General features: G+C 37.4%; 6 protein-coding genes and 1 long non-coding RNA gene across 40 annotated transcripts; 1 reads left to right on the top strand and 6 right to left on the bottom strand.

The window, feature by feature from the left end:
- Positions 1 to 245: 245 nt before the first annotated feature.
- Positions 246 to 12,837, bottom strand: CLDN12 (claudin 12). 2 transcript variants are annotated; one of them, XM_063667605.1, is made up of 4 exons: positions 12,632 to 12,837; positions 10,574 to 10,663; positions 4,155 to 4,197; positions 246 to 3,559 (listed from the first exon to the last, which is right to left on the bottom strand). In XM_063667605.1, the coding sequence occupies exon 4, from the start codon at positions 3,524 to 3,526 to the stop codon at positions 2,792 to 2,794; it is 735 nt and encodes a 244-aa protein (XP_063523675.1). In that variant the 5' UTR covers positions 3,527 to 3,559; positions 4,155 to 4,197; positions 10,574 to 10,663; positions 12,632 to 12,837; the 3' UTR covers positions 246 to 2,791. The 2 variants fall into 2 exon arrangements, with proteins under 2 accessions (XP_063523675.1, XP_054351976.1); XM_054496001.2 differs by lacking the exon at positions 4,155 to 4,197 and having other exon boundaries at positions 12,632 to 12,823.
- Positions 12,838 to 14,660: 1,823 nt separating this feature from the next.
- Positions 14,661 to 67,584, bottom strand: GTPBP10 (GTP binding protein 10). Of its 5 annotated transcripts, none has more exons than XR_010126953.1 (12): positions 67,437 to 67,527; positions 61,197 to 61,390; positions 59,682 to 59,773; positions 59,001 to 59,145; positions 43,638 to 43,711; positions 41,496 to 41,548; positions 38,236 to 38,343; positions 37,640 to 37,717; positions 32,775 to 32,898; positions 30,715 to 30,966; positions 22,687 to 22,928; positions 14,661 to 15,198 (listed from the first exon to the last, which is right to left on the bottom strand). XR_010126953.1 is itself a non-coding variant. In XM_054495995.2 (11 exons), the coding sequence occupies exons 1-11, from the start codon at positions 67,467 to 67,469 to the stop codon at positions 22,828 to 22,830; spliced, it is 1,254 nt and encodes a 417-aa protein (XP_054351970.1). In that variant the 5' UTR covers positions 67,470 to 67,527; the 3' UTR covers positions 14,661 to 22,827. The 5 variants fall into 5 exon arrangements, 3 of the variants coding, with proteins under 3 accessions (XP_054351970.1, XP_054351971.1, XP_054351972.1); XR_010126954.1 differs by having other exon boundaries at positions 14,661 to 22,200; XM_054495995.2 differs by having other exon boundaries at positions 14,661 to 22,928.
- Positions 67,585 to 69,973: 2,389 nt separating this feature from the next.
- Positions 69,974 to 77,595, bottom strand: LOC129040989 (uncharacterized). The gene is made up of 5 exons (XR_008503754.1): positions 77,489 to 77,595; positions 75,759 to 75,899; positions 73,550 to 73,698; positions 72,461 to 72,546; positions 69,974 to 71,819 (listed from the first exon to the last, which is right to left on the bottom strand). It is a non-coding gene; the product is annotated as an uncharacterized LOC129040989 (long non-coding RNA).
- A 13,991-nt stretch (positions 77,596 to 91,586) lies between these two features.
- On the top strand, positions 91,587 to 93,779 carry FAM237B (family with sequence similarity 237 member B). The gene is made up of 3 exons (XM_054496014.1): positions 91,587 to 91,638; positions 91,851 to 91,902; positions 92,854 to 93,779. The coding sequence occupies exon 3, from the start codon at positions 92,857 to 92,859 to the stop codon at positions 93,274 to 93,276; it is 420 nt and encodes a 139-aa protein (XP_054351989.1). The 5' UTR covers positions 91,587 to 91,638; positions 91,851 to 91,902; positions 92,854 to 92,856; the 3' UTR covers positions 93,277 to 93,779.
- Positions 93,780 to 101,051: 7,272 nt separating this feature from the next.
- CFAP69 (cilia and flagella associated protein 69) lies at positions 101,052 to 173,023 on the bottom strand. 25 transcript variants are annotated; one of them, XM_063667607.1, is made up of 24 exons: positions 172,359 to 172,876; positions 162,430 to 162,489; positions 159,752 to 159,817; positions 155,832 to 155,941; positions 146,559 to 146,635; positions 143,576 to 143,674; positions 140,274 to 140,423; positions 139,991 to 140,168; positions 137,842 to 137,965; positions 134,831 to 134,879; positions 134,618 to 134,739; positions 132,121 to 132,337; positions 128,958 to 129,122; positions 125,611 to 125,729; positions 124,261 to 124,380; positions 123,657 to 123,775; positions 114,290 to 114,371; positions 112,056 to 112,248; positions 107,987 to 108,124; positions 107,278 to 107,354; positions 104,993 to 105,190; positions 104,241 to 104,327; positions 102,738 to 102,842; positions 101,052 to 102,042 (listed from the first exon to the last, which is right to left on the bottom strand). In XM_063667607.1, exons 1-24 carry the CDS (start codon positions 172,476 to 172,478, stop codon positions 101,872 to 101,874), a joined length of 2,946 nt encoding a protein of 981 aa, XP_063523677.1. In that variant the 5' UTR covers positions 172,479 to 172,876; the 3' UTR covers positions 101,052 to 101,871. The 25 variants fall into 25 exon arrangements, 23 of the variants coding, with proteins under 23 accessions (XP_063523677.1, XP_063523679.1, XP_063523678.1 ...); XM_063667609.1 differs by having other exon boundaries at positions 155,832 to 155,933; positions 172,359 to 172,737; XM_063667608.1 differs by lacking the exon at positions 102,738 to 102,842 and having other exon boundaries at positions 172,359 to 172,750.
- A 7,871-nt stretch (positions 173,024 to 180,894) lies between these two features.
- Positions 180,895 to 206,800, bottom strand: STEAP2 (STEAP2 metalloreductase). 4 transcript variants are annotated; one of them, XM_063667630.1, is made up of 7 exons: positions 206,441 to 206,733; positions 201,911 to 202,023; positions 192,945 to 193,469; positions 191,019 to 191,546; positions 188,480 to 188,644; positions 186,034 to 186,181; positions 180,895 to 185,205 (listed from the first exon to the last, which is right to left on the bottom strand). In XM_063667630.1, exons 3-7 carry the CDS (start codon positions 193,434 to 193,436, stop codon positions 185,099 to 185,101), a joined length of 1,440 nt encoding a protein of 479 aa, XP_063523700.1. In that variant the 5' UTR covers positions 193,437 to 193,469; positions 201,911 to 202,023; positions 206,441 to 206,733; the 3' UTR covers positions 180,895 to 185,098. The 4 variants fall into 4 exon arrangements, with proteins under 4 accessions (XP_063523700.1, XP_054351959.1, XP_063523699.1 ...); XM_054495984.2 differs by lacking the exon at positions 201,911 to 202,023 and having other exon boundaries at positions 206,441 to 206,782; XM_063667629.1 differs by having other exon boundaries at positions 180,895 to 186,181; positions 206,441 to 206,745.
- Positions 206,801 to 262,020: 55,220 nt separating this feature from the next.
- Positions 262,021 to 272,665, bottom strand: STEAP1 (STEAP family member 1). 2 transcript variants are annotated; one of them, XM_054493720.2, is made up of 5 exons: positions 272,273 to 272,665; positions 266,950 to 267,064; positions 265,505 to 266,017; positions 264,734 to 264,898; positions 262,021 to 262,371 (listed from the first exon to the last, which is right to left on the bottom strand). In XM_054493720.2, the coding sequence occupies exons 2-5, from the start codon at positions 267,031 to 267,033 to the stop codon at positions 262,114 to 262,116; spliced, it is 1,020 nt and encodes a 339-aa protein (XP_054349695.1). In that variant the 5' UTR covers positions 267,034 to 267,064; positions 272,273 to 272,665; the 3' UTR covers positions 262,021 to 262,113. The 2 variants fall into 2 exon arrangements, with proteins under 2 accessions (XP_054349695.1, XP_063523701.1); XM_063667631.1 differs by having other exon boundaries at positions 262,021 to 264,898; positions 272,273 to 272,503.
- Between the last annotated feature and the right edge of the window lie 15,693 nt (positions 272,666 to 288,358).

A 288,358-nucleotide genomic window follows, 5' to 3' on the forward strand; every position in this document is an offset into this window, starting at 1 on the left:
TTTTAGTAGAGACAGGGTTTCACCACGTTGGCCAGGATGATCTCAAGTGCCTGACCTCAAGTGATCCGTCTGCCTTGGCCTCCCAAAGTACTGGGATTACAGGCGTGAGCCACTGCACCCAGCCTTCCAGTTCATACGTTTTAGAGCTTTAAATGGAACTGTCTTTTTCAATTTACATATATCTGAGAAACATTTCTCAAAATATTTCACCTTAAAACACTGAGGAAAAAAACAGAAGCAGAAACTTGTAAAAATACATCTTTTAATAAACATTAAGAAGTACAGTGCATTTTTATTGAGGTTTTACATTGTAGTTTACAGCAAATATACTATCCATTGTAGTGTATATGTACAAGTAAAGTAAACTTAGGTTTGTTTTCTCTCCCATGGCTGGATAAACCAAATCTGATACATCCACGTTTAAGGTTGTTTTCCAAGTTGGTTTCCATAAAAGGCCTTTAACAATAATAGGCTTTTAACAACAAAAAGGTATCCCTCCCATCACAATGAGAGCTTGATGAGGGCTCAAAAGTGACTTCAAAAACTGTAAATAATTATTTTCCTTTGATGGCTTTAAAAATAGCTACTGATAGCAAATCAGAAACACTAAAGAAAAAAGACAATAAGGAAACAGCTGTTTGTCTAGTGAATCCATAATAAATACCAATTTGAGGCTATAGATTACAAAGCCAAAAGATTCTTATAGGAAAGTTAATGTTTATATTTACAATCCCATGGACTAAAAAACTGTCTAATATGTTAAAGACTGAGTCTACCTTTATTTAACATTGTTTATACACAAAGACCCAAGGGATGGTAGAATTCTTGATCCTTCTGGACAAAAGCATAGTGAGAGGGGACTGAAATTAACAAAAAGGGAAAATTAATATTAATCTCAAAATTCTACCCATCGTTGTCTTAAAATGATCAAGACTCAGCTACATCCGAGAAAAACGAAAAGGATCAGAAGTGAAAGAAATCAGAAGCCAGTAATTAAAAAAATCATAACCTTGTGTGCTTTCTACTGACGGCATTTAAAAATTTATACAACTAGATTTATTTGCTCTATATATAAACTAGTGTTGGAATTAGGGGAAAAAGTACCAAATACATCTACACAAATACTAGAATCATATTCAGAATTGCAAAAAGGCATAATAATCTGTTTACCATATAACTAGCTGTTTGTAAAATCTGCAATGGTTAATAAAAAATCCTTATGAATATAGTACTAATATGTAGCAAATTACACCAATTAAATAAGCAGCTCAAATTCATAAGGCTAACAACCCAATATCCCTGAATTTCTAAGTGTTCATCTCAGTTTTAACATGGTTTCATCTAATTGTTACCTCATCAGAAGAGACATTTTTAATAACTCCTCCATCCTTAATACATCATCATACTTTCAGAAGTGGAGAGGGAACAATTTCCCTACCACTTTTGCCCATTCTCATAAATCAGTGTTATTACAAAATCTAGGCTAGCACAGGTGCCTTAAGGATACAATGGACTGAAGTAAACAGAATTTCAAGGTCCAGGATATTGTTGGTGTTGTACAATTTGTCTGTCTGACAGAAACTTGTGTCTCTGGTTGAAATATTCCTGGATCAATGATTAAGAAGTTAAGGCCAACTGACAATGAAGTCAGATTATTCCCCAACTGTCAGGTAACATTTTGATCTTCTCTATTAAAATGTCTTACTGGATGGGACCAGATCTCATACTTTTCATGTATCCTCTATAGCACCTACTAAAGTGTTAGTTAGGCAGAAATATATGCTCAAGGAAATAATCAGTGACGGGGGCGAGAAATGCATCAAGGGTGAATGAATCAAGGTTATGGTAAAGCCATACCTTACTTCCCCCATAACTCAAAAGGCAGTCACCAGAGTAAATCTCTAGTGTAGTCACTGAAGAACAGACTTCTTGTCCCCTACTAAATTATGTCTGAAAGAGAACAAACCATTATGGCCCTTTTATTTATTTCTCTTAGCCACTAAGAGATTGCATATGGGCACGAGTACTGCTTGATGGATGATATCTCCAAAAAAGAGTTTTCTGCCTCAGAGGAAACACTAACCTGTCATAAAGCACATTCTAACCCCAATAATACAATTTATGGAATCATCAATGTTAAAAATTATTACATGTTATTCATAAGTAGGTGATATTTAGAATGGTAGTCTTATTCTAACATCATTTAAAATACATTTTACTTTTAAACACTGGCATGAGGTAGAAGAAAGTCACAAAAGAAAGTAATCTTCAACATACTGACACCTATTCATACAATTAGCCCCAAGAGAAGAGTTACAGCCTTAAGCTAGATTATTGACTACTATTAAAATATTACCCTTACCTGAAATAAATTTCTTATATTTGAAACTGCCTTTTCTTTGCAGTTGAAGGTATTATAGAAAAAGAAAAATACACACTGAAATATTCATGAAGATGGTATACAACAGCTTCTGCTAACCATCATTCTTTAACATGTTGCTCTAAATTACCTCAATTGTGATGCAGGCCTCTTCCACTTAAATAATTAATTAGATATCAATATGAAGGCTAAAACTCCTTCCAGTATAAGAAGCAAAATTAAAAAAATTCACATTTAATATAATGTACTTCTCATAAAAACTAGCAGCACTTCATTCTACTAGGACATACAAATTTGGCTTCATTGGTTGGTCAAAAACAAAGGAAAATGTATGTAGGTCCAAAAGAGCTCTTTGCACAAGGGGAATGTGAGGCTACAAGAAGTTTTCTTTAACAATTAACTATTTCCCCATTAAGTGGTGTGTGAAACTACTGGAATGTCAATTTCAATGGCAGAGAGGCGAGAGCGTGCTGAATAGGGCTGTGAGTAAGTATGCATACTGGGTGGATGGGAGTACAATGGTTGCCAGAAAGGAGAAGGCAAAGATTTGCATGTACAATACCAAATAAACAGTATAAGGGAAGTCATAAACAGGCCCCCAGCACTAGCAATAGTGACATACACTGCATAGTCAAATGAAAAGACTGGCTCAAACTTCTTGTTCAGATGGATGTTATAAAAGATGACCCAGATAGATGGGGAGAGGCTCACAGTACCTGCCAGGAAAAACAGCAGCCCAGCCACCAGGTGGCAACCTGCACTATTGACCAGACACTTGGCCAGTTTGATGTTGGGCACTGAGGACCTGAAGGCAGTGTTGCACATTCCAATCAGGCAGAGCAGCAGGGCACCCATGGCGATCAGCATGCTGAGGGGTAGGGCAAACTGGAGGACACGCAGGTCCAGCTGATCAACTGATGAGTACCAAGTAGTGTCGTACATCAGGCAGTCACTGCTCCCGTCATACCGGGCACATTTCACCCACAGGCCTGTGTAAACAGTCAGGTTCTTCTCGTTTCTGTTGAATGTGATCAATCGTAATTTTCTCCAGTTGGGAAGCAGAGTCCCTGCAAAGAGGCCTGCTACTGAGGCGATTCCACACAGGAAGGAAAGGACTGTGGCTGCGTGGACATCCCGACAGCCCATGGCAGGCAAGCTTGTGGAGTGCTGTCAGTCAGACTAGGGGGTGACACACAAGAGGACAAATCGTGAGGGGACAATAGCAGAACACAGCAGGAAGGGTGGTGCCAACTGGCAACATATTTAATGATGAAATGTCAATGCAAAGAGGGAAAGTCTCTCCCTTGTTTCCTCTCTGTACAGTACAAATGTATATATATGCAGGTGTGTGTGACCTCAGAGCACAGGTGCACACACACTTGGTTATTACTGACTGGGTCATAGAGCAACTAAAATCTTTAGCCATCAGTGTTTTTATTCACAATTAAAAAAACAACCAAGATAATGTTGAAGTCTCTTACAATCACACCTTCAATCTTCTTGTTTGTCAAAAATCGTTTTTTCAACACATATACATCAAGCACTCTGTATGTGTCAGGCACTCACACAGCAAGGGCCCACTCATCAATCATCAGTTAGCTACAAACACCACAAATTCAGCCTCAAATGCTCATGCAGCAGGGTTGAAGGTGGCTCATAAAAAGCAAAGGTGTAGGGAAAGAAGCAGTACAGGACAGGGGAATGGTTGAGAGTCAACTCTTAGCAAGGCTGCTTGAATTCTAATCCCCATCTCCTCACTTACTAGCTCACTGACCTTGGGCCAGATTCAGAACTTCCCTGTGCCTCGTTTTCTTCATCTGTGAAATGGAAAAAATAACAGTGCCAACCTTGCAGGGTTGTTCTATGGGTTCAATGAGATAATATAATGTCGAGTGCTTAAAACATGTCTAGAACACAATAAATGCTATGCCAAGTGTTAACTACTTCTTAGCATTCAGTGATCCAGCTCAGTGCTTGGCACATCAGAGGAGTTCAAAGAACATTCATTGAATGAATGTTAAATAAGAAAAAACAAACTGATCTCATTCCTATGTACTAGGCACACTAGGAAATTATAAAAAGTAAATGAGCTCATCTCCAATGAGTCAGTCAAATGAAAAGATGAGAACAATGGTCCCTGAAATTATTCTGCTTAATTACTTCCTTGTTGATTCAAGATGACCCAATTACTTCCTTGTTGATTCAAGATGTAGATTTTCAGGGAAATCTACAGCACTTGTTGGTTATTACTACTACTGTTCATATAAGATGAATGCAAACATTTTTCAAGTAATGACAACCTACTTCTATTAATGCTTATTATAAGAAAAACAGTCGCCAGGACTTTCATTCCAAATTAAAAGGCCATGTTCTTTTTCTGTATATGGCAAACTATAAAAAGCTTGCATCTTATTCAGCTTTAATTTCCTCAAGGGTCTGATATTCACTCTCAAAGCAGGACTCAAATGTATTTTCTCTGCCTTCTATAATGCCTACTATGAGGCAATAGAGCAGACTACTTCAGTAAGATTTACTTTTTTTGTTCAGAGCATGATGAAGGGGCAAGGTTGAGAATAATTTTTATTTCTGAATACAGTTCCATCATCCTTTGCAGAATCAAATATCTGCTGGGATGGTGAAGTTGTGTTTCCAAGCTTTCAGGATCAGAAAGACAATTATGACCAAAATGCTAGGAAGCTGGCTTAGAATGTGATTCTCGCATGAATTCCAGTGGGAGGGCACAATGTTCTTTAGAAAACAATGTTATTTGTATATTTAATCTAGTCATATAATATAGGAATAATTTTTTCTTTTTTCTTTTTTTGAAACCAGTCTTACTCTGTTGCCCAGGCTAGAGTGCAGTGACACAATCATGGCTCACTGCAGCCTTGGCCTTCCAGGCTCAAGCGATCCTCCCACCTCAGCCTCCTGAGTAGCTGGGACCATAGGCACACATCACTATGTTCAGCTAATTTTTGTATTTTTTGTAGAGACGGGGTTTTGTCATGTTGCCTAGGCTGGTCTCGAACTCCTGGGCTCAAGCAATCCACCAGTGTCAGCCTCCCAAAGTACTGAGATTACAGGTGTGAACCAGCCCTCCTCCTTCCACCCCCCCAATTCTTATTCCCTTTCTTTTTTTCTTTCTTTTAGAGACCTGGTTTCACTATGTTGGCCAGGCTGGTCTCAAACTCCTGGCCTCAAGCAATCTTCCTGCCTTGGCCTCCAAAAGTGCTGAAATTACAAGCTGGGATTATAGTCATGAGCAACTGCGCCCAGCCAGAATAATTTTACTAATCGAAAAAATGCCTATGTGTACATACATATATTCAAATATACACATATAGCATATATAAATGCACAATATAAAAACCAGAGTTTAAGCACAAGTAACCATTTTTAAAGCCCTCAAGTTAAACATTAGTTTAGTTCTAAGTTTTTCCATTAGTATTAGTTTACTATTTATTATGTTACCTTCTGTCAGTATTATCAGAAGTAGCAATTGCTTAAGAAAATTTTATGAAAGGGAGAGACGAATTACAGTATTTTTTTCAAGCAAACTGGGAAAAAGTTGTCTTGCTTAATTGCGGCAACCAAACACCTCAGTACAGCAATAGAAACTGGTACAGATTTGAGAATGTTGCACTGGAAAAAGCTACTAGAGATGCAAAGCTCTAGGATATAGCTCTCTGGTGGTCTTTGCTTATTCACCTGTCTATCTCCCCCATACAACTTGTGTGCCTAGCACACAAGTGATTCTAGGATTATTTGAATAAACGAGTATTGGGCTCTGTACAAAGACCCCAGTAACTCACAAAGGTGGGCCACTGGTAATGAAGAACTGTACAAGGAAGGAAGTAGCTATTACTAAGAAGCAATCATTCATTCAGCAAGTACTTACATCGTGCTGAGTGTCTAGCATATGCAAAACACTCTGTTAGGCCCTGGAAAGACACCAAGACCACTGAGACCTGGACCTTGCTCCCAGTGTGTTTACAGAGACTTGTGGAAAGAAACGGCTGTTTTATGTGAACTCAAAGTGCTGGTGGTGAATCAACTGTATAATTACTACATAGCAAGTGATTACTGTTAGGTGTTAAGCAAAGTGAATAAGGTACCTGTTCATAAAAATTTATCAGCCAGGAGTTAAAGACTGAGAAATGAAGGAGAATAAGGATTTGATTAAAGTTGTGAAGACATAGGAAAAAGGTTCTCTCTGTTTCTTTCAAGCTTCAGAAGTCTTCAGATAACCCACTCAAAGTCCTAATGCAATCACAATTCCTTCTTGCTTTCAGAAGTAGTATACTGGCTGGGCGAATTGGCTCATGCCTGTAATCCCAGCACTTTGGGAGGCCAAGGAGGGTAGATCACTTGAGGTCAGGAGTTTCAGACCAGCCTGGTCAACATGGTGAAACCCCATCTGTACTAAAAATACAAAAACTAGCCAGGCATGGTGGCACGTGCCTGTAATCCCAGCTACTCAAGAGGCTGAGGCAGGAGAATCGCTTGAACCCAGGAGGTGGAGGCTGCAGTGAGCCAGATCACACCACTGCACTCCATACTGGGCGACAGAGCACGAGACTCTGTCTCAAAACAAACAGGAACAAAAAACAAAAGTAGTATAGAAATAATTGGAATTTCAATGTACTTGAGATTTCTCTAATCAAACTGCCCTGTAACACTGATTCCTGAAATGTAAATGGAGTGAGAAACAAGATCAGGATGTATAACTCTATTATTAATAAATTCCAGGCCAGGTGCTGTGGCTCATGCCTGTAATCCCAGCAGTTGGGGAGGCTGCAGTGGGAGAACAGCTTGAGCCCAGGAGTTTGAGACCAGCTTGGGCAACATAGCGAGACCCCATCTCTACAAAAAAACTTAATTATTAAGAAAAATAAATAAATTCCTATAATTCTTAGCCTATAGACTATCAAATGACATTAATGAAGAGAGGTGGGACAATATATATTTCAGTATTAAGTGCTTTTAACTATATTCTGCATCAAATCAATACAAATATTATATTGGTTCTCTGAAATTGCCTTTGATGAAGCATTCTTAGCTCAGATCTCAGGGATGGACAAAGGCCTACCTATACAGAGTCAACAAGGATACCACAGCACTTTTTCAGAAGGGAAGTACTATTAACCTTAATTCTTAAGCTAAATTTTGGCTTGATACTGGAATTAACGTCTAGCTTCTTTTGGCTACTTCACTTTGTATGCCCTCTTCTTAATTTCAAATGCCTATGATTTGATAAGTCATATATCCCACCAGAGAGATAAAGTAATTTCTTGTAAGACAGGGTCTTACTCTATCACCCAAGCTGGAGTGCAGGGCTTGATCACAGCTCACTAGATTTCAGTAAGCTGAGATCCTGGGCTCAAGTAATCCTCCTGCCTCAGCCTCCTGAGTAGCTGGGATTACAGGTGCATGCCACCATGCTGGGCTAATTTTTAAGTTTTCTGTAGAGATGGGGTCTTGCTATGTTGCCCAGGCTGGTCTTGAACTCTTGGGCTCAAGCAATCCCCCCACCTCCGCCTTTCAAAGGGCTGGGATTACAAAAGTAAGCCACCGTGCCTGAAGTAAAATTTTATAGGATAGTTTGGGGAAAGAATATGTTTGATGTTTTAAAACAAAGATAATGCTGACTTCCCGACTAGGATTTGTTCATACTTGCAAGGGTAAAAAGACCTCTACTCTTGTGCTGTGTCAGTTAGTTTTAATCCACAATAATTTTTTTCAAATGTAAACCTCATCCGCCATTCCATTTCTTACCATTCAATAAGTTCCCATTTCCCATAGAATAAAGTCTCTAAAGTTTCAACTCCTCCCCATAGCTTACACCACCTGATTCCTACCAAATTCTCAACCTTCTTATGTGCCACTCTCCCACACTACACACTACAGTCTATGCAGCCACACCACGTTTTTTAACTTCCCAAATTTTCCACTTTCTAATTTGGTTAAGGGCCTTCCCTCATGGTCTTTCTCCTAGAGCTTTCTTAATTCCAACCTATTCTTTGCTTGGCTAATATTTACTCATTCTTCTAGTGTCCAGGGAGGCTCGTCCTAAACCTCCCCCCACCCCTGGTTATATGCTGTGGTAGCACTTTTGCACTTTTTCTTCTGTAGCAGTGATCATTCTTACAACTCCTTGTTCAGTGTTGTTTTCTTTCCCATCAGACTGTGAATTCCAGGACAGAGATCCCTTTGTTTTGTTCACTGTGTCTTATACTGGCACATAAAAGGCACTCAATTATTTGCTGAATGAATGAACAAACAAATGGAGGTTCTGTATAACTCTGGTCAGAATACAGACAGAAATTTAGTCTCAGTTCCATTCACTTCCTTTGGGAGAATTCACACCACCCTGCGTTCTGATACACCCAGACTGCTTCTAGACTGTGCCCCTGTTTTCTCCTTTTTGGTCAAAAGACTTCCATTTTACAAAACAACATTCATTTTCTTCCCCCAGAAACCTGTGATAGCAAAGACAAGGCCATCCTTAGGTACCTACATGCAGACTATGCTTCTAGAAATACATATCTAGGTTAAGCAACACTGTCTAACTTCAACAATGGTTTGAAAGTCAATTATTCCTGGCACAGTGTGGTGGCTCATGCCTGTAATCCCAGCACTTTAGGAGGCCGAGGCGGGTGGATCACGAGGTCAGGAGTTCGAGACCAACCTGGCCAATATGGTGAAACCCCGAGACTCCATTTCAAAAACAAAAAGTCCATTGTTCCGGTATTGATTTTTCTGTTTTCAACTTAACAGGCATGTCATGAATTAGACATACTTCTCTTAAGAGTGGTTAATATATCAAATTAATATTTATTAAAGCTAAACAATATATACGTTTTTTAATGGAGGAAAAAAAACATCTTTTTGCCATGTGAAAATCCCTAATTAGGGACTGTGGAAAACGTGCAAGGCTAAGAACACTTTAACAAATCTGACAAGCAGTCATGAGTACTAGCTGGATGAGAGCTTTGAGCTAGGTCTTATATACACATAAGTGGTTTGTTGTTTCCATCTAGGAGGCTGCTTGGTATTGTTGTCCAGGAGACCAAAGACCTGAATACCATTCATAACCTATCATTTACAAATTGGACAAGTCACTTATGTCCTCTGAACCTCCAATTTTTCATCTGTAAAGTGTCCCACAAAGTAGTAAAATCATGAATAGCAAAGTCCTTTGTAAACCAGAATACGGTCAGAAATGTAAGTCAGTAATGATTATTAGCAGGCTTATTTACTTTTTTCAACTAGAAACATACTTTTTTTCTGGACCCTCAGCAAATGACCACAGATGGTTATAGTCATATAACAAGAAGGACAGAACATTCTCTTTGGAGATACTGACCAAATCAAATATAGACTCTATTTCAAATAACCACTTCACATTTGTCATTTGACTCTCTGTTCCACCGTGACTCAGAAAAGTAGATAAAATTTGGTACACAATTAAATGTTATCAAAGACATAATTACAAATAAAAATATTTTCAAATTATATATTTTCTACGGTTTTGAATAGAATTTAAAGAAGGCTGGAGCAGGAACAGTGGCTAAGAGCTTTAGGAAGTCACAGATCCAATAGACCCTGTACTATTTTTTCCAGGCACAATTCTGAGTTATAGTTGTAAGAGAGTTACAAGAGTACATATGTCTAATAGCAGCTAGCTTCTATTTTTTTGAGACAGGGTCTCGCTTTCTCACCCAGGCTGGAGTGCAGTGGTGCAATCATGGCTCACTGCAGCCTCGACCTCCCAGGCTCAAGCAATCCTCCCACCTCAGCTTCCAGAGTAGCTGGGACTATAGGCATGTATCACCACAACTGGCTAATTTTTAAAAATTTTCTCATACAGACAGGATCTTGCTATGTTGCCCAGGATGGTCTCAAACTCGTGGGCTCAAGGGATTCTTCCACCTCAGTCTCTCAAAGCGCTAGGGTTACAGGGCTGAGCCACCATGCCCAGCCCTAACTTAATTCTTGATGGTAACATTGAGAGTTCCTTCTACCTATAATTTGGGTTTTCTTAGAAACTGTAAGTCATCAGTCATTGCACTCACAAGAGAGGTCTGTCCTATACCTCTATTTTGTTGAACAAGAGAAAAAAAAAAGGGTCATTGTTGGCAGATGTGGTAGCAGGAGGGAGGGAAATAAGATATAATTGAAGGACGTACTTACCCTTTGAGGTACCTGACAGTTCCAAAACAGCTTTATTCAGCTTAGAAGAAACACATGCAGATCTGAATACAGAGTAGCAATAATCTGAGCCTAAAGAAATAGGAAAAATACTCCAAATTAACATAGTACTTCTCTAAAAACCCTGTTTGAATTCCCATGGATTAGAAGAAATGATTAGTAATCACCTAAAATCAATGAAATGTTATACTAAAAAGGGCAGACAGTCAGTTTTTCAAAAAGGCAGTTTAGCAGGGGCGCAGTGGCTTACACCAGTAATCCCGACACTTTGGGAAGCTGAGGCGGGATGATCACTTGAGCTGGAGTTCAAGACCAGCCTGGCCAACATGGCAAAACCCCATCTCTCCTAAAAATACAAAAATTAGCCGGGCATGGTGGCTTATGCCTATAGTCCCAGCCACTTGGGAGGTTAAGGCACAAGAACCGCTTGAACCTGGGAGGCGGAGGTTACGGTGAGCCGAGATTGCACCACTGCACTCCAGCGTTGGTGACAGAGGAAGACTCTGGCTCAAAATAATAATAATAATAATAATAATTAGCCAGGTGTGATGGTGCACACGTGTTGTCCCAGTTTCTTGGTAGGCTGACATGGAAGGATCACTTGAGCCCAGGAGTTTGAGGACACAGTGAGTCATGATCACGCCACTGCACTCCAGCCTGGATGACATAGCAATGATCTGTCTCAAATAACAAAAAAATAAAAAGGCTGTTTATTCCTTAATTCATGCATTATATATGAGAAATATATATAGAAAAATACGTAGAAATAGAAGAAAAAAATTAACTCATCTTGTGACTTGAGAATATAGGAGAAATGAGGATGAAAAACACTTTGCTGTCTTGGGAATATACGATTGATATTTAATGAATGTTTTAGATCATTTTCATGACTACGGTGAAAGGATAAGGAAGGTGGTGAAAGACTGTGCAGTTGTCTTGGAAGTAAAAGAAATTTTCTTTTACATTTTTAAAAAAGGACACTGACAAGACCAGACAAAGTTGATCTGAATTCTGCATCCTGAAATTTGCAACCAGAATGCTTAAAAAAAAATAGTTCCACCAATGGCTCAACCTGCCATTTAAAGATGCTTCTATATATCGACTTTAAACATTAGCCACTTCCTCTTCAAATACCATTTACCTCAAACAGGTAGGATGAGAATGGAAACTCATTATTATGTGCGCCTGACAGTTTCCTGGATTGAGGCGTTCATCACTAGCCCTATTATGATCACTATGTAGAATGCTCTCTGCAACTGGCTGCTCAGAGATTTCAGTCAAGTCCCCCCCAACCCCTCCCCCGCCCCAAATGTGTTTCTTGGGTTGGTATCAATCATAATTGCTCACTCCAAAGTCAGAGGAAATCATTTTACAATTAATAACGCACAATAGAATCCTTGGGCAATCATTTTAAGTGAGGTCACCAAGTCTGACCTTTCCCTAACGCGGCTATGGGCCCCTTACAAGGCCGGGTGCACAGAACTTACAAGAAAGCAAACCAAGCTTCCAGGGCAATCCGCACCCCCCTCCGCCCCGCTCCGCCCCCCTCCGCCTCCCTCCGCCTCCTCTCCTCCTCCCTCTTTTCGAAGAGCCCTGTGCGTGGTAGACCCAGACCTGGCAGAAGGAAAAAAACGCCCTACTAGTTAGAGCCAATGGAGAGAGACCGCAACAGTGACTGTTAACGCTCTCAGAGCTAGCCCATCCCTGCAACACTCAGTGGGTTTGAACCGCAAGCAGGTCATCATTACACAACCAGCATCAGCCGGTTATTCAAAAATAGCAGCTTGGGCTCCCCCACAAACCCGCGCCAGCAAAGCTCCCAGCCCTTGGCGGCTCCGGCAACACACCTCGACATTTCCATACTCCTGTATACAAAATAATTTTTTAAAGCCTTACCAAATACCTACTCAATTTTCACATCCACAGATGTGGTCAGCGTTTCCCAACGCTCCTGATTCCCCTGGATTTAGCTATTTTACATAAAATCCTCAGTTACTTATGCAAAAGACCCAGAAATCGGAACATCTTGACCACACCTACCTGCTTCTCACACGCAGGGCATTTTACTCGCCCACACTGAGGAGCCTCTTGGAGCGTCTCCCTCTCAGCGTCCCAGGAAGTGCGTTCCCAGCGAAGTACACCGGAGGCTTCTGGGAGCGGAGTCAGGTTCTCCCGTGGCCCTGAACGGCAATGCCCTGGATGGCTGGGACTACAATTCCCAGAATCCACTGGGCCGCCAGCCGCAGGCAACATCCTGCGACCACCTCCTGCCCTTCCCTTTCTCTGCCTCCACCTCCCCGAATTTCTCTTGCACCTTATGTTCCGTCTAGAATTGGGTTATCGGTTAAAGAAAAAAAAAAAGGCAAAACGAAACCAAACTAAAAGTAGTTTTGAGTTGGGTACCTAAGTAAATATTCCCCAGGTGACTTGAAGGTGACTTGCCCGTAAGAAGGTTAGCAAAAATTCTTAAATCCGGATTTTTTTTTCCCCTCAAAGTGTTTATCTAGGCACAAAGTAGAAAAGACCAAACAGCCCAGATTTGTATGGGGCTTTGCTGTGTATTGATTGGGTGGCCCTGGGCAAGTTATCTCTATATCTGGAGGTTATCTGGAAAAATGGGGATAAGATCACCCACATCATACTGTTGTCTTGAAAATTGAGGGACCTAATATAGCTAAAGTACAGTATAGCTAGCTATTAGATATTTGAACTAATTTTACTCTCCCACACAATTTCTACTGTCTTGTCCCTTTCTCTGTTGGCTTCTCTCCAATGTGAAGTCCTACATTAGTGAATGAATATCTGAATTAAACTAAAAGATTCCAAAGTCCTAAATAGCAATGATCTGATTTTTTTAAAAATAAAGGATGCTGAAGTGTTGTGATGCCTACTTCGAAACGATCACACACACAAACACACACACACAAATGGATATAAAGTGTGGCAAAGTGTATAATTGTTGGATTCATGAAGAATACGTTTGTGGGTGTTTCTTGTACTATTCTTTAAAATTCTCTGTATCTTAGAAATTTTTCAAAATAAAAAGAAGAAAAAGTATCATAGTTTATACAAAAGGATGGCACCCATCCCAAGTAAGTATAACCTTGGCACGGAGATAACCCCTTTGTGCCTCAAGGTCTCATCTGTAACAGTATATCTACATCAGAAAATTGTGATGAGGATTAAATGAATTACTATAGAGACAGTTACAACAGTGTCTGATGCATAATAAGGACTATATGTTTGCTATTAGCATTTTCCATTTTGTGTTGCTCTAGTAACAATGAGACTATTTGTCAGAGACTTTTTAAAAAGGGAGGGTAGAGAGGCTACTATCAGTCCACTGCTACCTCCTTCTTATGTGTGATACTGCTTTAGAGGATGGATAAGGTTATCTAAGGCCAGAAGCAATCCGATCCCAAAGCCAGACTGGGAAATGTAATAATGAGAAAGAAAGATAGCATTGGGTGGTGAAAAGATTTCTGGGCTCCAGGCCAGCTCTGGCAATAGCAGATGGATAATAGCAATGTGACAAACGATAATCACTTATTTCCTCTGAACTTCAGTTCTCTCATCTATAAAGCTGAATTGAATCAAATAACTATGTACAAAATCATTTTATAACTTATTTCCCAATCACTGATGAATACTGCCTGATTAGAAGACTTTAGCTGGGAGGTACTTGCAATTGATTACAATAATTTTTAAAAATCACAGCATAAAAAGGAAGGAAAGACAACCCTATTCCTAGACTTACTGTTCAAGCTGGGGTCTAAAATGCCTGCCTCTGGCATAGCAAAGATGGAACAGAATACTTAAATACCCTGTTGGCGTTCAGTAGTTAGATAATTGGAATATAATTCTCAAAAATACTTTAGATAAGAATTTAGATCTGCAATTAACAATACTGTCTTTCCTGTTTTTCTCATTAGAGATTCTTTAAGGAGAAAGTCAAATCTTAAATTCACTGCAGTGTACCATTCACCACCAAAATTCTACAGAGATTCCCATTTGGTAACTGTGTTGGCTTTCTATTGCTGCTGTGACAAATTATCACAAATTCAAAGGCTTAAAACACAATAAATTTATTATCTTACAATTCTGGAGGTCAAAAGTCTGACACAGGTCTCACTGTGCTAAAATCAGGATGTCAGCAGGGCTTTTTTTCCCTTTTCAACTAATGTGCGATAGATGTACATAGTGTTTAGAAGTAGATATGATCATATAATACATTCATATAATTTGTAAAGATCAAATCAGTGTACCTGGGATATTCATCACCTTAAATATTTGTCTTTTCTTTATGCTAAAACCATTTGAATTCTCTTCTAGCTATTTTGAGATATACAACACATTACTGTAAACTATAGTCACCATACTGATCTAACATTAGTTCTCAGTTCTTCTATCAAACCATATATTTGTACCCATCAATCAACTTCTTTTCAAACCCCTCTTCCACCCTACCCTTCCCGTTCTCTGATGACCACCGGCCTACTCTCTATTTTCATGAGATTCAATTTTTTTGTCCCACGAGTGACCTGTGTTGTCTTTCTGTGCTTGCCTTATTTCACGTAACATAATGACTTCTAGTTCCATCCATGTTGCTGCAAAAGACAAGATTTCATTCTTTTGTAATAGTTGAATAATGTTCCATTGTGTAAATATAGCACATTTTCTTTATCCATTCATCCACTGATGGGCATTTAGGTTGATTTCATATTTTGACCATTGTGAATAGTGCTACAATACACATAAGTGTATTGATGTTTTGCCAATATATTGATTTCCTTTCTTTTGGATATACACCCAGTAGTGAAACTGCTGGATCATATGGTAGTACTATTTCTAGGTTGTTTGGAAACCTCTATACTATTCTCCACAGTGGCTGTACTAATTTGCATCCCCATCAACAGTGTACAAGCGTTTCCCTTTTGCCTCATCCTTGCCAGCATCTATTATTGCCTTTTAGATAAAAGTCATTTTAACTGGGGAGGGATATTGTAGTTTTGATTTGCATTTCTCTAATGAGTAGTGATATTGAGCATTTTTTCATATACCTGTTGGCCATTTGCATGTCTTCTTTTGAGAAATGTCTACTCAGATCTTTTGCCCATATTTTAATCAGGTTATTTGTGTGTGTGTATGTGTGTTTGCTATTGTTTAAGCTCCTTATATGTTCTCGTTATTAATCCCTTGTCAGATAGGTAGATCACAAATATTTTCTCCCACTCTGTGTGTTGTCTCTTCACTTTGTTGATTGTTTCTTTTGCTGTGCAGAGCTTTTTAGCTTGATATAATCCTATTTATCTTTGCTTCCATTGCTTGTGCTTTTAAGGTCTTACACAAAAAATCCTTGCCCAGACCAATGTCCTGGAGGGTTTCTCTAATGTTTTCTTCTAGTAGTTTCATAGTTTCAGGTTTTAGGTTTGTCTTTAATCCATTTATATTTGATTTTTGTGTATTGTGAGAGATAGAGGTCTAGTTTCATTCTTCAACATATGGATATCCAATTTTCTGGCATCATTTATTGAAGAGACTGTCCTTTCCCCATTGTATGTTCTTGGTGCCTTTGTCAAAGACAAACTGGCTGTAAATGCATGGGTTTATGTCTGGGTTGTTTATTCTGTTCCATTGGCCTCTGTCTGTTTTTTAAGCCAGTACCATGCTGTGTTGATTACTGTGCCTTTATAGTAAATTTTGAAGTCAGGTAGTGTGATATCTCCAGCTGCGGTCTTTTTGCTCAGGATTGCTTTGGCTATTCAGGGTCTTTCGTGGTTTCATATATATTTTAGAATTTGTTAAAATTTCTGTGAAAAATGTCATTAATATTTTGATAGGGATTGCACTGAATCTGTCAATAGCCGAGGTTAGTGTCATGTTCACAATATTAATTTTTCAATCCATGAACATGGAATATCTTCCCATTTTTTGTGTATCCTCTTCAATTTCTTTCATCAGTGTTTTATAGTTTTCCTTGTATGGCTCTTTCACATCTTTGGTTAAATTAATTGCTAAGTGTTTTATATTCTTTGGAGCTATTATAAATAAAATTCCATTCTTGATTTCTTTTTCGATTGTTTGCTTTTGGCATATATACATGCTACTGATTTTTGTATGTTAATTTTGTATCTTGCATCTTTACTAAATTTGTTTATCAGTTCTAATAGTTTTTTGGTGGATTTTTCTAAGTAAAACATCATGTCATCTGTAAACAAGGCTAATTTGACTTCTTCATTTCCAATTTAGATGCTCTTTCTTTCTTTTGCATAATTGCTCTGGCTAGGACTTCCAGTACTATATTGAATAAAAGTGGTGAAAGTGGGAATCCTTGTCATGTTCTAGATCTTAGAGGAAAGGCCTTCAGTATTTCCCTGTTCAGTATGATGTTAGCTATGGGTTTGTCATACACGGCCTTTATTATTTTGAGGTATGTTCCTTCTATACCCAATTTGATGAGGGTTTTTTTTTATCAAAAAGGGATGTGGATTTTATCAAGCGCTTGTTTAGCATCTATTTAAATAATCATGGTTTTTGTTCTTGGTTCTGTTAATGTGATATATCATATTTATTGATTTGCATATGTTGAACCATCCTTGCTTCCCTGTAATGAATCCCACTTGATTATGGTGAGTGATCTTTATAATGTTTTGTTGGAGAAAGAGTCTTGCTCTGTCACCCAGTCTGGAGTGCAGTGGCATGATCTTGGCTCATGGCAACCTCCACCTCCCTGGTTCAAGTGGTTCTCCTGCCTTAGCCTCCTGAGTAGCTGGGATTACAGGCATGCGCAACCATGTGCATCTGATTTTTGTATTTTAGTAGAGATGGGTTTTCGCCATGTTGGCCAAGCTAGTCTTGAACTCCTGACCTCAAGTGGTCTTCCTGCCTCAGCCTCCCAAAGTGCTGGAATTACAGGCGTGAGCCACTGCACCCAGTCTTTAACATATTGTTGAATTTGGTTTGCTAGTATCTCAAAATTTGTTGAGAATTTTTACATGTATGTTCATTAGTGATATTGGCCTATAGTTTTCTTGTTTCATTCTGCCCTTGTCTGGTTTTGGTATCACGGTAATTCTGGCTTCATAAAATGGGTTTGGATGTTTTCTCTCGTCTTCAATCTTTTTGAAGAGTTTGAGTAGAATTGGTGTTAGTTCTTGAAATGTTGAGTAGAATTCAGCAGTGAAGCCATCAGATCCTGGGCTTATTTTTTATTTATTGATGGGAGACTTTTTTTTTTACTCATTATTGGTTTATTGAGGCTATTTCTTCATGGTTCAGTCGTGTGTGTGTGTGTGTGTGTGTAGGGCTTTTTTAATGTAATACATCTGAAAAGAATGCATATATAAAGAGTTGAGACATGAGAAAGCATTGGTTCAACACTAATGAATCTATAAGAATTAGGGTTGGGGAAAGGAAAAGATTACCTAAACATTTTTAGAAATTGGGAACTGCAACAAAAATAAGCTGATAAATCCCTGTTAACACTTATGAAGAGCCTTCATAAGACTCTTTCCATGATTTTATTAAGCTAGAGAGCCTCATCTAGCTGCTCTAGGGTTCCTCATATGTGAAACAGAAATAAGGGGATTCCCTGACTGGTCCCAATGTTGTTAAGTGCTCTCCTCACCCTCACTTCACCCCCAGCTTCTTAATGAAGTAGGCCTTCATTCTCATAACTTGAAAGGATATGGATCATTCCATAGATGTCTGTCTTCTAGCACCACCTGTCATATTTCCTGTACATACCAGGTCTCCAGCTTCATTCTAGGGATAAAATACACTACTGAGTTGCAAATCTATGCTAAGGATGTAAGACAATGACTGACAGGGAAAAATTTATTTTAAAATACATATTCTGGGAGGCCAAGGCAGGCGGATCATGAGGTCAAGAGATCGAGACCATCCTGGCCAACATAGTGAAACCCCATCTCTACTAAAAATACAAAAATTAGCCGGGCATGATGGCATGCACCTGTAGTCCCAGCTACTGGGGAGGCTGAGGCAGGAAAATTGCTTGAACCAGGGAGGCGGAGGTTGCAGTGAGCCAAGATTGTGCCACTGCACTCCAGCCTGGCAACAAAGCGAGACTCCATCTCAAAAAAAAAAAAGAAAAAAAAAATTACATATTCAATCCAGTTAGTGTATTTCATAGGTACAATACTTTTCTTCATTTATTAGTGAAAGAAATTAGGAATTAATTTTCCCCCAAATCAGGAAATGGCAAATAAATGTCTTTGAAAGTCACAGTCACATATATAGTGCATACTAGAAAAGAGGAGGGACAAGACAGGTTCCACGCACTTTCATGAGTATCATCAGATTCTGGATCTATTCAAGGGTAGAGAGAAAAGGCAACTTTCAAAAAGTAGCACATTATTAAATGAAGCATTTACTATACTTCTTCCTAAGAGCACCAGATTGAGAACATGTTTTCTAAATGAGATCTAAAAAGTGGAATGTGGAATCAATTTGTCCTCCTCCCCTTAAGGGCTGTCCATTGGTTAATTAAAATAAACAAGACTAAAAATCAAACCCCACCCATACTCCCCCTCCCAAAAAAGAGGGGGAAAAACTCACTAAAATGTCCCAGATTACTCTCCAGAATAGAACCAGGGAGCAGTTTTAACAATTCAAATTAGTCTGTTTTGTTACAGAGTCAACACAGCATGCCTTGCTTTTAAACAAAAAATTAAATTAAAAAGTAAAATTTTTTTTGGAACAACAAAACAAAAACTAATACTGATCACTTTTCCGACAATACACAATTACTCAAAATTAACTAGTACTGGGAGAGGGAAGGTGGGGATATCTATGGGCCTTGTCTCACACGAGTGCATGTGTGTAAGTCCAGGGCATTTGTCATTATCGCAAAAATGAATTTTGATTTTTAATCTCTACTTTGATAAACACTGCTTTTGGTATGATGCCAATACCAGCTGTGCAGAAAAGGCTTTGGAAAGATGTTCATAGCAGCGCACACTTGCAGCTCTTTTTCAGTTCTGGAGGCTCCAGGGCAGCCAATATTGCTTCATCAGATACATTTTTCGGCCTAATTTGCAGTTTCACTCCAATGTTGCTTTGCTGATTTTCTGTCTGGATGATCTGTTCATTACTGAGAGTGGGGAGTTACAGTCCCCTACTATTATTGTATTGTTGTCCATTTCTCCCTTTAGATCTATTAATGTTTGCTTTATATATTTGGGACCTTCCGTGTTGGGTGTAGATATTTGTAATGTTATATCCTCTTGCTGAATTGATCTCTTTATCATTATATAGTGACCTTCTTTGTCTCTTTTCAGTCTTTTATTTGTAGTCAATTTTATCTGATTTAAGTATAGCTACTCCTGTTCTTTTTTGGTTTCCAGCTACATGGAATATCTTTTTCCACCCCATCACTTTCACTATGTGTGTCCTCATAGGTGAAGTGGCAGCATATACTTTGTTTCATATCCATTCAGCCCCTCTATGCCTTTTCATTGGAAAATTGAATCTATTTACTTTGAGTTATTATTTGGTAAGTACTGCCATTTTTTTGCTTGTTTTCTGGTTGTTTTGTAAGTCCTCTCTTTCTTCCTGTCTTCCTTTATGGTTAAATGATTTTCTCTCATTGTATGTTTTAATTAGTTGTTTTTCATTTTTAATAAATCTATTATAGGTTGTTGTGTGAGATTACCATGAGGCTTACAAAAAAATGTTATTTTAAGGAGATGACAACTTAGATTACAAAAAAAGTGAAAAAAAAAAGTTGTACAGTTTAACTCTGTCCCACATATTTTGACTTTTAGTTGTCTCAATTTACCTATTTTTATATTACCTACCTCTTAACAGGTTGCTGTAGCTATTATTGTTTTTGATATAGTTGACTTCTGGGCTTTATACTAGAGTTATAAATAAATTGCACACCATAATTACAACACTAGCATATTCTGGATTTATCTGTGTACTTAATTTTACCAGTGGATTTTATATCTTCAAATGTGTTGGATTTTTTTTCTGCATGGTTAGTATTTTCTGCAGAACTTCCTTCAGCATTTTTTTTTTTTTTTTTTTTTTTTTTTTTTTTTTTTTTGAGACGGAGTCTCGCTCTGTAGCCCAGACTGGAGTGCAGTGGCGCGATCTCGGCTCACTGCAAGCTCCGCCTCCCGGGTTCACGCCATTCTCCTGCCTCAGCCTCCCACTACAGGCGCCCACCACCACGCCCGGCTAATTTTTTGTATTTTTAGTAAAGACGGGGTTTCACCGTGTTATCCAGGATGGTCTCGATCGCCTGACCTCGTGATCCACCCGCCTCGGCCTCCCAAAGTGCTGGGATTACAGGAGTGAGCCACTGCGCCCGGCAGCATTTCTTGTAAGATGGATTTGGTGGTAGTCTGGGAAAGGACATGTATCTCCTTCATATTTGAAGGATTACTTCTGGTTCCAGTATACTTGGATGGCAGGCTTTTTTTCTTTCAGCACTTTGAAAATGTCATTGCACTCCCTCCTGGCCTATATGGTTTCTGTTGAGAAGTCTGTTGCCAGATGAACTGGAACTCCTTTACGTTATTTGCTTATTTTATTCTGCTGCTTTTAGGATTCTCTTTGTCCTTGACCTTTGAGAGTTTGATTATTAATGCCTTGTGGTAATCTTTTTTGTATTGAATCTGTTTGGTGTTCGTTCCCTAACCTTCTGGTACCTGGATATTTCTCTCTTTCTCTAGTTTTGTTATTATTTATTTGAATAAGTTTTCTATCTCTGCTCTTGCTCAACTCCCTCTTGAACACCAATAATTCTTAGATTTGGTCTTTGGAGGTAATTTTCTATATCTTCTAGGTGATTTTTTCCCCAGATATCTTTACTCCCAAAAGGTGATCTTCATGGCTTTTCACTGTTTTTTTTCTCCTCTGTGTATTTTCAAATAGCCAGAGTTCACTGATTGTTCTGCTTGATCCACTCTGCTTAAGTTTTCAGTTTAGCCAATGTATTTCTCAGTTCCAAGATTTAACATTTAAATCTTTGTTACATTTGATAAGTTTCTGAATTGCTTTTCTGTGTTATCTCGGAGATCCCTGAGTCTCTTCAAAACTACTACTTTTAATTCTTGGTCAGAGAGCTCACGTATCTTCAACTCATTAGGGTCAGTTACTGAGGAAACATTCTTTTGATTCTTCCTTTGAAATACCCACTTGCCCTTTATTCACTACAAATAATTATCATAATTTTATTCAAGGCCTCACCTCCTTAGATCAAGATGGGTGCAAAAATTTCCATAAGTAATGGTGAATTTAAGATACTAGAAAACCCAATAATTTATTATTATTTAACATTTTTGTTTTGTTTTGTTTTTTTGAGACAGAGTCTTGCTCCGTCACCCAGGCTGGAGTTTAGTGGCGCAGTCTTTGCTCACAGCAACCTCCGCCTCCGGGTTCAAGCGATTCTCCTGCCTCAGTCTACTGAGTAGCTGGGATTACAGGTGTGTGCCACCATGCCTGGCTAATTTTTGTATTTTTAGTAGAGATAAGATTTTACCATGTTGGCCAGGCTGGTCTCAAACTCCTGACCTCGAGTGATCTGCCCACCTTGGCCTCCCAAAGTGCTGTGGTTACAGGTGTGAGCCATGGCGCCCAGCCTATTATTTTAAATTTAAAACAGAAAACTTTATTACATACTAAGCAGTGGGCTCTTTTTCACAGATTATTTAATTCCAATAACTCCACATTACCAGCAGAGAAACTGAGATACACAGTAATTAATGTGCCCCAAATCAGGAAGTATTAAGTGGTGGACCTTCTTAAAAGGTTGCTGTCATTGCTCAGAACTCTATTAAACTCAGGGCAATCTCCTTGTTTTAGATTTCTGTCTCTAAGACTTACTCTAAATGCTCATGTCAGGTATTCCTGAACTTGGAATGGCCTTACACTATTCTTTTAACCCAAATCTTATATACATTCACCCTTCTCTGAATATTTGTATCTTCTCTAAGCTTTATAGAATTCATAAACTCCAAAATGTAAACTAACTTGCAGATACTGTTCCCTTTTTGTTAGTCATATCTCACCAGAGCATTTCCAAGTCCATGACTTAAATTCAATACAGATTAATAAAAATTACTCACCATATACTTTTTTAGAAAAAATCTGTGAAATAAAAAAAACCTATTAATTGCAAAATTGGAAAATGTAATTGCAAAGTATATTATCACTATTAGTTGAGAAGTGAAAAGGGGAAAAATAGTGAGTCTGTTCTTGAATTACTATTAAAAAAATCTGAGGCTGGGCTTCTGCAGACTTTCTACGAAGCACAGTGCTGGCATCTGCTTCTGGTGAGGCCTCAGGAAGCTTACAATCATGCTGGAAGCTGACAGGGAGCCATCACGTCACATGGTGAGAGGGGCAGTAAGAGAGAGAAGGGGAAGTCCCAGATTATTTTAAACAACCGGATCTCATGTAAACTGAGCAAGAACTCATTCATCAACAAGGGGATAGTGCTAAGCCATTCATGAAGGATTTGCCCCCATGATCCAATCACCTCCCACCAGGGCCCACCTCCGACACTGGGAATTACATTTCAACATGAGATTTGGAGGGAGCATTCAAACCACATCAAATAGGGCAGTGTTAAGTTTTATGTATCCCTCAAAAACTGTTATGTTGAAGTCCTAATCAACATTACCTCAGAATCCAACCTTATTTGGAGATAATGTCTTTATAGAGATGATCAAGTTAAAACGTCATTAGGGTGGGCCCTAATCTGACTGGTGTCCTTATAAAAAGGGTAAATTTGGTGACAACCACACACACAAAGAGAACACCATGTACAGATGAAGGCAGAGATTGGGATGATGCTTCTACAAGACAAGATATGCCAAAAACTGGCCCCAAATCACCAGAAGCTAGGCTAGAGGCATGAACCGGATTCTCTCTCATGGCCCGCAGATGCAATCAGCCCTGCCAACACCTTGATCTTGGATTTCCAGCCTCAAGAAATGTGAGACAATACATTTCTGTTGTTTAAGCCACCTAGTGTGTTGTACTTTGTTACAGCAGCCCTAGCAAAGTAATAAAGGAAGGAAAGAAAGTTCTGAGTAAATTAAACAGTGAGATGTCACTTTACAAACTTAGAAATTTGTAGTGCGCCATCAAATTTGATAGCACATTTGCTTCTAAGACTCTTGAATAAAGCTACTTAGTGAAGGGGGGAAGGAAGAAGAGAGTGAAGAGGATTTACAAAAGAATTGGCCAATTAATAGGATAAGTAAAGGCTTTTGCCTGTAACTGCATTAAGGTGTTTTAAATTTTTCTCTTTTCATGCCTACTACCCGCTCCTACCATCACCACTAATTTTTTTCGCAGTTTTAAATAGAAACTTTTATGTTGAGTTTTTGATGAGGTATTATAAACTTGGATTTACTGTAGTCCTCCATTCCCCCATCCTCAGTTTGTTACTTACAGTCAACTGTGGTCCAAAAATATTAAATGGAAAAGTTCAGAAATACACACTATTCTAAATAACATGAGGAAATCTCATTCCATCCTGCCAGGAGGTGAATCATCTCTTTGTCCAGCGTATCCACGTTGTATATGCTACCCTCCCATTCACCATGGATAGATATCATCTGCTCCTGACAACATGGTTTGATGATCCAGGATCATCAAAGCAAAATATTCTCCTGAGGTATTGACAGAAGGTCAGCAGTAGCCTAAAACCAGGTACGTTACAATGCCTACGTCATTCACCTCACGTGATCTTATCATGTAGGCATTTTATCATCTCACATAATCAGTAAAGATATTTCGAGAGGGAGACCATATTAACATAGCTTTTATTACAATATATTGTTATAATTGGTCATTTAATATTTTTAATCTCTCTCTGTGCCTAATTTATGAATTTTATCATAGCTGTGTATATATAGAAAAAAACAATATATATAGGGTTTGGTACTACCCAAGGTTTTAAGCATCCCTTCCCCCCATCCTCAGTTTCAGTTACTTATAGCCAACTGTGGTCCAAAAATATTAAATGGAAAAGTTCTGAAATACACACTATTCTAAGTAACATGAGGAAATCATGGGGGAGTTTTCTGATTCATATTTTTATAGGAAAGGAAGGTCATGTGTGCTCATTTTATTGTTCTTTCAATTTCTCTTGACCCCAGAGTGGTACCACTTCCTGGAAAGATTTGTTTTCAAAACAGAGGTTAATTTTTATATAGTCCTCTTATTTCCCCCATTAGAATTCACTTGACTAGGGGCTTTTATTTACTCTGTCATTTAATCATGTTTCAAATCCATCCAAAGTCATAAGCTTTTACTCAATGTCTGCCCTTGATTTAAAATATTCTCAATCTCCCTCAATTTGTAGCACACAAAGCTGAAGGCATATTTTAGCTTATAATCGTCTTTTTTCTTAAGAAAATTATACTACAGTCTTCTTAAAGCCTTTTATATAGAAATAATACCAATAACAGTATTTGGTAACCAACTAAAAAAATGAAAGTACCGATCAGAAAATATTGGCAGTTTCAGAAAAATATACTGGAATATGGGCCATGAACAAAGGAAGGTTTTGTCCTTTGCTTTCAACTTTCAATGCACTCAGAATTTAGATAGGAAAATACTATCTTGCCATATATTGCTCGCAAATTAGTTATAACATAAGCTGCATGTCCTGTTCTTCAAATTCCAAGTATTTCAAAGGCATACGACTTGGATAACAGCTATGCTTCACATAGCTTTGTATCTTACCTGTACATCCTGAAGAATTTAATTTCTATTATAAACACATTAATAATATATACAAAGGTGATCACTTTCTCTGAATCTTCCAGGTACCCAACAACTATTAAGAATATTTTTAAAAAATTCTAACAAATTGCCTAAAATTGTGCTTGATGATGGTCAGAAATGGTAGTTGAAATTGTCCCTGGCTTTTTCATGCTTACAAAAGCCAACTGAGGCAATAACCACAACTGATACTTCTGAGCTATCCAGAGAGACATACAACAACTTTCCAACATCCATATTTTTTTCTTCTTCCCTCTCTCCCTTTCTCATTTCTACTACCTATTTCATTTTGCTTTTTCTTCAGCTGGCTACTGACACCCACTCAAAACTAAAGCTATTTCCCTAATACATTTCCCTCTACTTGCCAAGCTCCAATTAGAAAAAAGAAAACTGGCTGGGCATAAATGGCTCATGCCTATAATCCTAGCACTTTCAGAGACTGAGGCGGGAGGATTCCATGAGGCTGGGAGTTCAAGACCACTCTGGGCAACATAGTAAGACCCTGTCTCTACAAAATAATTTTTAAAAATTAGCCAGGTATGGTGGCACACACTTGTAGTCCTAGCTACTTAGGAGGATGAGGCAGGAGGATAACTTGAGCCCTGAAGATTGAGGCTGCAGAGAGCTATAATCATGCCACTGCACTCCACAGACAGACCCTGTCTCTAAAAAGAATAAATAAAACTAAACAAATAAAACAGATATGAACTATCTCTTTAAGAAAAAAAGATGTTTATTTTTCACTGCTTAACTTTGCAATTAAAATTATGCATGTTATCTGCCAACACTTTTTGTCCACTGTTTATCTCATTAATTCTTGAGTTATAAACTTGATAAGGCATAGACTTTTTTTTTTTTTAATAAATATCTTTTAAAAAATTTTCCCATCCTGGCCAACATGGTGAAACCCCGTCTCTACTAAAAATAAAAAAATTAGCTGGACGTGGTGGTGCATGCCTGTAATCCCAGCTACTCGGGAGGCTGAGGCAGGAGAATTGCTTGAACCAGGGAGTCAGAGGCTGCAGTGAGCCAAGATAACGTCACTGCACTCCAGCCTGGCAACAGAGCGAGACTCCGTCTGAAAAAAAAAAAAAATTCAAATTTTTTAGGCTCCCAAAAGAATTTTAAAAACAACTCATGTATTCACCACCCAACTTTAAAAAAATGACATCGCTAGCAGGCAATACAGTGCAGTGTTTAAATAAGTTAAAATATGTGATTTACTCAGCCCAGTACCCAGCATATGGTAACATTATCACTTTAGATATGATTACTAGCACAGACCATGTACTCGAACAAGATTTCTGGATTTGTTTCACTTTCTATTCTGTAAGGAGAGACAGATTTAAACCAGATTTGAGATACTATTAAGGATTTAAAGATATGCATTAAATTCAATTCGCTATTTGGTCTTTAAACAAAATGTTGCCATATTTTTGCAATAAGATATCTTTTGTGTAGGTTTACACAAGTTATATTATTGCTAATTTTTATTTTTAAGCTACAGCTTTAAAGTGCACCTGTGCTGTTGCTTTGAAAAATTATTTTTAATATATCTTAATGACAGTGCAAATTTCTAGATGGGATTTGTAAAACTGGGTTTTCAATCTGAACTTTGCAAACACTGTGAAATTGCTTGGAAAATATTTTATGTGTTTATGCACATTTTTCGGCAAGACAAGTCTGTAGCTTTCATTAACTACGAAAGGAATCTCTAACCTCCATCCTTGCAAAGCAAATAAGCACTGAGATAAAAGAAAACACATAACTTTACAAGAAATCTAATTGGATAAAACCTGAAATGAAATATCCTTGACCTAATTTTTCTCATTATAAAAGATGACTTTTTTCCTGATTATGTAACTAATACATGTTTAACATTTTAAAATAAGTTCACCTTGCTATGATAAATAATAATATGAATATATATGACAAAAAGCACAACATAATAGGTGTTCCGGAATTTTTCAGTGCACAGGTCCAACTTCATAGTACAATATACTTAATACTGTATAAACTTACATTTCATGATGGTAAATAAATCTGATATTATAGAAAGCTCTGCAAGAACTACTGGGACTTTGTAAAAATTTGCTATACATTGAATTTAATACTCTGGTTATTCAGTAATATAATAAGTGTTTCAAAAAAGCATATATTTTAAAAATTGCATTTTGAAAGGTAAAAATGAAAAGTCTTACTTAAGGACAAAATAAAATGCATCTGAGATAATGTTAAAGGACTTACTTTAAAATAAGTCTTTGTTTCAAAATTATTTTTTACAAGATAAAAAAGGAATCTGATTTTCTCCATCAGAATAAAAATCAAAGGTCAAAAAAAGGTACATAGAGTACACTTTCAGTAACCAGAAAATACTAATGAATTGAACATCTTAGTGAGTCACGTAATAAAATGTTTCGGTTAGTCATGGAGTGGCACCCTAGGCACTACTGACAGAGCAAATAATCCTGAACACACATCTACTACCCTTTGCCACAGTGCAAAATGAGATTATGGTATCAGTACTTCTGACATTCACCTGATGAAACTGTCCTTACATTGCTACTTGTTTACATTTAGAAAATAATGGAGCTTAAAAAAAAATAGCACTGAAGTTACAAATGTAAAACATACCCAATACAAAACCTGGTCACTGTGATCACTATAAATTCCAAACGCTTTTCCTCACTCTTATTCTTTTCTTGTAAAGAGGCTATTCCAATCCCCTGCAGTTTCTGTCATCAAAGGCAAGATATACAAGGGCCGTAGGTCCTGTCTGTTCTCTTCAACATGGTACATACAGCACCTTGGACAGTGCCTGATACAGGACATTGCTCAATAAATAACGTGAGCAATGAAGAGAAAAGAAATACAAGAAAAGCCAGTTTGGGGACTGGAATGAGAGGTAGGAGTGAGGAACAGAAAATAAAACAAATATAATTGAAATAATACTGGGAAAACATCACTCATGTTGTCAAATCAGCAAAAAATTTAAGCTGAGAACAATGCATTATTTTTCTTTAATACTTTACAAAAGGATGAATAGCCATCTCTCAGGCTGTATGCAACATTAAATTCCAAATTAATTTCTAGTAATTTAAAAATAGCATTGAAGAATAATTTTTTGAAGTACAATTTTTGTTTTTTTTTTCTTTTGAGAGGAAGTCTCCCTCTTGTCCTCCAGGCTGGAGTGCAATGGCGCAATCTCAGCTCACTGCAACCTCCGCCTCCCAGGTTCAAGCGATTCTCCTGCCTCAGCCTCCCGAGTAGCTGGGATTACAGACATGTGCCACCATGCCCAGCTGATTTTTGTATTTTAGTAGAGATGCGTTTTCGCCATGTTGGCCAGGCTGGTCTTGAACTCCTGACCTCAAGTGGTCTTCCTGCCTCAGCCTCCCAAAGTGCTGAGATTACAGGCGTGAGCCACCACGCCTGGCCTGAAGTACAATTTTTTAAAGCTCATTAACTTGCTACTATTTTGTAAAAAAACATTAAGTTGGAAAAAATGTCTATAATGAATTCATTTGGGTAAAAATTTATACATAAAAAGTTTCCGCAAGAACGTAAACTATTAATCATTTTCCCTGGGAAGAACTGAGGGGCCTAATGCAGAAACGGAGCTTTTATTAGTTACTTATATGCTTTTGTACTATTTGAATTTTTTGTTTTTACAATCAATATGTACACTTTATAATAAAACTCATTTAAAGGGAAAATGTCCAATTTGTATTTGTGAAACACTCAGGTAGAAATTTAGAAATTGCAATCTCTTATAATATATTGATTGTTGATAATATTAAAGTTTGCATTTTCTGTTTTATAGAGAGCCAGGGTCTTGCTATGTTGCTCAGGCATGAACTCCTGGGCTCAAGCAATCCTCCCGCCTTGGCCTCCCAAAGTGCTAGGATTACAGGCGTGTGCCGCTATGTCCGGCCTGCACCACCATGCCTGGCCTGCACTTGCTATTTCTTCTCTCTTTACTAAAATAAGAAAGTGGGAAATTAAATAGATTAGAACAAAAGAAAGTGAAATAGACTAGGACAAAAGAAAAATGATACATATAGATCAGTCTCCTCCAATTCAGGAAAAAATACTATTATATTCAAGAAACGAAAATTTTCCAAAAGCTCAAATCACAAACATCTATCTTCTAGTTTCTGTTATATCTTTATTATCATTGAACATGTGTTCAAATTTAGGGTTTTAAGGTCTCCACAAAAGATAACTGTTATATATTTAGTGCAACCAGGTACAAGACAGGCTCAAAAACAAACAAAACTGAATTGCTCATTCTAATTATAATCCAGAGAATCCTTCCACATAAATTTAAAAAATGATCTCAATAGGGACATCCTAAGTAAAGGAGTATCAGAGAATGTTATTACAGGTGGGCTGGCCATAAACTTGTAAAATGTAATTTTTTTAGCTCTTTTTTTTTTTGAGATGGAGTCTAGCTCTGTCACCCAGGCTGGAGTGCAGTGGCGCAACCTCAGGTTCACTGTATCCTCCACCTCCTGCGTTCAAGCGATTCTCCTGCCTCAGCCTCTAGAGTAGCTGGGACTACAACAGGCATGCGCCACTATGCCTGGCTAATTTTTTATATTTTTAGTAGAGACGGGGTTTCGCCATGTTGGCCAGGCTGGTCTTGAACTCCTGACCTCAAGTGATCTGCCCTCCTCGGCCTCCGAAAATGCTGGGATTACAGGCATGAGCCACCATGCCTGGCCACTGGTTATTTTTTACTGTTGACATACTTAATTACAAAATAATAACTTTAAAAGGTACGGTTCTTCAATGACACATATATCAGAAGGTAATGATACTAAAAAAAAGATCTGTGAAAAAACTTTCAAAATAAAATTAAATATAATTTTAAAAAATGATGTAGAAAAACTGGATTTATCATGTGTAACATGTTTTGAAATATCTATACATTGTGGAATGGCTCAGTATAGCTAATTAACGTGCATTACCTTATGTGCTTTTTTGGAAAAACCACTTAAAATTTACTCAGTGACTTTCAAAATACATTGTTGTTAATTACAGTCACCAAGCTGTACAATAGATCTCTTGAACTCAGTTGCCTTGTCTAACTGAAATTTTGTATATTTTGACCAACATCTCCTCATCCTCCACTGCCCCACCAGCCCTTGATAACCACCATTCTATTCTCTCCTTCTATGAGTTCAACTTTTTAAGATTCCACATGTAAGTGAGATTATGCAGCATTTGTCTTTCTAAGCCTGGCTTATTTTACTTAACATGTCCTCCAGGTTGTCACAGACGAAAGGATTTCCTTGTTTTTAAGCATTAAATACTATTCCATCAATACCATTTTTAATATATTTAAATTATACCCATTTTGGAAGTAGTAACAGCATGCTTTGATGGTGGCTCACTAGAAGATACTGTATCAGAAATCCACAAATTAAGCAATTGTTTCTTATGATGTGCATCATTTTCCTGGTTGGCCTGTTCCTCCAGTGACTTTCTTATACAATTCTTTAATTCTTCAATTCCTTCTCCAGTAACTGCAGATATGGGGATGATATGTTGGAACGCTACAGTCCTCTCTGGAATCATGTTTTTTCCAAATAAATGCAGAAAATCTAAAAGAAAGAACACAAACTAAGCTGATTTCCATTGTTTTTGAAAGTTAGTTAAAACCGTGTTAATGGTTTGATTTGTGAAGCAGGGAACCAAAACTAGCATTTTTCATGCCTTTTTTCACCTTTTCTAATAAGTTCTCAGAGCCTTTGGATTTTACTATTGATTATGGTAAGGTTCTTGGCACATAACATACTTGTTAGATAAATATATTTTAAACCAAACTAAGTATGAGTAGAAGATGTATCACAAAAATGACTTACTTAAGGAAGTAATAAATTTTGTGTGGGGGGGTTAAATAAGGCAAGGCAGCATTGATTCTCTGAAAGACACTTTCTGTAAAAATAATATCATTTATAATTTGAGACATTCTACTTGGCCTCAGTACACTGGAGACCTTTAACTTCCCCAAAGTATAGGTTTATCATCAATGATGCTAGGATCCATACAAAAACTGAAGAGGGATTATAGAGAATTCAAGGGAAGATAATTTCAGATGAGTCCAATCTATCACCCCACAAGGGCTAACAACTGTTATATTACTTTTACCTCTTCCCTGTCACCATGGCATACTGATTGGCTGGGGAGATGACATACTGATTGGATGGATTAACTGATATGAACTAGAAAGGCTGGACTGAAACAGATTGGTGGAGAAGACAACACGGAACTTGCTTTCTGAGATTCAAAGGCCCCGAAGAAAGTCCAGAGAGGATAACTCAGGATTATCACTAAAGGGCCTGTATTTTATTTCACGATAGGTCAGAACAGCTACGGACTCCTGAGTCACCCCCACTTTCGGTATTTCCTCTGAAAATTCCCTTCTCTGCAAGATCAACTAGCAAACAGAACTAATGACCATATAAAGCAAATATCATTAGGAATGAAGGCTATTTAGTATCAGAGAATATTTATATCCTATGAGTAATTTATTAACTCAAGGACAGCTCCAACATGTAGATTACACAAGGGAAAGACTTTTTAGAGGAAAGGACCTTCTGGTGCTGTTTGACAGTCTTAGTACACTATAATCTATTTTCCAACAATTGTTACCAAGAATAAAAACGGAGACATATTATTGAAAAACATGTTAGCCACATACGATACACCCTACTTTTCCTCATTTGTGCATGAGGTTCTCTACTAGACACTGAATGAAACCACCATTGCCATAGGATAGAAGGTGCTCTGCAAATGTCAATATTCAAAACTGTGGAGAATCCCTTTAAGTTACTTTACATATAGTCCAGGAAGTAAATTCCAGACAAATAAATCATTTTGGAGTCACAGCTTCTATTTTTGTGTCACACACACACAGGAAAAATGAAGTTCTTTTCAGAAGACTCATCCTCTTCAGAAACCTATAGAGTTAGTTTTGCCAAGAAACATACTTCTTTAGAACGTCTTAGTTCTGTTTTTAATTTTATGATGTACAGTACTAGAGGGATGAAGAGCTTGTGAAGTATGTTAATGAAAGTGAAAGACTTCACAGGTAGATGCTGACTTTTTCCTCCTTTTATCCAAATCCCACATATGCTTTATGGGCCCAATTTAAGTTTTATTCTTCATGAAGCCTGACCTTTTTAGTTCAAATTAATCTTTCTTTTGTCTCCTTTAATTTACTGTCCATATCAAACATTCTAGAATTTGATAATTATTATGTTACAATGTTATTTACATGTTTTGTATATTCTTTCTTCAAACTTGACTTTTAAGAGCAGAAACTGTCAGTTTTCCACTGATTATAACAGCATTCTCTGTACATTGTAATTATTCTTTAAATTAGAATTAAATGAATAAATAGGTTTACCTTTAGGATTCTGGAGCTGGCTCATCAATTCATGGAACTTATGTTGGGCATCCGGCAAGTCCATTTTATTAACTGCCAAGAGTGCAGGTTTTGTCTGAAGTTCCTCTTTGTACAATTCCAACTCCTTTAAATCAAAAGAGAAAACCCAATAATTTTAGTACTGGTTTCTGTATAAACTACTTATTTGGTAATTAATGACCCGGGTGATCTAAAACCCATTCACATCACTGAAATGCAATAAATCCCAACAACAGAAAACAAAAGGAAGAATTTCAGAAAATGACTCTTGTTAGGTCATGTGTTAGTATGTTTTAGTTTAAATGATATCCTAGAGACGGTTGTAATTTTGCGTCTAGAGTCAAATATGGGTATCTGGACTTCACACAGATAAAATTCAGAAGTCAGTAATGATCACTGAATGTTATACCTGTAGTATTCTTGGAAAAAGTAAATGTACTTAGGAATAAATCTTTGTTACCTTGGATTAAACAACTGTCTCTTAGATATAACATGAAAAGCACAAGTAAAAGAATAGATAAAAGGCCAAAGACTGCTTAAGGCCACCAGGAGTTTGAGGCTACAATGAGCTAGGATCATGCCTGCACTCTAGCCTACATGACACAGCAAAGCCCTGTTTGTAATAAAAATAAATAAATATGTAAGACTGGGCATGGTGGCTCATGCCTGTAATCTCAGCACTTTAGGAGGCTGAGGTAGGAGCATTGCTTGAGCCCAGGAGTTCAAGACAAGCCTTGACAACATAGCGAGACCCCATCGCTACACAAAATTTTAGTTTAATTTTAAAAAAAGGAAAGAAAAGAATGAAACAAATGGAATTTCCTGAAAATTAAAAATTTTGGGTTGTTTTCTTGCTATTGAGAGTTGTTTTGCTTCCTTATGTTTTGGATATCAATCACTTATCAGATGTATGATTTACAAATATTTTTCTCCCATTCCCTTGGTTGCCTCTTCACTCTGCTGACTCTTCCTTTTGCTGTGCAGAAGCTTTTTAGTTTGATGCAATCTTACTTGTCTGTTTTTTCTCTTTGTTGCCTGTGAGTTGGGGTCACATAAAAAAAAATCATTGCTCAGACAAATGTCATGGAACTTCTCTGTTTTCTTCTAGTGGTTTTATGGTTTCAGGCTTTAAGTCTTTAATCAACTTTGAACTGATTTTTTATATGGTGTGAAATAAGGATCTAATTTCATTTCTCTGCATGTGGATATTCAGTTTTCTCAATATCATTTATTGACAAAGAAAACTGTCCTTTCCTTACTGTGTGTTCTAGGTACCTTTGTTGAAAACTAACTGTAAATGCATGGATTTAATTCTGAGCTCTGGATTCTGTTCCATTGGTTTATGTGTCTATTGTTATGCCAGTACCATGCTGTTTTGATTATGATAGCTTTGTAGTAGGTTTTGAAATTAGGTAGTGTGAAGCTTCCAGCTTTGCTCCTTTTGCTCAAGATAAGATTGCTTTGGCTATTCAGGGTCTTTTGTTGTTCCATACAAATTTTAAGATTTGTTTTCTATTTCTGTGAAAAATGTCAGAATTTTGATATGGATTGTGCTGAATCTGTAGATCACTTTGGGTAATATAAACCTGATTTAAAAATGGATAAAGAACCTGAATTGACATTTCTCAATGACAAACAAATGACCAATATATGTATGAAAAAATGTTCAACATCACTGATCATTAGGGAAATGAAAAGGAAAACCACAATGAGATAGCTCCTCACACTTGGAAGGATGGCTATTATCAAAAAGACAAAAGATAACAAGCGTTGTCAAGGATATGGAGAAAGAGGAACCCATGAACACCATTGAGTGGGAATGTAAATTAGTACAGCCATTGTAAAAAGCAGTATAAAGATTTCTCAAAAAATTAAAAATAGAACTACCATATGATCCAGCAATCCCACTTCTGGGTATATATCCAAAGGAAATAAAATCAGTATGTCAAAGAGATCTCTGCATTCCCATTTTTACTGAAACATTATTCACAATAGCCGAGACATGGAATCAACCTCAGTGTCCATCAATGGATGAATAATGAAAATATGGTATACACACACACACAACTGAATACCATTCAGCCTTAAAAAAAGAAAATCTTGTCGTTTAAAAACAACATGGGTGAACCTGGAGAACACTATGCTAAGTGAAATAAGCCAAGCACAGAAAAAAAAATACTGCATAATCCCACTTATATGTGGAATCTTAAAAGGTTGAATTCATAGTAGCAGAGAAAATGGTGGTTGCCAGAGTGCTGGGGGAGGAAGATGGAGGGGTGTTGGTCAAATGGAACAAAGATTCAGTTAAATAGGATGAATAAGCCCTGAAGATCTATTTTACAGTATGATGACTATAGTTAATGTATTATATATTTGAAAATTGCTAAAACAGATTTTAAATGTTCTCAACACAAAAAAAATAGTATGTAAGATGACGGATCATGTTAATTAGCTTGATTTAATCATTTCACAAGGTACACATATATCCAAATATCACTTGTACACTTTAAGTACACACAATTTTTATGTCAATTACACTTTAATAAAACTGGAAAATTAAATAAATAAATAGTAGTTTTGTGCCACAAAGAATACAGAAAAAATACACTGAAAAAGTGAAAAGACAAGTCACAGAAGGGGAGAAAATATTTTCAAATTATGTACCTTAGAAGGGACTTAATTTCCAGCTGGGCATGGTGGCTCACGTCTGTAATCTCAGCACTCTGGGAAGCCAGGTGGGCAGATCACCTGAGGTCAGGAGTTCAAGACCAGCCTGGCCAACATGGTGAAACCCTGTTTCTACTAAAAATACAAAAATTAGATGGACATGGTGGCACATGCCTGTAATCCCAGCTACTCGGGAGGCTGAGGCTGGAGAATCACTTGAACTCGGGAGGCGGGGGTTGCATTAAGCCGAGATTGTGCCACCGCACTCCAGCCCAGGCGACAAAGCGAGACTCCGTCTCAAAAAAAAAAAAAAAAAAAAAAAAGAGAAGGGACTTGTTTCCAAAAATATAAAACATGCTTACAACTCAACAATTAAAAGACAAATAATACAAATAGTAATGCACAGAATCTGAACAGACTTTTCTCTAAAGATACAGAAATGCCTAATAAGCACATAAAAAGAATCTTAGCATCATTAATCTTAAGAGAAATGCAAATAAGAACTATAACAAAATACCACTGCACTCCCACTAGAATGACTAAAATAAAAACGACAGAAAATAACAAGTGTTGACATTCATGTGGAAAAATTGGAACATACATTGATGGTGGGACTGTAAAATGGCACAATGGTGCTACCAATTCAGAATAGTTTGGCAGTTCCTCAAAATGTTAAAGCATTACTATCTGATCCAGCAATTCCACTCCTAAGTATACATCCAAGAGAAATGAAAACATGTCTATACAAAAACCTGCACACAAATGTTCACAGCAGTATTATTCATTATAGACAAAAAGTGGCAAATGAAATAGGATCTATAAAATCCTGGAGGTAAAGCAACACCATGTTGTCTTAGAGAGAAATCACATGGCTGAAATATAGCATCTAGAGGAGAGGGTTACAGAGGAGGACTGCTAGGTAGGGGCCCAAATTTGCAGATTTCATAAATCATGCTCAGGTTAGACTTTAACCTAACAGCTATGGGGGTCCATCGAAGTGTTTTAGGCAGGGAACATCAGCATCAGCTTCGTGCTTTTACAAAGATCACTCTAGCTGCCATATAAAATATGGACTGGAGAGAAGCAAGGCAGGACACAGGGAGACTGGAAAGGACCAGATTCAATATTCCAGTAAGAAGGGCTGATGATTATAACAGCGTAGATGAAGACAAGAGGATGGATTTCAGAGAGATTTAGGATAAAAAACTGACAGGGCTTGTGTAGGTGGTGAGAAGAATCAGTATATCATAGCTTACACATTCACTAAGTTATGGGGATGGCTGAAAAGTTTTTTAAAAGTTTACTTTTATCCATATTAAGTTTAAGTGACTAATGGGACATCCAATCAAAGAAGATTTCCAATGGGCATCTGGTCTAAAGAACAACAAAGGCCAGGGGTGGTGGCCCACACCTGTAATCCCAACACTTTGGGAGGCCGAGGCAGGTGGATTACCTGTGGTCAGGCGTTCGAGACCAGCCTGGCCAACATGGTGAAACCCCGTCTCTACTAAAAATACAAAAATTAGCCGGGTGTGGTGGCACACACTTGTAATCCCAGCTACTTGGGAGGCTGAGGCAGGAGAATCACTCAAGCCTGGGAGACAGAGAGAGCCGAGATCATGCCACTGCAGTACAGCCTGGCAGACAGAGCAAGACTCTGTCTCAAAAAAAAAAAAACAAAGAACAATGAAAAGATCTAGGTATCAGCTACAGATCTGGCAGTCATCAATATTATTAATTGTAACTTAAGCAACGGGAGTGGGTAAGATAGAAAATAAGGTTAGGACAGAACTCTGAATAATGTTACTTAAAGGATGAGAAAAAAAGAGCCTAAAAAGTAGACTGAGAAATAGTGTAAGAGTAGAAATAGAACCAGAAGATTACAGGTCACAAAACTAAGAATGAGAAACAAGAAGAATTAGACAACGTGCCAAAGTTGAAGCAAGATAAAAATCTGGGAAGTATGTAATGGGGATTTGGAAGCCCAGGAGTGTTTTATCCATTGCAGTAGTTTGAGGAGCAAATGAATGTAGAGGAAATGGAGACAAGTTTAAGTAATTCTTTAACTGACACCAAAGCTTTAAAGGCAGAGTATGTATAGACTGTAATTATGTTATTTCATATAGTCTTACATTCCTATGTATTAGACCAAATATAGAACACAGTAAGAGAAAACCTACTTTTGTAAGCAGTATTATGGTTTCAAAAGCTGTTCTGTATTGAGTGTGAGAAGAAAGCTGAAATCCAGAAATATCAACCTAAAAAAAAGAGAAGAGACAGCCTTTAACATAAGAAGAACAGCTATACATTTCTATGTTTTAAAATGTTTTACCCTCTCAAGCTAAAAACAATTGCTCTATACTCTACTTGTTATTTAGTAATTCAAAATAAGTAACAGAAATCAAGGTGTTAAGATAACTTTAATTATTCTGATAAAATTACAGTCATGAATACAATAAAAAACTAGGATAAGACAATTTGTATGAAGACAATCTCATATATAACTCTAGCATCATCAATGAAGAATGAAAGAGATACTATGATACTATACAATATGGTAGTATGTTGGAAATCTTAAGGAAATACATGTTGGCAAGTATGGCCAAACTTACATATGATATAGTAAACAATGTCACTTCCATCCCCATATTATAAAAGACTTAGTTAGTGGAGTAACATATGCTACCACTTTCTTATTTATAAACAAATTCTAGAAAAACTAAATTCACTGCTTTTCAATTTATTTTAATATCACATTAGTATACATATGACTTACAACAAAAAGTAGTTGTTTAGTTCTTTCTATATGCTTGAGGAATTTGTGGCCCATTCCTTTGTTCATATGTGCTCCTTCTATTAAACCCGGAAGATCAGCTACTGATATCTAATACAAAGTTAAATGGTTAATAAAAAAGGAAAATGTATGAAAACCCCAAGTTCAACTACATCCCAAAATTTTTAAGATATTTCAAATATAAACAGTTCCTAACTTATGATTACCACTACATCTTTGAAAAGCCAAGTATAAAAGTAAAATTAATGTACAGTATTAAGAATTAAAATCTTTTGTTATCAGATATTAGAGTCCCATATTTACTATTAATCTAATAATCTAGGAATTTTAAAGATTAGTTTATCATTTGTTTATTTATTTATTATTGTTATTTTAGAGACAGATCTTGCTCTGTCACCCAGGCTGGAGTGCAGTGGTGTGACCATAGCTCACTGTAGCCTCAAACTCCGGGGCTCAAGCTATGTTCCCACCTCAGTCTCCCAAGTAGCTAAGACTCCAGGTGTGTACCGCCATGCCCAGTTAACTAAAAAAATTTTTGTAGAGACAGGGTCTCGCTATCTTGCACAGGCTGCTCTCAAACTCCTATCCCCAAGTGATCCTCTCATCTTAGCCTCCCAAAGTGCTGGGATTACACGGGTGAGCCACCACACTAACCCCTAGTTTAAAATTTATTTATAATTTCCTAAATGGTATTGTCCAATATGAACTTTTCACAGAATTTCAACCTTTATACTCCGAATTCATAAAAATCTACAAGGATATTAATTCAGCAGACATTTACCAGGTACAGCTCTGTATTTTAAATTCAATTTGTATTATTTATTTGGCACCATTGTTCCTTTTCTGTTCATATTATACTAGCAGGATTATCAACCATTCTTACAAAGTATTAGGTTGGTGTAAAAGTAACTGTGGTTTTGGCATTACTTTTAATAGACTTTACTACGTTAATAGAGGTGTGATTCTCCTCACCTGTTCTTTGCAGTGCCAAGTTTATTATTGCTTCACATTTTTGTAGGTCATTATTGTTTAAACTTAAGCAAATCTCATGGCATTACATGAGGAGCAGAGTTCTATCATCTAGAAGTTCATTCACCTGAGCATGCTTCCTTGTCACCCTGTCATCATCTCATTTTGTGCCAGTATTCAAGTAAGATCAGTCAGGTGAAACAGCACTCGACAAACCCGAGTTGTAGTTGTGGCTCTCCTACTTTCTCCTACTTTTGGCCGTTACTTTTAATGGCCAAAACCACAGTTACTTTTGTACCAACCTAATAAAAGAATACAGTTTCCTAGACTCCTTTTACAGGGAATAATCATTATTAATCATCATTTTACACTTGTGCTTTTTCTTTTTTTGAGAGAGTCTCGCTCTGTCGCCCAGGTTGGAGTGGAGTGGGGCAATCTCGGCTTACTGCAGGCTCCACCTCCCAGGTTCACGCCATTCTCCCGCCTCAGTCTCTGGAGTAGCTGGGACTACAGGCGCCCACCACCACACCCATCTAATTTTTTTTTTTTTTTTTTTTTTTGTATTTTTAGTAGAGACAGGGTTTCACTGTGTTAGCCAGGATGGTCTTGATCTCCTGACCTCGTGATCTGCCCGCCTTGGCCTCCCAAAGTGCTGGGATTACAGGTGTAAGCCACTACACTCGGCCATTTGTGCTTTTCAAACCTCACTGTGCATCATAATCACGTAGGGAACTCTTAGAAGCTACAAATGCCCAGGCCCTACCCCCAAGAGATTGTTTCAAATCTCTGGGGCCTAAGCATCACTCATCATTGCTGTTCTTAGACCACCCAGATAATTCTGAAGTGCAATAAAGAATGAGAGGCAGTACTCGACATCCCCTGCCCAGTGTAGATAAATAATTCAGGGTCTTAAAGGAAGCTGACAAAGCAGCATGCACAACAGAAGTCTCATGTCCTGAAATTTCCTCTACTGATTTCCCTTAAAAATTAGGTATAAACGATGTTCTCTTTTCCTCTAAATATTGTTCTAAATATTCATATTACCCTATATTTAGTACAATTTTACTTACAGTTAACATTCTATATTATAACTGAAGTTTTATCTTTTACTGTTATATCACTATTATAACCGAATAATTTTTTAATGTTCCTTTAAATTATGTCATAAAACTGTATGAACCTATACTGATGCATCGTTAGCACCCAAAGTCTATACTTTACACTGTTGCATTCTTGGTGCTGTACATTCTATGGATTTTAACAAATGTACACCGTGTCTACCATTACAGCAACACAATGTTGCTCTAATATTATATAGTATCATACTTTACTATATGTATCATACTTTATAGTGTACCCTAAAAGTTTTCTGTACTCTGCCTATTCATCTCTCCTTCCTCCCTAACCCCGGAAATCATCGATTTTTTTTTACTGTCTCCACGGCTTTGCCTTATCCAGAATGTCATATAATTGGAATCACACAGTATCATACAGTCTTTTCAGATTGGCTTCTCTCACTTAGTAATATGCATTTAAGATTCCCCTAGGTCTTTTTGAGGCTTGATAGCCCAGTTCTTTTTAGAGCTGAATAATAATCCACTGTCTAAATACATATGACAGTTTATTTACCCATTCACCTACTGAAAGATATCTTGGCCAAGGTTTGGTAATTACAAATAAAGCTGCTATAAGCATCCATGTGCAGACTTCTATGTGTGCATAGCTTTTCAATGTACATGGATAAATGCTAAGGAGCACAACTACTAGATTGTACATTAGATTTTAAATATTGTTACTTTCCTTTTTTTAGTTTTTTTTCTAATTATACAGAAGATCCACTGTTGTTACTTATGAAGGAAAAAATGAATTTTAATAGCTGGTTGAGACCAACACTCCATTAAAACTTTTTTTTTTTTCAAAAAAAGAAAGTTGGAATAAAACCATTACCATGAACTTTAGAGAGCATTTTTTAAAAATGAAGATAAATAATCCAATATAGTAGTAAAAGAAAGACTTGCAATAAGAAGAAACCAAGGCTAAGAAGAAGACATAATGTTGTAGGGATAAACTGGACCTAATCTTTGGAAGAAGAAATTAAATATATTATGATAGTGCTCAGAATTAATTTGACCAGTTTCACTTAGCATAAACAAAATCTTGTTACTTTTTCTCCCCTAACACCACAGAAACAGGCAAATACTATAATATCCAAGTAAGTACCAAAACCAAGTACTTTGACTTCTAATACAGTGTTTTACTTTAAAAATACCTACCTGTTTGAAATCACTGTACATTATCTTTCCAAGTTCAGGATTTAATGTTGTAACTAAAAGGAAACACAGCAATAAATTAAGGCTAGAATTTATTTTAGGGCTGGTACTCTCAAAATTGTCTTGGTATTATGCATAAACAATATTTCAATTCAGATTTTGTTCTAATTTGCTAAAATGGAAACTATTATTATCTTTGCCATTTAACATGTACTTGGAGGGCCAAGTGTTGTGGCTCATGTCTGTAATCCCAATGCTTTGGGAAGCCAAGGCAGGAGGATCATTTGAAGCTAGGAGTTCAAGATGAGCCTGGGCAGCATAGTGAGACCCTGTTTCTACAAAAAAATGTGAAACTAGGCAGACATGGCAGTGCACCTGTAGTCCTAGCTACTCTAGAGGCTGAGGTGGGGACTGCTTGAGCCCAGGAGTTCAAAGTTGCAGTGAGGTATGATCATGCCACTGTACTCCTGCCTGGGTGACAGAACAGCTAGACCCTGTCTCTAAAATAAATGAATAAATAGTATTTGGAAAAAGACAAACACAGATTTTTATAATCTGTATAGGCCTAATGTAATTACTGAACCTCAATGTTCTTCTATTGCACTTTAAGGTGTGTGATAGATGTTCAGGAGGGTCAGATATTAAGTTTCTATCACTGGATCTGTGGGTGAAATTTGTCTAGTTCCTTCTCATTCAGTTATCCTCTAGTTCCTTCTCATTGTTATCCTTAAGCCTCATCAATCCTACACTAGCCTCTTTCCTATGACTTTTTGTTTTTCCTTCTCAAGTCCTATATATATTATAACAAATATTGGCCTTGTGATTTATAGCAATTAGTCCAAACTTCACTCTACTTCATCACAGTCTAATTTTAGAATGGCTTGATTTTATTTTCCAAGTTAATGGCATTCTGTGTCCTTTTAATGATCTTATCATACTCACTACTTTTAACCAAACCTTCTTTTATATCTCATCTAGCTATCACAAGAGCCTACTAACTGGTTTTCTCAGACCCTTCATGTCCCACGCCAATCCATTTTCTATATTACAGGTGGAGATCTCTGTGAGGAGCAAACCTAAGCATTTTATCCCTTGCTTAAATGCTTCCAATTGCTCTTAAGGTATAAAAATCAAATACAGCCTAAATGGTCTATGTGACATGCTCTCTTACATCTCCAGGCTCATCTCGATTCTTACCCTTACTTCATGTTCTCTGGACACACAAATCTACTCCCTGCCACCACTAAGCCTTTGTGTACATGCTATTTCCTCTGATTAAAGACCCTTCACCCTCCACTCTATTTTACTAATTAACTCATAATTATTCCTCATATCTCAGTCCAAAAATCACATCCTTAAGGAAGCCTAAAGCAGTCATCTACACTCTTTCATAGTACCCTTTCATATTCCCTTATATTTATTAGTGATATATATGCCTTACTCCACTAGTCTACAAACTCAATACAAGTCAAAACAGGAGCTGTTTCTGTTTATCAGTCTTTGTAATCCCAGAACCCAATGTGGTTCCAAAAATAAGTATCTGCTAAATGAATGAAAGTATTCAACTCAGCCTTCCTGGTACTTATCACAGTGCCTGATAAAGGGTAAGTGGTTCATAAAATCCTAACTAAACCAAATAAATGATTCTGCAACAGAAAAATAAATGCAATAAAGTAAGTGTCTAACCTGTTTAAGAAACTTTGCTGAGGGGTATAGAGGTTTCAAAGATTAATGGAAAATATGGCTGGGGAGGGTGGCTCACACCTGTAATCCCAGCAATTTAGAAGGCCAAGGTGGGAGATCACTTGAGCCCAGAAGTTCAAGACCAGCCTGGGCAACATGGCGAAACCCCTGTCCCCACAAAAAAAAAAAAAAAAAAAAAAAAAGTTAGCCAAGCATGGTGGCACACATCTGTAGTCCCACCTACATACATGGGAGACTGACGCAGGGGGATGGCTTGAGCCTGGACTACAGTGAGCCATGATCATGCAACTGCACTTTGGCCTGTGCAACAGTAGTCTATCTGCCAAAAGTTTTTTCAATTAAGGATACCCTCAGAGTTATCATTTTATCCATTCTCAGAGAAATATTAGTCTTTAAAAGTTTATCTCCATTCATTAAAATGTACAATCAAATTATACTTACATGCGTAATCTGCAATTGCAGGTTTTGCATGAGAAACACAACTTAGCAAAGAGGATTTTCCAGCATTTGGGAATCTGAAACAAGAATATAAAATTATACACAAATGTCAATATTATTATCTCTGAATTCCTAACAATTCAAGTAGACTTCTTGAATATATTTGGGATTAAAAGTAGAATATAAATGTATTATAAATAATCTTGAAAAACTTGAGAATATATACTTACATAAAAGGTAAAGATAAATTCATGCTGGACACTGAAGATGTTTCAATATTTAAAGTGTATAATAATTATTCTAATTATGATTTAAAAATAAAAACCCATTGGAAGTCATAGAAAAACAGAAAGAAAAAAAAGAAAAACACCTGTAACTATTAACTCCAGCTATAACTGACAAAACATTACATTGTTTTGTAAACTGCTTTAAAAAAAATTTTATAGACAGTTTCAAACATATACAAAAGTAGACAGGTGTAATGAATTCCATTTAGCTATCACCTAGCTTCAACAAATACTAATACATTGGCAATATACTTCTTAAAATTTGGTTTGAATAGAAATCCAAGTACGGTCTGTACGTTACAAATACCCGGTGTGTCTCAAATCTGTTTTCAAGCTCCCCCTCCCATCTTGTTTCCCATCTGCAATTTTATTTTTAAAGAAACTGGGTCATTTGTCCTACAGAGTTTCTTTTCCAAAGTCTTCATTTTTCTACTAGCACCTACATGGACACTTAACATGCTCCTTTTCCCTCTATTTTCTGTAAAAAATTGGCAGTTTTTATTGAGTCTTAATGTTCAAGTTTTAATATTTTTTTGAAGGAAGTAGGGGAAAACTACTTTACAGTTACTTGGCCTACTCTTTAAACTGAATCATATAAGGTGAACCCTTTTCAATGGTGAAGTGTAATTTACTTAACTAATGTCCTATTGATAGACATTCAGGTTGTCTACAATTTTTCACTCTAAACAACATTGTAAAAAATGTGTATACAGGTAGACAGGCACTGTTAATAGTCATCTCTGGGTGGTGGAATTCACAGACAACTTTTTCTTTATGCAAACAAATGTGTATTGTTTGTTTTTTTTTTTAAATAACTTTAAACAATGCAATGACTATCTTTAAACCTTTGCAACATTTTTCATCTTTTCATAGCTTAATAGCTCATATCTTTTCATTTATTCATTTATTTATTTATTTTTTGAGACGGAGTCTCACTCTGTTGCCCAGGCTGGAGTGCAGTGGCGTGATCTTGGCTCACTGCAAGCTCCGCATTCCGGTTCACTCCATTCTCCTGCCTCAGCCTCCCAAGTAGATGGGACTAAAGACGTCCGCCACAATGCCTGGCTAATTTTTTTTTTTGTATTTTTAGTAGAGACGGGGTTTCACCGTATTAGCCAGGATGGTCTCAATCTCCTGACATCGTGATCTGCCCACCTTGGGCCTCCCAGAGTGCTGGGATTACAGGCATGAGCCACCATGCCCGGCCTATTTCTTTTAATGTTTTTATTTCAATAGCTTTAGGTGTACAAGTGATTTTTTTGTTGTTGTTGTTTACATGGATACATTGTATACTGGTGAAGTCTGGGATTTTAGTGTACCCATCACTCAAGTAGTGTACATTGTACCCAATAGGTAGTTTTTCATCCCTCCCCATCCTCCTATCCTCCCTCCCTCTGAGTCTCCAATGTCCATTATACCACTCTGCATGCCTCTGTGTACTCACAGCTTAGCTCCCACTTATAAGTGACAATATGTGGCACTTGGATTTCCGTTCCTGAGTTACTTCACTTAGGAAGATGTCCTCATACTTTTCTATGGCTGAGTAGTATTCTATGGCATGTGTATATATAGATACATACACACACACACACACATTCAATTTTCTTCATTCATTGGTTGATGGGCACTAAGGTTGATTCCATGTCTTTGCAATTCTGAATGATACTGTGATAAACATGTGTGCAGGTATCTTTTTAATATAATGACTTCTTTTCCTTTGGGTAGATATCCTGTAATGGGACTGCTGGATGAAATGATATATCTACTTTCAGTTCTTTGAGAAATCTCCATACTGTTTTTCATATAGGTTGTAAAATTTGCATTCTCACTCAATAGTGAATTTTAGTGTACCCATCACCCAAGCAGTGTACATTGTACCAAATAGGTAGTTTTGCATCCCTCACTGCCCTCCTATCCTTCTTCCCTCTGAGACTCCAGTGTCCATTATACCACTCTGTATGTCTTTATAAGAGTTAAGTTCCAAGATGGCCCAATAGGAACAGCTCCGGTCTACAGCTCCCAGCAAGATCAACGCAGAAGATGGGTGATTTCTGCATTTCCAACTGAGATACATGGTTCATCTCAATGGGGCAGGTTGGGCAGTGGGTGCAGTGCATGGAAGGCAAACCGAAGCAGGGTGGGGCATCGCCTCACCCGGGAAGCACAGGCGTCGGGGGATTTCCCTTTCCTCTAACAGTGGATCTCTTGGCAGAAACCCTACAACCCAGAAGAGAGTGGGGGGCAACATTCAACATTCTTAAAGAAAAGAATTTTCAACCCAGAATTTCATATCCAGTCAAATTAAGATTCATAAGTGAAGGAGAAATAAAATCCTTTATAGACAAGCAAATGCTGAGAGATTTTGTCACCACCAGGCCTGCCTTACAAGAGCTTCTAAAGGAAGCACTAAACATGGAAAGGAACAATTAGTACCAGACACTGCAAAAACATACCAAATCGTAAACACCATTGATGCCATGAAGAAACTGCCATCAATTAACGGGCAAAATAACCAACTAACGTCATAACAGCAGGATCAAATTTACACATAACAATATTAACCTTAAATGTAAATGGGCTAAATGCCCCAATTAAAAGACACAGACTGCCAAACTGGATAAAGAGTCAAGACCCGTTGGTGTGCTGTACTCAGGAGACCCATCTCATGTGCAAAGACACACACAGGCTTAAAATAAAGGGATAGAGGAAGATCTACCAAGCAAATGGAAAACAAAAAAAGGCAGGGGTTGCAATACTAGTCTCTGATAAAACAGACTTTAAACCAACAAAGATCAAAAGAGAAAAAGAAGGCCATTACATAATGGTAAAGGGATCAATTCAACAAGAAGAGCTAACTATCCTAAATAGGTATGCACCCAATATAAGAGCAACCAGATTCATAAAGCAAGTCCTTAGAGAGCTACAAAGCGACTTAGACTCCCACACAAAAATAATGGGAGACTTTAACACCCCACTGTCAATATTAGATCAACGAGACAGAAGGTTAACAAGGATATCAAGGACTTGAATTCAGCTCTGGACCAACCAGACCTAACAGACATCAACAGAACTCTCCACCCAAAATCAACAGAATATATATTCTTCTCAGCATATCGTACTTATTCTAAAATTGACCACATAATGAGAAGTAAAACACTCCTCAGCAAATGCAAAAGAACAGAAAACATAAGAAACTGTCTCTCAGACCACAGTGCAATCAAATTAGAATTCAAGGTTAAGAAACTCACTCAAAATCACACAACTACATGGAAACTCAACAACCTGCTCCTGAATGACTACTGGGTACATAACGAAATGAAGGCAGAAATAAAGATGTTCTTTGAAACCAATGAGAACACAGACATAATGTATCAGAATCTCTGGGACACATTTAAAACAGTGTGGAGAGGGAAATTTGTAGCACTAAATGCCCACAAGAGAAAGCAGGAAGGATCTAAAATGGACACCCTAACATCACAATTAAAAGAACTAGAGAACCAGGAGCAAACACATTCAAAAGCAAGCAGAAGGCAAGAAATAACTAAGATCAGAGCAGAAATCACAGAGATAGACACAAAATACCCTTCAAAAAAAATCAATGAATCCAGGAGCTGCTTTTTTTTTTAAAGAATCAACAATATAAATAGACCGCTAGCAAAACCAATAAAGAAATGAGAGAAGAATCAAATAGATGCAATAAAAAAATGATAAAGGGGATATCACTACTGATCCCACAGAAATACAAACTACCATCAGACAATACTATAAACAATCCTATGCAAATAAACTAGAAAATCTAGAAGAAATGGATACATTCTTGGACACATACACCCTCCCAAGACTAAAACAGGAAGAAGTTGAATCTCTGAATAGACCAGTAACAGGTCCTGAAATTGAGGCAATAGTTAATTGCTTACCAACCAAAAAAAGTCCAGGACCAGGTGGATTCACAGCTCAATTCTACCAGAGGTACAAAGAGGAGCTGGTACCATTCCTTCTGAAACAATTCCATTCAATAGAAAAAGAGGGAATCCTCCCTAACTCATTCCATGACGCTAGCATCATCCTGATACCAAAGCCTGGCAGAGATGCAACAACAACAACAACAAAAAGAGAATTCTAGGCCAATATCCCTGATGAACATCAATGCGAAAATCCTCAATAAAATACTGGCAAACCGAACCCAGCAGCACATCAAAAAGCTTATCCACCACGATCAAGTTGGCATCATCCCTTGGATGCAAGCCTGGTTCAACATACACAAATCAATAAACCTGATCCATCACTTAAACAGAAGCAACGACAAAAACCACGATTATCTCAATAGATGCAGAAAAGGCCTTCGAGAAAATTCAACAGCGCTTCATGCTAAAAACTCTCAAAAAACTAGGTATCAACAGAATGTATCTCAAAATACTAAGGGCTATTTATGACAAACCCACAGCCAGTCTCATACGGAATAAGAAAAACTGGAAGCATTCCCTTTGAAAACTGGCACAAGACAGGGATGCCCTCTCTTACCACTCCTATTGAACACAGTATTGGAAGTTTTGGCCAGGGCCATCAGGCAAGAGAGAGAAATAAAGGGTATTCAATTAGGAAAAGAGAAAGTCAAATTGTCCTGTTTGCAGATGACATGATTGTATATTTCGAAAACCCCAAAGTCTCAGTCCAAAATCTCCTTAAGCTGATAAGCAACTTCAGCCAAGTCTCAGGACACAAAATCAATGAACAAAAATCGGGGTGGGGTTCCAAGATGGCCGAATAGAAACCGCTCCAGTCTACAGCTCCCAGTGTGAGCGACCCAGAAGATGGGTGATTTCTGCATTTCCAACTGAGGTACCGGGTTCATCTCACTGGGGCTTGTCAGACAGTGGGTGCAGGCAGCCCACTGAGCGTGAGCCGAAGCAGGGCGAGGCATTGCCTCACTTGGGAAATGCAAGGGGTCAGGGAATTCCCTTTCCTAGCCAAGGGAAGCTGTGACAAACGGCACTCGGAAAACCGGATCACTCCCACCCTAATACTGCACTTTTCCAATGGTCTTAGCAAATGGCACAACAGGAGATTATATGCCGCACGTGGCTCGGAGGGTCCCATGCTCACGGAGCCTCACTCATTGCTAGCAGAGCAGTCTGAGATCGAACTGCAAGGCGGCAGTGAGGCTGGGGGAGGAGTGCCCGCCATTGCTGAGGCTTGAGTAGGTAAACAAAGCCACCTGGAAGCTCGAACTGGGTGGAGCCCACCACAGCTCAAGGACTGCTTGCCTCTGCAGACTCCACCTCTGGGGGCAGGGCATAGCCTAACAAAAGGCAACAGAAATCTCTGCAGACTTAAATGTCCCTGTCTGACAGCTATGAAGACAGTAGCAGTTCTCCCAGCATGGAGTTTGAGAACTGAGAATGGACAGACTACCTCCTCAAGTGGGTCCCTGATCCCTGAGTAGCCTAACTGGGAGGCAACCCCCAGTAGCGGCAGGCTGACACCTTACATGGCCAGGTACCCCTGAGACAAAGCTTCCAGAGCAACGATCAGGCAGCAACATTTGCTGTTCAGCAACATTCACTGTTCTGCAGCCTCCACTGCTGATACCCAGGCAAACAGGGTCTGGAGTGGACCTCCAGCAAACTCCAACAGACCTGCAGCTGAGGGTCCTGACTGTTAGAAGGAAAACTAACAAACAGAAAGGACATCCACACCAAAACCCCATCTGTATGTCACCATCATCAAAGATCAAAGGTAGATAAAACCACAAAGATGGGGAAAAAACAGAGCAGAAAAGCTGAAAATTCTAAAAATCAGAGCACCTCTCCCCCTCCAAAGGAATGCAGCTCCTCCCCAGCGACGGAACAAAGCTGGACAGAGAATGACTTTGATGAGTTGAGAGAAGGCGGCTTCAGATGATCAAACTTCTCCAAGCTAAAGGAGGAAGTTCGAACCCCTGCAAAGAAGCTAAAAACCTTGAAAAAAGATTAGATGAATGGCTAACTAGAATAACCAATGTAGAGAAGTTCTTAAATGACCTGATGGAGCTGAAAACCATAGCATGAGAACTATGTGACGAATGCACAAGCTTCAGTAGGTGATTTGATCAACTGGAAGAAAGGGTATCAGTGACTGAAGATTAAATGAATGAAATGAAGCAAGAAGAGAACTTTAGAGAAAAAAGAGTAAAATGAAACGAACGAAGCCTCCAAGAAATATGGAACTATGTGAAAAGACCAAATCTATGTCTGATTGGTGTACCTGAAAGCGATGGGAAGAATGGAACCAAGTCAGAAAACACTCTGCAGGATTTATCCAGGAGAACTTCCCCAACCTAGCAAGGTAGGCCAACATTCAAATTCAGGAAATACAGAGAATGCCACAAAGATACTCTTCAAAAAGAGCAACTCAAAGACACATAATTGTCAGATTCACCAAAGTTGAAATGAAGGAAAAAATGTTAAGGGCAGCCAGAGAGAAAGGTCGGGTTACCCACAAAGGGAAGCCCATCAGACTAACAGCTGATCTCTGGCAGAAACTCTACAAACCAGAAGAGAGTGGGGGCCAATATTCAACATTCTTAAAGAAAAGAATTTTCAACCCAGAATTTCATATCCAGCCAAACTAAGATTCATAAGTGAAGAAGAAATAAAATCCTTTATAAACAAGCAAATGCTGAGAGATTTTGTCACCACCAGGCCTGCCCTACAAGAGCTCCTGAAGTAAGCACTAAACATGGAAACGAACGACCGGTACCAGCCACTGTAAAAACATGCCAAATTGTAAAGAACATCAATGCTAGGAACAAACTGCATCAACTAATGAGCAAAATAACCAGCTAACATCATAATGACAGGATCAAATTCACATATAACAATATTAACCTTAAATGTAAATGGGCTAAATGCTCCAACTAAAAGACACAGACTGGCAAATTGGATAAAGAGTCAAGACCCAAGAGTGTGCTGTATTCAGGAAACCCATCTCATGTGCAGAGACACACATAGGCTCAAAATAAAGGGATAGACGAAGATCTACCAAGCAAATGTAAAACAAAAAAAGGCAGGGGTTGCAACCCTAGTCTGTGATAAAACAGACTTTAAACCAACAAAGATCAGAAGACACAAAGAAGGCCATTTCATAATGGTAAAGGGATCAATTCAACAAGAAGAGCTAACTATCCTAAATACATATGCACGCAATACAGGAGCAACCAGATTCATAAATCAAGTCCTTACAGACCTACAAAGAGACTTAGACTCTGACACAATAATAATGGGAGACTTTAACACCCCACTGTCAACATTAGACAGATCAACGAGACAGAAAGTTAACTAGGATATCCAGGAATTGAACGAAGCTCTGCACCAAGCGGACCTAACAGACATCTACAGAACTCTCCACCCCAAATCAACAGAATATACATTCTTCTCAGCACCACATTGCACTTAATCCGAAATTGACCACATAGTTGGAAGTAAAGCGCTCCTTAGCAAATGTAGAAGAACAGAAATTACAACAAACTGTCTCTCAGACCACAGTGCAATCAAATTAGAACTCAGGATTAAGAAACTCACTCAAAATCACTCAACTACATGGAAACTGAACAACCTGCTCCTGAATGACTACTGGGTAAATAATGAAATGAAGGCAGAAATAAAGATGTTCTTTGAAACCAATGAGAACAACATACCAGTATCTCTGCGACACATTTCAAGCAGTGTGTAGAGGGAAATGTATAGCACTAAATGCCCACAAGAGAAAGCAGGAAAGAGCTAAAACTGCCACTCTAACATCACAATTAAAAGAACTAGAGAAACAAGAACAAACACATCCAAAAGCTAGCAGAAGAGAAGAAATAACTAAGATCAGAGCAGAACTGAAGGAAATAGAGACACAAAAAACCCTTCAAAAAAAATCAATGAATCCAGGAGCTGGTTTTTTGAAAGATCAACAAAATTGATAGACCGCTAGCAAGACTAATAAAGAGGAAAAGAGAGAAGAATCAAATAGACGCAATAAAAAGTTATAAAGGGGATGTCACCACCGATCCCACAGAAATACAAACTACCATCACACAATACTATAAACGCCTCTATGCAAATAAGCTAGAAAATCTAGAAGAAATGGATAAATTCCTTGACACATACACCCTCCCAAGACTAAATCAGGAAGAAGTTGCATTCCTGAATAGACCAATAACAGGCTCTGAAATTGAGGCAATAATTAATAGCTTACCAACCAACCAAAGTCCAGGACCAGACGGATTCACAGCCAAATTCTACCAGAGGTACGAGGAACAACTGGTACCATTCCTTCTGAAACTATTCCAATCAACAGAAAAAGAGGGAATCCTTCCTAACTCATTTTATGAGGCCAGCATCATCCTGATACCAAAGCCTGTGAGATACAACAAAAAAGAGAATTTTAGACCAATATCTCTGATGAACACTGATGCAAAAATCCCCAATAAAATACTGGCAAACCGAATCCTGCAGCACATCGAAAAGCTTATCCACCATGACCAAGTGGGCTTCACCCCTGGGATGCAAAGGCTGGTTCAACATCCGCAAAGCAATAAATGTAATTCAGCAATAAACAGAACCAACGACAAAACCACATGATTATCTCAATAGATGCAGAAAAGGCCTTTGACAAAATTTAACAGCTCTTCAGGCTAAAAACTCAATAAATTCAGTATTGATGGAACGTATCTCAAAATAATGAGAGCTATTTATGACAAACCCACAGCCAATATCACACTGAATGGGCAAAAACTGGAAGCATTCCCTTTGAAAACTGGCACAACACAGGGATGCCCTCTCTCACCACTCCTATTCAACATAGTGCTGGAAGTTCTGGCCAGGGCAATCAGGAAGGAGAAAGAAATAAAGGGTATGCAATTAGGAAAAGAGGAAGTCAAATTGTCCCTGTTTGCAGATGACATGATTGTATATTTAGAAAACACCATCATCTCAGCCCAAAATCTCCTTAAGCTGATAAGCAACTTTGGCAAAGTCTCAGGATACAAAATCAATGTGCAAAAATCACAAGCATTCCTATACACCAATAACAGATAAACAGAGAGCCAAATCATGAGTGAACGCCCATTCACAATTGCTTCAAAGAGAATAAAATATCTAGGAATCCAACTTACAAGGGATGTGAAGGACCTCTTCAAGGAGAACTACAAACCACTGCTCAAGGAAATAAAAGAGGACACAAACAAATGGAAGAACATTCCATGCTCATGGATAGGAAGAATCAGTATCGTGAAAATGGCCATACTGCCCAAGGTAATTTATAGATTCAATGCCAGCCCCATCAAGCTACCAATGACTTTCTTCACAGAATTGGAAAAAACTACTTTAAAGTTCGTATGGAAACAAAAAAGAGCCCCCATTGCCAAGTCAATCCTAAGCCAAAGAACAAAGCTGGAGGCATCATGCTACCTGATTTCAAACTATACTCCAAGGCTATAGTAACCAAAACAGCATGGTACTGGTACCAAAACAGAGATATAGACCAATAGAACAGAACAGAGCCCTCAGAAATAATGACACACATCTTCAACCATCTGATCTTTGACAAACCTGACAAAAACAAGAAATAGGGAAAGGATTCTCTATATAATAAATGGTGCTGGGAAAACTGGCTAGCCATATGTAGAAAGCTGAAACTGGATCCCTTCCTTACACCTTATATAAAAATTAATCCAAGATGGATTAAAGACTTAAATGTTGGCCGTAAAACCATAAAAACCCTAGAAGAAAACCTAGGCAACACCATTCAGGACACAGGCATGGGCAAGGACTTCATGTCTAAAACACCAAAAGCAATGGCAACAAAAGCCAAAATTGACAAATGGGATCTAATTAAACTAAAGAGCTTATGCACAGCAAAACAAACTACCATCAGAGTGAACAGGCAACCTACAGAATGGGAGAAAATTTTTGCAATCTCCCCATCTGATAAAGGGCTAATATCCAGAATCTACAAAGTACTCAAGCAAATTTACAAGAAAAAAACAAACAACCCCATCAAAAAGTGGGCGAAGGATATGAAGAGACACTTCTCAAAAGAAGACATTTATGCGTCCAACAAACATACGAAAAATGCTCATCATCACTGGCCATCAAATGCAAATCAAAACCACAAGGAGATACCATCTCACACCAGTTAGAATGGCGATCATTAAAAAGTCAGGAAACAACAGGTGCTGGAGAGGATGTGGAGAAATAGGAACACTTTTACACTGTTGGTGGGACTGTAAACTAGTTCAACCATTGTGGAAGACAGTGTGGCGATTCCTCAAGGATCTAGAACTAGAAATACCATTTGACCCAGCCATCCCATTACTGGGTACATACCCAAACGATTATAAATCATGCTGCTATAAAGACACATGCACACGTATGTTTATTGCGGCACTATTCACAATAGCGAAGACTTGTAACCAACCCAAATGTCCAACAATGACAGACTGAATTAAGAAAATGTGGCACATATACACCATGGAATGGTATACAGCCATAAAAAAAGATGAGTTCATGTCCTTTGCAGGGACATGGATGAAGCTGGAAACCATCATTCTCAGCAAACTACCATAAGGAAAGAAAACCAAACCTTGCATGTTCTCACTCTTAAGTGGGAGCTGAACAAGGAACACATGGACACAGGGTGGGGAACATCACACCAGGGCCTGTCAGGGAGTGGGGGTCTGGGGGAGGGGTGTAAATGACGAGTTGATGGGTGCAGCAAACCAACATGGCACATGTATACCCATGTAAGAAAGCTACATGTCATGCATTCCCTAGAACTTAAATAAAAAAAAATTTTTTTAAGTAAAAAAAAAAAAATATGAGTTCTCTTTTCACCACATCTATGTCAGCACATATTGTTTTTTGACTTTTCCATAATGACCATTCTGGCTAAGTTGGTAAATCATTGTGGTTTTAATATGCATTTCCCTGAGTATTAGTAATGTTGAACATTTTCTTATATGCTTATTGGCCATTTGTATGCATATGTTCTTTTGAGAAATGTCCATGTTAGTTGTCCACTTTTTAACGGAATTGTTTTTTCCTTGCTGATTTGAGTTCCTTGCAGACTCTGTATATTAGTCCTCTGTCAGATGTGTAGTTTGCAAATACTTTCTCCCATTCTGCAGGCTGTTTACTCTGTTGATTCTTTCTTTTGCTATGCAGAAGACTTTTACTTTAATTAGGTCCCACTTATGTATTTTTGTTGCATTCGGTTTGAAATCTTAGTCATAGATTCTTTGTCTAGGCCAATGTCCAGAAGGGTTTTTCCTAAGTGTTCTAGAATTTTTATAATTTCAGGTCTTAGATTAAAATCTTTAATCTATCTTGAGTTAATTTTTGCATATAATGAGAGATATGAATCCAGTTTCATTATTCTACATTTGGATATCCAATTTTCCCAGCACTGTTTTTTGAATAGGGTATCCTTTCCCCAGTTTATGTTTTTGTGTGCTTTGTTGACGATCAGTTGGTCTTAAGTATTTGGTTTTATTTCTGGGTTCTCTATTCTGTTCCATTGGTCTAAGTACCTACTCCTCTACCAATACCATGCTGTTTTGGTTACTATAAACTTGTAATATAATTTGAAGTCCGGTAATATGATTCCCCTAGATTTGTTCATTTTGCTTAGGATTGCTTTGGGTGTATTTCCATTTGTTTGTGTCATCTATGATTTCTTTCAGCACTGTTCTGTAGTTCTCCTTGTAGAGATCTTTCTTGACCTTGGTTACGTATATTCTTTGGTATTTTATTTTTTGTAGCTATTGTAAAAGGGATTGAGTTCTTGATTTAATTCTCAGCTTGGTTGTTGTTGGTGTATAGCAGTGCTATTGATTTGTGTATACTGATTTTGTAACCTGAGAGTTTACTGAATTCATTTATCAAATCTAGGAGTCTTTTGAAGGAGTCTCTAGGGTTTTCAAGGTATAAGATCATATGATGGGCAAACAGATAGTTTGACTTCCTTCTTTCCAATTTGAATATTCCTCTTTCCTGATTGTTCTGGCTAAGACTTCTCTTTGTACACATCTTTGATTTCCTTCTCGGAATAAATGTCTACATGAAGAAATACTGGATAAAATATATGTGCATTTTAAAGGCTTTTGATTATACTGCTGAATTTCCCTCAAGAAAGGCCCACCATGTATGAAAGACAGTATTAGGAATGGGGGTTACTTAAAACATGCATTGCTAAATCTCATTCATATATTTTCATTAAATTTATCCAACAAATATTTATTGAGCACTGACTTTGTATCAGGCAACATACTGAGCAATGAGACAAAATGATTCCCACCTTCACAGAGTTCTTATTCAAATTTGAAGACGGTATTTCAAAAACTCTGCCAAACTTTCATTTGGAATAATGGCGGAATATTCTGCAAATATTAATTTGGAATTCTATAAAAATGTATTAGCTGGAGGTATTTCAACAATTTCCCTCATTAAAAAAATCTTTCTGTAATGAATTTAAAATAAAATTATGTGAGGTTCTTAATGACTTGTTTCTCCTGGAACGTGTATTTTTTTCGTACCCTGTTTCATCCAGGTTCTTATAGCTTTTGAAAAGCAAATTGCAGCCATTTTTATCCATAATTATCACTAGCTGGACTTGCTTGTTTCCAACATCCTCATATTTTCATAATGATTGAGCACATAATGCAAGCAACTATTTCCAAGAAGATCAAAGTATGAATAGAAAGATGATGCTAATGATTGAAGAACAGATATTTGAAATTTTTCTTGGGAAGTACCCAGTGAAAATTTTAGAGGCTAAAATCCAACCTATGCAAAGATCAGATTTGACAACAGCAGCACAAATCTGTTAGTCGTATAATAACTTTCTTCTGTGATTCAGTCCATTTCCAAAACCAGCTAAAAGGATATCTACTTACGCTAGTATTCATAGTAGTAACTCTTCAAGAATAGTTGCCTAATTTAAGAACACTAGAAAATACGTTAAACATTCCACTTAAAAATCTTTTTCCCCATTCTCGTTTGATATGCTTAAGAATCTTGATGCTTTAATTACGGATAAATTTCAAACCTACTTCTGAAAAGCCTAGTATTTCATTATATGCAGTTTTCCAATAAGTTGGCAATATAATGATGATGACGATAGCAGCTACAATTCATTGAACGTACAAAAATGCAAAGCATGTATTCTGCTGTAAATACATTATCTTACTCACCAACATTTTAAGGGAAGACTTATCTCCATACACTATTAAAGATGAGAAAACAAATGACGTGGTGAAAAGAAAAAAACTATAGTGAAGGAAGAATGAGAGAAAAGAAAAGAAAAAAAAAAGAAAATTCTCAGTAAACTATCGCAAGAACAAAAAACCAAACGCCGCATATTCTCACTCATAGGTGGGAATTGAACAATGAGAACACGTGGACACAGGAAGGGGAACATCACACTCTGGGGACTGTTGTGGGGTGGGGGGAGGGGGGAGGGGGGAGGGATAGCACTGGGAGATATACCTAATGCTAGATGACGAGTTAGTGGGTGCAGTGCACCAGCATGGCACATGTATACATATGTCATGCATACATATGTAACTAACCTGCACATTGAGCACATGTACCCTAAAACCTAAAGTACAATAATAAAGAAAGAAAGAAAGAAAGAAAGAAAAAAAAGAAGAAAAAACAAAGGCTTAGAGAGGCTGTGTAATTTACCCAAGACCAGCTGGCCAGCCTCCAGAGGATTTGAGATCCTAACCTAAATAGTCTAACCTGAGTCCTCCATGCCACTCCACTTTTATGACTAAGCCGTGCTAGGCTCCTCTTAGACTGTAAAGTTGTCTCTTCAGAACTTGAAACACATGTTTATGCTAAATGCAATTGTGATTGGTTGGACTGCCAGTCTTGCCCACAACACCCTATTAAGCCCATAATGTTCCTAAAAATATAGAGGATTATAGAACTTACATCTAATAACTCTCGTAACTGTGCTTTATTGAAAAAAATAAATGTGAATGGCAAGCCAGGATCACATCTTTTCTTGTTATAATTTTAGCAGGAATGGGGCCTCTGTGAACCCTAAACCAATGGTAGTAAGCTCTAGTGGCTGGTCAGGCAGGGCAAAAGGTGAGGGATTCAGACTTAAGAGTCTGGTAAAGAAGCAGTGAAATGACTGAAGAGGAAGATGAAAAGAACTTAGGAAGAAGCTATGGGGAAGCAAAAAATAGAACTAGGAATTTGGAGTAGGACAGTAATAAGGCAGCTTTCTTTATCTTGTCCCTAAGCTTTCCATCTAAATAACTGTGTAATACTGTGATAGGGCCGGAGGGAGAGGATAGGAGGGACGGGGGATGGGGGAGAGAGAGCAAATGCAAATTGAAGTTTTCTCTTCCTTTATGTATTCTGTATCTTACTATCTATCCCCTTCCAGTGAGCAGCTGCACTGCAAACCCCACAGCTAACCAGCATTACTAATGAAAGAATGGAGGCTAGTGGAAGAGGACACTCTTGTGAGGTCTACAGTGCTGAGACTACATAGATCCTAAGCAGAGGCAAGAAGGATATACAAACAGTCATAGCAGGATTCAATTTGGCGGCAACAGTGCATAAGTCTGAGGATTGAGATTATCTGTACTGATCTTTAGCCATTGGATTAACGATACTTTAATGTCTCTATTAAGACCCAAAAGAGTTATGTCAACCATTTTTCCCTTTTTATTTCCTTCTATATATTTTTAATAATAATATGGTTTGTTTGGATTTATTATTCTTTAATATCTGGTAACATTATTTAACCTTCTTATAATATTGCATTTGATTGATTTTTCTTTCTTTATGCATTCTCTAACATTCCCACTGATCTATTCAATTGCTCTGGTCTTAATTTTATAAATAAGCAATAACTATGAAACTCTATGTTGGCAATTTGAAAATAATATTTAGCAGCATATGTTCCAAGTACATACACAACACACAAATTCCATAAATTAGAAATAATTATGGCCCCAAATTACCATTTACATTTATTTTCTATTCAAGAACTATCTCTCTGAAAGTATAATAATAAAAATATGAATGATACTTACCCTACTAGGCCTACATCAGCTATAAGTTTTAGATCAAGGTGAATTATTCGTTTCTGGCCTTTCAATGGTAAGAAATTTGTAAGAAATTTACCACCAAGACCTCCTTGAGCTACCAAAATTCTGTCATTCTCTTTATTGAGTTCTCCTTAAAAAGAGGGAGAGAAATACTTACAGCAAAGATTAATAAGTGAAATCACTAATGCAATATATTTCTTTCAGAAATACAGGCAAAGAAATTCAAAATTACAAATCTATAGATTAGTAAGTGGAATCATTAATGTAATATTTTACTTTCAAAAATACATGCCAGGAAATTCTCAATTACAAATCTATAATTAATAAGTAGAATCATTAATGTAATACTGTTCTTTCATAACAACAGTCCAGGAAATTCCAATTTACAAATCTATTAAAAGTTTGACCCCAGAAAAACATTTCAGTAAACAATTGAAAAGAGCCTAGTTATATATTTTAAGACCAAGTAAGAACTCTAACATCTTTAAAACAATCTTAAATCTAGCAGTCAATTTAACTTTTATAAGTTTTAAAAATGCTCTCTTATAGGGTAGTAGCTAAAATTGTTAGTTAAAAAATCTTCTGAAACTCAAGAGAAGCTATTCCATTGTTTCATTTTAGAAAATGTGCACATTTTTACAACTTTCGGAGTTATAGTACACTCACCTATAATTTTACCATTTTCGTCAGTTACTGAAATACCCACAGGCACAGGGATTTCACAGTCTTTTCCTTTGGAGCCTTTCAGTGCACTAACTCTACCAAAAAAAAGGATACATATATATATATGTGTGTGTGTATATACATATACACACACACACACAAAATGGTTTACAAAGAAGAGTAGCAATCAATTCTCTGGTTAACGCAGATGTTAAATGGTCAAACACAGGGTTTAAAAAAACTAAAATTATCCCTAATTATTTCTTTGCATTTTAGACTATTATATCCCACTAAAATGGCATTAGGTAATGATTTAAGTTACTAAGCTAACCACCAAAGGTCATTTTAACCCGAAACTAAAATATTGCAACCATGAAATGAAGAGATCATTGCTACAATATAAATAGGGTAGAAAAAGCCAGGCATGGTGGCTCACGCCTGTAATCTCAGCACTTTGGGAGGCGGAGGCAGGAGGAACTCTTGAGTCCAGGAGTTCAAGACAAGCCTGAACACCATAGCACGACCCCATTTCTACAAAGAAAGAAAAATTTAAAAATTAGCTGGGAATGGTGGCACACACCTGTAGTCTCAGCTACTTGGGAGGCAGAGGTGGGAGGATCACTTGAGCCTGAAAGGTAGAGGCTGCAGTGAGCTATGATAGTGTCCACTACACTCAACCTAGGCAACAGAATGAGATTTTGTCTCAACTATAAAAAAAATAGAAAATCCACCAAATAGCAAAGCTTCTAAAAAAGTAACCTCAAATGAGAGTACTTACATTATAGAAGGCAAATCTGGCTACTCTTAAACTGCTCATAAAAGAAAAAATTAGTACGAACATTTTAGTAATTCTACTTCTGGGAATTTAACAAAATAATAATTGAACAAACATGTAAAATAGTATCTACACAGAATGCTGCACTGTGGTTATAATCGGAAAAAAAAAATCAACAATAACCTAAACAGACAAATGACAAAATAGTTATTTATTATACAGGTATTCTGAATAATTTCAACATGTGAAAAAAAGTAAAAATAGCAGACTGTAAAATACTGTACTCTCATTTTTGTATTCTAAAATTTTAGGCACATAACTGCATTTCTGTAAACACACAGAAAAGTCTTAGAAAAGTCAAGAAAAGGTTAATAATGGTTATCTTGCCTTCTAATGGTGGTGGGGTAGAGTACCATGGTTAAGACTGAGAAAGTTTTCTAAAAGGTTGTCAAAGATAATTTTAGAAGAAAACAGTGGGAATTCAGATAATTATCGGTTTCTACAGGGGAAGTGCAAAAAGAATACAGATAGACATTGGGAAAACAAACGGACAAACAGTTTTAAAACTCTGAAATATTCTTTAGTATCAGTCTTTTATGAGTTGAGACATTTTAGGCTTTTGCTCAGTTATAAGTACAGGAAATAATTTACTTCAAATTAACAATTAAGTTTTTATTTTATAACGTAAACATTTCCAGAAGGGTTTGATTTTCTAAAATTTAAGTCATTCAGTAATTACTTACTTGCTGTTTGCTCCTACTCCAGCCACAAACCGTTTCTGAGGATACTTGTCTTTAAGTTGTTTTAAAGTCATTCTGTTCTGGGCTACAACCCAGACGTCACCACCTTTTCCACCTTCTCCACCTAAACGAGGATAACCCATTCCACCGCATCCTCCCCTGGTGAAGAGTCTTAGGTTATCGATGAAATTTCCATACTTAAAAAAAAAGAGAAAGAATATTTGTATACCAAAAGTGTATCACCTTGGAACCCTTTTCTAGTTCTTTCTTCCACTAAAACTTCTTTTAAAAAAATCATTAATAGCTTTTTACATGCCAATTCTATAACATTTTCTTAGCTCACCTCCACATCTCCGATCTGACCCCCTTTCTCATTTGATTCTCTCTTTTAAGTCCCTTTTAGTTTTTTCAGTTATCAATTATTGTCCCACCTACCCTGAGGGTTTCTGACTTGGCCCTGTTTTCATTCTAGACTTTCTCCCCTGGGTAATTTCTGCTTGTACCAATAACCATCACCTAGGTGAGATATTTTCTATGTCCAATCTGTCAGACATTTCCACCAGGATGAAAGCTTTTAATAGTACAAAGCAAATGTGAGCAGAATGTGTATTTAATTTATATTTGAAATCCCCCAATATGAAACTTGTTCCTACGTATCAGTTGAATAATAGCCACCTCAAAAATAAATGTTAACATAACAAAACCAAACTCTTCCCCAGGTAAAATCTGTTCCTCCAATGTTCTCTAAAGTAACGGAACCATGGTTTACATATTCATTGAGACTACACAAATGGAAGTCTTTCAGACTACACCTGTTTCTTGTCCCAAAGCCCTACTAACTCTCTTCTCTCCAGTACCACTGCCCTAGTACCTGCACCACGTGAGCTCCTTTCAGTGTTTAGGCATTTTTTCCTTATTGCATTCTCCAACTTGTTGCCTGAACTATTTTTCTGAAATTGATCTGATCTCTAATCATGTTTCTCCTTTACTCAAAAACCATGCATTAAAAATATGCTTATGAGCCGGGCGCGGTGGCTCACGCCTGTAATCCCAGCACTTTGGGAGGCCGAGGCGGGCGGATCACGAGTTCAGGAGATCGAGACCATCCTGGCTAACACGGAGAAACCCCGTCTCTACTAAAAATACAAAAAAACTAGCCAGGCGTGGTGGCGGGCACCTGTAGTCCCAGCTACTCGGGAGGCTGAGGCAGGAGAATGGCATGAACCTGGGAAGCAGAGCTTGCAGTGAGCCGAGATCAAGCCACTGCACTCTAGCCTGGGTGACAGAGCGAGATTCCGTCTCAAAAAAAAAAAAAAAAATGCTTATGAAATAAAGTAAAAAATTCTTAGTACTACCGTTGACCCTTGAACAACACTGGTTTGAACTGTGTGTGTCCACTTATATACAGATATTTTTCAATAAATATATTAGAAAATTTTTTTGAGCTTTGCAACAGTTTGAAAAAACTTACAAGGCACATAGATTGGAAATATTGAAAAAAAATTAAGAAAAGTTGTGCTATGAGTGCACAAAATATATAGATATTAACCTATTTTGTCATTTACTTCCATAAAATATACACATATCTATCTTAATTTTTTAAAAACTACAGATGGGGTCTTGCTATGTTGCCCAGGCTGGTCTCAAACTCCTGGCCACAAACAATCCTCTTGCCTTGGCCTCCCAAAGTGTTGGAATTACAGGCATGAGCTACTGCACCTGGCCACACATCTATTATAAAAACTTAAAATTTATCAAAACTTACACACACACTTACAGATCTTACATGGCAGCATTTGCAGTCAAGAGAAATGTAAGCAAATGTAAAAATGAAGTATTAAATCATAACTGCATAAAATTAACTGTAGTACATCCTGGAATACTGTAATAATCTCGTAGTTACCTCCTGTAGCTATCCCGTGAGCTCAAGTGCCCCAAGTTGCCACTTAAAAGGCCATGTGATGCTAATCATCTCCCCATGAGCAGTTCATCTTGCCAGTACATTTTGTAAGTCAGTAAAAAGTAATCTCTCACAGTTCTCTTGCATTTTTCATCATGTTTAGCGCTATACTGTAAACCTGAACACCACCATGGAACCCATACAAAGTGCCACTACTGATGCTGGCGGTGCTCCCAAGAAGTAAAGTCATGACATTACAATAAAAAGATGAATTGCTTGACAAGTACCACAGACTAAAATCTATAGCTGCAATGGCCTGCTATTTCAAGATAAATGAATCCAGAATAAGAATCAATGTAAAAAAAGAAAAAAATTCATGAAGCCACTGCAGCAGCTATGCCAAAAGGTGTGAAAACCTTGCACTTTTTCTGAATTAACTTTTTATCTTGTATTAAAAATGCAACTTTTTATGTAGATGCAGGATTGCTATTTTAAAAACATAGACTACTACAATTCAAGAAAAAGTAAAGTTACTATATGACAACTTAAAAGCAAAAGGAATGTGAAGGATCTAAAGCTAAAGAATTAATTGCCAGCAAAGGATAATTTGGTAATTTTAGAAAGAGGTTTGACTGTGGAAGACAGTGTGGGGATTCCTCAAGAATCTAGAACTAGAAATACCATTTGACCCAGCCATCCCATTACTGGATATATACCCAAAGGATTATAAACCATGCCACTATAAACACACAAGCACACGTATGTTTATTGTGGCACTATTCACAACAGCAAAGACGGAACCAACCAAAATGTCCATCAATGATAGACTGGATTAAGAAAATGTGGCACATATACACCATGGAATACCATGCAGCCATAAAAAAGGATGAGTTCATATCCTTTGCAGGGACATGGATGCAGCTGGAAACCATCATTCTGACCAAACTATCACAAGGACAGAAAACCAAACACCGCATGTTCTCACTCATAGGTGGGAACTGAACAATGAGAACACTTGGGACATGGGGGGAACATCACACACCGGGACCTGTCATGGGGTTGGGGGCTGGGGGACAGATAGCATTAGGAGAAATACCCAATGTAAATGACAAGTTAATGGGTGCAGCAAACCAACATGGCACATGTATACCTATGTAACAAACCTGCACGTTGTGTACATGTACCCTAGAACTTAAAGTATAATTTAAAAAAAAAGAAGAAGAAATAGCTTTGGCTTTGGCTTTAGAAATATCAAGATAACAGGCGAAGCAGGTTCTGCCAACTAAGAGGCAGCAGATGAGTTCCCAGATGCCATTAAGAAAATCACTGAGAAGAAAGAATATCTCCCCAATCAGGTTGCTAATACTGATCAAAGTACCCTATTCTGGAAAACATGCTACAAAAGACATTAGTAAGGAAGAGAAGTGAGCACCAGGATTTAAGCCTGGAAGGGATAGGCTAACCCTACTGTATTGTGCAAATGCAGTTGTGTTTGTAATCAGGACTGTCCTTATCTATAAAGCTGCTAACCCCTCAATCTTGAAAGGGAAAGATAAACATCAGCTGCCAGTCTTTGTTGGATAAGAAGGCCTAGAGAACAAAAATCTTTTCTCTGGATTGGTTCCATGGATGCTTTCTCCCTGAAGTCAGGAAGTACCTTCCCAATACAAGACTGACTTATAAAGTTCCTCTGCTATTGGACAGGGCCCCACCTCCCCGCTACCCAGAACCCCAGGAGTTCAACACCAAAGGCACTGAAGTGGTGTCCTTGCCCCCAAACACAATGTCTCTAAATCAGCCTCTAGATCACGGGGTCGCAAGGACCTTTAAGGCTTATTAAACATGATTTTCTATGAAAAGGATTGTCAACTATGGAAAAGAACACCAACAGAGAAAACTTCAGGAAAATCTCAAGTATTGCATCATTGAAGATGCCATTGTTATTGAAAAAGCCATGAAAGCCATAAGCCCAAAACAGTAAATTCGTGCTGGAGAAAACTTTGTCCAGGTGTTGTGTTGTGTTATAACTTCACAGGATTTACAAAAGAGCCAATCAAGGAAATCATGAAAGAGACTGTGAATATGCCAAAAACGGCAGGAAAGTGGGTAAAGGACTTCAAGATATGGATCTTGAAGAAACTCAAGAGCTAACAGACACCAAACCAGAGGAATTAACAGAAGACAGCTTGATGAGTGCTTCAGATCCAGTGCCAGATAACAAGGAAGAAAACACAGAATAAACTACCAGAAAAACTAACATTAGATAATCTAGCAGAAGAGCTCCTATTATTCAGGACTGCTTTCGACTTCTTTTACGACATGGATCCTTCTGTGAACAGGCACTGAAACCAAAGCAAATGGTGGGAGAGGTATTGGTACCCTATAGAAATATTTTTTGGGGGGAAAGAGAAAAGCAAAAGCATGACAGAAATTATCATGTACTTCCATAAAGTTACACATAGTGTGTCTGCCTCTCTTGCCTCCCCTTCCACCTCCTCCACCCCCACCCCTTCTGCCTCTGCCACCCAAGAGAGCAAGACCAACTCCTCCTTTTCCTCCTCAGTCTATTCAACATGAAGACTATAAGGATGAAGACCTTTACAATTCACTTATGAACAGTAAATAGATTTTCCCTTCCTTCTGACTTCCTTAGTAACAGTTTTTCTCTAGCTTAATTTATTTTAAGAATACAGTATACACTATATATATATTTTACATGTGTCAACTGACTGCTTATGTTATCAGTGAGGCTTCCAGCCAACAGATTATTAGTAGTTGTTTTGGGGGGAAGTTGAAAGTTATAGGAAGATTTTCAACTGTGGCGGGGGCACCTCTAACCCCCATGTTCTTCAAGGGTCAACTGTATATCCAAAGCTACTAAAATACCCTTCTGGTATCTTTTTGTTTGTTTGTTTTTGAAACAGGGTCTGGTTCTGTTGCCTGGGCTCAAGTGCTGTGGCACTATCATAGCTCACTGCAGCCTCAAACTCCTGGGCTCAAGCAATTCTCCCACTTCAGCCTCCCGAATGGCTGGGACTACAGGCACCACACCACCCTGACTGTTTTAAAGATGGGGTCTTGCTATGTTGCCCAGACTGGTCTTGAACTCCCAGCCTTAAGGGATCCTCCCACCTCAGCCTCCCAAGTAGCAAGAACAATAGGCTCACCTACCATGCCTAGTTCCTTCCTGTATCCTTTTCATTTGCCCCTTCCTCTTTTCCTCTTTGCTCTGTACTACATGAAATACCGCCATTTCTACATGCCATTCTGCTCTTGCTTTTCCTCTACTTAGAACGTCATTCATTTTTCCTATCATAAATCCACCTAAATGTCATATTTTCTAACGTCTTTCTAAATTCCTCTAATCAATTCTCTGACTTTGCTGGCTCTCCCAGCAATTTGATTGTATCTCTATTATTACACCTTTATAAATCTTACGCTACATTTAGTGTTTACCTGTTTCCTTCACTAAATCAAGAACTTCTTGTAGGTAAAGGACTTACGTATCAACCTCTTAGGCTATTAAAATCAAAATAACTTATGGAGTAATTTCTTAAATTCATAATCCACATCTCTAGTCATTTAGGATAGCTATTATAAAAAACAAATGCGATTTTTTTTTTCAAAAAAGTTGAAATATTGACTATTCTGATATACTCGAGGAGAGTTTCTACAGTTTCCATTAAATACGTAACACTTTTTTCCTGCTCTAGATTAATCAGATTCAGGGGCTTAGGAGCCTCATTTAAAAGGAGTATTTTACTCTGGTCGTTAGAAATAAAGTAATGGCCAAACATGACGCAGGCAACGTTTCAAAAAACATTACTAATAGGATAAGATTTAAAAAATAAAAATTCAAAGCAGTTGTAAATTTTTACGGAAACGATTCTTAAGACCGACACCACACAAAAATCGACCTAAAATGTTCTGCAAGAAGGCACATCAATTACACGCTTTCGTGTCTTCATAAAAATCCATTAGAAAAACCTTAAACAGTGCACTCAAGGAGAAATATATAAAAACAGGCTGAGGACATTACTTAAAGGAAGAAAAAACCACCGCAACATTTGGGCCACAGCAGGCAGGTATCCCAGTTCCTCATGCCACGTGCACACGATGTCTCTAAAGAACTTCAAACCCTGCCCCTGCCCCCAAACAACCGTCCAAACCACGCCAGGTACACACACCATTGTCACTGCTTACTGACAAAGCGCGACTACAGGAGGGGCGGAGAAGTCTATGGGAAAACCAAGCAAGCAAGGGGCCGCCAAGAAGAAAGTAGTGGAGAGACAGGGGAGCAAGCGAGAACCAGAGCCGTCAGCGCTGAGGGGACCCGCACGGACCTTTCTGAACAACACGCGACTGCGATGCACCATGGCTGCAACAGGCCAGAAAACCTTGCGGAAGCGGCACAAACCGCAATACAGCGCGGACTTTTTACGTCATCCCTGGCCGCCGACGCGATTTCTCCTCCGCCCACACCTGCGGACTGGCGCATGCGTTGTGTGTTGCTCTCGGGCGCCACCAGCCCCATGCCCTATGCGTTGCACCCCACGGGTGGGGAGAGAAGGCGTTTTATCTATTAAAACACAGAGATAATGTCGAGAAGCCGTGGGACAAAGGACAGTAGGGCGCAGGTTGCGTGTCTCAGGAATTAACATTTTGAATGGAATGGAACTGAAGACTCAGCAACCTTGGAACAGCTTTTATGCTAATTGAGGAAACTAAGAATCTTCACGCTCAGCGTGAAAAAACCTCCAACGGACCGTAAAACCAAACGCGTAAAAGACACAAAAACTCAACGGGGAAAAAAGAACCCCCAAAAGCCGTTAATTCAGTGGCGCGCTGAGTAGTCTCCAGCCAAAGCTTCCAGGAGACCATGAATTTAAAACTTGCGGCCGCACAAAATTTTATTGAAAATAATGTCAGGATCAGAGATCAGATGTAAGAGGACTCTCCTGTGCAGTAAGAGAAAGAAGCTTGTTTTCAACTGGCAGAAAGTAGCTTCTTGGAGTCGGGAAGACGGGTTTTTATCCGTCAATTGAAGCGTGCCTTTGTGAGAATTAAGACACGATGTGAAAAATCCCTCTCTGTCTTGATTACTTTTCAGGACCAGAAGACAGTAGCTCTTCCCAGCACCTCATGCAGCGAAAAAATGTATGCAGCTGAAGTAAACGGCCCTGCACAGCGCTCCCAGCCGTATAACTCTTAACAACCCAAACTAATAAATCCTAGAATCCTTTCATACTTAGATGCGATATGGCTCTGTGTCCCCACCCAAATCTCATCTTCATTTGTAATCCCCACTGTGGAGGTAGGGAAGTGATTGGATCATGCGGGGCTGTTTCTCCCTGGCCGCTCTCCTGATAGTGAGGGAGTTCCCACAAGAGCTGATGGTTTTGTAAGTGTTTGGAAGTTCCTCCTTCGTTCTTCTCTCTCCTGCTGCCATGTGAAGAAGGTGCTTGTTTCCGCTTCCCCTTTTGCCATGATTATAAGTTTTCTAAGGCCTCCCCAGCCATGTAGAACTGTGAGTCAAGCCTCTGTCCTTTATAAATTACCCAGTCTGCGCAGTTCTTTATAGCACTGTGAAAACTGACTAATACCTCAATGTGACAGTGTCTTCCACCTCTCACTTAGGACAGTGATTATTTGGAAAGACATGATGTGAAAACCCCCTGTCTTGATTACTTTGCTGCTACTGGACCTTCTGCTTACAACCACCAAGCAGAAAAGCTGTAGTTGTCATTTAACCTGCAGTAGTTGTATTTTCCCTCTGTGGATTACTTTAATGTTGAATATTAACACCAGCAACAGATGTTGATTACCATCAGTGTTCCTACCTCTCATTAATATGAACATTAGGTTGTTGCTGTGTAGATGTTTTTAATTTAATGTTAATAACATTTGCTACCATTAAGATTACTATCTTACTAGGTTTTCCTATTGTGTCAGAATAGTATTGAGCCCAATGTACTTATTTTCCAATGCCTATTTCTTGTTAGTGAACACAATCTGAAATACTTTTCTTTCACATAACATATACATGGGGAAATGATCACAGCAACTAAAAAAAAGAAAGATGGGAGATTGATATAGAAATATCTCAAAATGATGAGGATCATTGTGTACTGTAAACAAAGAAGAAAGCATAATATTTACCTCTGACAAAATGTGGTCAGAGCCTGAAGTATTTATTGTAACTCTCGTTACCAGATAGTAAAATAAACATTGTGTAACTGAAAACTGTCCCCTTCAAAATGTGCAGCTAAAATGAACATGAGGCAAAATGTTTAGGACACTATTCAGACCTAAGGCAGAAGTCATTGTTGGAAAATACTACTACTTCTGCCATGAAGAGGAAGGAATGCCTCCCTAGGGTTGCTCAGTTTGATGTATGGGCAAACCATTAAAGTCAGTGGCACTAAAGAGTCTTGAATAAAGTCCCAAATAAGCCATCGACATGACTCACAATTTGGTTTTAAAAATATTTTAACACAGGCCAGGCGCAGTGGCTCACGCCTGTAATCCCAGCACTTTGGGAGGCCGAGGCGGGCGGATCACGAGGTCAGGAGATGGAGACCATCCTGGCTAACACGGTGAAACCTCGTCTCTACTAAAAATACAAAAAATTAGCCGGGCGTGGTAGCGGGCACCTGTAGTCCCAGCTACTCAGGAGGCTGAGGCAGGAGAATGGCGTGAACCTGGGAGGCGGAGGTTGCAGTGAGCGGAGATAGTGCCACTACACTCCAGCCTGGGCGACAGAGAGAGACTCTGTCTCAAAAAAAAAAAAATATATATATATATATGTATCTATAGATAGATACATATATACACAAAATAATGAGGGTTACGAAAAAAATTTAATATAGAGTTGTTCTAATTACAATTTTAAATAATTTTATTTTGAAGTACTTTTTAATTTACAGAAGTTACAAAAATAGCCAGAATAGATCCCATGTAATCTTTATCCAGTTTGCCCGAATGTTAACATCTTTTATAACCATTGTTCAAAACTAAAAAAATTAATATTGCTAGAATATTATTAACTAAACTACAGACTATTTGCTTTCACAGGTTTTTCAGCTACGACTTTACTCCAGGGTCTAATGCTAACACCACGTTGCATTTAATCTAACATTTAATGTAGATACACTTAAGCATAAAATAGACAAATATGTAATTAACAAATCTAATATTTTGTGATGTTATATTGCTTAATTTTGTCAGCAGACTAAAATGAAAAGTGTCTAACTTCATTCTGGGCTTTGCAGATTATTTCAATTGATCTTGTGTCATCATCTCAACTGCTTTTAATTAGAGTTCTACCTTTTGTCTATCATACTTTTGGTTCTGCTTGTTCAAGAGTCCCTAACAAGTTCCATCTGGCTCAGGCCTTGTACTCAGTAGATACTCTAGGAATATTAATTTATTCAAACGAAAGACAAGAACTACATTGCTAACTCCTATAGCATACGAATCACCTGAAGTGGTGCACTGAGTTATTCTTACTCATTAGCCTTATAATCCTTCAGATGTAACAAATCAAATATTCTTTTAGTTTCATGCCATCAAAATATTACAAGTCTGAGAACCATTATATCTCCCAAATGATGAAGTTAAATGGATCAAACAAATGAGGTTTACATACCAGGTAAGACCTCTTTAAGTAAAAATGAAGTATTGTCAAAGAGAGGGCCTCAGGCCATGTAATTATTGTCTTCAAACAAGGCCTATGTGAGGGGAAAAAAGTGGATTTATCTTATTGCCTTTCTTCCTAGGAACTTACACTTCAACTATTCATTCATTTATTCATGCATTAATATAATAATTTCTGTGTTCTGAATTTGTCCCACATACTCAGCTATGTGCTGGAACACTGTCATGGGTACTGAAATAACTAAGCAAGAATAAGCAGAGTAGCTGTGTCAGTGACAGAAAGAAGCAAATTTTAATCTTTCTGATACCTGTATTCATAATGAGTGGAGGAAATTTATTCCTATGGAACATGATTTTGCTTCGCTGTTAAGGCACTTTGCTTTTAATTTGAAGGATATAACGTAAAGGTTACTTTTTAAGAAACATTTCTAGAAATCTTGAGAATTATTAGAATCATTTTTTTAAGACCCCCATTTAAGACCACCTGTACTAGAGGAATAAAACTATTTTAAGGGTCTTCTACTATCCTATTAGTCATTGGTTAGTCTCATTTTTTATACTTTATTTCAATCATTGATAGATGTAAGAATGGCAGTGGAATTATCAGAAGAGACTTTCATGATAATGCTTCCTGTTTGTTCAAACAAGAGGACTTATGAGCAGAAAAGTTGGTAATGTATTCAGGATTCTCACTTACCGAACTCATTTTCTTTGCTTCTTGTTACTGAGATTTCATAAAGCAATAACCACTGACAGTAAATTAGAATTCTTAGATAATATGAATAAGAAATAAAAAGAAGAGGCCAGGCATAGTGACTCACAGCTGTAATCCCAACACTTTGGGAGGCCAAGGCAGGTTGGTCTCTTGAGTCCAGGAGTTTGAGACCAGCCTGGCGACATGGCACAACCCTGTCTCTACAAAAAACACAACAAATTAGCTGGGCATGATGGCACACACTTGTAGTCTAAGCTGCCTGTGAGGCTGTGGTGGGAAAATCACCTGAGCCCAGAAGGTTGAGGCTGCAGTAAGCCATGATGATGCCAATGCACTCCAGTCTGAGTGAGACTGTCTTTAAATAAATAAATAAATAAAATAATGAAATCAGTGCTTATATTAGTGTGTTCATGTGTTAAGTATTTATTACTACCACATCATAAATTAATAAGAATATTCCCCTTCAAAGGAGATATTGTAAGAATATGTTAGTCATTGTCCTATGCATGTATTATAGACTATCACTCTATACATGGTAAGCTGCAGCATTGGGCAGAATAGTAACTGAGCACAATTGTTCCCATTGTATATTCTACCTACAACACATAACAGAGAGTATACTCTGAGAAGGTATAGAACATGTACTTATTGGAAGACATGGTTGTATAAGTAAAAATGAAGTTTAATGAGAACTCATTTTATGTGAGTTACATAGAACATAAAAATATAGATTTTTAAAACATTTTTAAAGCATCGTAAGCACTTAAAAGAGTCATAATTTTTAAAAATTAGGTCTGTAATAATTATATTTGGCCTTTAACTTTATTTTTTTCATTCAATCTAGTTCTTGCAATAGCACCGAATTCCTCATTTGGTTACTGTGGAGCTTCCAGAAATTCTGGTATTCATTTCTTATATCTATTTCCGTATTTCCCATTTATTCATCAACCCACTAGTACTTTGTTTCTGTTCTTATTTCAGTAAAATTATACTTACTGGGCCGTTTCCTCAGGCCATATCTTATTTGACTGGGAAATGTCTACTAGTGAGGCAATTGGAGTTATGAGGGTATGCCCTAAATGCTAACAAAGGAGAAAAAAATGAACATATCAAAAGATAGTATAATCCCTGTAACTTTTGATTTCATGTAAATTTTAAATCTAATTCTTGGTAAGAAAAAAAATATACCAAAACCTCAGTATGTAACAAATGTTGGGGAAAAAAAGCCACCAAGCATATATTCCTATACATATGCTTATACCTAAGCATCACCTGCTGATCACCACCGAGGTCTAAGAAAAATGTTAATAAGGTTTCTGATGAACAAAGGAGAGGCTAAGTCCTTATTTAGAGAGAGTAAAGAACAAGTTGTTTTCTCTAGGGAGCCTGATAGGATGGAGTTGGTAGAAGGTTTATGTGAGGGTGATTTTTACATTACTTTTACATTGAAGAAGCCCTAAGCATAAATCCTAATAAAACTTTTTTTTTTTTTTTTGTTCTCTCATTATGTCTTAAATCTTTTCAGTGGTGGAAGCTTTTACCCATCATTAAATTTGAGTTCCAAGATTTTCTGCTCACATGTAGATAATGAGCAGTCCTAAAGACCTTTTAAGGCCCAAAACACTTCCTAGATTCAGAAATTAGAGTGTTGGTTTCTGTATAATATTTGAAATTCTCAATTTAAAGTTATGTCTTTTCTTTTCTTCAGCTAGTGCTGATTTTAGATGCCAGCTTACCATAGCTTCAGGGCACTTTAGATTTGGAGCATTGGAGGGAAGAAGAGAAAGGTAATATGGAAATGCTTACTTTAACTTGTCTTTGGTGGGCCAGATTTGAGTTCCTGGAACTGGCAGATATTTAGGGTAACTCTCTCATAGTGCTTTTGTGGGCACTTGAGTCCCATCATTGAAGTCTCTCACCTCTGGTTCCCTAGTGGACGGGTCTCTATTTGAGTGGTGGCTTTAGAATCTCTCCGCCCTTACTACCTCCAGCAATCCGGCATACACCGAGATTTCATCCCTGTGAATGGGGGCCCCCTTGATTTCTTTCAGTAGCACTATTGGACTGAATCCAAGGTGAACTCACCCTTATATGCAATCCACCTCCAAGTGGTGGGAAACACTCATGTAGATTTTACTTGGGCAAATTTAGGAGTGCGGGCCAATCACAAAGGAAACTCTCCTCCTTTACCACCAAAGTGGTTGGTGGGCCAATTTCTCCATCTCTTGATTTCCCTGGACATGAATCAGAATGCAGTTATTATGCCTTACCACTTCAGGAATAACATAACAAGCAGTATCAGTAGACTTGGTGGAGGCCCCAGCCCATCCAAATGAGCATGAAGAAAGAGATCAGGCACCCTCTATTCCATTCTCATTGGGAGTGGAAAACCTAAGAGGTCTAAGAATTTTGTGATTATTTCCTTTAAAAATTTGAGTTTGGGTCTGGCACCTTACTTCGTATAAAGCATCTGCTTCATCTCGATCTGTTAGCTAGAACTTGTAATTCAGTATCCTGAGATATTTCCTTTTAGGGGAAATATGAAATTACAGGCTGAAATTGAATGTGACACATTATTTTCTATTCTTTCTTGCTTCTCAGCATGATCTGAAACTCTTGTCATTTCTCTTTTTAGCTAATAGTATAGGTGAGCTGGAGAAGATGTTAGTATGAATTCTTTTTCTCTTTAAAACCTTTCTATTATAATAACTGATATTTATTCCTACCTCTTCTATACTTTTTTCTTCCAAAATGTAAAGGAAATAATAATCCTTCAAGTAAATGTCTGAGGACTGATCTTGGACTATGAGAACTGCTCTCATGTGCCATTAATTTCAAATTTGAACTTCTCTTTACATACTGTGTAAATCCTCTCCCTGACAAGACTGATTACATCTTTATTAAGTTCATCTCTCATTTGAAAATGTTTTTCATTTTAGAAAAAAATATTACTGTTGTCAATCTTGCCATGTAAGATTTGACAGAAAATTCTTTCATAGATGAAATGTAGTTTTATCTTTTAACAAAGAAAAAATGTGTCTTATTAGCTGATGAACACTCTTTTTTGTTATTTTTTAAAATCTTATGTTCTTTATTTACTTGTCACTGACTTGAAGCTCAACTCTTTTGTTAAAAGAAAGTGACATTAAGACAATGTATGGAAATTAACTTACAGTTCACACAGGAGAAAAACCAATAATTACATCAATTTTATATTCCTTCCTTCGAAGATATTAAAGTGTTGCAACAAGAAAGCAAACAAAGATTACATAGAGAATATTACTATGAGGCTAAATATAAAAGGCTATAGCAGAATTAGGACATAAAATTGAGTAATCTTGCCCATTTTATTTACAAAGTCACATAGGAATTACCATTGAGTCAAAGCTATCCAGCCCAGCATTTTATTAAAAAGAGTAGCCCCCCCCAAAAAATGAAAATTGCCATGCTAGTGCTAGTCATAATGTCTGAGAATTTCAGGTGGAGTTGTTAAGTGGTCAGAACCAGAAAATTGAGTTTATTGAATTATTTTGTAATTCAGTAGGTCTTAAATACCTGAATTTACATTCTGTAGGTCTTAAATACCTGAAACCTCACTTCGTATCTTTTTAAATAGGTCTATGGTGGCGTCAGGGTTAATCACTCTCTTTTTTATCATGGTATGTTTGCTAAAGATCAGGACTGTGGACCAGGCGCGGTGGCTTAGGGCTGTAATCCCAGCACTTTCGGAGGCCGAGGCGGGTGGATCATGAGGTCAGGAGATCGAGACCATTCGGGCTAACACGGTGAAACCCCGTCTGTGCTAAAAATACAAAAAACTAGCCGGGCGTGGTGGCAGGCGTCTGTAGTCCCAGCTACTGGGGAGGCTAAGGCAGGAGAACGGCGTGAACCCGGGAGGCGGAGCTTGCAGTGAGCCGAGATCGCGTCACTGGACTCCAGCCGAGGAGACAGAGAAACTCCGTCTCAAAAAAAAAAAAGATCAGGACTGTGGCAATTTTGTACTGTTCCAATTCAGCTGCAGCTGTGCTCCGCAGAATTTCCTTCCTGTATTAGTCCATTCTCACATTGCTATAAGGAACTACCTGAGGCTGGGTAAGTTATGAACAAAAGAGATTTAATTGACTCATAGTTCCATAGGCTGTGTAGAAAGCATGGCTGCGGAGATCTCAGGAAACTTAATCATGGTGGAAGGTAAAGGGAAGCAGGCAAATCTTCACATGGTGGAGCAGGAGAGAGAGCCAGCAAAGGAGGAAATGCTACACACCTTAAACAACCATATCTCATAAGAACTCACTCACTATTCCAAGAACCGTAAGGGGCCGGGCGCGCGCGGTGGCTCACGCCTGTAATCCCAGCACTTTGGGAGGCCGAGGCGGGCAGATCACGAGGTCAGGAGATCGAGACCATCCCGGCTAACACGGTGAAACCCCCGTCTCTACTGAAAGTCAAAAAAAAAAAAAAAAAAAAATTAGCCGGGCGTGGTGGCGGGCGCCTGTAGTCCCAACTATTCCAGAGGCTGAGGCAGGAAAATGGCGTGAACCCGGAAAGTGGAGCTTGCAGTGAGCAGAGATCGCGTCACTGCACTCCAGCCTGGGCGACAGAGCGAGACTCCATCTCAAAAACAAAACAAAACAAGAACAGTAAGGAAGAAGTCTGCTCCCATGATCCAGTCATCTCCCATGAAGCCCCTCCTTCAACATTGAGGATTATAATTCAACATGAGATTTACTTGGGGACACAGAGCCAAACCATATTATTCCACCCCTAGCCCCTTTCAAATCTCATTCTGCCCCCGGCCCCTCCCACATCTTACGTCCTTCTGACATTTTGTAACACAATCTTGCTTTCCCAACAGTCCCCCAAAGTCTAACTCATTCTCTCATTAACTTAAAAGTCAAAGTCTAAAGTCTCATCTGAGACAAGGCAAGTCTCTTCCACCTATGAGCCTGTAAAATACAAAAGAAGTTAGTTACTTCCAAGATACAATGGGGGTTCACGACAAGCCTGAGCAACAAAGCAAGACCCTGTTTCTACAAAAAATTAAAAATAATGAGTCAGGTGTAGTGGTGCATGCCTGTAGTCCCAGCTACTTGAGAGTCTATGGCAGGAGGATTGCTTGAGCCCAGGAGTTTGAGGCTACAGTGAGCTCTGGTTATGCCACTGCAGTCCCACCTGGTAACAGGATAAACCTTGTCTTAAAAACAATAAAAAGAAGCTCAGCAAACCCCAAGAAGTTGGATAAATATGAAGAAAACCACACTGTTGTAAAGAATTTGACCTCTGTCCCTGGTTCCTGGGAGATGACCTCTAAATCCTTGGAATTTTTTGGAGTGATAGAATTGTCTTTTATCCTTGATGGGCCCTTGGGATCACACTCGAGTTTATGCAAATGAGATGACTCAGGCTGGGGGCTGACCATATCAGAATGACAAACTATGTTATTACATGTGATATAAGCTGTACCTCTTGGTAGGATGGTAGGTGGTGGATGGTGGGTGGTGGGGCTGGGGAGGGCTGGGGATTCAGTTCAATCATGTGACCAATGATTCTGAAACTGACACAACAGACCCCTAGACGGTTTTTTTTGGATAAATATAGAAATTGACCCTTCTGGTCTTAAAGCTTGAAACTTACCTATCTTTTATCTGAGTTCCTCAGGAAAGGACCCCCAGGCCTCTCAAAAAGCATCGAAGATGCCAGGGACAGTAGCTCCCACATGTAACCCCAGCACTTTAGGAGGCCAAGGTAGGGCAGATTGCTTGAGCCCAGGAGTTTGAGACCAGCCTGGCCAATGTGGTGAAACCTCATCTCTACAAAAACTACAAAAATTAGCTGGGCATGGTGTCATGCACCTATAGTCCTAGCTACTCGGGAGGCTGAAGTGGGAGGATTGCTTGAGTCCAGGAGGGTGAAGCTGCAGTGAGTGGTGATTGTGCCACTGCACTCTAGCCTGGGCAACAGAGTGAGATCTTGTCTCAAAAATAAATAAATAAATAAATAAAGTATGAAAGAACTGAAACTCACCAGACAATGAGAGTTCAAGCCCCTCATTCATCACGATTGGTTTCTTACCCCACCTGAGTTCCTGCTTTTCCACACATAATTATGTTCCTTTCCTGCTAAATAAACCCCTAATTTTAGTTGGTGGGGGAGATGGATTTGAGACTGATCTCCTATCTCCTTGGCAGCAGCACCCCATTAAAGTCTTCTTCCTTGGCAATAATGATTGTCTCAGTGACTGGCTTTCTGTGCAACGAGCAGCAGGACCTAGACCAAACCCCTGATGTTTCAGTTACAATTCAATCAATCATGCCTGTATAACAAAACTCCAGGCTGGGTGTGGTGGCTCACACCTGTAACCCCAGCACTTTGGGAGGCCGAGGTGGGTGGATCACCTGAGGTCAGGAGTTCAAGACCAGCCTGGCCAACATGGTGAAACCCCATATCTACTAAAAATACAAAAATCAGCTGGGCATGGTGGTGCGTGCCTATAATCCCAGATACCTGGGAGGCTGAGGTAGGAGAATCACTGGAACCCAGGAGGCAGAGGCTGCAGTGAGCCAAGATCATGCCACTGCACTCCAGCCTGGGTAACAGAGTGAGACTGTGTGTCAAAAAAAAAAAAAACTCCAGAAAAAATTGTGGGCACCAAGGCACAGGTGAGCTTCTGTGATTGGCAATTATATATTAATGACTTAGAAAAGTAATGTTCTTAGGACACAGAAGCTTTGTGTTTGGAACCTTCCAGACGGCACTCTGGGTCTCTTCATTTTCTGGTCCTGATCTATATCCTTTATAATAAAACTATAAGTATAATACTTTCCTGAGTACTGTGAGTGATTTCTAGCAGATTACAGAACCTGACGGGGCAATGAGAATGCCTGAATTTGTAGACAGTCGGTCAGAAGAACAAGGACCTAGGAACCCTGGGCTTGCAACTAGTTTCTGAAGGTGTTACTGGTGGAAGGTATCTGAGTTACCAGCGATGAATCTGTACAGGTCTGCAGCAACATCAGTTCTTGCCTCCTCAGAATAAAGAATTTGATGGAGGGGCATAAAGCAGAAAAAAAAAGAGACTGAGGCAAGTTTCAGAGCAGGAGTGGAAGTTTATTACGAAGGCATTAGAACAGGAAAGAAAGGAAAGTACACTTGGAAGAGATCCAATCAGGCAACTTGAAGAACAAGTGCAGTGTTTTACCTTGATCCTAGGACTTTATAGGTTGGCCCCTTTCCCACGATTCTTCCCTTAGAGTGGGCTGCCTGCATGTGCAGTGCACTCCTTACGCTTGGGAAGTGAGCATGTGTGGTGTGTTTAGTTGTACACATGCCGATCTGAGGCTTTTTTTCCTTTTCTGGTGGTGTGCCCTTGGAAGGTCATACTCTGCCATTTTGTCTCTTAATGTGCATGCCCAGGAAGTTCCTTCTCTCTGGCATCTATATTCAGTGAATACTTCAGTGCAGTAGCTGTGGATCATCAGGAAATGGCCTCTCCCTTGCACTGGCTACCAATTTGTCACTTTTAGAGAGTCAATGTGATAATTGCTGAACCGTCACCTGACATTCCTAGTGGCTGGGGGAGAGCCCTCACGTGCCCCACTCATGCCTAACTACCTGAAACAAAATAAGGGAGCTCTTATGGAAGACTGTACTGTTAACTTGTGAAATTTGACCTCACTCTAGGTAATGTCAGAACTGCATTGCACACACCTGGCACATTGTCAGCAAGTTGCAGAAAACTAAAGATATTTTGAAAGCTGTCAGAGAAAACTGACACATTACATATAAGGGAATTGTGATTTGAATGATTGATGTCTTCTCATCAGAAAAATAATGGAGACCAGAAAACAGTGGAACAACACCTTTAAAGAATAAAACAAAACTCAGAACTACATTAAATTCTATATCCAGTGAAAATAATCCTAAAAGAATGATGGTGAAGTAAAACAGATTTCCAGATAAAGAAAACTAAAAGTATATGTAGCCAGTGGACACGTACTATAAGAAATACCAAAGAAGTTCTTCAGGTTGAAGAGAAATACAATCAGATAGAAAATCAGGTCTTCGGGGCAAAAAATAAAGAGCACTGAAAATGATAACATTGCATCATAGCATTTATAATGTGTGTAAATGTAATGCATTTGACAACTATAGCAAAAAGGATGAAAAGGTGAGTAAATGAACTCATACCTTGCAAGATTTCTACATTTTAAATGAATTGATTCAATGTTAACTCTAAGTAGTCTGAAATATTAAGGATATATATTGCAATGCTTAGAACAACCACTAAAAAATTATGCAAAGAACGAAAACGAGGATCCTAGAATACACAATGTTTATATGCCTTTTGTGTTTGTCTTTATGTCCTAGGATAAATTTGTATTTCTTGTTCTTAAACGATAACAAAATATTTTCTACTAATCATCCCTTTTTGAAGAGGTAAGGACTAGTGATCTCTTTCTCATTTCCCTCCTGAACTATTTTTTTCCTGTCTCTGAGACAGTCTGTTGTTCATCTTAGTCTCCTGTGTTCCTGAAAAAAGAATGCCTTCTTTCTCTTCAATTAGTCAGCTGTCAACAAGTGCTTGTTTTCTCTGAAGGGTACTTACTTGTTTCAACTTCATTTCCTGCTTTCTTTCTCCCCAAGGTGATTGAATCACACTTTGATAAATACATTGTTATTAAAGTTTACTAGAGGCAATTGCAATTGTAGATGTTTCAAATTAATGTCTTTCATTATACTGAGTCAAAAAGTTAATGAATTGAAAAATTATTCTTTTTGTAGGTATTCAGCAGCATTACTCAGTCAACATGTCCCGACGGTGTGTGGAGTGACCTTCTAGATTTTGTGGGGAGTGATGATGGCAATATTTCCTGGAGAAGCATGCTCAATAAAGGAGAAATGGGATTAACACAACTGTGACAAAATCGCACTAAGTGATTGGAAAGTAGGAAGTGTGTGGGCAAATGAATAGGCTACTGGCCTGATTAAACCAGGAAATCTCAGGCAGCACTGGAGTTCTGAAAGAATTAAGGGGTGTGGCTGGTGGAAAGCTGACAAAACTCCCTCAGAGGGGGCAATAGCATGGATATGAAATAGAAATCAGCTAAAAATATTTATTGTGTCCATTGTACTATATACCAATCATTAAAAACATGTGAAATAGAGACATTATTTTTATAAGCTTGTAGGAGAACATTATATGCTCTCATGGAAGAAAGACAACATATTACAGTCATTCAAAAATGGATGTCAAGTAATATAGTGAATATAGATACCTGATTGCAGAGGTAAAGCTGAATTGTGTAGAAAGAGCTTTAGAGTTGGGTCAGGTGACAGAGATAAAGGGAGAGATGCTCTATGATATAACTCATAGATGAAGTCTGGGGATAATAGAAATATTCTAGGAACGGGATGATGGTGAATATATTGCTGCTTGTGAAGACGATTCTAATAAAAAATGCATGGCTTGGAAAAAACATACTTGCTTAGTTAGATGCCTTGTTTGGACTATGATGATAAATTAGGTGGATTCGTTAGGTAATACACTTGACTTTATAAATAACCAACTGTAAAATCTAAACATTTACGTAAATTTATCATGACTCTTTTAACATGTGTGCTTCTGAGTTTTCTGCTTCTCTTCCATTTTGCCAAATGAAAAATCTATCTCAAATCCAATTCTCCTACCGCTCTCTAAAGTGTTTGACCCTATAGCAGTCTTCTGGTTCTTCAACTATGTCCTCTCTTTGGTTTTATGACATTATATCACCCTGGAGCTTACATAGGCCGATTATTCTTTCCCTTCTTCCTTCATTGATTCCATTTGCAGTTTATGAGCCCCTAAATTTGGGCATGGGTCCTCATATTCATCTCAACTTTCTTTTATCAATGTATACTGTCATGGTGGCACTAATTCACTAATTTTCTTTTTTCTTTTCTTTTCTTTCTTTCTTTCTTTTTTTTTTTTTTTGAGACAGGGTCACACTCTTGTTTCCCAGGCTGGAGTGCAGTGGCACGATCTCAGCTCACTGCAACCTCTGCCTCCTAGGTTCAAGCAATTCTCATGCCTCAGCCTCCTGAGTAGATGGGATTACGGGTGCACACCATCACACTCGGGTAATTTTTGTATTTTTAGTAGAGACGGGGTTTCACCATGTTGGCCAGGCTGGTCTCGAACTGCGGCACTAATTTTCTGTCAAAACAGAGACCTCTCAAACTAGTTATATTTCTAGATAAATTTTAGATATTCCAGAAGATCCACAATCAACTCTAATACAACGCATCCTAAATCAAATTCATTCTCCCCTAATCATCTTCCTTTCGATATTTCATATTTGTCAATGTCACTCCATAAGCAGGTATGCTGAAAGCATTTGTTCTTTTTTGTTTTAGCTCCATCTCATATCAATGCGATAAATCACCATGTTTTATCTTTCTTTCTTTTTTTTTTTTTTTTGAGACAGAGTCTCGCTCTGTCTCCATGCTGGAGTGCAGTGGCGCAATCTGGGCTCACTGCAACCTCCGCCTCCCGGTTCAAGCGATTCTCCTGCCTCAGCCTCCTGAGTAGCTGGGACTACAGGCGTGCACCACCACGCCCAGCTAATTTTTGTATTTTTAGTAGAGACGGGATTTCACCTTGTTGGCCAGGATGGTCTCGATCTCTTGACCTTGTGATCCACCCGCCTCGGGCTCCCAAAGTGCTGGGATTACAGGTGTGAGCCACCGCACCTGGCTTATGTTTTATCTATCTTTGAAATATGTCATTTCTGTCATTGTTCTAAATGTTTTATTATGCATTATTTGATAATAGAAAAATATGTATTCTAACAGATATTTCCTATACATGTTACATATATTCTAAATAGTCTAACATATATAGTTAGAAACCATAGGCATAAGAAGACTAGTGAAATCACTGTCTGTAGAGGCTCTCTATAAATTCTTTCCAGATCTTGTTTCCTCGTACATTCAAACATAACCACTCTCCTGAATTTGTGCGAATTACTTCCTTACTATTAAAACTGCTTTATCAAATGTATGTATTTGTAAAGAAAGAATATATGGTTTAATTTTGCTTGTCTTTGAACTTTATAAAAATGATATATTCAGCAATTCATTTTTTAAAATCTGTAACTCATATAGCTGTAGTCTATTCCTTTTCACTGCCAAATAACATCTTGCAATGTTGGATATACCACAGTTAATTTATCTATTATGTTAGTGATCATTTTGATTTTTTCTATGTTTTTGCTTTTGTGAACAATGCTACCATGAATATTCCATTTTAGGGTATGTTACTTGTCACCTATTTGCAAGAATTTCTTCAAGATGTATTCCTGGGATTGAAAAACTTATTGCAAGTTACATACTTGTTCAGACTTAGAAGATGGTGCCAGTTTGTGTTCTAGACTGATTGTACCAATTTATGCTCCTCCTAGCACTATGCAAGAGTCCTACTGCCTCATGTGATGGCTAGTTACATGTATCAACTTGACTGGCCATGGGGTACCCAGATATTTGTTTAAATATTATTTCTGGGTGTGTCTGTGAGTGTGTTTCTGGATGATACTAGCATTTGAATTGGCGGGCTAAATGAAGCAGATTGCCCTTCCCATCAGCCAATTCATTGTATAGGCATCATCCAGTTCACTCAAGGCGTGAATAGAACAAAAAGGTGGAGGAAGGGAGAATTTACTGATTCTTCCTGACTGATTGAGCTGAGACATCAGTCTTCTTCTGCTCTCACACTAGAACTTACACCATTGGCTCTCCGGGTTCTCAAGCTTTTAGGCCTAGACTTGAACTTACACTGTCAGCTTTCCTCATTTTAAGGCCTTTGGACTCAGGCTGGAACTCAACCACTGACTTTCCTAAGTCTCTAGCTTGCAGATGGCAGATTGTGGGGCTTCTCAGCCTCCATAATCACATGAACCAATTTTTTATAATACATCTCTTCATATATCTATCTTTATATAAAATATAATATATACATATGTTAGCTAGATCCTATTGGTTCTGTTCCTTTGGAGAACCCTGACTAATATTCCTCATATATTCACCAACACTTGACACTTGATATTTTTTGAGTTGGAGTCTCACGTCACCCAGGCTGGAGTGCAGTGGTGGGATCATAGCTCACTGGAACCTCAAACTCTTGAGCTCAAGTGATCTGCCCACCTCAGCCTCCCAAGTAGCTGGAACTACAGGCACATGGCACCATACTCAGCCCAGTTTAAAAAAATTGTGGAGTAGGGGCCTTTCCAAGGCTGGTCTTGAACTCCTAGCCTCAAGTGATCTTCCTGCCTTCATCTCCCAAAGCACTAGGATTACAGGCATGAGCCACCACATCCAGTCCCCAACACTTGATATTGTCAGACTTCTCAATGTTTAACCTGATGAGTACAGGTGTACATCTCATGGCCCCACTATGTTGCCCAGGTTGTTCTTGAACTCCTGGGCTCATACAATCCTCTTGCCTCAGTGTCCCCAGATGTTGGGATTACAGGCATGAACCACTGAATCTGGCCTTCTTTAGGAGAATTTTAGCTATCTTAGGCCTTTGCTTTACCATATAGCTCCCTAGAGTCACATTTTCATTAACCCTGTTGCACTTTCCTGCCTGCAATTAAATAATGAATATGTGCGTGTATTTATTCATTATTTATGTTTCCTAATCTATGAAATGCCTCTTTATGCCTATTGCCCAGATTTCTGTTATTGTGTTTATCTTTTTCTTGTTGATTCGATGGAAGGGTCTTCTATCTTGGCTCTTAATCCTAATTCATTTGTGATTATAAGTGCTGAAAATATCTTCTCTCAGAATATAATTTTTTTTATCTTTATAGTGTCTTGTGATTAACAGGACATTAATTTTAATGTAGTCAAATGTATTAATTATCCTTTTATGGTCAGCACTATTTGTGTCTGGTGTAAGAAGTCCTTCTCAACCCCAAGATCGGAAAGATATTCTTCTGATGTTCTTTTTAAAGTACAAATGCTTTGCTTTTCATATTTAAATTAATAAGATACCTGGGATTGATTTTTATGATGGTATAATGTAGGAATCTAATTTCGTTTTCCATATGGATAATCAATTTTCCCAGCTTTATTTATTGAAAATCTACTGTTCTAATGAGAACATTTGGACAAGGGTGGGGAACATTACGCACCGGGGCCTGTCGTAGGGTGGGGGGAGGGGAGAGGGATAGCACTGGGAGATATACCTAATGTAAATGACGAGTTAATGGGTGCAGCACACCAACATGGCACATGTATACATATGTAACAAACCTGCACGTTGTGCACATGTACCTTAGAACTTAAAGTATAATTAAAAAAAAAAAAAGAAAATCCCGTGTTGTTTTACATAACATTTCTATAAATGGATAGGTTTATTTTTAGGGTCTGTAATCTGGTCCATTGTTTAATGTCTTTATTCCTGAGCCAATAACCTCCCGTTTAGTAACTAGTGAGTACCCTGCTCCTTACTGTTCTTCTTCAGGAGAATTTTTTTTTTTTTTTTTTTTGAGACAGGGTTTCACTCTGTTGCCCAGGCTGGCATGCAGTGGTATGATCATGGCTCACTGTAGACTCAACCTCCCTGACTCAAGTGATCCTCCCACCTCAGCCTCTCAAGTAGCTGGGACTACAGGCATACACCACCATGCCTGGCTAATTTTTTAATTTTTTGTAGCAACTAAGTCCTACTATGTTGCCCAGGTTGGTCTTGAACTCCTGGGCTCAAGCAATCCTTTTGCTTTGGCCTCCTCAAATGCTGGGATTACAGGCATAAGCCACTGTGCCTGGCCTTCTTTAGGAGAATTTTGGCTATCTTGAGCCTTTGCTTTACCATTTAACTTTTAGCATCACATTTTCATTAACCCTGTCGTAATTTTGATTGAAAATGCATATATTACTTTGGGCAGATGATATCTTTATAGGTCATATATTAGGATTATTTTTATTTAGATTGTCTTTTATGTCTTTCAATAAAAATTTTAAAAATCTCCACTGAGAATTCATTTACCTATGTTAAATTTATTCCTAGTTACCTTATACATCTTATTGCTATTGTAAATGGCATCTCTTTTCTAATTTATATGTTCTGGTCTTTTGCTGGTATATAGTTTATGCAATAGATTTTGTAGATTGATCTTATATTCAACCACTTAACAAAACTTGTTAATTTGTCAGTATAATTTATGTTATTATTATTTCTAAGCAAATGATTCCACATAGCATGCTGTGCTAGGCACTGTTCAGAACACTAAATATTTATCACAACAGCCCTTTTAAGCAGGGTCATTTTTCATCTCCATTTTACTCACAAGGAAATTAACCACAAAGAGATTAAATCATTAGCCCAAAGCCACAAATTACCATCTGAACACAGAAGGCAGGACTTAAACCCAGGCAGTTGATTTCCAAGCTCCATGCTCACCAAGAGCTTTGCTGCCTCTCTGCTAGGCTATCCAGTTGTGATCCTTCCCTTTCCTTCCCTGCCCTGCCCTGCCTTCCCCTCTCCTCCCTTCCCCTCCCCTCCCCTCCCCTTCATTCCCCTCCCCTCCAATCCCCTCTCCTCCTCTCCCTTCCTTCCCTCTCTCTTTCTCTGTCTTTCTTTTCCTTATACCGCTCCCCACTTTTTTTCTAACTCTTTCTTTGCAGGTATTATTTTAAATGTTAGCAGAGATGATGCGCATCTTTTCTCGCTCCTAAATTAAAAGAGAATTGTTTTAATATTTTACCATAAGAAAGATGTTTGCTGTAGGGTTCTAGTGGATAACATTTATGAGGTTAAGAAAATTTCATCTAGTCTTAGTTTGCTAAGAGTTGTTTTTGCTTTTTAATCATGAATGGGTGTTGAATTTTATCAATTTATTTTATTTCATTTTTTTTTTTTTTTGAGACAGAGTCTCGCTCTGTCACCTAGGTTAGAGTGCAATGGTGTGATCTTAGCTCACTGCAACCTCTACCTTCTGGACTCAAGTGATTCTCCCCCTTCAGCCTCTCAAGTAGCTGGGACTATAGGCATGTGCCACTGTGCCTGTCTAATTTTTGTATTTTTTTGTAGAGACAGGTTTTTGCCATGTTGCCCAGGCTGGTCTCGAGCTCCTGAACTCAAGCAATTTGCCCTCCTTGGCCTCCCAAAGTGCTAGGATTACTGGCATGAGCCACGGTGCCCAGCCTCCCATTTAATTTGTGTACATGGTAAATATAGTCATTGATTTTAATATGTTAAACCAATAGTCCCTAACCTTTTTGGCACTGGGGACCAGTTTTGTGGAGGACAAGTTTTCCACAGATGGGGTGGGTGGGGAGGGCAGGGAGGGATGTTCTGGGATGAAACTTTTTCACTTCAGATCATCAGGCATTAGATTCTCATAAGAAGCAGCAACCTATATCCCTTGCATGTGCAGTTCACGCTGAGGTTCATGCTCCTATGAGAACAATGCTGCTGCTGATCTGACAGGAGGCAAAGCTCAGGTGATAATGCTCGCTGGCCCACAGCTCACCTCCTGCTGTACGGCTGGGTACTTAACAGACCACAGACTGGTACCAATCTACGGTCTGAGCACCCGTGTGTTAAACTACCCGTGCATCCCTAGGATAATCCAAGGTTGAAACTGCTGTGTTTTTTGTAAGTCCTACTGAATTTGGTATGTCAATATTTTGTTCAGAATTTTTTTTATCTGTAATCATTAGTAAGATGGCCTGTGTCTTTACTCTTTTTCAGATTGTCCTTGTCTCATTTTGTTAGAATGAGTCTGGGAGATTTCCTTCTTTTCTAATTTTCAGGAAGTACTTGATCCTTGAAAGTTGCCCTACAAAATCATATGGGCTTGATTTTTTTTCCCCCCAGTGGGAAGATTTTAAACTACTTATTCAAGGTCTTTAAACAGCATTTACTATTCTGGCTTTGTAGTTATTCTTACATGAGTGTTACAGATTTTTTCCTTTTTTCTTTTTTTTTTTTTCCATAGTCTGTCTTTGTCGCCCAGGCTAGAGTGCAGTGGTGTGATCTCGGCTCACTGCAGCCTCCATCTCCTGGTTTCCAGCGATTCTTCTGCCTCAGCCTCCTGGGTAGTTGGGATTACAGGCACGCGCCACCATGCCTGGCTAATTTTTGTATTTTTAGTAGAGACGGGGTTTCACCATGTTTGCCAGGCTGGTCTCGAACTTCTGACCTCAGGTGATCCACCTGCCTCAGCCTCCCAAAGTGCTAGGATTATAGGCGTGAGCCACTGCGCCTGGCCAAGTTTTATAGATATTTTTTCCAGGAATTTATTAATTTAATTTAAAATTTCAAATATATGGTATATGTTGGTTCTTAGTATTCGTGTATCTAGTTTTAATCTTTATTTGCTATCTATAGATATATATCATTTTCGACCTTTCATTTTCTTTCTTGATCAGCCTCATCAGAGGTTGCTTTATTTTATTCAAAGAATCAACTCTTTTTGCCTTAGTTCACTAATGTGTGTTTTGTAAAATCTCTTAACTTTTGGAAGCCTTTTTTCTGCTATTTTACCAGCTGTTAAATTTGGTTGCATTTATTACTCATATCAGATTTTCAGCCTGTCTTCTTTTGGCACAAGTGTTTAAAGCTGTTAATTTCCTTTAAAGGACCCTCTTACTGGCTTCTCACAAGTTTTGATATGCAATGTTTTTTAATCACACAGTTTGAAATATTTTATAATTTCCATTGTATTTTATTTTAAAATCTATTGTTTAAAGTTAATTGCATAAATAAGTACGTTTATTGTTTAAATTTCAAAACATGAAAAACTACGTTCTTGTTTTTATATTTCTTAAAACACTTTTTAGACTTTTAAACTTTCTGTGTTGTGGTCAGGCAACAAAGTTTGAGTGATACTAGTTTTTGAAATTTATTGAGACTTGCTTTAAATTTCTTAAGACTTGCTTTATCTTCTAATGGGAGGAATGTGTTCTTTAACTGCAAGTTTCATGGTTCCTTATAAACTTGACGGTTCAAATCATCTACACATTTAGTAATTATTTATCGTCTTAACCTAAAGGCTTGTTGAACTCTCCCACTATGATAGTGAGTTTGTGAAAATTTCCCTCTACTTCTGTCAGTTTTTGCTTTATGTATTCTGTAGCTTCGTTATTAGGTATATCTAAATTTAGAATATTTTTATCTTCTTACTGAATTGAGTCTTTTATCATTATGTAGTGTTCCCCTTTCTCCCTCATCGTGCTTTTTTGTATTAATAAAGCTGTCAGTTTAAAATACAATTAACATTTGCATGGTATATTTGTTTCCATTCTTTTCAAGTTTCTCTGTCCTCATTTTGTGTGTGTGTATCTTTTGTAAAAGCACATAGCAGAATTTAAAATCCAACCACATCTTCCTTCCTTTAATCGACAAGTTCAGACTATTATTATGATTGTTGACTTGAATCTTATAAATTTACTTTCTACTTGTCACTTTTGCTGTGCTTTTTTCTCTCTTCTTGCTTTCTCAATTAATTTTTTATTTGTCAATCTGTTTTTCTCCCTGGTTCAAGAGTTTTGTTCTCTATTTCCGTCATTTAGAAATTGCCCAAGAAATTTTACCATACATATTTAACAACTTTGCAAAGTCTAAATTCAATATCTATATCTCACTTTTTACTGTAGATACTTACCGGTTTTAATAAAGCCTAAACTTACTATCTACATCTCACTTTCCTCTCTTCCTTCTCTTTTTCTCTTCTTTCTTCTTTTCCATATTCTGATTCTTTATGCTTTCCCTCCATCCGCCTTCTCCCTGGAGATTTCACTTTCTTGATTACCCAATGATGATTTAAAAATTATGTTTGTCATCATTTTGCCAGATTCTATTTGAATGTAGCAAGTAGACCCTTCAGAAAAATCAGTCACATAAAGAATATATTCTCTCACTGACTTGGGGGTAGACACCAAGAGTAAAATGTCTAGATCACTTTCAGATTAAACAGATGCCAGTTTTCTTCCTTGGTGATTATACCAGCTGATAGTCTCATCAAAAGCATATGAAGTGTTCGTTGTCTCAAAAAATTGCTGAGATTGTATTTTACCAAATTAATTTTTGTTAAGCTTCATTTGGGGAAGACAATATATCATTTCCTTGAAATGCCTTTGTTATTAAGTCTATCTAAATTTAGAATATTTCAGTATTTTTTCTCATGTTTACTGAATATTAAGGTCTACTCTTCTGTGAATTACCCTTACTTTTCTATTATTGATTTATGTAAGTTCTCTATTCAGAATACCATTCCTGTGTGTGTTATAATAATCATACCCAAATATGTACTCCTATTTAATACATTACTCTAATTCTAATATTAGAATATTCTTTGAAAGTGCATTTTAATGACAACTATTACCTGTCTCCTTATATTTTTCTGTATTTTACAACTTTTCAATAGGTTTTGCAATACTTGTATACAGATGAAAACGTTTTATGAAAAATAAAGTATATCTTTCAAAAAAGACGGACAGGAACTATGTGGTTACTCAACAGAGAAATTGAGCCAATTCATTTTAGAAGGAAGCATCGAAGGGCCAACATTAACCCAAAGATGGAAGCGGTTGCTTCCTTTGGGGGTGGGGACATGTGCCCAAGGTTAAGTCACATTGGACAACAGCTTTGGTGGGTGGACAAATTCCTTGGGAGGGTGGTTTGTTCACGTTTCAGCTGGGATGTTGGATTAGGTCACTCTGCATCTCTGCTAATTGTGAGAGTCCATGATTAATGGCAGACTGAAACACTTGGAAGTCTACAGCAGAAGAATATCTGGTATGAGATGGATTCGTGTGTATCCTACCTAATCCAAGTAAACAAGTCTTCTCCTTTTCTCAGTTCTGTTTTGTGCAGGAGGTGGTCCTGCAGATAGAAGGGGCATAAAAAGGAATTGCCAGGGCAGAACTAATGATTGACCATGTTAGCTCCACCAACATGATGAGAACAGAGTGGAGCTTTGAATAATGGTGGGTGCTGAGAAAAGTGAGCTTTAGCGGGGACAATGACTGGGGAACTGGGCAGTTTGGTTTGGCACTCATCTCACCCCATGATCTCACCATCCCAGCTCAAGAACCTGTGAGAAGGGTGGCCTGCCTGAGGGGAAATGGGGATAAGGCAGCTGGCTTTGATTTCCCTAGCCCCATCTGATGATCGCTGCTGGGCTATAGGCAGAGCAAGTAGACTTAAACTCATGTATAGTCCAAGTGATGTGTTGGGGCTGAGATTGATGGACAACATACATATGTGAAATTCAAGGTACTTGCTTGGGTCTTCATCCATGAAGGGATAAAGGAAACTTTTCCCCCAGTGTTGAAGCAAGGGTATGTTTTTGCGCGTGTGTATGTGTTAGTGTTAATAATAAACGGTGTTTAGCTAGAGATTAGAACCATTCAAGGAGGTTTAGGATTTTAATAGAGTCCACAGCCTTAAGAGAATTTTTCTCTGGGTAGGAGAATACGGTGTGGAGCATGAGTGGGCGGAGGGAGAAGATAACTTGGGTATGTGGACTGACTACTGCCGAGATGGATCTTCTCAGCTAGGAAAAAAGAAGGAACAAAGTAAGAAGGAGAGAGCAAAGAAGACCCTGAGCCTTTGGCATAGCAAGAAAGTCGCAGGCAGGAGAGGCGAGAGCAGCGGCCAAGGCAGGGGCACAGGGCGCAGGGGCCCCCCGAGGTCTGGAGGCTGGTAAGTTGGGCGAGGTCAGGGAGGGGCCTCGAGAGCGCGGCCACCCACGCTCTGCCCCCTCACTCAGCCTTTAGAAAAGGATCGCGGTCCCATCGGCGGGTCTGTCTCGGGAACCCCGCGTGGCCGCAGCAGAACCCGCAGCTCCACTCGCGGTGAGCCAGTGCCAGCCAGAGCCTCCCAGCGCCGGAGCGCACCGCGGCCCAGACGGTTCCGCTGGGCGAGCTCGGGCGCCCAGTGAGCGCTCGGGGTGGGTGTCACAACGCTGCCTCGCCCAGTTCGCCTGCCTCGGGGAGTGGGTCCGCTGGGCAGAGAGCGCCCTGGGCAGGGGTCGTCCGCGCTGAAACCTCTGGTTCCTCCTGGGCAGGAGGCGCCCCGTCCTCCTCCCAACGAGCGTAGCGCACCCAGGACACCGCGCCGAGACGCGCGCCTCGGACGTCGACCAGAGGTCCTCGACTCCCGCGTGGGCTCCCTCTTCTGCGCCCAGGTGACCTGACTCGGGGCAGGGGGCACTGGGGGAGGCGCTAACCTGAAAGTGAGGGGGAAGAAATTGCCTGGTTCTACCCTAGCCCCTCCGATACAACACGTATCATAAACTGCCAGCTTTCAGCTCAGTTTGGGGAATTTGCACAATTTTCGACGATGTGAAATGACTTGAATGTCCTGTTTAGATTTGTTTCGTATGATTTCTCTCTTCAGCCCAACTTTTTTAGGGAGGTGGCAGACGGCGGTGTACAGGGGGGAGAAAAAGGTGAGTCTCGTGTTCTGGATCTGTTCTCTCCCTATCCCTCCCCGTTGGCTGTCAATGTTGTAAAAGGGACATTTCCAACAGCAGCCTTGAATAGCAGGTGTGTGGCAATTCAATGCCCACTTAGTCCTTAACTTCCTCTTATGTGCTTTGGGCCGATTTTACCCAACAATCAGTTGGCAAGGAAGCATGCAAAGAGGGATTAGAAAAATGTCAAGATTTTGCTGAATGTAATGGGCCCTGCACTATGTCATCCTACCTTATATCACCTTTGTTTTCGTGCTACTTCATGTATGTCTATGTTCATCTTCTCCAACCAGCTCCTAAACAAACTGAGGGAAGCCAAGAATACACCGGATATTAGTGCGTAACAAGTATTTTTCAAGACATGAAAATGGAAACAGCAGTAACTTTGAAACTTAAACGGTGCTTGTGAGATCTAGTACCATTTGGGTTAATAATCTCTCAATTAACAACAACAAAATACTTCCTATGGTTTACATGTAGAAAGGACTGCATTTTGATCCACTTAGTTGAAATGTGTTGTGGTAGGTAGGCATCTTGGATAGGCAGTCAGGAGTCTGAAGACTTGCGGAACCGTATCACTAATGATCTAATCAGTAAAGGGAGAAGGTTGGAGCATAAGCTCTTTAAGGTTTCTGCCAGTTTCAAAGGTCTGTGATGAAATGAACCTCTGCATTTTCATAAACGTGCTGGATTTCAAAGCGTGCTGGATTTCAAAACGTGCTGGATCAGAACGTTGGAAATCAAACCGGAACTGTAATATCCTAAAGGAAGATGTGATAATCAGTAACTTAGAAAAAACGAATACCTAGTAAGCAGATTTGGCTTGATCAAAAGCAAATATATGTGTATTTATAGTTTTTTAGATCAAGTGATTGCATAACTTTTTTAAGTTAAATATATCCTCCCTCATTTTTTTTTTATGTATAGAATATGTGTTTTGCTACAAGAAGATGGTTCTATCTACAGCTGGGCTGCATGATGCTGATCAATCTGGTTAATGCTGACTTTGAGTTTCAAAAGGGAGTGCTTGCCAGCATCAGCCCAGGAATCACCGAAGACATTGATCTCCAGTGCTGGAAAGCTTGCTCTTTGACATTGATAGATCTCAAGGAACTCAAGATAGAGCACAATGTGGATGCTTTTTGGAATTTCATGTTGTTCTTGCAAAAATCTCAGCGGCCTGGACATTATAATGTCTTCTTAAACATAGCTCAGGATTTCTGGGACATGTATGTAGACTGCTTGCTTTCAAGATCTCATGGAATGGGCAGAAGACAGGTGATGCCCCCCAAATATAATTTTCCACAGAAAATAACAGGAGGTAATTTAAATGTGTATTTGAGAAAATAGCAGTTTACTTTTCTTTAAAAGCCACTATTTAATTCTTCTGATTTTTTTCAAGTTATCCAACAAGGTAGCAAATTTGCCATATTTAGTTTTTTTTCCTAAAATGATAGGTTTTGATTCTCATTTTTACTCATTTTATATTATTTACAAACCACACAAGCTCTGACTTACAAACAATTCTAAATGATCTTGGAATATAATACACTTTGGTAGATAATTAAAATTGTCCTCGTTTCCCCATGAATAGTTAATAAGAAAGCCATTTAACCCTGTAATTATTCATATTACATTTGTTGAAATTTTAAACATCAGACATGTATTTAGGCTTTTGAAATTAATTTTTTCAATAGGGTTGTATAAAAGCAGGAAATTTAAGAGTCATATTGGAATGAATATTAACAATTTCTTCTTTTAAATTTTACAGGACTAGATTTTACAAAATGAGAGTATTACATTTAAGAGAAAACATGGAAAATACCTCAAGCAAGATGACAGCAACCTGAAAACTTGTATTTATGAGGTCAACTATTTCTTGTCATAGTTACACAAATTATTTCTTTAATACTGATAAACGTTGTGTTTTGTTGTAATTGCTTTATTGCTATTGAATTATTCCAATATTTTCAGATAATTTCTCAATTTTTTACTTAGAAGGTGTCTTTTTAAAGTATCTTTGTTTTAAAGAAAACATCAGTTAAAAGGCAAATGTGATATATTTTTTAGATACAATAGTCAATGGAATAAAATTGTAACCAATTTTATAAGGTATCTTATACATTAATATTGACTTAAACTGTGCCAAAACTAATGGCAGTATTATCCTAAAAAGTAATATTTAATGTAGTATATTTTGTGGTTTCTGAAATGTACATTTCATTACCAAGCCATCTTCTATATTAAAGTATTTTTCTATGCATTAAGGACTAAAACCTTTTTATGTTGTTTTTATTGTCTTTGTTTTGAAAAAGGAACAATAAATAAAAAGACAGTAAGAAACTTCATTTTAGTAAAGTACAAGTTGATGTAATTTTTGTGTTAGCTGAGTTATTTTTTATATTGCCTATTTATATCTCACATCTTATTTCAAAAAGGATGTGAAGTTTTAAAGAAATATACCGAAGAAAAGGAAAACATGAAGTAGTGGAGGAAATTGGAACAATGGGACATGAAGACAGGGAAGTAATACAATGGAGTTATGGTTTAGATTAATACTTTTTGAATGCATGTTGTAAAAGCCTATACCTTTGATAAAGGGTGCCTGTAAATTTGGTCTGTTTCCCACTTCTCATAGTGAAGAGGGACACATGAACAGTTTCAAGAGTCACGTGCTTATGAGAAAAACCAAACCACATGTTCAACAGAGGTCCAGCCTTTTCCAGGACAAAGAATCAATAAAAATCTGACCCATAGGTTTTCACAGTGGCTACCATGGTTTACAACACTGGTTTCAAGTATCCTAACAATGACAGGTTCTCTCCTGTACAGTCTGATTCCAGTACACTCAAACTCAAATATAAAAAGTTTTAAAATCGGCTAAAATAATACTGAACAAGTAACGAACTGTCTGATGGTTTGACTTGATCCAAGAATAAGCTGAATTAAAGGAGGGACATTCTTTGCATTATTGACCACTTTCAAATTCTGATGATGTATAGGCCATTTATTAGGGGTTTCATATATAAACACTCTTAAAATTACATTTTGCATGTAATTTCAGGGGGCTGCATAAACCCCAGGTTAGGAATTTTCAATATTAAAGGACCTCATAGCGTTCAGTAAATATTATTTCATATAACCAATTTTGCATGAGTAGCAGATAATATAAGATGGTAGGGCTAATCATTTCCTAGATTGAAAACTTCTTATCTTGCCAATTAAGGGTGGATCCCTAAGCTCAGAAAATCAACTGGTTGGAGGGTAGGGCTAATATTTTCATAAAAATGACCAGACAGCTATCCACCTAGAATTCATTTCCTGCAGAGGAGCTGAAGTGGTACCTAGAGGCAGTGTTACGGTTTTCCTTAAAAAACGGTTCTCTTTTACAGTCTGTGGGCAAATGATTGAAGCTCGAAAGTTCAATGCTGTAAAGCAAGACCATGTAATTTTAGTCTAAAAAATTGTTCAACCAGTTGTCCTCAATCATTCATAGTTGTCATGACAATTTTATTGCAGCGATGATAAACATTTTAGCTTAAATCAATAAAATTCGTCTTCCAGTTAATGGCAAAATGGTTTTCTAGTTCTTTTAATTGAATTTACATACTACATTGGGTTAAAAATAAGAACATTTGCTAAACTGGGCAATCTGGTTTTAAAACAACTCATCTTAAGCTTTTTGATGGTGATTACATACCGTAAATTCCTCCCCGTTTTTGGCACAAATAGTGTCATCTGCATATTAAAAATCTTATTCTTTCTGTTCATCATTCATTCATTCAACAAGTATTCATTAAGCTTTAGGGTATATTAGTGAACAATCCAGACGTAATCTTTGACTCAGAGTTGACTCTGAAGTGGGACGGTGCAGGGATAGACTGAAAGATCTAACTCAAAAGCAATTTTATGATATCAAAATAGAAGATAAAAAAGAAGGTGGTCAAAATGAAGCCGAATGGGGACAATATGTATTTCTCTTTTGTCCTATCCAAAATCATTTGACAGTCTAGAGATCATTTTAAAAAACAAACCACCAATTCTTGTAGTGGTACCGTGGTAAAGACTCAGTTTCACAGCTTTGGGTTTATGCTGAGCTCATTTGGCTTAGCTCATAACCAATTATTTTTCAGAGAGCTTAAGGCTGGGGAGAAAAAAGGTGGCAAAGGATCTAATATTGACCCCACAAATATTTCTTCATAAGATGATACAAGGGATAATAATTATCTATATCTAAAGTTCCTCTGCTGTTTCTATCGAATCTTTATTTTTTCTTTTTTTGAGACAGAGTTTCGCTCTTGTTGCTCAGGCTGGAGTGCAATGGCGTGATCTTTGCTCACTGCAGCCTCCGCCTCCCGGGTTCAAGTGATTCTCCTACCTCAGACTCCCGAGTAGGTGGGATTATAGGCACCTGCCACCATGCCCAGCTAATTTTTTGTATTTTTAGTAGAAACGGCGTTTCACCAGGTTCACCAGGCTGCTCTCGAACTCCTGACCTCAGGTGATCCACCTGCCTCTGCCTCCCAAAGTGCTGGGATTACAGGCGTAAGCCACCAAGCCTGGCCAGAATCTTTTTTAAACTTTAAATAAACTTTTAATTTTGTTTATTTCTTAAACTTTTATTTTAGGGTCAGGGGTACACATGCATGTTTGTTCTATAGGTAAACTCATTTCATGGGGGTTTGTTGTACAGATTATTTTGTCATCGTGGTACTAAGCCTAGTACTCAATAGTTATTTTTCCTGATCCTCTCCCTCTTCCCACTCTCCACCATCAAGTAGGCCTCAGTGTCTGTTGTTCCCATTTTGTGTCCACCAGTTCTCATCATCTAGCTCCCACTTAGGTGAGAACATGCGGTATTCGGTTTTCTGTTCCTGTGTTGGTTTGCTAGGGATAATGGCCTCCACCTCCATCCATGTTCCTGCAAAAGACATGATCTCATTCTTTTTGTGGCTGCAAAGCATTCCATGGTGTATATGGACCACATTTTTTTTATCCAGTCTGTCACGATGGGCATTTAGGTTGATTCTACTTCTTTGCAATTGTGAATAGTGCTGCAGTGAACATTCAAGTGCATGTGTCTTTACGGTAGAATGATTTATATTCCCCTGAGCATATACTCAGTCATGGGATTTCTGGGTCGAATAGTAGTTCTGTTTTTAGCTCTTTTAGGAATTGCCACACTGCTTTCCACAATGGTTGAACTAATTTACACTCCCAGCAACAGTGTATAAGCATTCTCTTTTCTCTGCAACCTCGCCAGCATCTGTTATTTTTTGACTTTTTAGTAACAGTCATTCTGACCGGTGTGAGATGGTATCTCATTGTGGTTTGATAGCATTTCTCTAATGATCAGTGATACTGAGCTTTTTTTTCATACGCTTGTTGGCTGCGTGTATGACTTCTTTTGGAAAGTGTCTGTTCATGTCCTTTGCCCACTTTTTAATGTTTTTCTTCTTGTAAATTTGATAAACTTTTCATTTTAAAATAGTTTTAAATTTGCAGAGAAGTTGCAAGGATGGTACAGAGTTCCTATATACCTCTCACCATTTTTTTCTCTTTTTCTTTTTTTTTTTGGCGGGGTCTTGCTCTGTCAGTGGTGCAATCATGGCTCACTGCAGCTTCAATCTCCTGGGCTCAATTGATCCTCCTACCTCAGCCTCCCAAATTGCTGGAACTACAGGTGTGGTGTACACCACCACTCCCAGATAATTTTTGTATTTTTTGTAGAGTCAGGATTGCACTCCATTGCCCAAACTGGTCTCTAACTCCTGGACCCAAGTGATCTGCCTGAGTCAGCCTCCCAAGTGCTGGGATTATAGGCCTGAGCCACTGTGCCTGGCCCCATGTTTATTCTTATTGTTAATATCTTACATTATATATGTCACAACTAATACACTGAAACCAATACAACTAAACTTCCTATTTTATTCAGATTTCAGTAGTTTTTCCCTAAGCTCCTTTTTTGTTATTGTTGTTCCAGGATCCCACGTTACACAGAGTTGTCATGTCTTCTGAGGTTCCTGTGGGTTGTGACAATGTCTCAGACCATGTTTTTGATGACCTTGACAATTTTGAGTACTGGTCAGGTATATTGCAAAATGCCCCTCAATTTGGGTTTGCCTGATGTCTTTGTTAGATTGGGATTATAGGTTTTTGGGATGAAGACCACAAAGGTAAAATATCATACTCAACACGTCATATCAAAGGCACATGTCATTGCGGTGACTTGCCATTGGTGGTGTTTAACCTTGGCTAAGGTAGTGTTTGCCAGTTTTCTTCATTGTAAAGTTTCTTTCCACTTTCTTTCTGTATTATATCCTCTGGAAAGAAGTCACTAAGCATAATCCATACTTGAGAATGGGTAGTTATCTTCTACCTTCTTGAGGAGGGAATATCTACATAAATCATTTAGAATTCTTTGGAGGCTCCCCCCACTTTCTCTCTCCCTTCCTTCCTTTTTTCCTTCCTTTCATCATTTATTTATATCAGTATGGATTTATGAACATTTGTTTATACTTTGGTTTATAATCCAACATTACATTATTGATTTATCAAATCATTCCAGCTTTGGCCACTGGCAGCTCAGTAAGATGCTCCAGACTCATATATTTCTGCGCCAGCCTTAGAATTAGCCATTTCTTCAAGAAGCCCTGGCTCATTTTATTAGAGAATGATATTGGAAACCAAAGTTGGGGTATGGGGTCTATCTATAGAATTTTGACCTCATAGTACCAGGACAGTTCCTGGATGTCAGGGTCTGCTATTCTTTTTCAGAGAGCATCCCTGACATTTTCCTTGAAAGGCAACTAAATATAAGCAATTAAGAAAAATGGTTGCTAATGAAACTAATGTAAGTTAAGGTTGTGCTGGCAGAATGTGTGTAAAAATGAGAGGAACTACATTGATCCTGCTCACCTGAAAAACCTTTGTTCCGTTTGGTCACAGTTTAGAGGAATATTAACAAATTGTAGCACTTCAGATGGAGCTGACCAGATTCATAAATTCTAGAAACCACATTATCAGAAGAATGATGAAAGAAACTGGATATTTGACCTCAAAAGACTTAAGGTGGATAACATAGTTGTATATAAAATACTTTATGTTCCATAAGGCAGACTGATGATGCCAGATGGATGAAAGTTATTCACCTAATTATTCACTGATTTTTCACCCAATGTAAGTAAGCACTGTCTGACAATTAGTTTAAGCATGCTAGAATGAGCTCCCCCATGTGGTAAAAGTCTCATTACTGAGATTGTTGAAGCTACTTTTATCTGTGCTCACTGAATTCCACAGTTTTATTCTTTTGACTTTCTTTTCATTCAGTTGGTTAGTAAAAGTTTCAGTTTGAAAGCTTCAAATTTTGTCTCACCTAATGTAAGAAAATATACCATCCTCCTCTCAGCCGGCAGGATCGGGTAGGCATCATGCCCCCTAGGGCTCAGGGGTGGTGTGAGAGTATAGGATGTGATGAGAGACAGAGACTTAGAGTTAGTCACATTGTGAGAAAAAGTCACTCACTCACTGTGTGGTGGCTGGAATTATAATATGCAAACTTGGGTTAATCTGTCTACCAAGTGCAAGTGTCTGTATTAAGGAACATTACTGCTCTCCAGCAACTTACACTTATTTGTCTATTAAATAGCTGCTACATAATAATCTGCCCTGTTTTACCTTTCTTGCTGATGGGCAAAATACATGGAAGAAGAAAGGTTCACAGACATCACAAATTATCTAGATTATAGTCCTAATCAATCTGAGACATTTAGTTGTACTACATACAAAAATGATACTCAAGCAAGTAATACTATTTCCACACTTTGATTATATTCATGTAGTAGTATTTATGCCTCACCATTTTGGAGAAAATCTATCATGTTATGAAGTAAATACATTTAAACTAACATGTTGTCTGTGTTGAGCATTACTTGTATAGTATTTTGTTGGCTGAATCTTCCCTTTGAGCTCAGTACTTTGCTGCATTTGCAGAGCTCAAGGGAAAGACTGCCAGTAGCTGAGGCCACCATCACATTATTTAATAATTTATTTCCTGAGATACTGAGTACAATAATTAATGAGATATGGTCTCTACCTTGTTCTTAGAGAGCTTCTAGTCTACAAAATGGAGCAAAGATGCATTGTTCGTAGCCATGGACACTTCACATCAATTCTGGGTATACTGAAGTGTACCTAAGATGTATCTGGTATTTTTTGTATGGGCATCTCATTGTTGTATGCTCCTACCCATGCTTAGGGTTTCCTGTGAAGGAAAGAAACAAATTATGCCTTCTAATATCTTCTTGAGGGTGGTAGACTAGAGAAAGGGATTCAGGAGAGAACAAAGCTCACTGATAAGCTGATGCATGTTATCTACTCCTATGGGGCACAAGAGGACGGGCATCTGGGCCAGGGTGAGAAGCCGCCAATCAAAGGTGAACTGGCAACTCATTCTAATTAGAACAATGACAATAGCTGCAACCTCTACCCCTCAATGAAGATGTTACTGTCTTCACAGACAGGATAATGGAGAATCCCTAGAGGAATGTGAGTTGGGGGAAGAGGAGGAGGAGGAGGAGGAGGAAAGAAGAAGGAGGAAAATGTGGGTCCATTGAGGTGATAAAGCCTGCCCTTATCTAATAATGAAAGAACCTATCTATGTTTTCCCAACCCTGTATTCAATGGCATCATGTTGGTAGCCTGAGATTGGTAATAGTGGCAGTATTTATACCGTGTGAATTGGTGAGAACATGATGTAAATCAGGGCTTTTCCCTCCTGGAGAACTAGTTGTTATACATTTACCAGTACACTGCTGAGTGTGCCCCATGGGCCCAGAATCTAGACTCAAATTCCAGTTTATTTTCCTAAGAAACAGGTCCTTGTCTCTCTGATTGCTGGACATAAACTCATGTCCTTTGTGGCTTCCAGGCTGGAGGAGGGGTGTGAAGGGAATGAAGGCAGGAGAGGGAGACTTCATAATGGCATCCAGGGACACGGATTTGCTCTATGTCCAGCATGAAGGCATTTATCTCCTATTCTTTGACAAGATACCTCTACCACCAAACGAGGAAAAACACTTCCCCCATTACACCTTTCCCTTCCCCATTAAAGAAGAGAAGTAGCATTAGAGTTTGCTTTGTATATTTATATATTAAGAGTAAAACCAGCTGTATTTTTCTCTTTCCTTTTTACCATTTAGCTCATGACTAACATTTGCTTTTATAGCAGAGAAAACATAATTTTATTTTGACCAACATATTTGTTGCAGTTATTGCTTATCTTGCTGCCCAATATTCATATATACTTGCTTCTGATAATAGTACCCTGATTCCCCACTCTATCCATATGTTTTGGATGGAGTTGCCCTGCTTCTGGCTCCAGGAATAGGCAGTACTCAGCCATGGCCAAAGTCACGGTGAGTGGCTCAGGAGTAGGCATGTGGGCAATCGGGTCCTGAGATGCATAGGCAGTTGCAGAAACCGCAGAGACACAGGCATGAACCTAAGAGAATGTAAGCCAGGAGCTGCTAGGGAAGGAGAAGATCCTACTCATATAGTTTTAGTCCTTAGATTCAGCAATGCCTGTAGTCTAAATTTCTCCTAGATTTGATAGATATAGAGCCTGTAAGAAATTTTTTTTTCCTGACTTAAACTAGTTAGAATAGTTTACATGCAACCAACAGAGTCCTAACTAATGTACTATGTTTTACAATTTCACTTAATAAAATTAGTAGCCTTTCCAAAGAAACTGATGACAACTCTTCTGATATTACATAATGATGTTTTCCATAAAAATAAATTATATGTCCTTTTATTTTTATAGTATTTTACTAAAATATGTATACTAAAATACTTATTCTAAAATATTGGCTTTACATATGTATAAAGATATATTCAGCTAAAAAATTACAAGCTGATTTTATTTCAAAAAGTCTCTACAGTATATTACGTAGGAATACTCTTTTTTGGTGTATCCACAATTTTAACTGCTTTCACCCTCTGCAAGGCTCCTCCTCGAATGGGCAGTTTTTTAAGAGCAATATCCGTATCAGCCAGAGGTCCTCCTACTAATCGGGCAGGAGTGCTTTCCACTGTTACTACCCCACCAGAAGGCACCTAAAAAAGGCAAAAGGTAAATATCTAAAAGTCCATTTACACAATTTTCAACACGAGAAAAACTCATTCATCCTTCAGCTTACTTTTGAAAAGACACAAATGTAATGAGTAACTAGGAGGCAGTTATGGTATAATAGAAAGATAAGGGTATCGGAGCCAGGAAAAGTAGGTTTGAATTCTATTTCTATTGTTTATCAGCTTTGTAACTGGGGGCAAATTAAGTCTAGCAGAGGATACCAGGAACACTTGAGATCTACTTGCCAGGAAAAGGAAGCACTGCGTCTTTTCTGTTAAAGAGATATAAGGACAGTTATAAGCTCACTAGTGTTTATAGCAGTTTCTTAGAAATCCTGGAGGGCTGGGCCTACTCTAAACCAGAACTGGGCAAAAGTGGATATACCTTGGAGATAAATATGCCTTAATGATGTGAAATTTGAAAGCAAAAAGAAAAAATGTGAGATGAAAATCCCATAGACATAATATTTTGGGGGCCTAAGTTTTTTTTTATTAATTTTTTAACTTCTAATTTTTAAATTTTAAATTTTTTTGAACAGTTTTATTGAGATATAATTCAATACCACATAATCCATCCATTTAAAGTGTAAAATTCAATGGTTTTCAGTATATTTGCACAGTTGTTCAAACACTCTAAATTTAATGTCTATTAAGAAAATGTTATGGAGAAAGAATCTTACCGTTGTGTTAAGGCCTTTAATATCTGTTTGGTGAAATATTGCATTTTGTGGGCGTTTATGGTGTCTGGAGGCTTCTATAGCTTTTTCTTGAAGCCTTTTTGCTTTCTGAGGATTTTTAAATTAGAAAGAAAATATTAATTGCTATTAAATCAGTAATGAAGGTACTTACAATGAAAAACACATTTAATTGTGTCTGGCTTATGCTTTGGCTATTTATTAGCGCTGAAATCTGCATTTACTCATTTAGACTAAAAAGACAGTTATATTAGTTAGTTAGATACTTTGCACATTGAAGAAGACTCCAGTCACCTAAAAGTCTTCCAGAGATTTCTGGAAGTAGTGGTCGTATATGACCAAGGAGCCAAGCAGATCCTGAAGAAATCAGGTTCAACTTTTAGCACATAATTTATTAAGCTATTAAATTTATATCAGGTGATGCATGTTGCAAAATATGTTGCATAAATTACCAACTGATTAAGTACACTTAAATGTTTTAAGCATTCAGAATAATATAAATTATATAATTCATTGCAGTTATATTTAAGCTATTTGAAGTTATTTTCAAGGTATTTGCTACACTAAACAAGTGAAATGTGAAGTAATAAACGACCTGCAGGAAAGGAGCTGATTTTCATTAACTAGTGCTAAAAATACAGGCAGTTATGAAGACATTTTATAAGTAGAGTTGGGAAGAACTTTCAGTGAAAAGGGAGATAACTTGGTACCTTGAGTGAGCTTGTTCTTAACTTTGGTTTTGCTATCTTAATATGGTTCCACCGTCTTTGTGGACTAACTTAACATTTAGCAATTTTATATCTACAGGAAGAATTGGAACATTAGGTAAAGTGTATCCAAAGTATCAGAAATGAAGGAGAGATTTTTTTTAAAGTGTATCCAAGATATTAATGGAAAAGGGTGGGGAAAAGTAATGAAATTCTGGAAATCCATGGTGTTTCTCACATTTCAAGTGAACAATTAGCACTATACATTTTTTAGATTAGTTCTAGCTTACAGTTGAAGTAGCTTACCACATTTTTCTACAAAGGGATATTTATCCCCAATTCACATTTAAGTTTTAACATAATTCTTTTTTTGGTAATCACAGAGGGGAAAGCTCTTGGGGGACAGAGTGATACAAGATAGTTGCTCTTTGTGTCCTTTACTTTGCCTCTCACAGAAAAGAAATCAATTAATAAGCAGGTTCAGAATGGAAAGCAGAACACATTTTCCTGCTCATTCCTGGCTATCATCTTCTTCTTTATGTAGGTCAAGAACATCAGCCTTGTTTCTCTCTGATAAACCAAATGAAACTCAAAGCAGCATCTTCTGTAACTGTGAAATGCAGTTTCACTTATCACTCTAAATTGCATATGAGCATCTAATAGTGTTGGTATTGTATGGAAAGGTCACTAGGAAAAAATGAATGAATATTTGTTCCTGAAAAAGTCTGTCTGTAAGAGTTGGCTATTTGTTGTGGATACTATAATACATTAAAAATCCTACCTTTAACGTTTTAGCATTTGATGTTCTAGCCAAGAAATTTTCCCATGATTTATTAGCCAGCTCTCTTTGCTTGTGCGTGGCCTGTATCTGAAATGAGAAAGATAATTAAGTTTCAGTTTCTTTTTTTTTTTTTGAGACAGAATCTCACTCTGTCACCCAGGCTGGAGTGCAGTGGCATGTCTCAAGTATCTCTCTGCCTGTTAAGACTGTAGAAATAAAATTATAATGCAAAAAAAAGCATTGAATATAGTAACTCAATCTCAGACTCCATAGTTTCTTTTAAAACTGCACAGAGACACTGAAAATAACTCTAAGAGAAAACCACAAAAGAACTCAAGGCAGAAACACCCACAAGTAAAAAAAATATATCTTATGGATAACTTCATCTGGGTTTATACACTGAAATTATCATCTTGTGCCTTAATGGTATCTGTGGCTTACTTTCTTATTGATATATAATAGTTGTACATATTTATGGCATACATGTGATATTTTGATATCACATGTGTAATGTGATACACATTGTGTAATGATCAGGGTAATTGTGATATCCATCCCCTTAAACACTTATCATTTCTTTGTGTTAGGAGCATTCCAAGTCTTCTGGGTATTTTGAAATGTACAATAAATTATTGTTACTATGGTTGCCCTACTGTGCTATTGAACAACAGAACTTACTCTATCTAACTGTATTTTTGTGCCCATTAACCAACCTATCTTCATTCTCCCTCCTCACTACCTATGTAGCTTACTTTTGCATATACTTTTTGTTCATTTTGAACATCTTGGCGTGCTTGGCTTTCAATTATCTCACTTTGCAGAGAAGCAACCATCTTTCCAATATTTTCTGATGCTGTTATAATAGCTTCCAAAGCTTTTTTATCTGTAGTGACTGGTCTTAATTTTTCTAATTTTATTTCTTCATAAATTTCATTCCATATTTCTCCAATCTGTTACAACAAAGTTTAACAAAGTTAAATTAACCAAAAATAAATGATGCAATTGTACAATTATACAATTTTTTATATGGTTAGTCATTCCTGTTAACACTTAAACTTTTCCTAAATTACTTCCTGGGAATAAGTGCATTGGGAATGATTGAGGGTACTAGCTACATTTGAGTACTCAGTAGGAATTTATCAAATGTTTTTCAATGGTATGTTATTCATGGATAAGGCTCTCCTATGCCTAGTTCACTGCCATCATCACCATCATCACTGCCCTCTGGTTTATAGTTACCTTGATTTCACAGCTGCAGAAACTGCTGATTTATTCTCATCTTTTTGAACTACCGTTACTTTCCTCCCTAAAGCCCTGTATTGAAGGCTAGGTCAAGATGAACTTTTAGGAGAATGAACATGGGGATTACTAGGACCCTAGAACCCAGCCACCCTGAGAAAGGGGCCCTGCACCTCACCTTCTAGCTAAGGCAAATTATAATGGAATCTCAAGCTTTTAACTCCATGGTTCCATCATGCCAGTGGCTCCATCTCATATTCTAGGCTGTCTAAAAGTTAATGTTCTTGAGTGTATTTAGAATTAGAGAAAAAAGAGCAGAGTTGTGCAGCAGAAGTGTGCTGGACCCATAAAATTAAAGAAAAAAATTATATATTTATGATAAGGAAAAAATTCATCTTTGGGCTGAATGAAGTGGGTGGATCACTTGAGCCTAGGAGTTTGAGGGCAGCCTGAGCAACACAGTGAGACCTTGTCTCTACCCCACCCTGCCCCTCCAAAAAAAAAGCTGGGTATGGGGTACACACTTGCAGTCCCAGCTACTTGGGAAGATGAGGCTGGAGGATCAAATGAGCCTGGGAGGTTGAGGCTGCAGTGAGTTGTGATCATGCAACTGCACTTTAGGCTAGGTGACAGGGTGAGACTCTGCCTCAAAAAAAAAAAAAAAAAAGAAAGAAAATAGAGGTTTACTCATTTACAATATTCAAATATACAGTACTAATATTAGTAGAAGGAGAATGTTAACTTAAAAAGACTTTCTGGAGACTTCAAAAGTACTGATAAAAATATAACTAGAAAGATAAGTAACCTACTATCTTTTAATCAAGATTGGATCATAATATAAAGTAATGATAAAATAATACTTTAATAAGTATTAATAATTTATTTTAATAAGTAATAACTTATTCAATTCCAACTCCAAAGAGAAGAAACTGTATGGCCAGGCTGGTCTCGAACCCCTGACCTTGGGTGATCTACCCACCTCGGCCTCCCAAGGTGCTGGGATTGCAGGCATGAGAATACAAAAACTAAAAAATACAAAAATTAGCTGGGCGTGGCGGTGGGTGCCTGTCATCCCAGCTACTTGGGAGGCTGAGGCAGGAGAATCACTTGAACCTGGGAGGCAGAGGTTGCACTGAGCCAAGATCATGTCATTGTACTCCAGCCTGGGTGACAAGAGCAAAATCTCCATCTCAAAAAATAATTTTTTTTTTTTGGCTAGGCTTCTGAATAGTTTCATATCAGTTTTTTTTGTTTGTTTTTTGTTTTTCATTTTTTTTTTAGATGGAGTCTTGCTCTGTCACCCAGGCTGGAGTGCAGTGGTGCAAAATCGGCTCACTGCAAGCTCCACCTTCCAGGTTCACGTCATTCTCCTGCCTCAGCCTCCCGAGTAGCTGGGACTAGAGGTGCCTGCTACCACATCCAGCTAATTTTTGTATTTTTAGTAGAGATGGGGTTTCACCATGTTAGCCAGGATGGTCTTGATCTCCTGACCTCGTTATTCGCCCACCTTGACCTCCCAAAGTGCTGGGATTACAGGCGTGAGCCACCGTGCCTGGCTTATATCAGTTTTGTACATCTTCTTTCATAAACTAAGTTGGATGAAATCTTATCCCATGAAAAACACCCAATCATGGGATGGGTGTATGGTGTGTTTCTTCAACAGCATCAGATGCAAAATGAAAAATAAAAACTATACAGTATGTAGATGATTGCTTACAGCCATGAATAGATCTTTTATTTTCTAGTTAATTTTTTGCTATCTAGATTTTAATAATCAGGTTATTAAAAAGATACTTACTTTAAAATCAAGATATCTATGTATGATACAAAGGGTGACAAAATCTTCAGCAGATAGGCCAGGTAAATTTTCAAAATCTAAAATAAAGTTTATAAAGACAGAATTACTTTAGCAGAGCAAGTGATTCTAAGAAACTATCTATCTATCTATCTATCTATCTATCTATCTATCTATCTTAAAACAAATGCAAAATTACTTTTGATTTCATCTTGATTTATGAAAAAGTTAATTCTGTGAGTAGCTTGTGAGTAGACTTCCTTCTGTAATACATTTCTGCCAGGTCATCCAATATATAGGAATCATTTCTTTCTGTGTTGTAGTCAGACAATAATATCTTACTTCAGAAGCTGAAGAGTGTTTGATAAACTTTTTCCTTAATATAAAGCAAAGACTTAAAAAAAAAAAAAACTCGAGTGACTCAGAATGTCAGTATTTTAAGCTTAATCATCTAAACTAACTGTCCTTAATCCTATCTGCACATTGGAATTGCCTGGGGAGCTTTAAAAAATACTATTGCCTGGATCCCACACACAGAGATTCTGATTTAATTGGTGAGGGGTGCAGTTTGGGAATTGGGGTAACAATGGAAAATGAATTTCTCTGTATAATGAGACTTTTGCTCATTACATTTGAAAAACTGACTCCAAAGTAAAATCAGTGTGTATACTTAGCAAAACAGACTCTTGCAAATTTGAAGAGAACTTCTTACCTAGTTTGCCCAATATAGCATAAATTTTTGCTCTAATATTCTCAGAAACATCCATAACCGCAATAGATGGGCAGTTAGGAGGCAGTGGGATGATTTTTTGCTCTTCTTGAAAGCTAGTAAATAGAGGTTTTTTTGTATCTAATCATTGGATAGCATGAAAATAGAAAAAGGACAGATAAAAACCATAGTAAACAAATACTTAATTTTGAGATTTTAGTCTAGATAACATAAAATATATAAAAATATTGTAGCAAAAAAATAGTGCCTATTACATGGTTACACTTTTGAAATAATAATTAAGCAGCTATTTCTTCCCCACTCTGTGGCAAAACTTAGAGCCTTCATTTTCATTGTTTATGTAAAATATTAAAATTTCACAAAATTACTTTTCAAAAGTAAAACTTCTATGTAAATAATTTAAAAAATTTTTGAAATCCAGAACTTGAGTAATGTCAGTTTAACAGTGATGTAACCTTGTTTACTTTTGGTTTCTATATATTATGCTATAAATTTAAAAACTATTTTATGATGCTATAGGTCAAAACTCACAAACAATAAAAATGGATTGAAGATACAAGTCATCAGAAGGGGAAGTATTTACATTTAAAAATAAACAATACTTAAGGAAACATATCTAAAAATAATAAGAGCCATCTATGACAAACCCACAGCCAGCATTATACAGAATGGAGAAAAGCAGGAAGCATTCCCGTTGTAAACTGGCACAAGACAGGCATGCGCTCTTTCACCACATAGTATTGGAAATCTTGGCCAGAGCAATCAAGCAAGAGAAAGAAAAAAAAAAAGCATCCAAACAGGAAGACAGGAAGTCAAATTATCCCTGTTTGCAGATGACATGAGTCTGTATCTAGAAAACTCCATAGTCTCGGCCCAACAGACTATGTTTATCCTTTAGCTGATAAACAACTTCAGCAAAGTTGCGGGACACGAAATCAATGTACAAAAGTCACTAGCATTCCTACACACCAACAACAGCCAAGCCAACAGCCAAGTCAGAAATACAATCCTATTCACAATTGTCATAAAAAGAATAAAATACCTAGGAATACAGCTAACCAGGGAGCCGAAAGACCTCCATGATGAGAATTACAAAATACTGCTTAAAGAAATCAGAGATGACACAAACAAATGGAAAAACATCCCATGCTCAAGGATAGGAAGAATCGATATCATTAAAATGGTTATACTGCCCAAAGCAATTTACAGATTCAATACTATTTCTATAAAACTATCAACAACAATCTTCACTTAACTAGAGAAAACTATTTAAAAAATCATATGGAACCAGAAAGAGCCCCAATAGCCAAGGAAATCCTAAACAAAAAGAGCAGCACTAGAGACATCACGTTACCTAAGTTCAAACTAAACTACAAGACCACAGTAACCAAAACAGCATAGTACTGGTACAAAAACAGACACAGTTCAATGGAACAGAATAGAGAGCCTAGAAATAAGGCTACACACCTACAACTACTTGATCTTCAACAAAGCTGACAGAAACAAGCAATGGGGAAATAACTCCCTATTTAATAAACGGTGCTGGGATAACTGGCCAGCTATATGCAGAAAATTGAAACTGGACCTCTTCCTTATACCATATACAAAAATCAACTCAAGTTGTATTAAAGACTTAAATGTAAAACCCAAAACTATAAGAACCCTGGAAGACAACCTAGGCAATACCAATCTGGACTTAGGAATGGGCAAAGATTTCATGACAAAGATGCGAAAAGGAATCACGGCACAAGCAAAAATTGACAAATGGGATCTAATTAAACTTAAAAACTTCTGCACAGTAAAAGAAACTATCAACAGGATGAAAAGCCAACCAACAGAATGGGAGAAAATTTTTGCAAACTATGCATCTGACAGAGGTCTAATATCCAGCATCTATAAGGAACTTAAACAAATTTATAAGAAAAAACACAACCCCATTCAAAAGTGGGCAAAGGACATGAACAGACACTTTTCAAAAGAAGTCATACATGCAGCCAACAAGCATATGAAAAAAGCTCAATATCACTGATTATTAGAAAAATGCAAATTCAAATCACAATGAAATAGCATCTCACATCAGTTAGAATGGCTGTTATTAAAAAGTCAAAAAATAACATACTGGCAAGGTTGTGGAGAAAAGGGGATGCTTATACACTGTTGCTGGGAGTGTAAATTAGTTCAACCATTGTGGAAAGCAGTGTGCCAATTCCTCAAAGAGCTAAAAACAGAACTACTATTCAACCCAGCAATCCTGTGACTGAGTATATGCTCAGAGGAATATAAATCATTCTACCATAAAGACACACGCACATGAATGTTCACTGCAGCACTATTCACAATAGCAAAGATGTGGAATCAACCTAAATGCCCATCATAACAGACTGGATAAAGAAAATGTGGTCCATATACACCATGGAATGTTAGGCAGCCATAAAAATAATGAGATCATGTATTTTGAGGGAACATGGATGGAGGTGGAGGCCATTATCTTTAGCTAACACAGGAACAGAAAACCAAACACTGCATGTCTTCACTTATAAGTGGGATCTAAATGATGACAATTCATGGACACATAGAGGAGAACAACACACTGAGGCCTATTAGAGGGTAGAGAGTAGGAGGAGAAAGAGGGTCAGAAAAAATAACTATTGGGTACTAGGCTTAGCACCTGGGTGACAAAATAATCTGTACAACAAACCCCTGTGACATGAGTTTACCCATATAACAAACTTGCATGTGTGCCCCTGAACCTAAAATAAAATTTTTTAAAAAAAGTGAACCGTTTAGACGAAACCATAAGAATCTTAAAAGGCTTAGAATATGTAGGCGGGGTGCGGTGGCTCACGTCTGTAATCCCAGCACTTTGGCAAGTGGAGGTGGGCAGATCCCCTGAGGTCAAGAGTTCGAGACCAGCCTAGCCAACATGATGAAACCCTGTCTCTAACAAAAAAAATACAAAAATTAGCTGGGTATGGTGGCACATGCCTGTAGACCCAGCTACTTAGGAGGCTGAGGCAGAAGAATCATTTGAACCCGGGAGGCGGAGGCTGCAGTGAGCCAAGTTCGTGCCACTGCACTCCAGCCTGGGCGAAAGAGCGAGACTCTGTCTCCAAAAAAAAAAAAAAGAAAAAGAAAAAGAAAATGTAATATATTGGCCAGGTGTGGTGGCTCATGCCTATAATCCCAACACTTGGGGAGTCTGAGATGAGTGGATTGCTTGAGCCCACGAGCTTGAGACCAGCCTGGGCAACATGGTGAAACCTCATCTCTACAAAAAATACAAAAATTAGCTGGGTGTGGTAGCGCATGCCTGTAGTCCCAGCTACTTGGGAGACTAAGGCAGGAAAATCTCTTGAGCCTGCGTGGCAGAGGTTTCAGTGAGCCAAGATTGCACCATCACACTCCAGTCTGGGTGACCTGAGTGAAACCCCATCTCACACACACACACACAAAAAAAAAAAAGAAAGAAAAAAATGTAATATAGCAGTATGGAATATGTAAATGAACTAAAGATTATGATACTGTAAGTCTCAATTTAGAATCTAGTAATTAAAATTTTTGAACATTTGGACTATTTTTATTTAGGAAACAATATCTTCTTTCATATAAAAAGTAAACTCTATAAACATTAATCAGATCACGTTGCCTAATGGATTTAAAAAAAGGAAAAATGAACAGAAATGTATAAAATGCCAAAATATTATTTTGAAGCAATCTATTTACATCTCAATGAAATATTATCGAATCTATCTGTAAAAGCAGAAAACCCAAAGAAGCATCTTTAGGAACTACTTTAATTTTTTTTAGTTGAAGAATACAATTAAATACAATTTCTTAAAAATATTCTCTAAAAATATGAACCTACTACTAATTTGCTTAGTTTTCTCCCAGTCACTTAGGATAGCAAATTTTTCAAACCCTTGTAAAAAAAAAACAAAAAACAAAACTTTAGACAAAGGGGTGAAAGGCCTGATGCTTTCCTAATACCATTTAAAGATCTTTTAAAAAATATACATTAATTGCTTCTACTAACAATTATAAATATACTCACCAATGATCTTCCTATTTTTATCACGTTTTACTCCTAGTTCTTTTTCCTCCTTTCTCCACAATTTAATTAAAAGACTAGCAGCTGTCTGATCCTTCTTCCCTTGCCAAGCATTGACATGAGCTGCAGTTTTGGGATTATCACAAAATTCAACCATTATTCCAAGTATTAGATTACAGAATTTTTTTTGGTTCAACTTTAGCAAGGAAACAGAAAAGGAAAAAAGTTGCAATAAATATTAAGAATTATTCTCTTAAAAAAAAAAAAAGAGAGAAACACTTGTATTATCATTAAGTTTCTTCTAAACTCAGAGTCAGGAAAATCTCCTGTTAAAATGGACATCCATTGTAATGACTATATTTTCAAACATTAGAAATTTAAAAGGATAAAAAGAAAAAGATTTAATATAATTCTGAAGTCATTATAAACATACATCATGACCAAAATGTGACTGATGTGGTTGAGTTGGAAAATGGAGATTTGCAAAAATAAGTGAAGGTGTTCATTTTAAGTGGCGAAGCTCAATAGTGTTATACAGAGTTCACTGTAATTATAGGATCTTTCCAATTTATATGCTTTATTAAGGCTTGTAAAGATTCATACTAACTGTAATCTCTTTGTTATTAAGAGAGTAACTGATGGTAACTGCAAATGACAATCACATATGAAAATAAAACAAGATGTAATTTGGTTTTGTGGCAATCATCATCCATAAAAGAGTATTTAAGGATTCAAAAAAATTCTCCTATTATAAAGCATATTTCCTTTATTTTGCTACAAGTTGTTTTCAGCACACCAAAATTTAGGTATAGAAAATTCCATCCAGAGCAATGGCCTCCATAATCTAATTCTTCTATGTGAAATACTTTTTGTTGATTAACTTTTACAGTATACTGTTATTTGAATATAGCAAAGGAAATATGTAAGCTTTTGTTTCAATTGCAAACATCATCAGTTTCCTTTTATAAAATGAAAGGATAATAATATTACCTGCAAAGGGTTATTATGAGTTATATGAGACTCCCTGGCACATAGTAAGCTCTCATTAACATTTAACCATTATTAGCAGTTATCATTACATACTTTATATTTCAGCAGAATTGTATTAAGCAAAACACTCAAGGACATGAGTTTTTTTATTTCTCTACTTCAGGAGACAGACAAATGTGAAAGATTGAAATTGATATAAAATTTTCATTAAATAATATTTGTAATTTGCAATTAATTTGGTTGAATCAGCATTAAAAATACTGTAATCATAATATTCATAATAACAGTAAACACAGGAATAATGTTAGGCACTATATTTAATCCATAATATATATGTATGCATGCACACTTAGATGCACACACAGACATACAATCACTCATTTAATCCTTCCAACAATACAATAAGATATATAATGTTGTTATCTCTGTTCTACAGGTAAAGAAATCGAAAAGAGAGAAATGAACTAACTTTCAGGGAGGTTAAGGGGCACAAATAATTTTAGCACTTTTGCTAAATCAAAGTAGGTTTGTTATTCTGTTAATAAAATCAAGAATGGTGGCAATCATAGAATCACGGACAGGGAGCTGGCTAGAACTCTGTGTGAGAATCTCTCTCAAAGTTTTATTGAAACCAAATTGTACATTTCCTCCCATATCATCCTGACTATGGATTCCAGTTAGAATTGAGGCTAGTAAGGGGCTATATTCTTCACAGCTGCTAGATGGCACTATCTCTATTGGAAGGCCTAGCTTGCTCACATCTGCTCATTCTGCAAAACAATGGGCCATGACTCACTAGACTTCTTCACGTTACCTCCAAATAATACATAGTTCTTTAAAAATGCTTATCTTTGCTCCTTGTCTAACGTGGCCCTTATCTTTTAATATCGGGGAAGAAACTAGAAGTTATTAATAAATGACTATGGGTTTTCATATGGTCGAGCTCTTTACAAACTGTTTCTTAGCAGGTTGATGGAGTACACAGAAAAAACAAATTCTTTGTTCCCGTGTATTTGAAAACATTGAAAAAACACCAGTAAAATGATTTTCCAACTAGAGGAATTTTCAGAGCCTTTAAAACGCTGTGTATTATGAATCTCTAGGAGCAATTTTGTTTAAGACCGTACCTTTGAATATGATTTGGGGCACATTTATTCATAGAATTGTGCTCTGTGGCATTCAGTTTGGAAAAGGTCTTTATTAGACATATTTGTCTTTTGTCTTATGATTGTTATAGCCATACTTACTGCTAACAAATCCAAAAGGAGAAAAATGCCTTCCTTTTCAAGAAAATAATCCTCTGAAGGATAACATCCCAAAATACAGCACCTTAAATTAAAAGAAAGTTATTCATTTGACATTTATTGTTAAACTGAATTTGTACAGCTTTATTTTTATCAAAGCATTTTCAAAGAATATGTTTTCTTCATTTTCTTAAATCAAGTAGCTAATGTTTTTACCTAAAAAAAATAGAACTTTGAAGAAACTTTACCAGCGTTGTTTAGTTTCAACGTTTTTAAAAACCAGTATCCATTCTTTTTCATAACTGCCTATTTCTTTCCTACAAATAAAACATTCTCCTTTGCTTTCATGATATTAATTATTCTTAGTGATCATCTCTGGCTGGTCTTGTAACTTTTTTTGCAAGATATATCCATTTATTGTTGCTGTAAACCAAAAATAAAATTCTAAGCCCCCCAACCAACTGAACGAACACTTCTCTCAGCCAAGGCATTCCAAAGTAAACTTGAAAAACTAGTTCAGGCCATGATGGGAAGGAGGGATTGGACATGCCTCATTATACCTTCCTCCCTTTGGAATTCAGGCACAACTAACCAGTGAGTATTAACATTAAAACAGAGATCTTAAGAATGAAAAAACAGACTCTTCACAGCAATGAGATACCAAATTCCAACTTGACTCTGGTATAGCATCACATGACAGTAGACTCTGAAAGAAATCAAAGTATTTTACCCCAAAATATATTCCTTTGACATATTTTTAAATGGTCCTGCAAAGCTGTCTCTTCTAGGGAAAATCTACATTCTATAGCGAATCCCCTCCCCTGTCCAAGTAGTTTCCTGATCCAGGAGAGATTTAACTAAGTCCGGCACCTTTTAAGGTCTGATAAGAGGCATTTACCAACTATTCTACATAATAAGAAACTTGGTCTCAACAATCCCTTATTTTAACCCAGATACTCCTTTCTATTGATCCCCAGCTTTTAGATAATAACTTACCCATTTCAACAGATAGCAATCAGGAAATTTTTGAATCCACCTCTGACCTGTAAACTCCTGCTTTGAGTTGCCTTTCCTTTCCTAATCAAACCAATTCACACCTTATGTGTACTGATTGATGTCTTATATCTCCATAAAACGTATAAAACCAAGCTGTAGCCCAACCACCTCGGGCATATTTTCTCAGGACCTCTTAAAACTGTGCCTCAGGCTGGCACTTTGGGAGGCTGAGGCGGGGGTGGATCACCTGAGGTCAGGAGTTCGAGTCCAGCCTGGTCAACATGGCAAAACGAGGTCTCTACTAAAAATACAAGAATCAGCCAGGCATGGTGGTGGGCGCCTGTAATCCCAGTTATTCAGGAGCCTGAGGCAGGAGAATAGCTTGAACCCAGGAGGAGGAGGTTGCAGTGAGCTGAGATCACGCCACTGCACCCCAGGCTGGGTGACAGAATGAGACTCTGTCTAAAAAACAACAACAACAATAACAACAAAAAACTGTGCCTCAGGCCTTGGTCAATTATATTGGGCTCAGAGTGAAACTCTGTAAAATATTTACAGGCCTTGTCGACATTGCTGTTTCAAGATGTTGGTGCACTTCAAACATTGGATAATTATTGATTATATCTCATCTTTGCAGTTGAGATTATTTTGTCAGAGGTGTTTGAACGAGAGCAACTCCATCTTGAATAGGGGCTGGGTGAAATAAGGCTGAGACCTACTGGGCTGCATTTCCAGAAGGTTAAGGTGCTCCAAGTCAAAGGATGAGACAGGGGGTCAGCACAGATACAGGTTATTAAGGCCTTGTGGATAAAACAGGTTGCAGTAAAGAAGCCGGCTAAAACCCACCAAAACCAAGATGCGGACAAAAGTGACCTCCGGTCATCCTCACTGCTACACTCCCACCAGCACAATGACAGTTTACAAATGCCATGGCAACATGAGGACGTTACCCTATATGGCCTATAAAGGGGAAGCATAAATAATCCACTCCATGTTTGGCATATCATCAAGAAATAACCATACAAATGGGCAACCAGCAGTCCTTAGGGCTGCTCTGATTATGGAGTAGCCATTCTTTTATTCCTTTGCTTTCCTAATAAACTTGCTTTCACTTTACCCTGTGGACTCACCCTGAATTATTTTCTGCACCTGATCCAAGAACCTTCCCGTGGGGTCTGGATCAGGACCCCTTTCCTGTAACATCCTTCTGGCAACCATGGAAGGGACGATAGTGAGAAAATCCCTGACCCAAAGGCTAATATTGGGTAAGCGTTGGGGTCTGGTAACATCTTTCTGGCAAGCCCCGAAGGGACGATACTGAAGAAAGCCCTCAGCCCCAAACCAAAGGAAAGAGACGACAGAACTGGTTGGCCGACCTTGGGTGAGTGGTACTCAGCTGAAGGATGGCATTGGGTTAGAAGTCAACTTAGGGGAGTTAGAGTCTCTCCTTAAGTCAAAGTGGGTTAAAAGCCCCTCTTATTAAAAAGCAAGGAAACTTGACCGACCCTGGGTTCGAAGGCCAATTTAGGAGGGTTAGAATCCCTTCTAAGATTTAGGGGGTTAGAGGCCCCTCTCAGTAAAGTCCCTTTCGGCTAAGAATGGGTTTGGCACTATGGGATGTTAATTGCTATTCTCTTTGGAATAATCTGCTTTGCACTTTTTGCTTATGGTTATGGGTGAGAGGATTAGGCACATACAGGATTGTGGGACAGAGGAAGATTTTTCCTCCCTAAAAGGGGAAACTTGAGATCAAATGGGAATGCTGGAAAAGATCCCTTCTTGACTGAAAAGCAACTGGCTGAACTTTTGATTCAGTGTTGGCACCAATGGGCAGGTCTTTCTCTGGCCTCCCTGAACACCTCACCTTCCCCACACTACCGCAAGCAATGCTCCCTCTTCCTTTTTTCCCTTCCCTTCCCCTCTGTGCAAACCAGTTGAATGAATGGTAAAAATCACTGTCTCCTCTGTAAAGTTTTGATTAATGGGAGAAATGATTTGAAAGCCTAATCTTAACCTGTAGCCAGTCTGGTGTACTTTGTCTTTCTGTATTGTTCTGTCATAAAGAGGGGCACCTTAGGAGAGAACATAGGGTTAGGACACCTGTAAGCCTGCTTTCGAGATGGCCCAGCAAACTGGTCAGTTACAAACTTTGCTGCAGGTCCCCCAAAAAACTAAAACTGGATGAGGCTTCCCTCTTGTCTTGTATGTGCTTGGGAGCTTGACCTTGTAACCTTGTGGCCATGCTTTCTCTTTTCACAATGGTGGCCCAGGTTCAGGGTTCAATTCCTGGCTTAGGGAAGGAGTCCTTCATCTTCTGCATGTCTCCATATTTAAATGTATTATGTGTGTGATGTTTATATATGAAAGAGCTCTAATTAGTTTATTAATAATAAGAGCTTAAATCAAATATTTTTTCAGAAAAGTAAAAAGTAGAATGCTGTTTAGTTCATGTGACTTTAGTAATCTTTGGGAAATCAAGACAGTTTTAATAAAGATTATTGGTAAAACAAAAATATCTTCAAAAATGTAACATTTGGTGTAAATTATGCAGATCAGGTATCAGGTTTTCCAAATACTTTATGGTCATAAATGGCTTCTTTGACTTTTGAAAATTGTTCAATTTATTTAGGAGCATTAGATTGTAGATAGGGATGGGGACATGTGAAATTAGCCATGCCCCCAGCTATGCAAAGAAGGTTGTAAAGAAAACAGATGTTATATAAAAAACAATCTTGTATGGTAGATTCTTGTCCTAAAGTAAAACAACTGGTTGTTTAAAAAGACGGATGTTTAGAAAAAGTCAGAAAGTCTAAGCATGTCATAGTCTATGTAAGTCATGAAAGGATTAGTGAAAGGGAATTTGTGCAAGAAATGTTGTACAATTTGAAGGTTGTTAGGCCCCCTTAATGCTTCATAAAATGCCACTATGACTCTTACTGTAACTTGCCTGCTTTATGGCTAGGTAAGGCCTGGGACACACGGAATAAGATGCTGGAAAGAGTCAGACCTTATCTGTACTTCTGTCTGGGTCCTAGACTCCATGCCTAGTACATAATTAGAATGCTGAACTTACCAAGCTTTTTGCCAAAAGCAAAAGTTGCCAAGAGTTAACAGCGTAACATGTATTTGAGACTACTAAAGAAACAGTTTTATATGTAAGATGTATAAAGAAAGTGAAATGTGTTTTTGGCAAAAGATTATAAGAAGTCATGGGAATGTGGATTTTTTTTTCCTACATTAAAGGGTATTTTACAATTAGATAAGATAAAGCTGAAGGTTTAAACAAGTTGGGGCAGGTTTGTGAAACATTGTAGAAGAAATTCTGTGTGTGGCCATTGGCTAAAATTAAAGGGGTATTATTCAGTTTTTCTGTCAACTGAACATTGGCATAAATGACAACAGGTTTTTCTTGGAGCAAAATCCTGTTTATGATCTGCTCTTTAACAGAAATTGTAAAGGGTTATAAAAGGTTTATGAGAATCTTACCTTATGGTCAGACATTAAAATTGGGTAGATATGTCTATAAGGTTTTATTAAGAATTGAGTTTAAAATTAATAGTACAGTAACGTAAAGGTAAAATTTGGCTTATTTGGTATAAACATCATACAGGAAGCATTGTCAAATGTGAAACAGTATTTAGCTTTCTTTGGGCTATATTTGCATAAATGTGTTATTAGTATGTGTTCCAAAATGATGGGAAATGCCTACAATTCTGATATGACTTAGTATAGGTCACTAATACTTGTAATTGCTACATAAAACCGTTGTATGCCACTGAGATAACTAAGTTGCTTTGTCAATCATGTTTTTGACTATGTGATGTTTTGTCATCCACAAACAATTGTTTTGTTTTGATCCTCTTCAAAAGGTCATTTATAGTCAGCTATAGAACTCTAACAGGTATTCTTAAATGCAGGTTTCTGATAACTTTGGAGATTGTGACCTCTGAATAGAGGAAAAAACCTTTCAGAACTCTCACAGAGAGCTGAAATGTTCATGAATATCAAACAGAAATTAATTTTGTGGACTAAACTAATAGAAGTCTAACATAATCTTTTTAACTTGTTGCTTAAAACGTTGCTGATCCTTTTTTCCCCCCCAGAGTTAAGACAACTCATCTTTGGAGCTATTTACAGCTTTTAACAATTGGGTAAAGTATGCTCGTGTGAACAAAATTTGGAGCATATTTGTTTTTTTTCTACCCAATTTCTCCAGAATTTGAAAATTATTCATGAGTATTCTTAATTTATGGCAATATAGGTATTTGCAACAAGAAGTATAATAAGAATCTGTTTTCTTTTGCAACAGGACACAATTGGAGAAACTGATTATTTTACTAAGGCTTTGACTGGAATGGTGTGTTTTGAGGAATCAGACTTGATGTGTAAAGCCAATAAAAGTCCTTTGGGAAAACTTGATACTTTGTCTACACAGTCTCTGTATAGGGTTCCTGGCCTGTGGTAAGTAAAGAATGTCACTTTCTAACAGGCCCAGGAGCCCCAAGTTATCTTGGGACCTCAAGAGAAGAGAAATTTACCAAACTCTTAGGTATGTGAGGGTAAAAACCCATGGGTGGGCTTGGCTTTTAAAAAAGTCTTATCTGAGATTCCTTATGGAACAGAGTTCCATCAAAGTCAATTCAAATAGCCCATATGGCAAATAATTATTCTTGCTGCACCTTATACAAATAATCAGGCCAAGTATAATAAAGCAAATTCGTCTTACTATAATTTGTCTTTAGGATAAATGGGAAACTGGAGAGAGAAATATGTTTCAAGAACTATGGTACACCTGTTGTTAGATTCCAGTCTCATCAGCTGTTTTCAAGTTTGTTTCTGCAATTTAGACTAATGCTACTCATTCCTGGGAACCAATCAGTGATCTCTGACTGCTGCTCAGAAGAAATAAGAGGGCTGGATAATGTGAAAACCAGAATTGATGTTCTATTCAATTTTATCAATATTAATCAATAATTAATACTCAATTGTTACTTTTTCAGATATCACCTTCTGTCAGAACTCAAGAGTTATGAATGACCCTCGACATACCGATGCTTTCTGACTGAGCTCCCCTATACCCTAAACACAAGAGACCCTAACAGATAGGCAGGAATATCATCACCCTTCTTCAGCCTGAAGATGTTACAGAAGACGGATCTTCATCCCTCTGCAACCCTAAGGATTAATGCTTCTCTTATAAAAGGAATGGGGAAAATGTCAGATGCATTTGAACCAGGGCAACTCCATCTTGAATAGGGGCTGGGTAAAATGAAGCTGAGACCTACTGTGCTGCATTCCCAGATAGTTACGGCATTCTAAGTCACAGGATGAGATAGGAGGTCGCAAAAGATACAGGTCATGAAGACCTTGGGGATAAAACAGGTTGCAGTGAATAAGCCAGTTAAAACTCACCAAAACCAACATGCTGACACAAGTGACCTCTGCTTGTCCTCACTGCTACACTCCCACCAGTGCAACGACAGTTTACAAATGCCATGGCAACATCAGGAAGTTACCTTTTATGTTCTATAAAGGGGAGGCATAAATAATCCACCCCGTGTTTTATAGAGATAACCATACAAATGGGAAACCAGCAGCCCTCAGGGCTGCTCTGTGGAGTAGCCATTCTTTTATTCCTTTACTTTCCTAATTAACTTGCTTTCACTTTATCCTTTGGACTCACCCTGAATTCCTTCCTGTGTGTGATCCAAGAACCCTCTCTTTCAGTCTGGATCAGGACCCCTTTCCTGTAACAATTTACTAAAGTGCCTACTTTGGTTTGTGCAGCTCACATGGTATCAGGGTTTAAAGCTGCTGCTGGGGCTACTTGCACTCTTCTTCCTGATAGGGAATGTGGACTGAACAAGCTATCACTGGTGGTAGCAACAGATACTATTCTCAGTTCCTCCCGGAAATTGCAAGCCTGCTGTGGTCACTTTCCTGTGTCCCCTTTCTAAACATAGCTCACTCTTAAAAAAAAAAAAAAAAAAAAAAAGAAAAGAAAAGACATTGTTTCTACTGCCTGTTTCATTATGGTGCATAGACAGTAGGAGTAGGGTAGAGGCTGGTATATAAAATGCCATCAGCTTTGCTCCTCCCATTCAGGTGGTCCCAGGTTTTACCCCTGGGGTGGCCAGAGATTTGGGCAAACATTATTCTGGGTGTGTCTGTGAAGGTGTTTCTGGATGTAATTAACATTTTAATCAGTAAACTGAATAAAGTAGCCTGCCCTTACTAATGTGGGTGGGCCTTATGCAAGCAACTGAAGATCTAAACAGAATGTAAAGGCTGAGTAAGAGGGAACTCCTCTGCCTGACTGCTGAGCTGGGACTCAGGCTTTCAGACTCAAATGGAAATATTTGCTCTTCTTGGGCTTCAAGCATCCAGCTTTCAGATTGGCACTCAGAACACTGGGTTTTCTGGTCCTTAGGCCTTCAGTCTCAGACTGGAACTACACCATCGGTATTCCTGGGTATTCCACTTGCTGACAGTAGTTCTTGGGACTTTTCAGCCTTTATAATTGTGTGAGCCAATTCCTTATAATAAATATCAATCTCTCTTTCTCTCTGTTTTTTTTTTCCTACTGGTTCTGTCTCTCTAGGGAATCTTGACTAATATAATATCCAAATGCAAAGGGTCAGCAAAAGCTAAGACAATCTTAATGGGGGAGGAAAAAGTAGAAAGACTTACTCTACCAGATGTCTAGACTTATTAAGAAGACCTAATTATTAAAATAGCACATTACAGAAGGATAGACAAAAGACCGGTAGAACAGCACAGAAAGCCTAGAAATAGATCCAAATATATATGGACATTTGATTTGTACAAAGAAGGTACTGCAAAGCAGTGGGTAAAGGATGGTTTATCCAAAAACAGCATTGAATTACATCCATACAAAAAAAGTAAAACTTGTACCTCACCTTACACCATACATACAAATCAATTCCAAGTAGATTGTAGGTCTAAATGTAAAGGGCAAAACAATAAAGCTTCTAGAAGAAACATAGGCAGTGATCTTCATGACTATGGGGTAAGGAAAGACTGTTTAAACAGGGCACTAAAAGTACTGACCATATAAAAAGATTGGTAAATTGGACCACACTGAAATTAAGACTATCAGTTCAACAAAAAGAGAGTGAAGAGAGTGAAAATGTAAGCCTCAGAGTGGCAGAATATATTTGACAACATGTAACAGAAAAAGGCTCATATCCAGGACATATAAAGAACTCTAAAAAACAATAGGTAATTCAGTAGAAAAGTGAGCAAGAGACTTGAGTAGGGATTTCACACAAAAAAGGCTATTTAAATGGCAAATGAACTCACTAGCAATCAGGAATATGAAAATTAAAACTACAAAGAGACACTGGCACAAGTCCACAAGAACGGCTGCAATGAAAGATACAACACAATGTGTTGGTAAGAGTGTGGAAAAAGGAGAAACCTCCACACTACTGGGAAAGGTGTAATTGATGTAAGTACTTTGGAAAATTTTTTGGTATTATCTCCTAAAGCTGAACAGACATAAAAATGCCCAGATCTGGGCATTTTTACATCTAGGTGTATACTGGACAGAAATATCTATGATGTTTAATAAAATATATGCACACAAATATTTTTTCACAAGCCTAGGCTAATTTGTGTTTGAATCTTAGTTTTTAACAAAATGTTTAACAAGTAAAAACAATGTAATTTTTTAAAAAACAGAAGAAACTTATAGAATAAAAATATAAAGAAAAAATATTTTTGTATGGCTATAAATATGTTTGTATTTTAAGCTAAATGTTATTACAAAAGAGCCAAAAACTTAAAGAAAATGAAAACATTTATAAAGTAAAAAAAAAAATTATAGTAATCTAAGGTTAATTTATTGAGAAAAGAAAAATATTTTAAAAGTAAGTTTAGTGTAATCTAAATGTAGAGTGTTGATAAAGTCTACAGTAACGTATAATAAGGTCCTAGGCCTTCACATTCATTCACCATTCACTCACTGACTCACTCACAGCAACTAGTACTGCAAGCTCCATTTATAAGTGCCCTATACAAGCGTACAAATTTTTTTAAATCTTTTATTCTGTAGTCTTACTGTACCTTTTTTAATGTTTAGGTATGTTTAGATACATAATACTTACCATTGTGTTACAATTGCCTACAATCTTCAGTACAGTAACATGACATACAGTTTGTAGCCTTTAGGCTATACCATCTAGCCTAAGTGTATAGTAGGCTATACCATCTACGTTTGTGTAACTACATCCTATAATGTTTGCATAAGACGAAATTGCCTAAGGAAACATTTCTCAGAATGTATCCTCACTGTTGTAAAGTGATGCATGACTGCTGTGAGTCTACCTAATTTGATTATAGCAATACTCACCAAATGCTGTCCAATGTACTAAAAAGAAGTACATTATAGCCTAAGCCACTCTGTAACTTCCTGGGGTCTGTTTTCATCACATGAAGAACTATATCTACTCCTTCAGTTCCGAAAATTTCCTGTTTAAGATATTTGTTTTAAATTATTTCTTGAAATAAATAAATAATTCCTCCCTTTCCTACTTTATCAGTCCCCTAATATTGCTTTTTTACCAGAGAAATACAGCAACATTGTTAGAAAAATACTATTTTTACTGCAATTTAAAAAACTGTACTTACTTGTTCTCAGGAATTTAAGACAAATTATTATAAAACTAAGCATTTTAAGAGGGGGCATCAATCAACATGCCAGCTTAATAATATCTCTTGATATTTTTTGTTTTATTCCCTTTCTCCTAAAAAAGTCATAAAACTTGCACCTTGATTTTCTTCAATATTATAATCAATGCAGTCTAGCATTATGTCAGATCAATTCTTAGATAGTAAGAACTATCATGCAAGATTTTCTAATGACCGCAAGATAGAAATAAAATATAAATGTAGTTAAAACATTTAATAGTTTATGTGAAGTTTTAACCACTTGATATTTTTCTCTTACTAATTACCTTTCTCATTGCCTTGCTGTTCAGTTCTGGTTCCCAGTAAGCAAGATTATGATTATTTTTCCAGAGGAGCCCAGGCACCGGGTGGTAGAATACGATGAGAAGTTGAATCAAAGCTTGGAGCTAAACAGGCATTCACTTAAAATCTATCTATTGAAACCATCATTTTTTTGTTTTTATCTTTCCAATTCCATCCCTTGCTATTTAACATTTAAATTATCAATCTCTGAGACTCAGAGTTCACTATGGAGCTAAAAAAGATAAAAGGGGATTAAGATCTTGTTCTAACTTTTGGCTTTAGGTTTGAACCCAATTCAAACCCCAAACAACATTTAAAATGGTACAGCTCACTCTGGAAAACTGTTTGGCAGTTTCTTATAAAGACACACCTACTTTATGATACATCAAGTCCAATTGTAGATACTTACCCAAGAGAAATGAAAGCATTATACCCACTAGTACAAGACTAGTACAAGAATGTTCACTGAAGCTTTATTCATTATAGCTGTAAATAAAAACAACCCAAGTACCTATCTATCAATAGGGGAACAGATGAACACATTTTGATATATTCACACAATGGAATACTATTTAGCAATAAAAAGAAATGAATTATTGATACATGCAATGACATGGATATATTTCTTTCTTTCTTTTTCTTTTTCTTTTTTTCAGATGGAGTCTCGCTGTGTCACCTAGGCTGGAGTGCAGTGGTGAGATCTGGGCTCACTGTAACCTCCTAGGTTCAAGCAATTCTCGTGCCTCAGCCTCCCAAGTAACTGAGATTACAGGCGCACACCATACGCCTGGCTAATTTTTGTATTTTTAGTAGATATGAGGTTTCACCATGTTGGCCAGGCTGGTCTCGAACTCCTGACCTCAGGCAATCCACCTGCCTCAGCCTCCCAAAGTGCTGAGATTACAGGCCTGAGCCACCATGCCCGGCCAACATGGATATATTTCTAAAATATGATGCTGGGTGACAGAATCCAGACATAAAAGAGTAAATATTGTGTGATTCCATTCATATAAACTTAAAGAATAGGCAAAACCAACCTATAGGAATAGAAAACAGAACAGTAGTTTGTCTGGAAGTGAGTGGGGGCATGGCTTCTAACAGGATGAGGAAATTTTATAGAGATAGAAATATTCTCTGTTTTAATTGGGGGCATTAGTTAAATGGGTGTATACTGTTGTATATTCTGTACCTTTTACTTTATATAATTATGCTCTAATTATTAACAAAAATATTAAATTTTCACAAAATTAAATACAATTATAGAGACTTCCAAAAATAGTTTATAGTGTTAGGTGACTGGGAGACCTGAACAAAACTTTCACAGGCATACATACCTTCCTTTGAATGTGATTCTCACAAAGACCAGATAGGATAAGTAATATATCAGACTGGATTTCCAAAACAATGGCTTCTTCCTTTTCATTAGGCTTGCTTATTATATTTTTAAAGATTCCTGGTATGAAAATGTTTAAAGAATGTATAGTTATTGGACACTACTTTTATTTTGATCAATTACTGTTTGGAAATCTCTTCTAAAAAGTTTATTTGGCTAGAGAAACTTTTATTTTATTTACTTATTTATTTTTATTTGTTATAAAGAGACAAGGTCTCATTATGTTGCCCAGGCTAATCTTGAATTCCTTGGCTCAAGTAATCCTCCTGTCTCGGCCTCGCAAAGTGTTGGGATTACAGGTGTGCACCACCATGCCCAGCCTAGAAAAACTACTTTAGAAGAGGATATTTTCATTGCGTAGTAACCTAGAGGCTGCAAAAAGAAGATGATAAATGAATTCCTGGAGCTTTCAATACAATCAGTAGCCCCACCTACATATATAGAATTTCTCATTGTAATCCATAGCCTCACATATATAGGAATTCTAGTTCAGAATTAATAGCATGTCATTAAAGGATGCCCCAATAACCTGATACTTTGCTCAGCAAACTGTGTTTAAAAATATGCAGAGTTTCATGAGGTAGGAAATGAGTGACTTTGCAAATATATGACCAAATTTCCTGACTGTGGTTTGCCTAATCTCTTCCTCTCCTCATGGTTAACAGGGTCAATTCTAAGCAAAGGTGGCAGATCTCTTTAGGGGTGTTTTCTATTCCTGTTACTGCTTTCTGCATCTTTCCTTGATGTCTAACTGAAGGTGTTTTAAACAACTTTAGATAACAGTATTCCATGTCCTTTAAAATCCCTCTTTTGCTTCTAATTGAAATTGAAAAGGACTGAAGATGGCCACTAACACTGATGAAATGATATTCATGATATCCTTTTGCCTCAAAAAGGATTTTTTTAAGCTTTAAATAAAGAAAAAAAGTCACTTTTTCTCAGTTAAAGGGGTAACTGGCATTAATGAGAAAGTATGGAGCTATGTTCCAAAGTAGAAGGGCCACGGAAATCATAGCCTATCTCCATAACTGGCCCTGAGCGACTATTCTAGGTCCCATTAGGATGAATTACAGTTGGGGGGAATCAGACCCTAAGACAGGCTAGTTGAGCCTGCTGGAGGCTCAGTGCTGGGGTATGCCATGGATAGAGGGGCCTATATCGCTTTATCAGGAACATCTTCTGGGAATCCAGTTTGACTGGCCATAGGTCTGCTTCTTCTTTCTAGATCATCTCATTCTTCTTCCTACCTGGGTGTAGGCAGAAACTTTCCCTGCTGCCTGTAACACATAGTATAATGCTCATATTTATGTACCCTTCAACTCCTTGCCTTTATTCTCTCCTTGTTATAGATCATTCTATTTCTCCCAGATTCTTCTTCCTAAAACATAACATTGTACATATAATCTCACTAATCAAAACCCTTTGAGGCTCTCCATGCCTTAAGAGGATGAAGTTCGAACTACTGTCAATCACCCAAAACTCATTCCATCTTGGCCTCTAACTATACAATTAACCTATCTTGTGTTATTTATCTTCATAAAACTTTGGCTCCTCTTAAACTAGTTCTGAACACATTACCATTCATATTTCAGGACCATGTCTCTCTGTTCATGGTATTCCCTTGCTTGAAGGCCTTCTCTTCTTTTCCACCTCTAAACTACCTTTACCTCACGGAATCCTAAGACATCCTAGCCTTGAAAACCTACCCAAGCCTCTTAGTTTCCGTAACATTTACTCTGTACTACTCATTAAGTGTCTAATTGATGATGTGTAGGCTAACACATGCTATCTTTCTATGATATATGTAGTTTCTATTTTCTCATTAAAGAAAAGGTCCTCCGTGTCCTGCTCTATACATGTTTGTAACCCCAGTGTCTACACAGGAAGTATATAAACATTTATATTTTATTTCAATAGTTTTTGGGGAATAGGTGGTTTTTGGTTACATGGATAAGTTCTTTATTGGTGGTTTCTGAGATTCTGGTGCACCTGTCACCAAGCAGTGTACACTGTACCCAGGAAGTGTATAAACATTTACATTTAAAATCTAGTTACTACTTATTGAGCACGTTACTACTACACAGCCATGTTAGACTCAATAAGACAAGGTCCCTGCCTCTAAGAACTTAACATAAAGATCAGCTTCTTTCCAGTTAAAGGGAAAAGGTTCTAAGGAGAAAAAAACCATTGCTATTTGTTTTCCCTTTTCCCTACCCTATTCCCTAGTGCAGGCAGGATTAAGAATTCTTCCTAGACATATGAAAGATTACATTTCCTGGATTTCCTCTAGTTAGACTGAGTTTTGTGCAACAGAATGTGCACAGGAATGATAAAATGTACTTTCAGGTTTGTTCATCCCAAACAAACTGGGCAAAAAGGTAAATGTTTTCACCTAGCTTCTTTTCAATATACTTTGATTTCCTGCTATTTCCTATATTATTATTATTGGAGAGCACCACTCCACTCCACTAATGATGGAAGAGTAACCACCTTAATTTAACAAGTAGAAGATTTTTTGAGTAGGCATTTATAATTAATTGACATCTAGCAGATTATATAATTGATTAGTGAAGCAATCACTGAATATGAATGACTGAAATAGCTCTTTTCAAAGTCAAGGAAAGGTATGATCTAGAGAACTATTTATTTCTTAAATAAAAAAAGGCAAAGCAGCTTTTGTTTAGGGGTTCTGAATTTTACACTAAGTTTATGTGTACTTATTTTAGGAGACACTCATTAAGTGTTTAATTGATGACGTATAGGGTAACACATGCTATCTTTCTATGATATACATAGTTTCCATTTTCTCATCTAGCATAGTCAACTGTAAGTTAAAAGTCAAGGATATTCTGATATTTCGTATCAGAAAAGAAACTCCTCTGTACATTTCTGTAAATACCAATGTACCAACGTTCTGTTTTGACACATGCATTGGAACATGCCATGTTATCCTGTTTTAAAATAGCTCCAAAAGCCTTGGTCAAAAGTGGTGACCTTTATTACTAAAAGAATAAAACATAACAATAGGCCATTTTAAAAAAAGATAAAGATAATCCTAATGAAATGATATCTGAGTTGAATAAATAAATGCTTAAAGGGTTAGTAAGTATGATATTTCAATAAGAAGACACACTAATTTATAGTAACAATATGAAACAAAAATCAAGAAAATATTCAGGAGTTTCTCAGTCATAAGGACAAAATAAATTTTGGAAAAACATTTCAAACAAAACTACTACTATTAAAAATATTCCTCTTTCATCAGTAAACCACCATGTTATATTTTACCTATCATTTGCTGAATTGTTCCCTTTTCACAAAGATCTTTGTTTACAGTCTCATCTTCAAGGTAGACCATGGCTCTCAGGAGTCTTAAACTGTAACGCATCTGGGCAAACTTGTTGCCTCGGCCACCTGTACCATGAAAACTGTTACCATGACTGAAAAACGGATCTGTGGAGAAAAAGTGATAATTTAAAACAAAAACATTTCAAATAAACAAAGCCAATATATCAGATATCTTATACATCTATCAAAAGTTTAAACAAATGTTAAAATTTTGTCATATTTGCTTTAGTTTTTTTTTAGAGAAATAAAATATTATCCCTTTTCCCTCTTACTATTCTCAGAATAGAAGTATGTGTTTTAGAATTTTACTCAAATGTATCATATTATATGTATCTTTTGCAATTTGCTTCTGTTACTCAACATGTTTATTTTAAAAATTATTCACATTGTCACAAGTAGATCTAGATTATTAATTTTAATTGGTTTCAGCATTCATTTTTATAAATGAAATATAGTTTATCCATTCACTAGTATAAACTGTTACAATAAACATTCTGGTTCATGTCCTCTTATATCCATTGAGAAGTGTTTTTCCATGTGACCAGAATAATATAGGATACATCCACATCGAATTTTACTAAAGGTGCTAAATTGTTTTCCAAGGTGTTTATACAGATACGATGTATAAGATGAGTTAATTTTTCTTTTTTAAGAGACAGGGTCTTGCTCTGTTGCCCAGGCTAGAGTGCAGTAGTATGATCACAGCTCACTGAAGCCTTAGTCTCTTGGGCTCAAGTGATACTCCCATCTCAGCCTCCCAAGAAGCTAGGACTACAGGTGTGTGCCACTATGACCAGCTAATTTTTTTTTTTTAAGAGATGGGGTCTCACCATGTTGCCCAGGCTGATCTTGAACTCCTGGCCTCAAGTGATCCTCCTGCCTTGAAAGTGTTGGGATTACAGGTGTGAGCTACTGCACCTGGCCTTGATTTTCCCCCACGAAACCTGTTAAATGTGAAATGGTAGTTTATTGCTGTTAATTTGCATTTATCTGATTGCCAATGAGATTTAGAGTTTTTACATGTTTTTTGAAAATTTGGGGTTTTCTCTGTGACATGGCAGTCCCTAGTCCTTGTATACTTCTCTACTGAGTTGTTTTCTTGTTGATATATAGGAGTTCTTTATGAACCTGGATTCTAATCTATTATCAGTCACGGGGTAGTAAATGTCATCTCTCAACTTGTAAATTAGTATTTCACTTAGATTTTGTCAAACAGACATTTGTACGTTTTACTGTAGTTAAATGCATCAATCTTTTCTTATACCTTTAACTCATGAGTCTTTTTAAAGAAACCTTTCCTACCCTGATATCTAGCAAAAAGATATTTTCCCATGTTTTCTTCTAAGAGTTTCACTGTATGATTTTTCATATTTACATCTTTAATTTATTACTTTTGCAATTGATTTTTAGAAAAAACAAAGTGAAGAGGTCTAATTTTTATTTTTTCACATGGAGGACCAACTGCCCCAACACCACCCTTCCCTCACTGATTGGCAGTATCATCTCTCATAAAGCCAACCTTCCATATATTCCATGCCATTGGTCTCTCCATGACCCAGTACCACATAATTTTAATTACTATAGCTTTATCATAGGTCTTGATAAATAGCAAGGCAAATCCTCCCTTCTTTATGCTATGCTTTCTTTAAAAGCTTATTTTAGAAGTAGCTTTATGTTTCTAGCTAAAAAAAAAAAAAGTTGAAAATACTGTTCTGAGTATTGCATGTTGGTTAAAATTGTGGGTTCTATTATAGAACCTGGATTAAATTTTTGCTCTGCCACTTGTGGCCAGGAATAATTATTTAGCTTCTTAGACTGAGTTCTACCCATCTGATACACAGGGATAATAAGAGTACCTATACCTCCTAGGTTTGTTGAGAGGACTAAATGACTTAATACTTGGAAGGTGTTTAAGGCTCACCAGATAGTAGGTTTTGAATAACTATTAGCTATCAGTCTTTCTCTTATTAGCCAGCATTTCCCCTTTTGCCTTAAAGTCTTCTACAAACATAAATGATATAAAGGATAGACTGAAGAATTGCTTTATTCAGTGGAAAATAATTTTATAAGACTAAATTTAGTAGCTCAGCATATTAGAAACTAGAGAATAAAAAGCCTGTCAGTTTTTCCTCCTTCATGAATAAATGGGTGATATTCTTGATCTAATGAAAATGCATCATACAAAATTATTGCCAGAGCAAAATTTCTACCAGAAAAGATGCAATATCTTCCTTATAAAACTTTTTAAAAAACGAATGTATTTCTTATTTCCTTTCTAAGAACTAAAACAAAATACAAACAAATTGGGGCTCTACTAATTTGGTAGACCACACTGGAGTCATTATTTCTGGCTAGAGATCTAGATTTTAAGCTCCATAGAGAAAAGGATATTTATTTTAAGCCTAACTGTATTTTCAGTAGTTAAGACAGTATCTTGTACTCAGTAGGCAGTCATAAATATTTGTTGAATGAATGCATTATAATACTGCCAGACTGGGCAATATTGTAATTCATTTCAGGCTCACGCCTGTAATCGCAACACTGTGAGAGGCCGAAGTAGGCAGATGGCTTGAGCCCAGGAGTTTGAGACCAGCCTGAGCAACATGGCAAAACCCTGTCTATATAAAATACAAAAATTAGCTTCGTGTGGTGGCATGCACTTGTAGTCCCAGCTACTGGGAAGGCTGGGGTGGGAGGATCGCTAGAGCCCAGGAGGGTGAGGCTGCAGTGAGCCATGAGCATGCCATTGCACTGTAGCCTGGGTGACAGGGTGAGACCCCGTCTCAACAAACAAACAAAGCAAATAAAATATCGCCAGCATTTATTTTCTTCCCAAATATAATTTTTAGATAGGTCTAATAATACAAAAATTTAAATTACATGTATGATTTCTTTAGGTGTGCATCAACTATGACATTTACTAATGTCTGACTTTAAAATCTGTGTTTTTCTTAAAACAACATATAAATACATTAAGAAGATAGGTCTATATGTTTTTACTTCTCATAGCTTTAATTAACTTCATTGTTATCTCTATGCATATATTGAGCATTCAGTTGAAATATGATTAGAATTTTGACAAGAATCTTGAAGGGCCACTCACCTTCACTCTCACACCATTCTAGAAATGCAAGGACTCGAGCATTTCCCTGGCATGACATGTATTCTTCTATTAATAAAGGAGCCACTGATGACAAAGTGGCAATTGCATGCAGTTGTAATTCTTCATACTGTGCTGCAGACCAGTCAATTATTTTTTGTTTCTCTGGCTTCTTAACATAGGTAAACAAAGCCAAAATAACTTTGCCATCAATTAATAGCTGTGAGAAAGAACAAAGGATACTTTGTTAGAAACATAGCTAAAAATACTTTAAGGCAATTAAATAAAAAATTTACATTTTGATGTTTTATTGAGGATTATTTCAAAATAATTCCTTTATAAAATAACCCCAATCTATGATAGGTACCAAAAAAACCACCAAAAATTAAATAACAGTTATAATCCTCTTTTCTGACGTATGTACTCTCTGACAATAATATAAAATATGTATTAATTTTGTGTTTTTGCTGCTCATATATGTAATGTAGTTCCTGCTTATAATAAAACCATAGGAGTAGAATATTTTGGGGCAAGTGCTGACATTTCTTTCCTCACTCTCTTTTTTAAAAAGGAAATATCTCACAGACTCAGATGTGTACCATAAAAAATAATTTTGTCTGAGGTAATGACTACAGTGAATATTTAACCACATGTAACAGAACTTACATAAACATTCTACCAAATAAATGTCAGTTAGGTCACAAGCCATGTTTCATTACATGCCTAGTATTTTAAAATTTTATTGAACCCATAATTTTAATAAAAATGAGATTAAAATGCATAGCTATTATGACAACAGAATTAATATAGCTGATTCTGATGGATGCATACTTATGATTCACATGAGAATAAAACACCATATGCTATATTTAATTTTCTTTTAACTTGGCATTATTCTATAAAGATTTTAACAAAAACAATTAATTTTTCTAATTCCCTACTACTCCACGTGAAAAGAATGCAAGATTTAGAGTTGAGAAAACAGGAATAACTACTAGTTCTAACATTATTGCTAGAATTAAGTATATAATGTTTCAAAAAAAACCCCTGTGTATTGCAAATGATAGTGTACATATTCATTATTATTACTAGTAATATTACCGGACCACAAATTATGTGACACATAAAAATTGTTGATTTCACTGCTCACAAAGTGTTTTAAGAAGCTCCTCACCATAATCTGTGCTACTTGGCTCTGTTGCCTATAAAATGTTGTTCAATCAATTAGAATTGACTTACAAACTGTATTGTAAATTTTATTATCTTTATAGGTCTAATTTTAATATTTATATAATACTCTATTGGAATAATAAACCATACTTTATGGAATAATTTTCCAAATGATTTTCCATTTGCATTTTGGAAAATACATTTAGGTTCTACACAGTATGTATTTTTTTGTCAGAAATAATAAAGTTATAATTATAAAGACAATTTTTCTTTTCCTGAGCATTTGAAAATATATATATTCCTTAAAGTTGCATTACTAAGAAAATGCTCAGCTAGTTAAATCCTCATAATAATCTCGAGGTAGGTGTTATCCCCATGTTGAAGTTGAGCTACCTGGGATTTAGAGAAATCAAACAACCCATTCAATGCCACATAGCTAGAAAGCGGTAGCACTGAGATTCTGTCTGACTAAAGCCTTTACTGCTAGACTATCCCATCTTTCTATTATTGGTAGTGAAGTTGATAGACTGAATTCCTACTTCTTTTTCATGGTAATCCTTGGAGCTTTGTAGCGTTTTAGACTAAATGGAAATTTCACTTAATGCAGTAACTAACTAAACAGAATTGTTAATAATACATTTACTATCACTTTATTGTTCAAAAAGCCTTCATCGCAACTTCACGATAGACCTGTGAGCAGGGCTGAAGCATTATAATCTTTCCTTTACAGGAGGAGGAAATGAACGACAGATAGATGAGGTAACTTTTCTAAGGCTACATAGCTAGTAGGTGATAAGCCGGAAGTGAAATTCAGTTCCAATGTTCTTCAAATGACATCACGCTGTTATGCAGGAAACAAAGTATTAAGATAAATTCATAGACAGTAAAAGTGATTAAAAACATTAGGTTTGTGTGATGAAACAGCAGGTTCATAAGAGTTTGAGATTGGCATCACAGAGGTTAATAATTTTCTCCATCATTAAATCAGTCCTTGTTACTATGGTCAGAGACAGATTATTAGGTTGGAATGGGCCTATGTGAAGCTTCTTTCATTTTATGCTGTCTAATTCAAGAGATTTAACTGTATTATTAAATCTCTTAGGTTCTACTATTTTTCTTTGGTTTATGTGGTTTAAATTTAAGTACTTCACTGTTTACTAACAGATAAGCAAAGAAAAATTTTAAAAGCTAAAATTCAGGCCAGTAAGATTTTACAACTTTCTGTGGTAAATATATGAACTGATAAGATATTTACAGTCAGGACTTTAAAATAGGTATACTACAAAGTAAGACAATTTTTATTGATTTTCTTGCCTTGATCACTGTTTACCTGTACAGTAGGTAAATCTTTACATAAGATCACAATTACATTGAATAGTAATTTCTTCAACTCAAAATCTTCATAGGAATTAGAAAGCTTAAGTCCTTTTACCAAAAGATTTTGACTTTTAACTGTGAGGGAAAAAAAGTAAAATGAAAGCTTAAATGTTGTACAAGACTCATCAAGATAATTATAAGAAGTTCAAAGTTTTATGTTTTTTACCTTCATTAAAGGTGGCAAACAGTATCAAATCCTTGGTAAAGCCACATTCCTAATATAAATACATAAAATAAGCAGAAAGATGAATGAATAAGATGAAAGTTATGATGCAGATGCTCATATTTACTACTTATGTACATTTATCAAATTCTCCTACTGTCATTCATTTGAATTCATAAAGCATGAATAGTAATAAAGAGTGAGGCAAAAAATAAAAACATGTAGCCAGATAAGCTTATTTAAAATTAAATAAGCCAGATTTATTTAATTTTAAACTTACTTCTGTAGGTTTTAAGAAATATTTTATATTATTCTATGAATAGTCTGTTTAAAATTGTTAAGGATCCAAAGTATATTATGTCTTTATAGTTACTTCTATAATTCATTATCTATACTTCAAATGACACAGTAAGGGAGGAAAATCCAGTTATTCTCAACAGCTTTTCTTCTTAAACACTTCCACTTCTACCCCAACCATTCTTGTTATGTCAAACGTTTGGTCAAGAGATAATAAAGTAGTTCCTACTTAGCATGAAAAGCCCTGAAGAATCACTAGAGTTGCAAACATTTTAGCATATCAGCATTCCTGACAGAGATATCCTAGTTGGACTTTGCACATTAGGGAGAGTTTACAGGGGCAAACCCTGGGCCTACGAGCTTGTAGTTTTATAGCCCCATTACTTTAGGATCTATATGGTGTCTTTAGATGCTGAAGATATTATTTCCTTTGACTCACATTCGTGAAATTCATCTGAATGTTTGCAAGGACACTAATGAGAAATTACTACCTGACCAGGGGCTTCTAGAGAAACAAAGGTCTACCTATAAGTTGCAGCTTTAACTAGGATACTATGTAGGACTGTTTCCCTATTTGCACAGCATGAATTCCATGACTCTTGGGACTACTTGACATCCACGGTTAGTGGGCTGAGGTCTTCACAGCCAGTTCTTTGTAGCACAACTAGAACGTATGTGCCTGACTTGTGAATATTGTTGCCAAGGATCTCTATTAAATAATTTCAATAATTCAATGATTTTTAATTATAAAATATGTGAAGGCTCAGCTTCTGGTACAGATGAGTAGTAGCTCCGAGAGAAATTCTCCTGCTGGTGACAAATAAAACTGTCTTGTGACCAAGAGTAAGCAGACACTGGAAGGATGTCAGAATTTTGTAGAAGGGGATGGCACTACACGAGTTTCCCATTTTAAAAAAGGCTTTTAGGGCCGGGCGCAGTGGCTCACGCCTGTAATCCCAGCACTTTGGGAGGCCAAGGCGGGCAGATCATGAGGTCAGGAGATCGAGACCATCCTGGCTAACACAGTGAAACACTGTCTCTACTAAAAATACAAAAAAATTAGCCAGATGTGGTGGCAGGTGCCTGTAGTCCCAGCTACTCGGGAGACTGAGGCAGGAGAATGGCGCAAATCCGGGAGGCGGAGCTTGCAGTGAGCTGAGATCACGCCACTGCACTCCAGCCTGGGCGACAGAGCGAGATTCTGTCTCAAAAAAAAAAAAAAAAAAAAAAAAAAAAAAAGGCTTTTGGCCCGAGAGCAGGCCGTATTCTATACCTCGTGGGAATGCTAAAACTCAGAGTAACCCTGTGATCTTAGTGGCCTGAAGAACCAGAGGACAGAGGCAACCACAGCCACTGGAAAGTGAAGGGAGAAATCCCATAGAGGAGAGAGCCAGGGAGAGAGAATGCTAAATTCTGTGTACAAACTCTTCCCAAATATCTGGCTGATATCTGAACCACACAAGTGCAGAGAATACTCAAGCATCCCAGGCAAGAACTGAATTGAGATTTGGGCTGCCATACCTCAAAAAGGGATGAGAACAGCAAAGTTAAATATGTAGTTATTAAAAACTCTTCAGAGGAGTATACCAGAATCTACAGTAAAGATGCTCATAATGAATAGAAAGATAAGAACTCTCCGGAGAGACACTATAAAAAGGAATAAAAATAAATTCTAAAACTGAAAAATATATCTGAAGTAAAAATGCACTGGATGAGATTAACAGCAGAATGGAGATGACAGAAATAAAAAAGTCAATGAATTTAAATATATAGACTAATACAAATTATCCAACCTGAAGAATAGAGAGAAAAATGATTGAAAAAAGTGAGCAGAGCCTCAGAAACCTGTGGGACAATATCAAAAAGTCAAACATAAAAGTAATCAGAGTCTCTGAAGAAGTGGGGAGAGAGAATGGGGCTGGAAAAATATTTGAAGAAATAATGGCCAAGAGTTCTCCAAATCTTCTCAAAGACTTAAATTTATATATCCAAGAAGCTCTATGAAACCTAAGCCGAACAAATACAAAGGAGATTTCACCTTAGCACATCATTTCGAAACTGCTAGAAACCAAAGATAGAGTGAAAATCTTGAAAACAGTGAGAGACAAAGATGATATATTATACATAGGGGGATAATGATTTGAAATAATAGATACTTCTCATCAGAGTCCAGGGTGCTCACCATTACACCATGGAACCTCACACTGAATATTTCTCATCAGAAACAACAGACTCCAGAAGACAGTAGAACTTTATTTTTGATGCTAAACAAAAACATTTTTCAGGCTAGAGTTCTATATTCAATGAGCATAGATTTTAAGAATTAAGATGAATTAAATATATTTTCAGATAAAAGAAAACTAAGATAATTTGTTGCCAGCAGCCAGTAGATTTGCACCACAAGAAATTGTAAACAAAGTTCTTCCAGTGAAAGAGAAATGATGCCAGATGGAAACTCAAATCATCAGGAAGGAAAGAAAAGCATCATAAGTGGTAAACATGTGTATAAATCACACAATATGAGGAAGATTCCAAATTTCCAGAGGATTGCAAAGAAGAATTGGCAGAGTGATAAGCACACTGGTGACCATCATGATATTACAGCATAACTTAGCATTACAACAAAATACACAAATATTCCAACATAATATAGGACTTCTTTCACCCACGCCCACCACTTCCACAATTAAAATTAATGCAATTTGATTCATACTTACAATCATTGGTGCTTCAGGATTTTGAGCTATAATTGTAGTGATCACTAATATGTCATTTCTAAGCTGACGGTCATAATGACTGAAACCTCTCATAAACAGATTTTTAAATACTTCCTTCAAAGCCCTAGAAAGTAAAATCATATTTTAAAAACTATATTGTTATGCACTAAATGTTTGCGTCCCTCCAAAATTCATATATTTAAATCCTAACCCCCAATGTGATGGTTTCAGGAGTGAGGCCTTAGGGAGGTAATGAGCCCTCGTGAATGGAATTAGTGCCCTTATAAAAGGGACTCCAGAGAGCTGTCTTGCTCTCTTTCCTCCATGGAAGAATACAAGATATCAGCAGTATGCAACCCAGAAGAGCACCCTCATCAGAACCCAACCACACTGGCACCCTGATCTCAGAATTCTAGCCTCCCATACTATGAAAAATAACTTTCTGTTGTTTATAAACCACCCAGTTTATGGTACTTTATTATAGCAGCTCAAACTAAAACACATACTTTTATGGAAATGCTACCTGAATGTCTATCAACAAAATCTCCCTTTTTATATTATACTATTCATTTGAACATATTTCTAATATTTTTTACACTTCCAAATCTGCCTCTAATCCCCTATGTACCAGATAAGAATCCATTAAACCAGTCTATTACACATGGTGGTCAAAGTGGCAGCTCTATAACACATTCAATCATGTCATTTTCCTTTGTAAAACCACTTAAAGACTTCTTTGTTCTTAGGATTAAGTCCTACCTCCTTAACAAGGCTTATTAGACCTTTCATGTTATGGTCCCTGATACCATGGTTAGCCTCATCTCTCACCATTGTAGCCTGTTCCTTCTGCTCTCATCATACTGAATTTTAGTTTTCTGATTTTGCTAATTATATTTTCACTTGTTTTCCCTGTCTAGGATGCTCTCCACATGCAAAACTTTTCTGTTACCAAGTCCGGTTTGTCATTCAGTTACTAGACTTGAGTTCATTAGGAAGCAGTTATTAATTCTCCAACTCTGAGTTAGGTTCCCTTGTATTAATAGTAGATATTTGTTGCTTTGCCTCCTGGGACCTACTTGCCCTTTTTATAAGAACAGCTTTCTTATTTTTATTTAGGCATTTACTCCTTCCTGACTTTTGCTCCTGTGAGGCTGCCTTCAGCTGCCTTTTCGCCAGTCAGAGCATTTTTTCTTTTGGCACTAATAAATCACTGTGGAACGGGCTTTTGACCAATATTAGACCATTCGGGGCCAAATTGGACTCAATGCAAAGACTTTTCTCTGAGCCTTCAGGATAGCAAGGTTTCTCTTCTGCTTGATTTGAGGTTGAAATGATGTGATCCTAGACTTCTTAGGTCTTACTACATAGGCTTGTGTGTGAAGCCAGCACCATGGAAGACAATGTAGAGAGAGGAGGGACGAAGTCCTAATATCTGCTGATCCCTGAAAAAAGCTGCACATGAAACCAGTTTTATCCTTGACTTTGTAGTTAAATAAGCCATAAATTTTCTATATTGCTTTGGTCAGTTGGGTTTTTAGTCACTTGCAAACAAAAATGTGCTGACTGATCTTCTGAAGAACATGTAGCATCTTACAATAATCTGTTTCATAACATTTAGTATGTTCTCTTTTAGTTGTCTATTTACTTGTCCATCCCTCCTAGCACAATGTAAATTCCACGAAAGCAGAGACAATATCTGTATTGTTTTCAGTGGTATTTCTATGGCTTATTACTGAAGCTGGCATAGAGCAGACAATTATTTGTTGAATAAGTGAAGAAGCAACTTGAAGGCTTACTCAAATTTTGTTGTTAATGCTTACTGCAATATCTGGGAGATAGTAAGCACTCAATAATAGATTCACTGGATAAATAAATGAAATAGTTCTTCTAAAGTCTAATTTTACTTTATGTATATTCCAAGTTATATTTTAGTGTTAAGAAGCCACTTCAAGAGCCTTCCACATAGAAAAGTGTGGCTTATTATTCTGCAGATTCATTTATACCATGGAACAAAAAAGATGTCCTGAAACATAGCCATTACATGAATCTAAAATGTAATTGAACACAGATTCAAACAAAGATGTTAGTTATGTCACTGGCTGTCATTTTAAGATTAAAAGAACATTCCTATCTAACCACATACACTTACAGCAAACATTCCAAGTTACTAAGCTGTTGTATGACTTCTTCTTTGGAAGATTTTTCCAGCAAGTTCCAAAGTATTTCTGATGAACGAAATAAAAGCTGTCCAGAGGGATCTGGGTCATTGAGGTGAGTACAGATTCCACTGGCTGCTTGTGCTTTCATCATTATAGTACAATTAACTTCTGAAAATAAATTTTAAAAATTATTTGTGCTTTACAATATTGACACTTTTAGACAGAAACAAAAGTAGTTGACAATGAAGTGTTTAAACTTAATAATATACAAACCAGAAGTTGAGAGATGCTGCAGAACTTTAAGTACCCAAAGCTTCTCAACAAGTTGATTTTCAAGCAAGGTCATTGACTGGACCATTGTTTTTGCTAATCCTCCAACTTCAGCCATTTGAATCTTGTATGATGAACTCGCTTGCTGGTAACCTAACAACAATTCGTTAATAAATACATACAGTTATCTCACAGAATGATCATTAAGACAAAAGAATGAGTAATTTATTATTAAGCAAAAGCAAGAAAAACTTTTAAAAAGTGTATGGAATTTAAGAATTGTGCAGCATAGGGATGGGCCACATTTTTTCTGTAAAGGGCCAGATAGTATTTTAAGCTTTGCAGGTTATAAGGTTTCTTGTCAACTACTCAACTCTACAGCACATTGTAGCAAGAAAGCAGTAATAAACAGTACAAATATAAGTGGGCATGGCTGTGTTCTAACACAATTTTGTTTTCAGTAGGCCTAGTTTGACTTGGGACCCAGAGTTTGCTGATCCTTGGTGTAGTATTTAAAATGGGACCATGAATTTTGGAAACATCCTAAATTTAAAAAAAAAAAAGCAATATTTCTTGTCAGTAGATATGACTTTCTATAATGGAAAATGATTTGATTACAAATACTGAATGTTTTCACTAGTCAGTTTCACTGTTCAGGTCCAACGCATTACTTCAGTACTTTCAAGGGACAATAATTACGTAGTGTCAGCAATAAAATAAGAGGTGAGAAAATGTAATGCTACTCTGATAATTGTGAAACAATTTAATGGTATTTGAGGGAAGTTTGATTCTTGGTGACACGTCTTATAAAAATTCTGTCTTAGCACCTGTGAGAAATACTAACTCTCCTTTTGATGCAGGTATACAGGTGCCTGCCTAACTACATTCAACTAGAGGGATTAAATAAACACCAAAGGGTCCTCATTTACTGAGATGAGGCTTTATTTTTTCTCAGTGATCTCACTTATCTAACTCCCCGACTTTTTGATTTTTGAGTCCAACTAGATTCCTTAACTTTGCCCTAGTTCTGAGGTATCTGTCAGTTTGTCTTATCTTTGTAACTATGATCTCTGGCTGTGGACAAGGCCCTGTCCAATGCTGTGATGAGCTTTCTATGATATGCTCTAGCTACTCACCTCATGAATTATAAAAAGCATTTAAAAAGTAAGAAAAGGAAGGTAAAAATTGCCTATATTTTCATCATCTAGAGATAACATTAACATTTTCATATATTTCTTGTGATATTTTTAATGTATGCATACAATTTTAACAACATACTAGTATACAGAATTTTATATTCTACTGTACTCACTAAAACTTTTATTGTAAGCTTTTCCCCATCCTATAAAGTGTTTTCAAAAATAATGATTTTTATGTGCATAATAGTCTATCATATGGATGGACCAAAATGTATTTTATACTTACTGTATCTTTTTCTATTGCAGGTACATTTTAATAGAGGGATATAACACTATTAAAGCTCACGGACTTAATTCCTGTCTCCAGGGCTATGTCCCTTTCAACTGCTATACTGAGGACTTTTCAGCTGTGGTCCCGGATATCTGGCCATACCCATCACTTGAAACCAACTGTGGGATAGTGAGAGCACTGACTCCTAATTTTCAGAGCCTGACCAAATCAACCTCACGTCTTTGCCCCATAATACTCCTTTGTCTTAAGTCCTACACCACTTGTCTCCCTTTCTTTGAAGGGCATCTGTATTTTGTCAAGGTTAACTCTAAGCTTGTGCTCTTAATTCCATCTTCTTGTGCTTTCTTTGAGAATTTTGCCTTCCCATTTCTTTCTTACCAGCTTCTAGCTCCTCTGCCTACAAATGTGATTTCTTCCTATCCTAAAAACAACAAAACCCAAATAACCTTTCTCTGACTTTGCACTAGCTGAGCTGTTCTCCATCTTCTTTTTCTTCACCATCTGATCTTAAGATATATCTGCATTCATGAACTGCCACTACTCTCTCACTCTCAAATCCAGTGCCTCTACTCTCACAATCCTCTGATTCTTTAATCCTGCATCTGCCCTGACCACTTTATATCAATAGATCTGTCAAAGATTAACTACAACTTTTCAGGTGTCACATTAACTTGGCCTTTTAACTCTTCAATTACAGAAAACTGCAGTTGCAGTTGACACTGAGACAACTTCCTCCTCCTTTGTCAAATATTTCATTCATTGGCACACAAGACATGGCAGTCTTTAGGTTTTCTTCCTCCTATTTGAGCCTCCCTTCATTGCCAATTTCTTTTAATCATTTTTTTCCAAACCTCAATATGGACACTCTCCATGTCATTCTTGATGCCTTGCTGCTTATATGTTTTATCTCTTGGCAAACTCAACCATTCTGGTGGCTTCAATTTTCAACTCTATTTGGGTGGATTCCAAACCTGTATTTCTGGTCCCTGTTGCTTTTAGTATCCAATATCTTTTATCTACCAAGACACTCCTACCCATCTATCTCATCAATAGTTCAAATTGGACCTTTAATAATCTCATTATTCATTTCTCTAGTTTAGGTGTTGTTCCATTTTTTTGTTTTACTTTTTGACTTACTTCTGTTTTTCCTGACTTTCTTTTTTCTTTTTTTTAAATTGCCTTTTTTTAACTGACTTCTGGTTCCCGTTTTTCCTTAGTCTTAAATAATCTTTCTTTTGAACTACCACAGACTCATTTCCACCTATATTAAGAATCACATAATTTAAGAAATTATTGTTTATATCTTCTCTCCCTTCCTAGATTGATTAGAAATTACAGCAACTATGAAGGTAAGAAGTACATCTTAACATTATATCCTCACAGTGCACGTGCCACTGTCTTGGTCCCAACCAATCCAGTGTGGTTCATTTACCACTATATATTAAGGTCCCTTAGCTATAACACATAGAAGTATTTTCCCAAACAGGATGGAGAATGGCCCTGGCATTGGTAGTTTAACATTTAACTGAGTGGAGGCAGATATTATAAATACTTATAAAGTGTTTAAAAAATAATTTTATCAATGGTATTAAATAATATAATAGTAACATTTATAATTATTAATAAACTAAATTGGGCATCACTTTACAAATTTGTTCATATTTAGCATCAGAATAAAAATATGCAAATCAAAAACTGAAAAATACATATATAACTTTTAAAAGATGACCGAAGAGCTCAAGACTACAAAAAAACTTTTCTTTTTAATGTGTTACATTTATGAGCCCACTGTGTCTGTCAAATTCAAAGAGATATGACAATGTTCTGTTTTCTAAATACACAAGTTATCACTGAAAGACCATTGTAAACTTCACCTGGAATATGCTTCTTTGGTGGTTCTGCATGATAAAAATCAACAATACACTTACAAATTTGTATCCTCAATTCAGAACTTGGTATTTTCATTAAGTCACCTGCCAGAAAGATAAACAGGTGCTATTTAACAACACTGTCATAAGCTTATTTGTAGAATTTAGGCATAAAATATTAATAATATGATGATTATTAAAAATATTCTCAGAGATTCAAACTGGATCATGTTCAATTTATATACATATTTTTATACATATGCTCACACACATACATACATATACATATAAACAGTACCCTGAATCCATCCTTATACATTTGGCCCCTCAATCAATTCAGCCTCTCCTTTCTAGGGAGAAAAGAATGATGATTATTAACACAAATGCTAGAACCAGACTGTCTAAGATTAAATCCTGGCTATGCCATTTACTACCCATGTAAACTTGTGTCTTACTTTTCTCATCTATTAAGCAGGTATAACAATAGTTACCACATTTAAGATTGTTGTGAGGATTAAATTAGCTAATATGAGAAAAGGGCTGAGAAAAGCATCTAGCATATTGTAAGTTCTACATGTGTTAGATATTATTATTATTTTGACAAGATATGGGTTAGCATTTTTCTCCCTAACTAGAGGGTCAGTAATTTTTTGCCTTTACTAATGCATTCTTTGCTTAGAGAAGTTCCAGGTGAACTTTGCTCTTCAATTTGTTGGCAGACTGGAAGAGAGTGAGTTTTTAAGCAGCTGCCCCACATGCAAGGGTAATAGTTTTATGTTCAAGCTGTCTGCGTGGGGTTGGCGAATAGGAAGGTTCGTTTTCAGTCATATCTAAACTACAATTAAATTGGCTTCAGCCTGTATTTCAAACTGGATTGCATCTACTCTGTTGAAGTCCTATAAACATGATCCCCAAGGGTATCTGAAAATGATCTGTGGAACTCTGGAAATGATCCAGGTTCTCTGAATGCCCAAGGAGAGCGGTAGTCAGTAATACCGACATTATAACTAAACTAGAACTGGTTGGACTCTCTGAGGGTAAAAGAATAATTAGGAATTCCTCTTTTGCATTAGCCCTTGCAAGATGCTCATCTCTGGAGGTGGTCAGCAAGTGGGGTGGCAAGTGGACAGAAGGAGGAAGCACAAAGGAAAGCCTGACCCTAGCTTCAGGAGAATCTCTGCAAAAGATATCACTTAAAAGACAGTTTTAAGATTATTCTAACTCTAAATTTTATTTATTTGTTGGACTGTTCTTTTGGAGTTGCAAAATCACTACTTAGGTTTTAAAATATATTAGGCAACAGCAACAACTAAGCTTTTCCAACAAGACTATCCAAATATGCAGGCTTATGGGAAATTCTAGGGTCTTTCGTCTGCTTTTCCACTGTTTTAGTTCCTGTAAATTTAGATAATTTATCATAGCTTCCTGTTTCATAATCCCAGGGCAGAGTACCGACTTCTTCCCCCATTCATTTCCAGAATCTTGCTTCTGAGTCAGAAATATCTATGTATCATTTGGAAGAAAATGTAATATAACTTATTAGTACGTAGTAGAAACTGGAAGTTCTAACTAAAATCATGAAGAGTTTTTGTTCAACATTTCATCTTATATACAATTATTTTAGTTTAAATTAATGTTTCCAGCCATTATAAAAACCAAGAGATGGAAGAGCAGTACTTGCAGTCAGTAATCAGTGAAGGAAGCTCATCTAAAGTTAAGAGTTCATACTGTTGTCATATGAGATAGTAACATGTTCTGCAGGCAGGGTACCAGTCACTAAGCAAAGAACAAGTTGACACTCGGTAAAAAGCGGGCCATGTATTTATAATACAAGTGGCTGTCAACACTCTTGGAAGCAATATTTAAAAATAATGGCAACAGGGGTATTTTAAAAAATGTTACCAACAAAAACTGCACTTTTTATCTATTAATACTACCATGTCCTCTTTTGGGTTGGCTTCTCATTGTAAATTTCCACTGATGATAGGGATTCACAAAATTAAAAATCCCATATTTCTGAACCTGCCTGCTTCCTAAGGTGTTTTTCTTTAAACTGCCCCCTCAGGTTTAACCTAATCTCCACAACACCTAGGTAGTTTTCCGAAGTAACTAAAATTAAAAACTATAAAACCTACTGAGATATAAAAGGGTTAATGTCTATGTTAAAAATAAAAATCCTTTTTTTCTTCATTCCAATTGAATCTCTTAACATCTTTCTATATGGAGTATAATGCTGGGAACATCACTATTCAGTAAATATTTTTAAAAATGCATTGGATCAATTGTGTATCTTTTATTCCTCCTGTACAAATAAAGACCTAAACTAGTAAGTACAGATTTAATGTAGGATTTGTTTTGGGAACATGCTGTCATGTCCCAGGAGCTGACTCAAAGGGCCAGTGTTTCCCTGATCTTATTTCCTAGGAAATTGTTTTCTTTCTCTAGAAAATCAAGTGATAACCCATATATAAATGCCTACCCTTTTATGATATTTTTCATATTTTTGTGTACAAAATATAGGCATCTGCATCTTTATGTGCATTATGCTGAAGTTCTTAATATGCTATCATTTTATGATTTGATTTGAAATTTTAGATCATTTAATGAATAATTCTATTATTGTAGCAATTAAATATTAGAGTTCAAAGCTGAAATGTTTTTGTGATTACTTAAAAAGGGTATGTACACTTTCTGATTTACAAAAATAGTTAACAAACACTTCATCAAACTAAATAATAATTCATCAAACTACATAATCAGCCTGTCCTTGTAATTAGAAGATGGACTTTTGTTGGTATCATGAAACAACCTGAACAGAATACAATACCAGAATTATCACCAAGCACACTGTGATTAATTCACCAACAAGAGAAGATCCCAGACATGGAGAAGGAGTCCTCTTAGTGAAACTTGGGAAAAATAGATATTCTCTTGTCAGTAGGACCTGTCATATGTTACATCCCTATACCTTAAGGAAATCTTAACTTACCCAGAAGTGCAATTGAATTAGCAGTATCTTCAGCATAAGTTATTTCATCCGACACTTTCTTTTTCAAAAATGGCAAGCTTCAATAAGAATGAAGAATTGTAAGAGTAATTTTTAATAAAGTCTTTGATTGAAGCATCATTTCTAAGTGGGCGAGAGTTCATTTCTAAAGAATAAATTAATAATAATATTCTATTCTTTAGCCCTGGGGAATTGACAACTATTAACTACCAGCTGTAATCCACAGTATTATAGTTTAATAGTATTGTAACTATTAAAAATGTTTCTGGGGCCAGGTGCAGTGGCTCACGCCTGTAATCCCAGCACTTTGGGAGGCCAAGGTGGGTGGATCACGAGGTCAAGAGATCGAGATCATCCTGGCCAACATGGTGAAATTCCATTTCTTCTAAAAATACAAAAATTCACTGGGCATGGTGGTGTGCACCTGTAGTCCCAGCTACTCAGGAGGCTGAGGCAGGAGAATTGCTAGAATCCTGGAGGCAGAGGTTGCAGTGAGCTGAGATTGTGCCACTGCACTCCAGCCTGGCGACAGAGTGAGCGAGCCTCCATCAAAAAGAAAAAAAGAAAAAAAATGTTTCTAACGAACTGACCAAAAAGAAAATATTACATTAATTATAAAAATTAAGAAATGGATGTAAAAGGCATAGGTTAAGAAAGCCATTTTGCATCGCTTCATGAATAAAAAAACTTAGGAACTCTCTTTCTCTTTGAGGTCAAAATAGTAATAAACTATAGCTATAATTATATCAAAGTTAGTATAACATTGGATAATCTGATACAAACCATAGATCTAAGCTCACCAGTAACTTAAAAACTGGTTAAGAGCTTTTCCTGAAATTTTAAAAACTCTAGGCAAAATCGATAGTTTATTCATTCTTAGTGATCAGTGCATTTTTGCTTATTAGCTGGGTTAGTAACTATCCACAAAATAACAGAATGGTTTTGCAGACATTTAGGCATTCAAGTTAACAAATATTAATTATATTAGAATCACATTTCACAACTACTATAACCAAAGTTATTTTAAAGTAACTTATTTATAAATAATAAAAGATCCAGCACATAAACCTGGGTCAGTCTAAATTTCAAAGAAAATATAAAAGTTATTTTTTCTTTTTCTTTTTTTCTTTTTATTTATTTATTTATTATTATTATACTTTAGGTATATCTTCTAATGCTATCCCTCCCCCCCCCCACCCCACAACAGTCCCCAGAGTGTGATGTTCCCCTTCCTGTGTCCATGTGTTCTCATTGTTCAATTCCCACCTATGAGTGAGAATATGCGGTGTTTGGTTTTTTGTTCTTGCGATAGTTTACTGAGAATGATGATTTCCAATTTCATCCATGTCCCTACAAAGGACATGAACTCATCATTTTTTATGGCTGCATAGTATTCCATGGTGTATATGTGCCACATTTTCTTAATCCAGTCTATCGTTGTTGGACATTTGGGTTGGTTCCAAGTCTTTGCTATTGTGAATAATGCCACAATAAACATACGTGTGCATGTGTCTTTATAGCAGCATGATTTATAGTCCTTTGGGTATATACCCAGTAATGGGATGGCTGGGTCAAATGGTATTTCTAGTTCTAGATCCCTGAGGAATTGCCACACTGACTTCCACAATGGTTGAACTAGTTTACAGTCCCACCAACAGTGTAAAAGTGTTCCTATTTCTCCACATCCTCTCCAGCACCTGTTGTTTCCTGATTTTTTAATGACTGCCATTCTAACTGGTGTGAGATGGTATCTCATTGTGGTTTTGATTTGCATTTCTCTGATGGCCAGTGATGGTGAGCATTTTTTCATGTGTTTTTTGGCTGCATAAATGTCTTCTTTTGAGAAGTGTCTGTTCATGTCATTTGCCCACTTGTTGATGGGGTTGTTTGTTTTTTTCTTGTAAATTTGTTGGAGTTCATTGTAGATTCTGGATATTAGCCCTTTGTCAGATGAGTAGGTTGCGAAAATTTTCTCCCATTTTGTAGGTTGCCTATTCACTCTGATGGTAGTTTCTTTTGCTGTGCAGAAGCTCTTGAGTTTAATTAGATCCCATTTGTCAATTTTGGCTTTTGTTGCCATTGCTTTTGGTGTTTTAGACATGAAATCCTTCCCCATGCCTATGTCCTGAATGGTAATGCCTAGGTTTTCTTCTAGGGTTTTTATGGTTTTAGGTCTAACGTTTAAGTCTTTAATCCATCTTGAATTAATTTTTGTATAAGGTGTAAGGAAGGGATCCAGTTTCAGCTTTCTACATATGGCTAGCCAGTTTTCCCAGCACCATTTATTAAATAGGGAATCCTTTCCCCATTGCTTGTTTTTGTCAGGTTTGTCAAAGATCAGATAGTTGTAGATATGCGGCGTTATTTCTGAGGGCTCTGTTCTGTTCCATTGATCTATATGTCTGTTTTGGTACCAGTACCATGCTGTTTTGGTTACTGTAGCCTTGTAGTATAGTTTGAATTCAGGTAGCGTGATGCCTCCAGCTTTGTTCTTTTGGCTTAGGATTGACTTGGTGATGCGGGCTCTTTTTTGGTTCCATATGAACTTTAAAGTATTTTTTTCCAATTCTGTGAAGAAAGTCATTGGTAGCTTGATGGGGATGGCATTGAATCTATAAATTACCTTGGGCAGTATGGCCATTTTCACGATATTGATTCTTCCTACCCATGAGCATGGAATGTTCTTCCATTTGTTTGTATCCTCTTTTATTTCCTTGAGCAGTGGTTTGTAGTTCTCCTTGAAGAGGTCCTTCACGTCCCTTGTAAGTTGGATTCCTAGGTATTTTATTCTCTTTGAAGCAATTGTGAATGGGCATTCACTCATGATTTGGCTCTCTGTTTGTCTGTTATTGATGTATAAGAATGCTCGTGATTTTTGTACATTGATTTTGTATCCTGAGACTTTGCTGAAGTTGCTTATCAGCTTAAGGATATTTTGGGCTGAGACAATGGGATTTTCTAGATATACCATCATGTCATCTGCAAACAGGGACAATTTGACTTCCTCTTTTCCTAATTGAATACCCATTATTTCCTTCTCCTGCCTAATTGCCCTGGCCAGAACTTCCAACACTATGTTGAATAGGAGTGGTGAGAGAGGGCATCCCTGTCTTGTGCCAGTTTTCAAAGGGAATGCTTCCAGTTTTTGCCCATTCAGTATGATATTGGCTGTGGGTTTGTCATAGATAGCTCTTATTATTTTGAGATACATCCCATCAATACATAATTTATTGAGAGTTTTTAGCATGAAGGGTTGTTGAATTTTGTCAAAGGCCTTTTCTGCATCTATTGAGATAATCAAGTGGTTTTTGTCTTTGGTTCTGTTTATATGCTGGATTACATTTATTGATTTGCGTATATTGAACCAGCCTTGCATCCCAGGGATGAAGCCCACTTGATCATGGTGGATAAGCTTTTTGATGCGCTGCTGGATTTGATTTGCCAGTATTTTATTGAGGATTTTTGCATCAATGTTCATCAAGGATATTGGTCTAAAATTCTCTTTTTTTGTTGTGTCTCTGCCTGGCTTTGGTATCAGGATGATGCTGGCCTCATAAAATGAGTTAGGGAGGATTCCCTCTTTTTCTATTGATTGGAATAGTTTTAGAAGGAATGGTACCAGTTCCTCCTTATACCTCTGGTAGAATTCAGCTGTGAATCCATCTGTTCCTGGACTCTTTTTGGTTGGTAAGCTATTGATTATTGCCTCAATTTCAGAGCCTGTTATTGGTCTATTCAGAGATTCAACTTCTTCCTGGTTTAGTCTTGGGAGAGTGTATGTGTATGTGTCGAAGAATTTATCCATTTCTTCTAGATTTTCTAGTTTATTTGCATAGAGGTGTTTGTAATATTCTCTGATGGTAGTTTGTATTTCTGTGGGATTGGTGGTGATATCCCCTTTATCATTTTTTATTACATCTACTTGATTCTTCTCTCTTTTCTTCTTTATTAGTCTTGCTAGCGGTCTATCAATTTTGTTGATCCTTTCAAAAAACCATCTCCTGGATTCATTAATTTTTTGAACGGTTTTTTGTGTCTCTATTTCCTTCAGTTCTGCTCTGATCTTAGTTATTTCTTGCCTTTTGCTAGCTTTTGAATGTGTTTGCTCTTGCTTTTCTCGTTCTTTTAATTGTGATGTTAGGGTGTCAATTTTGGATCTTTCCTGCTTTCTCTTGTGGGCATTTAGTGCTATAAATTTCCCTCTACACACTGCTTTGAATGCATCCCAGAGATTCTGGTATGTTGTGTCTTTGTTCTCGTTGGTTTCAAAGAACATCTTTATTTCTGCCTTCATTTCGTTATGTACCCAGTAGTCATTCAGGAGCAGGTTGTTCAGTTTCCATGTAGTTGAGCAGTTTTGAGTGAGATTCTTAATCCTGAGTTCTAGCTTGATTGCACTGTGATCTGAGAGATAGTTTGTTATAATTTCTGTTCTTTTACATTTGCTGAGGAGAGCTTTACTTCCAAGTATGTGGTCAATTTTGGAATAGGTGTGGTGTGGTGCTGAAAAAAATGTATATTCTGTTGATTTGGGGTGGAGAGTTCTGTAGATGTCTATTAGGTCCGCTTGGTGCAGAGCTGAGTTCAATTCCTGGGTATCCTTGTTGACTTTCTGTCTCGTTGATCTAATGTTGACAGTGGGGTGTTAAAGTCTCCCATTATTAATGTGTGGGAGTCTAAGTCTCTGTGTACGTCACTCAGGACTTGCTTTATGAATCTGGGTGCTCCTGTATTGGGTGCATATATATTTAGGATAGTTAGCTCTTCTTGTTGAATTGATCCCTTTACCATTATGTAATGGCCTTCTTTGTCTCTTTTGTTCTTTGTTGGTTTAAAGTCTATTTTATCAGAGACTAGGATTGCAACCCCTGCCTTTTTTGGCTTTCCATTTGCTTGGCAGATCTTCCTCCATCCTTTTATTTTGAGCCTATGTGTGTCTCTGCACGTGAGATGGGTTTCCTGAATACAGCACACTGATGGATCTTGACTCTTTATCCAATTTGCCAGTCTGTGTCCTTTAATTGGAGCATTTAGTCCATTTACATTTAAAGTTAATATTGTTATGTGTGAATTTGATCCTGTCATTATGATGTGAGCTGGTTATTTTGCTCATTAGTTGATGCAGTCTCTTCCTAGTCTCGATGGTCTTTACATTTCGGTATGATTTTGCAGTAGCTGGTACCGGTTGTGCCTTTCCATGTTTAGCGCTTCCTTCAGGAGCTCTTTTAGGGCAGGCCTGGTGGTGACAAAATCTCTCAGCATTTGCTTGTCTGTAAAGGATTTTATTTCTCCTTCACTTATGAAGCTTAGTTTGGCTGGATATAAAATTCTGGGTTGAAAATTCTTTTCTTTAAGAATGTTGAATATTGGCCCCCACTCTCTTCTGGCTTGTAGAGTTTCTGCCGAGAGATCCGCTGTTAGTCTGATGGGCTTCCCTTTGAGGGTAACCCGACCTTTCTCTCTGGCTGCCCTTAACATTTTTTCCTTCCTTTCAACTTTGGTGAATCTGACAATTATGTGTCTTGGAGTTGCTCTTCTCGAGGAGTATCTTTGTGGCGTTCTCTGTATTTCCTGAATCTGAATGTTGGCCTGCCTTGCTAGATTGGGGAAGTTCTCCTGGATAATATCCTGCAGAGTGTTTTCCAACTTGGTTCCATTTTCCCCGTCACTTTCAGGTACATCAATCAGACGTAGATTTGGTCTTTTCACATAGTCCCATATTTCTTGGAGGCTTTGCTCATTTCTTTTTATTCTTTTTTTCTCTAAACTTCCCTTCTTGCTTCATTTCATTTATTTCATCTTCCATCACTGATACCCTTTCTTCCATTTGATGGCATCGGCTTCTGAGGCTTCTGCATTCTTCACGTAGTTCTCGAGCCTTGGTTTTCAGCTCCATCAGCTCCTTTAAGCACTTCTCTGTATTGGTTATTCTAGTTATACATTCTTCTAAATGTTTTTCAAAGTTTTCAACTTCTTTGCCTTTGGTTTGTATATCCTCCCGTAGCTCGGAGTAATTTGATCATCTGAAGACTTCTTCTCTCAGCTCGTCAAAGTCATTCTCCATCCAGCTTTGTTCCATTGCTGGTGAGGAACTGCGTTCCTTTGGAGGAGGAGAGGCGCTCTGCTTTTTAGAGTTTCCAGTTTTTCTGCTCTGTTTTTTCCCCATCTTTGTGGTTTTATCTACTTTTGGTCTTTGATGATGGTGATGTACAGATGGGTTTTTGGTGTGGATGTCCTTTCTGTTTGTTAGTTTTCCTTCTAACAGACAGGACCCTCAGCTGCAGATCTGTTGGAGTACCTGGCCGTGTGAGGTGTCAGTCTGCCCCTGCTGGGGGGTGCCTCCCAGTTAGGCTGCTCGGGGGTCAGGGGTCAGGGACCCACTTGAGGAGGCAGTCTGCCTGTTCTCATATCTCCAGCTGCATGCTCGGAGAACCACTGCTCTCTTCAAAGCTGTCAGACAGGGACATTTAAGTCTGCAGAGGTTACTGCTGTCTTTGTTTGTCTGTGCCCTGCCCCCAGAGGTGGAGCCTACAGAGGCAGGCAGGCCTCCTTGAGCTGTGGTGGGCTCCACCGAGTTGGAGCTTCCCGGCTGCTTTGTTTACCTAAGCAAGCCTGGGCAATGGCAGGCGCCCCTCCCCCAGCCTCGCTGCCGCCTTGCAGTTTGATCTCAGACTGCTGTGCTAGCAATCAGTGAGACTCCGTGGGCATAGGACCCTCTGTGCCAGGTGCGGGATATAATCTCCTGGTGCGCCGTTTTTTAAGCCCTTCGGAAAAGCACGGTATTCAGGTGGGAGTGACCGGATTTTCCAGGTGCCATCTGTCACCCCTTTCTTTGACCAGGAAAGGGAACTCCCTGACCCCTTGCGCTTCCCGAGTGAGGCAATGCCTCGCCCTTCTTCGGCTTGTGCATGGTGCGTGCACCCACTGACCTGCGCCCACTGTCTGGCACTCCCTAGTGAGATGAACCCGGTACCTCAGATGGAAATGCAGAAATCACCCATCTTCTGCGTAGCTCACGCTGGGAGCTGTAGACTGGCGCTGTTCCTATTTGGCCATCTTGGCTCCTCCCCCCTTAAGTTTTCAAAAGTTATTTTTTAAATATATAAACTATTTTGACATTTCATGAGTTCAAAATGTGAATCTCCTGTACTATTTAAAGCACAACATATCCTATAGAGAGAGGACTTTTAATTCATATATATATATATATTTATCTTATTTTATTTTTTCCAAGACGAAGTCTTGCTCTGTCGCCCAGGCTGGAGTGCAGTTGGCGCAATCTCAGCTCACTGCAAACTCCGTCTTCCGGGTTCACGCCATTCTCCTGCCTCAGCCTCCCGAGTAGCTGGGACTACAGGCGCCTGCCACCACACCCAGCTATTTTTTTGCATTTTTAGTAGAGACGGGGTTTCACCGTGTTATCCAGGATGGTCTCGATCTTCTGACCTCGTGATCCGCCTGCCTCGGCCTCCCAAAGTGCTGGGATTACAGGCATGAGCCACCGCACCCGGCCAATTCATATTTTTCAAGAAAAATTAAAGAAATAGTTGAAAATGGCATTGAGAACTATCACATGAGGATGTATCAATAGCAAGTACAGAGGCCAATTTGAATTTAAAGATATCTGAAGAGCAAGCTACAAAAAGGACAATTTTATAAATGCCACAGAAGTTCATTTCTAGTGTTTGTCAGAATTTGTCATTTGAAACAAATAACGTATTATATTTGTTATCCAGCTGCTTGTTGCATCTCTAAAGTGAAGGACTCTAAAACTAGTACTTTTTGTTCCCAAACTTTTTCCTTTTCTAGCAAAGGAGACAATCTATTATAAGATAAAGCATCAGAAGAGTTTTCAACCAAAAAGTTTATGAAAAAATTAGCATTATACTTCTGATGCAGTGAGAAAACCATACTACTTGGAGGCCAGAACGGAAAGGCTTGACATTATTATTCTATTTTTATTGTTTTTATCTTCCAAAAATGTCTTGAAAAGAGAAACAAGTGAGGGTGAGGCGTAGAGAAGTTATCTAGACATAAACCAAAATTAGAAAAGTAGAAAAAATTAACAATGTGAATAATTATGAAATATGAGGGAAAATGAAGACTGCAGCTAAAAAGGATTTATTATATTATAAAATTAAACATTCATTCACAAGTTTTCATAGAGAATGAACTTTGTGCAGAGCTCTGTAGGAACATAGATGTTGAAAGCAATTCTTATAAACTTGGCATTCTAGGACTTGCAAAGCCTTGAGATTTAAAAGTTTTACATTATATAATCGTATGTCAATATAATAATAATTTCCAATTTGTTCCTTGAAAACACCAGAGCAACCATTTATTTTCCATTGTCCCTATCTATTAAAAAGCAAGGCATGGTATAGGCAGTCAATATATTATTTTGGCTATTTTATTCAGATATCAAAAAACATAAAATTTTAAATATTGCTGGTAAATCTAAAAGTGAGAGTTAGAACCTACCATGTATGCATAATTCTACTAAACCGTTCTATTATTTATATATTATTTGTATATTAAAATAAATAATTGCTATCTAAAAAGTTAAATCGGTAGAAAGGTTCAGAAGGTAAAATTGTCAGAAAGGTTTACTCCTCCCTACTGCATTACATTTAGCAACTATAAATGGATATTTTAATATGTACCTAGATTAGCCACTATGTGACACCAAGGAAGCACCATATACTCAGTTCCCAGAACTTGTTAGAGAACCAACAGTAGAAAGAATAAGACATGTTAATTTTACAATTCTTACCTCTAACTTCCATTTTTAAAACATATATCAAATGTAATTGGTGATTTTTATTCTTCACTCAAATTTCAAAAATCAAATAAAACATGACATATATAACCTAATATATCTTTGAGACCAAAATTTTCTAAAGACAGAGAAAAAAACTAGACTGAAACTATAAGCATATCCATAAGTTCACTCAAAGATTTTCTGAAAATACTATAATTCCTTGGTTACATCTAATATTTAGCATTTACTTCAGAGTAACTAATTACAAGAAAGCATTTCAATATACTTAGAATTTAATCTCTTGTGGCTAGCAATCTCAGACCACAGCAAACTGATTACCTGAAATACCAACTGCTGGAATCAAGTGATGAACTGAAGTTTTCTGAGTTCTGTAGCAATCTGCTACACTATAATGCATAATATGTTTGTGATATAAGAAACATAATAAAATACTCCATGTTACTACAAAATAAAGTTAAAGAAAGATAACTTACCCACACAGTTTTATGATATCATATGCAGATTCTATAAAATGAGGCTGGTTTTTTATTTTTCCTGCACACAGATTCAGAATTTTAAATATCTGTGCTAAATCCCTTAATGGCTTTAATATTTTTAGTTAAGAAATAAAATAAAGATTAATATCTTTATTAACATATTCTTTATAGTATTTCTGTGAAGAAAGTCTATAGAATTCCAACTATTTTGCCAAATGCGGTAGATACTGTTTTAGTTATTCTTATTTTGAAGTCTAAAAAAGGAAATTTAGAACCATATTTTTTAAAAAAAATTTCATTTTTGCCTCAGTAAATGCCTACTCAACATTTTTTTCCTCTCACAACTTTAGAATTGGATTACCAACTGCTACAACACAGATTCAGTTGATCAATAACTTCCCACTGGCAATGAGTAATAGCACATTGAAAACATTAACTTATTGATTAGGCTCAATTACACCCTTCATCTTCACCCCCTACCCCTGCCCACACAAACATATGCTGTCTCAGAAAAAGCAACCCAAACATTACTTTACTCCACTATTTTATTAATATTAAACTGAGATGCATTTTCCTGTGTTTAAGGCTTAAATTGGTTAGGATTTTATCTGAAACTAATATGAAAGCAAAATATGGCCTTTCTAGATATTCAGATAAAAACATCTTTTATTTTATGTATTTAAAAATCCTGCTGGCTGGGTGTGGTGGCTCACGCCTGTAATCCCAGCACTTTGGGAGTCCGAGGCAGGTGGATCACAAGGTCAGGAGTTCGAGACCAGCCTGACCAACATGGTAAAACCCCATCTGTATGAAAAATACAAAATTCGCTGGGCGTGGTGGTGCGTACCTGTAATCCCAGCTATTCAGGAGGCTGAGGAAGGAGAATTGCTTGAACCCGGGAGGCGGAGATTGCAGTGAGCTGAGATCGTGCCATTGCACTGCAGCCTGAGTGACACAGTGAGATTCTGTCTCAAAAAAAAAAAAAAAAAAATCCTACTGGCACATAAACACATTTCATTGATTTTGTTTTACAGCTAAGAAATTATGGTAGATGTGACTTACACTTCCTGGTTGAATCTTACTACTTCTAGCCTTTTTCTAGGACCTTTTAGGAAAAGATGGGAGAGCAGGGTACACTGGAAATAGAAAGCTCTGTTAACTTCCTAGAGAAGTGAACAAGATACTTCTCTAACTTTGCTAACTTCTCTAACTTCTATAGCCAGCCTACGAAAGGGATTCAGAAATAGAGCCAATTGCCACCAAGGGTTTAACATGAAGAAAAAAAAAATGGAGGTGTTGAGGTGTCAGGTTAAAATAGGAAAAGAAATCCCTGCTAGTAGACATTTTCAGCTACCAGTAAATAGGGCTTGATATACACAAGTCCTAAGATTGAACAGGTCCAAATAAAACCAAGGCTAAAATATAATAAAAGATTTAGATAAAATTATAAGAAACATTTTCCTGAATGGAAGTCTTAAGAGGTTTTGAACTGGAATGAGCTAATATTAGAGCTTGATAACTTTTCTTTTTTTCTTTTTTTTTAGAGACAGGATCTCACTCAGTCACCCATACCCAGGTTGGAGTACAGTGGCACAAACATAGCTCACTGCAGCCTCAAATTTCTGGGCTCAAACGACCCTTCCACCTCAGCCTCAGCCTCTGGAGAAGATAAAACTACAGGTGTGCTTCGCCATACATGGCTATTTTTTTTTTGGTAGAGATGGGGTCTTGCTATGTTGCCCAGGCTGGTTTCAAACTCCTGGCCTCAAATGATCCTCCTGCCTCAGACTCCTAGGGTGCTGAGATTACAGGCATGAGCCACAATGCATAGGCTTGATAACTTCTTTAGACCAAGTCAGACAACTGTTCAAGATCATTTTCAGGGTGTCCAGTCTTTTGGATTCCCTGGCCCACACTGGAAGAAGAACTGTCTTGGGTCACACATAAAATACTCAAACACTAATGATAGCTGATGAACTAAAAAAAAAATTGTCAAAAAAAATCATAATGTTTTAAGGAGTTTACAAATTTGTGTTGGGCTGCATTCAAAGCCATCCTGGGCAGCATGCAGCCCACAGGTTGAGGGTTGGACAAGCTTGATTTAGATGAATACTATTCAAAGTGTGGTCTATGGACCACTGTCAGTTCTGGAAGTGTATTTACCAGTCTGTGACAAAATGAATACAGAAAGCAAGAGTGGACATATAAAAACTTTTATAACAATCTAATATTTGTGGGATACTTTTATTGTATTTTACAATAGCATATATATGTAAATGTTAAAAAAAATGGCCAGCTGCGGTGGCTCACACCTGTAATCCCAGCACTTTGGGAGGCTGAGGCGAGAGGACTGTTTGAGCTGAGGAATTCGAGACCAACCTGGACAACGTAATGAGACTCCACAAAAAAATAAAGAATTAACTGGGTGTGGTGGGTGCATTCCTGTAGTCCCAGCTACTCGGGAGGCTGAGGTGAGAGGATCGCTTAAGCCCAGGAGTTTGAAGTTGCAGTGAGCTATGACTGCCCCACTATACTCCAGTCTGGGCAACTAAGGCTGGATGGAGACTCTGTCAAAAACAAACAAACAAACAAACCAAAAAACCCCCCAAAACAAAACAAAACAAACTGGTTCTTATCCACAGGTAGTATTTGTTTGTTTGTTTTTGAGACACGGTCTCACTCAGTTGTTCACACTGGAGTATAGTATCACAATCTTTGATCACTGTAACCTTGAATTCCTGGGTTTCAGCAATCCTCCTGCCTTAGCCTTCCCAGTAGCTAGGAATATGGGCACACACCACCACACCTTGGCTATTTGTTTTTTTGTAGAGGCAGGGTCTTGGTATGTTGACCAGTCTGGTCTTGAACTCCTAGCCTCAAGCAATCCTCCTGTCTTGGCCTCCCAAAGTGCTGGGATTATAGGTGTAAGCCATCACACCTGGCTTTTATGTACAGATAGTTTTAAGACACACTGGTTTCCATGTATTCTGATCAAGGTGGTATATTTAGTAGGGATAATATATTTATATAATATTTTGCAGATTATCAAGCACTTGCATGTACATGATCTCATCTAATCTTGCTAACAACCTCATGAGCTTCTATTACTTTACAAGGGTGGAGAAGTTAAGAAGCTTATCAAAGGTACAACTGCCCATGTAAATTAATAGAAATAATGACTTTGACTTGGCCCTCTAACTACATCCATTGTCTTTCTGAATCTACAAAAACTGACATTATCCACAGTTACTTGTGTTATATTGTTTCTTCAATTTTATTTACATTATCTGATAGAAAATACAGTCTTGTAAAGAACATGAAATGTTAGATATTTTCTGTGGTAGACAGAATAATGGCCTCCCCAGTATTTCTGTGGTAGACAGATTAATGGCCTTCCCCAAGATGTCTATGTCCGAATTCCTGGAACCTGTAACTATGTTACATAGCAAAGGGGACTTTTCACATATGATTAAGAATTTTGAGATGAGAAAATTATACTAGATTATCCAGGTGGGCCCACCGTAATCACAGGGATCCTTATAAAGGAAAGAGGGAGGGAGGGTCAGAGAGAGAAGATGATGTGATGACAGGAGCAGAGGTGAGAGTGATGCCAGTGGGGGGAAGAGGGCATGAGGCAAGGAATGTAGGAAGCCTCCAGAAGCTGGGGAAGGCAAGGAAATGATTCCTCTCTAGAGTCTTGAGGAGAAACCAGCCCTGCTAACATCTTGACTTTAGTCCATTGAGGCTGATTTTGGACTTCTAACCTCCAAAACTGTATGATAATAACTTTATGTTGTTTTAAGCCATCAAATTTGTGGTAATTTGTTACAACAGCAATGGAAAACTAACACATTTTCTAATAGAAATTCTCGTTTCAGAATAAATGAAATGAACATACATATATATGTAAAGGATACAAGTCCATTCTGATAACACCGTACCAGTTTCTTGACAAATTTAAGTTGTTTTTCTTCCAAGCCATCCTAAAACAAATGACCTATTTTAGTTCTTTTGTGCTATTAAATCTGTTGAGATTTTTAAAAATTCTTCAACATAAAAGTAGACACTTTAAAATTATCAAGTAATTCTTAAATTACTATATTATAATGTAAACGTTATAAAATGTTTTCTGAAACAGTGAAGGTAAAAATAAACTATCAGAATGACTGTATGATCTAGCAATCTCGCTACTGGGTATTTATCCAAAGGAAAGGAAATCAGTATATCAATGAGATACCTACAGTTCCATGTTTATTGCAGCACTACTCACAATAGCAAAGATACAGAATCAACTTAAGTGTCCATCAATAGATGAACGGATAAAGAAAATATGGTCTATATATACAAGGGAATACTATTAAGCCATAAAAAGAATGAAATTCTGTCATTTGTAGCAGCATGGATGGAACTAGAAGATATTAAGTGAAATAAGCCAGGTTTAGAAAGACAAATATCACACATTTTCACTCATGTGTGGAAGCTAAAAAAGTTGTTCTCATGGAGATATAGACTAGAATGATAATTACAAAAGGTAGGAAGACTGTGGTAGTGAATATTTGTTAGCAAAGTAGGGTGACTAAAGTTAACAACAATGTATTGTATATTTCAAACTAGCTAGAAGAGGGGATTTGAAATGCTCCCAACACATAGAAATGATAAATGCTAGAGGTGGTAGATAGCCTAAATACTCTGACTTGATCGTTACACATTTTATGCATGTAACAAAATATCACAAGTACCCCATAAACATTTACAGACATTATGTATCAAAAATAAACTATTATTTAAATTTGATTAGGAAATTGGGAATCAAAACCAGGTTAATGTAAAAGCAGTAATTGTTTCCAGAAATAATATTAACAACAGCTAAAGTACATTGAATATTTTTTCTATGTCATGTACCGCATGGGTACCATATATACATATCACTTCATTAATTTCCAAAATGACCCTATTAGGAAGATACTACTATGATCTCTGCTTTCCAGAATAGGAAACACAAGCTGAAACATTTTAAAGTAACGTGTCCAAAATACACAGCTAAAAAGTGGCGATGCTAGAGACAAATTTGGAAAGCTGACTGTAGAGATTGTATTTTTAACCTCTAAAATATGCTCAGTGTTCTGTGCAAGCCAAACATCTTAAGTCAATTAAAAATGAAAATAAGCAAGTAAAACTTCTACACAGTGATGTGTTTCCATGACTGAATTCTGTCTGTCCTTTTAATCTTAAATGTTCCTGAAAAGCTGTGATATTGTCTATACTTTTTCTCTGTAGCCTTATTAAACAGCTAATAGGCGCTCTATGTAGTTGTGGTTTTTTAAGGAAATGTAGATATAGTCACAATAAAAAATAACTTTTCACAACAATGATAGCCAGCAAAAGATAAATTATTCCAATAGTCATTTTTTCTCCTTTCTATGTAAAAAAGCAGAGAATAAAAAATGTTAAAACAGTGACCAAATTTTTGTGCCTCCTATTCATAGGACATTGTTTTCTTTTGATAGGCTATACTATGGTCAACCCATTTACTTAAAAAAAATGTTTTTTTATTATACTTTAAGTTCTGGGATACACGTGCAGAATGTGAAGGTTTGTTACATAGGTATACACGTGTCATGTGGTTTGCTGCACCCATCAACCCGTCATCTACATTAGGTATTTCTCCTAATGCTATCCTTCCCATAGTCCCCCATCCCCTGACAGGCCCTGGTATGTGACGTTCCCCTCCCTGTGTCCATGTGTTCTCATTGTTCACCTCCTACTTATGAGTGAGAACATGTGGTGTTTGGATTTCTGTTCCTGTGTTAGTTTGCTGAGAATTATGGTTTCCAGCTTCATCCATGTCTCTGGAAAGGACAGGAACTCATCCTTTTTTATGGCTGCATAGTATTCCATGGTGTATATGTGCCACATTTTCTTTATCCAGTCTATCATTGATGGGCATTTGGGGTCAACTCATTTTCTACTTACTAACAATATGTATTCCTTTTTGGAAATCACCACATAAGTTCCTAGTGTGGCTGGCTTTTAGGCATTCAGTCAATTCTTGATAACATCAGGTGGTATATGAGCATGTGTGCATATACATTTGTTATCTTTTCTCTCAATGCCTACTTTCCCAATTTTGAGTCTTGTGTCTAAAATAACTTAATTTCCATTACATCTTATATATGATTGTTCTCAAAATAAATTATCTGTGTGTACGTGTTTGTGTGTATCTATCCTGATTTCATAATTAGTACACCATGGTAACCTGTTTTCTACCATTTCCCTCCTCCAATCCTACTAGGTAACAAGCACTTAACAGAGGCTAGATGATCCTTTCTGTACTCTTAGGATTCCTTCTGTTACAGCCACCATGGGTTTGTCCATCTCATAAAAGCAAATCTATTCTCTTCCTCCAGTCTCCCCACTTCATTAAATATATTCATACTAAATTTAAACAGTCCTTGAATATAAGATATGTACTATTTAAAATGTTTTCAACAAAAGGAGATAAATGAGACTTACATTTGAAGGAATATATGTGACCTTTCAGGGAAATAGTTTGTAAGTAATGCAGTGGAGTAATTTTCTCTCAAAGCTTACTCACTTTATCAGTCTCTTCGAGGAGTTTGATGACACGATTAAGGTCCATAGGCTTGAAAACACCCTAAAAAACATACAACTCTTACTATTCTATATCATCTTCTATATCAATAAGTCATATCTAACACACTAATTTATATGATACTTTCCCTTGGTAACTTAAAAAATGTTTTATGACACTAAGATAGTAAGGGGAGAATGAAAAGTAGATGAAAACTTACAGGAATAAATAGATTTTGGAGTAAAAAACCCCTCCTGAATTCTAGTATTTCGTATAATCTTAATGTTTTAAAATTTCATCAGCCCTGAAGGGCCCAAGAAAATATTTAGAATAATAGTACTTCCATAAGTTGAGAAATAAAATTATCTTGTATACACATTACACTAAGTTTGCCTATGCAGATACATGGTAAGAGTAGCTTCTAAACTACAGGTGGGAGATTGCTTTTCTCAACTAGGTGTCCCCTTATCTCAGTTAGTACCAGCATTCTTCCAGTCATCCACATTAAAAAAACAGGAACTTCCAAGTTCTACAGATTTTACATCTTAAATATTTCTTGAGCCCATTCCATCTTACTGATTTATTCAGTTTTTAGCTCTTACTTAATTTCACGGGGTTCCTGCTGTTCTCATCGACTCCACTCTTGCACCCTTCAATACCATCTTCTATTCTACCATCAGAACAATAAAACTCAAACCTGAACATGACCCATCTAAACTATTCAATGACTCCCCATTAATGCCTCTCACATCTCCTCTGTTGTCACTCATGTTGTTACATTCCTACTCCTCTCCTTGGTTAATTCCCACAGGTCCTTCAAGACGAAGCTCAGGTGTTACCTTCCCAAAGGATGAAAAAGGCTAGAAAAATGCCGTGCTCTCATAGCACCCTAAGTTTATATCCATTAAAATTCCCATCACATTGTTCTGAAAGGGTCTACGTGTTCGTTCCCCACCACTCCCTGCCCCAAAGTTCTCTTAAGAGCAAAAATTTTTTTGCTTTCAGGCACTCCTGGCATCCAACACTGGGCCTGACATATAATATTGTTAGTTGCTTAATAAATACTTGGAAAATGCAACCAAGAAGAGGCTATATTATAATAAAGTTATTCATAGGTAAACGGGGAAGGAAATGGGTACTATCATCCAAAGTTTAAGTAGTAGACCCCGAGCACCCAAAGCAATCCTGAGCAAAAAGAAAAGAGCTGGAGGCACCACACTACCTGACTTCAAAATATACTGCAAAACTATAGTAACCAACACAGCATGGTACTGGCATAAAAACAGACACATAGGCTAATGAAACAGAACAGAGAACCCACAAATAAGTCCCTGCATTCACAGCCAAATCATTTTTGACAAAGGTACCAAGAACATACAGTGGGGAAAGAACAGTCTCTTCAATAAATGGTGTCAGGAAAACTGGATAGACATATGCAGAAGAATGAAACTAGACTCTTATGTCTCACCAAATAAAAAAATCAAATCAAAATGGATTAAAAACTTAAATATAAGACCCCAAACTAAGAAGTCACTGGAATAAAACATTGGGGAAACACTTTAGGACACTGGTCTGGGCACAGGTTTTTTTGGGTAGGACCTCAAAAGCGCAGGCCACAAAAGCAAAAATAGACAGACGGGATTACACCAAGCTAAAAAGTGTACCCACAGGAAAGAAAACAATTAACAGAGTGAAGAGACAACCCAAAAAATGGGAAAAATATTTGCAACCTATCCATCTGACAAGGGATTAATAACAAGAATATACAAGGAACACAACTCAATAGCAAAACAAGGCCAGCCGCGGTGGCTCACGCCTGTAATCCCAGAGCTTGGGAGGTGGAGGCGGGTGGATCATCTGAGGTTAGGAGTTCGAGACCAGCCTAGCGAACATGGTGAAGCCCTGTCTTTACTAAAAATACAAAAAATTAGCCAGGTGTGATGGTGGGCACCTGTAATCCCAGCTACTCGGGAGGCTGAGGCAGAAGAATTGCTTGAACCCGGGAGGTGGAGGTTGCAGTGATTTGAGATCACGCCACTGCACTCCAACCTGGGTGACAGAGTGAGACTCCCTCTCAAAAAACAAACAAACAAATACAAATAGCAAAACAAAACAAAACAAACAACCCCAACAACAAAAAAAATGAAATAATCCGATCAGAGGTAAAGTATTTATGATGATACAGAGATCTACAAATTCTAAGAGTGGTTTTGACTATATTTATCTTGGGGGTTAATGCCTTGCTACCTGACATTTTATCTTAATTCAGTGTTATGTCACAGTGCTTACCCCCATTACGGGAGTTAAGCTCTCCCAGTTTCCTTTGTATCCTCTTTCCTGCTCTCACGCTTACTTCTACTTTAAAATAAATGTTTGAAAAGGTGATGTAATGATGATATAAAAGATATACAAAAGCGAAAAAATCCTACTTATTCCTATAATGTAGTAAATGCATCTATTTTTATTTTTATATATTTTGTTTTTCCTTACATGCATAAGTATTTTACATAATTTCACTTAGTGTTAGTTAATACCACAGCAGCTTCTGAGTTTTAAATCAGCAATACATACTTTTCCATACTTCTACATAATCATTATTACATTGTCTTAGTTTTAGTATTTCCTTGCCTTTAAAAATTACAAATTCATATATTCTGATCTCAAGAAATTTCTTTCAAAAACAATTTTAAAAAATTAATCCTAACTGAGATGTCATGGCATCAAAAACAATTTGTAATGAAACATGCTAACTTTAAGTCTGTGGAGTAAGTATCTGAATGAGCTCATTTACTCAAAATTATATTTATTTTTATTTATTTTTGACATAGAGCCTTACTCTGTTGCTCAGGCTGGAGTGCAGTGGTGCAGTCACGGCTCACTGCTTACCTCAACCTCCCTGGGCTCAGGTAATCTTTCCACCTCAGCTTCCTGAGCAGCTGGGACTACAGAGGCACACCACCCCACATTTTGCTAATTTTTGTAGTTTTTGTAGAGATAGAGTGTCGCCACGTTGCCTAGGCTGTTCTGGAACGCCTGGGCTCAAGCAATCTGCCAGTCTCAGCCTCCCAAAGTTTTGAAATTACAGGCATGAGCCAACATGCCCAGCCATTTTTACTTTTAAAAATAATTTTAAAAAGAATTTACTAAATACTAATCTATACCTGGTCTTATGTTACAATTAAAAATTGTTAAATATTACTGTTAAATAGTTAAATTTACCATTACAAAAAATTTTGGTAAATAGACTTCTGCCTTTTAAGATTTGGGGATATGGCAGTGATATCCACCACTACCTCAGCTGTCTTTTCTCTTTTCCTCCTACACTCTCAGATTTTATATGCACACACACACACACGCACACACACACACACAGAGTGGGTTTTTCTTTTCTGGTTTTCTGAAATATTTGTTTAGAAGGTTAGACAAGGATATTGGAATGAAATGTCAATGCAGGATTTTTTTTTTTTTTTTTTTTTTTTTTTTAAGGTTAATCAAGGGAAGCAGTGGGAATGGAAAAGGAAGAAATCCGTAACTGGCTGTAATCAATTAGCTGTAAACAGCACTGCACTTGGGCCAGCCCAATGCAGGATTTTCTTTCTAATATTTGTGTGTATTTTCAGATTTTTTCTCCAAATGAGCAGGTATAATTTTTAAAAGAACAGAGAGTAGTAAAGATTAAAGCATAGATTCCTCTTAGATTTATCTTGCATTGTCCATTTCATGTTACTCTAGTTTTACCTGCTTGGAAGATTTTTAAAGATTTCTCTCTCTCCCTCTACCTTCCCTAGACTTTTCTTCCTTCTATAACTATTTATTAGTAGGTTTTTTTGTTTCAGGAATTGTGCTAGGTGTGGGGAATAACAATGTCCTCACCTCATGCAGCTATTGGTCTGGCATGGGATTTTATAGAAGGCTTTGTATGTAACACGAGGATCTTAAAAAGCCATTGAATGGTTTGAGACTGAACATATAAACAGAACTGGTCAGACTACATGTGACAAAATAACTCTGGCCAACAACCTCTGCAGCAATTGGCTCAGAAGAGTCAGGATTTGGCCAATGACTGCCAGCTTTCCCGGTTTTTGTCCCTCTGCTTCCAACTTAAGACCAACCAGAGAAAGACAAATATGCTTTCCAAGTCAATCACAGAGGATACCCTACTTCTAGCTAGCCCACCTCCAGCTTTCCCATGTCAGCAACCTACAATTAGAGTAGACCTGAAGCCTCCCCCACACCTTTCTTTTTTCCACTATAAAGCTTCCAGGCTGCATTGGAGTCTCTGCCAAAAAGTGATAGTGGCTGACTCCCTCCCTATAGCAACCGCTGAATAAACAGTCTCTGTTTATTGTGGTAGCCTTCATTTATTTCCACAAGATTTAACCAGAAGAATTTAATTGTGAAAAGATCATCTTGTATGCTGTGTGAGACTGAACTGGAGAAGACTGGGTTGGAGGTAGATTGTAACTTTGGGCCTTGAATGGGTAGCAGCAACTGGTATAGACAACAGCAAATGGAATTAAAAACATCAAGAGGTAGATTCATGAAGACCTAATGAGTTACTGGACGCAGTGGGAGAAAGAAGGAAAAAGCTGAAGATAATTCCCTGGCTTGAGGAATTACATAAATGATTTCACCATTTCCTGAGACAGGGAATGCTGGAGGAAGAGGTTTGTGTTGGGGGTTGGAGATGAGAAAAATTTGGGGCAGAGGTTTCTGAATCATAGGCTTAACGTGACAATTGAAGATTTTGGGTAAATGAGATCACACAAGCAGAGAGTAGAAACAAAACAGAACATGCATATGTAAATACCAAAATACTATCATCTTAAGATGTTTATGGAGAAATTGTAAAAGCATTCACAAAACCTTTTAAGATCAAAAGTTTAATAAATTGCTTTGAAGAAAATCAGACTTACTTCATTCAAATTATAGGATGAACTTATTTCCCACTTTACCCAGGGACATTTCAGAGGGGAGAAACCTGCTCATTTGATACTCAGTTACAGGGAAAGAGACTAACACTTATAGTAGTCCTTTCATGTGTCTGGCATTTTTGATCGCAATTAATCTTCAAATCTACCAAGTAATGGTAGCACTATTATCCCTCTTAATGAAACTGAGGCCCTGGGACTTAACTTGTTAAAGCCACATAGCTATTAATAATAAATGGGCCAGCAGGTCTGTCTAATGTAGAAACTCTGGTTCTTTGTTCCTTAGTTCTCTGCCTGACTCCTCAATGGACAACCAAAGAGTCTCTCTCTCTCTCTCTCTCTCTCTCTCTCTCTCTCACTCTCTTTAAAGAGTGGGGGTCTCCCTATGCTGCCCAGGCTGGCTTCGAATTCCTAGGCTCAAGCAATCCTCCTGCTTCAGCCTCTCAAGTAGCTGGCACTATAGACACATGCAGCCAACTACAGAGGTTATTTCTTGCAAAAACCCTATAAACAAGGCTAGACAATTTTAAGCACACAGTTCATGGAAGTATTACTGGCAGTGACAGGATATGATATCAACTAAATGATTGTGGAAGTTCTCATGGGTTCTCAGAGGGAGAGCAAATTTGAGCAAGGAAGTTCAGGCATGATACCTATGCCAGTCAACTAATCACTATATTAATTGTTATTCAAAGTGGGAAATGAGGTCCTCCAACTAGCAGCACAAGCATCACCTGGAAACCTGTTAGAAAAGCGGAGTACTGGGGTTCATCTAAGACCTACAGAATCAGAATCCACATTTTAATAAGATCCCCATGTGCTCCATATGCACATTAAAGTTTGAGAAGCACTGCTCTAAAGGGGGTTGGGATTCTTTAGAATGAGGGGAACAACATTAAATAGAAAATAGATAAAGGGTAACCAATTAGATATCTTGTGATTTCAACATATGATTAAGGTGAATTTCACTGCCAATCCCATCACTCTCCAGGGGATAAAGCACCCTTTAAACTACATTACCTCTACCTTCCTGTAGGAAGCCAGAGCCACATAAACACTGGGATTAATACTAGAAAAACAATCTGAGAACTATCTTCCTATTTGGTAGGTTTTGATACCCAGTGTATTAGTCTGTTTTCACACTGCTATAAAGACACACCCAAGACTGGGTAATTTATAAAGGAAAGAGGTTTAATTGACTCACAGTTCCACCTGGCTAGGGAGGCCTCAGGAAAAACAATCATGGCAGAAGGCAAAGGGGAAGCAAAGACCTTCTTTACAGGTGGCAGGAAAGACAGAGAGAGAAAGCAAAGAGGAAGAGCCTCTTATAAAACCATCAGATCTCGTGAGAACTCACTATCACTAAAACAGCATGGGGGAAATCACCCCCATGATCCAATCACCTCCCACCAGGTCCCTCTTTCAACACCTGGGGATTACAATTCGAGATGAGATTTGGGTGGGGACACAAAGCCAAACCATATAACCCTGTAAATATCATCTGAATTTATTTAATAATTTAATAAAGCTGTTATGACTAGAGTCATTAATAATAGCAGAAAGTTACCATTTATGGGGCACTTAGAATGTATGTGCTGGGCACTGTGCTAAATGCCTTACAAATACTTTAATTCTCACAATAATTCGACGAGGTAGGCGTATCTAAAAATATCTTTTACAGATGAGGAAACAGACACAGAAAGGGCAAGCAACATGTCCTAAGTTCCTCACAATTAGAAAATGGCCACGAAAATTCTGGTACTATTTTATTGTTTCGAAACTGGAAAAGTATGATAATCACTTTAAAAAAGAAGACACTGGAATCACTACAGTAGGGATTATCAAAATTTTTATAGAGAGAAAATTTGAAGGTATAATGCTTACATAGTATATGTCTATAAGAAGTTCACAACATGGAACGAAAATAACAATTCAAAATCCCAGATTCCTAAACTATTGTTTTCCCTATTTACTAATAACTTTACTCATAATCTATATTTACATTTTCCATAATTCTATCAGAGAACATTTCAAAGTTATTAAAGTTAGAAAAATCTAATACTCTGTGAATACCATTTGTAGTAGCTTAGATAGAATTTATAGGTGCTATTGCCTTTTACAAAAGTTATTTTTGTGAAAGATGCAGGAAAAAAATACCACTTAATGAAGAAGTAAAGCATACACACAGAAAAATCAGCATAATAATCCGTACATTTTACCTGCTGACTTAGGCAGCAATATTCAAGCCTATTTCTTTAATTACTAAAAACTATGGTTAGGGTAACTGAAAGGTTCAATTTAGGTCTGTAATAAAGAAAATGATATAAAACAGCTATCAAAAGCCCAGGTAGCCAAAATAGCATTTCTATATTAGGAAATCCAGCTGCAACTTAGAAACATCTCTGAAGGGATAAAGTGAGCAGACTGAAATCTGCATTAAAGCAAGTAAGATTTCAGGGGCATCCAGTCTCACTCTCACATCCTGGAAGCCAGTGGGAACAATCAGAATTCTAGAGAATCCCTTAGCTTTAAGGCCCAAATAACTTTATGAGCTCTAGTTCCCTGGATAAAGGATGATGACAATGACAATGATGATGTTGATAACTGCTTGTTTTCAATATATAGGTCTCTGTATAAGTTCTCTATATTATTGTATAAGTTTGCTTATATATTATTTCTTTTTGTTTTGTTTTGTTTTGTTTTTTGAGACGGAGTCTCACTCTGTCGCCAGGCTGGAGTGCAGTGGCACAATCTTGGCTCACTTCAACCTCCGCCTCCCATGTTCAAGTGATTCTCCTGCCTCAGCCTCCCGAGTAGCTGGACTACAGGCATGTGCCACCACGCCCACCTAATTTTTGTATTTTTAGTAGAGACCGGGTTTCACCATGTTGGCCAGGATGGTCTCAATCTCCTAAACTCATGATCCGCCCTCCCCAGCCTCCGAAAGTGCTGGGATTACAGGCGTGAGCCACCGCGCCCGGCCTATATGTATTATTTCATTTAATCTTTACAATGGACATGAGTATTATCATTATCTCCATTTGATAGAAAGGTTAAGATACTTGCCTTTGGTCACATAGCTGGTAAGTGATGAAGCTGACAATGAACTGAAGTAGTTGTGATACTCTCACCTTTAGCCACTAGGATACACTGTCTCCGAAGCACACATAGGCAGAAGAGAAGTTTGCAAATGTGCAGTGGTTTGAAAGAACTGGAAACAGTTCCCAGTATCTTTCCTAAACTGGCCTAAGGCAGAGGCCTAAAAGGTTATCATTTTTTCGTTCCAGGGTCTCTAGACCCCCATTCTATGAGTAAAGAAACTGAGTAACTCAGTTAACTTCTCATGAACATAGGGTTCTCGTTTGTAAAAACAACCACAGGCAAAAAACAAGAAGCCTGAGGATCACTAAGATTTCTCCCAGCTATAAAAAGTTCCTATTCTATTTATTTGGGGAGAAACTACCTTTTTCCTCAGTACTTCGAAAATGTTACTACTCCTAGAATTAGTTATTAACAAGTCAGAAACATGAATTAATGCAAATTGACTGCTTTCTTCTTGGAAGAGAATCCTAGGCCCTGGAAAGAGCAGTAGTAATGAAAGAAAAGAAAGAAAATTAAAATGGGGAGAAAATGCACACACATATACACAGGTATACTTGTTTTATTTGGTATGTTTTGGACTATTTTGGCAATGGCTTTTAAAAAGTATTTTTCCTTAAAAAAAAAAAAAAGCCACGCTTGCTTGCCTTGTATAACGGTGCCCAATTTTTCTTGGAGCAAGTAAAGGAAGACTGAGAGCCATCAGTTGTCAAATTCACATACTTTTCAGTTTTGCCCCTTGCCTGGGAGTATGGCTGTACTGTTGATCTTTCTTGCAGCCCAGGGAGTGGAGAGCTATTGTTCCTCAAAATTCTCCCCGCCCAGATGGGAATAGGTCCACAAAATCGATTAGGCAAATTTCCCTAACACCTATTTCTCCTCATGCAAAGTGCTGTTGCTCCGCAGGTTACTGCGTAAATGTCAGACCTCAGAGAGCTCAACTGTATTCCCCAGTCAACTGACCACTCCCAAGGAACTCTCCAAGGCTCCAGGATGTGAACGGAAGAGACAGGGTTCCTGACGCAGCCTGAGATTTGAGAAGCCTCAACAGGAATTCCCACAGTGGCCCCACACCATTAGTGTGAGGCAGGACAGGGTTCTTCCAGGAATTCGCGGCTTTTAAGGCACGATCAAGGCTCTCTGGGGGAGCAATGGAATCCTAGTAGGAAACAAACAACTTGGGGTTTCTAAACACCTCCGCCTCGAATTTAGATCCAAGGGCCTCAATTGGAATTTCTCAACAGATCAACTTGCAAGAGTGAATTTTGTATTCATAACGAAAGCAAACCTAAAACCAAATACAGTACAAGCATAATAAAACAAATAACTCTGTTCTTTCCCGGTTCTCTCCGATCCAACCTGTAACAACCAGCTTCCAATTTCATATTTTAAAAATGCTGAATTTCTAATTTTAACAGCGTTTTCCTCCCCTCTGGGTGCAGGCTTTAGTCGCAGCAAATTTAAGCATGGGAAAATTTACATCTATATGAAGAACATCACTCGGTATCAGGGATCTACGTATTAAAAAGTTCAGTGCAAACCGATCAGGTCATCAAATCAGATTTTGCTAAGAATGATTCCTTTCCTCCCAGTAGCTCTATGACCACTTTCCGAAGAAGCGCGGCAAAACCCCGCCTACTCAGTTTGCTGGGACCCTCCAAGAGGACCACACAGCGCTGGTCTCCGGACAGAATGGTTGACAACAGCCAGCCCCTCGCAACCGGTGCAATTCGCAGGGGGTGGGGGATCAGGATTAGCTCTGCGCTTGGAATCTCCATCCCGCGGCTTCCCCCATCTTCACTCCTGTCCCCAGTTCCACCCTTGCCACCCCAGGTCTGGACCCCGTCTCGAGACCTCACCCCCACCCCGTCCACCTCTGAAAGCACAGACACCTGCTCATACCTGCGCCTCATCGTCCTCCGTCACCACCCCAACCACCGGGATTTGACTGAAACTGCTAGACTTGTTCCTGATGCCGGATTCCTGGGCCTCGGCGGTCGCCCCGGCTTCCTCTGTCCACATGGCCTGTGGCGGCGGGGTGGAGAGTGGGGGGATCTTCCTGTCCTACAGTGCGCCCGCAGTCGCTGGGCCCAAAGAGGCCCCGCCACCGAGAAGGGAAGGCAGCCTGAGAGTCGCTAGAGTCGCGAAAGGTCCCAAAATTCCGCCACGGGCCTAGGCCACCGCCATACAGTCCGCGTAGCGCCGCTGCAGCCCCCCAGCTGACCCAGGCATCTGATCCCCGGCCGGTTGTTAACACAAGCCAGCGCGTTGCTAGGGGGCGGGGCCAGAGGCTACGGAAAGCCGGAGAGCCAAACCACCCCAAAGTCTAATTGCACTCCGAGCCCGGCAGGGCGAGTTTGCAGGCTTGCGGTAAGGAGCCTGCAGGAGGCACCTCGGTAGGTAGCGGGGAGTGGTGCCTTAGGCGCCCGGTGTGTTTCGGTCTTGATAGTCTTGCTTCAAACAGGCATGAGTGGGTGGAGGGGTGAGGGATGTCTATGGGATACCTTAGGCGTGATACGATGGACGGATAGTGTTGAAAGCGTTTCTCTCACCCCAGGGAAATGACCAGTCTAGCTTACATTCCCCAGTTTTTATCTGTACTTTAGTGGCCCAACTGGACAGTTAAATAAACAAACATAAAAGGTATTGTACAAAATGTTAAAAGGCTTTTGAGTCAGTTTATTGAATCTAGAGCGAGTTATCCCTTGAAGTCTCACTTTTCTCATCTGTAAAATAGGACTCTTGTGAGGACTGAATGAGATGACAGTGTTTGTTAAGTGGTGCTTGGCACAGCATCCCGTATGGTCAAGATTATCATTATCTTTATTACTGTTTGAGAACTAAAAATTAAATCCTAAGCCCCACAACCGACTGAACGGACCCCCTTTTGGCTAAGGGGACCCCCGATAAACCTTAAAAGCTGAATTCCTGTCCCTGACGGGACAGAAGGACGGACACGCCTCGCTATACCCCCCTACCTCCTCCCTTATCACGTCCCCCTCACCCCTGGTTTTTTGAGACAGGGTCTCACTGTGTCCCCCAGGCTGGAGTGCAGTGGCAGGATCGTAGCTCTGCAACCTCCAACCTCTGGCTCAAACGATCCTCCCGCTTCAGCCTCAGGAATAGCTGGGAGTACAGGTGCACATGCCACCAAGCTCGGCTCCCCCTCCCTTTGAGGGCTTAGACTCAACAACTGACAAGCATTCATGTTAAAATAGAGATCAGAAGGCTAAAAGAATGGACTCTGTGGCAATAACAAATTATAAGCAAGACCTAAGGCCATGCCAGGCAAGAGTTAAGTCACTCACACCTACACTTAAAGAATAACCTATGTTTTAACTGCTGCAATGTTTTTATTTTTCTCTAGCTGTTAAATAAGAACTGCCCTCGACATAAGCAATATTGAAATAATTGCGGCTCATCCATAGCAAGATGTTGACTAACAAGACCCTCGTGTTCCACAAGTCATAACTGCAGGTTTAATTGGACAAGGGACTGATTCAGTAACTTTCCCCTGATAAAAGACCATCCACTATGGACTGGTTCTGGCAGGTTTACAGAGACTGAGCACTAGTACATTCATGTCTCTGCTTCTCCTTTTGATGTATAGGGACTGTAATGCATTTAAATGTTAAGTTTCCACTCCACAGTGAGCATGGGATGCATGTCACATGCATGTTTATTCAGCACCCCTCTTAGTGAAGATTCACAGCTCCTCTTACAATCTGTTGAATATGTCTCTTTAGCCAATTCATTCAGCATAAAGCTTCTGCTCCAACCCCACCTCCTTCAAAGTGCCTGTTGACTGTCTCTGTGGGAGCCTGGGCTTCCCAGCCTGCAGAATGGCCAGCCTGCAGGTTGTAACTCATTATAAGAAATAAAATCTCCTTTCTAAATTTATAGATCTCATGATTTTTCAGTTGACATGTTGTTGCCTATCCATTGTAGACTGAATAATAATACAAGAAGGGTCAAGACTATAATGGAAAGCTTCTCATGATGATCATCAGTATAATTTAATAACTCAAACACCATAACTGAAAATTAAAAAAAACTCTAACTCTTTTAATCTGTTTTTTAAACTTTCAAAAATTATTCAAGATTTAAACATGCATTTTTGTATCTTCCATAGAATTTATGAATTTAAAATTACATATAAACTCAATGAAAATAAATATTACTTCACTTCTCAGAGCTTCTCTCCTCATTTCTAGAATGAGGTTGATAAGTGATTTTGAAGGTTCCTTCTACCTCAGACGTTGAATATTTCTGGCCCTAAAAGAGAAATGGGAACACTAGATTGGGACTGGCAGCACTTGATTGTAAATCCTAGCCGACGAGACAAAGTTTTGTTGAGAGTAGTGAGCACTTCTAGCACCTGTTTCCACACTTCTAGTCATTCTTCCACTTTTCTCATCCTCAGCCCTCTGAAACTGTGAGATCACCAACACTTGGGGTCAAAGTCTGTTAACACTTTTCGGTTCTCATCCTGTTGTACTAGTCTGTAGTATTTTACACTGTTGACCCCTCTCCTCTTTTTACAACCCCCTTGCCTAGACTTCCACATTCTTTTTGTTTTTCTTTCATCTCTACAGCTACTCATTGCTATCTTTATGGGCCCAGCATGCTTCTACTGCACCACTCTGCTGCCTAGCTACTGATAGATATCTTTAGAACCACTCTTAGGCCTTACATCTAGAGGGCAGTTTAGTAGGTCTAAGGTTGCTTCCACCTAGGGAAAGTGCAAAGCGTGTTAAGTGTTTTATTCATATGACCTTAATTGCTGTTACACAGTCCAAGTAAACCACATCAAAAGGAGACTGAAACTACTTGGATGAACACAATGAAATCCTGTGGAATGGCAACCCAAACCAAGATGGTGGCAGAGAGCTGATAATTGGATTATTTGCATATCCTTTGTGTGGTCATCCTAGCATCTCAGGATCAGGAAAGATGAAGAGGAGGGAGGGGAAAGGAAAAATTTCCACTTAAAGTAGAGCTTGCCTAGGAGACATCAACTGACTCTTGTATTTTAACACCACAGGCTGAAGCTGATAAGGGTCTTTAAGCCTCAGTGACCTTAGACAGGCACCTGCCTCACTGGACCTAACTGAAGAGACTTTCCTGACTAGTGAACAATGGGATATTTATTTTATTTAACCAATGGTGTAGAGACCTATATATTCATTCTGCCCTATATCCAGAGTGCCAGTTTCCAATGCTTAATTAGCATAAGCCCCATGAGCTCCCCACTTCTAACATTTAAAAACCCCTGACTTTCCCTCCTCAGTGAAATTCTTCACGGAGTAACTTCTCTTGCTTGGCAAGTTAATAGACTCAGCTTTGTAGTTTTTTTTTTTCCTAGCTCTAATGATATTTGTTTTGCTCATGGACAGGTGAGAAGGAGGATAGAGGAGTCTTCAGACACCCCACAGCCAGCCATCTTGGGTGAATTACTGCAGTTTTCGAAAGGTGCCAGCAGGTTTCCTCCTGCATAACATTTGCATTATGTTGTATGTACATGCCACCGTCTTCAGATGGCTAATCCCTATGAAATTCAGTTCAGATGACATTTTCTAGGAAACCTTTACATCCTTTGCTGTGTTGGGTGCAACCTTGTCTGTCATTCTGTTTTTGTACTCATCACATACTTAATGGTATCAACTGGTTCAGCAACTGGACCCCTTCCTACTGTACTGAGATTCTTGAGAGTCACTTTGATATGCACCCCAGACCCTCAGCATACTGTCTAGAGCAGTAGTTTTCAAAACCTAATGTGTATCAGAATCATCTGGAGAAATAGTTAAAACAGAATCTCAAGCCCTACCTGCAGAGTCTCTGCTTCAGTAAGTCTGGGTGAGGCCCAAGGATATGTGTTTTTAACCAGTTCCCAAACAGTGTTGATGCTATTGGTCTGGAGAACATACTTTGGGACATCCTGGTCCATATCATACTAGTTACTCAAAAAGTGTTCATTAAAATATTTCAAGGATTATAAATTACTTTTTATTTTGATTTGAAGCCAAATTAAAGCATTTTGTAAGTTATCCAAAGTAAGGTAAATACTCCAGGTCCTTGCTACTCAAAATGGGGTCCTTGGGCTACTTGCACTGGCATTACTAGGGACTCTGTTAGGAATGGAGACTCTCTTGCCGCTTGGTGGACCTACTGACTCAGAATCTCCATTTTAACAAGATCCTCAGGTGATCAGTACACACATAAAATTTGAGAAGCACTGCTCGTATGTGTGTGTGTGTGTATGTTTGTGTGTGTTGTCATTATTATTGCTTTGGAGTAGTTTTAACAGCCTCCATAAAACTGGCTTTCACTAATTATTCCATTCGTGGATTTTCCAAGTCCTTTGTTCCCAAATAATAGTGGGTTTACTTTTCTGCTGGGTAAGTGCACAAAGATTAAGCTTCATAAAAGCTTTAACTTTATATTTGGTATGTTGACTTAATTTTAATCATTATTTATTGATTCTTCTGTTATGACACAAAAACACAGAAGGGTGAAAGGGTGAATTGACTACTGAAGGAGTAAATTATTTCAGCAAAAAGATAAATAGCAGATAAACATGAGAAATGAGTTATACCTACAGAATAGAAATGCTTGAATGTGGTAACAATTCTGCAGAATTTAATATCTCTGTTAAGTTACAAATTGCAATTTCTTAGTAGCACCTGTAAAGATTAACTAGTAGTTTTAATAATATATTGACTTACAAGTTTACTTTTAAAAGTAACAAAGAAAGCTAAATATGTTTTAAAATAAATATATTACAAATTGTGGTTCTGTTTTCCTTCTGACTTTTTCTTGTTTGTACTCTGCCTAATTAGCAATGTTTAATAAAATTATAATTATTTCTAATCATATGAATAATTATATATTCTTGAATTAAGAATGTCTAATAAGTATTTTAGACTACATATGAATTTTGTAGTCTCTAATGCCAGATGTTCTAAATGTGCAAGCAAATGTTATTCCTTTCTGAATTAGAGTAATTTATTTTAAATAAAGAATGTTTATAGCACATATGAAATCCAGTCATAGTTTTTAGTAGGTCAGCTTTAGGGAAATTCTGTAAGAGAAGAAATGCATACAAAACCAGAATTTATTATACTTAATTTTTCTTTTTTTGAGACAGGTTCTCACTCTGTCACCCAGGCTGGCGTGCAGTGGCATGATCTCTGCTCACTGCAGCCCTGACCTCCCTGGGCTCAGGTGATCCTCCCACCTCCCACCTCTCACCTTAGCCTCCCGAGCAGCTGGAACTACAATTGCATGCCACCGTGTCTGGCTAATTTTTGTTATTTTTTGTAGAGATAGGGTTTCACCATGTTGCCCAGGTTGGTCTTGAACTCCTGGGTTCAAACAATCTGCCCACTTTGGCCTCCCAAAGTGCTAGGATCACAGGCGTGAGCCACCGCTCCCAGCCTATACTTCACTGTTTTAAAAAACTTTTTCAGGTTGGTAGCACAGAAACAAAGCCTAAAAACAAAAAAAAGTAATTACCTCTTTCCAACAGAATCATTAATGTACAATTTGGGAAGAATAAGTATGTGGAACAGAAAACGAAGTAAAAGAATAGTCACCCCTGAAGTCAACCATTCTAATGAAAAGTATACTAATAATAACCCAAACTGCAAGGATTTTTAAGTAGGAAGCTGCAGGAACTACTCATGTTTAGTGGAAAAGTAAACAAATTGAAACTAAAAAAAATGAAAAGAAGAATTAATAAAGCGCTACTTTTACCCAATCAAAGCTTCAGTTCCATGATATGGGAATAATTATATGAAAAAAAAAGTTCCTGAGATTTTAGAACAACTATTTATTGTGTTTAAATGGTGGGTGGTTATAGTGCAATAACCCCAGGATGGAACTGTCTTTGTTGTGGAGCAAGATTAATCAGACAAGTTTGTTCCAATGACATTAATTATTTGACTTCTATATCTAAATTGACTTGTTCTGATTCTGTGAACCCTATATTAATTTTTGAGGACTGCTGTAACAAATACCACAGACTGGGTGGCTTTAACAACAGAAATTTATTTTGTTACAGTTCTGGAGGCTAGAAGTTGAAGACTAAGGTGTTGGCAGGATTGGTTTCATCTTGAGGCATCTCTCCTTGGCGTGCCGTCTTCTCCCTTTCACTTCACGTGGTCTTCCCTCTGTGCATGCCTGATTCCTAATCTCCTCTTCTTATGCGCATGCCTGATTCCTAATCTCCTCTTCTTATGCGCATGCCTGATTCCTAATCTCCTCTTCTTATGCGCATGCCTGATTCCTAATCTCCTCTTCTTATGCGCATGCCTGATTCCTAATCTCCTCTTCTTATGCGCATGCCTGATTCCTAATCTCCTCTTCTTATGCGCATGCCTGATTCCTAATCTCTTCTTATGTGCATGCCTGATTCCTAATCTCCTCTTCTTATGTGCATGCCTGATTCCTAATCTCCTCTTCTTATGTGCATGCCTGATTCCTAATCTCCTCTTCTTATGTGCATGCCTGATTCCTAATCTCCTCTTCTTATGTGCATGCCTGATTCCTAATCTCCTCTTCTTATGTGCATGCCTGATTCCTAATCTCCTCTTCTTATGTGCATGCCTGATTCCTAATCTCCTCTTCTTATGTGCATGCCTGATTCCTAATCTCCTCTTCTTATGTGCATGCCTGATTCCTAATCTCCTCTTCTTATGTGCATGCCTGATTCCTAATCTCCTCTTCTTATGTGCATGCCTGATTCCTAATCTCCTCTTCTTATGTGCATGCCTGATTCCTAATCTCCTCTTCTTATGAGGACACCAGTCAGATTGGATTAGGGCCCAACTGTACAACCTCACTTTACCTCTTTAAAGATCCTATCTCCAAATACATTCTGAGGTAGTGTGGGAGTTAGGATTTCAATGTATCAATTTTAAGGAGACACAGTTCAGCCCATAACAGATCCCAGTATCTTTTGAATTATAACTTCAATTCTTATGAGCAGCAGAATCAAGAATAAAGTATGTTTAATTAAGGCACAAATGGTATTCTTGCCTACAGGACACTGATATTTCACACAGTAGTACTGAGTTACTATTCCGATTTAACAGCGTATCACTGTACATTTGATCAATGTGAATCTGCCCCTGAGGAGTTTTTCTACTCTCAGGGGTCTCAACAAATCTGGATTTTGAGTCTGCAGGGTTCTGTGCCTGACTTTCTCAAAGTCATCATTTGTCTCTTGTTTCACTTCCCATTAGAAGAATCCACTACCAAAAGTACTGTACTAGTCTAGGTTCCCTAAGCCTGCCATAAATAAACAACACCAACATTCACCTGCTGCCACTCTATGGGGAGTACTATCTCTGAGAAACAGAAGTGAGGAAAAACATGGAAGTGAGGCAGTAGGAGAAGAGAACACAAACGCAGGTGTTAGTGAGCTGGTCATAGCTTTGCAATAAGTGCAGTTAATTGCTCCGTCTTTGAGGATATTTTCATGAAGGTCTTATGAATTATTGCACTTTGGAACAGCCTATCTGGGGGAAAGGAAGGGAGAATTTATCTACTAGCTTCATTTTGTGCTGTATCTCCTTGATCAAAGTCCACTCCTTAAGTAGGGTTGCCAGATTTAGAAAAATTTTTAAAAGCCCATGCTTATAATAAAAAGTAATTTATTGTTTGTCTGCAATTCAAATTTAACTGAGACTCCTGTATTTTACCTGACAATCCTACTCTCAGGGTATTAGCACCTAAGCATTTCCAGGCAGCAGCTGGGGAAGCCAGAACCTCCACGGGACAGATCTGGTGCACAGGCACAAAGGTCAGTTTCTCCTTGTCAGTGGCACAGTGTACAGGACTCCTCAACATACAGCAGTGTGGTGGTGGTGGTAGTGGCGGCAGCAGCAGAAACTCCTCTTTAGGACAACAGGGTAGCACTAGGCCACTGGCCAGGAAGCAAGGCATGAGGTGGAAGCAGTGATGGGAGGGGCATGAGGAAGAGGCAAGAGGATGTAGGCATGGCTGCATGGATGCAGGGTGATAAAAAACATAATTTTCTGTAAAAATGAGTATTGATTTATTATAATATCCCTTTAGTATCCATCATAGACCACATTATACTAGATACTGGGGATTTAGTAGCAAATAAGACAAAATTTCTGCTACCAGGGAGTTTATAGAATAGCTTAAATATTGTGTGTGTTCTGATTTAAAGATGCTTAATGAATGCTAGTAAAATGAAATAACGTAATAAAATAAATGTAAATGGAGGTTTTTCTAAATGACTATTTCAGTAAAAACAAACAAAACCCCTCCAAAACTATCACAAGTATTGCTTTCTGGATGCTTCTGAAAAGAAATAACTCAGAAAAGTATTATAAGGCCTCCATCAAATACTAGAATTATTATTCAGTGAGAAAAAAATCCATGTGTATACAACATTTCAAAACAGAAGTTAAAGCATTAAATAGTACTTTTTATTTAAATGTTTATAAGGCAGATCTATGAGAATGACAGAAAACATGGTGTGTAATTTGATAGCAATATTTTGGAGATTACAGAGTTTTAGTAATTACCAATTACACAGTTAAAAAGCAGATAATATATTCCAAGCAGATACAAAATATCTAGTGAAAGATCAAGGCAGGAAAATGAGTATAACTAATTGACAATGGAAAATCAATTTTAATGTGAATTGCACATTATCCTTTAACAGCTTTCAAAAGAAAGAATTATTGCAGTCTAGTTAATTCAGACAGTGTTAAATGGTATCAGGATAAAGAACTGAAGGGCAGAAAGGATTAATTTTCACTTCATGTAACAAACCCAGATTTACAATGGCTTAAACATAGGAAAATGTAGTGCAAGTAGGGAAGTAGTCAAGGTCTTTCTGGTCTCTAATCTGCCTTCCTCTTCGGGTGTGGCCTTGATCCTCTGGAGACAGCTGCCAGGGCTCCTGTTATATCCACAATCCCAGCAGCAAGATGAAGGGATGAAAAAGGACACATGCTGCCTTCCTTTGAGGAGACTTCATCTCACTGGCCAACACTCAGTCACATGTACACCTAAACTGCAAGGACAGCTGAGGAATGTAATGGGCAGCAGCTTTTAAAGAAGTAGAGTCAATAGAAGACAAATTCCAGTTCCAGCTCAGTCTGGATATCTGCAAAGCTGCAAGAGATCTTTAAAGACAATTTCAAGAGAATATTTCCTTAAAGTTGGCAATTTGGAGATCATACAAAAGCATCTGCTTTTGTGATTTAATGTAGCTCATCTGGCCACTGGAAGAATCCATACAGTCTGCCTTAATTTTGGATGAATGCACGATGGAAATTCAATACTTTAGAAAGTTAAAAAAAACTCAGTATGTTAGGCTGAACAAAACATTTTTTAGTATCATATGGAAAGAATCTCTAAAAATTAAGCACTGTATAATTTTCTCATACTAAGAAAAAAGTGAAGAACCCATTCATTCATGTAAAATTCACTGTTTAAAGGTAAAAACAGATTGAGTTTCCACTGAAATTATTACAGTTTCATTTAGGGCTAATCATTTGTCCTGAATGTACATCAGAATTTGTTTTACTGACTGATGAACAATTGAAGGTAGGGCATCTCATTTCACAATATAAATCTTAACACTGTGAGGTGTGTTATACTATGTATGTATCCTGCTTTAAGTCATGGATTTATAAAATAATTTCAACACATTTTAGGCTGTTTACTTATTTCAAAACAGGGATTTCATAGACTGACACAGGAATAATTACTTCAGTGTTCACAGTATTCCTAAATAAATATTTACTTATTACATTTATGGTACTTTATTTAAAATACCACATTAGAAACTTTAAATATTTCATAAATAAATCTCTTTTTTTGGGGGGAACTGTACAGAATTTATTATGAAATAGCTTAATGGCAAGTGGTAATTTAGAAGAATTAAGTTATCAGATAGGAGATATATTAAAATATTAAAAAATTGGATATATTCTTGAAGCCCTTTTACACAAGTAATTTCTATAATTTGATTGTAATGAAAGTATAATATACCTTGTTACTATTATCAGATTAATTTTTGAAAGTAGAATTCCTTAATCAAGCCAAGGTTATGCTGCTTTATAAGAAATTAATCAGGTAGTTTAACACTAGAGCTCATTAGCCAACCTGTATGTAGCACAAAATAATCATCTCTGATAAATACCTATAAATATATTTTATTCATACTTTTAAATATTTTACAATTCAAATAAAAACCTTATATGTAGACAATCTGGGCTAAATTTCCATGTATGTTTTGAAAAATAATGTTAGCATGAATAGATTCATATTTAAATATGATTTTAAATATTCTTAATAGAGGAGACATAAGAAATATTTACATAAAAGCTAAGTAGCATGATACAGCTCATGGTTATTTTCCTCATAGGAAAACAATTATTTGATTTTCTTTTTTGCATAGGATTAAGACTGAGTATCTTTTCTACATTCTTTTAATTTTCTAAGGGGCACTTCTCAAAACACAGACCAGGTAGCAAATCTCCACTGCTCTAAGGTTCTCACCACCACTTTCTCACATCTAGCAATAGTAGAATTCAGTCCTACTTCTGAGGCCAGAAGAATGGTTCAGAAAAATAATGATTATAAAAAATAACAATTAAGAAAAATAATCACATAGAAGTAAAATAAAGCAACTAAACATCATAGTTTTGCATTTTTAGAAAAGCATTTAAACATTTAGAATTATAGTAAATATATTACATTTATTCTAAAACTTCAAAATTATTCTGTTTTTGTAGTACTGAAAACTAGATAGTGCCATTTGAAACAACAGATGCATCTTTTATACATTTTCACAAAAGTTTGTTTTTCATATTTTTAAAGGCCCCATTTATCTGTAACAGTGGTATTTTTATTTAGAGTATTGGCTACTTAATATATACATGCAACAATATATGCTTTAATAGTCATTTAACTTTTAGGAATATTTCATTTCATTTTCACATTAAGTGGTTAAGCATAGTGTTAAAAGAGTGAAATTTAAGGAATAAGAAAATATTGAAAATATGCTGTTATTTTCATTAGTTCACTATAACAGAATGTTTTTGCCCATAAAAGTTATCATTGCCCAACTGAATTCCTACCAAGAACTAACAAGTGATTCTCAAGTGGGGAGAAATATAATTAAAATAAAGAAAATAGAGGGCTCAGTTAGAAAGTACAAGATAACAGGCCGGGCGCGGTAGCTCACACCTGTAATCCCAGCACTTTGGGAGGCCGAGGCGGGCGGAGCACAAGGTCAGGAGATCGAGACCATCCTGGCTAACACGGTGAAACCCCGTCTCTACTAAAAATACAAAAAGAAATCAGCCGGGCATGGTGGTGGGCGCCTGTAGTCCCAGCTACTCGGGAGGCTGAGGCAGGAGAATGGCGTGAACCCGGGAGGCAGAGCTTGCAGTGAGCCGAGATCGTGCCACTGCACTCCAGCCTGGGTGACAGAGCAAGACTCTGTCTTAAAAAGAAAAAAAAAAGAGGGTACAAGATAATAAAATTCACCAAGAGGAGAACATTAGAAAATCATGAGTGAATTACCAAACTGACAATGCAGTTGTAGAAAAAGAGTCACTGGTGGGAAAGGTAGCCTCTACTAAATAAAAGTCTTTTTATTGTTGGCAGTTGGATTCAGTAGTACCTATGTGGGTAAGTTTAGAAATGTTATAATTTCAGGAAGAGGAACGCATATAATTGTATCTTGCCTATAATTTTCTATTTTAATAAGGAAATAGCAAATTGGGGTGGGGGGAATGTAGGGCATTCTACAGTTTGAGCAAAATGCAATTAAATGTGGAAGGACAGCACTGAAAAATTTTATGAATAATCTGTATGATTATATGTCTCTAGAGTAGATTTATAATTAGCCACTTACCCTAATATCCTTCATGCTTGTAAAGTGCTCCCTAATGAATGGTTATGCAGGCAGGAGAACTTCTCAGGAAGAGAAAAGGAGAAGACCAACTCTACAGAGATTTTTGAAAGACTCCATGGGATCTCAGCAATTTGTTAACACTGCTAGGGCCCTTCACTGCATAGGGAGGCATATGGACTGCCATGGGTCTCCAGGCTCGTGTTGCAAGCAAGAATAGGGTAACTGTGAATTACCCTACAAGCAGTAATAAGTTTATTATAATAATATTTTTATACATTTTTTGGATGCACCCAACCCACTCTAAAGAATGTCAGTGACTTTATACAAAAGAGGAAGCATCTAGATTGGCATTGTGAACATAATGCATAGGGGTGCAGCAGGAGCTCTAGAGCCTAGTGGTTAAAATGGTGGCCTCTGGAATATGACTACCTGGACTTGAATGCTCACTCTGCCATTTATTAACTGCATGACCTTTGAAAAATAACTTTTCTATCCTTCAGTCCCTCATGTGTAAAATGAGGATAATAACTACTTATCTCACGGGGTTGTTCTAAGTATTAAATGGGATAATACAAGTAAAGTACTTAGAACCATGCCTAGCACATCAGAATCCCTCAAAGAACATCAGTATAATCCTATACCATAGCAAGTGGTGACTGGTTAAGGTGCGACAAAGGTCAGCTGACAGATTACTTGTGTGCAAACTTGATACTTTTGTTCTAAGTAGGAACTATTATACAATTCCTAGGATTGGTACCGTATTAGAGATAGCAGTTTTGGAGGCCAAATGTTTCTGAATCCTCTTCCTGATCAGTATATTAATATGAAAATGAAACCGCTCTGTAACACAATAAAGAATAAAATCTTTCATGAGGTATGTATTATCAGTATGTATTTCATGTCTCGAATATATTTTAAATATAATTTCAGGTTTAATTTGTCTTTTTAATTTGTGTCTCTTCATATAATCACATTGCTTCATACAATTAATTTCATCCTTCAAATCCTATTTTATGAGAGAAATATAGGAATGCTGTCATGCAGCCTTACCTAGATGCTAACATAATGTGTCCTTTCTTAAAAAAAATGTATAATAATGCATTTCTACTTTTTAAGTTGAATGATAATTAAAATCTTAATCTTCAGAAAAAAATGTATATCCATTGAATTATTTTAAAACCTTAAAATTCTGCTGGTTTGCAAATTGTTTTTAACATTTTATCTATATTATTAACTGTAAGTATTTTTGCCTGATTATGAAATATAAAGTAACAACAGGGTTATAGTAGTGCAAAACAAAACAAAACATACCTAAATTACAATATGTTGACTAGAAAAATTCATATTGGCAAACATGACATTTGTGAAAATTAACTTGAAGAAAACTCTATCACTAATTCAGTTGAAATCTCATTTAACAAGTTTCAACCCACGATAATTTGACAGCATACTTGTAACTGAACGCAGAAGTCATAAAAATAATGGCATGAGTAGAACTTTATACGGCAGCTGTGAACACCATTTATCATCACATTACTGTGACCCTCTCCGGGGAGACATGAGGAATTGTTCCTCCAATACCTTCTTCCAGAAATTGGCTCTTTTCCCAGCCTTTTTTAATTCGTTTTAGCTTTCGGCTTATACATGGAAGGAATAAAATGATCTTACCCAGAATTACAATTGAGGGCAAAACAAGAGCAAGAACAAAGTTCGGTGGTGTATAAAATCTGTAGTACTCTTCTTCAAAAGCTCGTTTCCATCCATAAATTAAAACATGGAAAGTACTTATGAGCAGAGCGACATATCCAAGCGTAGACTTGGGCCAGGAGAGGAAGGAAAAGAAACAAAGAATAAGAAACAAATGACTGAAACTCATAAATTAAGCTATCAAGATACACCATGTTTATATTTTGATAAAACTATTTTGTCTTAAATTATCAAGTTAACCTTTGTCCTCTACTGAATTAAATAACATTAATATTTTTATATATGCATAAATATGTATTATTTATATGCACACCTTATGTTACACAAATAAGGCCCTACTGCATACAGTTTAATATTCTTACTACTTCATTTATTTTATCAAGAACATTTTCCTCATGTCATTAAATATGAAAATGACATTAATACTGTATAATATTCTATTGAATGGATGTGCATAATTTATTAAACCATTCCTTTTTGTTGATAATTTACTGTTTTCAACTTTCCTCAACTATAAATGTCATGTTAGGCCATTTTCCATATTTTGATTTATTTTCTTAGGACTGGTTTCTAATAGTAGGATTATTGGTCAAAACATCCAGCTTTTCCTTAAGGGTACTGATACATACTGCTAAACTCTTCTTTATAAAAATTATTCACATTCCCACCAGTTGTGTATTAAAGAAATGTGTATGTATGTGTGTATACACATACACATAAATATAGTCATGTGCCACATAAGGGCATTTTGGTCAACTATGGACTGCATATACAACGGTGGTCCCATAAGATTATATACCTTATTTTTACTGTACCTTTTCTATGTTTAGATATGTTTAAATACACAAATATTTACCATTGTGTTACAAGTGCCTGTAGTATTCAGTACAGTAACATGCTGTACAGGTTTGTAGCCTGGGAGCAATAGGTCATGGTTTGTATAAATATGCTCTATGATGTTCACATGATAAAATTGCCTAACGACTCATTGCTCAGAATGTTCCCTATTGTTAGGTGACACATCACTGTTAATACATAAACAGACATATGATAAAATTAAATAAACTAATTTAAAATTATTAAAATTAATTAAATTAAATTAAAATTAAATGAGCATCCTCATGGGCACACACACACATATACACACTGGTTAATAGGCAAATATGAAAAATCCTGCAGTATTAATATAAACAATAATTAAAATATAGAGTTTATTAAGAATACTTCAGTTAGGCACTTTACAGTTTAAATTCTAAAAGCTCATCATTCTTTAGTTCGCTAAATTATTATGTTTAAGACTGCTTACTTTGAAAAACAGTCTGTTATATAAAAGTAATATTACATCAGTATAATGATGTAATGTCTAACTTTACTGGAAAATATCAACCCTCCAGCAGGCAAAATATTTGCAATTACTCATCTAAATTTATAATGATAATTTGCATCTGTCTAGAACCTTCTATTTCTTTTCGGGTATGATTAAACTAGCTGTTGGGAAAGTACTCTCCCTTTTCTTCAAAAAGGAAAAATAAATTCAGATAAGCATTTTGGCCCTGCTTTGAATGAGATTTTTACAGGACCTTAAAAAAAAAAAAAGCAAATAAGCAATGAAATGAAACAAAACTTAAGTGTACCACCAAAGGACATGAATCTATCTACTATGCTATAAACCATTTGGATACAACCAGTACAGATTTTGTGAAAAGATATAGGAAGGGTCTATGTTTCAGTTATATATTTTTAAAATATGCAACCTTATTATTTAGATATTATTGAAGAGGGTGAATGTTTAACTTATTAAAGAATACAATGGTGGTTTGAAATCCCTTTACAGACATCCATACATATTAGTATACTACTGATATACTAACAAAATTCTTAAGGCTGGTTGTATGTTATAATCCATTAATCTAGTTACCTAGTTTGCCACTGCTTGTGTTTGTATGTGTGTGTATATATACACACACATTTCTTTAAAATATTCAGATTGACATCCCCACTTGAGTTCAAATTAATAAGATTTTTCTGGACAAATCAAGATGACTCAAAACATAAAATAATTTTTCATTCACTTGGCTAACAATAAATTGACTTTCAACATTAAATTTGATCTAAGCTCATCCTTCCCCACTTTCATTTTTTTTTCTCTTTTAAGATAACTTTTTCATTCTTAACATAGTATAATGGAAGGCAGTGCTGTCAAAGTCTTCCAGTACAATCATATACTGACTGGTCTTTCACTTATTTAACCAGAGCAATCCTAAGCTGGCTTCCAGCATAATGTATCTAGATGCATAAATACAGCCTCAAAGGCACCCTTTTAATAAGGAACATATTTAAAATGCAGTTGTTCTTAACAAGGAAATCCTATCCTGCACAATCCTTCACCAAACAAAACCCCACATACCTGAATAAAACTGAATTCTCTCCAGTTTAAAGCATTGCTCACTGAAGGGATAGAAGTGACTGCCAGGAGGGAAAGCAAGCCAAGGCTCATTATGCCAAAGGAGATATACATTTCAATTCTCCAAACTTCTTCCTCATTCCAAGAGTTTTCAATATTTGCATGAACCTAACAAGAAAGCAAATGTGAATCTCCTTTATTTAGTAGAACATTAACTGATTCAGCACAGAGTTCACTCTTGGCATAAGAAGAACCTGGTCATATATGGACATGTTTAAGTTGTACTAATTCAGTCTAACAAACCATTACAGAGAATCTGTTACTGGATGATACTGCTCCAGGTGTAAGGGAAAAGAGAATTAAACAAAAGGAGGACAAAACTTTCTCTTTCCTTGTATACGTGCTAGAATAGAGGGGCAAAGCTTTGCCATCATCATTACAGGGACTCTGGAGTCCAACACCATAAAATACCTAGTAGTTGGTTCTAGGGTGAAACAAAAGAAGTTACTGACAGTTAAACTTAGTTTTGAAGTACTATTACAAGCTGGTTTAAACTTGGCTGAATATCTGGGATATAGTCTGGCCTTAGTTCAACTTGGATCCAGTCAGGGAATTTCTAAACTATGTCAGTATCTTCTTCCATCACATGAATAATATATCTCTGTTTTATCTTTCTTCTCATCTTCTCTTCCTAGAAAGCTGTGATTTCTCTGGCTATAAAGGCCAAGGGAGCTCAAATATTTATCCACTTGAACTGCCTCATTTAATATGATCCCCAACTATCCAATTGTGTCATTTATATACAGTATTTTTTCCAAATGTCTTTTCCTTACATTGATAATGTGTATATAATCAAGTCAGACAGCTAACTGAATTTGTGGTATTTTGTGTAGGGACTAGCTTTAGAAGTTCTATTTACATTCACAATATAATTAGAGTATAAATCAAGTATTGGACTCCTTCTGCTGAAATTTTTGATTTAAATAAGTATCTATTAATGGAAAACAGATTCTAACTTAACAACAGTTTAACTTTGTCCAATGCCAGTTAACAAAACATACTTGAAATTTAACAACGAAAAGCTGCTTAGCTATTAGTTCCCTGAGGCAATCATACCATCATCTTGAAAGAGGCCACAGAGTTCTTACCATCTTCTTATTTGATATCTATACAATACAGAGTAACAGCACTACCCAGTGTACTCAGAGACTACAACCTTGGTCTACCTGCTCTCCCAGTTCATTCATTCATCCACAAATGGGCTGTTTAGTGTCCACAATGTCTAGGCTCAGATCTAGGCACTGGGTATGTATCAGTGAAAAAGATAGACAAAGATCCCTCTTCTCATGAACTTACATTCTGATGGGGGAAGGCAGACAGTGGTAAATGTATTTTTAACATGGAAATCAAGTGTGTTAGACGATGGTAAGTGTTATTAAAAAAAAGCAAGGTAGAGCAGGGTAAGTCAGAAGGATTGGGAATACTGATTGGGGCAGAGGCAGTGGCATTTAAGATGGTATCCAGCATAGGACTCGCTGAGAAGGTGAGATCTGGGCAAATGACTGGAAGGAGGTAAGGGAGCCGACTGAGCAACAATAAAAGCCTTAGTATCCCATTAAGAGAAGTTGTTTTTTTTTCAGAGTGAATGGCTTAAAGGTTACCAATCTACTAATTAGAAAAATATTATTTTAGGTTTTATTGTTGAAACAAGCTTAAGTACTAGATGCCACATACTTGGACTATGATGCCTTCGATCCTTACAAAATGCACATGCTTTTACACATTTGTTTTGGTGCAATGTTCTTGGCTTTCATTGAGAAATGCTACACCAAACAGCTTCAGGGAAACCCCTTAAATTACATTTGTGGATTGGGAATTATGGAGGAAAACCATAGTCTACTTCATAATCAAGCCCCTTCCATGAAGCGCTCCCTGAGATTTTTTTTTTTAGAGCTAAGTGCTAGAAAAGCTTTACCCGTGGAACTATTATCTTTTCTGTTTTTTTATAACAATAGCTTTGTAAATAATAGGGTCTCCCTTCTCATTGTATTGAAAATCTCAAAGCCAAAAGAGAAGCTGTGTAGACACTCTTAGCAGAGGTGTATTTGACTTTTTTCTCCTGATCTTGTCTTCCTGTTCTGTTTTGTATTTTTACTGGTTCTAATTTTATTGTATATATTTACTGAGAGTTGCCTCATCATTTTGTGGAGCACAGCCAATTATAAAGCATTAAAATAATGAATTGTTGAATACTGAAAGCACTCATTGCAATTATAACATTGAAAAAGGGGGAGAACCCAACCCTCTATTTTTCTGCTTCTATTCCGTATGGAAAAGGATGGTAGCAGCCTTTACTTAAATAATTTTGAATTAGCCACATAATTATTATGCAAAAACATTGTTTAAAGAACAATTCTTTCCCCTCCCGTAGTATACCAAAATCAAATTTCCATTACAGGGCATGTAAAATGTTATGTTTTACAATTTATACTAATAAAAAGTATTTTACTAGCATCAGATAAATAACAAGCACATTCAGTACCTGCTGATAAGCCATGTTGAGAAACAAATATCTCTCTGACCTTCTCATCGGTAAGCAGAGGCTGTAGGCAACATGGACCACAGCGAAGAAAAAACTTAGTAATCCGAGCTGTTTTCTACACTGTAACCAGGTTTCCAACCAAGGCGGAAATCTCCTATACTTGGTGCCGTAATAAAGTTGATAAGCAGCTGCCAGAAGACCTGCGAGGTATACCAGGGAGAGCAAAGTAATGGCAACTATAGGTAAGGTTTTATTCACAATCTCTATAGGAATTTTGTAAAAGTCACTCTGTTGGTTTCTAGCATATGGATGAATCACATCTCTGACAAAGGAATAAAGGAAAAAAAATGTGGCCAAGCTTATAGCTACCACCACTGGCCCTCTCCAGAGAGTAAAGAGTCGTAGGGGTAAATTTTCAATCTCTCTGGCTGATGATAAGGATCCCAAGTCAATGGGAATGAAATTCAACTGGCGGGCAAGTTCGATAACCTGTTGTCGGGCTTGAATATTGTTGCTGCATATATAAACCTGTGGAAAAAACAAAAAGACTCAGCATCACCATTGTTGTTCATAAAAATGGTAGCAATCGCATGCTCCACTTATGGAGCATCACCTGTGATGACCTTGAGGAATAAATACTTGTTGAATTTTCAACTATATTGTAGTATCTAACAGATTTCGATAGTTTGAAAGCCTACAACAACAAGTATTGATTGAGCACCAAGTTCATTACTGGAGTGAGCTACTATTACTAATGGGTAGGCCACCTCATTCAGGGCTAGAAAAATATTGCTATAGAGTCTCCAAGTAATGTTTGGGGAAAACAAATTCCTAAATATATCCCTGAAGATGTTTGTATAAGGACTCTAAATAGACCACATAGAAATATTTGCACGTTTCTATTTACATAATGGTGACAATATAACACTCTTTGGATTATTAATCTTGGATAACATTAACCAGATGAATGACAAATCCTATTTGAATGAATATTACATAATCATTTATGAACTTTTAAAATAGAGGTCCTTTTATAACACAAATAAGAAAAAAGTATTCTAAATTAATTTATTACAGTTGTGACAATGGTGGAATAAACTTTTTTTAAAACTCATTTGGAAAAGATTTTGTATAAATTATTAATACGGTATAATAAGTCTAAAAATAAACCAAACACTCAAAATAAAGGCGCAAAACTACATAATACAAATTTAGACTATTTCTGTAGCTCATTTTGAATTTAATCACTGTTCCACATTTTTTTCTGTTAAAAATTTAAAATTGGTATAAATATGGGTATATTATTAAATTCAGGTTTGTCTCACAGGTCCCGGTTCTAATTTGCTTATTCTATATCCACTGCTAAACTTTGGTAGATATGCAAAAGAGAAAAAAGGATTCAGAAATAGCCTGTAGAAAAGCATATGTTCTTTTACTAGTCATTAAAATAAAGACTGGAAAGTAAATGGTTATCATGACTCTGATATACAGCATACAATGATATAATACTGAAACTTATTTTCTAAGGAATCTAATCAACTGTCTTTATGGACAAAAACAATAAAAGTATTTATAATCATGCTTAATTGTAATGCATAAGCACATTTAAAATATTTTTAAAACATATTTTATGTGTTTACTTATAAAAGTTCGTTCCACAATGGTGTTGACAGAGTGCCCCATCTGCTTTATTCTCAAGTTGAACTGGATGACGTTCACGTTATTTTCCCAGTTTTCCACATCATTTTGGGAATGGGAATGTGCCCTTACAAGGTCAGGACATTAATCTTCAGGTGCTCATAATTAATTTTCAAATGATAATCATTGGAAAGTGTCAGAGTTTGGTTTTAAAATGTTTGATATTTGCTTAGTTGTTTAACTACAAAATACCAGATACATAAGAATAAAAATGTAAAAAATACATACCTGCCGGCTGGCATCCTTAGGTCCTAACTGAAGTGCCCAAGCTGAGATAACATTAAATCCTTTGACAATCAAAGAATCTGGGAATAATGAAGCCAAATATTCAGCATTGGATTCTGGGTACTGGTTTATCCTCATGTTATTGCTCACATCAATCAGGATTTTACCCACAAGCAGATGTCTCAGGTCCCACAGGGAGGTATAATGTTCTCTGTGTATAGCAACAAATATTATATTTGTTTTTGTGAGAGCATCTTCATGATGAGTGACATCTACCACATGAGGAAAAAATTCAGAAGCAAACTTAGGATTTCTACTTCCTATGACCACATGATAGCCACATCTGATAAGTCGAATGGTCAAGGATTTGGCAAAATCTCCACTTCCAATCACACCTACAGTGACCTTCCTTGCATCTTTGATACCATTTATGCCATTAGGTAAAAAAGTTTCACTAAGGCTCTTAGGGCTTCCCATCATAGAGATTGATTCCATGATATGGACACTTCCAAGATCACCAAGAATATCCTAGGGGAGAGAAAATAAAATGGTCATCAGTTACCTATTACTGAACATTAAAACACTTCTAGACATTGTAATGTCCTGTCTTTCTAGAGGTAAAATATTTTGCCACACTTTAACATAGAGCACAGTAAGACACAATTTGTAAGCTAAAAAAGGATCACTATTCTGGTTTCTCTTCATAAATCTTTTGGCTTTTAAAAAAGCATCTCAATAGGAAAATTAACTGTCACAAAGGTGATGTGCTAAAGTGGTGCTTCTCAAATTTTAATGTGCACATAGATCACTTGGGAATCTTGTTAAAAATGTAGATTCTGATTGAGTAGGTCTGGAGGGAGGCTCAACATTCTGCATTTCTAATGAAAGCAATACCAATGCTGGTCTGAGGACCCCTCTTTGAGCAGCAAGGCACTAGTGATGCAGGACAGGAAAGCCCCCAGATGGGGGCTTAGCCCAGGAGACTACTTGGCTTTGCCTGGGAAAGAATTCAAGGGCGAGCTGGTGGTGTTAAACAGCAACGTTTATAGAAGCAGCAGTTACAGCAACAGCAGAGGTACTGCTCCTTGCAGAGCAGGCCTACCCCGTAGGCAGTGTGCCTAGAGTAGCAGCTCAGCGGCAGCTCTGCAGTCATATTTAAACCTACTTGATTTATATGCAAATTAAGGGGTGATTTATGCAGAAATTTCTAGGATGAGGGTGGTAATTTCTGGGTTGTTGGGCTGTTGCCATGGAAAGGGGTGGTAACTTCTAGGTGTTGCCATGGCAATAGTAAACTGACATGGCACACTGATGGGCATGTCTTATGGGGAGGTGCTTCTGCCCTGACCTCAATTTGGTCCAGTGTCTGAACCTTGCCTCTGGATTCAAGTTCTGCCTCCTACCTCACTAGAGCACATGAAAAAAGGGACTGAGGTTTTCACTCAGAACTTTTTTGAAAAACACACTTGTAACAACTATGATTACCCAGCTTTTGAGCAGATCAGAGGCAGCAAATCACAAATGCTGCTGGGGGCAGAGAGGACTGTGATACTAAGTGATGGCTCACAAGACAAGAGAAGAAAGAAAAACCATTTTTTAAAAAGCCATTTAAACCAAAACTGTCTAAAGTCATTTGGGGTGGAGGTTATAAAGTTCCCTATATACTTCAGTAGCTAGTGACTTTATCATTAAATGAGAGCTAGACAAATTAGCTAACAATGAACCCTGGCACTTAAATAATATCTTAAGAAAAATAGGCATCAAAATATAACAAAAGAGTAAATACCATGGACTTCTATCATTCACCCTAGATCTTACAATGTATCATTAAGAAAGATAGCTTACCTATGGAAAAAGGGATTAGTAACGTGTTTATGGTCTTAAATTATATAATATGTACGAAATCTTTTTCTTCCCCTTTGTAAAGAACATGGCTGTGCTTTAGTCAAGGACAGGCAGAGGTAAACACCCAGAGTGAGTGAGTTCAGAGCGCAGGCATACAACTTCACTTGTTACTTGTTATCATAGCCAGGTAGACATAACAGAAGCTCACCACCATCGCTATAACATAGGGAAAACTCATCACTTGGCTCTAAGCCACTATTGTCTGTAAAAGGTATTACTGCCCTGCTGACACTGTAGAGGCACTCTTGTGCTCAGAGACAGAATCAGAGCTGTCTGTCTTTGCAGACAGATGGGGGAGCCAGGACCCAGCTTGGCTTGCCCATGCCCAGAGAGAGAAATAGTTAAGCTGCTGACCCCGAAGGCAAGGGAGCTGTGTGAGTGGGAGCCACCAGACTAAGCAGCTGAGACAGGATGGACAGTGTGAGAAAGTTGTTGATCAGAGCTGCTGTTGAATAAAATCATCTTTCACCTGCCTACAGCCCTTCGAGTATTCTTTCTGCTTATCCACCCACGCCCTTTGGACCGCAACATGACACCCTTTCATTTGTTGGCTGCATAAACTATGATGCAGTTATTCTTCCTGGAAAAATCCTCAAATTATTTTTTAGTTGAGAGACTAACATCTGAAATGTTCATATTTGGAATAATTTGCTCAAGCATACAAATCAGGTTGCCATGAATTATTGTCAAAATTGGGTCTGAAAGAAAAATACTCTTCCATTCTACCCTCATTGCACAATTTCTTTTATGCTCATAGCAGATGTGGACCATTTCAGAGGATTTAATGGACTTTACAGGCACAGGTGGAATGTTTCAAAAAACAGTTGGGGTTTTTACTAAATGAAATTTGAAATGACTAGAGCCAGGAAAATTCAACATTTTACCCTAGAAATGAGTCACATCCAGTAACTCCAAATACATCAGTATGTTAAACTTTAGAAAGACAATAAGTATAGTAATATTACTTAATGCTTATATAGGACATAATGTATTTCAGCTCTCTTGCGGTTTTTATGTATTAACTGATTGAATCCCCACAACCACCCTAAGGGACAGGTGCTAATACTCTCATACCCACTTTGCAGATGAGGAAACTGAGACCTGCAGAAGATAATTAATTTATCCAAGGACATAAAGACAGAAAATAGGGAAGCCAGGTAGTCAGTCCAGCTAAGACATGTGTTATTTAGGTGCATGTAAGGAGTTTAGGAAAGGGTGTTTTTTTGGAGTTATAAGTATCAAGGTGTAACAATTATAGTTGTACTCAAAGTAGTATATTATTCCTTTTTCTGTGGTCATTTCATTGCTCCTCAGCATTACCTAGGAGCAACCAATCCTGGGAAAGAAGAACATTTACTATTTTTAAATCAATTACATGTTTCATTTCACACCTTTCAAGATAGACCACTCCCTTGGTGTGGTCCATGCACCCAGAAAGGCAGGCAGGAGTCAGAGGTACCAGGGTAGGAAAAAAAAACTGCCAGTATCCATTTGGAGATGTCACTGGCTATGCTGGGAATCAGGAACCATTAAAGAAACCGAAGTAATGAAATCCATGCTCACTTCATTCGAAAGTTAATGGTAATCATGTGCATTATCTAAGGGTGAAAAAGGTTGCTAGATTCACACAAGGGAATCCAAGTTTCCTATATCCCAGCCCGGAGTTCTTCTGAGTATATACTGTAGCATCTCCCAAAATATAAGAATTGCAAAATCTTTAAATCTAACAATCATGATGATCAAGACTTTTTCAAACAGAAACAAAAACAAAACAACATTAATTATCTGCTTATTTTACAAAGCAAGTTCAAATCCCTTCTGTAAATCAGAATGTGAACAGGTAAAAATTTTATTTTGCTGGGGGTTCCTTTATAGGTGACTAGTCATTCTTCTCTTGCTGTTTTTAGAATTCACTCTTTGTCTTTTACTTTTGACAATATGACTATAATGTGCTGTGGGGAAGACCTTTTTGTACTGTATCTGTTTGGAGATCTCTAAGTTACCTGTATCTGGGTGTCTACATCTCTCACTAGACTTGGGAAGTTTTCATTGTTGAATAACTTTGAATGCAAATGGATTAAACTTTCCACTTAAAAGATATAGACCAGTAATAGATAAAAAATCATGACCCAAGTATATGCTGGGTACAAGAAACCCATCTAACATATAAAAACACATATAAGACTGAAAGCAAAGAGATGGAGAAAGATATTCCATGCAAATGGAAACCAAAAGTCACTATACTTATATCAAATAAAACAGAGTTTGAGTCATAAACAGTATAAAGAGACAATGAAGGTCATTATATAATGATAATAGATAAATTCTAGCAAGAGGATATAACAATTCTAAACATATATACACCCAACAACAGACCACTCAGATATATTCATATAAATAAAATGTTATCAGATGTAAAAGGAGAAACAGATGCCAATACAACAACAGTTGGGGACTTCAACACCACCTGCCAGCATCTGACAGATAATCTAGACAGAAAATTAACAAAGAAACATTGGATTTAAACTATATGTTAGACCAAATGGACCTAACAAACATTCACAGAACATTTTATACAACAGTTACAGAATACAAATTCTCATCAGCACATAGACATTCTCTAGGAATGACCATGTTAGAACACAAAATAAGATTCAACCAATTTTTTAAAAATCGAAGTCATATCAAATATTTCCTCAGACCACAATGGAATAAAACTAGAAGTCAATAACATGAGGAACTTTTGAAACTGTAAAAATAAATGATTAAATAACATGCTCCTAAATGACTATGGTGGCAAAGAATAAATTAAGGAAGAAATCAAAAAATTTCCCTCAACAAATACAAATAAAAATACAACACACTGAAACCCATGAGATACAGCAAAAGCAGTGCTAAGATGGAAGTTTATATCAATAAGCACCTACACCAAAAAATCATTACGATTTCAAATAAACAACTTAATGATATACCTCAAGGAACTAGAAAAGCAAAAACAAGCCAAACCCCAAATTGGTAAAAGGAAAGTAATAATAAAGATCAGAGCAGAACTAGACAAATTGGGACTTAAAAAACAATACAAAGGATGGATGAAACAAAAAGTTTTGTTTTTTGAAAAGATAAAATTGATAAAGCACTTGCTAGGCTAACCAAGAAAAAAGCGGAAATACTCCAATAAAAATCAGAAATGGAAAAAGAAACATTACAATTGATACCACAGAAATACATAAGATCATGAGAAGCTATTATGAACAACTATACACGAACAAACTGGAAAACCTAGAGGAAATTGATAAATTGTTACACACATACAACCTACCAAGATTGAAATGGGAAGAAACGGAAAACCTGGACAGACCAGTAACAAAAAAAGTTGAGGCAGTAATTAAAAAACTCCCAATAAAGTCCAGGGCCAGATGGCTTCACTGCTGAATTCTACCAAACTTTCAAAACAGACCTAACACCAATTCTCTTCAAACTCTTCCAAAACATTAAACAGGAGGGAATTCTGCCTAACTCATTCTATGAGGTAAGCATTATCTTCATACCAAAAGCAAACAAGGCTCAACAAAAAAGAAAACTACATACTAATATTCCTGATGAGCACAGACACAAAAATTCTCAACAAAATACTGCAAACCAAGGGCCAGACATGATGGCTTATGCCTGTAATCCCAGCACTTTGGGAGGCCAATGCAGGAGGATGGATTGAAGCCAGGAGTTTAAGCCCATCCTGGGCAACATGAGACCCTCGTCTCTACCAAAAATTAAAAAAATAGCTAGGTGTGGTGGTACACACCTGAAGTCCTAGCTACTTGGGAGCTGAGGCAGAAGAATCACCTGAGCCCAGAAGTTGAAGGCTGCAGTGATTTATGATTGCATAACTGCACTCCCTCCTGGGCAACAGAGCAAGACCCTGTCTCCTAAAAAGTGTGTGTGTGTGCACGTGTATGTGTCTGTAGAAGTAAACCAAATCTAACAACTCATAAAAAAAAAAAAAAAAAACACATCATGATCAAAGGGGATTTATTCCAGGAATGCATCCCAAGGATACAAGGATGGTTCAACATATGCCAATCAACAACTGTGATACATCACCTAAAGAGAATGAAGGACAATAATCATATGATCATCTCAATAGATGCAGAAAAAACATTTGAGAAAATTTAGCATCCCCTCATGATAAAACTTGCAACAAACTAGGGATAGAAAAAATATGCTTCAACATAATAAGGGCTTATATGATCTATATAATAATAATATAGCTATCATTATTTTGAAATGGGGAAAAGCTCAAAGCCTTTCCTCTATGAACAGAAACAAGACAAGGATGCCACTTTCACCACTTCTATTCAACATCGTATTGGAAGTCCTAGCCAGAGCAACCAGGAAAGAGAAAGAATAAAAGGTACCCAAATTGGAAAAGAGGAAAGTCAAATTATCCCTCTTTGCTGATGATATGATCTTAGATCTAGATAAACCTAAAGATTTCACAAAAAAACTCTTAGATCTGATAAATAAATTCAATGAAGTTGCAGGATACGAAATCGACATACAAAAATCAGTACCATTTCTATACAACAACAATGAACTTGCTGAAAAAGATACCAAGAAGGCAATCCCATTTACAATAGCTATTAAAAAAAAACAAAAACAAACAAACAAAAAACAACTAGGAATATATTTAACCAAGGAGGTGAAAGTTTGCTACAGGAAAAACTACAAAGCACTGTAGAAAGAAATTAAAGATGACATAAATGAATGGAAAAACATTCCATGCTTATGGATTGGAAGAATTAATATTAAAATGACCATACTGCCCAAAGCAATATACAGATTCAATGCAATCCCTATCAAAATATCAATGTGATTTTTCATAGAATTAGAAAAGACAATCCTAAAATTCATATAGAACCAAAAAATATCCTGAATAGCTACAGCAATCCTAAGCAAAAAGAACAAAGCTGAAGGCATCACACTACCTGACTTCGAAATGTATTACAAGGCAATAGTAACCAAAAAAACATGGTACCGGTATAAAAACAAATGCACAGACCAGTGACTGCAACAGATTAGATAATCCATAAAAAAAATCCACACATTTACAGCCAACTGATTGTCAACAAAGGCACCAAGAACATACACTGAGGAAAGGATATCCTCTTCAAATATATGGTACTTGGACGATTGGATATCTGTACGCAGAAGAATAAAACTGGACCCCTGTCCCTCACCATATGCAAAAATCAACTCAAGGTCAACTAAAGACTTAAACATAAGACCCAAAAGCCCTCATTTCAAGAAGAAAACATTGGGGAAATATTTGAAGACATTGGTCTAGGCAAAGATTTTATGGCTAGGACCTCAAAAGCACAGCAACAACAATGAAAAAATAGACAAATGGGACTATATTAAACTAAAAGACTTCTGTGAAGCAAAGGAAACAATCAACAGAATGAAGAGACCACCTTTTGAATAGAAGAAAATATTTGCAAACTATTAATCTGATAAGGGACTAATATTCAGAATATACAAGGAATTCAAACAACTCACAATAAAAAACACATAATCCCATAAAAATGGGTAAAGATCATGAATAGACATTTTTCCAAAGAAGATAAACAAATGGTTAATAGGTATATGAAAAAATGCTAAGCATCACTAATCACCAGAGAAATGCATATCAAAACCACAATGAGATTTCAACTTATCCCAATTAGAACTGCTATTATTAAAAGAGAAAAAATGACAGATGCTGACAATGATTCAGAGAAAAGGGAATCCTTATATGCTATTGGTGGAAATGTAAATTAGTACAACCACTGTGGACAACAGTATGGGGGCTGTTTCTCAAAAGACTAAAAATGGAACTACCATACAATCCAGTAATCTCACTACCGGGTATTATCTACAGGAAAAGAAATTAGTATATCAAAGAGATACCCGTCCTCACGTGTTTTTTTTGCACACTATTCACACTAGCAAAGATATGGAATCAATCTACATGTCCATCAACAAATGGATAAAGAAAATGTGGTATGTATACACAATGAAATATTATTCAGCCTTAAAAAATGAAATTGTGACATTTGCAGCAACATGGGTAGGAGTGGAGGCCATTATGTTAAGTGAAATAACCCAGACACAGAAAGGCAAATATCGCATGTTTTCACTCATGTGTGGGAGCTAAAAAAGTGGATCCCATGGAGGTAGGGAGTAGCGTGAGAGATATCAGAGGCTGGAAGGATGTGTTGATGGGAGGAGGGGAGGAAGAGATGTTGGTTCATGGATACAAATGTACAGTTAGAAGAAATAAGTTCTAATGTTCAATAGCAAAGTAGGTTGCCTATAGTCAGTAACAATGTACTGTGTATTTCAAAGTAGCTAGAAGAGATGACTTGAAATGTTCTTAACACATAGATATGATAAATACTCAAGGTGATGGATTCCCCAAAAACTCCAACCAGATCATTACACATTCTACGGATATAACAAATACTCATGTGTACCCCATAGATATGTAACATGTATCAATTTGTTTTAAAATTTAGTCTAAGCAGGCTTGTTCAAGAAATAAATCCTACTTCCCTCAATGTTCTGAAAACTGGCCAGTGAGGGTGACCTGAATATTGCTGACCTGGCTTGGCACTATGCTTATGGTAGTGAGGGAGAGTCCCACTATTTTGGCACATGGAGTAGCAGAACTGCAATCTCAGAGCTGCTTCTGAATGAGCTACTAAAGGAGTGTTTCTCAACCCTAGGTGCATTCTCCAATGACCTGACGAGTTTTAAAACACAGTGATGACGGGTCACCCCCCACCACCCAGTTTTAACTTAATTGATCTGGGGTTCATCCTGAGCAACAGCATTTTTTTAAAAAGATTAGCAGATGTTTTATTATGCAACCAAGATTGAAAATCACTCCAGTAAAAGATTCAGAATTCAATCTAATACTTTCATCATTTGGTGATAGTAGCTGTGGCTTTCTGACCCTCACTTATGTTAATTTTTACATTGTTGTTTGTAGTAATGAAAAATTACACTTGCGAAAGCGTAGTAGTTACCTTTGAATACAGGACGCTGAATAATATGCATGCAATTCTTTCCCCTTTTCCACTCAAGGAGGAGCAGTATCAGAAGGTCCACTCACTAATTTCCAATTTCCTCTCTTCACTTTCTGGGAAAGGCAATGCCATTCCTTAAAATGCGTCACTCCTTGCACAACATACTTTGTTCCTGTTGTTTCATAATATTCAAAATTCGGAATGTTTCCATGACTGTATCTCTTCTTTCTGTTCTACAAGGGGATCCCCTCCCCAGTTCTCCAGGCATCACAATCCTGCTGACCTGAGCAGACCACTGTTTCCAAGGGAATGACTCACTAGAAAGGCACTTGTCAAATTTTAATGCAAATATGATCACCTGGGGACCTCTTTAAAATGCACTCAGATTCTCTAGGTCTAGAGGGAGGTTAGACATTCTGTATTTTTCACAAGCTCCCAGGTGATGTCCACAGTGTCTATACCTTTTCTTTTGAAGTTATTCATAAGGAATCCAAATTAAATAACTGATAAAACTATGTCATTTATAGGCTGGGCGTGGTGGCTCACGTCTGTAATCCCAGCACTTTGGGAGGCTGAGGCAGGTGGATCACTTGAGGTCAGGAGTTCAAGATCAGACTGGCCAAGATGATTAAACCCCATCTTTACTAAAAATGCACAAAAATTAGCCAGGGGTGGTGGCAGGTGCCAGCTACTCGGGAGGCTGGGGAAAGAGAATCGCTTGAACCAGGGAGGCAGAGGTTGCAGTGAGCCAAGATCGTGCCACTGGACTCCAGCCTGCGCAACAGAGTGAGACTCAGCCTCAAAACAAAAACAAAAACAAACAAAAACAAAAAACAACTATGTCATTTATAGAAAGTTTTGTCTTCATGGTGTAGGGGTGAAAAAGCAGGCCTAAGCTTCTGCAATCACTTTGATTCTCTGAGTCTCAATTTCCTTTGTTAAATGGCAAACAAATAGGTTATACTTGACTCTGGTGGTAGTTTCCAACACTAAATAAGTCTTGAAGCTGTGTAATAATGGTCATATCACCACCCTATATTTAACACTTCAACTTCGGGAGCTCAATCTAAAAGTGTGTGTCAAGGACATAGTTTTCTTGAATGGGCATTTGACTTGCTGTACACATTTAATACTTGAGAATGTATTATTATGATAGGGAATTCAGTTACACTCAGCTAGACAGCCTCTTAAGGTTTTCAGTTTAGAAGGATTTCCTGAACATTCCTGAAGCTGAATGGCAGCTGTTGTGCTATGTTACTTTTGAAAAATAGAACCTAATTTGTTTCACACATAAATAGGGCATTTATTATTGGATGACAGCAACTCTGAAAGGGCTGTCCACAGAGGTTTTGATGACATTTCACAACCTGCAGATTTGGAGAGGCTATCAAGAAAACATAGTTCTCCAGGGCCATGAGGTGGGGTGGTGTAATCTTCACTTTGTAAGCCCACATCTGAACATCTCTTCTTCATCGTCTCTCCTGCAAACACCCAGCTCCTTTGAAGCTCATGGTACTTCACCATACCCTCTCCCTGTCCTTACTGCTGTCCTCTACTGACTTCTAGTTTATTCCTTATGACTGCAGACTCTGGCTCCTAGTATACACATGGTCATCCTCTCTACCCTAATAGCTATCATGTTTTTCCTGGACTTTATCACTCAAGTAGATGAACCATTCAACTTCAGGGGCTCTTATTTCCTTGACTTATTCATTGGAGGCAATGAATTTTTGCCTCTACCCCACCTCAGTCACTCACTTCCTGAAATCTCCAAGCACTATCTCCAGGACTTCCAATAATCTTAGTTTAAATATTCACACTGATAATTCTAAACAGCAAAAGAAATCTGATCCATTGACCTCTACCTCTCTAATTGCTTAATATCCTGCACTCTCCTTCAGCCTGCTCTGGTTTCTCTTTAAACCTAGACTAGATTTATAGTCACTCCCTTAAAAAGATCCTCAACTCTCTTACTCTCCATCATATCTGCTGGCAAAACTCTAGTCCTGGACCCAGCTATCCATTTTCTCTGTATCTGTATCCACGTTGGTGAAGGTTGCTGGAGAAAAACCAGAAAACTGAGCTCACTAGTTTCACCTTAAACGAACAATCACCAATTTTACCTATCAAAGACCAGTCTATCCACTTATGTCCTGGAGAGCCTCCCTTTTTGCCTCCCAAGGTGATATGCTTATGACCTCTTTCTGTGACATCTCAAACTTCACAGGTTCAAACCTGAACTTTTTCCACCCAGAGCTGGTCCCATTCACCTAGAAATGTGTAAATGCCACCATTATCCACCAGTTGCTCCAATCAGAAAATTGGGAGTCATTCTTAAGTCCTTGCTGACCCTCACTTTTGACATAAAATCCTGCACCAATTCCTGTTCTCCAACATATTTCATAAATCCCTCTCCACCAATACCAGGCTAGTCCAGGTGTCTATCATCTCACCTGAACTCTGCAAACATTTCCTAATGGGTCAGCCTACTTTCTCTTTTGACCCTTTCCAAACCGTCTCCACAGCAGCTAAAATCATCTTAAAATGCAAATCGTCATAAAATGTCTCTCCTTAAAATCAGTGCTCCTTGTACTTAGAACTACAGCCACCTTCCTGACTATCACATAAAAGGTCCTGAATGAGTTAGTCCCCGCTTCCCCTCTCTAACCTTATCTGTATATTGTCCACCCACAGCATTCTCTTCTAGAAGGAGAAAAGAACAACCACTTTATGTACCTTGGGAACTTTCCATATACTGTTCCATCTCTATAGCAGAATAATTCACTCAGCCCTTGTTAAATTTATTTTGTAACATTTTATATAATTGTTTCTTTACTGTTCACTATTTCCCCACTGGACAATAAACTGCATGAGGGAAGAACCATGTTTGTCTTGTCCGTGATCACTGCCTCCACATTGGCTGGCAGTGTAACTAAGGATGCAATAAAAATTCTTTGTTATTGAATACATCAAAAAAAATTCAGGACAAAAAGACACGTAATAATTCTCTAGATCAGACTTCTCTTTTTGTTGAAAAGACATGTGGGCCCTTAAGGGGTAGGTGATTTATCAATGTTATGTTAATGTCTCAGTTACCTCAATGTTCTGGTTGCTGGCCCAGCAGGGATAAATACATCTCCTGATGTCCTATGTCCTTTATCGCACCTGCAGTCTTACTCTTTCACATTTTTGGTGCATCCTCTTTCTCACTTTTCTAACTCATTTAGAATCCTTTCTTTAAAAATTTGTCTTCACCTGTCCTGTTTTTTCAGTATTAAAATACAACTATGCTTATTCACCACATTTTCCATAGCACCAGTACAATAAAAAGTGACTTGGATAAAGCTTTTCATTTCCTTACTGCACAATTTGCTCAAGTTATCATTCTCAATATTGTCTCATTTCCCCATACCCTGACAGAGTGACTAGCTAAGAGGCACATCCCAATGGCAGCACATATAGTTAGTTACTCGTTATGTTTCTAAACATCCTGCAAATTATTTAGGACGGGTGTTTTGTTTTGTTTTGCTTTTCCATTAAATAGCCTCTAAGCTTTGAAGCAACCGAGATAGAATCGGAGTAAAAAAATTATAGGGTTAAAGAAAGAAAAAAATAAACAGATCAATAAAATGAAGAAATAATTAAGTGGAGAAAAGGAAGGATGGGGAGGTGGTTTAGAAAACACAAAAAGGGTTCCAAGCAGCGGGGCTGTTAAAAGGACTAGAATCTAAGTCAGGAGGTTGGGGGTGGGGGTGGGGCAGGAGTCTGAATTCTTTTTCTCCTATGCTGACGAGCGATAATTAACTATGGCCTGGACTGTCTTTCCATCTAAAAAACTAACTGCCCGAGGAGTAAAAACTGACACCAATCCTTCTCCACGGGGTGGGAGAGATAATAAATGGAAATCTTCCAACAAAAATGCTCTTTATCTCTCTGCTCTATTTTAAGAGCAAGATTTTTAGGGCATAATTTTCAACAAGTTTTGGCTGAGGCTGAACACAGGGTTCAAAGATAATTTAGGACAGTCAAAGAAGAGGCCAATTACTTTCTAACAGAAATGGCCTAAACACCGCGATTACATTACTGGGAAATAAACCAAATGACTGCTAGAAATACCTGTTCGCAAAGCAGCACTGCATGATCTTCCATGAAATGCCCTGCATCAACCCAAAGTAGCAGGGAGACTATCAAGGGGGCGAAAGTAACCTGCCTGTCCTTTCCTGCTGGGACACATCCTACCTGGGACAATGTCTCCTTGCCTTCTTTCTCCTGGGCCCAACCTCAGGACTTGCCCTTAGCTCTAGGAACCAAGAGGAGGAGGAGGGGGAATCGGTGGAACAGACACCACTCTCCACCCTTCTCACTTTCCACCTCAAGGTGCCAGGAGATGAGGGACCCCGCAGCTCAGGGCGGACGCCCGCAGAGGGCACAGAATCGGGGAGGATGGATGCAGCGCGTGGCGCCGACTGCATCTTGACCCTCAACTCCGCCGCCGCCACCTTCTTTCGCGCTCCTCCCCAACCCGCTCACCTCCGCGCCCCCCGCGCCCTCCACGCCGGGCAGGGGCGAGCCTTGCAGCTCCCCGGGAGCGGCGCCGACTCCCCAAGGGCCCACCCGGGGGCCAGGGCCTACGGACTGCACCTCCGACTGGCGGCTGCAGGGTAGCTGCCGCGGCGGTCGCACTCCAGCTGCTTCCCCGCCTACCCAAGCTGGATCGCGTACAGCCAGGGAGAAGGAAGGAGGGAGGCGCGCGGAGGCCGGCTTGGCAGTGACGCGCCGCTAGGGGCTGCGTGCCCGGACAGCTCGTGGCGCCGAGGGCCCGAGGAACGCTGACTGGAGTCGGGAAGAGCCGCGGAGCGCGGGGGAGGAGTCGGGGAGCTCGGAGGGGGCGGAGGTGTGTGGAGGGAGCCGGGGTGTGTGGAGGGAGCTGGGAAGGGCCCAGAGGACCGAGGGGGAGCCAGCAGTGAGTGCACTGGGGAGCTCCACACACGCGGCTCCGCAGCTTTGCGCGCCCCTCTACCGCGAGCGGCTGACTATCCGCCTGGCTCCCCTGCGGGGTTCCTCCGTGGTCTTCCGGAGATTCTTTCTGAAGCAGCTGTAGAATAGTCAAGCCTATTTTTCTACTCCATTTCTTTTTGTAATGTGGGGTCACCTTTCCGCTCTAGAAATTGCTTTTCTTACGCGATTCCCACCCCAACTCTCGCCAAGGGCCCTGGTTCTCACCTCCGCAGTCTTAGCTTCTGACAAGCCTCCAAGAAACTGCGCTTTTTTCTTTTGTAAGTGTTCTTTTGCCTCATGTTTACCCCACCCCAAACGTCTTTTGACTAGACTGTGTCCTTGGAATAAAATGTTCGGAAATACCCTTTCATGAAAACTCCCTCGGATAGGAGGACCCTCACAGACCCTGGACTGCAGAGATGATAATGTTGACTTTGACCTTCACTCTAGCTGGTGCCGCGCGAGCTTTGGTGTGGGGGAAAGGAAGGTTGTTAGGCCGTGAGTCAGGAGACCTGTGTTCCTGCGAAAGCCATTTACCTTCTGGGGCCGCAATGGCTTTGAATGTTTCAGGGGATCCCCTGAGAGCACCTTTGGCTCTGGGTTTCTGTAATTTTTTTCCCTGCGGATTACCAAGTAAAAGTAGCTTTTACCTTTTGTGTAGAAGGTGTCAGTAGAAGAAGCAAGAGATCTTTATTCCCAAATATAAAATCAATTTACCAAAAATTCTCAAATTTGGGGAAATTTTTTTCATACATTAGTAAAGTACCATTTCAACAAATTAAGTTTAAAAATTATCCCTCTAGGTAGTTTATTAACCAGACCAAAAAAAACCAACAACAACAACAACGAGAGGGGGGTCTTAAATCGATCACTGGGGCGCTGCACTTTCCCCTTTGTAGTCCATACACAGATTAACCTTTGCAAATGCTGCTTTGGAAATATATCCTTTGCTTGACTTGAAATGTAACCCCTCCCCTATCGCCAAATATTATTAAGGTTTAAAGTTTAGGCAGAAGCTAAGGTTTTAACGATGTGTCAGGGTGTGGAACCATCGACAGCTGGTAGAATACTTTCCGTTTTGGTTACTGGAAACAAGTCATTAAATCTAATATCAATTTTAATAATTTCACTTCAACAAAACTGTCAAATAATGAGATTCGTGGAGTTTTTTCTAGTAGTTCCTCTGGAGAACTTGTGGAGAAAATTCATGAATCTTAGCAGTTAACGAAAAGTATATAGCTTTTCCATATATTTTAAAAAACCATAGAATTATATAACTTCCCCACGGGGATATTAAAATAAATTGCACTTTCTAACTTCTACAACCATAAATTATCATGTAAAACCTGTAGGTAAGCCATATATTTTAAATATTTTTAAAAGCTGTCTTAACATGGGCTTTGACTATTGAGAAAATAGATAAAGTAATGTGAAATCCCTTTTCCCAAATGAGAATCAGTGAGTCAACAATTTGCAGTTTCCAAAAGGGACATCTCTTTTTCATGCTTGAACTATTAAAATAAACAAATATCTTTGATGGAAAATCTAATGTTACCAAATGTGTTCCAGAAGACTGTTGGTGTTAATGCAAAGCATGATTCCTTTAACTTCCATGGTAACTAATTTTATCATTGTTTTTCAGTTGGAGATGCAGAGTATGAAAATGATTTTGCAAGACTTTTCCAGGTCATGAGGTACTCTCTGAGAAATCTCTTCTGTTCCCTAAAGTAGTAAGTGACTCAACTGAAGTGAAGCAATAATTATTAAATGGATGTCTAGTGGCCTAGAGGCATTAACACATTTTTTTCCTTTGAAGTTATTGTACAATTAAATAACTTTAGAGTGGTAGTTCCCAAAATGTGTGACTTTAGGCACTAGTTTGCCTAAATGCTGCTCTAGCAAGTCATTCACTACAAAAATATTGAGCCACTTCTATATGCCCTGGCTGGCACTCCAGGAACAGTGGTGAAGAAGACAGATATATTTACCTGTCCTGATAGAAGTTACAGTTTGGTGAAAACGATAAATTAGTAACAAGTGCAAATAAGATTTATGCAGATTTATTTACACAAATAAAATAAATGTAAGTCGTGATGTAAATAGTAGATTTTGAGATAAACAATAAGAGAAATCTCTTCATTTTAGAGATCCACAACGTATGTTAATAAATTAAAGGCTGTGAAAATTCCTATGGTAAAAACATTTTACCTAACCTATTCCCCAAACCCCCAAATTTGTTTTGAACAAATTTGTTTGTAAGCAGTGCTTATAATAAAATAGAATAATTTTTGTGAAATGCTGCTTTGTTTTAAAACCAAAGAATTCAATAAACATGAAATTCTGTTAACATCACCTTACATTTGTCAATGTACATTAATATACATCAATAGATTTATACATATAAATATAATCTGTTTGAAATAGACTGTGTTTGCACATGTTTATACCAGCACAATTAACAATTGCAAAAAATATGGAACCAGCCTAAATGTCCATCAATCAATGAGTGGATAAAGAAAATATAATATATATACACCACAGAATACTACTCAGCCATAAAAAGGAATGAAATAATGGCATTCTCAGCAACCTGGATGGAATTGGAGATGATTATTCTAAGTGAAATAACTCAGAGTGGAAAACCAAACATCATATGTTCTCATTCATCAGCTGGAGCTAAGCTATGAGGATGCAAAGGCATCAGAATAATATAGTGGAGTCTGGAGGCTCCAGGGGGAAGTGGGGTGAGGGGTAAAATACTACATATTGAGTACAGTATACACTGCTCTGGTGATGGGTACACCAAAATCTCAGAAATTACTGCAAAAGAATTTGTTCATGTCACAAAAAGCCACCTGTTCCCCAGAAACTATTGAAATAAAAAATAAATTGTTTAAGTATGATAAAAAAAGAAATATACTGTGTTTGAACACAAAATGATACAGAAGGATTTATAAATCTATTAAAATGCTTGAATGTACATCTGTACAAAACACATATTTATAATTAACATTATTTCATAAACATATTTCCAGAGATCAACATGTTCTAAAGTCTTATAATTCTTAATGGCTATATAGTTCATATATTGGTATAGACTAGTTTTCCCTCCCTTCCTTCCTTCCTTCCTTCCTCTTTTTTTTCAGGGTCTGAATCTGTAATTCAGGCTAGAGTGCAATGGCATGGTCAAGGCTCACTGCAGCCTCAACCTCCTGAGCTCAAGTGAGTCTCCTGCCTCAGCCTCCCAGAAGCTGGACTACAGGCACACGCCACCACACCCAGCTAATTATTTATTACTTGTAGAGAGGGGATCTCCCTAGGTTGCCCAGGCTGGTCTTAAATGCCTAGGCTCAAGTGATCTTCCCACATCACCCATCCCTCTCAAAGTGTGCTGGGATTACATGTGTGAGCCACTGTGTTTGGCCTAGAATAGTTTTCTTAACCCTAAATTTTAGGAAAGTACATTTTCTGATTCTTTAACTATTATAAGTAACACTGCTTTAACCTCCTTGAACAAATTACTCTTTGGAGTAATAAGCGATGGGAATGTTTTCTTGGGATAATTTTTTAATGTGGGTTTTTTGATTAAAATAAATTTTATTTTTTCTGTTTACACAGTCTCATATTTCTTTCCATAACAATTGAAAAATCATTATAAAAATATGGGTGTACTTTTATCTTTTAGATTCAGTATCTCATTGACACTGAATTTTATTATTTGTATTTGTTTATATTGATTAAGGAAGCTTTAAAATGTGTGTAATTTCAGTATACCAATAGGAAATAGCAAAAATACCTGGAGGAATTTGACTGGATAGCTTTGGTCATAAATCCATGAAGGGCCTCAAAGCTATTTCCCTCCCAATATAACTCTCTGCAAATTCTTCTAAACTAATTTTGTGGTAATTTAAAAAATGTATCTAAAATTAAAAGAATTCTCAGAAAAATTCAGCTATAAGCATTGGCTCTAGATCTGCAGTTGGTATAGATCAGCAAAATTGACTGACGACCAATGTTAGAAAGAGGAACCAAAATTTGAATAGGGGCTCAGTGTAAGGATAGCTTGTGTTTGGGGGATCCCTGTAGGAAGGGAAAACTTTCAAGCATTTAAAAGGAATATATCATGGAAGAGTATCAGCAAGGGCTTTGGATTTCTTCATAGCTTTGAAGTAAGCAAGAAAAAATGGAAACAGTCAATCTGACCCATGTGCTTCCAGCATTGGATGACCTGGGCTGAATTCATGGATATTGCCAGCTATAGATTTTAAAATTACAGAGTTTTTCTGATGATAATCAGATTCTCTTTAAATATAAAAATATAATCATACCGTAGTGTCACAACATGTCTTCATATTCATTTTTAAATCTTCAAACACTGGTCAAGCCCATTCCCTCACTCAAAGAGCACTCAGTTCCTTCTGTCTGTTGCTAAGGATTTAGTCTATGCATAGACCAGTGTTTACATTGTAGGTATTCTTGAGGATATTAGAGCTCTCTAGCAAACATTTAAAATGTATATTTTCCAATAAACAAATTATAAAACATTATAATCTTAACCATTTCATCAAATTTGATTCTGGATCTCATGGATGACCGACCACCTTATAACTGAGTACAACCACGCAATTTCAGAGTCCCTGTTTTTTGCATTTATCATTGCATTGGTGTTGTATTAACCTGTCAGATCTTAATGAGAGAATTCTTGCAGCTGAATAAAAAGAGAAATAACCCAATTACAAAATGGCCAAAGAATTTGAATACACATTTCTTCAAAGAAGATATGCATGGCTAATAAGCAAACAAAAAACTGCTCAACATCCTTAATCCTTAGATAAATGCAAATCAAAATCACCTGAGATACCACGCACACCTACTGAGATGGCTATAATCAGAAAGTCAGTATCACAATATCAAGTCTTGGTGAGAAAGTAGAGAAATTGGCATCCTCATACATTGCTGGTGGGAATGTAAAATGTGCAACTATTTTGGAAAACAGTTGGGCAATTTCACTCCTAGTTACATACCCAAGAGAACTGAAAACATTTTTACACAAAAACTTGCGCTCAAATATTATCACAGCATTATTATAATAGCCCAAAGGTAGAAACAACTCAAATGTCCATTAATTGATTAAAGTATAAATGAAATGTATATGATCCCATCCACAAAATGAAACATTATTCAGGTATAAAAAGGGATTCAATACTGGCATGGATTACAACATAAACCTTGAAAAATTATGCTAAGTGAAAGATGCCAGACCCAAAGACGCACATATTTTATGATTCCATTTATATTAAATATTCAGAATAGGAAAATCACTACAGAAAATAGTTTAATAATTGCCAACCTACTGGCTGGTGGGGAAGAGTGTGGGGCATTGCTATAAAGGAATGCCTAGGCTGGGTAATTTATGAAGAAAAGAGTTTTTGACTCAGTTCTACAGGCTATACGAGAAGCATGGCCATGGCACCAGCATTTGCTTCTGGTGAGGGCTTCAGGAAGCTTCCATTCATGGCAGAAGACGAAGGGGAGCAGATTTCCCATGGCAAGAAAAGGAAAGAGAGGAGGGAGGTGCCAGGCTCTTTTTAACAACCAGTTCTCATGGGATTAAGAGTGAGAACTCACTGACTCCAGTAAGAATGGCACCAAGCCATTCATGAGGGGTCCGCCCCTCCATGACCAAAACACCTCCTACTAGGCCTCACCTCCAACACTGGAGATCAAATTTTAACATGAGATTTTGAAGGCACGAATATCTAAACTCTATTAACTGCTTAGTGAGTGTGGGATTTCTTTTTGGTATGATGAAAATATTCTGGAATTAGTGATGATGGCTGCACAAGTTTGTGAATATGCTAAAAGCCACTGAACTGTACTCTTCAAAGGGATAAATTGTATAGTATGTGAATTAAATCCCAATAATAAAGAAAAATAGTAATCAGGAATTGTCTTAAGAAAAATCTTGAGAGAACAGATGTAGACTCAATTTGTAACAAGCCATTCCCTTAAAATGAAGACCAAATGACATTAATTTGTGCTGTGCCAATATATATTTAGCAGTTGACAGAAGAGAAAAACAAGTGGTGGGAGAAATTAGTCACTATCCAGCTCATTGTAATTTATGTATGTTAAAGCCAGAAGATCTACACTTAAAGTCAATACCATATTCACATTACAAGGAGCAATTTAATTTCTGTAAAATGATATCATTCTTCACATTCGCTTGTCTGTTAACTTTTCTGTGAAATCCAGCTCTGCCATTTATCAGTTTTGGGACATTGGACAAGTTGTTTAACTTCTTCCAGTCTTGGTTTCCTCATCTATTAAATGGCGATAATAATCATGTCCAACTCATTGGGTTGTGAATATTAAATAAGTTGATATATGTAAAGTGCCTAGTACTTATTATGTACTATACATGTTAGATATTATAATTTAACAATTTTGCAATTTGTTTTGGTTTTATAGTTGTGTGTAAGCTCTAATCATAAGAAATTTATAATTCATTTTATATTTGAACATATTTATGCAATTTTTAATTTAAAAGTTTTAAGTCAACGGTGTAGTCATGGGTTTTTTTCCCTTCTTTCTTTAAAATGAGTCCTATTTTATTCAAAGTTGGGAAACACTAGTCTAGAACTAACTTGGGCTTTTTTTTAAATTCCATACTCTGGTCTATACTCTCCATTACCTCACAACTCTCACATTTAAGTCATAAAAATTAATAAGGATCAGTCATACCCAATTTCAGTTGAATTGCTAGTATAATTTAGTTATAGTTGGAATACTACTTAATAAATGAAAAAGACAGCATGTTGCCATGCAAATTAATGTGGCTCAGGAGTTAAAATGTCTTCAATGACTTATTTGAACCTTTAGCAGCTTGCTTAACCATTTTGAGCCTTAGTTATATTGTCTTTAAAATGAAAGTTGTGAAATATAATTGTCTTTAAAATGAAGTGTGAAAATAATAAGTTATTGTTTTAAGCTGTCAATTTGGGGGCAATTTATTGTGCAATGACAGATAACCAAAACAAGAACCCCAAAATGTTCATTTTCCTTGTTCGATCAATAATATGTATTCTGTAACTCTTACACAAACTGCTCAAAAACTTTTAAGGTACAGTTGTAAACACTTTTTTAGCACACCATTTTCTTCTTTGCTTTATTATTATATACATATATTTATATGATATTATTATATACATATATTTATATGATATTATTATATACATATATTTATATTATACCACATATTTATACATTTCTACACTATACATGTATACATTTATATTTATACATTATATTTATAATATATATTTATACATTTATATTTATGCTATATTTATACATGTATATTTATACATTTATATTTATATGTATACTATAGTATACTATACATAGTATACTATACTATATATACTATATTTATACTATATTTTTATACTATATATAGTATACTGTATAAATGTATAAATATGTAGTATACTATATATGGTATACAATATAGTATAAATATAAATACTACACAATATATAGTATAAATATAAATACTATACAATATAGAGTATAAATATAAATACTATACAATATAGAGTATAAATATAAACGTATATATGGTATGAATATATTTATGCCATATATAGTATATATAAATTTAGAAATACATAGTATAAATATAAATGTATAAATATATAGTTACTTAAAAACACTGTGATCAATTCTGTGATCAAAGTTCTATATATATACTCTTTATATATATGTACATATATGTATATATAGTACACTATATAGAGTATATATATAGAATATATATAGTATATAGAGTATATATATAGAATATATACAGTATTCTATATATAGTATATATAGAGAATACTATATATGGTATGTATACTATATATAATATACCATACTATAGCATGTATACTATATATACATAGTATATATAAAATATATATACTACATATTATATATACTATAGTATATAATATACTATATAATGCACTATATATAATATACTATATAATATATAGTGTATATATTATATATATACTATAGTATATGATATACTATTGTATATATAATATATATTATATGTACTATATACTATACATACTATAGTATATATATGGTATACTATATATATACTATATATATACTATATAGTATATATAGTATATATACAGCATATATACTATCTATACTATATATACTATATATAATATATATTCTATAGTATATATTAATTATATATACTATATATTATATATACTATAGTATATATACAATATATAGTATATATATAGTGTATACTATACTAGTATATTGTATATATACTATATCTTGTATATACTATGTATTATATATACTATAGTTTATACTAAATATATATAATATATATACTATAGTATATACTATATATTATATATACATAGTATATACTATATATCATATATACTATGTATATATTAAATATATATACTATATATCATATATACTATGTATATATTAAATATATACTATATATCATATATACTATGTATATATTAAATATATATACTATATATCATATATACTATGTATATATTAAATATATATACTATATATCATATATACATAGTATATATTAAATATATATACTATATATCATATATACATAGTATATATGATATATACTATATGTCATATATACTATAGTATATATTATATACTATATAATATATACTGTATATTATAGTATATACTCTATGTAGTATATATAGTACTATATGTACTACATATAGTATTATATAGTACCATAATACTATATATATTATAGTATATAGTATATACTATAGTATACAGTATACATATAGTATATATAGTATATATATAGTATATATTATATATACTATATAGTATAGATACAGTATATATATGGTGTATATTATATATGCTATAGTATATATAGTATGTAGTATATATATAGTATATACTATATAGTATATATAGTATATAGTATATATATAGTATATACTATATAGTATATATAGTATATAGTATATATGGTCTATAGTATATAGTATATATATAGTATATACTATATAGCATATATATAGTATATACTATATAGCATATATATAGTATATACTATATAGCATATATAGTATATACTATATAGCATATATATAGTATATACTATATAGCATATATAGTATATACTATATAGCATATATATAGTATATACTATATATTATATATTTAGTATATACTATATATTATATATTTAGTATATACTATATATTATATATATAGTTTATATTATATATTATATATATAGTTTATACTATATATCATATATAGTACATACTATATATTATATATAGTGTATATATATTATATATAGTATATATATAGTATATACTATATAGTATATACTATATAGATAGTATACACTATATAGTATATACTATATAGATAGTATACACTATATAGTATATACTATATAACATATAGATAGTATATAGTATATAGATAGTATGTACTATATAGTATATATGTAGTATATAGTATATATATAGTATGTAGTATATAGTATATATGTAGTATATATAGTATATATAGTATATAGTATATAGTATATATAGTATATATAGTATATAGTATATAGTATATATAGTATATATATAGTATATAGTATATAGTATATAGTATATATAGTATATATAGTATATAGTATATAGTATACATAGTATATATATAGTGTATATATAGTATATAGTATATTTAGTATATGTAGTGTATATATAGTATATATGGTATCTATGTAGTATATATAGTATATATGGTATATATGTAGTATATATAGTATATATGGTATATATGTAGTATATACTATATAGTTTATATAGTATATGTATGGTATGTAGTATATACTATATACTATATATTCTATATACTATATGGTATATACTATATACTATATATTCTATATACTATATAGTATATACCATATAGTATATAGAATATATAGTATATAGTATATATAGTATATATAGTATATACTATATAGTATATATAGTATATACTATATAGTATATATGTAGTATATAGTATATACTATATAGTATATATGTAGTATATAGTATATACTATATATACTATATAGTATATATGGTATATAGTATATATAGTATATACTATATAGTATATATAGTATATACTATATAGTATATATAGTATATACTATATAGTATATATGTAGTATATAGTATATACTATATAGTATATATGTAGTATATACTGTATACTATATACTATATACTATATAGTATATATGTAGTATATGCTATATACTATATAGTATATATGTAGTATATGCTATATACTATATAGTATATATGTAGTATATATATACTATATAGTATATACTATATAGTATATATATATACTATATACTACATATACTATATATGTAATATATACTATACACTTATATACTATATATATACTGTAGATACTGTATAGTATACATATAGTATATACTATATTTGTATATAGTGTATACTATATAGTATATATACAGTATATACTATATACTATATATAGGTTTGTATGTAGTATATATACTATATATAGTATATAGTATATATATATAGTACATAGTATATATATACTATATACTATGTTATAATAGTATATATAATATAGTATAATATATAGTATATATATACTATATACAGTATATATACTATATAGTATAAATGTATAAATATATAGTATACTTAGTGTGTGTATTATATATATATAGTATATATATATATTAGAGACAGGATCTCACTCTGTCACCCAGTTTGGAGTGCAGAGGTGTGCTTCAAACTCCCAAGCTTAAGCAATCCTCCCTCATCAGCCTCCCAAGTCCCCAGACACAAGCACTATTTTGTTCTTTAAAAAAAATCACAAAGACATTATTTCATGATTTTGTACTGTTTCCTCACCTTTTTGATGCCCATTGTTCATACCTGATAAAATAAACCAGCTCTAAGAAACAAATATGACTTCTGTTTCTATAAACATAAATGTTTGACCTTCATGACTGTAAAGAGATCAGAGGATTAGCAATGGAGGAGATACTAAAGCAGGAGCTGACTTTAATCTCTGTTTTATTATCTTTTAAAATACATTTAACATAGTTAACTTATTTTTAAAGCAAATTTAAGTAAAATGGAAATGTCCTTTGAAATGTTGGAATTTTATGACTCTAAATAGAACTATCCCTGAAAAGAGATTACAGTTTATTTCTGAACAAATGTTACCATAATTGATCACAGTGTTTTTAAGTAACAAAATGCTTTATAGTAGCAGTTTCATACAATACACCAAACTAATTTCTATTAGGTATGTAAGTTTTAAAATTTCAAGGTCACATGGAAAAGAAAATCAGCAAAAGCAGAAATGAATGTTTGTCATATTGCTGGTATTGCTGGTAGACTACTTAAGCTTGAATAGATGACAGCATTCTCAAAGATAAAGATTTACAAATTTGACTAAATAAAATTTAAAATTCTATATATTTTTCCAAAACATAAACTGAGTGAAAATGTTTACTCTAAAGTGAATGAAAGATTAATGTCTTAAATATTTCAAAATAGCTCACATAAATTCAGATGAGAAGCAACAGTTTATGCTTGCCATAAATGGGCAAGAGAATTGAGCAAACATTTTAATAAAAAAGAAATAAAACTTTAATAAAAGAGACACTGGGACAGCTACTGTGTACAGACTTTCCATAGTCTTTTTATTTTTTCCTGTTTATTGATTTTGAACAATCAACTATTTCCCTCTAAAAGCAAATCACCAAAGAATGTACCATTCAAAGGACTTCAAAATTTGCAGTGCATCTTAGTCAAGGCAAGAAGTAAGAGGTAGGTCATCAACTTAAAAGTGCCAAGAACAACATTCTCCTGTTCTTATTTTTATTGTACAGTTACATAATAAAATAATTCCCATACTTTCCAATATTTGGTATGTATGCCAGGCCTTATTATCTTAATTCCTGGGTTATTTTACAGCAGTCACTTTACCCATTTTATGAACATCATCAATGTTCTGAGGCCCTCTTTTCCAGGATTATGTCATTTAGTTTGTTATTTTAAAATAACAACTAATAACTTTTACCCTTTGTTTTTTTTTTCAAACTATTAATTTATGTTTCAAATATTTATTGAGTGTTTGTGTGCCACTCTCTAAGGGACTGGGGACACAAGAAGCAATAAGACAAAAATATCCCTGTCTTCATGAAGCTTACATTCTACTTAGAGCTGTCAATCATGTGCATAATGTTTTGCCCAAAGGCACCTGGCTGAGGAGTTGAATGGGGAGGGGGACACTGGAGGTGGATAAAATTCATCTTTTACTCTGCTCCCACCCATGCCTTTTTCTTTACACAAATGTAGCTGCTAACCAAATCCTGTGCATGGGGTGGGATGAACGTGTATGTGTGTGTGTGTATGTGTGTGTGTACGAGCAAACACGCACATACCTGAATCATTTTCTAATTTGTACCAAGATGCCAAAGATGAGGCATCAATTCTATTGAAGAAAGACAGACAATACATAAGTTGTATAAATAAAAATATAAGCATGTTTGATGATGATAAATGCTACAGGAAAAATTAAGAAAGGGAAATAAATAAGGAATATGGACAGGAATGGCCTTCAAGGTGACATTTTAGTGGGAAGTGAGAGATAAGTAGGTGAGCCACGTAGACAGCTAGGGGAAAATGTCCTAGTAGGGGTGAAATCAAGTGGAAAGACCCTGAGGCCAGACAGGAGCTGTGTCCACAGAATAGCCAGCTTGTCTAGAAAAGACTGAATGAGACCACCTAGTGGGAGATGAGGTCAGAGAGCTTGGACAGAAGGTAGGATGTGGGGATGCAGTTGGGCTGAGATTGTTTAGGGCATTGCAGGCTAAGTAAGGAATTTAACAGAATGAGATGTGAAGCCTTGGAGGATTTTAAGCAGATGTGATAGGATTTGATTTATATTTTAACAGACTAACTCTGGCTACAGTGTAGTAAATAGATTGAAGGGAGACAAGGATGGAAGCAGGGAAACTAGTTAGGGGGCTGTTGTAATAATACACATGAAAGGTAATAGTGGAATAGATGAAGGTGGTAGGAGTGGAGTTAGGGGAAATGTAGGATTCTCAAATGTATTCTAAAAGTAAAACCAACAGAACTTTATGGTGGATTGACTGTGGGGTCTGAGAAAAGAAGAGTCAAAGATAATGGCAAGATTTTAGGCCTGATCAACAGGAGGACTTGGAGTTGCCATTCACTGAGAAGGTAGAGATTGTGTCAACAAAATTAGGATGGGAAGTAGATCAGGAATTCAGTTTGGGGAATGTTATGTTAGAGATGATAAGTGAGGAGTTGGATATTTGAGTCTGGGGTTCAGAGGAGAAGTCTGGTCTAGAGATATTAATTGGAGTTATTGGCATATGAGATATACAAACCATGAAATCACCAATGGAGTGAGAGCAGTTAGAAAAGAGGAGAATCCCAAAGATTGAGTTTTGGAGTATTCCAGTGTTTGGTAGTGAGAGAGAGAAGGAGTAAGGATAAAGGAAACTAAAAAGATGCCACTAATGAGGTAAGAGAAAAAGCAGGACAATTGAGTGTCCTATAAGCCAAGTGAAAAAAATATTTCAAGGAAAGGGGAATAATCAGCTGTGTCAAATACTTTTTATTTTTTCCTTTTTTTAGAGACAAGTTCTTGCTATATTGCCCAGGCTAGACTTGAAATGCTGGCCTCAAGTGAACCTCCCACCTCAGCCTCCTGAGTAGCTTGGCCTTTGAGTGATCAAGTAGAATGAGAAATGAGAACAACATTTAAAATGTGCAGGCCAGGGGGCCAGTAGCTCATACCTGTAATCCCAGCACTTTGGGTGGCTGAGGCGGGAGGATCACCTGAGTCCAATAGTTTGAGGCTGCAGTGAGCTATGATTACAGCACTGCACTTTGGCCCCATCTCAAAAAAAAAAAAAAAAAAAAAAAAAAAGGAAGATTATTGGTAACTTACCTGATAGGAATTGGTTCAGAGAATGGGAAAACAGAAACTGGAGACAGCAAGTATAGGCAACTCTTCTTAAGAGTTTTGTTGTAAGCTGAAGAAGAGAAATGGTGTGGTAGCTGAAGGAGAAGATAGAGTCCAGAAAAAAAGATATTTTAAAATGGAAAAACAATCCTATATATATATGGTTATGGGAATGATCCAGCAGAGATTGAAAGATTGATGATTTAAAAGAGTAGGGAATTGTTTGAGCAAGGTCATTGGGTAGGCAAGAAGAGATGGTATTTAGTGGATAAATGGTGAAGCTGGCCTTGGCTAGGAGAATGAGCAGTTTATCCTCAATAGAAAAAAGGGTTATAGATGGGTCTCTCATGCAGTGAAGTGGCTAGTTGTTGTGGGGGGCATGTGGAAGTTCTCTTCTAATTGCTTCTTTTATCTCTGTGAAATAAGATGCAAAGTTGTCTGCTGGGAGTGAGGAAGAAGAAGGGAAATTTAGGGAAGAAGAAAAGGCATAAAAAAATGAAGCGAATAAAAATCAGTTAATAAGAAGGTGGAAATAGGCTGGGCATGGTGGCTCATGTTTGTAAACCCAGTGCTTTGGGTAGCCAAGACGGGGGATTATTTGAAGCCAGGAGTTTGAGACCGGCCTGGGCAACATAGCAAGGCCCCCTCGTCTCTACAAAAAATAAAAAATTAGCTGGATATGGTGGCATGCAACTGTAGTCCTAGCTGCTCAGGAGGCTGAAGCAGGAGGATTGCTTGAGCCTAGGAGTTCAAAGTTACAGTGAGCTATGATGGTGCCACTGCACTCCAGGTGGGGTGGCAGAAGAGACTCTATCTCTCTCAAAAAAGAAAAAGAAGGTGGCAATAATCCAAATGTATCAGTAATCACCAGAAATATGAATGGAATAAGCTATTCAGTTAAAAGAGAGAATTTTCAGACTAGGTTAAAACAAATACATATATATGTTATTTATAAAAGTTAAGCATAGAGCTCAAGAGCACAGAACAACTAAAAATTACAGATTCAAAAGAGATACCAGGCCAATATCAACGAAAAGAAATACAATGTAAGTATATCACTGTTGAGGTAGGTGAATAGCAGAGGAAGCTGGGGGCAAAGGGGAACTGTTGGATGTAGGCTAGCTTAAGGAGAACATGCAAGATAACAAAAGCAGAGGGCTGTGTGGTGGCTCACACCTGTAATCCCAGCATTTTGGGAGGCAGAGGTGGGTGGATCACTTGAGGTCAAGAGTTCGAGACCAGCCTGGCCAACATGGTGAAACCGAGTCTCTATTAAAAATACAAAAATTAGCTGGGCATGGTGGCACATGCCTATAGTCCCAGCTACTCCGGAGGCTGAGTTAGGAGAATCGCTTGAACCTTGGAGGTGGAGGTTGCAGTGAGCTGAGATTGCACCATTGCACTCCAGCCTGGGCGAAGAGTGAGACTCAATCTCAAAACAAAAACAAAAGCAAAACAAAAACAAAAGCAGAGCATACTAGATAAAAAGAGGTAAACAGTAAGTTGGCACAATAAGGGAAAGGCAAGAATGAGCAATTAGCCTACAAGAGATAAAGTAAGGTTAAGGTGCAATAAGGGAAAGGCAAGGATGAGCAATTGGTCGCAAAAAAATTAAGTTGAGTAAGTTAGAGTAAAAAAAACATAATAAAAGGCCATGAAATGTTACAAATCAGGGCTGATACCACTTGTGGGTCAGCCCAGTCCATTGCAAATTGTACTGTGCTTAATAAATCTTTTGCTGCTTTGCTATTTGTGTGTCATGTCCAGTTCTTTGTTCAGTGAAGAACCTGGGACTTCGCAACATCAGCTGGTAACATAGTATTTTTGGTGAGCCAGCCAGGAGGTAAGCGCCAATTTGGGATTTTTATTTTTGGTTTTGCTTTCTGTTTCTTTCCTCTGATGGCACTCTTCGGGGGCACAAGATGGGCAGTTAAGAGCCACTAGGGTGCCCCCCTGCTGGAAGACTCGGGACAGGATAACCTGGTGGGGAACCGAGCAATTAGGCTTCGCCAGGCACAAGACAAATCCCTGTGCCTGTGAAGTATTTGTGTGTGTGGCAAGACATAACATTTTGATTTTTGTTTTCGTAATGTTGAAACAAGAAATTAGTGTACCCCGACCCAAAGGACCAAGGCAATAGCTAAATAAGGAAAAAAACCCTGCTTCTTTTGTGAGGGACTAGATCTGGATCGTTTTAGTTTAGCAGACCTGGTGCTAAGATAAAAATCCTGGTGGAGACTCTTGGATAATTGCCTAAGTTGTGCAGCGGATCCATCCTGGTGGAGACTCTTGGATCATTGCATAAATTGTGCAGCGGATCCATGGGGAAATCACTGCATGTAGTTTATCTGGTCAGAGGGCATTCTCTTCCCTTATCAAGAGGCCAATCTTTAACAAATTCAAGCTAGGGAGTCTGCAATTCCTTGCCCTTCAAACTACAGTTACCACAACAGTTAAGGAAACCATTTGGGAAAAAAACTATTTTGGCCAGCTACAGGGATGCCAAAAGCTAAGGGCTGCACCTGGGGACTAAAGGGAAACTTAATCATAGGTCACCAAATATGGTGGAATCCTTCTTCAAGTGGTGCTGATGCCCATCTAAGGCCAGAGACATGTGGCATGTCATGAAGAGGCCCAAGCAGGGGATGCCCTCTTGGCCCTCAACCCCAGCATAGGCCCTTCCATGGGGGACGCCCCAGTGTGTGGCCCTAGGCCAGAATGCTCTAAATTTCAAGTTTTCCTTGTTCTCTACAGACAGAAGACAAGAAACTCAGTTTCAATCTCACCCGACTTCCCCCTTGGCTGCATCCTCAGTCACTGGGGGACTGTTCAATCCCAACAGATATCCCCAGAGCGTGTGCAAGCCATATGTGGATTAGACCCACCCCACACCAAACAAATTTGTTCTTTTCTGGGGATGTTTGGATTTTGCAGAATATGAATTCCCAATTTTGGATTTATAGCAAAGCTCCTTTATGAAGTCATGTGGGGGCCAGAGAATGAGCCAATTGAATGCACACCAAAAATAAGGGAGGCCTTCACTAAGTTAAAACAAAGCTGTCAGTAAGGCTCCTGCACTAGGCACCCCAGACCTCACTAAGCCTTTTTCTTTACATGTAGCTAAAAGGAAAAGTATGCTTTGGGAGGCCAAGGCAGGTGGATCACGAGGTCAGGAGATTGAGACCATCCTGGCTAACATGGTGAAACCCCGTCTCTACTAAAAATACAAAAAATTAGCCGGGCGCCTGTAGTGAACGCCTGTAGTCCCAGCTACTGGAGAGGCTGAGGCAGGAGAATGGTGTGAACCCAGGAGGCAGAGCTTGCAGTGAGCTGAGATGGTGCCACTGCACTCTAGCCTGGGTGACAGAGCGAGACTCTGTCTCAAAAAAAAAAAAAAAAAAAAAAAGGAAAAGTATAGTGGTGGGTTTTCTAATCCCCAAATTAAGATTAGAATCTCGACCAATTGGTTACTTTTCAAAGAAATTGGACAGGGGGATTGTCCTTGGGATGTCCAAGCTCCTTGTGGGCAATAGCAGTCACTGCTATTTTAGTAGAGGAAGCCACTATGATTACTCTGGGTCAACCACTGGAAGTACTAACCCCATGCCAGCTTAAATCAATCTTGGAGGCAAAAGAACACATTTGGATGACAGGAGAAAAGTTAACCAAATATTAGGCTATGTTTTTAAAATAATCCAGAAGTTATCCTTAAAACTTGTACACCCTGAATCCAGCTTCACTACTGCCCACAGGCCCAGTGATCATTCCTGCAAGCAGATATTTGTACACACATATGTGAGCTGGCCTGATCTCAAAGATCAGCCTCTCCCAGACCCTGAAGATGGCTGGTTCACAGATGGCAGTAATTTTGTGTCAAATGGAGAATGCTAGGCTGGGTATGCAATAGTAAATTACAACACCATATTGAGGCCCAGCTGCTGTCTCCAGGCACATCAGCATAAAAAGCTGAGACCATTGCTCTTACTTGGACTCTAATACTAGAAAAATAGAAAAAGCTCAACATTTTTTCAGTTTCCAAATATACATTCCTTGTGGTTCATGTTCATGCCACAATCTGGAAAGAAAACGAATTACTAACCAGCAGGCATTCCCCCATAAAACATGGGGCTGAAATTCTTCAATTATTAGAAGCATATATCTACCAAAGGCTATAGCTATAATTTATTGTAGGGGGCATGAGAAACACTTAGCCCATAGTGCTGGAAAACAGGAAGGCTGATAAGAAAGCCAAAGTGGCAACCCTCAGAATACAATACCAACCAGTTTTAGCTTTGTTTCCTTATGCTAATTCCCCTGTAAAACCTAACTACACAGTACAAGAAAAACAACTAATAAAAAGAGCAAGGGGGTCAAAAACAAAGACTCTGGTGACATATGTGGTCAAAATTATATCTCCCTCAAGCAGCCCAGTGGAAAGCTATAAAAACCTTACATGACTCCTTCCACAAGGGGAGGGATGCCATACTAGCCATGGTAAACAAACTCTTCATCAGATCTAATCTGGCTTCAGCAGCTAAGCAAGTTTGTCAAACCTGTTCACTGTGTGCATTTAACAACTCAGGAGATAAAATGCCTCCCCTAGTAGAACCCATCTATATGCAAAGTATCAAGAAAAGGTACTCAAAAGGAGAGTTCCAAGACAGATGTAGACATCATAAATAATTCTCTGCTACAGGGGTCACCAGTCTCTCACAGGGAACCACAGCTGCCTCCATGTAACTCTTCACCTAGCACACTGGAAGAAAAACCACAAGAGTCAACAGAAATCCTGGTGAGTCCTCTGCACAATAGAAAAGGTATCCCATACACCACCCCGCAAGCCTATTTCATCTCAGAGCGGTGGCAGGGCCAGTGTGCCCAATGCTAGTCCAAGCCCCTTTTTTGGTAACAGATACACAGCAATGTAAAGAAAAACTAGAGAGTTACTCTGAAAATCCTAGGAAGTTTGCAAATGGTTTTCAAACCTTGTCATTGGGTTTTTGACCTTTCATGGAAGGATGAGAAAAGGAATAACTGAGGGAAGTCACCCAGGAAAAGGAGAAAAGTCCTGGCTATGTTTTACAGCTCGTTAAACTAACTGTACACTAACCTAGACCCAGCCTCTTAACAAGGGAAAGCGCTTATAGCTCAGCACTTCATAAGCCAGTCTGCCCTTAATATTAGATGCAAGTTTCTAAAGTTGGAAATGGGGCCTCAGACACCTCAGACACAGCTTCTGGATACTGCTTTTATGGTATACAACAATCGTGACCTAGAGAAAGGGAAGGAAAATAAATGACAAGCTAAAATTATGGCAGCTGTCACTGGCAATGCCCTAAAGGCCCAAAAGATGTCAAAGGGAAATCTATGAGGGCCCAAATGTAGCAACCCTTGCTTCAAGTGCAAAAAGAATGGACATTGGACGAAGGATTGTACCAGACTCCCACCAGGCCCTTGCCATCAGTGCAAAGATACCAGTCATGATCTCTGGCACTAGAGGATTGACTGCCCCACTCCCATCTAGGGGCTTGGCCAGTCAAAACTCTAGCAATGCAAAGGGAGGAACTGGATGAAGACTGAAGGGGCCCAGGGTCTCCCTCACCACCCTTGGTCCAGGAATATCATAATTACCTTTGAGGAACCCCAGGTAACTCTGGACAGCGTGGGCACCCAAATTCAGTTTCTTTTTGATACGGGGCAAACTACTATGTCCTTACTGCTTATGCAGGAAAAGTTTCCTCTCGGTCTATAAGTGTTATCAGAATGGAATAAAAGCCACAAACTAGATTTTTTACTCCTTCTCTGACTTGTCAATTTAAAACAAAGAACCCAAATATTTCAACAAGAACTTCTGGTAGTGCCAAGTTGACCAGTTTCCCTGCTAGGAATGGTATTATGGTAAAAATAGGGGTGCAACTACAATTCCAGACCCAGTTAACAGTTTCAGAAGAGGAAAGGAAGCATGGGGTCTAGGGGCCAAAACTGGAATTCTTGATAAAATGGAATATTATTACTTTAATATTCCAAAATACGTTATGTCAGTCTAATCACTCCCATTACAGTGCTGATGAAGACTGTAACCCCTTTTGTGCTGATGACTGTTATTCAGCTATGAGGCCTAAGAACTTTTACCCTTGGGAAAAGTGGGATCCAAGCATACCAGCTAATAAATCTGGGATAAACACCAATAAACCTCATGTAGTTCCACAAGGACCTACCACGGGGATTTCCCTGGTGGGAATAGCATACTCTTTCCTGTGTGGAAACTAGGCCTATTTGCAACATGCCAGTAAAATAGAGAGTCCTGTGTGCTATTGTGGCAGCAGCTTCTGATGCACGTTGCCCTATGCTTGCATGCCTTGAACTTTACACTTATAATTTTCTTTCTGCTCTTAATGATTTTTGTTCTTTGGGTTGTTTAATTCTGCATCTCTCTGGGCAGCATTGGAGGCCAGAAGCCTCCCAGTTTCTAGTCTTATTAAAAAAGAAAAGAATAATTTTATGTAATTCAGAGGTTATCTAAAGGTCATCTCAAACTACGGACTAAAAATGTTAATTATGAAGTAAGCTAGAAAGGAATCAGTAAGTAGGAAAAAGAGAGACATGAAGAAAGATATAGATATGAAGGTGTATTTTTTGGTAAGGAAGATTAAAAAAGAGAATAATTTTATATAAAAAAGCATCATGTGTAGTAAACTTTTGTCCTAAAGTAAAATGACTGATTATTTAAGAAAGACAAAAGTTTAGGACAAGTCAGAAACTCCAAGCATATCATAGATGGTCTGTGCAAGTCATCATAAGGTTCATGAAGTGGACTTTATAAGAGGAATTTTGTAGGTGATTAAGTTGGTTATTATTAAAAAGAGATTATTTATAATAATCTTCTAAGATTGGTCCCCTATATTAAAATAAAGTTTTCTTAAAGTATTGTTTTTCTCTCACTAAAATTGCAAAATATTTTACTTTTAATTTTATGACCTGTTTCTTTTAAAAAAATTTCTCAGAATCATATCTCAAAAATTAAACTTTTGCTGTGTGTCACTGCTTTCAGTATTTTTTTTCCTCCCCTTGAGAAGGACCAAGAAATAACTCTTTCCTTCAGCTTTTTGGTCAGCTCCTGTAACTTTGTTCCTCTGGTTCTAACTGCATTGATAGGCTAAGGGAATAAGCTGGAGCCGGACAATCTGGCTCAAAAGCTTGTTATCTTCTTTTAAAATTGGCTACCACCAATCATCTTGCCCATATGAGGTCCCCTGTTAGGCAGGGTCACCACTGAAAGCCAGCAGGAAGATGGTACAGAAGAAAGACCATCCCCCTTCAGCACCCCATAAGGATTTATGACACTGCCTGAGGTAATGTTGAATGCATGTTCTTAAATAAGAAACAGGGCAAGGACGCTCTCTATCGCCTCACTGTTCAACATTGTACTTGTAGTCCTGGCTTCTGCAGTGAGGAAAGAAAAAGAAATGAAGTATAATGATTGAAAAGAAGGGGGAGAAATTGTCATTCATAAATGAAATGACCTTACATAGAAAACCCAAGGGTCCACAGAAAAATTACAAGATTTAATAAGAGTTTAACAAGATTGCTCAATTTAAAACATTAACATAAAATAAATTATTGCATGTCAATACATAAGCTATGAGCAGTTTAATAATGCAATTAAGAAAGATACCATTTATTATGGCAATTGAAAACACCAAGTATCCATTAATAGATCTAACAAAAGATATGTAAACACTTCATGGAGAAAAGCATAAACCATATGGAAAAAGACATTAAAAAATATCCAAAGATCTTTCATAATCTTGGGTACAAAGACTCAGTATTGTGAAAATGCTGCTCTTTCCAAATATATCTAACAATTCAGGGTAGTTTCTGTCAAAATCCCATCAAGATTTTTTATGGCACTAGATGCATTTATTCAAAAATCAATATGGATGAGCAAGAGGTACGAATAGTCACAAAATTCCCAGAGAAGAAGAGCAATATCGTATGATTTGCCTTCCTAGATACCGAGGATAATTATATAGCTACAAAATTCTATATTATAGGGTTAGACAGACTAAGGGAACAGAATAGGTAGCATTAAAATTGACCCAGGCACAATAACATGCTGGCAAGAATGTGGGGAAAGGGGAACCCTCATACACTCTTGGTGGGGATGCAAATTAGTATAGCCACTATGGAGAACAACATGGAGATTCCTCAGAAAACTAAAAATAGACTTACCATATGATCCAGCAATCCCACTACTGGGTATATATCCGAAAGAAAGGACATCAATATATAAAAGAGATAGCTACACTTCCCTGTTTTTTTGCTGCACCATTTACAATAGCCAAAATATGGAATCAGCCTAAATGTCCGTTAATGTATAAATGGATAAAGAAATGTGTTATATATACACTATGGAATATTTTTCTGCCATAAAAAGGAATGAACTCCTGTTATTTGCATCAAAATGGATAGAACTAGAGGCCATTACATTAAGTAAAATATAAATATCTCACATTCTCACTCGTATGTGGGCACTAAAAATGTGAATTTCATGAAGATAGACAGTAGACTGTGGGTTACCAGAGGTTAAGAAGAGGGTGTAGGGGGTGAAGAGGGAAAATAACAAATATGAATGTATTTATTACCACTGAACTGCAAGCTTTAAAATGGTAAACATGGTGAATTATATATATATTTTTTCCTCAATTAAAAAAAAACTGGTGCAGGCATAGAGGAAAAAAAACTTGATTTATGACAGAGCAGGCCTTGTATGTCAGTGGGAAGGAAGAACTATTGTTTTTTGTAACTGAGTATCTTAGGTTTAAAAAGCATTTTAGACTTTATTTCTCCAATCTCAGAATATAGCTTTGAAATGTACTTTGAAGCTCTTTGTTTCTCCCTCTTTCCCAGTAGAAACTTACTTGCACTGTGCATGCTTATCTGACTATAGGCTTCCTTAGAAATTCCACCAGCTAATCTCAAAACAAACCAGATATGGAGACCTAGCTGCAGACTTCTCCCTCTTTAGGTGGTTAATTCACAACTCATCAGGTAACCTAGATGGGGCCAGCCACACCCAGATGGGCAATAGCTCAAGATAACCATGGGAACAACACATGCAGGCCTGCACCCTGCACTACTCCCACTCCCATGTGTTTCCCCTCGTAAACTCCTTCACTTAGCTTAAAAATTTGAGATGGTTTCTTTGCAGCTTGAGCCCAGCCATTTCCTCAACTGCTGGCATTTGAATAAAGCTGCTTTCCTTCCACCACACCTTGCCTCTTGTGCACTTGGCTTTTCAGGCAGCTATCAGCCAAACCTGAGTTTGGTTACATTATGATACTTTGTGAAAAATAATTTTATGAAAAATGTGAAATTGTACTTTACCCCACAAAAATAAATTCTAATAAAATAAAATACTTATTATGAAAAGGAAAACTTGAAAACATAGAAAAATATCTTTATATATATATAATATTTTCAAGTGGCACAATCATGGCTTCCTGCAGCCTGGAACTCCTGGGCTCAAGTGATCCTCTCACTTGGGCCTCTCATAGTGCTGGGATTACAGGCATGAGCCACTGTACCTAGCCAGGATAGGTCTATTAAATAAGACACATATAGTAATATGAACTAGCAGAGGAAAAAATGTATCCATTTGACATTAAAATTAAAAACTCTCTATAATGAATGGAAACCATAGAGGAACTGAAAAAGGTTAGTCACATTGTGAAAAGATATTTGTTATATATCATAAACCGAAGGTTCAGGATGGTGTGTACCTCTCAGGGTTGGGATGGGAAGCCAGTTATAATAAGGCAGGGCACTTAGGGGAGCTCTGAACACTGTTTTATTTCTTAAGCTGGGTGTCTGGTACATGAGTGTTCATTTTATTATTATTTTAATTGTGTATACATATTTCATACACATTATGTATGATATAATTTAATTTTCTAATGAAATAAAGTTTAATTCCAAATGACTTGACCGGTAAAAGAAATGTATTAGTTTCATAATTGAAAGATCCAGTGATAAGGAAGCTTCAGATGTGGTTTGATCCAGAGTCCACCCCTATGGCTAAGGAAGAGGTAATTTTCCTTCAGAGCACATAGACTGGATTGGGAAAGGATGAATACTAGAATAAAGACTCACTGAAAGAGACTCTAAGCAGGAAAAGTTAAGAAATGTATAGAGCCACAAAGCATTAAACAGGTGCCAAAAATAGTTGTTAGTATTTCTCATCTTATACTCAACTTTTAAAATCCTTGTTTTTCCTGTTTGACTTTTGCTAACTTGGATTGCTAGCTGGAATGAAGCATTAAGATGAATAATGATTTTATTATACCCCCTAATCATTTTGTATTCATCACATTTCAACTTATGCTTTAACTTTTTGCCAAAAAGACATTTTGATACAATAATAAGCCCTCTTTTTAAGTGTGATGATGTTTGAATGTAGTGTTAAAACCTGTTAAAATACTCATTGCTGATCACTCATAAAAAGAAAAATTTGTTAAGTGACTTCTGTGCCTGTGTTCTTGTATTCCAGATATGTCTACAGGTCATAATTATGGCCAAAGTGATTTTTAATGTAATTGCAACTTTTAATTTATTTTATGTTACTTTATTATTACCTTAATTTTTCATATTTTTTCAGTTTTTGAATGTTATTGTAATATAAAACCTTTCTCAAGCGGATTAGTATGAACACAGCTTATCATTTATTCAGAATAATTATGGAATTATTTAGATAATTGTCCAATAGTTTTTAAAAATTATTAATGATAATTATTTCTTTAAGGTCTCTTAAATAAATTAAGTGCTATTTAATTTTATGTTTTCTTCATGATGCAGGGTCATTAGGAATGTAGATTACTTTGTTATAATTACAATAATTTGTGATGCAAGTAGCTGTTTTCTTATGTAATTAAGGGAACTACTCTAACTGGTGAATTTAATTTTTTCACATCTTTTTTGTCTCTATTCTCAGTGTTGGCTTTAACTTTCCAATGTTATTAATATCCCAGCACCTAGCAGCAAAATTCTTCTAAGTTGTATCTTAGCTGCTATAAACTGATACACTAGTTAAAAATTTGCTTTAAACATGTTAAAAGTATCTGTAAGTAGGTTCTGAGTAAAATTCTCACTAAAAATCGAAGTATTTAAATTTCAATGCAAAGATTTTTGATATCACTTTTGTATCACAATAGTTTTTACATTTTTAATTATATTTCTTTCTTTTCTGGTAAACTTTTTACCAATTTTCCAGTTTTATTTTATTTTATACTTTTAGAAACAGGGTCTCACTTAATCACCCAGGCTGTAATGCAGTGGTGTGATCATAGCTCACTGCAGCCTCACACTCCTGGGCTCAAGTGATCCTCCTACCTCGACCTCCTGAGTATCTAGGACTATAAGCATGCACCACCATGTCCAGCAGTTTTTGTTTGTTTGTTTGTTTTTTGTAGACAGGGTCTCACTATGTTGCCCAGACTGGTCTCAAACTCCTAATCTCAAGAGATCCTCCCACCTTGGAGTCTGGGATTACAGGTGTGAGCCCTGTCCCTGGCCCAGTTGTATTTTATATAGTTAAAAATTTTAACAAAGTTCTTAAAACAATAATAATGAGTTATTTTATTTTTTGAATAATTTCTATTTTTAACTCTACATTGATAAATTATATTTGTATATATTTATAGGGTACAAAGTGATGTTATGATTGATGAATACAAAGTGGAATAATTAAGTCAAGCTAATTAACATATCCATCACCTCAAATACTTATCATTTTTTTGTGAGAATATTTGAAATTTACTCAGTGATTTTGAAATATATATTATTATTTATGGTATTTACTATGGTGTACAATATATCTCAAAGAATAAAAACCCTTATTTCTGTTGTCTAATTGAGGCTTTGTATCATTTAACTATCATCTCTCTATTTCCCTGTCTCTGCTGCCTCTGACAGCTGCCATTCTACTCTCTGCTTCTTTGAGTTCAACTGTTTTAGATTCCACATATAAGGGAGAACGTGCCATATTTGTTTTTTCTGTGCCTGGCTTATTTCACTTAGCATCATGTCTTCCAGGTTTATCCATGTTGTCATAAATGTCAGGATTTCATTCTTTTTTATGGCTGAATAATATTCCATTGTGTATATACACCACATTTTCTTTATACATTCATCCACTGATGAAGACTTAGATGAATTCCATATCTTGGCTATTGTGAATAATGCTGCAATGAACATGGGAGTGCAGACATCTTTTTGACATACTAAAGGCAAATATTTTGAGTAAGTACCCAGAAGTGAAATTGCTATATCTGGATTATTTTATTTTATTTTTTTTGGAGGCAAGGAAGCCCTGTATTTATTTATTTTTATTTTTTTATATTGTCTTTTTTTTATTATACTTTTAAGTTCTAGGGTACATGTGCACAATGTGTAGGTTTGTTACGTATGTATACATGTGCCATGTTGGTGTGCTGCACCCATTAACTCATCATTTACATTAGGTATATCTCTTAATGCTATCCCTCCCCGCTCCCCCCACCCCACAACAGGCCCCAGTGTGTGATGTTCCCCTTCCTGTGTCCAAGTGTTTTCATTGTTCAATTCCCACCTATGAGTGAGAATATGCAGTGTTTGAGTTTTTTGTCCTGGCAATAGTTTGCTGAGAATGGTGGTTTCCAGCTTCATCCGTGTCCCTACAAAGGACATGAACTCATCCTTTTTTATGGCTGCATGGTATTCCATGGTGTATATGTGCCACATTTTCTTAATCCAGTCTATCATTGATGGACATTTGGGTTGGTTCCAAGTCTTTGCTATTGTGAATAGTGTCACAATGAACATACATGTGCATGTGTCTTTATAGCAGCATGATTTATAATCCTTTGGGTATATACCCAGTAATGGGATGGCTGGGTCAAATGGTATTTCTAGTTCTAGATCTGTGAGGAATTGCCACACTGTCTTCCACAATGGTTGAACTAGTTTACAGTCCCACCAACAGTGTAAAAGTGTTCCTATTTCTCCACATCATCTCCAGCACCTGTTGTTTCCTGACTTTTTAGTGATCAACATTCTAACTGGTGTGAGATGTTATCTCATTGTGGTTTTGATTTGCATTTCTCTGATGGCCAGTGATGATGAGCATTTTTTTCATGTGTCTGTTGGCTGCATAAGTGTCTTTTTTTGAGAAGTGTCTGTTGATATCCTTTGCCCACTTTTTGATGGGATTGTTTTTTTCTTGTAAATTTGTTTGAGTTCTTTGTAGATTCTGGTTATCAGCCCTTTGTCAAATGAGTAGATGGCAAAAATTTTCTCCCATTCTGTAGGTTGCCTGTTCACTCTGATGGTAGTTTCTTTTGCTGTGCAGAAGCTCTTTAGTTTAATTAGATCCCATTTGTCAATTTTGGCTTTTGTTGCCATTGCTTTTGGTGTTTTAGACATGAAGTCCTTGCCCATGCCTATGTCCTGAATGGTATTGCCTAGGTTTTCTTCTAGGGTTTTTATGGTTTTAGGATTAACATTTAAGTCTTTAATCCATCTTGAATTAATTTTTGTACAAGGTGTAAGGAAGGGATCCAGTTTCAGCTTTCTACATATGGCTAGCCAGTTTTCCCAGCACCATTTATTAAATAGGGAATCCTTTCCCCATTGCTTGTTTTTGTCAGGTTTGTCAAAGGTCAGATGGTTGTAGATGTGTGGTATTATTTCTGAGGGCTCTGTTCTGTTCCTTTGGTCTATATCTCTGTTTTAGTACAGTACCATGCTGTTTTGGTTACTGTAGCCTTGTAATATAGTTTGAAGTCAGGTAGCGTGATGCCTCTAGCTTTGTTCTTTTGGCTTAGGATTGTCTTGGCAATGTGGGCTCTTTTTTGTTTCCATATGAAGTTTAAAGTAGTTTTTTCCAATTCTGTGAAGAAAGTCATTGGTAGCTTGATGGGGATGGCATTGAATCTATAAATTACCTTGGGCAGTATGGCCATTTTCATGATATTGATTCTTCCTATCTGTATATCTGGGTTATTTTATAATCAGGAAAAAAATAAAAGTGCTGAATTATTTTAGTTATAATGTTACCTTTCATGGTCCAGCCTCTAAAGTGCTTGAATTCTATACTTCCTACTCATGATCTGACTTTGAGCTTTATTAATTCCATTCCAAGCTATGCATAATTTCTATTCCAAAACAATATTTTCTATCTTTTTGAAAACAATCCAAAAGATCTTTTTTGATTTATCTTTTTCTTCAAAATTATTTTAGTGATTTTATTTTATTTTTAGAAAACTTTTGTTTTTAAAACTGACAATTATATCTCAATTTGGTATTAAAACACTATTTTGCTGGTGCTTGAAAACTCAAAAATCTCCATTGTCTATAGTATAAAATACAGAATCTTAAAGCTTTTCTCTAGTGTATTTCCAAATTGCCTACCTTGTTTTACTTATTATGCCTCTATGTAAGCCCTCTTTTTCTATCCTATTGGCCTAGAATATGTCATTTTTAGTCCTGTCTCTTGTGGGACTCTACTAAATGGTCCATCTTTACTAAATGATCCATTGGTTAGATCCATTTCCTTTTGAAACCTTTCCTGAGCTTTCTAAACTCAAAAAAACTCTACCTTCTGTAATTATTTATGACACTTATTATTATTCTCTTGGAACATGCATACTATTTTGTATTGCCATCCTTTCTAGGGTAACTTCTGGATGATTTTGTATATGCACAACACCTAGGAGTGTTTATCCACAATACTTGGAAGTGTCTTACATATTTGGTAAGGTTGTAATGATGGGTGGGCTCGTTTCACTTAGACTGCATGCCAATAGTCTACCTGAGAGTGTTCCCGTCCTTTCATGAAGGAAGTAGTGTGTATTTCCTTTTGGCAGAGACATCCTTGCCAGCAAGATACTAGGAGTACACATTTCTACCAGGAAAGTAAAATACAGACTGGAAGCCAAAACTCAAGGAATTCTGGCCAAAGATGTAAAGAGCCAAATTCTCTCAGAAATAGTTTCCTAGAAGTAATTTGTGCTGACTATGCTTCAGTTCAAACAAACTCCTTTAAGAGCAAAATAGCAGTACGTGATATGTCTAACCATTGTAGATAGCTAGCTTGAAGTAGGAGTATATATATAATATATATAATATATATATTATATATATAATATATATAATATATATATAATATATATTATATATATAATATATATAATATATATATTATATATTATATAATATATATAATATATATATTATATATATTATATATATTATATATTATATAATATATATACACTGTTGGCTAAAATAATCTAGATTATTGCTTCAGCAATCCCATTCATTTTGAAAAGTAGCAACTCATTTTCTGCAGATATGTAGTAGTAAGTGCACATCGTTTTAGAATTGGAGTATCTTTCTAATTACTGAACAGCTCTTGTCTGGTGTGGACTTTGGTTGAAGCTAGTGTGTTGAAGGTTTCTTTTTAAAACTGAGTGCCATAGTATAGTGACACTAATGTCTATATTCATATGTATAATTATCCAGATATATAATAAATGTTTATTAAATGCAAGCTACGTCTCTCACAGGATGAAAAGGAATATAAGCCATTGTCCTTGCCTTTAAGAAGTTTGCAATATGGATGGCTAGATAATATGTGTTACTTATTGTAATATGAATTCATAATAGAATAAAGCAGTTCATCATTATTTAAGAATGATACAACAAAAATATAATGAGAGCGAAAGGGAGAGAAAGGAGTTCCTTCAGGCTGGGATGACTATAGAAATCTATATGGAAGGAAACTCTGACTTGCACTTGAAGAATGGGTAGACTTTGAACAGGAAAGAAGAGAGAAAAAAAGGTATTCTTGGTGAATAAAGAATGTGAACAATGTGAACAAGGCCATGGAGTCAAAGTCGTTTTAGGAAGAAAGTGAGTAAATTGACTTTTTTGGGGAGGTATAAAATTGTAGATTAGACCAGAAGAATCTGGGTTGAGATTATAGAAAAGTGTGAATGCCAGGTAAGGACTGAGGACTTACCTTTTAAGTGTGAGGACCCATTTAGGGAAGATTTTGAGAAAAGAAAACATATGATCCAAGTTGAGTTTTACTGAAGTTAATTTGTCAGCTATGTACTGTTTGAAAAGGAAGATAGAGACAGTAATATGAGGATGTTTAGAAGACCAAGAAAGCAGTTGAAGTGCGAGGTAGAATAGAGGATATATGTAGTATTTCTGTTCAGCATCCCGTCTTTTCTGATTCAGTGATTCAGGTGGAGACGACACCATTTGCCCTCAAAAGCCATAGGTAGGCCGGGCGCAGTGGCTCACAAAGTGCTGTAATCCCAGCACTTTGGGAGGCCGAGGCGGGCAGATCACAAGTCAGGAGATCGGGACCATCCTGGCTAACATGGTGAAACCCTGTCTCTAATAAAAATACAAAAAAATTAGCTGGGTGTGGTGGCAGATGCCAGTAGTCCCAGCTACTTGGGAGGCTGAGGCAGGAGAATGGCGTTAACATGGGAGGCACAGCTTGCAGTGAGCCGAGACCGCGCCACTGCACTCAAGCCTGGGGTACAGAGCGAGACTCCATCTCAAAAAAAAAAAAAAAAAAAAAAAAGCCATAGGTAGAGCACATGACCCAAGTCTGGTTAACTAAGGGAGTCCATTTCTCTGGTCACACTTACTGGTTCAGAGATGGGCACATGATCTAAACTAAGACAGTTAGAGTTATCTCTAGAACTTTTCCTTCTAGACCTATGGAGAAAGATGTCCTCTTCCCAGTGATCCTAATATTGTCAGTGGTCATCTTTTCTGTTACCTTGTGTGGTGGCCAGCTTCCATGATATTCCTCAATGTTTCCTCCTAGTATTCATGCCCTTGCATAATCTTCTTCCATATTGTATCAGAGTTTGTCTGTGTGATGAATAAATGTACAGCAGAAGTGATGGTATGCTGTAAACGAAACTGGGTAGGAATGGATGCTACGGAGTCCAAATTGGAATAGCAAGACTTGATAACTGGATTTTTAAATGCAAGGGAACACAAAGTTTTTGAGTTTGATAAAATGGCTATGTCATTAACAGATGTGACAAGGTCTGGAAGGGGAATTTTTTGCTTTGTTGTTGTGAAAGATGGGTGGGGGAGATGAATTTATTTTCGGGTTGAGACCCTTGATAACAATATTAAGAACAATGGCTGGTATTTACAAAACTGAATAAACTACCCCATAAAATAGTGAGTTATCTGTCCTCTGTCACTGTATATATTCAGGATGTTGGAAATTGGACGTCTTTTAGTAATACAACATATAAAGTCATTTCCAGTTAAGAGATTTGGTTATTCTGTTTCTACTAGTTGTCACACACACACACACACACACACACACACACATACGCACACGAAGAAATTCTAAAAGTAAATGGAGACAATAGCCACAATCTTCCCTACCATAGACCTCTTAATAGTTTTCTCCCTGTTTCTCACTTGTTGTTTCATGTGAATTCTAATCTCTACTGGAGCATGCCCAAGGTATTAAGCCATTTTTGCCTTGCTGTAAAGTAATACATGAGACTGAGTAATTTATAAAGAAAAGAGGATTAAGTGGCTCATGGTTCTTCAGGTTTTACAGGAAGCATGGTGCTGGCATTCGCTCAGCTTCTAGAGATCTGCTCCCATGTTCCAAACACCTTCCACAAGGTCCTACTTCCAACATTGGAGATTATATTTCAGCATGAGATTTGGGCAGGGACAAATATCCAAACTATATTCCCAGCATGGTGGGCAGGCTGGAACTAGGATTGGAGGCTTATGGTCACACTCAACTTTCAACTTTGCAAATTATTTCAGTTTCATTCTTACTCGATTCTATGCTGGGTAAAATTGGCCATCTCACAAAGTGCTCAGAAAAATAAAAGGTGCTCTGGCAATGACAAACCCATGTGTCCTCCTTCCATTGGAAATGATTTATGCCCTGTAAATATCTTTCTCTATATTATCCAATATCCTTTAATTCCCTTTTTTCCTCAATTTTCTTTCCTTTTTAAAAATTTATAATCTATTCCTTATTTCTGAAAAAAAACTTTTTCTTTAATATAATCGTGAAGCAAACAAGATACATTATTTGGAAAAAACAAAACAGAAATGTAGAACAAGGAAGTTAGGCTAGATAAACACTAAGATTTCCTTTAGCTCATAAACTTAAATAATAAATCTTAGGCATTTTGTATTCAGCATCAATGAACTCCTTGAATAATAATTGAAAATATTTTTAATGATACAATTATACAAACTGTGTTTTTTGATGCTTTTTCATCCAATTGTAAAAGTCTAAGAACACTTAAAAGGTATTTATGGGCTTGAAAAAACTGACATTCTTCTCTATTATGTATCTTATTCATAAAAGGCCAAATCTTGATATTCAATAGAGTTCGTGCAACACAGCAAACAAGGAAGTGGAACAATGCAAAGAAAACAAATTCATCATTCCCCTGCCTCCCTTGCCCCACACCTTGGAGTCACCGAATACTTTTTCTTTGAAGTCTAGAAAAATCTCTTCTTGCATGATTTGATTGGTGCCTTCCCTAGATATTTTGCATTTACTTTCCCTGCATTCAGTTGAATATTTTCATGGAAAATAGAGCCTTGTTCAAAAACATTTGTTTTTGCAACTGTGAAAGATCTAGCAAAAGCACTGGTAATTTTAGTGATTTTCTAAAATCACACAGCAGAGTTTTTGTCATTGGAAATACACTATTGGAAATACAACGTTTTCTTAAGTCATGTAGGAACATCAAAAGGACCAAGCTGATGCAATGTTCACAAAACAATTGTTTGATGAAGGCAAGGGAATTTCCAGTCAACCATTTCTAACCACACTTCACCTGGCTAACATTAGGGCTATTTGACTTTTTAATTCTATTTGCATAAAGAAAGGCAAGCCAAGAGAGAATCATGAGTCAATTTGTTTCATAACCTTCCTTGCATGATGCTGTTCTTTTTCTCTGTTTCTCACTCTAGCTTCCCTTTTGTTGACAGTTCATCTCACGTAGGCTGTTTATAATGGAGAAGAAATTATCTTTCAGGATAAAGGCGGAATGCCAAAGTGGGTGGCAAGCTTTTGGCAGTATTCTGGGTTTTCTTAAACACAATGCACATTCTTTTTCCTTTATCCCCTTAGAAGTGAAAAATGAAACTCACCAACTTTTATGGAACAAATTTAGTTCAGCCTTCAGCTGACCTAGTGTTCTTTTTTTCTGTAGTTACCTCAGGTAGAAGATTCCTGAGCATTCTTGTGTAAGATTATTAAAAAATATATTTTGCTCCTTTTTTTTAGTATGACTTTGCAGTATACTAGTGTAACTTAACAATAAAATTCCTCTTTTCATGTCACAAGTTCGGTTGCCCTAGTTTAAAATTGTATGTTGAATTATGAAAATCAAGCATTTATTTACCAAGGAGAAAAGAGAATTCTATTTTGGAATTGTTTATATAGGCTTAGTGTAATTTCCCACTCATATTTTTTTCCTAACAAGTTGTCTGGAAAGCCATTCCTCCTCTACTAGTGATATTATACAAATGTAAAGAAAATCTGAAATCATTTTTATTTTCACCGACTTCTCATGAATGAATCCCGATTTTTGTATTATTTGCTGAAAAGAATGAAAAGATTGAATTTGTCAAAATGGACTACTGTGAGGAAAGAAACATGGTTTGCGATTGAATAATAGAGAGAGTAAAATACTGGCCTATATTAAAATAGTTGGCCTTAAAGAAAATTCGGAGAGACTAGATTTGGATTGTACATATAAAAACAATATGTTAATTCTCTAACCCATGTAATATAGATTTAGAAAACTAGTAAGTATAGAAAGCTTAGGCAATAATGGGCTATTTTGTAGTTGCATTTCAAGTTTTTGAAACAATTTTCATTAAGTTTCACATTAGATTTGCTTTTAGGTAAGTTAAAAAATAAATCTCTAAAAGGAAGAAATGGTGGCTGTTCACTCAAAAGCATATCTCATTATCTTGACTAGTCCATGGGATTTTAATAGTTATTCTGGAAATACTTTTGAAGAGGAACTATCGATGAAGTTTTGCTTAAATGTTAGGGCTGGGGATCTAAAAACTGAAGTGAAACCCAGAGATGGGTCAGGAAGTTGTAGTGGTGACTAACAGAGGTGACTAATGGAGGTGTCAGATTGTTCATGGCCTTCTGTGCCACCAGAAAGAATTTTGCCATAAAGTATTTATGAGCAGTCATTGAACAATGCCTGGATGTGGGTTTTTAAGTGTCTCTTTTCCTAGCACTGTTACATACTCTATTCTTTTGGTAACCTGAAGCAGTCACAGAACTTACTGAGCTGGTGAGCTCATTAGGCCAGAACTGAAGATTCTGCCAGGGGTGGGGAGATTTGCTTTGTTTTGCACCTTTGGACTCTTCTCAAAGCCTTCCAATGACACAGATGTACATACTTTATTACAAACAGGAGAAAACACGAGAGTATAGAAGGATTGGTGCTGAGCTGTCAGCATGACATGGTGGCACCAGTACTGGCTACAAAGTCAGGAGGCCTGCCTCCCAGCCCTTGTTCTGCCACCCACAAGCTCATGACTCTGGAAAAGTCTCCGTATGCTGGCTTTGTTGTCATTTAGAAAGGAGACTTCACAGGGATTTATAATTTGAAATGATGCTAGTTAGCATTTATAGATATTATATTGGATTACAGATATTAGATTATAGATTATATTACAGATATTGGATTATAGATGTGTAGACATTAGAATGTCTTCGTATAAATGCTGCTTCTTATGAGAGATGGATGCTAGCTGGATTTTAGAGAAGCAGTTGGGGATGATACATTGGCACCAGCCCATTTATAGCTGGGACCAGAATTATAATTGCCTCTTTCCCTTCAGAACATGAAGCTTTGTGAGAAAAATGATAATTTTAGTACACTTAGCTCACTATAGATGACATCCCTTCTAGCAATACCATCTACTGCCCAGCTTTTTCTAGAGCCAAATCTTAGCAATGTGCATAGTCACCTACTTTGTCTCCTCAATTATTTGGAATCAGATTCTTCTTTCCAAAGAAAAAAGTCTGTTTCTTCCCTATGGAAGTTTTTGGGATTTTTCTGTTTATCCTTGGTGGCCTGAAGTTCCATCAAGCTTCTAAAGGCGTGCATTCCTCCCCTCCCTCCTCAGCCCCTTCATCTTACAGAGGTTTTGCTCTGAAGTCTAGTGTCTTTCTCTAGCTCCAAGAAATTTCCCTCCATTATTTATTTGTTTTCTTATTTTATTGCTCTCTTGCATCGTTCTGAAACTTACACAATGGGTATTTGAGATCATTTGGGTCTCTTTTCATGCCCCTTAACTCTTCTTTAACGTTTTCCGTTTTATGAATTTTTTCTTTTGAATTGTGTTTTGGGAGAATCCCTCAGTTTAGACGTTTAGTTCTGTAAATTAATCTTCAGCTATATCTATTTTGGAAATTAGTTTCCCTATTAATATGTAAAGTTTTTTCCTTTTTGGATCCTGGGTGTAAATAGTTAATCACACCATCTTAATTCATAGCACAGTTTTATAATTTGCCCATGTGTCTTGTTTCATTCATTCATTCATTTTTAATTTGTATAAATTTAGGGAATACAAGTTAGTTTCTTAAATGGTTATATTACATAAAGGTAAAGTCTGGGCTTTTAGTGTAACTATCACCCAAATAATGTACATTGTACCTATTGAGTAATTTCTCATCCTTTACTCCCCTCCTACCCCTCTGAATCTTTTGAGGACTTAGTCATGAATTCTTTGTCTAGGCCAATGTCCAGAAGAGTTTTTCCTAGGTGTTCTTCTAGGATTTTTTTAGTTTTGGGTCTTAAATTTAAGTCTTTAATCTATCTTGGGTTAATTTTTGTATATGGTGAGAAATAGGGGTCCAGTTTCATTCTTCTACATTTGTCAACTTGGTTAAAGATGAGTTGGCTGGAGGTACATGGCTTTACTTCTGAATTCTCTATTTTGTTCTGTTTATCTATGTGTCCATTTTTATGCCAGTACCATGCTATTTTGATTACTATATTTTTGTAGCATAATTTTTTTCTATTTCTTTTTTGTTCTTTTTTTGACTGACAGTTTACCCTGATAGAAAGCCTTGTAATATAATTTTAAGTCAGGTAATGTTGATGGCAGCAGCCACCCGCCTAGAGTGGTGGCTGCGAAGACACCAGCTGCAGGTGGGGAGGCGCTGCCTTGGCTTTGAGCTCCATGGAGCCGGTGGGAGCTGGGAACAGGCAGAAGCCTCATGCCCTTCCGAATTGGTAGTGCAGAAGCCTCAAGCTTCCCAGGTACAGCTGCAGCCACCCAAGCCACAGCTGTGGACCTGGGCATACCTGTGTTCTTGGAGGCCCAGGAAGCCCCTCTGCCTCCTCAGGCTTGGAGGTGTCTGCTCCCACAGCCTGGCTTCTCCCCACTCCTGGTGCCTCCTCTGATCGTGAAGCAAAGTTGAGGCTGAGCCCGGGTGCTGTCGCAATCTGGGTGGGTGCACATGCTTGGAGCAGTGCTGACACACCATTCCCCTGCTGCCTTGGCGCCCTTCAGACTTTGGGTATCAACAAGCACGGGAGAGGGTGAGGGGGGTTGCTGAAGGCAGCTTGGCACTGGCCTGCAGTTGCCTCTTGGCACAAACAGCCTGAGGGCTATGGATAACAGCAGGAGGCAGGCAGGCTCTTGGGCAGAAAGAGGCAGGTCCCTAGTGAAGCCCCACCTTTGAGCCAGGGATGGCCTGAATCCAGAGGCCTGGCTGAGGAGCCAGGATGGGAACTTATGGTGCTTTCCCTGGGCTCCCCATGGCCACCCATGAACCAACCACCACCCCTTCCTCTCCTCTGAAGCCCATAAACCCCCCTGGGCTCAGCCAGATCAAGGAGATGATCAGATGACTGCCTGTGGAGAAGAGCTACCCACTCCAGGGTCTCCTCTGTCACTCAATAAAGCTCCTCTTCACCTTGCTCACCTCCACTTATTTGCATACCTCATTCTTCCTGGATGCAAGACAAGAACTCAGGACTTGCCAAATGGGAGGGCTAAAAGAGCTGTAACAAAAACAGGGATGAAATATGCCCCTTGCTCACCACGTTGCAGGCAACAAGAGAGAAAGAAGAGAGAAGGAGAGACAGCTGTGGCCCTTTGGGGATCCCAGACCTAGGAGCTCCCCAAGCCAGGGCTGTGCCACCCTCTCTAAGGCTCTGCAGATTCCTGGCATCTCCAAGCTTCTGGTGCTACCACATTCCCTGGTGCCAGCTGTGGAAGCTGCTTCAGGTATGCCTGGTCCAGATGCAGCCTCATAGGGAGCTGGCACCCATGCTGGCACCTGGAACTGCCAACCTTACCACAGCCGGTGTGCCTGGCTGTGCCCAGTGGCTGAACCCCACTCTCACTCACATACCCCTTGCTACTCTGTGCCTGGCTCATCCTTGGTAGGCATGAGATTTGGGCTGGTGGTGTGAGCCAAGCACAGCCTGCCAGGCCAGGTGGGTGGAATGAGGCCAGCGGGCCTGAGTAAAAACCTGGGGAAATGTGCCACCAGCCACAGAGGTTTCCAGCTGGCAAAGCAACACCTCAAGGATCTCGTGACAATGTGATGCCTCCAGCTTTGTTCTTTTGGCTTAGGATTGCTCATTTGTTTATTTTACTTATTTATTTATTTTTGAGATGGAGTTTCACTCTTTTTGCCCAGGCTGGAGTGCAATGGCACAATCTCGGCTCACCGCAACCTCTGCCTCCCGAGTTCAAGTGATTCTCCTGCCTCAGCCTCCTGAGTAGCTGGGATTACAGGCATGCACCACCATGCCCAGCTAATTTTGTATTTTTAGTAGAGATGAGGTTTCTCCATGTTGGTCAGGCTGGTCTCGAACTTCCTACCTTGGGTGATCTGTCTGCCTTGGCCTCTCAAAGTGCTGGGACTACAGGCATGAGCCACCATGCCCAGCTTATTTTTTTATTTTTAAAACTTTCATCCTTGATGCGTGTTCCCATTCTCCCCACTATTGTTTCTATTTAAGATATTTCATATATGTTCTTAAATATGCATGTCTTTTTGTATGCCAAAAGGTATTTTGTTGTTTTCCATGAGTGTTTTCCTTTTTTTAACTTAATAAACAGTGTTTTACTATGCAGGATAGTTTTTTATAGTTTAAAAAATATTTGGTAACTAAACTGGGTGTGGTGGTGCTGGTCTGTAGTCCCAGCTGCTTGGGAGCCAGAGGCAGGAGGATCACTTGAGGCCAGGAGTTAGTCTAGCCTGAGCAACATAGTGAGATCTCATCCCTAAAAAAAAAAATAGTAATAATAGTCTTAATTTCCAAGAATCCCAATTGTTTCTGTTTTTTCATAGCTGTCATATTTTTGCTAAAGTAATATATTCTCGAAAACCTCCAAATAAATTATACTTAAAAAGTCTTATTCTGTTGCTGCCATTAATTTTCTTCAAGTTTTAGTTATTCTGTTATTTGAATCAGATGATCCTTTCTAATGATGTTAATTTTCCCCAAGTATTTGGTGATAATTTGATTGTCTGTTAATTCGGGTTCCACTTTTGGTGATAAAGAGGGAGCAGTAGAATGTGTGGCCCAGAGGTCTACTGTATTAATTTCCTAGGGTTGCCCTAACAAACCACAAACTTAGTGGCTTAATAGAAATTTATTTTTTCACAGTACTGGAGGCTAAAAGTCCAAAATCTAAGTACTGTCAGGCCATGCAACCTCCAAAGCCTCTAGGAGATTATTTTCTTCTTCGAGCTTCTCTGCCTCTGTCTTATTATTATTATTATTAAGAGACAGGGTCTTGCTCTGTCACCCAGGCTGCAATGCACTATAGCTCACTGCAGCCTCAAACTCCTGGGCTCAAGTGATCCTCCTGCCTCAGCTTCCCAAGTAGCTAGGACTACAAGTACATGCCATTATGCCTGGCTAATTTTTTATTTTTTTTGTAGAGACAGGGACTTGCTATGTTGCTCGGTCTGGTCTTGAGCTCCTGACCTCAAGCAATTCTCTTACCTAGGACTCCCAAATTGTTGAGATTACTGATGTGAGTCACCATGCCTGGCCCTCTGTCTCTCTTTTCACATGATTGTCTTCTCTCTGTGTCTGTGTGTCTTTATGTCTTCATATGGCATTCTCCTCTGTGTGTCTCTCTCTTCTTCTTTTTTTTTTTTTTTTTTTTTTGAGATGGAGTCTTGCTCTGTCACCCAGGATGGAGTGCAGTGGCACAATCTCGGCTCACTGCAACCTCCACCTCCCGGGTTCAAGCAATTCTCATGTCTCAGCCTCCTGAGTAGCTGGGACTATAGGTGCCTGCCACCACACCTAGCTAATTTTTGTGTTTTTAGTAGGGACGGGGTTTCACCATATTGGTCAGGCTGGTCCCAAACTCCTGACCTCAAGTGATCTGCCCGCCTCGGAATCCCAAAGTGTTGGGATTACAGGCGTGAGCCACTGCGCCTGGCCATCTCTCTCTTCTTACAAGGGCACAAGTCATATTGGATTGAGAGACCACCATACTCCATTGTAACCTCATTTTGACTAATTACGTCTGCAATGACCTATTTCCAAATAAGGTCACATTCTGAGGTACCAGGGATTAGGACTTTAACATATCTTTTTGGGGGGCATAATTTAATACATAACTATGGGGAAGTAGTTTGTTTACTGGGTAAACATGGGCTTCCTGTCCTTACCTTGTACTTTTTCCTGAAGCTATTCTGGGAGTCTCCTATTTCAGAACTCTTAGAGACCTGTACATGACACTTTATCTTGGTGGCAAATGCTCTAGTCAGACTTCCCTTTTCTTTCTGTGCCTCTGCTGTCACTGTGGAAGTCTTGCTGGACTCTGCTTCTCAGACTCCAATACTGAAGCCACGAGCCTTTCCCAAAGCCTTTTAGCTTTGTTTATAAATGAGATCTGTAGCCAGCTGTGCTGGTCTTTGGGTAGAAGGGTCACAGGCCAGATCTTCTGATGGTAGTCATTTAATGATTCACTCAATGTTTTCTCTGGGGTTGATTTAGCTTGCTTACTTGGAAAATAATACTCACCTGCGGTTTTCTTAGAAACTACTGCTGTTTTTTTGCAATAGCCTCTATTTGAATCTTGTGGTGCAGTCTCTATACTTGTTTCTGTTAATCTTATCTCATTGGTATCTCCTCTCCCCGAGATGTTTTTTGTGTCCTGGAAATTCCTCAAATAATCTGGTCCACTGATGCTACCCTTTTCTGTTTTTCAGTCTGCTATGGTGCCTTCTTTAGCCATAGCTTTTCTTTAATTTCAGTGGGATTTGGGTGAAAAAGAAGATAAATCGTGTGTGTTTACTTTGCCATAATTACATAGTATAAGGCATTGATCTAAACTAGAGGTTATCAAACTTGTTTTATAATGGGCTGGATAGTAAATATTATAGGCTTTGTGGGCTATAATGTCTGTGTTGCAAGTACTCAGTACTGCTGTTGTAGTGCAAAAGCAGCCATAGATAACACGTAAATGAATGGAAGTGGCTGTGTTCCAATAAAATTTTATTATAAAATAGGTAGTAGGCTAGGTTTGGCCTATCCCTGAAACCAGTGGTTCTCAAACTTACCATGCATCCAGAATCTTTGGAAGGTCTTGATAAAAAATAGATCACTCTGCTTATCTCTAGTTTCTAACTTAGTAGGTCTGGGCTGGGGGGGTCCCAGGATTTGCATTTCTAGTAAGCTCCCAGATGACGGTGGTACTCCTGGTCTGTGGAGCGTACTTTGAGAATCACTTATCTAAGTCATTTTTGTTTTCTAAATACCACTATCTCAACCATTTATTGATAACACAACCATGTTCCTCATTCATTCATTCATTCATCTAACAAGTATTTATTGAGCTTCTACGATGTGCCAGGCTCTGTTATAAGTCATGAGAATACTGTTACAAATAGGATAAAATCCCTGTTCTTTTGAGTAGGAGAATCAGACAACCAGGAAACACAAGTACACCTATAAAAGACGTAATATGCAGAGTAATAAAAACTATAAAGCCCAGGAAAAGGACACAGGAAAGGAGCTATTTTACATAGAGTAGTCAGAAAAAGGCACTCTGAAGAGGTGACATCTCAACATAGATGTGAATGATGAAAAAAACTAATCACATAAAAACTGAGGCATAGGTAGAACATTCTAGACAGAGGATATAGAGAATATGAAGGGCCTAACGTAGGAATGAGCTTATTTTTGAAGACACGCAAGAATACCAGTGGAATGTGAGTGGCTTGAGTGAGGTAAAGAGTGGCAGGAGATGAGTTCAGAAAAGCGAGCAGGGTCCAGATGTTTTGGGGATTTGTAGACCATGGTAAAGAGCCTGGGTTTTATTTTAAAATTTATGTGAAAACATTGGAGTTTTGTGCATAGGATAGCATTTACATTTTTGAAGAATTACACTGGTTGCTGGGTGGAAAATATTCTGCTAGTGGTAGCAGGGGATGAGGGCAAGAGTGGGAACAGGAAGACCATTTTGGAAGTTTGTTGCAAGAATCCTAGGAGAGAGATTTCAGTGACTTGGACCTCGATGAGTTTAGTGAGGTTGCAGTTGGATGCAGAACATATTTTGGTGGTCAAGCCCGTAGAATTTGCTGGTAAATTGGATGTGGGTATGAAGTAAAAGGAAGTGCCAAAGATAACTCCTGAGTGTCTGTCTTGAGCAACTGGGTGAGAATGGAAAAGAAATTAACATTTTACCTTTAGAATCTTATGTTTGAGATGCTTTTTAGATATTCAAGAGAAGTTGTCAAAAAGGCAGATGTAATAGGCTGTAGCTCAGGTGAAAGCCTAGGGATATAAATTTGGGACTTATCAACATACTTTTGATGTTTTTTATTAGGTTGGTGCAAAAGTAATTGAGATTTTTGCCATTGAAAGTAATGGGGAAAAAAGCAATTACTTTTACACCAACCTAATATTTAAGGCCATGAGATTAAAGGAGATGATTACTTCTATTGTGGTTGTAGAAAGAGAAGAAAAGGACATCAAGGAGTCAATCTTGCTAACATTGAGATGATAGGAAAGGGAAGAGGAGCCAGCAAATGACACAGAAAAGTCACTCAGGGAGTAGGTTTTCCCAGAAGCCAAGAAAATAAAATGTTTCAAGAAAGAGAGGAATAAAACTTGTCAAATGTTACTGGGTGAGCAAGTAAAATGAGAACTGAGATTTTATCATTTGGTCATCTTGACAAGAGAGGTGTAGCGCAACAGTGAGGGATAAAATTGTACAGAACAGAAGAGAAAAAATGGAAGACAGGGACACAGAGATAACAAATGTAATCAACTCTCTGTAGTGATTTCTGCTGCTGGTCATTCCTGGGTTATATGTACCAACCCTGGGATCAACTAGAAAAGCAAGACCAATTATAAAAATTCTGTACCTGAAGTTGTTGAGTAGCTAACAAAATGGTGATGGGTAATAAGTCTTGGAGGAAGAAAGAACCCAAGAGAGGTAAACCCAGCACTGAGGTTTACTTTTCCATTAGGGGATTCTAGAAGAGGTAACAGAGAGGTTAAAAGACTTGAACAGTGCTTTTAGTAGCCTCAAGAGACTAATGGAACAAAATCTGTAATCCAGAGTATGCCAAGGAGGAGAGCCCTTGGAGCCACTCTCCATCAAGCTCTGGGTTGGACTCTCAGGGAACTTACTCTTAGGAATAAATGTGAACCAGAAGTAGTTCAAGTTTGGCAGGGGCTTAAACCCAATTTTAAGTAAACTCAATTTTTAAAATTGGATTAAGAGATTCCCACATTGTTAGAGCCCCTAACTGGCTGTCTGAAGAAAACACAAATTCTCTCTGGAGTAACATAATGTCATCATAGCTTCAAATTATTTGTGTGATTTTAAAAAATATAAGGTCCAGCACTCAGTAAAAATAATCAGTTCATGTTAGGACATAAAATGAATTAATGAAAAATAAGGAGAAAAAAACCTGACAATAGAAACAGACTCACATGAACTTCAAATGATAATAGATTTACCTTTAAGATTCTTATTCTGCTGAAGGAGATTAAGGACAAGAGTAGGAAATTTGACAGAAAATTGGAAGCTATGAAAACAAATTAAAATTCTAAAACTGAGTTTACCTCAGAACTAAAACTAAAAATTCAGTGGATAGATTTAATAACCAATTAGACACAATTGAAGAGAGAATTAGGAAATAGGTAGGATTACCCAGGATGAAGTATAGAAAAAAAAAGAAAATAAAAAGAGAGAGTTATAAAATAGGAGATATAGTGAGAACATCTAGCATGGGTAATTGAAACCCTGAAAAAGGAGAGAGAAAAATGGGACATCAGCAATATTTGAAAAGATAATGGCTGAGAATTTTCCAAATCTGATAATGGTATTAAACGCCAGGTTCAAGAATGCCTACAGGCCCTAACTAAGATAACTAATAGGAAAACCAAAGTTAACCTCACTATAGCAAAAGTACTGAAAATTAACGCAAAAAAAAATTATAAAGTAGCCACAGGGATCTCATGAAGCAACGGTTAGAATGAGATTTTTTGTCTTTCATCAGAAACAGTGAAACTTTCTACAAAATTCTGAAAGAAAATAACTGCCCTCCTAGATTTGTAAACATCTAAAAATGTATTCTTTAATAATGAAGATAAAATAAAGATATTTTAAGAACAAAAACTTGTGAAAAAATTTTTTTTCCAGCAGGCATGCATTACACACTAAAAGGAACACTAAATAATTTTTTTTTAACCAAAAGGGTAACTGTGTATAAATCTCAATAAATATAAAACCATAATTATAATTTCTATTGAGTTTAAATATGTATAGAATTAAAACACACGACAACAATAGCATATATATCAAAAGGGGGTTAACTGAAGTTAAAGGGTAGAAGTTCCTGACACTGAACAAGAAGAGGTAAAAGTGCCAATTAATGTTAGACTGCTATGTCAATGATGATATTATAATCTCTAGAGTAATTTCTAAAAATAGTAAGATGAAGTATGCTTGCTTGAGAAGGGAAAACTGCAATAATAAATAATCTCAATCAATCTGAAATGAGGTCATATAAGAGAGAAAGAAAAAAAACATAGAACTAATGAGGAAATGGGAAGCAAATAGTAAGGTGGTATAATTAAGTCCAAATATATCAATTATGACATTAAATATGTAGGACTATAGGTTGCAATTAAAAGCAAAAATTGCCTGACTGAATTTTTTTTAAAAAAACTAAACTATATATGGTTATCAAAAGACATCTAAAAACATAGGAAAATAGAAAGGTTGTAAATAATAGGATGAGAAAACATATGTCATGCAAATACTAACCAAAAGAAAGCTGAATAGGTAAATTAATATCAAAGTGGCAAGTATCTATAGTAATTTTGTTTTAAAGGTTAGCAGAGAAATGGGTAGAAACTACAGGGGGACGTTGGTCCAAATTTTTATTTATTTATTTATTTAATCTAATGCTTGAGTATTAATGGGAATAATCCAGCAGAAAGGGGTAAATTGATGACACAAGAGAGATGAGTGCAATTTAAGACCAAAACTTTTTGAGTTGGACATAGACTGGGAGAGGGATAATTTTTCTGTTGTAATACGCAGAAGATATGGGTACCAGATGCATGTACATCGATCAAGAGATTTTGTTGGTGAGAAGATGAACTCATTCTCTTCTGATTGCATCTATTTCCTAAGGAAAATTTACCAATTGGGTATAAGTGGAGAGACTATTGTTGATTTTAGTGGAAGGAAGATGTGTAATAGCAGTTTTGATAGGAGAGAAAACAGAGTTCTTATAGAAATATATGAAGATAAGCCAGTACTGAAAGTTCACTTAGCGTCGTGATCACAAATTTAAAGTGAGGCTAGTCAGTGTGGTAGTTGTATGCTATTTTCCAGCCACATTCATCTTCTTCAGTAAGGGTGTATGTTGCGGGAAGTCAGGGACCCCAAACGGAGGGACTGGATGGCACATTTATATAAAAAGAAAGGAAGAGCTGTTGTGGGAAGTCAAGGACCCTGAACGGAGGGACCGGCTGGAGCCACGGCAGAGGAACATAAATTGTGAAGATTTCATGGACATTTATCAGTTCCCAAATAATACTCTTGTAATTTCTTATGCCTGTCTTTTTTTTTTTTTTTTTGAGACAGAGTCTTGCTCTGTTGCCCAGGCTGGGGTGCAGTGGCATGATCTCTGCTCACTGCAAGCTCCTCCTCCTGGGTTCATGCCATACTCCTGCCTCAGCCTCCCAAATAGCTGGGACTACAGGCGCCTGGCACCACGCCCGGCTAATTTTTTGTATTTTTAGTAGAGATGCGGTTTCACTGTGTAAGCCAGGATGGTCTTGATCTCCTGACCTTGTGATCCACACGCCTCGGCCTCCCAAAGTTCTGGGATTACAGGCATGAGCCACCACGCTCAGTCTGCCTGTCTTTACTTTAATCTCTTAATCATGTTATCTTTGTAAGCTTAAAATGTACATCACCTCAGGACCACTATTGTACAAATTGATTGTAAAACATGTGTGTTTGCACAATATGAAATCAGTGCACCTTGAAAAAGAACAGAATAACAGCGATTTTAGGGCACAAGGGAAGACAACCATAAGGTCTGACTGCCTGCGGGGTCGGGCAGAATAGAGCCATGTTTTTCTTCTTGCAGAGAGCCTATAAATGGACATGCAAGTAGGAGAGATATCACTGAATTCTTGTCCCAGCAAGGAATATTAATAATTAATACCCTGGGGAAGGAATGCATTCCTGGGGGGGGTCTATAAATGGCCACTCTGGGAGTGTCTGTCTTATGCAGTTGAGATAAGGACTGAAATACACCCTGGTCTCCTGCAGTACCCTCAGGCTTATTAGGGTGGGGAGGAAACCCCACCCTGGTGAATTAGAGGTGATACCAGTTCTCTGCTCTCAAACCCTGTTTTCTGTTGTTTAAGATGTTTATCAAGACAATACATGCACATAGACCCTCATCAGTAATCCTAATTTTGCCCTTTGCCTTGTGATCTTTGCTTTTGTCCTTGCCCTGTTTCCTCAGAAGCATGTGATCTTTGCTCTGCCTTTTGCCCTTTGAAGCATGAGTTCTTTATGACCTATTCCCTGTTCGTACACCCCCTCCGCTTTTGAAATTCCTAATAAAAACTTGCTGGTTTTGCGGCTCAGGTGGGCATCACGGTCCTACTGATATGTGATGTCACCCTGGAGGCCCAGCTATAAAATTCCTGTCTTTGTGCTCTCTCTCTTTATTTCTCAGCCGGCTGACACTTAGTGAAAATAGAAAGAACCTACGTTGAAATACTGGGTGTGGGTTCCCCCGATAGGTGTAGAGTACGTAAAGAGTTTAATCTGTGCTCCCTTCCCTCACAGGTGAAGTAAGATACCAGCATAGTTTGCCTTCATCAGTGCTACACTTCCCAGATCAAAGGAGACCATCACACTCCCTCTGTCCTCTCTATTATGTATGGGTAGTGAGGTGGTGAGTCTTTGTAGTGCTAGTTTTGCTGGAAGCACCTCTCAACAAGCTCTCTTGGAATTCACAGTTGGATGTTTTCTGAAATTAGAATGAATCTTATTTAGCACCTTTGTTTCTCAGCTGTTGATCTAGTTGCCAAATCAGGGAAAAATGAGAAAGAACCCACTTTGAACTTCAAAGCATTGCTATACCCATCTATAGAGACAGAACAAGCAAATGAATTTAATTTCTGTCTTGTAGGATCCCTGCTCCAGGGCTTATGAAGCTAAGTCATTCTTCACTTTATCAGCATCCCCTTCTATGTTGTCAATATCTCCTCCTTTACTTGAGCAAGTTTGAGTATAATTCTCTGCCTTTCAAATAAGCAATCTCTGACAGAAAGAGATGGCTAGTCAAAATTACTGTATTTAATTCAACATGGCTTGATGATATACATTTGCCAATTAGTAATTGAGAAAGTTGGAGTAACTTAAACACTCTGGGGCTCAATTTCCTCATCTGTGTAAATAAGGAGGGATTTTCAAATTGTGTACGGTGGAGCCCAAATTGTCCCAAGGGCTTGTGGGCAGAATGGAAGAAGTAACAAAAGGGCACGGCTCCTGGTCTTGCTAATCCACTTCAACTCTGACTTCTGTTATATGCTGGGCTTTTGTTAGAGATTTGCTCAACAAGTTTCTTTTTATTAAAAAAAAATGAAAATAAAACCCATTTTCCAGCTCTTACACCGTTTAACTCCACTGTGTTCAAACCCATGAATAGTTTTGTTATAGTACAACTTTAAGTTACAAGACAAGGGTAGGTTTGAAATTATTTCCCAGGGTCATGTGCTTAGGCGTGTGTCAATCATTATGGCATGCTCATCAGCAGCCCTAAGCATAACATCCTAGTTCTCCAACACTGAGATCTTGTCCAGTCAGTTATTCTCTGGTCCAGTGGAGGCGCAGGAGGGGATTTTGATCCTAAGAAAACCAACAAGTTCCTTACCATTACAATTTTGGCACCTATGTTTTGTTCCCCTCTTCTTCCTGTTTAATGTTGTTCAGCAATAGGAACATTTTTCTGAGGGAGGCCTCATTTCAGTGGGGTCATGCTTCTGGGCAAGGGATTAGAGTGTTCAGGTGACCTCATCAGTTTCTTCCAGCGCAAATAATTTTATAGCTGCAGGAACTGGCAGCTTGTTCTTGGCACAGTTAAAATGGGTACCCATTAATAATTCTCAGAATATAACATACTCAATATCAATAAATGTGAGGACCCCTGATCAGCTGAAGAAGCAAAACTAGCTGAGAATAAGAAGGTACTGAACTTTAGCTTCAGGTCATGTGTAATGGTCACAAGTCAGTGATTCATTAATTTATTAAAGCACAGGATTATTTTCCATAAATCAAAGATCAAATAATATATTACTTCTTCAAAGGGCCTCTTGAAAACACCTGGAAAAATTGGCATGAAGAAAGAGGACTTGTAATTAACAGAGTAAAACTTAACATTAAATCCAAACTGGAAAAATTTTAACCCTTGTACTTTGAAAACAGGTTTTAGAAAAAAGGAGCTAATACTACATGTTGTTCATTTTCTTGGAAGAAAATTCTACAGTTAGTGTTACTAATGAAAATCACATAATTTTGTTATTAATTTGTATGTTGAATTTTACAGATTCCACACTTTTTTTTTCTTTTCTAAAATTTTTTAAGGGAAAAGAAAACAATAAATATGGTGGGATGTAATCACATATAATGCAGAACTGCATCACATGGCTACTTAGGACCTGACAAAGAAACTCCCAGCAGCTACATCAGTAACGTTTCCTAATTTCAAAGTTATGCACACCGGACCCTGAACAGCCCTGGAAGCCTGTAAGTTCCATTCTTTAAAAGTTTTGCAATTTCATTTTGAGGACACCCAAATAGAAAAGTATATTCTGGATTGTTTCTATACCTTTTAACTGCATAGTGATTGTATGTATAATCATATTGACTTTCAGTGCTGAAGACTTTTTCTCCCATCAAAAGTTGGAGTAAAATTGTTCTGATACTTCATATTCACTAAACTAGAATTTCTCCATTTTTTCTAACATCAGTCCCTTGCTATCCATTTATATTAAATCTCAAACCCAGACATTTGGAGGGAATTAATCAACTGAAATTAATTTGGAATGGAAATTAGCATGAGCAGCAACATTCTCAGGATGCTTTTCTTTTTTTGGGGGGTGGGGGATGAACTCTCACTCTGTTGCCCAGTTTGGAGTGCAGTAGTGGCATGATCTCAGCTCACTGCAGCCTCCGCCTCCTGAGTAGCTGGGATTACAAGCGCGTTTCACCACTCCCAGCTACTTTTTGTATTTTTTAGTAAAAACAGGGTTTCACCACGTTGGTCAGGCTGGTCTCGAAATCCTGACCTCAAGTGATTCACCTACTTTGGCCTCCCAAAGTGCTGGGATTACAGGAGTGAGTGCCCAGCCTCAGGATGCTCTTTTGAACGTTAATTCCAAGAATGTTAGATAAAGTGATATAGGCTACATTTTGCTTATGAGTTTTTATGTTATTGTATCTGAAAATGTGGTAGAAATTTCACTGTTCACAAATAAAAAACAGACATTATTTATATGATTTATATTAATGGATGACAAACTTTTAAATGAAATAGGTCTCTGAGGTATTTGTTAAGAGAAACAGATTTATAAGTGTTGGTAAATTTTTTAAGCGTCATTTATTGTTTCCTCTGAAGTGGGTTTAATGTGTGCACTTAAGTAACATTTTCATGATATTAACTGCGTCCAGTTTTAAATTTTAAAATTTGTATATGTACAAGAAGGATTGACTTTTTGCATCATATATTCACTTCATTTCTAATATTATAATACCTTATTTTTGGAACAAATAAACAGGAGTGATGGGAGGAATAGTATATGAGACCTTACTGACTGGTTCTTGGGAGTGACTGTTAACATGGATTGCAATACTCTTCTTTTTACATTTTTATTTATTTATTTTTTTGAGATAACGTCTCGATCTGACACCCAGGCTGGAGTTCAGTGGCGCTACCTTGGCTCACTGCAACCTCTGCCTCCCATGTTTAAGCAATTCTCCTGCCTCAGCCTCCTATGTAGCTGGGATTACAGGTGCCTGCCACCATGTCCAGCTAATTTTTGTATTTTTAGTAGAGAAGGGGTTTCACCGTGTTGGCCAGGCTAGTCTTGAATTCCCGACCTGAAATGATCCGCCCACTTCGGCCTTCCAAAGCATTGGGATTACAGGTGTGAGCCAGCCCACCTGACCGCAATCCACTTTTAAATGGATTTGTGGAAAAAGCACCGATTATAATTAAACTAAGTGGCATTTAGGTCACACATCTCATTCATCTGATCAGTGATCTGACAACCAACCCGACAGGGGAGAGTCAAATCTTTTAGGGTTTCAGGAATCAGTGGGAGAGGCATGCTATGAAAGGGCATGTGAAGGAAGGCTGTGATTTTGTGTCTTAGGTGTGCACTTGTACTACGTCAGGGGAGAGGTGTATGCTGAGTGTGTGAGTGACAGCAGCATCTTTGTGCAGTGCTGGAACTGCAACTATAAACACGGCTTCCACTCAGCCACTGTCTGTGAGATCCCCGGTGACTGCAGCCTCAACCAGCTCTTCGCTCAGCTCCTGGCCCAGTCAGTTCACCACGACTTTGAAGTCGTGTATGAGCTGACAAAGATGTGAACTACACGGATGAGTTTTGTTAAGGTAAGGAGTGCTTGCTATCACATTATAAAATGTTCAGTGAAAACCAAACCAAAACAAAAAAGCACTGATGTGGCAGTTCTGCAGTCAATTCAGATAGACAAAACCAATTTTTTTTGAATTCCATTGTTTTTAGGAGGAGTTCCTCTTTGAGTACGAACTGTCTTGTTTAGCAATTATATGAAAATTCTTACACATTACTTTTTTTTTTTTGAGACAGCGTCTCGCTCTGTTGCCAGGCTGGAGTGCAGTGGTGTGATCTCGGCTTACTGCAACCTTCACCTCCTGGGTTCAAGCGACTCTCCTGCCTCAGCCTCTCGAGTAGCTGGGACTACAGGCGCCCACCACCATGCCCAGCTAATTTTTGTAATTTTAGTAGAGATAGGGTTTCACCATGTTGACCAGGATGGTCTCGATCTCTTTTTTTTATTTTACTTAATCTTTTATTAGTTTTCTTTGATTCTGGATATATATATATGTATATTAATAATATATATATATTATTATACTTTAAGTTCTGGGGTACACGTGCAGAAGGTGCAGGTTTATTACATAGGTATACATGTGCCGTGGTGGTTTGCTGCACCCATCAACCCATCATCTACATTAGGTATTTCTCGTAATGCTATCCCTCCCCCAGCCCCCCAACCCCCGACAGGCCCTGGTGTGTGATGTTCCCCTCCCTGTGTCCATGTATTCTCATTGTTCAACTCCCACTTATGAGTGAGAAAATGAGGTGTTTGGTTTTCTGTTCTTGTGTTAGTTTGCTGAGAATGATGGTTTCCACCTTCATCCATGTCCCTGCAAAGGACATGAACTCATCCATTTTTATGGCTGCATAGTACTCCATGGTGTATATGTGCCACATTTTCTTTATCCAGTCTATCATTGATGGGCATTTGGGTTGGTTCCAAGTCTTTGCTATTGTGAACAGTGCCACAATAAACATACATGTGTGTGTGTCTTTATAGTAGAATGATTTATAATCCTTTGGGTATATACCCAGTAATGGGATTGCTAGGTCAAATGATATTTCTAGTTCTAGATCCTTGAGGAATCGCCACACTGTCTTCTGCAATAATTGAACTAATTTACACTCCCACCAACAGTGTAAAAGTGTTCCTATTTCTCCACATCCTCTCCAGCATCTGTTGTTTCCTGACTTTTTAAGGATCACCATTGTAACTGGCATGAGATGGTATCTCATTGTGGTTTTGATTTGCATGTTGGTAATGACCAGTGATGATGAGCTTTTTTTTGTATGTTTGTTGGCTGCATAAATGTCTTCTGTTGAGAAGTGTCTGTTCATATCCTTTGCCCACTTTTTGATGGGGTTGTTTTTTTTTCTTGTAAATTTGTTTAAGTTCTTTGTAGATTCTGGATATTAGCCCTTTATCAGATGGATAGATTGTAAAAATTTTCTCCCATTCTGTAGGTTGCCTGTTCACTCTGATGATAGTTTCTTTTGCTTTGCAGAAGCTCTTTAGTTTAATTAGATCCCAATTGTCTATTTTGGCCTTTGATGCCATTGCTTTTGGTGTTTTAGTCATGAAGTCCTTGCCCATGCCTATGTCCTGAATGGTATTGCCTAGGTTTTCTTCTAGGGTTTTTATGGTTTTAGGTCTTATGTTTAAGTCTTTAATCCATCTTGAGTTAATTTTTGTATAAGGCGTAAGGAAGGGATCCAGTTTCAGCTTTCTGCATATGGCTAGTCAGTTTTCCAAACACCATTTATTAAACAGGGATTCCTTTCCCCATTCTTGTTTTTGTCAGGTTTGTCAAAGATCAGATGGTTGTAGATGCATGGCATTATTTCTGAGGGCTCTGTTCTGTTCCATTGATCAGAATCAGATATTTCTTTTTTGTTGCCATAAAACATTAAATGTAACTCATTCAAATAGTAAATATATCACTTTAACTTTTTTTTAAAACCAAAGATAATAAGATCTCTATTGAGCAAATTGTTAAAGAAAATCAACCCCAGGTGGTCTCATTTTGATCGGGAAGGAGAGCTCTGCTTGGAGAAGGAAGGCACTGGGCTCACAGTCAGCTGTTTTCTAGGCGCTGTTCCTTCTACTCTAGAGGACCCTGTGCGTATTATAGCATAGTGACACTCATATCTATGTTCATATCTATAATTATCCAGATATAAGTGTGTTGACCATATCAAAAGTTTTATTTAAAAATCACCCTTTCAAAGGAGCAGGAAAAATACCTTTTCCTTTCTGCTTCCCAAACTATATGTCTTTCATAATTATATTTGTGTACCCTGAAACTAAAAAAACACACTGCATTCCTTAACAACTGAGATGATTGTAAACAGCAATACAATGTACAGAGCACACACTCTGTTTTTGTTTTGTTTAAAATATCTGCTCCTTCTGTGGAATTTTTCTATCCTGTTTAATGGTATCATTCTTAAGTTATTCAAGCTAAAAGAATCCTAGAAGCTCTACCCTACATGCCTTCCTCCCCCCTTGTTCGTCATATACTATTGTTCATGAATGACGAGAACTTCTATTTTCCTATCATATTTCATTAGTTCTCTTCTTTTATCTTCTTCTCTGCAATGACCTTCATTTGGGAATTTATTGTCTCTGCCCTGGGATATTGCAGTTGTCTCCTTAAATATTTTTGTTGTTTTCTAACTTGTCTTCACCCTTTGCCCCTCACCGTCAAATTAATCTCCTGGATAGTCTACAGACAGATCTTTCTAGAATGCAAATCTGATCATGTTTAGTGCCTAAAATAATAACGTTTAGGAGCTCCCGAATAATGTTTAGCTCCTATTTAAAGTTTTTAGTGGCTTCCCTACTCCCTAAAGGGCAAAACCCAAACTTAGTTTCATGTCATACAATGACCTTGACTTATCTATCCTTTGTCTATATGTAATCTGGTATTTCTTTCACATATTCTGTTGCAGCCACTCTAAGCTAGGTCTTCCAACACATCACATTACACCCTGCCCTCCCATTCTGAGGAACTTTTACATTACACAATACCCAGCTCAAATAGTTTATTTTATTCTGACTCAACCTTATACTTTCCTGACTTTGTTCTTGTAAATGGAACCGGTCATTTCTTCCTAAGTGATACCAGTACATTTAGAATCCATTGGTGTACTAAAATTTGTCTTCCCCATGACTGTGAGTAGAGACTAGATCATTTCTATCTTGATATATCCTCTGTTTAGCACTGACCTGGCATATGGAATATGCTCTATAGATGTTGGTGAAGTGAGTAAAAGAAAATTCAAGCTTATACCAGAACATTATAATTGTTCTTTTAAAGACACCTTTTATTGTTTTATTTGGCTCATAACAATATTACCCAACCCTTGTAGAAACTTCAGAAAAGCTACAAAGAGTGAATGGTTTAGTTCTTACCAATCTATGAGTAAAAATGGAATCTAGATGTTTTGTGCCTTGCTTTTAAGGCCCTTGTTGATTCCCTTTCTCTTTTAACTAGGAATCCTCAAAAAGGTATATTCTATGTTTCAGAATAGGCCTGTTGTTGCTTGTTACCATGGCTAACAAGACAGGGCTCCCATAATCAAGCCAGAACTCGGCTATTGTCCCTGAAAGCTTCACTGAGGTGCCACTTCACCTGCAAACAGTTCCAAGCTGCAGCCTCTATAATGTCTTGGTACTAGGAAGGTTGAAACTTGATTTCTCCTTCTCAGTACTGGAGATGCTGACACTTTGCCATGCAGGTGAGACTATGGTACTTGACTGCTGCATCTCAGAGCTGGTTACGGAATGACATGTCATGCTTAGTTAAGTGGTCCCGTAGTATGTTGTTCCCTTGATGAATCTGGTTTGCAATTCTAGAGTCCTAGATTTCTTTTATGCTGAGTTTTTTCTCAAGGGCACTCTTGTCTGCCCTGGCTCCAGTTTAGAATTGCTGCTCTCAACTCCTTTCTTCACTGCCTGCAAATATGTCTCTGTATGTCTGAACTCCAATAATGCAGAGTTCAAATTTGTGCCCAAGGAGGTTCCTTATCCCCCCATGTAATAATGAATAACCATCCTTTGCAATAGAACAAAAAATAGAAAAACTGGACTCCACTTACTGAATAGCCTAATTGATTTTCCTAATTTGCACCATTAGCTCTATTGTCTTTAATAATAAATGGCTCACCACTATGAAAGATAAAGCTTATGATTACTTTTGCTAATTATGAAAAACCTCTGAAGCAAACAGTTGAGTTAGCAAGTCCTGACAGCTAATATATAGTTTGTTCTTTCAGGAAATGTTTTATGTTATACTTTTACCAATGCATTAAAGTAAGTTAAACTGAACTGTACACGACTCAGGTGGAAATTATTGAATTTACTTTTTTCTCCTGGATAGCCTGAGTTTAATTTTGCCTGGCTATGTATCTGATATTACTGTGCTGCTTTACTTGTATAGAGATAGTCTGAGTGTTTTTGGAGATAGGTGTTCCATGAGTAAAACCTGGGTACAGACAAATGAAAGTTCTTTAACAATCGTAAATAAATGCTTATTACGCTTTTGTTGTAGATTCAGATAAAATTATCTTTTCATAGCTAATGATACCTGTATAATGGGTAGCAACAACTGGTATTTCAAAGCCCTTGATTATTTATAATGCTACATAATCTGACAAATCAGATGTGATTTTTTTGTCACGCTTACTTTTATCATAGAGAAAGTGCTAGAGATTCGTATTAAAAAGTTTTTTTTGCTTTGAATAAAATCTGCAAGGAAATACAAATATTTCAAACTCATCACACATATACAAAGAGAAACATCAAGATCCTTGAATAATCATTTTATTAACAAATACAAACTTGAAATGTTGGTGATAAAATATATCAATATTGAACAAAAATGTGTGTAAACAGTAATTCTACAACTGGGAAGATATCTCAGTTTTGTTAATTTTGGTGACGTCTTCCCAACCATGTCTAATCTTCAGTATCTTCTTCCTCAAGCATGGCAGGAATAGTATGCTTTTAAATATCAGGACAACAATTGGAAGGAAAACAGCTATCATAAAAGTTGGAGGTGTATACCATACAAATTGTTTTATATCTATCCACTTATTCCAGGCAAAAATCAATGCGTGTATTGTGCCCAGTAGAAGGGAAACAATTCCTAGCTTGCTCTGCAAAAGAAAAACAAAATTGGTGAAGATTGGTTCAATAAGAGTTTATCCCATCCTACCTCATCTGGATATACTCTGTTGCTTGGAAATCCTTTATCTATGATTGTTTTCCTATCACATTTCTCAACAATGTCCATTCACATCTTTCTACTCTTTTTGCCTGTCCTCCTCACCTTACTTTTGGGTAATTTCTTATCTCCAAGCTATCTAAGTGAACAAAATTCACAGCCTTTCTTTGAAGGCAGGTGATCAAAAACTTTGTCTACTCTTTCTCCACCATTTTGTTCATCCCCTTATCATATTTATTTTTTGTGCTTTGTCTCTTGTGTGTTTGTCTTAATTCTGCTTATCACAAGATACCTAAAATAAGGGACTGAGTCTTACTTATAACAGGATCCCTGCAGAATCAACACAATGATTTGCACATTTTAGATGCTCAATTAAATATAGGTAGATTGACTGAAGATTATAGCAAAAATCAATTTGACTTCAGTGATCTTTATCAATTGTGAAGGCAACTAATGTGATTCACTCTGATTTTGATAAATGAATAATGAAGTGAATGAACTTGGCCTATGTTTTTAAAAAATCAAATATTCTGATAACATGGAAATAATATGAACAATTTTTTCAATGTCTGCACAAAATAGAGAGATCCAGAGATGTGATGAAACATTTCAGCCTGCATTGGGATGCTTTGTCACTACACAAATAAAGTTGCTTAAAAATAGTTGTTCACCTATGTAATCTTAACAGTGTTCTGACAACACCTCTTTTATATGACTTCTGACCTCTATTCACTTTACTGGAAATGGTCATTAGCCTGCCAGAACAAATCTAACTCACAATTATTCAGGCGCATTCTTAAGTCCCAGTGAATACAATCAAATAGCTAAGTTTGCGTTTTCAGATATGAATCTCCAAGGTAACTTGTAGTGTGACCAGTTCTCAGATTTTAAGTGAAACATTTCTAGGTTACTAGTTGAAAAATACATGTCATTGGTTGAAAATTAATTTTACCAAATGTGTATTGTATACCTATTATGGGCTAGGTATTGTGCATATAGTAGAATAGGCTCAGTTGTCAAGATGCAGTCCTAAATTCCTAATGAAGTCTAAAAAGCAGTGTTCATCATATGTGTAACAGGCAGAGCAATGTGTGAAGAAAGCTATTTAATGAGGACCAAAGAACTCCAATGGCTATCAGGCTGAACCTACAAAATTAGGAAATTCTGTGAGAATGTGGTACCAACTCTAAGCCACACTGGACTAATTCAAATGGAGGCATACTTTCCAGCCTAATCAGATGCCTAATAAAGTGTTGGAGTATACGTGTGGACATGTAGAAGGGATAGTTGGGAATGTCTGACCTTGTGGAAATTTCCAAAGATGTCTACCCATAAAAGGTAATTGGCAGTGTTTATGACTGAATTAAATTTAGTCCTTTGAATCTTGTCAGACAAGGATCCCAGAGTGATTCTGGCACATCACTCTTCTTATGGATAATCTACCACCAGAAGATAAACCTCAGTAAATCTGAGATAGTTTTAAAATTACAAGAATATTTAGAAACTTCAAATAAGTAAGTATGTAAAATGTAAGCTGGAAAAAGCAGCCTTTGAAATGAGACACTAGAATATCTTTGGTAGATAAAAACTCTATTATTTCAAGGAGTGAGTTTTTGTTTCTGGAAAGTGCTAAGTTGTGTAACATAAAAGGCATTACTAAATTCAGGTGACAGGTAAAAGAATATTTTTATTTTTTAAGAACTAATAAACCATGCATATTGGACTCCTAAAATATCACATTAGATGGGTAGCAAATTGTCTAACAAGTTTCAAATATTAGAAAGAGCAGGCTGAGCGTGGTGGCTCACGATTGTCATCCCAGCACTTTGGGAGGCCGAGGTGGGCGGATCATTTGAGGTCAGGAGATCGAGACCAGCCTGGCCAACATGGGGAAACCCTGTCTCTACTAAAAATACAAAAATTAGCTGGACATGGTGATGGGTGCCTGTAATCCCAGCTACTCAGGAGGCTGAGGCAGGAGAATCGCCTGAACCCAGGAGGCGCAGGTTGCAGTGAGCCGAGATTGTGCCACCGTACTCCAGCATGGGCAACAGAGCGAGACTACATCTCAAAAAAAAAAAAAAAAAAAAAAAGAATATTTTAATGCCTTTTATTTATGTCTAGGAAACACCTGTCCTAATTAGAAGCAATACAGAAAACAATAGGAGAGCACATTATTAATTGGAACAAGTACAAAAACATTTGTTATTTTTTATGGGGTAAAGTCAACATATTCTATATCATAAACACAAAAAGAAGATTTACCTCTTAGGGTTATTTTATATATTATTTACCTGAATATAGTGAAATTCTCTCCATGTCAAAGAGTCACTCACAGATGGAATAGATGTCACAGCCAACAGAGCCAGTATTGCCAGTCCCACAATTCCCAGAGACACATAAATCTCCATTCTCCAAACATCATGCTCAATCCAGGCATCTTCTTTATTTTGTTGGACCTACCAGAAGGTAAATAAAGAAAGAAGAAATGCAAACAACAGTTATTTCCTGAATGTGAATCTCCTTCTACACTCTTCCCTGTGTCTACTATGAAGCCCTGATAACAGGTCTCCACAAATTTATGACTTTTTCTTTCTTTCTTTTTTTTTTTTTTGCATTCCTCTAAGACAAATGACATAGGAGCTATCACTTTTTTTCTTGAATGCAACATTTCCATAATCTATTAATTTTCTAATAATTATTTGATGGTTTACTTGGATAGAACTGTAATGTGCATGCATATGTGGTAAACAAGGAGAAGAACAACAATATTAAAAAGTAATCTTATGAGGGTGGTAGAAGTTTGAAATATGGCCTTGTCCATGAACAAAATGTTTCTTATGTTGCTAAAGTTGTACCTTATTTTCAGCTTAAAAAACATTTCTCAATATAAAACCGACTGACAACCAAGCCCTAGTGTAATTATAATAAAAATTTTAAAATAGATGACTTTTTCAACACAGAGTTTCAACAGGGTTGGGGTATTGATATTACAATGAGAAATGATTAATTTGTTAGGTGACTTAGACTTTTTATTAGTAACAGTGTCAACATTGTCATCTTACCTGTTGATATGCCCAGTTTAGCAACTTGTATCTGTAGGATCGCCTCATTGGGTAAGACAGACTATAAATTGCATGCAGTACAGCAAAAAAGAAACTGAGAAGCCCAAACTGCTTTCTTGTTAACATCCACTTATCTAACCAATGTGGAAACTTCTTATACTTGGTTCCATTATGAAGCTGGACAATTGCTGCTATCACACCTGGCAGGTAAACCAATGCCAAGAGAGTGATGGAAACCATTGGCAAGACTTTGTTGATGACCAGGATTGGAATTTTATAAAAATATTGTTGATGGGAAGTTGCTAAAGGGTGAATTACTTCCCTCAGAAGAGTGTAAAGAAAAGTCAGAGATGCTATAATAGCAGCTATTTTAATTGGCAAGTGCCACTGTGGAAAGAGTTCCCGTGTTTGCTGAAGTTCTGAAGGACAGTCAAATTCATCAGCATGGGCTGTCTGATGCAAATGCAAAAGCACAGGTCTTTTTAGCATGCTGGTCTCTCCCGTGTCCTTATGCTACAAAGGAAAGAAAATTAACATCTTAAAATTGAACAAAACAATGGGATATCTCTTGAACTAATTACTTATTGCTCAATCATTGTGCTTCTCATTGAATAAGGGCATTCAGAATCTTGCTTTTGAATACTGGTTAGTTGAAGATAGCATAGTCTATGTGGCACTGAAAGACTTTTGTCTTTAGGACAAAAGAAATACATGCTTCAGACAGGTAAGACAGTTAACTTGAAAAATGAAATTATTTCATTTTATGCACATTGTTACTCATAAAGTATATGCTTGTAATTTATTAATTACTTTTCCCTATTAAAATTATTAAGATTAAATAAATAATTTCTGCTAAAACTTCCATTGAGATAATTTGGAAGTTTGGAACCAAAATTTCTGCCACTTTTTCAATCAAAAAATGTAGTAAGAAACACTTAATCCTGTGTTTGACCAAAAGTGGAACAAGTGATTCTTATCCAAAAGTAGATTTATTTGGTTATACAGTGAATCATCAATTTACTAGATGATCTCTTGGTAAGCTGCCATTGTGTCTATGACAAAAATGCTTGCTTACAAAATTACTGTTATATGGGCATTGATGATGTTTTTTTTTTTAACTTAGAACTATAGACTGTTAGAAAGAATTGGAAGGGCCTTGGGGATGATCTGGTCCAAGGCTTTCATGGTATAAACAAACCAAGACCCCAGATTTTCAGTAACTTATTCAAGGTTATTCAGCTAAGTCCCTGACAATCAGTGAAGGTACTATTTCTCTCACATATGCTACTCTGTCCTTCACAGTATCAGTGACAGTAATCCAAGTCCAGATATCAGCAGACTAGGGTGAAAAATCACTTTCATAACACTAGGAGATACAGAATGGCATCTGAATTATGTTTAAAGATGTAAATTATTATTTATTATTGTTATTATTAATATTTTACCAAATAATCATCTTCTTCTAAATTTCTCCTAGGCTTCATTTTCCAAAGTTCTTCTTGGTTTGTGATATCTTTTCTGCTTTCCATTAATTCTATAAAATAGTATGGCTTCAGCCACCTGTAAAAATAAAAATAATTATTTTCATGTCTATTCTACTTATGATGTGAATGTTTGATGTAACAATATAAAAAATTGACTTGCTTAAAGACTAGAATGGAGATAAAGTACAATAAAAATGGAAATAGTGACTGATTTATACATTTAACTTCATATTATAATCTGTAAGTTTCAAACCAATGCCCTCTTATCAACAGTAACTGCTCTTCTTTATCCACTTATTTGTTCAGTGAATAACCCAGGTGCCTGTATGGATTACAAAGGGTCAGAAGTTGCCTTTTACTTTAGGAAGATTTAATTTCAGCTTTCCATCTGGAGGAAAGCCAAATCCTTTCAATGGCAAATATAATTAGGAATGCATTATATTGAGAGTAATAATGTCATCAGTGGAGGCTGGAGGTAGCTGATATAAGATTTATGTTTAACAGAATTTTGGGGTTGACACTGGAGTCTGAAACAGTATTTTCAGAGTACCATTTTTCTTTTGGAGTAAGAGGTTGGTCCTTGTTTGGAAGATGTGAATTGCTAGTATGTTTCCAATGGGAATGGTGAGTTGTGCCGAATTAATGATGTGCCCAGTCTTCTGGTCAACCCTGTGGAAAACAACTTTTCAAATTTCTCACTTGATAAAAGAATCTTTTCCTTAGCAAACTCACAGATCCTCATCCAGGATTGGTGTAACATTTTTTAGGGAAAGAAAACATATGTCACAGTACTATTCATTGTTTTTATTAGTTCTGAATTTATTTCCAGAGGAACACATCTTCAATTTACACTTTATGAAATTCAATGAGAAAAACAGATTATACAACAATTTGATTGACAGAAAATATCCCAAGTGTTTCTGAATTTTAGACCACATGTAGTACTTTTTTAGGTGGAAAGGTGTTTCCAGGAATAGTTTAAAATACAGTGATGTGTCACATAACATTTTGGTCAATGACTGACTGCATATGTAACAGTGGTCCCATAAGATTATAATGGAGCAAAAAAATTCCTATTGCCTAGTATTTACAATACTATACTTTTTATTATTATTGTGAAGTGTACTCCGTCTACTTACAAAAAAAGAGCTAACTGTAAACAGCCCTAGGCAGGTCCTTCAGGAGGTCTTCCAGAAGAAGGCATTGTTATCATAGAAGATGGCAGCTCCATGCCTGTTACTGCCCTTGAAGACCTTCCAGTGGGACAAGATATAGAGGTGGAAGACAGTGATACTGATGATCCTGACCCTAGGTAGGCCCAGGCTAATGTGTGTGTTTGTGTCTTAGTTTCAACAAAAAAGTCTAAAAAGAAAAAAAAATTAGAAATAGAAAAGAAGCTTAAGGAGTAAGTAAATAAACAAAGAAAATATTTTGTATGGCTGTACAATGTGACTATGTTTTAAGCTAAGTGTTATTACAAAAGAGTAAAAATAATAAGTTAATAAAGTAAAAAAGTTACAGTAAGCTAATTTATTATTAAAGAAAAAAATTTTTCAATAAATGTAGGGTAGCCTTAGTGTACAGTGTTTATAAAGTCTATAGTAGTGTACAGTAATGTCCCAGGCCTTTACAGTCACTCACTACTCACTGACTCACCCAGAGCAACTTTCAGTTCTGCAAGTTCCATTCATAGTAAGCGTCCTGTACAAATATACAATTTTTTATCTTTTATACAATATATGTATGTTTACTATACCTTTTCTATGTTTAGATACACAAGTACTTACTATTGAGTTTCAACTGCCCACAGTATTCAGCACAGTAACATACTATACAGATGAGTAGCCTAGGAGCAATAGACTATACCATCTAGCCTAAGTATGTAGGAGGCTGCACCATCTAAGTTTATGTAAGTACACTCTATGATGTTTCCTCAACAATGAAATCCCGCTTTACAATGAATTTCTCAGAATGTATCCTGTCATGAAGAGACATGACTGTTCTTAAAACATTCTCCAAGTTTTAAAGGTTTAACCATAACAAAGAATAACGAGTTGCTTTTACATATGCCAACATTTACTTTGTTGAGGTACTCTTGGAATATTTTCCAGATATTATCTATTTCAAAATTACGGAACATTCATGATGAAGATATTTGTTGTTTTAGTTTGCCCACATTCTTTTCTGATTTAAACATTTCCTCCATTTGGAGAAATGCCCTTCCTCCCTCCAATGTGATTTTGGGAGGTTGCGCAAAATAGTAACGCTCATTCCCTGGTCACAGAAGTGGGTATATGACTCAGGCCTGGGCAATCAGTTTCCTGTTCTCCCATTGATTGGCTTAGCGATGGCACAGAACCCTACTTAAACCATGGTCATTCTCTGATATTTATATATGGAAGTGGAAGAGAGAGATGAGATATATTTAACATTTTGTTAAGATAGGACAGTATAAGCCTGCCATGCTTTTTTCTCCATGCTCTAAGAAGGAAGATGTTTTCATTAGAAAAGAAGAAAGCCAACATGGAAGCAGAACAAGAAGCAGATAAAGACACAGAAGAGTCCTGGTGGCATATTTCAGTATTTAGAGTCCCTGAGACTAGATCCTGAATTTTTCAGTTAGACAGTCAGCACATTTCCTTTTTTTTTTGGTTTAAGTTAGTGTGATTCGGGTGTTCACCACTGGCATGTAAAAGAATTCTGAGTAAAGCATATGCCAATCATCAAGTATTTATGAACCCAACTCTGTGACCAACATTAAAGAGGAAAAATAGAAATGACACTCATGCCTGCTCTGGAGGAAATGACACTCTGTCTCCTTAAGAAGCATTATTCCAAGTCATTTGGTGACTTAACCAACTGTATTAGGCTGTTCTCGCACTGCTATAAAGAAATACCTGAGACTGGGTAATTATTATAAAGAAAGGAGATTTAATTGGCTCATGGTTCCACAGGCTGTAAAGGAAGCATGGAAACATCTGCTTCTGGGGAGGCCTCAGAGGGCTTATAGTCATGGCGGAAGGTGAAGTGGGAGCAGGCGTCTTACATTATCGCAGTGGTCCCCAACCTTTTTGGCGCCAGGGACTGGTTTCGTGGAAGACAATTTTTCCAAGTAGGGGAAGGGGGATAGGGTTTCGAGGTGAAACTGTTCCACCTCAGATCATCAGGCAATAGTTAGATTCTCATAAGGAGCACACAACCTAGATCCCTTGCATGTGCAGTTTGCAATAGGGTTCGTGCACTTATGAGAATCTAATGCCACCATTCATCTGACAGGAGGTGGAGCTCAGGCAGTAATGCTCGCTGGCCTGCCGCTCCCCCACTGCTGTGCAGCCCAGTTCCTAACAGGCCACTGACTGATACCAGTCTGCGGCCAGGGGGTTGGGGACCCCTGCACTAACGTGACAACAGCACCAAGGGGGGATGGTGTTAAACCATGAGAAACTGCTCCCATGGTCCAATCACCTCCCACCAGACCCCAGCTCCCGCACTGGGGGTTACATTTCAACATGAGATCCGAGGGGGAGACACAGCTCCAAACCATATCACCAACATAATAGTTTGTGGGGTGGGGGAGGGAGGTGCTAGGAATGGAAGTGTCACCTACTATAATCAAATGTAAGAAATAATTCACTATGTTTAGAAGATCTTTTAACTTTGAGAGTTGCAGGATGGTAAGGATGCTAACAAATCCACCTACATTTATTCAATATGAATTCATTAACTATATTGTGAACAACAGTGTAAGGCAGGAGGAATGCAAAGTTAAATGAGATAAAGCCTCTGCTCCGAAAAACCTTGAGGTCTAGGAGAGAAGGCAGGCATTTCAACTGCATGGTAGAGCGATGTATCCTAGAGGAGGATAAAGTTTTATAGGCAGATAGTGGCATGGGAAGGGGAGTAGAGGAAAAGGCTCAGCGCTGTCTTCTAGACCCAGTCCTGGGGTAGCTAGCAGGTTGGCAGTGTTTGCTGACTGATGGCCACTACAAACGGAGTCTGGGTGGAAAACCAGGGTGGCCCTGGAGAGTTACCCAGCCATTTGTCTGCATGGTAAGGAGACCACACTCAAGAGCAAAGCCAAGGAAAAGCCCATGACAGTGAGGAAGCTTGTTGACTGTGTGGCCCACAGTCAACTTTATGCCCATAAGCCAGGAAAATAAACTATGAGTCAAATAAATTTGTTGGTTTCCATCAGACATTAACCAAAATGTAATTTCAGTTCTACAGTAAAATCTTTTCATAAAAAGAAAAATAACAGAAAACAACCTAGTGTTAAAATGTTAGGAACTCCAGAATTCGACCCAAAGTTCTCTTTCACCCCCTTTTAAAAAAGTGAAGCATATTTCTAATGCGACTGCTGTTTTGCTGTACCAGGATGGCTGCCCTGGTGTTCCTAAATGTTGGCACAGCCCAACTGACTCATATTTATGTCCCACAGTTGAGAATATGAAGAAACCCAATGCCCGGAATACACTGTGGGTTGCATTGCATTTCCAACCTTTTATACTTTCAAGTGCACACTTGTTTTACATTTAACTAAGTGAAGTCGAGTTTTTTGGTTTTTTTTCACTGTGCTGTTTTTCTTTTTAAGCATTGCTTTCCCTCCGTGCTTAACATTCATGTTAAATGAATAACCTTTTATTACACGTCAGGATGTGGAGGGAAATGTATTTTACAAAAGTAACAAAGTAAGAAATTTGGAAGTGTACAAAAAATTTATGTCTACAAACTCCTTCCAGTGGATTTGACCAGAATTACATATTTAAAGCCTTGATTGACTATTTTGGAGGGAACCTGAACCCCACCCAGATCCTGAAAGAGTAGGGCCAGTGTTCTAAGGACTAAAAATGAAAACCTCTGTTACCAGGAAACCCGAAGACGAGAAGTAGCACGATTTTAAGTACTGTGCACCAGTCATTCGTCAATGCACAGCAAACTCTGGCGACTTTGCCACGTTAAAAAACTTGCCATCAAAATGCAACCTGAGCACAAACAATCTATCACAACCTTAAGCCCCTAGCGAAAAGGCTTCATGTGAGTCCCTGGCTCCCCCCAATCCCCGGCCCGGCCACAACCCAGCTGGGCTGGAAGGCAGCGCGCCCCAGAGCCGTGCATAAGGGTAGAATTGAGCAGCGCTCGCCCAGGAGGGCCGCCGTCCAGGTCACGAGAAGGCGTGCGACCCACTACACCCTTCCCAAGACTGGGAGCCGGCGCCCAGCCTTGCAGGGACACGCGGGCGGACTCGAGGAGCAAGCAGCCAGTGAGAACGATTCAAGGGACTCACCCACTCCTCGCCGTAGCTTGACCGTGAGTCTCGGCTGCCGCTGCTACCCGGAGGTGCCGGCCCCACGCGGCGCCTGAGCCTCCAGAGCGCGGAGCCTCCACGCCTGCTGCAGGCCCCGCCTCCTTGTCGGTTGCGCGTCCAGCGCCACCTGTTGGCGCCCTGCGTCCGCAGGGTTCGGGACCGTCCTCAGAGGCTAAGACTCTCCCTGTCGCACTCCGGCCTCTCCCAGTTTCCTCTCAAATGCCCTCTGCCCTGCCCTTGAGGTCCGTTCCGCGCCTTCCAACCCCTCGCCTTTTGTTTAATGTCCACTAAGGAACGTTTGTGCATTTCTCTAGAGCAGTGGTTCTCAAACTTTAGCGTGTATAAGATTACCCCGGGGCTTATTAAAACACCGATTGTTGGGCTGTCCACCCACAGTTTCCGGTTCAGTATGTCTGGGATGGGGTCTGAGTTTCTCATTTCTAACAAGTTCCCATGAGATATGGAAGCATTCCCAGATCACACTTTGAGATAGACCGTTTAGAGATTACAAACCCTCCCACACGTTAGCTTATTTATTTTTATTTTATTTTATTTTATTTATTTTGAGACGGAGTCTCGCTCTGTCGCCCAGGCTGGAGTACAGTGGCGCGATCTTGGCTCACTGCAACCTCCAACCCCGGGTTCAAGCAATTCTCCTGCCTCAGCCCCCCGAGTAGCTGGGATTACAGGCGCCTACCACTGTGCCCGGCTAATTTTTGTATTTTTAGTAGAGACGAGGTTTCACCATCTTGGCCAGGCTGGTCCTGAACTCCTGACCTCGTGATCCACGCGCCTCGGCCTCCCAAAGTGCTGAGATTACAGATGTGAGCCACCGCGCCCAGCCAGCGTATTTAAAACCTAACAGCCCGTCCTGAAGTGGCTGTGACTGACAGTTTGAGGAATCCGAAGCTGAATTTCTGAGAGTGACTTGCTCCCTGAATTGTTCAAACTGTGTACCTTTAATCGCACAAACCCTGCTCCCCAGCCGAAAAAAAAAAAACTTAAACCCCATGTTTACTCCGTCCCTCCCTTCCTTGCCTCAGCTTTTAAGTGCAGCTTCCCATATCCTAGCTCAATGAAGTATTCCAAACCTAAAGTAAACTGTTAATATTCCAAAGTTTTAGAAAAAGACAACTTGAGCAGGGGATTTACTTCTCTCCGTTGGAACCAGCCTCAAGATAGTGTCTGAGACATGAATTGCAAAATTCTGGGGATTTGGTATACAACATTCTCAGGACTAAGCTGAGTAGAAAACGCAAAGGAAAATAAACGCTCAACCACATTTTCCATGATTGTTTTTTATTCACTGCTAGGGCACCGAAGACTGTTCATGTTTTAATGTAAGTATTTTCGGCCGGGCGCGGTGGTTCACGCTTGTAATCCCAGCACTTTGGGAGGCCGAGGCGGGTGGATCACGAGGTCAGGGGATCAAGACCATCCTAACACGGTGAAACCCCGTCTCTACTAAAAATACAAAAAATTAGCCGGGCGTCGTGGCTGGCGCCTGTAGTCCCAGCTACTTGGGAGGCTGAGGCAGGACAATGGCGTGAACCCGGGAGGCGGAGCTTGCAGTGAGCCAAGATCGCGCCACTGCACTCCAGCCTGGGCAACAGAGGGAGACTCCGTCTCAAAAAAAAAACAAAAAAAACAAAGAGTATTTTCTGTAGTCACTGACTTTCCATGGATTATTTTAAAGCCCTTTGAAGATTAAATTACCGTGGACTGACACCTTGTGGTGGAAATATAATGTTACACCTGTTGTTTCTAGTGAAACTAGAAAGTAATTTAAAAGTTTCAGAAAAAAAATCTGTGTAATCTTTGTATGTGTAGCACAGACTACAAAGAATTAAGACTTTTTAACTGTATCTAAGCATTGTTGAGTTTTAAAAGTGATCAAGGGTCTTAAATGGTCAGACAAAACGATATGCTTTTATTGTTTAACATTTGGTAGAACAAAGGTCATTCTCTTTTTCACAATCTATTTTCCATATGAAAAGGGCAAAGAGTTATTATTGTGTTAACATAATAATATATGTTGATATGAATATGGCTATGTAGCAAGCTGCACTTAAAACTGCTTTTCCTTTTCTAATTAAAACATTTAAAATCAAACCCCAAATATTTTTGTTTTATAATTAGACTTTAGCAATTTTATTTCTGCACTTCTTATAAAAGTTTTTTTTTGCCCAATATTTTAGTGTGGAGAATAAATAGAGTATGTTCCAAAGTAAAATGATTAAAAGTATGAGATTATTTATTAATTAGTTTGTAGATGTTATAAAAGCAACACAATATTCGATTAAGAAAAACATGTTACTAAAAAGCTTTTATTGAGTTGCCAGGAATTAGTATCATAGATGAACTGTCTGCAATTTTTGCATACAAATAACCTGTAATTTGAGGTATGAGATAAAGAAAAAAAATTTTTTTGGTGGGGGGTGGGTAATACAATGCCAGAGCATCTCAGAATGGTGAGTCAGCCACTTTAGCACATACTTTTAAAAACAAGTGTGGCTTGTGGAAAGCCACATTATGCTATTGCAAATGTTGAAAGGCAAGTTGCTAGTTTTGCTGTGACTCTAAACAGCTAGAGGATTTAAAATGGGAGTTCAACCATGAGTTACAAATAAATTTGGATCTTTCAGAATACTCTGTAATGAACTTAAACTACAGTGAGAGTGCATATTAACATAATGGACCTCAGTGTTATTTGAGGTCAAATACTAAACTGGTGACTTCATAATAACATGCTGTGGAGAAAATATAATTTAGAATCCATGAGTATTTTTGCCTGACAAATAAGCAACCTGATCTTAGAACCTGATGAGACGACCATTTTAAAAGTAAATGAAATACTATGGTGTGAGAGATAAAATAAAAAATATCATACTATTAAAGATAATCACAATGAGAAATAGACAGTAAATTTTAAGTGAATGACAAGAATTATATTAAGTTTTTTCGTTTGGAAATCAAACTAACTCCTGAGGGGACAGCAATTTAAGTAATGATCAACACTATTTCCAAGTCTGCCTCTTACAAAAGAAGAATGGTCAGACTTTTATTTTAAACGACGGCAAAAATTACCTAAGTTCAAGAAGAAACATTTTGTCAAAATGAATGTTTTAAGACAGACATGATAAAGCTTCACTGGCCAAAATTTCTGATTCTATTAACCTCATATGATACATTCTCTTTACTAGTTCAAGATCTACTGTAATCTTCAAAGTATATGGTCAGTTTGTCCCTAGTGTCTGTGTTTAAAAGTGGTTGGGGGTAGAGGGGAGGTCTGTTCTTGGGACTGGAGGTTTTAACTATTCTTCTGAATTCTTTCTCCCAAACTCAAAGTCCCTTATTGCTCTTTCACCAAGACAGGCAACAGTAAACATCTTTTCAGGTAGGTTATAAGAGTAGGTGCTTCATTTCCAAGCTCACAGATCTCTGCCTGAGTACTGCTCAGTGATGTTCAAAATGCTGTGATATATTCTATTGGCTTTAAATATGTTGTGATCTATGAAAAGACTAAAGTTCCTGGCAATGGTACCATATTAAGCCTTATCAGTTATTTACATCCTACTATAAAGAATATTTCAGCTTTTTCTGAAAGTACGTTCTGGCATGGAGAAAGAAATATCAGGATATCGAACACTTATAATAGAAGTTTATGAAGGGGTTATACCTTAAAATATAAAAAAGAAGTGTTAAGACCACAAGGACAAATTTTACCACCTTCATAATATTACTTATTCTAGGCAACTTCTCCCTGCCCCACATGTCCATATCAAACATTCCGTGATAGTGAAATAAACTATCTTTAAACCTCTCTATCTTGGTTCTCTTTGTTATAGTAGCTTAGCTTAGCTCATACTCTACCTTGTTTGATCTAATATTATAGCACTTTTCGGAGTCTATCCATATTACAGATTTTTATATGTTTATATTTCCCTCATTAAATTGTGAGCTCTAAAAGAGCAGAGACTTTGCCATTTTTATCTTTGCATCTATTGTGAATTAGAGATTGATGGAACAGACTCAAAGTAAATGCTTGTGGAATGTGACTTTAGCCCTGGGCTCCAGTGAAGTCATATAAAGCACATGGATATGGAACCCATGAATGTCTAGGCATCACTTAGACCAAAGCTGTGGGCACACATCCATTTGTTTTACGTTTTATAGGGAACATTTTCTTATCTATCTTCCGTAGTCCACATCCTCCTCCTTCTTGCTTTCTGTTACAGGAACACGTGGGTCCAGGGATGCCACTGTCACAGGAACTACAGGTCTTTGATGTCTTGAGTTGTAGGAGATAGGGAGCTGGAGAATATTGGATGGGGAAGCTGGTCCAATGGATAGGTGAAGAATGCTGATTTGTAGCATTGGAGCTAAAATTATTTATTTATTTATTTTTAGAGACAGGGTCTCACTCTGTCACCCAGGCTGGAGTGCAGTATTGTGCTCATAGCTCATTGCAGCTCCAGACACCTGGACTCAAGCTGTTGTTCTGCCTTAGCCTTGCAAGTAGCTAGGACTACAGGTGTGCACCACCATGCTTGGCTAATTTTTAAATGTTTTGTGGAGACAGGGTCTTGCTATATTGCCCAGGCTGGTCTTGAACTCCTGGCCTCAAATGATCCTCCTGCCTTGGACTCCCAAAGTGTTGAGATTACAGGCATGAGCCACCATGCCTGGCTTGACCTAACATTTTTAGTAATGGATTCTGCCTTAGGAGTCACGACATGTTTGCTTTTTCCTAGATTTGAGCTTCCAGAAGAAAGGATGAAAGGCAGGATACTGTCACTTGTGAAAATACTACTCTTTCCTAAGACTGTGTTATGTTATATATTACCTTATTTAATTCTCCCAATATCCCTGCTATAGAGTTATTATCCTCAGTTTATAGGTGAACTTTAGCTTGGAACATTTAAGTAACTTGATCAAAGTGTTTAGAGGTCAAGCTGAGACTTCAGTCAAAGTCTATTTGACTCCAGTGCTCTTTCCACTGTACTGGACTGCCTCTGTGACCACATATAATCAATCAAAATTTCCTCAGGCTACACAAAATTGGGAGGATTCAGGGAGGTAACAGTTAACAGAAATTATCTTATAATACATTCAATTTTTCTTTGGTATCATTTAGGGTATGGGCTAAGCTACTACAACAAAGATATCAAAACAATGTAGAGTGATTCTAAGAAGATAGTTTCATTGTCATGTAACAGTACTGCAGTGAGTATTCCAATTTAGTAGAGTTAGTCTGCTCTATGAGGTCATTCAGGGATTCCCAGATTCTTCCATCTTGTTGCTCTGCTGTCTCCAAGTGCACTGATCTTGGCACTGTGATTGAAATTGTGGCATGGGTACAACCGTGATGTAGATTTCAAGAAAGGAATGAGTACAAGATCAAGACAGTTATTTTATTAAATAATTAAGACAGAAACTGTCCAACTACTTCCTCTCATTTTCCATTGATGATAATTTACTTATATGGCAAAGATAGGCAGGGAAAGTAGTCTCCAACCAGGTGGCCAGTTTTTAAGGTCTACCGCTGTGGAAGCAGGGATAGCAAATTTTGGTGAACAACTGGAAGCCTCTACCACATTTTTACCTACCATTCTGATCTCTATGTTCATACTAGATTGAGCACTTTGATTTCTTTCTTCGTTAGGCTGAATGCCTTCTTCACTCTGGAGTCTTTCTGGGGATTCAGGGTGTAAACTTGTTAGTCAGCAGTGTGTCTTACACTGGAGACCTCTTGTGTGTCCTGACCACCAACATTCTTGTGTAGAGGTTTTCTCACATGGCCTTCCTGTTGGCCCTCCATTTATGCCTGGGCATGAGGAATATTCAGTGGGAGCACTGCTTGGTTCCACCATGGGTGTCCTTCCTATCTGATATGGTTTAGCTGTGTCCCCACCCAAATCTCATCTTGAATTGTATCTCCCATAATTCCCATGTGTTGTGGGAGGGGCCCAGTGGGAAATAATTGAATCATGGGGATGATTTCCCCCATGAATAAGTATCATGAGAGCTGATGGTTTTATAAGGGGAAACCCCTGTTGCTTGGTCCTCTTTCTCTTTTTTCCGCTGCCGTGTAAGACATGCTTTTTGCCTTCTGCCATGATTGTGAGGTCTCCTCAGCCAATGGAACTCTGAGTCCATTAACCTCTTTTTCTTTATAAATTACCCAGCCTTGGGTATGTCTTTATTAGCAGTGTGAAAATGGACTAATTACAGTAAATTGGTACTGGTAGAGTGGGGTGTTGCTGTAAAGATACCTGAAAATGTGGAAGCGACTTTGCAACTGGGTAACAGGCAGAAGTTGAAACAGTTTGGAGGGCTCAGAAGAAGATAGGAAAATGTGGGAAAGTACGGAACTTCCTAGAGACTTGTTGAATGGCTTTGACCAAAATGCTGATAATGATATGGACAATGAAATCCAGGCTGAAGTGGTCCCAGATGGAGATGAGAAACTTGTTGGGAACTAGAATAAAGGTGACTCTTGCTATGTTTTAGCAAAGAGGCTGGTGACATTTTGACCCTGCCCTAGAGATTTGTGGAACTTTGAACTTGAGAGAGATGATTTAGGGTACCTGGAGGAAGAAATTTCTAAGCAGCAAACCATTCAAGAGCTGACTTGGGTGCTGTTAAAAGCATGTAGTTTTAAAAGGGAAACAGAGGATAAAAGTTTGGAAAATTTGTAGCCTGACTATGCGATAGAAAAGCAAAACCCATTTTCTGAGGAGAAGTTCAATCTTGCTGCAGAAATTTGCATGAGTAACAAGGAGCCAAATGTTAATTGCCAAGATAATGGGAAAATGTCTCCAGGGCATGTCAGAGACCTTTGTGGCAGCCCCTCCCATCACAGGCCTAGGAGGAAAGTTTGGTTTCCTGGGCCAGGACCAGGGACCCCTGTTGTGTGCAGCCTAGGGACTTGGTGCCCTGCATCCCAGATGCTTTAGTCATGGCTAGGAGGTGCCAGGGTGTGGCTCCAGCCATGGCTTCAGAGGGTGCAAGCCCCAAGCCTTGGCAGCTTCTATGTGGTGTTGAACCTGTGGGTCCACAGAAATCAAGAATTAAGGTTTGGGAACCTCCACCTAGATTTCAGAAGATGCATGGAAATGCCTGGATGTCCAGGTAGAAGTTTGCTGCAGGCACAGGTCCCTCATGAGAACCTCTGCTGGGGCAGTGAGGAAGGGAATTGTGGGGTTGGAGACCCCAAACAGAGTCCCCACTGGAGCACTGCCTAGTGGAGCTGTTAGTAGAGTGCCACTGTCCTCCAGACCCCAGAATGGTAGACCCACTGACATCTTGCGCTGTGTGCCTGGAAAAGGCACACTCAATGTCTCCCCATGAAAGCAGCCAGAAGGAAGGCTGTACCCTGCAAAGCCACAGGGATGGAGCTTTCTAAGACCATGGGAACACAACTCTTGCATCAGTGTGACCTGGATGTGAGACATGGAGTCAAAGGAGATCATTTTGGAGCTTTAAGATTTGACTGCCCTGCCGGATTTTGGACTTGCACTGGGCCTTTAGCCCCTTCATTTTGCCAATTTCTCCCATTTAGAATGGGTGTATTTATCCAATGCCTGTACCCCCATTGTATCTAGGAAGTAATTAACTTGCTTTTGATTTTACAGGCTTATAGGTGGAAGGGACTTGCCTTCTCTCAAGTGAGACTTTGGACTATGAACTTTTGAGTTAATGCTGAAATGAGTTAAAACTTTGGGGGACTGTTGTGAAGGCATGATTGGCTTTGAAATGTGAGGACATGAGATTTTGGAGGGGCCAGGGGCAGAATGATATGGTTTGGTTCTGTGTCCCCACCCGAATCTCATCTTGAATTGTAGCTCCCATAATTCTCACATTTGTGGGAGGGACCTGGTGGGAGATAATTGAATCATGGGGGCAGTTTCCCCCATGCTGTTCTCATGGTAGTGAATAAGTCTCATGAGATCTGATGGTATTATAATGGGAAATCCCTGTTTCTCTCTTCTCTGCCACCATGTAAGAGGTGCCTTTTGACTTCTACCATGCCATGATTGTGAGGCCTTCCCAGCCAGGTGGAACTGTGAGTCCATTAAACCTCTTTTTTAAAAATAAATTACCCAGTTTTGGGTATGGCTTTATCAGCAGTGTGAAAACAGACTAAAACACTATCATAAAATCTGTTCTTTTTACTTATAGAGAAATAGGCAGGTGCCATAATTGAAAACCAATACTAGCGGCATTAAGAAGACAAATCTATTATATATTTGCTTTCTCTTATTTTAAGCCAATTACCCGTAATCATCATCTTCTTTTGGGATCCATTGTGCTCTAGGTGGCACCTACCTATTTTTGTGCATTTCTGCCTGATCAGGGTTATTATATTCCCAAGAGTGAGACATCTGTGCACAGCAATCTAGAACCATGCCAGAGCAGCTTTTCCAGTTTCTCACAGGACCTTGGATTCTAGTCTTTCTGACCACCTGAACCCGGTTTTATCTTTTCTTAGTACAGGAAATACCTAAGCCCTAATGCATATTACTCCAATCTCTTCATAAACATTAAGTGCATTGTATATACACAATATTGCTAAATTAGCAATAATGCTAAATCCTGTTATATAAGTTCAACTTAAGCAGTTACTTAAAAGATTTCTGCAAATAAATTTCAGTTTGAAGATAAGTATCCATAATGAAAGTATAAGCAAACAAAAAGTGGCAGAGTTGGCATTTTTCTTATCCAAGTTTAATCTCTTTATCAGCTTCATTACAAAGTAATTTTCTGGAAGCCATCCAGAAAACTATTTAAAATGTGGATTTATATACAAAATAGGTAATGTTAATGACAAGTAGTCTTATCTTGGGATATTAGCTAATGAGAGAAAGAGAAAGAGAGAGAGAGAATACGTATATATGTATATGTATCTAGCTATAAATATATTGGGAATACATACATGGATGGGGTGTGACCAAAAGTTAGAGAGATCTTTGTTGTAGGGAAAAGGGGAATGTGGAAAGGTTCAGTAAAAGAATCAGGAGACTGAGATAATTTTTCTTCTGCACTCTACTTACCTTGTACCTGAGTACAAGGTAAGTAGACAGGAATGACTACTTTCCATTTGGCTCCTCAGGCTTAATATGAAGTATGTTATGTAGTGAGTAGTTGATAAATAATTATTGAGTGAAGAGTACCTCGGGGAGAATTCCAAGGACAAACAAGTGGCCCACAGTCTCAAGAGCTATAAAAAGGCCAAAATAAGAGAGGAAATAAAAAAAGAGTCTGCTGGACTTATCATTTAAGAGGACTCTGCTAACTGTATGAGAACAGTCTTTGAGGGTGGGAACCAGACAGCAGTGCATCAAGGAAGAATTGGGGAAAGAAAGAGTAAAGACAATGACTGTAGCTTCCAATAAGGTTGTGCAAAAAAGAAGGAGAGAGGCTGGACATGGTGGCTCACGCCTGTAATCCCAGCATTTTGGGAGGCCGAGGTGTGCGGATCATGAGGTCAGGAGATCGCGACCATCCTGGATAACACGGTGAAACCCCGTCTCTACTAAAAATACAAAAAATTAGCAGGGCGTGGTGGCGGGCACCTGTAGTCCCAGCTACTCGGGAGGCTGAAGCAGGAGAATGGCGTGAACCCAGGAGGCGGAGCTTGCAGTGAGCCGAGATCGCACCACTGCACTTCAGCCTGGGGACAGAGCAAGACTGCGTCTCAAAAAAAAAAAAAAAAAAAAAAAAAGGGAGGAGGGAGCTGGGGAAGTGGCTGGAGAATGGTCTTTTGACGGTAAGAGAGATTAGATTCTCCTTATAGACAGAGAGAAAGAGAACAACATAAAAAAGAGATTGAAGATATATGAAACAGAGAGAATAATTGATTGGGGTACTGGAGAAACGTGAACAGAGATGAAATCCACAAAATAGTGGAAAGATTATCTTTCAACAGAAGCAGAGACGCCTGTTTCTCAGGAATTAGAAGAAAGAAGATAAATGTGACTTGAAATGTTCACAACTTTGTGGGGAGAGGTGAAGGACAATAAGTGAGCTCATCACTGGTGGTAGTCAAGACCAGTTGAAGGGGATGGAGGATATGGACTTTGGAACAGCAAAAATTGAGGACTTGTTCCCTGCCTTCCACATTTATTTGGGTGAAATGAAGAGATAAGCTATGCAAATAATTGAGTTCGCTGGAAAAATTTCAAAATCACCGAGAAGAAAGTGGTGGATAATAAGATAAGAACTAAGGTACTTAAAATTCATATAAGTGATCGTGCAGTGATTTGGAATTTATCTGATTATGGAAGATATGACGTTTTGAACTTGGTCCCAGGAGAGTGAAAGATTTTTCACTGGAAAGAAGAAAAAGAATGGTTTTGTTTTCCCTCTGAAACCAGAAGTGATGTATAAGGATTAAGTATTCCTTTGGCCTAGCAACAGTTTTATGTCCAGGAACTTACTTTATACATTTAGTAGCATTCCTCCCCTAGACCTACTGAATGTATGGGATAACCAGGGAATTTCACAGGGTACTGGTCGTGTTTCTTTAGTGCTTCCTGAAAGAAGATTCTTTAGTGCTTCTGGAAGGAAGCACTTAAGTACATGAGCTCCTTAAGGTGTTAGCGATCTTTAGATCTCTACCCATTAGCAGGGAGCTTGACTCATAGTAGCTGGAGATCAAAAAAATTTATTGAATTGAATCCTCCCACTCAGCTTTTGCTCTAGGCCTCTTTTCAGTTCTGCTTTTAAAATTCTGGTTAGCTTCCCCAAAGCCATCATCTCTGCCTACTTCATTTGTACACATCTCTGTTATAACTCTTTTCTCATCATATTCTAGTCAGTTGTATAACATACTTGTCTCTCTTATGGATTGGCTGCTGCAGAATCCTTAAGAACCCACTGCAAGCTTCACAGGGGAAATGGTTAGTTGGGTTAATGCAGTCAAATCCACAGAGACAGATTTGTGGGCAACAGAGCGAGCTTTATGCACCGTTTCCATTTGAGGGGGATAGGATTCTTCTTCTAATTACCAATCAAGGAAACAACTCATCTTACTAGTATCACAGAGGGGCTTTGGAAAGCGAAGACTTCCACCTCCCATAGAGCTTGATGTGGTGGGGCCTGCTGTGTTATGTGGCCGCAAGGTGGCTCTAGAGCTTTTTGCATTAAAAACAAATGCCATCAAGGGCTCTGGTGCCGCTGCTTTCTCCTTATGTGGTTTTACCACCAGACTTTCTCAAACTTAGTGGAAAAAGAAAAGATGATATTTTGTGTGGTTGGGTTGGTGTTATGCTATTTGAGCATATTCTGTGGTCTAATAATTTTCATGAAGTTTAGAGAAAGCATTAGGCTATGTATGTTTAGGCTCACTTCCATCTCTCTGTGTGTGTGTGTGTGTGTGTGTTTCTATCTATCTATCTATCTATCTATCTATCTATCTATCTATCTATCTATCATCTATCTCTAACATCTGTTTACTTATTGTATATATGTTTGTATCTTTATATAATAATTATCATTTATTTTCTATATATCTACATCTGTATGTGATATTTTTTAAATGCTTACCATTTCAAGCATGTCACATACATTATCTTGTTTAATCCTTATAAAAACCCTTAAAACTAGGTACTTTCATCATTTTACTGATGAGGAAATTGAAGCTTAGAGAGGATAAATAATCTTCTCAAGGATACAAAGCCTTTTTACTCTTTATAACCACAATATAATGCTTATCATAGTTTCCTTAACTTTCACATCTTTGTGAGTTCAAAATATTTGCAAGAACAGTTTATAGGCAATTATAAGAACAATAATAGTCAATTGATTAGAAAGAGAAGAAAGTTACTGACAAAAATGTTTGTCTCTGGCTCCTGACCTGTTAATTATTAGGTTTGTGTGTGTGTGTGTGTGTGTGTGACTGATGAAATCTTGTCCTTGATCAAAGTAGATATATCACATCCAAACTCTCATTATCACTGAAACACCATGTGATCTATGCAGGTTATTGTAGAAAGGCAGTTAGATAAATCATTCTCTTCCCCAGACAGCTTTAACAGCCCCACTTAAATCTTGGACATTATTTCAGTGATTGGCTCAAGAATAATGAACAGCAGCAGTGATCTGAGACATTGTGAGAAGATTACTTATTTGATCCTTTTATTCCTGTCACCATGGCCAAGGACTTCATTCATTCAAGGTGTTGGAATGATTGTTCTATTGTGTATACTTAGTTTAGAAGTCATAGGTAGAGTGAAGGAAAAACTCTCTTTCTAAATCTGAGGCTTATGATCTGTAAAATGAGAAGCAATTTAATCTATTTCATAAGGTGGTTATCAAGATTAAATGAAATAATAAATGTAAAATGCTCCACATAGGGTCTGGCACATAGAAGGTGTTCAATGAATGCTATTACTATTATTGGAGAATAATGGATGGTAGCACTGAATGAAAGAAATGGCAGAAGGAGAAAGGAAAGGGCAATGAAGAATGAAAGAAGACCATGTGTACTAAGGGGCTGAGGAGAATAGGGGAGGAGGCCGTTAGTTATATCCAACTAGGCTGAAATAACTGTTCATTAGTTCCTCAGTCCTGGTTATAACCAACCACAAAGCCATAATATTTATTGCAGGAGACTTAGAGATCACCTAATTTAACCATGTTATAAGACAGAAAACAAGTTCTGGGACTTATTCAAGATCAGCCAGTGACAGTTCCAGGTATAGAATCCAAGTCTCTTGACTTTGATTCTGGTTTTGTTTTACCACTATTTACATTGTGTTATGTTAATCAGGACATTTGCTGTCATGAGACTGAGATAATTTTGGTTTCTATTGTGTGAACTCACTTTAGAGCACTGAGTTGCTGAAACATAATGCCACACGGAACTGAGGGAGGGCACAGCATTACAACTTTAAATCAAAAGGACAGCTTACATGGAGACTTAGTTCTCCTTGACATAGTATCCTCAAGTTCATGGTACATTCAATACATCTCTTCTTAGAAAGGCTACACATAATGTGATTTTCCCCATTATGAAAGAAATATGGCTTCTTTTGTGTGTGATCTCTTCAAGATTCTTCCTATTATTTTTACTTATGATATAACCTTATAGAGATTTATTTCTTAGTAAGCTCCCAAATAAAAATAGCAGTCACTTGATTTTGTGGGCTAACATATTTTCAATGGAGTTACGCTTTCAGAGCCTTCTTTAGAGAAAAATCTTACTTATGTAGGTGTATTAGCATCTATCTTTTATATACATGGCTATTGGACAAAAGCACGTGAAGAGTAATCCATTGAATGGTTTCTCAAGTTTTAGAGGCTGTCAAAATGGAAGGAACCTTTCTTCAAATATTACATTTAAAAATTTCATTTGTAATCCTATGTGTAAAGTAGCTCTATCATTCCGGTTTCATTACTTTGTATGTTTTATGTTATTAATTCCTTATATTTTTCATTCCACTATTCAAATAAATATCTTTTTAAAAATATTGTACTTTTCCTCCCACTCTCATATACACACATCAACATAAGTAAAGAAGAAAATTGGAACTGTGATAATACTTTAAAAATTATTTTATTGGGACTTCCAGTTATAAAAGTACATGTTAGTTGAATAAACGTGAACAGAAACAAAAAGAATTAGTGGTAATTTCACCAACCGAATGGAGTTTACCTGTTGACAATTCGATATGCCTTTCCAGAGAAAGATGGACAGTTAGATAATATTGTTTTATATACCTGGGATTATACTAGGTATTGCTGCTTTTTGCCATATAATTGTCACTCAATTTGCTGATCTCTCAAAGCAGTATCTTAGTAAAGGAGGTGTGATCTAATGAGAAGCAATACATCCACAGAGAACAATGGTGAGTGTGTAAAACAAAAATAAAGTAATTTCTTCTGATGAAAAGCTTTGGACATGTGACTGTCTCTGTGATTGTCAGGTATTTTGCTGACATGGGGCTCAGAGATTTGAAAGTGTTTGGGATAGATAAAATCAAGAGACAGGTTGTAAAGAAGGAAGAAGGAGGAAAATACTAATTTTCTTGATAAATCAAGGACACTGTTTAAATGGAGCTGAGTGTGTTGATTCTGTTTCTGTGATTTAACCTATTGAAGCAGCTATTTTCATCAGTGACACCATTAAAAAACCCTCTAGGTTGCCAGTTTTTGTCACTTCAAACAATGCTGCAATAAACATTCTTATACCAATATCCATACTCATTGGTGTTTTCATCACTCTGTGATAGATATCCAGGCAAGAGATTGCTGGGTCTGTGGCTGTATGAATTTTAAGTTTAATTGACAATGCCAGATTGCTTCTTTTTAAAATTTTAATTTAATTTTTTATTGATACATTATATTTGTGCATATTTCTGGAGTATATATGAAATTTTGTTTCATGCATAGAATGTGTAATGATCAATTCAGGGTATTTAGGATATCTATTACCTTGAGTATTTAATCATATCTATGTGTTGGGAACATTTCAAGCCCTCTCTTCTAGCTATTTTGAAATATATAATACATTGTTGTTAACTATATTCACCCTACTCAGCTATCAAATATCAGAACTAATTCCTTTATCTATCTATATGTTTGTACCCACTAAACAACATCTCTTCATCCTCCTGCCTCTGCATCCACACACCCTTCCCGACCTCCAGTATCTGTCTGTACCTCTATAAGATGTCCTTTTTAAGCTCCTACATCTGACTAAGAACATGTGACATTTTTCTTTTTGTCCCTGTGTTATTTCACTTAACATAATGACCTGTGATTCCATCCATACTGCTGCACATAACATGACTTCATTCTTTTTAAAGGACAAATAGTATTCCACTGTGTATACATGCCACATTTACTTTATCCACTTATCTGTTGATGGACACTTGGGTTGCTTCCATACCTTTCCTATTGTGAATAGTGCTGCAGTAAACATGGAGGTGCAAATATCTTTGTGAGATACCGATTTCTTTTCTTTTCGATAAATATCTAGTAGTGGGATTGCTGGATTGTATTGTACTTCTATTTTTAGCTTTTGAGAAATCTCCATGCTGGTTTCCATAGTGGCTGTACCAATTTACATTTCCAGCAACAGCGTATAAGTGTTCCTTTTTCTCTGCATCCTTGCCAATATCTGTTATTTTCTTTTCTCTCTTAGTAATAGCCATCTAACTGGGTTAAGGTGATATCTCATTGTGGTTTTGATATGTATTTTCCCAGTGACTAGTGACACTGGGCATTTTTTCCTATACCTGTTGGCTATTTGTATGTCTTCTTTTCAGCAATGTCTATTCATGTCCTTTGTCCACTTTTTAATGAGATTATTATTATTTTGTTACTGTTGAGTTGTTTGAGTTCCTTGTATATTCCGAATATTAGTCCTCAGTTGGATGAATAGTTTGCAAATATTTTTTTCGCATTCAACAGATTGTCTCTCCAATCTATTGGTTGTTTCCTTTGCTGTGCAGAACTTTTTAGTTTAATGTAGTCCCATTTGTCTATATTCATTTTTGTTACCTGTGCCTTTGAGGTCTTACCCAAAAAATCTTTGCTTAGATCAATGTCCTAAAGTGTATCCCTTATATTTTCTTCTAGTAGTTTTACAGTTTGGGGTCTTATGTTTACGTATTTAATCTACTTTTGTATGTAGTGATTTTTTGACTTGATTTTTGTATTTGGTGAGAGATTTTTGTATAACATATAGAGAGTTTTTTTGTATATGGTGAGAGATAGGGGTTCAGTTTCATTCTTCTGCATATGAATATCCAATTTTCTTAACACCATTACATTATTTTCCAATGTAAGTTCTTGGTGCCTTTGTCAAAAATCAGTTGGCTGTAAGTATGTGAATTTATTTCTGGATTCTCTATGAGGTTCAATTGGTCTATTTGTCTGGTTTTACCTGATACCGTGCTGTTTTCATTACTATGCCTTGTAATATATATTGAAGTCAAGTGCTGTGATGTTTCTAGCTTTGTTCTTTTTGCTCAGGATTACTCTATTTGAAATTTTTTTAGGGATTCCATATGAATTTTATAATTTTTTTTCTATTTCTGTGAAAAATGACATTGG

The sequence above is a fragment of the Pongo pygmaeus genome, chromosome 6 (assembly GCF_028885625.2).
Source record: "Pongo pygmaeus isolate AG05252 chromosome 6, NHGRI_mPonPyg2-v2.0_pri, whole genome shotgun sequence".
Taxonomy (NCBI): Eukaryota; Metazoa; Chordata; class Mammalia; order Primates; family Hominidae; genus Pongo; species Pongo pygmaeus.

Excerpts from the sequence above, each read along its gene's own strand:
- GTPBP10 (XM_054495995.2), bottom strand. The coding sequence starts at position 67,469 with ATGGTGCATCGCAGTCGCGTGTTGTTCAGAAAG. Across the intron at positions 43,712-59,000 it reads GCTGATGTAGGCCTAGTAGG|ATTCCCAAATGCTGGAAAAT; the intron begins GTAAGTATCATT and ends TTCTTGTTTCAG. Across the intron at positions 41,549-43,637 it reads TGCAATTGCAGATTACGCAT|TTACAACATTAAATCCTGAA; the intron begins GTAAGTATAATT and ends GTTTCCTTTTAG.
- STEAP1 (XM_054493720.2), bottom strand. The coding sequence starts at position 267,033 with ATGGAAAGCAGAAAAGATATCACAAACCAAGAAGAACTTTGGAAAATG. Across the intron at positions 266,018-266,949 it reads TAGAAGAAGATGATTATTTG|CATAAGGACACGGGAGAGAC; the intron begins GTAAAATATTAA and ends TTTCCTTTGTAG. Across the intron at positions 262,372-264,733 it reads GAGAATTTCACTATATTCAG|AGCAAGCTAGGAATTGTTTC; the intron begins GTAAATAATATA and ends TTTCTTTTGCAG.
- CLDN12 (XM_063667605.1), bottom strand. The coding sequence starts at position 3,526 with ATGGGCTGTCGGGATGTCCACGCAGCCACAGTCCTTTCCTTCCTGTGT.
- STEAP2 (XM_054495982.2), bottom strand. The coding sequence starts at position 193,436 with ATGGAATCAATCTCTATGATGGGAAGCCCTAAGAGCCTTAGTGAAACT. Across the intron at positions 188,645-191,018 it reads TCAACATGGCTTATCAGCAG|GTTCATGCAAATATTGAAAA; the intron begins GTACTGAATGTG and ends CTTTCTTGTTAG. Across the intron at positions 186,182-188,479 it reads GAGAATTCAGTTTTATTCAG|TCTACGCTTGGATATGTCGC; the intron begins GTATGTGGGGTT and ends TCCTGGCCCAAG.
- CFAP69 (XM_063667607.1), bottom strand. The coding sequence starts at position 172,478 with ATGTGGACAGAGGAAGCCGGGGCGACCGCCGAGGCCCAGGAATCCGGC. Across the intron at positions 140,424-143,575 it reads ACCAAAGAAGCATATTCCAG|GTTACCAGCAAGCGAGTTCA; the intron begins GTGAAGTTTACA and ends AATTGTTGTTAG. Across the intron at positions 105,191-107,277 it reads ATAGATATCTTGATTTTAAA|ATTGGAGAAATATGGAATGA; the intron begins GTAAGTATCTTT and ends TTGTTGTAACAG.
- FAM237B (XM_054496014.1), top strand. The coding sequence starts at position 92,857 with ATGTGTTTTGCTACAAGAAGATGGTTCTATCTACAGCTGGGCTGCATG.